The following is a 288,358-nucleotide window of genomic DNA, read 5'->3' as shown; positions in this document are numbered from 1 at the left end:
TGGAGACTGATTAAACGTTTTTTTCCACATGAGCTTTACCATGGCAATTTCAAGTGGATTTCACTGGCTCAGCTGCAGTTTAATGCCGCCTGTAAATCCACAATGGAGCAATATCTCTGGTAAAATATTTGCTACAGAAAAAGTAGTCATGGTTATTTTGTAATAGCAGAAAGCACATCATTGCCTTTTTCAGAGGACTGTGATACTTGATGTGCATTATGTTTCATTATGATCATCACCATTTGTGGAGGACTTATTTAAACATTATCTGAAGCAGTGGGCATGTCTGAATAATAAGTTTCAAGTACTTCCATATAGTTGAGATGTTTAACTTATATTTTCCCATTTTTATGAAGAGTTCTTGGAGTGGTATATTTTTAATTAGAATAGAAAAAATGTAGATCAAAATTGAAAATGTATATATAGGACATTGCCTACCTTTCCATGTACATTCTGCAGTGTTTTTATTTGTTTCTGTTTTTTAAGTAATGCTGATACTACTACTTTTTGAGATAAAGATTCATATTAGGAAAGCAAAAATTTCTACTACTTTTACATTTTAAACTTGAAATTCCTAGAAGTCACCTTTTAAATAAGAATATTTAATTTTAAATATTCATTTACTTAATAGAAAATGTGCTTTATATTTTATAATATAGTTTAATTACTATGCTTTTGTATTCTATTTTCCTTCAACATATTAAATTCATGTGTTTTTATAAATTATTGCACATTGATTAAATTGTACTTTATTTTGTGGTGTATAAGCTTAATAATTGCCACTTTTCAGTGTTTTGTCTTTTTTTTAAAAAAAGAGGAGAATCAACTACTAACCCAAATTTAAAAAGTTGAACACATACAACATTTTTTTAAAAAAGGTTTGATTAAAAGGTAACAATTAAATCTTCAAAATAATGTGGAATTTGAACCTATTCATTAATTCCATTTCTTTTATTCCAAATACATATATTGTTATATATGATAACAAAAAGAAAACATAAGCCTAAAATTTTTATGCATAAAAATACTTCATTTGATTTTAATCTCAAAAAAATTAGTCACATATACAATATAGGGGACTCCCATATATCCAAATCAAACCCTTTTCCCCCTTCCCCAGCAATGACCTTTGACATAATCTAAAACTTTTTTGAAAACTAAAAATTAGAAAGAAAAAAAAAAGAGGATGTAGACACTGAGGAAGAAATGAAAGAAATTGCCTTGCCACTGTACGTACAGGGCAACACCTATTACAGTGACAAAAGGCAAAATGTCAAAAACAAAGTTTTATGACATTTTTCATTTTTTAATACCCAAGTATATTTTTACTTTATTTTAGTTTTTCTAAATTAGTATGTATGCTATTTCTAATCTTTAAACCTATCATTACTATTTCAGTTTCCTATTAATTGAATTTCACAATATAACAGGCTTCATTTTTGAAGAAATTTTGGACCAGAGAGGGGTTCAACTATGTATGGCAGGGGAGGAACCCTGGTGTGGGGTGTTATTGATGGGGGACACATGTTTGATAGGGAGTTCTCCAGGGCATGTATAAAGAATATATAAAAATGTTCAGATATTTGTCGGGTATTTTCATAGTAGTTATAATTACAAACGACAGTTGAGGGAGTGCTGAGTTCCTAGCCATGGGAGCTCTGTCACATTCCCCAGTGGATCAGCAACAATCCCCCAAGTGCAAGGTCAAAGACCAGTGAAGAAGGATGGTCCAATGATGAGCCCTTGATACTGATGACTATGCTTATGAGCTTATGTGCCTAAAAGTTGAACCTAAGCCTAGAGCTGCAGGGTGCCTAAGAGTTACCTCCTGAGAGTCTCCATGTTGCTCAAATGTGACCACTCTTTAAGCAAAACTCAGCATGTAAATCCATTACCTTCCCCCCAGCATGGAACAAGACTCCCAGGGATGAGCCTCTCTGGTGCTGAGGGATTACTACCAGTCACTAACTTGTGATGCAACTAGAAAAAGACCTTGCATAAAAGGGGAAAATGGTAAAGATAAATGAGTTTATATGGCTAAGAGTGTTCAAAAAGAGGTCGGGAGATCATCAGAGGGGTTGTGCTTATGCACACCTCAGCAGGACTCCAGAGACAGCCAAAGTAGATACAACCCCAGGTGCTCCTGAGGGCTATGGGGACCCTCAGGTTCTACAGCCATGGTAGTTGACTCTGGAGTTCAGTGCCTTGTCAGTGGGCCCCTCTTTGGAATTTGTGTTCTTGAGTGTGATGGAGTTGGACTCAGATGTGACCTTTGTATACATGCCTCTTCTGTCACTTTTACTGAGCCTGTAGTTGGCACTAGGGTTGGTGCATACCCAGGAGACTTGAATCTCTGGACTGGCCATGTACCAGCTGGGCCCTGAGCCTCAGCAGAGTTACAACTCCTACTCTCTGGTTTGTTGGACTTACCCAGGTCAGCTAACAGGGAGGTGAAGATGGTCAAACACCACAACAGGGAACCAAGAATGCCTACAACTCCAAGCTGAAGCATTGCATCCATCAACCGTATGGTATCTAAGCCCCCTCTTGGTATAGAGGTGGAATGGACATCACCATCCCAGGGTCCACAGGATAGAGGAATAAAATATGGATTAGAATGGACTTATTGGTATTCTACTATAGAACTATTGTGAACAGTAATGGAAGAAACTGTAGCATTGATGTGGAGAAAGTGACCATGGTAGTGGCTGATGGCAGGGAGAGGAAATAAGAGATGTGATGTGGGGAAAGAAGAGATGTGATTTTCAGAACTTGGAGTTGTCCTAAATGATATTGCAGGGACAGATACTGGACATTATATATCCTGCCATAACCCACTGAATGGACTGGGGGAGAGTGTAAACTACAAAGTGAACTATAATCCATGCAGTACAGCAGTGCTCCAAGATGAATTCACCAAATGCAATGGATGTGCCACAATGATGAAGGAGGTGGTCAATGTGGGAGAAGTGGGGGCGGGGGGGTGGTGGTGTAGGGTATGGGGTAGGTGGAAACCTCTTATATTTTTTAATGGAACATTTTTTGTCATCTATGTATCTTTTAAAAATACAATAAAAAATAAATGCTCATTAAAAAATTAGGTAGCAAAGTAAAAAATTTGCTTTGGTTATAGGGACTTACTTATAGTTTTTAATATTTCTACATAAACGTTCATCTATAATTGTATAGTTTTACGCCCATAGTAATTAAGGCGTGATTGTCTTCATAACTCTCTGTGCTTTACTGGATGCATTTAACAATCTTCTCAATTTTAAAAAATGAACTTTAAAAAAAAACTTTTTACTTTGAAAAAATTTCAAACTTTCAGGAAAGTTAAAAAAGAAATTACAGGGAACTTCAATGTACCCCCATTCAGATACCCAGATTTACCAACTTTTAACATTTTGCCACATGTCACTCTTTCTCTATCTATCTAGCTGGCTAGCTAGCTATCATCTCAGAAGGGTTTTTTAATAGATGCTTTTCCCAGGTATTGAAAAATTTCCTTAGGAAAACATTGTATAGCCTAATTTCTTATATAATCTAAATGAAAAAAGAATAATATATGACTTTTCTTCCATCAACTGAATATTGTGATTGAGTGGAATGATTTAATGAGATTTCTAAAAGTATTTTTAAATTAATAAGGAGTCTTCAGTGAAAATAAAACATAAGTTTACCAAGGGAGAGAAAACTGTAGGATAGGATAAAATGATATACCAGGCAAATACTCGTAGCTATATTAGATAGAAGGTATCTATTTTAATTTTAAACAAAATTAATTTGGAGGCAAAAAAGCATTAGGGGTGAAGAAAATCAATATATAATGGTAAGTGAAAAAGTTCCCTGGGAAGAAATAACAATTCTAAATTGGGAGACATCTAGTCATAAAGCCTCAAAATGAATAATAAAGCAAAGTAAGTGAAAGGATAAGAAACTACCTATAAGTTTGGCAAAAGTTTCATTTTTTAAATCTATATGGAGCACGGCTTAAGGAAGTGTAACTTGCAATCACTTTGGAAAACAATTTGGCATTATTTAGTAGAGCTGATAAAGGGCAAATCCTCACCCCCGTTCCTGCTCCTGGGTCACTGCAGAGACCCTCTCCCTCTGCACAGGGACAAGGACAAGAGTGGCATTGAAACATTGCTTGAAGTGGGGATAAATGGAAACTGCTAAGTATGCCTTGAGGAGAGATGGAAATATGTAATGATTATATGACTGCATAACATACAGCAGCTAAGGTGAATGACCAGCGCTGCATGAACCAAGGTGAAGAGTTTTGGAACTATAATGTTGAGCAGCAACCAAAGGCTAATAGAATGAAGAGTGATACTGACAGTATGAGTCCATTTAAAATAATATGCAAAGAAACACTCTATATCCTCTACACATGTGGTAAAATTATAATATACTTTGTATAGATAGATGCTTAGATGGAAGGATAGACAGATACAGTAAAAGTGTAAGGTATTCCTGGGGACGACAAACCTCACATCTGGGATCGTGTTTGACCTGGGGAGGGGAAGAAAGGGGATGAACTAGTGTAGAGCTACAAAAGGCACTCAACTGGGTTTGTAAGCTTTTGTCCTTTAAAAAAAAGATTTGGGTGAGATCTAGAAGAGTGTTAATATTTAACAAAACCAGGTGTTGAGTGCGCAGGTGCTTGTTAAATTGCCTTCTATTCTTTTCTGTGCCTAAACTAGCTCATCGTGGATTTCTGTAAAAGGGGAGGGGGAAGCACAGGGTTAGTGATCTGAAGTCCTCTCCCCTTTATCCTTGGTGACCCCAGTCCCCTGAGCCTCGGCCTCCTCGTGTGTCAACTGGAACCCCTGCCCCTCAGGGGCAGCTAAGGACATGATGCACGTTATTTGTTGGATCACTGTGATCCCGGGGAAGTGCACCCTGGAAACTGCGGATGAAGTGTGCCCTGCTATCACCTCAGTCCATCTGAGCGGTCAAAGGGCTTCCCTGGCCTCACTGTGACTAGGTCAAGGCCTGAGCATGTGGGGGGCACTCAGTGGACACTGGTCCGTGGGGCCTGGGGAAGGCCACAGCCCCCTCCCCTGAAGCACCTCCTTTGCTTGTAGTTGGCCAGGTGGCACCTGCTTCCCAATGCTTTCCCACAGGGATGCCTGGCTTCCTGGGTGGAGTGACACCGTGCCAGATGTCATCAGCACATCCCTTCGACACAGGATGCTACTGGGCACTGTGTCCCCTCTCCTTGAGGGGGCACTTAAACAAACAGCTTGGAAAATAGTTCTTGTGGAGAAATCCAAAGCAGGCCCATGGAGGAAATCCCCTGAGGAGTTCATACAGGAGCATTTGGAAGGGGTCATTCAACCATCCACTGCTTCTGCCCTCCTACAAGTGTGGAGAGGCCAACAAGGGCAGCTCGGTTGGGTGTCATCAGGTCTGTGAGGCAGTGTACGTGCATCTCACGTCAGGCAAGGTGGGCCAAACTCTGTGGCACATTCTGTATCTTGCAAAGCAGATGAACTCCTTCGTGTCTTTTCTCCCGGGAGATGAGCCTTATTCCAAACAAGGCAGAGCCGGCCATGTGGTGGATGTGTCTCTGGGGTGAGGAGAGAAGAGGGGGTTCTTCCCCAACTCTGAGAATGGGGATGCTCAGCAAAGAATGCAGTAGGTGGGGATTATCAGGGCAGGAGGGAATGGCTTTCCAGGTAAGAACACAACCTAGATGATTGACTTTGTGCGTCTATCTGGGCAATGAGGAGACGGCATGGATCATACTGGGGAAGGCTAGTGGTGTGGGGGCCCCGATATCCCATCGCCTTCCCTTCATCTGTGTCTCGGTTGGTAGAGACATGCCTGGGAGTGTCTTTGTTTCCCTCAGAAAAGGTGGGTAGCAGGGTCTCAACAATTCTCACTGGGGTAGGGGGAATCTGTGGCCCGTTAGCTCTCCCATTGCCAGCCCCTCTTCACGGCCACATCTCTGGGTATCACAGCTATGGAGGTCTTCCGAAACGGTGAAGGAGTTCTGGGGAGGTGGGAGGGTCAGGCAAACAAGTGAAAACGAAGCCCAGGGATCATAAGTTTGTCACCAGCTGCACCCTTGAGGAAGACATTCAAGCTGGGCTTGGTCCAACATGCCCAGAGCCAGCACAAGCTGCAAAAACTCTGCGAGGGAGCCTAGGAGGCACATCGGCTTGGCAAGGGGCACTGGAAGAGCTTCCATACACATTTCAGATGGTAGCATCTCAGAAAAACACAACTGAAGGAAACCCCAGAAGCGGAAGACATCCCGTGCTGTCTCAGAAGTATCCACAATTTCTCTGGACTTGAGGAATTCTTTGGCCCATTGACCCACAGGGTTTGACACAGTCACCACCAGGTCATCCATCACTAAAATCTACTTTGCCTATTACACCATCAGGTCTGGCTGTGTTTAGACTCAGACAAAACTGGCTCTGTCTTTCCACCAAGAAGCTTAGTTGGTTCCCCCACTGTTGATATTTAATTGGGCTTCAGTGAATTGACGGCTTTGACCTGCCAAATTGATAAGACTTTCTGAGAGTGGATGTATAATTTATGGTGGCTTGTCTCTAAATTTTTCAAAGCCAAGGAGCAAGGTCTGATATGACAGCTTGGTCTGAATATTACCCAAAAATAAAGGCACTCAATCCTTTCCTCTTTAAGCTGTGACTCTTGAGCTTGCCACCCACCACTGGCCCCCAGAACTCCTGGTCCAGGATGGTGGCCTCCGGCAGCCGGGAGGAGACAGGTAAGGAGATTGGGGACAGAAGTGGAGAGGCAGGAGGGCATCCCTGGCTAGTCACGCCCTTTGCCCCCCTCCAGCAGCACCGTCGCATTTGTTGGGATAGACTTTGCTTTTCAGAGCAGTTGTAGGTTTACAGAGACAGCACACAGAAAGCACAGAGTTCCCATACTCCACCCCGCTGTACACACACACCGTCTTCCCTATTACTAGCATTTTTACATGAGTATGGTACACTTGCACAATTGAGGAACGAATATTTTTATAATGATATCAACTAAAGTCCGTAGTTTACGTTAGAGTTCATTCTTTGTGTTGTACAGTTCCGTAGGTTTAAATTTTTATTTTTATTTTTTTAATATTTATTTATTATTATTATTTTTTAATTACATTAAAAAAAATATATGAGGTCCCATTCAACCCCACCGCCCCCGCCCCCCACTCCCCCCACAGCAACACTCTCTCCCATCATCGTGATACATCCATTGCACCTGGTAAGTTCATCTCTGAGCATCACTGCACCCCATAGTCAATGGTCCACATCATAGCCCAGACTCTCTCACGTTCCATCCAGTGGGCCCTGGGGGGATCTATAGTGTCCCGTAATTGTCCGTGAAGCACTATCCAGGACAACTCCACGTCCCGAAAATGCCTCCACATCTCATCTCTTCCTCCCGTTCCCCACACCCAGCAGCCCCCATGGCTACCGTTCCCACACCCATTTCACATTTCCTCTGTGGACATTGGATTGGTTGTGTCCATTGCACACCTATGTCAAGTGAGGGCTTAGATTCCACATGGGTACTGGATGCACTCTTCCCGCTTCTAGTTGTAGACACTCTAGGCTCCATGTTGTGGTGGTTGACTTTCTTCAACTCCATGTTAGCTGAGTGGAGTAAGTCCAATAAGTCAAAGTGTAGGAGCTGAAGTCTGTTGAGGCTCTGGGCCTGGGTGTCATATTATCAGTCCAGAGAATCAAATCCCCTACATATATCTTAAACTCAGCACCAACTACAATTCCAATAAAGTAGCATGCAAGTCTTGTGAAAAGAGATCCCCTCTGAGTCCATTTCCATCACGCAGAAACACCAGCTCCAAAGAAGGGCCATCTGTCATGGCAGTGAACCCCTTCTGCCATGACCATAGAACCCGTGGGTCTCTTTATCCCTCAAAAGAACCAATACCTGGGGTTGTATCTACCTTATCTGTCTCTTAGACTCTGTTCAGTTGTACATAGGGGTATTCCTTCTGACAACCTCCGGACTCTTTTTTAGAGACTCACAGCCTTATAATCTCATTTATTGTGGTAATAGATATACAACATAAAACTTCTCATTTTAACCACTGGCATGTATACAATTCAGTAGTGCAACACCACTTTTGAAAGTGAAGCTATTAGGAACTAGATTGCACTGATTGGCCAAAGTCACACAGTAAGTGAATGGAGAAGCAGCTGTCACATCCTTGTCTCTCAGAAAGCAAAGCCCTCTCCATGGCATTGGCCGCACCTGCACCTCATATTAAGTGGATGCCACATAAACTCAGTGACAACTACAAAGGCACACGAGACCCAGTCTATCCTCAAGGGGCTTCTGACACACAGGGAAAGAGAGGAGAGGTAATAGTGATGGCATATTACTGTCCAACTCTAAGTCCCCACATAAGGTAGCATGGAAGAACCAATGAGTGACAGACATGCTATGCCACTTGGACATGTAGGGAGGGGCAGATGGTGTCTGGGAAGGCTGGTGCTACTCTCTCACCTGTCACACCTGGCTGGGTCTCCCTCCAGGATAGGGCCGGGTCTCATGTGTGTCCATACTCCTGGTACCTATCACAGTCCCTGGCTCAGGGCAGGTGCTCAGTGAACATCAAGTGAAACAAAGAACACACAACTATCTTGGGAGAAAGGAAGCTCCCCCATTTGATTCACTTATGCTTAGGTCTTAATGCTGTGATGATACATAATTTCTTTGCAAAGTGGAAATACTACCACATATCACATACAAACAAGGAAAAAGTGCATGGTCACTGCTATGGCTGTCCAAGGGAGAGACTCATTCATCCTGTTGACCTGCTAACTCCAGGTGGTCTTCACCATTAGCCCAGCCCCCACAGAAGACTCTAGTCTTGGCATTGACTCCTACCAGGTGAACAGACTGAGGTGAGTTTTATGTGTTTGCAGACTGTTTTAACATGTACTTTAAGAGATGTGCAGGGTGGAGATCAGTCTTGACCAAAACCATCCCTCTTGAAATGTTTTTAACCTTGTGTTCTCGACTAGACTCCTTTTGGGAAGATGCTGTGTCTTATTCATGGCATCATCTGCCAGGACCAAGCAAGTCCTGCCAGAGTCTTTGGCAATGAATGACATTCACTGACCTTGGCTTGCTAGTTCCACATAGACATGCATGAGTGGAACCCCTCTTCATTTATTTATTCATGAATTCAGCTAATCCACATGGAGAACCTGCTCTGTGCCAAGCACTGAAAACATACAAATGAACAAGATATGACTCAGTCTTCAAGGAGCAGAGTCCAGCAGAGAATGCAGAGAAGTACACAGGCTTCTCTGGCTCCAGGTGGGTGCCTCCGTAGCATGACACCCTATGTGGAAAGACCCAAAGGAGGGCAGCCCAGGAGTGAGGGAGTGGGAAAGCTTGGAAGTGAATGTAACATTCGGGTTGGGTCTTCAATGAAGGGCAAGGCTTGTGGAATTACAGAAATTTGAGAATAGTAGTGAGCATGTGGTTTTGTGTGAACAGACACAAAGAACTGGGTTGGAAGGAGGGGAGCCTGGAAGGGGCGCTGAGGCTGAGCCATTGTGCTGTTGGGTAGGAGCTTGAGTGCACGCAGCCACAAACACCACGCTAAGGAGTTCTGAGTCCACTGCATAGATAATGGGGGAGTGGGGCGGTTTGGAGGAGAGTGACAGGATCCAGTGGAGGTATGGACAGTGGCCAGGGACAGGGAGGGAATCAGGGGACTCTGGCATCAGCCCAGGATGGAGAGGATGGAGTTCTGAACTAAGGAATTGGTTTGAAAAAGGAAAATATGCCCTGTTCGGCAGTGTCCCTCAAGAAGTGATGTGGAAAGTTTACTCTTCAACTCCCTTGGCCTCTTCAACTACAAACTTAGGCTGGGTCAGTTTGACCTCACACTGCATTATCTTCAAAGGCCAAAATTTCGATCATTTACTTAGCGGGGTAAATAGATTTAGAAGCACATAAGCTTCAACTGTGGGTGAATGTGTCGGGTCAGTGCTCCATAACAGGTGATTAATTTAGGAAGTTACTCATCACTGAAGTGTTTGAGCGAGGATGGTGACCTGACCTGCAATTTGAGGAACATGAGAGGTTTGGTGGGTTTTTTTGTTTTTGTTTTCCACTATGTGAGGCTAAGTTGGATGAATTCAAAACCTTCTCTAAAGTCTAATATTTTTTTACTCTAATGTCTAGATAGATGGTCAAAGAAAAACCCTATCCTAATAGGGTTCATATTCAAAAGACGAACTTGTGGAAATGGGGCAGAGTTGAGTGTCTAAGTAAAAATTTATCAGGGTGATATTACTACTTACGAAAAGCTTCCAAGTGGAAACCAGTGCTCCTGGTGACTCATCTTACTGAAGTATCTTTCTGAGCTACAGGAACTCAAGGATAGATAGACAGTTCACTCCCCAAAAGGAGAAAGAAGGCAGTGGGGAGAGTCTGCTGAGGACAGCTTCAGTTCCCTCTGCACCACTTTTGATGTATACTTGCCTTCATTAACACTTTCTATGCATCATCCTTTTCTAAAATGACAGAGGAAGGAAGTCCTGAGTTGGCCCAAGGGGTATGGGACATCACAAGCTCAGTGTCAGGTCAGGGCTCTTCTCCTGGATAACTTAGGTGATGTCTCTACCCATAAGAAAGGGTGTTGGGTCATTTGCATAGAAAACAACTTGGAAGCCAGTATCAAGTTTCCCTACCCGCTCTGGGCAAAGCTGGCTGACTTGATGTGCCATGTTTACTGGCCGCTTCAATGAAACTAAGGATAAGGCAGAACTGTACTGACTTGCGCAGGCAATTCTTAAAAACTCTCTTATTGGGTTTTGGTTCATATCTAGAGGGTTAAGGCAAGGACAACTATCCCCTGGTAGCAAAGAGGGCAGTTTGGCCTCTGTCCCAATCCTCATCTGACATTCACAGACCAGGGGTCCTCATGGAAGATGTGGGGGAGGAGGTGCTCCAGGGCCTGCCTTGCCTTCCTCGCATTTCTCCTTTCAGAGGCAAGCGTTCTCATCATTGAGATGATGCTGTTTCACCCGCACCCTTGGCACTTGCCAGCCTCTGAGACTTGACTCCCTTGGCATGCTGAGTCTCCAAAAGTCCAGTTACTTGAAGCTAATCTCCTTTGCCCTAACACACCTAGCAAACAATCTAATGAAAATGGAAACCCTGTCATTTGTCTGTACTTTGAGAATTTGTCTGAGTATTTGAAAATATAAGTAGCTGATTTTTTTCAGGTCTAACACAGATCTTCACACTTTTGTTGTCCCTTTTGCACTGAACCCTCAGTCTTGCCCCCATTTCATGTTATTGAACTCCTGCCCTTCCTTCAAGGCCCATTTGAAATGTTGCCTCTTCTGGGAAATCTTTTCCTAATCCTCAGCTGACTATGAAACTTCCCTTGCGGATGTTATAGCACACCAGTAATGAGGCAGTGGAACCTCTCTGCCCATAGCATAGTGACTCAGACACCTAGTCTTTCTCTAAGCCACAAGCTCTTGAGCACGGATAGCATCTTACACAAGCTGATCTCTCAAGCCCAAGTGTGATGCCTAGCATTTACACGTTCCCTTAAGGAGTATGGAAATTCTTGAAATGATGCCTAAAATCTACCCCCCACACATAGATCCCTCTGGAGACTGGAACATCCTGTTAAGGACATAAATTACCTGTGGACACATGCCTCCCAAAGCTAGAATGGGTTTAGCAACATGACCATGGGCAGACTGCATTATTTGTATACAGGCATGGACTTAAAAATCCCTTTAAAAATACTACCAAAAACGAGTGTCCTCTTAGGTTATGAAAAATTCATTTTTCTTTCAGCACACTCAAGGGAAATAACTACAGCAGAAAAGTCTCCGTGAGCACATGTGCCCTGGCACTAGCTGCACATCAACCTCTACCCACGTGCTCAGGGCTTTTTGCCTCTAATGACAAAAGCAAGCCGCCTAAGGAAAATGGAAACAGTCTGCCAATTGTCTGCACATGGAGAATTTGCCTAAGTTTCTGAAAATATAATTGGCTAAAATTTTCAGTTCTAACACAAGAGCTACAGCAATATTGGGCACAAATCAAACACAGAACCCTGGGGGAGGCCAAACAGTGCACAAAGCCAGCGTCTTCCCTTGGCTTTAAAAATGGTTAATGATCGAAAACCAGAAAGGAAAAAGAAGCATGTGCCTCCAGTGGGCAAAGAATAGAATCGAGCAGTTTGCTACAGAAAAATGGGATATAAAGAACCTCTGAAATAGCTTCCCTATCAAATTTGCCTACAAATCCTAAATCTTCTCTCCAGGGTTATCTTGCTTCTTTGTCAGACCCTAAGCTAGGGTGCCTCCCCAGTAGGTGTGGAGGTGTGAGGGTGCCTGCATCACAATCCTCCCGGGCTGCTGGCCAGGTGCTCTAGGTGGGTGGGGACTGACCCCTTAATCAGCTCCCCAGGTGTTGCTTGTACTCACTGATGCTTGAGACCCACAGCTCTACTGCTGTCCAAAGAGATCAGGGAGGTGTGTTACTACACTGCTACCAGGCAGGGATGGAGGCCAGGTGTCCTTGCATATGGCACTTTGTCATCATGATGTGAGCCTTCATGGGGCCTTGCAAATCAGTAAAGGCTGAGAGAGTGACATTTGTGCGATCCAAGGCAATTCCTTCTTCATCGCTCCTGACAGACTCCTCCCAGAAGTAAAGACCGAGTCTGCATTCATTTAGAAGAGCCCACACAACCCTCAGGCAATCATGTCCTTGGATTTTTTTTATCCCTAATGAGGGAAATTTCAGCAGCCTTTAGCAGCCAATTTTTCCAAACCTAACTGGGTTTGCCCTGTAGTCCAGCCCATTCACGCCCCCAGGTCGCTGATCACCCACCAGGGCCTGGGCTAAATAGTAGGAGGTTTTTCTCTGGATCTCCCTGATCTCTAGTGTGACCTGAAGTTCTGCCACCCATCAGCCTTAAATGCAGCAGCTGGGTCAGATGCCTTCCAGTGCTGGGAGAAATATAGGCCCATGGTAAGCTCCTTCAGGGGTTATACAAGGGCAAGGACAGTTTAGGTGGCTCCATGTGGCAGTCCAAAGCATTCTGAAGTAAAGGAAGGAATGGTGTCATTGTGACTTGCTGGCGAGGCTTCAGTATAAGACGGACATGAGAGCTAGTGGAGCTCTTGGGATGTGTTTCTGTTTGGCCATGTAATTGGACATGAGAAAATATGGTAGCTCCAAGTCATGGGGTTGGCTGTGATGGAAAGATCCCATGCCTCCTCTCAGATCTTACTGTAAAGTGAGCTATTCTCTGAAAAAAGCAGCAAATAGGGACACAAGCACTCTGCTGGGGGGCCTGTGGGGGTGGGCCAGGGCTGATAGGCCTTTGGGATCAGTCCCTACGGAATCAGTCTCTATGACTCACATAAAATAAACTTGAAACTGCTCAAATGTAGGGACGGATCATACCACTATCTGGAGGCAGCAGGACAAAGAGGCAAAGGCAGGACTTTAGAGTCATTATATTTGACTCGGAATCCCATCCCACCTCTTACCTGTGGTGTGGCCTTGGGCAAAAGGTTTCATCTTTCTGAGCCTTAGTTTCTTCATTGATAAAATGAGATAATAACCATCTGATTATCTTGTAGAGAAGATGAAATGGAAAGGGCAGGAAATCTATGCAGAGCTCAATAAGATCAGTTTCTGCTCTTCCTGAAGAGACTGGGCCCACACTGGGGGCCAGCTCCAGGGTGTTTGGACATGGTATTTTTGCCCAAAGTGCTGGGGTGGAAGATACACGCCAAACCCATACCATCCAGGAGTGGTAATGGCCACTGAGTCGGGAGGGCAGCCCCAGAGGGTCTGATCAGGGTGTTCTCGTTCATCCACTCAACTCTTGTTGAGTGAGCACTTACCAGGTGCCAACTACAATGCTAGCACAGCGAATGCAATGACGAATAAAGCAGATGATGTCCAGCAGCGTTTGAAAAATGAAGCAATACCATCTAAAGGGAAGTGGTGACTTCAATTATTTTTATTAAACTGTTAAATATATTCAAATATAAAACTATGTATCGATTCCTTAATTTGATAAGTACCTTTTCCAAACTATAAAAAACAAACAAATTTACAAATAAAATACAAATAAAACTATAAAACCAGTAACACTCTAATTATCACATTAGTTTGATGTGACAGATAATGCTGTTTTTTTGAAATGAAATGGCCAATTTGGGGTTTAAAAGTAGAAAGATGTTACCTTGGTCTAGTTGTATATTTAATCTAAATTTTTACTTTAAAAATGCATGCAGCCACAGAATGGGAGAAAGATTTGCAAATCATATTTCTGATAAGGGACATGTATCCAGGATTTACAAAGAACTCATACACTTCAAAAATCAAGAGACAAATAATGGGCAAAAAATTTGAATAGAAATTTCTTCAAAGAAGACATACAGATGGCCAACTTAACATTGAAAAGAGACTTAACATTAATCATTAAGGAAATATAAATCAAAATCACAATGACATACCACTACACACCCACTAGTCCGGCCAAAATTTAAAAAGACAGGCAATAATAAATGTTGTTGAGGATATAGAGAAATTGGAATCCTCATATTTTGCTGGTGGGAATTTAAAATGGTGCAGCTGTTTTTGACCATACTTTCATGGTTCCTCAAAATGTTCAGCGTGGAGTTACCATAGACCCAGCAATTCCACTCCACAGTACATACATAAGAGAACTGAAAGCATATATCCACAGAAAACACGCACACAAATGTGCATAGCAGCATTTTTCATAATAGTCAAAAAATGAGAACAATGATGTCCACCAACTAACGAATAGAGAAATAAAATGGGGTTTATCCATATAATGTTTATCATTCAGCCATAAAAAGGAAGAAAGTGTTGATACATGTTATGGAATGAGCTTAAGAACATTATGCTAAGAGAAAGAAGCCAGCCACAAGAGGTCACATTTGTGTGCTTCCATTTATATGCCATGTCCAGAAGAGGCAAATCCATAGCGACAGAAAGGAGACAGTGATCGCCCAGGCTGGGCTGGGGGTGGGGGTGGGGAATTGGGTGGTGGAGAGCAGCTAATTGGTAAAGGGTTTCTTTTTTGAGGGGTGGGGTCACCAAAGGTTTCTAAAATTAGATTGTGGTGACGGTTGCAGAATCCTGAATATACACCAAAAACATTGAATTGTGTGTTTTCAATGGGTGAATTGCATGGAATGATAATTATATCTCAATAAAGCTGTGAAGAAATAAAAACGAAATCCATTCCCAGAACGCCTGAAAAAATAAAGACAGTGCCTCCAATGGTATGAGTTCCACCAAGGCCTTATTTGCCAGTGTTGTATATTCAGATTCCATGTGGGACTGAAACGTCCCGTGAACAATCCTCAAATGCCAATTTGAGATGCGGAAGCCCTATCACTCCAAAAGGCTGCCTTATGGCCTTGGAGAGAGTAAGCATTGGAGAATTATCTAAGTCTTCCTTCAGTGGGTGCTTAATCTAATAAATTGCTGGAAACGTGAATAAACAGGATTTCATGGGGTGCTTGCCATTGTAGTTGCAAGTTCAGTGCATATAAAGATGACTCCACGGAATGCAGTGGCTTCTATGCGAAGAGCTGGGAAAGGCCTGCCTCTTCTCGGGACAGAAGGCCTCCGCCACCAGGCGCCGTTTTCTTTCTGCAAAAGCTCTCTTCAGGGCATAACGACATCCTTTGGCATTCGCTTGGCCCAAATGTTACATTGCTGACATTGAAATGCCAGGGTAGGAATAGGTTATGTGGAGGTCCTCCTTTAAATCGTGTGTATCAGTGTGTCTGTGTGTGTGTGAATGTCATGCACACACAGACACAATCATTATAGAGAACTTTCAGATCTGACAACTGCATCAAGAGATGACAGAGTCAGGTTTTGGAACGGAGGCAATGCACACGAGCTGAGTCTCCCAGGAGAAGAGCACAAGCCCGAGTGGAGCGAACCCTGGACACCGAATCAGCATTTGGACCCTGATGGGCCAGGTGAGGTGCGGCAGCTGGAGGGGGCTAGGCTTTAAAGACCAGAAATAATCGAAGGGGAGCGTTTAAATGCTAAAAATGTCAACCACCCCTTTTACTCCCATTAACTCTCACTTAATAGGCCCAAGAGGCAGATCCTGGGCCTTTTTGCTCTTTTCACACTAGGATATCCAGCCATTTGCAGGTAAAAAGAAGAAAACCACAGCCATAAAGAGCCTTTGGAAGGTGCAGTTGGTGGCCCAGCGCTGAATTACTCTCCAGAGCAGCCAGGCAGGCTGGCCTGCAGCCAAGGCCCTGGCCCTGCTGCTTTCCCCCAGTTTCTTTTGTTCCCGAGGATGGAAGGGAGAGAAACAGACTCAACTAACTGAACAGTAAGCCACTGATTTACATGCTTGAAATAAATAAGGACTGAAAAATCGCTCTCTCCCTAGCCACCTAAGTGATGGAGGGGTGCTGCTGTGCGTTTTCAACTTGGGGTGGCAAAGTCCCAAATCCATCAACTCCCTTCTGTCCCTTGCCTTTCCAGTGAAAATCCCCTCTGCTGACTTGAGCAGGGACCCAGGTGGCCAGTCCCGTTGTCGTTTAGCACTCAGGCTGGGGCTTCCTTTCCAAAAGGCAGGTGCTAACAGCAGGCGCTCAGGAGTGAGGAGTGGTGGGTAAACTGTGGTGCGGGTTTGCTAAATGGGGGGCAGGGGGCAGTGGGGCGAGACAGTCCCGGTGATGGTGTTTTCCGTCACCCCACCCCGGCTCCTGGTGCAGAACCTGGCTCACTGTGGGAGGTAGCAGGGGTGGCTGGAGGGGCGCATGATGATGGGCTGCAGGAGACACGTGAAGCTCTTTTAGAACCCCCACTGTGGAGGCCCTGGGGTGAGGCCGTCCCCCCTCAACCTGCAGCAGGTATCGGGCAGATGTAGAGCGGAGAGGCCCGGCAGGCTGTGTCTGAGCTCACCTTCTGGCCCTTCCAGCCGCGCCATCTCAGGCAAGGTACTGAGCCTGTTTCCATCTGCAGAATGCGGCCTGGGCACACGGCCGTGCTCAGTGCCAGTAAATGGCACGTCCCTCCCCATGCCGTCCTCCTCCCCCCAACACGTCCTCTCTTCAACTCGTTCTTCAGCTCCTGATAAAGTCGTCTCTCTACTTTATGGCAATTTAATAAGATCCCTTATAAGTGCGTTTGCCTCCACATTGCCTCACCGTATCATCCCCAACACTGGGGGCACGTGCTTCGGTATTTCTGTTTAACTGATGAGGAAGGAGAGCTGCAGAAAGGTGACGTAACCTGACACAGGTGGCACAGCTGTGGTCCCAAGTCAGGTGCGCCCTGCCCCTAGCTGCACCATGCATGTCCTTCCCTCAGCCCTCTCCTCAGCGTTGGGGACCCGCCATCCACCTCCCTAATTTCCTTCTCCCCAGCCTCCCGGTTTGAACATTTTTTGCCCAGAGTTGACATCAACGCTCTTGGGAAAGGACACAAGGACACAGTGCTGGACACGGCCACTTGCTCGCCGCCCCCATCCCCCTCCTCTCCCTGCCCAAGGTGACACCTCAGAAGATTTTGGCACATCCTTCCTGTCCTTTTGCTAAGCATCTACTTCCACATCCATATGCATGTATATTTTTAAAATAGAGATGCCTACCAGCATTTACATTCATATTCATATGCATATATATTATTTTAATATAAACGTCTCCAAACGGTATATATATTTTCTGAGATTTAATTCCTTTCACTCAACAATGTCTTGAAGAGTCTTCCATAACTGCTGCCTCATACTTTAAGGCTTTTAGAGTGATCCATTATTAGGATGTTCTGTAAATTACGTTACCACTTCCCGCTGACGGACACAAAGATCGTTTCCATTTTCGCGTGTTTCAAATCATGTCTCAGAGAGCATCCTTCGACATTCATCTTCACGCACACGTGCGCACACGGCGGCAACACCCTCACTTTACGGATGAGGGAATGAGGCAGGAGGTGAGGGGGTTATCTGGGAACAGAACATGGGTGTCCAGCCTCCTGCCTGTCCTCCAGGGGAGGAGGAAGGGAATTCTAGTGTTCCCCCAGAGGGAGCAGCTCCCATCGCCGCCCAGAATCCAAGCACCCGTGCTTCCCCCCTGCCCCCTGCACACCCAGCGGCCCGAGCCCAAGCAGGGGTCCTCCATCCCTGGCACTCAGGCCATGCTTCCCATGGCTCCTGGACACTGCGAGGCCACCCCTGGGCCTGCGCACCTCCCGCACCCCTCACCCCCGTGCCGGGGTCCCTCGCGCTCCTGCCTGCCCCACAAGGCCCGGGGGCCTATGTACCTTTCCTCTGCTGCTCTCACTGGGCCGACTGCAGCTCGGCTCCCGGGTCACCACTGGCCAGGAGCCCCTGCTGGGGCCCCTGGACTGTGAGTCTGCTTCCCGCCTCCCTCACACCCTAGCGTGAGCTCCACCATTGGCTGCATCAGCCTGCTATGCCCTTGGCTGGCATCAGCCTGCTACGTGGTACCATGGGTGGAATGAATGAAAAAGCGCATGCATGCCGGGCAGCAGAGCTGGGGGTACATTCAGCTCCACAAGCCCTGTCCCCAGTGTCCTCGGACAACCACGGAAGCGCACTGGACCCCTTCGGTGGATCTTACTTCTGCTGTGGCTCAGTGAAGCAGGGAGAGAAAGGAAGGGAGCCAAGAAGGGCCACCGATGACGCCATCTCCAGACTTGTCGCCTCAGGGGCTGGGAGTGCCCCGGGCTCCTTGGCAAGCAGGCTGTGCTTGGAAGCATGAAGCACAGGGTTTGGGCAATGGGCCGGTGGGAGCAGGCATCGCCTAGGCGAGAAGGAGCAGCCCCAAGCAGTGGGACACGGTTACAGATGGGCTGAGCTTCTCCTTCAGCCCAGGTACTGAACAGCCCCACCCGGGAGCTCCGGGCTGCCCCGCTCGTCCACCTGAAGTTATAACACGTGGCACCATCACCCCACGTGGAGCCTTGGGGGGCCCTGCCGCCTGTGCGCTAAGGCTCAGCATCCTTGGCATGTGCATTTGCACGTTTTTCCTGCAGTGATGTAGTCCTGAGCTGTAGCTATTATTATCCCCACTGCGTAGAAAGGTGGCTGGCCTGACCCCAAGTCCCCAGGAGCCCTGCCTGGCCCCTCTGGCTCCGGGGCTCAGCCCTCTCCTCCTGGGCACTGCCTCTCAGTTCTTGGAAGTTCATGGAAAATGTGGACAGAGCTACCGCCTAAATTCTCCCTCCTTCTCCTCATGTTTGGCCTTCTCCCTCCACCTCTGCCACCTTCTACGCCAGGCCTCTTCTTCAGAACAAGCCCCGTGGTAATTATTCCTGGGAACACACCATCCCCGGAGAAGGCCCGCCGGCCCTGGTGGAGGAGGCCATGAAGCGAAAGCAGATTGAACGCTTGGGAAGGGATATTTTTGATTCTGAGGCAGGTGGCTGAGGCAGGGTAATCCCTAAAATTAGAGAAATGTGTAAAATATATGCGTTAGATTCTCTCTGGAGGAAGACTTCCTGCCAGAGACGGGTAAACCTCTCGGTCCCTCGGCTTCCAGCCCCAGCTCAGCCTCTCCCCAGGGAATCTTCAGTGAGCATCAGGGACAGCAAATGCTGCGTCCTTTACTGGTGGCTCAAACACAAAGATCCCTCCAAATTCCTGAAGTCCGGACGGCAGCATCCAAACCACCCTGGAAGGAAGCAGAAGTCACTGAGAGAAACTGTCACATCTCAGAGAAGGGAGGCCTCCAATCCCAAGGGTTCTGGACAAAACCAGAGAAAACATGTATAAGATATTTGTCAAGAAAGAATAACCACAATTAAAGGAAATACAAGGGAGGGGGAGTAGGGTAGTGACATGGAAAGGAATCTGCTGGGACATTCAGCTGCGGGCACTGCTCCAGGGAAGCTGGCCTGGTCTCTTCAACGAGCTGGCATCACCTAAGTGGGACTCTGCTGGGTTAAAAGTGTCTTGGGGACATGATGACAATGTGCTCTGAGCCGTCCTGCACTGGGTATTGCTTTGGACAAAACCGGTTCTAGAGGATGCTGTTGGGTCAGTCAGGGAATTTAGAACGTCGTCTGGGTATTAGATGGCTAAAAATGTTCCGAAGCTGAAAGAAAAGTGGAGATTGCTCACTGAAAAAAAATCAGATTACAAGGCATTATGTACAGAATGATCTCATTTGGATTAAATAAAACAGGAAGGATATGTACTGAGGTGTTGACAGTGGAAATTTCTGGGTGGTAGGAATGTGATAATTTTCATTTTTACTTTTACTTGACGGTATTTTCCATTTCCCACGATGTGCATGCAGAGCTTCTGGAACAAAAATTATTTGAAATTTAAAAGCCAAACAATTAGGGCATGATTGGTAACAAACATGGCCAACAAAGGGTTAATGCCCACCTAAAGCATTCCTTTAGACTAATAAGAAAACAGAAAGGCAGGCATTAATAAATGGGCACAGGATGCAAACAGGCAATTCACACAAAAAAGGCACGTAACGTGCCTAGACATTTGAAAATATTCAGTCTCATTAGTAATCAAGGAAATGCAAAGTAGAACAAGCAACCGAATTTCTGCCCTGTGCTGAGGAGTGTGTGAAGAGGTGCCACTGGGCACGCTGTCCGTACCAGTCTTGGGGAAAGCAATTCGGCACTAAGTAGCAAGCTGCTTAGCGATGCCCACATTCAGCAATTCCGCTTCTGGGACTCTATCCCAAAAATTAAATCTGTGATATGAAAAATGTGATGTTCATTGCAACACTTTTTATAATTCTAAAAAACTATCACTCCTCCAATTTTCCAGCATTTGGAGAATGGTCAAGTAGAAAAGGGCAAATCTGCTGGATGCAAAGCTGTTAGAGTGGCATCATAAGAAGTTGAGATGTGTGGGGACTGGTCTTGGTCTGCAACCAACAGTATAACCCCTGCCTAGGAAACCAAACAGGAAAAAGGAACCAATGAAGAAAAGAGGAAGACACAGAGATGTTAAGGTGATTGAGCTGGCTCCGCCTGGCTCCGGCCCCGCATTTCTGTAATTCTAAATGTTGACCAATGGCCATTACTTTCCTAAAGAGGAGCTAGAGAAATAAAATAAAATGCAAAGGCCAATCGTGAAGAGACTTTGGGAAAGCTCTGTTAAGTGCAGGAAACCAACCAAGCCAGGGGCGTGAAGGGCAGTCCCTGATGTTCTGGGCAAGCCTTACTGACGCCTGGGAGTCCAGCAGAAGGCTCCACGTCCAAGGACGGGCTAGTGTGCGACAAACGGAGAGGAGCCAGGCCGAAGGGCAGGCCTGGGAGGCTGCAACAAGGCTTCCCACTGCGGCAGGGAAACGGTCTCGGGAAGGTGCAGGTAGCACCTGACTCCGTCAGCTCCATCCCAGAAGCAAGGCCACCAGAGCAGAGCAGTGCCATGGAGACCAGCGCCTGGTCAGCAGGACGCCTGGACTTCCAGAGCAGCAGCCAGGGGCTACCTGGACCCCAGGACTGGTCCGTGAAGCTGCACTCGCCCCAGCCAGCTCCAGACCTGCTCAAGCATCTGCCTGTGTGTGGCTTGGGCAAGGTGCTTTAACTCTGTAGGATAGGGACAACAGCACCCTTCTTTACCCAGTTGTTTGAACTTTAAACGACTCGTTGTGCACAAAGCACCTGCAACAGTGCCCGGCGTGATAAGCATGAGAGAGTGATTCTTCTTTTTCAGTCTGAAGTTGCCTTCTGGACATTTCTCCGTTCATTAGCAGATGCTCAAAGATGCGGAACACCCAGTCTAGTCACAGATATGCCTCATTTTGCTGCCATTAAATCTTCTCTCAGGGCTGCCACGTTTTCCGTGCCTTTTCGGATTGCTCCTTGAACTCTAACTGCTCCAGTCTCCTCCCAGGAGGATATGGAGGATGCAGATGAGAGTGGGGCAAGGGCAGTGCTGGGCGCCAGGAGGCAGCTTGGTCCTCGGGCCTGCATCTGCCCCCCTCACCTCTGTGGGGCGCTGTGGCACAGCAGGTCAGGCCACACTCCTTGCTTTTTTTTTTTGAAAATTTTTGATGTATATCACTCATACATGAACCTACATAAACAATAAGTGTATAATAATAGTTGTGAACTTACAAAACAAACACACATAACATCATACAGGACTTTTGTACCTCACCCTACCACCAATACCTTGCATTGTTGTGAAACATTTTTAACTAATGATTAAAGAATGTCCTCAAAATATTACTACTAAAGTATTTTCCCCCAAACCACCCTGTTATTATTTTTATATCATTTATACATGAAATGTAAATCAATAATAAGTATATAGTAAAAGTTGTGAACTTGCAAAGCAAAATGCATAACGTCATACAGGGGTCCCATACTTCAATCCTCCACCAACACCTTGCATTGTCATGAGACATTTGTTACAAATTATGAAAGAATGTTGTCAAATCTTACTACTAACTATAGTCCTTATATTACATTTGGTGTATTTACTCCCCAACCCATCCTATTATTATTTTTTAAATATGTTTTTATGACAGATGTTGTAAACTTATAAAACAATCATGCAGAACGTGCAGAATTCCCAAACAACACCCCTCTATCAATACACCACACCATGGTCGAATATTTGTTATAGATTATGTGATAATATCATCAGGTTATTACCATGTCCACAGCGTACATTTGGCACACATTTTCCATACTCTCCCATTATCAACACAGTATATCTTTGACATAGATGCAAGAATATTACATTATTACTGTTAACCACAGTCCATAGTTCACTCCAGTTTCCCCACACTTCTCGACACTCCAATCACCCTGCGATAGTGATGTGCATTTGCTCTAGATCACAAAGGACACTCTTGCATCTGTACCATCAACCATAATTCCCATCCACTTCAGAGTTTACTGTGCTTTTCAGTCCCTAGATTATTCTCTAGCATTCTGTCAATTGGTATTTACAACCCTAGACTACCATTTTCAACCTCATCCCCATTTATAAGCTAGCTGTTACTCACTATAATGTGTTACCATCAACTCTGTACATTTCTGCACTTTTACAGTAAAGCTAATTAAAACCTCTACATATATTAAACATCAGTAGTCCGTCTCAGTCCTCCTTTTATCTACTTTAAGAATCCACCACCTACACCAGGTCTTGAAGGTATTTTCCTACAATTTCTTCCAGAAGTTTTATGGTTCTTACTTTTGTATTTAGGTTTTTTATTCATTTTGAGTTAACTTTTGTGTAAGGTGTGAGATAGGGGTCCTCTTTCCTTTTCTGAGCTATGGATATCCAGTTCTCTCAGCACCATTTGTTGAACAGCTTGTTCTGCCTGAGCTGGGTGACAGGCTCATCAAAAATCACTTGACCAGACATGTGTAGGTCTGTTTCTGAACATCAGTTCGGTTCCATTGGTCTATGTGTCTGTCTTTAAGCCAGTACCATGCTGTTTTTTTACCACCGTAGCTAGGTAATATGATTTAAAGTCTGGAAATAACTATTTCTTCACTTTGACATTCAGAGCACTGGGCAGAACATACCCAGGTCAGCTGACGGAAAGGTGAGAATGGTCAACCACCACACCAGGGAACCCAGAGTGTCAACAACTGCAAGCAGGAGAATTGCATCCATAGCCATGTGGGATCTAAGCCCCCTCTCAATATAGAGGTGGAGTGGACATCACCATCCCAGGGTCCACAAAATGGAGGAATATAATGTAGATTGGAGTGGACTTGCTGGTATTCTACTATAGAACTTTTGTGACTCTAGCAATGGAAGAAGTTGTATCACTGATGTGGAGACAGTGGCCTTGGGAGTGACTGAGGGCAGGGAGGGGGAGGAAGAGGTGTGATATGGGGCATTTTTGGGACTTGGTGTTGTCCTGAATGATATTGCAGGGACAGATGCAGGGCCTTGTTTATCCTGCCATAACCCACTGAATGGACCAGGGGAGAGTGTGAACTACAATGTAGACTATGGTCCATGCGGTGTGGCGATGCTCCAGGGTGTATTCACCAAATGCAATGTAAATATGCCTTACTGATGAAAGGGGATGTTGATGTGGGAGGAGCATGTGGTGGAGTGGGGAGTGGGGTATATGGTAACCTCTTATGTTTTGTTTTTTTTTTTAATGTTTCAGAAGAAACTAATCTCTTTGGGTAATCAACTTGGTGCTTTACAATATCGAATGCATTTACAGTGTCATCCTCAATGTGTTTTTTTTTCTTCTTCTTTATTCTCTTTTAAATGTTACATTAAAAAAATATGAGGTCCCCATATACCCCCCACCCCATCCACGCCACCCCTCCCACATCAACAAACTCTTCCATCATTGTGGCACATCCACTGCACCCGGCGAATACATTCTGGAGAACTGCTGCAGCACATGGACAGTGGTCCACATTGTAGTCCACACTCTCCCCCAGTCCACCCAGTGGGCCACAACAGGACACATGACATCGAGCATCTGTCCCTGCACCACCAGGACAACTCCAAATCCTGAAAATGCCCCCGCACCATATCTCTTCTTCCCTGTCCCGATCATCAGCAGCCACCTTGGCCACCCTCTCCACATCACTACTACAGTTTCTTCCCTTACTAATCACAATAGTTCCCCAGCAGAACACCAGTAAATCCACTCTAATCCATACTCTATTCCTCCATCTTGTGGACCTGGGATGGTTATGTCCAGCCCCCCTCTACATCAAGAGGGGGTTTAGATTTCACATGGATGATGGATGCAATTCTTCTGCTTGCAGATGTAGGCACTCTTGGCTCCCTGGTGTGGTGGTTGACCCCCTTCACCTCCCTGTCAGCTGGCCAGGGTAAGTCCAAGAAACCAAAGGGTAGGAGTCACAAGTCTGCTGAGGCCCAGGGCCTGGCCGTTACATGGACAGTTTGGAAATTCAGGTCTCCTGAGTATACACCAACCCAAATGCCAACCACAGGTCCAGTAAAAGTGACAGAAGAGGCGTGTGTGGAAAGGTTATATCTGAGTCCAACTCCATCACACTCAGGAACACAAACACCAAAGTAGGGCCAACTGACATGGCCCTGAACTCCAGAGCCATCTGCCTTGACCATAGAACCTGTGGGTCACTGCAGCCCTCAGGAGAATCAGCACCTGAGTTTCCATCTACCTTGGCTGTCTCTGGCACCCTGCTGAGGCAGGCATAAGCATCACCCCCTGATGACCTCCCAACTCTTTTTTGGAGACTTTTAGCCACATAAACTCACTTGTCCTTTCCATTTCCCCCTTTTTATCCAAAGTCAAAAAACAGTTTTTAACACCTGATATTACATGTAGGCTGAGATATTCCACTGATCTGAGTTGACCTCTTTGTTCATGGTCTTTTTGTAGCTACGTCATCAGCTGGTGTTTGGTATTAATCCCTCAGTGCCAGGGAGGCTCATCCCCGGGAGTCATGTCCCATGCTGGGGGAAGGCAATGCATCTATATGCTGAGTTTGGCTTAGAAAGTAGCCACATTTGAGCAACAAAGAGGCTCTCAGAAGGTAACTCTTAGGTACCCCACAGCTATAGGCCTAGTTCATATTTCAGGCACACCGTCTCATAATCGGAGCCATCAGTATCGAAGGCTCATTGTTGGACCATCCATCTTTATTGGTCTTTGCTGTTGCACTTGGGGGATTGTTGTTGTTCCATTTAATGTGATAGAGCTCCCCTGGTCAGGAATTCAGCACTCTCTCATCTGTTGTTTCCAACTGAAACCACTATGAAAATATCCAAACCTTCTATGTACCCTGTATACATGCCCTGGAGAACTCCCTCCCAACCATGTGCAGCCCACCAATGACACCCCACACAAGTGCTCCTCCCCTGCCATAGTTGAACCTCTCTGTAGTCCAAAACTTCTTCAAAAAGGAAGCCCAATACATTGCCAGGTTCCCTTCATAGAAAAATGGAATATAGTGATGGGTTTAAAGGTTAGAGATAGAATACACAGAAATCTAGAAAAATTAAATAAAGGAAAAATAAATTGGAGTATCAAAGAAATGAAAAAATGGAAAAGCTTTGTTTTTGACATTTTGCCTTTCATCACTGCTACAAATGTTGCCCTGTAGGTACAGTGGCAAGGCAATTTCTTCGATTTCTTCCTCAGTGTCTACCTCCTTTATTTCTTTTTTTCCCCTGATTATTAAGTTTCTCTTGACATAAGTTTTAGGTTACAGTAATTCACATATACAATATATGGTACTCCCACATATCCAACATCAAACTCTTTGTCCCTTCCCCAACAGTGATTTTTTTACATGTTCATATTATATTTGCTGCAGCTAATGTACAGATATTGAAATGATAGCTTTCAAACATGGTTCCATTTGGGTTTACATTATGGTTTATGTTTTACACTATACAATTTTCTAAATTCTAGTTATCTTATGTTTTACATTATGGTTTACATTTTAGCCTATAGACTTCTATACATTTTTGGTGTAATTTAACATGTCCTATATTCATCATCGCATGATCTTATGGAACACTTCCATTGCCCCCCAGTTACCCTGATTCCATTTATTCAACACCTCTTTCTCCCTCCCCACAGGGCCCACCATGACAATCAATCTTCATTACTTGAGGGACCATATTCAGAGATACTTGCAAAAATGTTGAGGGCTTGACATACTTGATTGCCCTGACCCATTAGGAGCCACCGATTCTCTCAAGAGATACAATTCCCTCTGTTTGAGAACATCAGTCCTCCCCAGGATGTGGGTATACCTTCACTCTCATTGTATGGGTCTCCATCCAGTGATGTAATCCACTGTGACAAAATGAGCACTCACACACTCCCCAGAAGCTTGCCCTGTGTCAGATGACCCCCTCTTAAGCATCCCAAACAGGCAACCTTCCATAATACATTCTCTAAAGAGTTTTCTCTGCACCACAGTTTCAACCACATATCTGACGATCTCCCATGGTCAAATGTTCTCCTCACCCTCTCCCCAATTTCTTGGGCAATCTGACCCATCCTCCCATCCCTAGCGCTCCTAAGGCCCATGCAGCCCCACCCTATGCCCCCATTTTATCCCTTCCCTGTACAAATACTTACCTCCAGCTTATCACAGATTTCACCCAAGTAGCTGTCAGCTCACAACCTTCCTCTACCCTCCAACTACCTTAAAGTTTATCATCCAGTCTCTAGCTCTCTGAGACAGCTTGGTTTACTTATTTCATATCAGAGAGGTCATGTAGTATTTGTCCTTCAATGTCTGGTTTGCATCACTCAACATAAGGTCCTCAAGATTCATCCATGTTATCCCATGTGTTTGTATTGTATTTGTTCTTATAGCTTAGTAGTATTCCATTGTATGTATATACCACATTTTATTTATCCATTCATCTGTTGATGGGCATTTGGGTTGATTCCAACTTTTGGCAATAGTGAATAGTGCTGTTATGAACATTGGTGTGCGTATATCAGTTTGTGTGCTTGTTTTCAGATCTTCTGGGTATATACCCAGCAGTGGAATTGCTGGGTCATATGGCAAATCTATAGCTAGTTTTTTGAGAAACCGCCAAACTGTCCTCCAGAATGGCTGGATCCTTCTGCATTCCCACCAGAAGTGGATGAGTGCTTCCATTCCTCCACATCCTCTCCAACAATTGTAGTCTTCTTATTTTTTGATAGCTGCCAGTCTTATGGGAGTAAGATGGTATTTCATTGTTGTTTTGATTTGCATTTCCCTAATAACTAGGGATTTTTAGCATTTTTTCATGTGTTTTTTAGCCATTTGTATATCATCTTTGGAGAAATGTCTGTTCAAATCTTTTTCCCATTTTTAAAATAGGCTGTTTGTCTTTTCATTTTCAAGATAGAGGAATTCTTTATATATGCAAGATATAAGTCTCCTATCAGATATATCGTTACCAAGTATTTTCTCCCATTGTGTAGGCTCTCTTTTCACTTTCCTGACAAACTTCTTTGAGGTGCAGAAGACTTTAATTTTGAGGAAGTCCCATTTATCTATTTGTTCTTTTGCTGCTCATGCTTTCGGTGTGAAGTTCATGAAGCTGTTTCCTATTACAAGGTCCTGTAGATGCTTCCCTACTTTGCTTTCCAAGGTCTTTATGGTCTTGGGTCTTATATTTAGGTCTTTGATCCATCTTGAGTTGATTTTTGTATAAGGTGTATGTTGGTAATCCTCTTTCATTCTTTTTCATATGGATATCCAGTTCTCCAGGCACCATTTGTTGAAGAGGCCATTCTCTCCCAGTTGAGAGGATTTGGTGGCCTTGTCAAATACCACATGGCTGTATATATGAGGATCTATATCAGAACTCTCAATTCAGTTCCATTGGTCAGTGTGTCTATCCTTGTGGCAATACCATGCTGTTTTCACAACTGTAGCTTTGTAAGTATGTTTTGAAGTCAGGTAGTGTGATTCCTCCAATTTCATTTTTCTTTTTCAATACATCTTTGGCTATTCGAGGCCTCTTTCTTTTCCAAAAAATTTCATAGTTAGTTTCTCTAGTTCATTAAAAGATGATGTGTTGATTTTTATTGGGATTGCATTGAATCTGTAGATCAGTTTTGGTAGGATAGACATCTTAATAATATTTAGTCTTCCTATCCATGAACAGGGAATATTCTTCCATTTATTTAGGTCTTCTTTGATTTCCTTAAACAGTGTTGTGTAGTTTTTTGTGTATAAGTCTTTTATGTCTTTAGTTAAATTTATTCCTACGTATTTGATTTTTTAATTTATTATTGTGAATGGTATTTGATTCCTGATTTCCTCCTCAAATTGCTCATTATTGGTGTACAGAAACACTATTGATTTTTGTGCATTTATTTTGTAACCTGCAACCTTACTGAACTCATTTATAAGTTCTAGAAGCTTTGTTGTAGACTTCTCAGGGTTTTCTATGTATAGGATCATATCATCTGCAAATAGTGAAATTTTTACTTCTTCCTTTCCAGTTTGGATGCCTTTTATGTCTGGTTCTTGCCTCAGTGCTGGAGCAAGTACTTCTAAGAGGGAAAGATTTTAGAATTTCCCCGTTGTAAATGATGTTAGCTGTGGGTTTTTCATATATACTCTTTATCATGTTCAGAAAGTTTCCTTCTATTCTGATCTTTTGCAGTGTTTTTTATCAAGAAAGGGTGCTGTATTTTGTCAAATGCTTTTTCTGCATCTATAGATATGATTGTGTGATTTTTTTCCTTCAATCTGTTTATGTGGTGTATTATATTAATTGATTTTCTTATGTTGAACCATCCTTGCATACCAGGAATGAACCCCACTTGGTCATGGTGTATAATTTGTTTAATGTGTTGTTGAATATGATTAGCAAGTATTTTGTTGAGAATTTTTGAGTCAAGGTTCATTAGAGAGATTGGTCTGTAATTTTCCTTTCTTGTGGTATCTTTGTTTGGCTTTGGTACTAGAGTAATGCTGGCATATAGAGTGAGTTAGGCAATGTTCCTTCTGTTTCAATTTTTTGGAAGAGTTTAAGCAAGAATGATGTTAGTTCTTTCTGGAATGTTTTGTAGAATTCACCTGTGAAGCTGTCTGGCTCAGGGCTCTTTTCAGTTGGGAGGTTTTTAATGACTGATTCTATCTCTTTACTTGTGATTGGTTTGTTGAGATAGTCAACTTCTTCTTTTGTCAGTGTAGGCTGTTTATGTGTTTCTGGAATTTGTCCATTTCCTCTAAATTGTTGTTTTTGTTGGAATATAGTTTTTCAAAGTATCCTCTTATGATAGTCTTTATTTCTGTGGGATCTGTGGTGATATCTCCTTTCTCATTTCTTATTTTATGTAGTTGCATCTTCTCTCTTTTTTTCTTTGTTAATCTAGCTTAGGGTTTGTCAATTTTATTGATTTTCTCAAAGAACCAGCTCTTGGTTTTGTTTATTTTTTCAAGTGCTTTCTTATTTTCTACTTCATTTAGTTCTGCTCTGATCTTTGTTATTTCTTTCTTTCTTCTTCCTTTGGGCTTAGTTTGTTATTTTTTAACTAATTCCTCCAAGTATGCATTTAGTTCTTTAACTTTAGCTCTTTCTTCTTTTTTGATGTATGAATTTATGGCTATAAATTTCCCCCTCATTACTGCTTTTGCTGCATCCCATAAGTTTGGATATGTTGTGTTATCATTTTCATTAGTTTCAAGGTAGTTATTAATTTCTTTTGAGAGTTCCTCCTTGACCCACTGTTTTTCTAAGAATGTGTTATTTAACTTCCAAATCTTGGTGCCAAATCTGGGTCTCTGGCCCTTGCAGATTTCCAGCTTCATTCCACTATGGCCAGAGAAATTATTTTGTATGATTTCTATCTTTCTGAATTCATTGAGATTTTTCCTGTGGCCTAGCATGTGGTCTATCTCGGAGAATGATCCATGTGCACTTGAGAAGAATGTATATCCTGCTGTATTTGGGTGTAATATTCTGTATATGTCTGTTAGATCCAGGTCCTCCAATATATTGTTCAAAGTCTTTGTATCTTTATTGATTCTCTTTTGAGATGTTCTGTCCAAAGTTGATAGTGGTGTATTAAAGTCCCTCACTATAATTGTAGAGGCATCTATTCCTTCACTTAGTTTTTCCAGTGTTTGCCTCACATATTTGGAGGCACCCTTATTAGGAGCATAAATGTTTATGATTGTTCTTTCTTCTTGAAATATTTTCCCTTTCACTAATATGTAGTGTCCGTCTTTGTCTCTCACAATTGTTTTGCATTTAAAGTCTATTTTGTCTGATATTAATATAGCTACTCCTGCCCTTTTTTGGCTATTGTTTGCTTGTAAGATTGTTTTCCAGCCATTCACTTTCAACCTCCTTGAATTCCTGGGTCTAAGATGTGTTACTTGCAGACAGCATATAAATGGGTCATATTTCCTTATCCAACCTTCCAGTCTGAGTCTCTTGACAGGTGAGTTTAATCCATTGACATTCAGTGTTATTACTTTCAAGGAATTACTTACATTAGCCATTTCTTTTTTGGATATGTGTCTGTCATATTCTGTTTTATTTTCTTTTTCTGTTTTTGTCTTTTTAGTTGCTCTTACACTCTCCTCCAACTCTGTCTCTCTTGTTTTTTTCTTTCTTCCTGCAGAACTCCCTTTAGTATTTCTTGAAGGGCAGGGTTCTTGTTGGCATACTCTCTTAGTTTCTGTTTATCTGTGAATATTTTGAACTCTTCATCATTTTTGAGTGCTAACTTTGCTGGATAGAATATTCTTGGTTGGAAATTTTTTTCTTTTAGTACCTTGACTATGTCATATCACTGTCTTCTTGCCTCCATGGTTTCAGATGAGAAATCAGCATTTAATCTTATAGAGCCTCCTTTGCTTGTGATGGTTGTTCTCTTTTCTCTTGCTGCTTTTAGTAATTTCTCTTTGTCTTGAGCACTGGATAACTTGACAAGTATATGTCTTGGGGTAGGCCTGTTGGGATTTATGCTGTTTGGGGTGTGTTGTGCTTCCTGGACATGTACATCCATCTCCCTCAATAGGTTTGGGAAGTTTTCAGCCATTATTTCCTCCAACACCTCTTTTGTCCCCTTTCCCTTCTCTTATCCTTCTGGGATGCCTATAATACGTACGTTTGCATGTTTTGCATTGTCATTCAGGACCCTGAATCCCTGCTGGATTTTTTCTTTTTATTGACCAGTTCTACTATCTGTTTGATTTCAGATGTACTGTCTTCCACATCACTTAATCTCCCCTCTGCCTCTCTGAGTCGGCTGTTATTTGCTGAGGGTGTATTTTTGATTTCTTAAATTGTGCTGTTCATCACCATCATATCCATTATATTTTTGTGTATGATTGCAATTTCTTCTGTATTCTCTCCAATTGTTTTCTTCATATTCTTAATCTCTTCCTTCACCTCATCAAATTGGTCCCTAATATATGTTTTGAGATCCTTAATTACTTGTTCAATGTTCTGCTCCTCTTCCTGGTTTTTAGTTTGTTCATTGGATTGGGGCATGTTTTCCTGATTACTGGTTTGGTTTGTAGTTTTTTGTTGCTGTCTGGTCATCATTTTATCTTGACGGGTTTAGTCAGTTGCTTAGCTTCTTTGTCTAGTTTGGAGTTTAATTAGTTGTTGTTTTTGCATGCGTGTTAAGTCTTCTCTTTGTCACTTTGTTCTTCTTGTTCTATTACCTTGTTGTTGCCTAAGTTCACTTGAAGGAAAATATTAGGGCCAGAGAAAGCAAAAGGAGTAAGAAAAGAAAATGAATAATAGTAGTATTGATAGTAAATATTAACAGAGGAACCATGTGAGATATAGGAGAATGGATAATAGACTCATGTAAGGTATGTAGGTTTATAACAGTAAGAAAAGTAGAGTACATATAAATCTGAATATGGGGAGGAATACAGTGTGAATTAAAAGGCCTGTGTGTTCAGGAGAGAGGGAAAGAGAAAAGAGAGGACAATAATATAAAGAGTGAATATAAGGCAGAAAACAGAACAAGGTATTAGTAATAAAAAGTAAAAAAATAGGAGGGCTAACAAAGAGAGGTGTAATGTAAGAGAAACAGTCAATGATGGAGGATAGAAAGATGTAGAGGAAAAGGAATAGTGTTGCTGGCCAAAATCAACACACACAGAAAAGAGGAAATGGAGGATGAGGAAATACAGCAAATGTGAAGCTCTCCCTACAACACTTAATGTAAGAAGAATAAGAAAGCAGAGAAAGAGAGAAAGAGAAAAAAAAGGGACAAAAGAGAATGGGGAAGTAAGCAGGAAAAAGAAAAAGAGAAAGAAAGAAAAAGAAAGAAAAAAGGGCCTTGGGGGGATAAAGAGGAAGGAAAAACAAGGAAAAACCAACCAAATACTAGGAAAAGTTTCAAGCAAAGAATCCTGTTTGTAGTTAAATAAAATGCTTAGGGATCTGAAGTTCCCCCTTTTCTCCCTTCCTCCTTTCCCTCTCTCTCAGGCAGCAGAAAAGCTGCCTGAGAGGTCCGGTAGGAGATTCAAGTGGGTCCTTGTTGAATCAGCTCCACACAGAAAACAATGACTCTTAATTTCCAGAGAGAGAGCACCCACACCTCACCAGGAACCCCAAGTATGCTATTGGAGGCTTGGAAAGCACTTCCTACAGTCCATCTCCTTTAGGTATGCTATGAGAAGTCTAGTTGATTTTCTGACTCCACCCTCTCCCAGGCTAAGTTTCCTACCCCAGGGTATTTAGGTGAGTTGGGCTTTCTCAGCAGATTCACCACCCCTTTCTTCCCAGACTCTCCCCAAGCCAGACAGTATGCTCCTCCAACCTCAAAAAAAGAAAAAAAGAAAAGAAAAAAAAGGGGGGGGACACACCAGAAAATCGAACCCACACTAGCCAGGCCCCCCTACTGCACCCCCCACCAAATCCCTCCCACCCATAGAGTCAGTCCAAAACCGGAGGCTAAGGCAATCCTGGACCTCCAGGAACACGGGACTTGAGAAAGGGAAGTCCGGGACTCTGCAGACCCAGGGCACATAGGTCCGTGGAACACAGGCTACGGGACCTCAGGGTACACAGACCTGGGGACCACACATATGGGGACCATGGGGACCAGGAATGCCACCGCACAACCGACAGATCTCAGGAAACACTGTGGTCGCCAGCCCCAGGGGGAAGGGTCCCACCAGTCCACAGCTTCCAACCTCTGTACTTGTAAGCCACAATTCTACCTTTAGCAAGCACCACCTCTGCCACTCTCTCTCCAAATCGATGTCCACACACCCTCCGCCCTGCAAGCCCCCGGGACAGCCTGCTCCAGCAAGACTCCAACCCACTTGGCTGCATCTTCACAGGAGAGACTGTAAGGTGTACTCACTCAGATGTCATCTTGCCCTGCCTCTCTCTTATGTTTTTTAATGTAATGTTTTGTGTGATCTATTTATCTATAAAAAGAGACAACAAAAAAATTTAAAAACTGAAGTCTGGAAATGAGAGTCCTCCAAATTCACTTTTCCTTGTTAAGATGTTTCTGGCTATTCAGGACCCCTTACCCTTCCAAATAAGCTTGATGATCATTTTTCCATTTATTTAAAAAATGCTGGTGGAATTTTTTTTTCAGGATTGCATTGAATCTGTATATCAATTTGAGTAGAATTGACATCTTAATAATATTTAGTCTTCCAATACAAGAACATGGAATGTTCTTCCAATTATTTAGGCCTCTTTTGATTTCCTGAAAGAGTGAGTTGTAGTTTTCTGAATACAAGTGCTTTACACATTAGTTAAGCTTATTTCTGAATATTTGAGTTTTATCTGTCATATTTTATTTTCACCATCCTTTTGACACTTTTAGCTACTTTTGTTGATATAATCTTTTCTTTTCAGGCTGTAGCACACCTTTTAGTATTTCCTACAAAGCCAGTCTCTTGGTTGCAAACTATCTCAGTTTCTGTTTATCTTTGAATATTCTAAACTTATCCTCATTTTTGAAAGACAATCCTGCTGGATAAAATATTCTTGGCTGGAAGTTTTTCTCTTGCAGTGTCTTAAATGTATCAGACTACTGAGTTCTTTCCTCCATGGTTTCTGATGAGAAATCAGCACTTAATCTTATTGGGTATCCCTTATATGTTATGCATTGCTTTTCTCTTGCTGCACTCAGAAATCTCAGTCTTTGGCATTTAACATTCTGAATAGTATGTGTCTTGGAGTTGGTCTATTTGGATTTTTTCAGATGGGAGTACATTGTGCTTCTTGGACATGTTCTTCAATAGGGTTGGGAAATTTTCTACCATTATTTCTTCAAATACTCCATCTGCCCCTTTTCCCTTTTCTTCTCCTTCTGGGACACCGAAACCCATATGTTTGTACATCTCTTGCTGTCATTTAGTTCCCTGAGACCTTGTTCAATTTTTCCATTTTTTTCTTCATCTGTTCTTTTGTATGTTCACTTTCAGAGGCCATCTCTTCAAGCTCACCAGTGCTTTCTTCTGCTTTCTCAAATCTGCTATTATATGATTCCAGTATATTTTAAATTTCATTTACTGTGACTTTTATTCCCATAAGACCTGCTATTTTTTCTATGTATGCTTTCAAATTCTTCTTTGTGCTTATCCAATGTCTTCTTAATATCCTTAATCTCTTTAGCCAAATCATTGAATTTATTAAGGAGATTTGTTTGAACATCTATGATCAGTTGTCTCAACTCCTTTATGTCATCTGGAGGCTTATCTTGTTCCTTTAACTGGGCCAAATCTTCTTGTTTCTTGGTGTGGATTGTAATTTTTTATTGGTGTCTTGGCCATCGGGTAAAGTATTGATTCTGGGTGCAGTTTTTCTCTTTAATTAGGGCTTACTGCCCTTTCTCCTTTACTGGTTGTGTAGTAGGAGCAAAGGATGTAGTTGGTGCAGTAAGCTGTGGAGGCTCAAGCTGCCCTCATTGCCCCAGGGACCAAGTAAGCTTCTCCCAACTTTCCCCTTTGCCAGGGGTAGGGACAGAGCCACCGCTGTGTGGAGTAATCCAAATTGTGCAGGTCTAAACTGTAGTTACCCAGAGAGACTGATGAAGCTTCCCACCTCTTTCTTCCCTGCCTGTGGCAGGAATGGAGCTGCAGATCTGGGCAACAATCTATGCAGTGCAGGTGCAAGATGACTGCAGTTGCCACCTTAGACTTCTGATTATTCAGCCTGTGCCAGACAAATGTACCTGCAGTTACCTGGATAGGCAGGTGCAGGGCTCACCAGCTTCCACCCTGCTAGAGGTGGGGCTGAAGCCTAGGCTAGGGTTGCAGTCCCATCCAGCTGAAAGAAACCAGTCTCTACCTTCATTGTGATTTTTGGTCAGCCTGGCTTCCCCTCATGCTGGGGACAGAGTGAAAATGACTCTATAGCCCACAGCATGGACTATAATTTCCTGGAGAGGCTAGCTTCCTCCCTCCAAGAGGTAGGGCTGGGGCTTTTGCTTGAACTGCAATCTGATCTGGATGGAAAGAAGTCAGTCCCTACCAGCACTGTGATTTTCAGTCTACCCCACTTCCCATGTACCAGGCATGGAGTTAAGATGGCAGCTACCAGCCTCTTTCTAACTTGGACAGATTCAAACTTTAGCTGTTCTTAGGATTATACTTTAGGCTGATGAATTTATTCATTAGTAGCTGAAGTTGGTGCCCAACCATCTCTTCCACCCCAGTTTTAGGGAAGTGGAGCTTCCAATTCCAGCCACAGAACAGTGCCTCCAGGGCATGGAGTGCTCTACTTACAAATCTTCTCTGCAGATGGGTAGTCTCCTCCTTCCATTTCTTCAAGGACGTTGCAGGATTCTCTTCTGGTCCCCTGGAGCCCCCAAACAGGTGTTTCAGTTACCTCTGGGTGATTATTAACTGCCCTGTATGTGAGCTGACTCTAGGAGCTCCTTACTCTGCCGCCATCTTGCTGGTTGTCAAACCTTCCTTGCTTTTTAAAATGCTGCTACTTCCTGGCAGGGCTCACTCCTTGCCAGCATGGGCATCTCCAGTCCCTGGGGAGCTCCTGGTCCCCACAAAAAGACAGAGGTCTCCATGTTACAAGTTTGCACAGAGGTAAACTTGACTGTCCTCCTTGCCCCTGTCCCTTCCCTGGGGGCTGAATGGCTATAGGTGGTCTGTTTTTTTAAAAAAATCTGTAACCTAACCAATTTTAACCAAACCTGGGGCAAATATACATTAAACACTGGTATTTCCTTTTGACCTCTTAAGAGTGCTCTCATTTATGATTTGGTTTGCCATGTATGTGTAGATCAGAAAGGAGACAACAAATTGGGACAGCTTTCTGGATTACCATTAATCTTTCTGATATGAAGAGGGGTGCCTGGGCGCCCAAGCTCGGGCTCCTGACTCCAGCTCAGCCAACCAGAGCCCTTTCCTGAGATGTGTTACCATCTAACAGAGGAAGTTTGGGCCCCCTTTGGAGGAAAGTTGATGAGGCATGAGGTTCGCAAGCCCTTGGCTACCACATTGCTTGTCAGACAAGTGAAACAGGAAGAGAATGAAGCTGATACAGGGAGAGGCAGTGGTGAGTAGACGTAAGAGAGCAGGCAATGCTCCAGTTCCTGATTCCAGATATCTGCTGGGCCCAGATGCTCCCTGATTCGAGGTCCTGTGAAACATCCCAGAATCCTTCTGATAAATCCCTGCTTTTGCCTGAGCTAATGCAAACTGGGTTCCTGTTCTTTGCAGACACAAAGAGCCTCACCAGAACAACTGGCTTTATGCTACAGGATTGGGGTAGAGTCCCTATGCACTGTGTGATGGTCTTTCAGGGAAGGGAGAAAACTGAACAGTTACAACTGGGGCCAGAGTTATGGAAAGGAAAGACATACAGGGGCAGTGGGGCCTGGTGGTACCGCCTTGGGCCTCAATGTGACCCCCTGTTCCTATATAAGGGAAAGAGAATGATTAAACACAAAGAGCGTCCTGTCTGCCCCAGTGAGAGATTCAGAAATAGCCGCTCTCCCAAACGAACTATGTACTAAGCCATCCTGAGTTTCGTTTCTCAGGTGCTGGTGGGTGACAGGAGCTCTCTAAATGGGCCTCTCTTGTGAACTCTTCAGGATGTTTCTAAGCATATTTCCCAGGAAGAAGGCCGATGAAGAGTGAAAGCGGGGCCTCCCCCAGGCCGGCGGCAGACAGGGAGAGCTAAGGGTCTGCCTTCTGGCGGAAGGGGGTGCCACGGGCCCTGCCACGGGGCACGCTGCCCACACAGCTGGCCCTCGTCCCAGCGGCTGGTCCCATGCCAGCAGGAGTGGCGCGGGCCTGTCTGCGCCTTTATTTGCGGTCAGCGGCGTCTACACCTTGACAGTGTTTTTCCAAACCTTCGCTCTGACTCTGTCTCTTGTTCACGCTCAAATCTGAGGCAAGCCTAAAGGGGAACAAGTCTGGCTCATCTTCCCTCAAGTACCAGGGGATCCCCAAATGCTGCAGGTGCTTCTCACCCCGGGCGCTGGCCTGGGCCGTCCTGCACACCACGGGACCTGCCCTTCCTCCTCGCTCCTTCTTGAGAGCGGAAGCTCAGGCAGCGCAGGAGCGGGGTCTCACTGAGGAGGGTGAGGCCAGCCTGGCAGGGCCCACCCTGCTGCCGGCAGACCCAGGAGGGCAGGGAGAGCAGGAGGCGGCTGCTGGTGCCAGGCACTGCCCGCTCACTCTCTTCACTCTCTGGCAATCACCGAATGCTAGTCCTCCGCCGGTTCTCAGAGGTGCCCTCCTGGGGGCTTCCTCCTGACAGACAGCCACCTAGATACTCGTTTTGCCAAGTTGCGGCATCACTGAGGACTTCCTGTTCGGGGCAGGAAAGTTTTGTTCTCTCCATGGGAAGGACAGCTCTGAGCCCAGATCTCCCAGGAGGGGGTGGGGGCGGGAGAACTTGACTCACTTTGCTCCCCTGTGGCTTCTTTTATATAAAATGGAAGCGGGGAAAGGCAAAATGCCGGCTGGGGAGCCGGGGGTTCTGGATGCGAGGTCCCCGCATGGCCAGGAACCTGCTGCGTGAGCTTCACCCGCCCTCCCTGTCTCTGGGTCGCCCACTTCCCACCTGTGAAGTGCGGGGGCTGCAATAGATTGGACTCGGGGCCCCACTGGCCTTCAACAGCTGCGACCCTGAGAATGCAGACGTGCTCCTCCAGGGCTCAGCGGTGAAAGATCCGGGATCTGCATCGAGCACATTCCAAAGCCGGAGCCGTGGGCATGGAATTGAGAGAGCACGCTCGAGGAAAAGGCAGCGAGTTGCCAACAATAACCAGAAGGCTCTCGCTACATAAAATCCCAACAAAAGTGTTCTGCTAGACAACAAACAAAGAGAAGGTTCTATTGACAAAATAGAAATCGTCTGTTGGCGCTTTGGGCAGATTTGGAGTGAGTCTCCCCTCCAAACATGGGGGGGCTTGGACAAGAACTGTGCTCTCTTCCGAGGCTGCCTGGCTTCCCCATTCTCCCCCCAGACCGAGGCTGCTTCTCCTTGGGTCGGGGCCTGTTGTTGCTGGCGAGTGAGATCAGACTCTCAGGATGCACGACCCCTGGAGGACAGAGCAGGTCAGGGTTCGAGTCCCCACTCTGCCACCTCTGCCCCTTGCTGTCTGTGCAGCTAAGACTCCCCAGCTCTGTTTAACATCTTAAACATCTCCAGCTCTGGTTTCCTCCTCTGCAAAGTGGGCCTGTCCATACTAAACTGTCTCTGTTTGCTAGGCCATCGGGGTGAAAATAGCACTTCGAATGAGCTTAGTAAATCTTACCGACACTTCATCTTATTAAAGGAGGCAATGACTAGAAGGTGGAGATTTGGAAATCTTCTGAGTCTGGTGCCAGGGTCCCCACGGTCCCTGCCCCCATGTGTGGCCCACTGGCCTCCAGCTGGCTGCCTCAGTGCTGAGCCATCCTCCTGGGGTCCAAGGTATGGCAGCCCGGCGAGGGGGGCCCTCTGCCCCACCCACTGTGGTTGGCCCAAGCGCTTCTCTTTCACTCTTGACTTCATATACCATCCCCTGTACCCCTGCCCTGCAGCTGGCTGGTTCCTGCCCAGTTCCCCCACACTGTGCCTCCAGAAGTATTGACAGATGCTTTCTGGATTTAGCTTTTATCAGGTGTCAAGCGTGGCAGAGCCCTCTGTGTGCTGAGCTACACAGCAATTTCCATCCACACCTTCTATAAAGAACCCAAACTTGCTGCTCCCCTTCCACTCCCTCCACCCAGCCAGGTTGCCTCTCTCTTTTCCCACAGAGCACTGCGTGATGATGATGCAAAACGCCTTAAGACCAAAGTGCCTACTAAAGCACAGCTATCAAGTTCACCAGGATGCATGCAGTCCAGCCCTTGAACTTCACCCTCGCACTGTGCTTTTGCCTGCAGGGTTTGCATCACTCCTCACAGCAATTCTGAGAGACGAGCATTGCCCTCTACCTCTGAGGAGACAGGTTTACTGAGGTGGAATGAAACCTCCTGGCCAGTTTGTGCTGGGTAAGCAAGGGCAGGCTGGGCTTTGGACGTGGGTCCACCCAGTGCGGGGTCCTCTGCACAGAGCCCTCTTCTTGCCCCGATTCTGACTAGCTCATAATCCACCAGGCACATAATGAGCCCCCTGGCGACCTGTGTTCCCAGTCCTCATCCTTAAACAGGAATGGGGGGAGAAGACAGGCCAGGAAGCCGTGGGGGCCAGGGTGACTCTTGGTCCTGCTCCTTCCCCCTGGACCTCGTGTTGTTCAATGGGAGGCGATCACTTGGTATTACTGTTTGACTTGACCTCATGTGGTGCTGATTTGGCCTTCAGTCTGGCTCCCTCTGGCACGATTCCATCATCTATTGAGCATTTCCTTACTCTCTTGTCCATCATGATGCTCCAAGCTCGTCTTGTTCTTCCTCTTTCGCAGCTGTGGAATCTGCCATTTCTCCCTAGAACCGCTTTAACTCTCACTTGGAGAATGGCATTTGGAAATCACGATCTGGGTACTGGATGTACTCATTGTTACCAGGGGGTTGCAGTGACTCCCAGGCCCTTTCAGAGCTTGGAAATATGAGTAATAAATATATATATATAATGTGTATATGAATATGTATATATTAATAGATATATATATGTGCATATAGGAATATGAATAAAAGTTCACAAACACAGAATATATATAAACCCACACCCATACATTTAAATTTATATTTATTTCTCTGTCATCTATATCTATGCACACACATGAATATACATATATACTGTGGTAGTTTGAGGCTTTTGTGGACCCCAGAAAATTATGTCCTTAAATTAATCCATTCCTGTGGGTGTGAACCTGTCACAGGTGGGCCCTTTTGATTAGATTCAGCTGAGGGCCATTTAATTAGATCACTCCAGGATGGTGTAGCCCAGGGGGGTCTTAAAGCTCTTACTGGAGCTCTTTATAAATGAGATGAAACACAGCCAGAGCCACAGAGATAGGAAAAAAACTCCCAGAAGTTGAGCAAGGAAGCCCAGGAAGCCAGAAGCGGAAATCAATGGAACCCAGGAGAGAAAAAAGGCCACAGGAGCTCAGAGAGGAGCCCACAGAAGCGGAGAGAGAAAGCCACAGAAGGAGCAGCCAGAGGCTGAAAGCAACGGAGGCTGGTGGAGAAAACCCTGGCCAGCAGACCCGCCAAGTGCCTGATCACCCACAGCTGAACCTGGCGAGAAAGCATCTCCTGATGATGCCTTGATTTGTACACCTTCCCAGCCCCAGAGCTGTAAGCCTATATGTTAATAAATCTCCCATGTAAAAGCCAACCCATTTCTAGTGTATTTCCTTGGTAGCCTTTAGAAAACCAAAACACGTACACATAGAGATATAACTGAGAGCTCATACGATGCCTCCCGCTCTAATCTGATCAGCCCCATGGCCAACACGTTGACCCCACCGACCTGCCCCTTGCACGCAGACCTGGACCTCTACTCAGACTTCATGATTGAACCCCACCCCTCCAGCTCAGGCCTGCCTCTCCCAAACCACCCACATCATTTGGGATCTGCTGAATGCACTTTTGACAGGAATGAAAATGTGAAAGTCAATAAACATATATTTTTTTTAAAAGGGAAAAAAGGTGTAGCAGATTGAGTTTTGTACCCCAGAAAAAAACATGTTCTTAGTCTTAACCCATTCCTGTGGATGTGATCCCCTTGTAAGTAGGACCATTTGAAGCGTCACTCTTGGTTAAGGTGTAGTCAACTGAGTCAGGATGGGTCTTAATACTGTAACTGGAGGACTTAGAAAAAGTCACAGGAAGAAGCAGCTAGCAGAGGCCATCACCGTGGGACGGGAAAGCCGAGGAACCTAAGGATTGTGGGTCAGCCAGAATGCAACTGCCCCAGGAGGACACAAGCTTTCTAGCCTCTGAGTAAATTCCTGTTGTTAAGTCAATCCATTGTGTGATAGTTATCAGAACAGTGGGAAAGTCCGATGGAAGAGGAAGACGCTTTTGTTGAAATTTGAACTAATGTGGTTTCCCACACGACTGAAATAAAATCTTTGTGAAAGTCATCTGGCAATAATAAATTACTTATGAAATTGTGACAAACATTTTTTGTTGTGTCTTAATGTGCATTGAGATCATCGCAGAGTCATGTGCAGTTATAAGAAATAATACAGAGAATTTCTTGTGCATTTCGCCCAATTTCCCCCAATGGTAACAGCTTACAAACTATATTATAATATTACAACAAGGCTATTGATATTGATACAATCCACCAATCTTCTTCCGATTTCCCCAGTTTCACTAGTACTCACATGCATGTATGTGTAGCTTCAAGTATCCTCCATACAGTCAAGATAGCAGGCCATTCCAATACCGCAAGTCTCCCTTGTGCTGCCCTTTTATAACCACAGCCATCTTTCTCCCACTCTGCCCCCTTCCCTAGCAACCACTAATCTGTTCTTTATTTCTGAAATTTTGTAATATAAAAAGTGTTATATAAATGGAATTACACAATACAAAACCTTTGGGGATTGGCTTTTTTCATCTTCATAACTCACTGAAGATTTATCCAAACTGTTGCATGTATCAATAGTTTATTTCTTTTTACTGTTGAGTAGTAGTCCATGATATGTATGCACCAGGATTTGTTCAACATCCACTGATTCCAATTTTCATCTATTACAAATAAGGCTGCTGTGAACATTCACGTACAGGTTTTTGTGCGCACATAGGTTTTCCTCCCTCTGGGATATCTGCCCAGAATTTCAATTGCTGAATCAAGGACTAATTGCATGTTTAGCTTTATAAGAAAGTACCAAACTAATTTCCAGAATGATGGTACTATTTTACATTCCCTCCAACAATATACCAGGTTCTCTGCATCTTCCCCAGCATTTGGTCTTGCCACTACTTGTTATTTTAGCCATTCTGATGGTGTGCCATGATCTCCTGTTGTGGTTTTAATCTGCATTTCCCTAATGGCTAAAGATGTTGAAGGTCTTTTCATGTGCTTATTTGCCTTCTGTGTATCCTCTTTGGTGAAATGTCAGTTGATTTTTACTAAGGAGCAAAGTCAAGTCAATGAAGAAATAATGGTCTTTTCAACAAATGTGTGCTGGACAATTGGATGTCCTTATACAAAAGAATGAATCTCAACTTATCCTTCACCTTATAAAAAATTCACTCAAAATGGATTATAGTAATATATGTGAACCATAAAACTATAAAACCTTTAGAAGAATACCTAGATGAAAGTCTTTGTGACTTTGGGTTAGGCAAAGACTTCTTAGATATGACAACAAATGCACAATCCATTAAAATTATAAACTGGACTTTACCAAAATTAAAAACATTTGCCCTGTGAAACTCATTTCTAAGAGACAACCCACAGACTGAGAGAAAATATATGTAGATCATATATTTAACACAGGACTGGTACCTGAACTTTATAAAGAAATCTCAAAACTCAAGAATAAGAAAACAAAATCCCAATTTAAAATGAGCAAAATATTTGAATAGACACTTCAACAAGGGAGTAAATATATTTAGCAGGTAAATAATCATGTGAAAAAATGCCCAACATCAGTAGTCATTAGGGAAATGCAAATTATGAGATACCATACATGCTACTAGAAAGTATATTTTTTAAAACTTTGAGAATACCAAATGCTGATGAGGATGCAGAGCAAACTGAAATTTTGTACATTTCTAGTAGCGATGTGAAAATGTCACAGCCCTTTGAATAACAGTATAGCATATTTTTTAAAGGTAAACATACTCTTACAATATGAGTAAGCAAACTCTCAGATATTTCATTCAGTGAAATGAAAACCTCTATTCACACAAAAACCTCAGCACAACTGTTTATAGTAGATTGGTTCATAATCACCCAAACATCTCTCACCTTGGGACTGGATTAACAAGCTGTGATACATCTGTACTGCAGTGTACTACTCAGCAATAGGAAAGAGTGAACCATTAACACACATGATAATATGCATGAATTGGATGAACCTCAAATGCATTATGGTAGGTGAAGGAAGCCAGGCTCAAAAGGCTGTATTGGTAGGATTCCATTTTAAAAGTGGGAGGAGAGTTTGAATACAAAGAGGTAGCATGAAGTCATTTGGGGTGGGGGGGGATACAATCGTTCAGTATGTTGATTATGATAATTTCACAACTCTATGCATTTGTCAAAGCTCATAGAACTGAAGACCAAAAAGTGAATTTTACTGTATGTAAATTTAAAAATAAATGTATAAAGTGTGATCTTAAAATAGTATATGTATTTCTTCTATATTTTGAAAGTTATTAAATTTGATCATTAGTAGTAGCGTTCTTTTGAGTTAATTTTCCTCCCCAACTCCCAGAAACATTTTCTTGTAAAACTCAGACAACATTACTTCACTAGTGAATACCACCAGGTATTTAAGGAGTAAATAATGTCAATATTACACAAACTTGTTCAGAAAATAGAGGAAGGGGAACCTTTCTCAAGTCTTTCCATGAGGACAGCATAATCCTTATCAAAACCGTGCAAAGGAAAGTGGATTTGGCCCAATGGATAGAGCATCCGCCTACCACATGGGAGGTCCAAGGTTCAAACCCAGGGCCTCTGACCTGTGTGGTGAGCTGGCCCACGCGCAAGGAGTGCGCGCAAGGAGTGCTGTGCCATGCAGGGGTGTCCCCCGCGTAGGGGAGCCCCACGCACAAGGAGTGTGCCCCCACAAGGAGAGCTGCCCAACGCGAAAAAAGTGCAGCCTGCCCAGGAATGGCGCCACACACATGGAGAGCTGACACAGCAAGATGACACAACAAAAAATGAGACACAGATTCTGGGTGTCACTGACAAGAATACATGCATATACAGAAGAACACACAGCAAAATGGACACAGAGAGCAGACAACTGAGGGGGGGGGTGGGGAAGAGGAGAGAAATAAATTTTTAAAATCCTTATTAAAAAAACAGACAAACAAACAGGCAAAGCCATTATGGACGAAGAGAATCACAAGCTAATAGTCTTCAAAAACATAGATGCCAAAAACCTTACCAAAATCTTAGGAAAAGGAAGGGTCAAGTGAGATTTAATCCAGGATTGCAAAGGTGGTTTAATGTTAGAAATCTAATTAATACAATTCACTAGATTAATGATATAAAGGAAAAGACGCCAGCGATCATCTTTTTAAGGGCAGGAAAAGCCTTTGGCAAATCTGACATTCACTCATGATAAAAATCAAAGCAAATTAGAAAAAGTTCATTTCCTCAATGTGATAAAGGACATCTGAGAAACAGGTACATCTAACAGCATAATTAATGAAGAAAGGAAAAATGCTTTTCCTCTATAAATAAGAATAAGACAAGGATATTTGCTCTCTCCACCTTCATTTCATATACAATAGGAAGTCATAACCAGTACAAAAAGGCAATAAAAATAAATAAAAACATACAATTTAGAAAGACAGTAATAAAATTATTCTTATTGAAAGACAAGACCTAAAATCCAAGAAATTTCTGAAACTTTCTAAACTGATATGTGAATCAGGATAAAAAGTCAATATACAAAAGCCAACTGTATTACTCTACACTAGCAGTAAGAGAAAAGAAAAATGTACAAATGATCTATATATACAATAGCATCAAAATCATAAAATGTTTAGATACAAGCTGAATATAAGGTATGCAAGACTAAAAATGACAAAATATTGTTGAGAAAAATTAAAGGAGACCTAAATAAATGTAAAGATATATCATGGCTATGGATTAGAAGACTCAACATTGTTAAGATGATGGTTTTTCTCAAACTAACCTATGGATTCAATGCCATTGCAGTCAAAACTCCAGCATGCTTTTTTTAAAAAAAGAACTTGACAAGTAAATTCTAAAATTTATATGAAAAATCATAGGACATAGAATAACCAAAGCTATTTTGTAGAGAATAAAGTTGAAGAACCCATGCAGTCTGACTCTAAAGCAAACACAAAAAAATAAAATAAGTAAAATAAAGCTACAGTAATCAAGACAGTTGACACTGACATCAAGATATACAAAAAGACCAATGGAACACAATAAAGAGTCCAGAAATATACCCACTCTTATACAGTTTGTGATTTTGACAGTTCCCAAGGCGATTTAATATAGAAAGTAAAAAGTGATCAACAAAAGTTGCTGGAACAACTGGCTATCAATATGGGAAAAAATGAACTCTGTCCTACCCTACCCCATACACAAAAATTAACTTAAATGACTCTGGCTTAAACCATAAAGCTAAAGTTATTAAACTTCTAGAAGAAAACATGTCTTTGCCAACTTGAGATAGGAAAATATTTCTTAGCAGGACACAGAAAGTATAAATGATTTTAAAAATGATAAATGAGACTGTTAAAAATTTAAAAAGTTCTTTTATCAAAGACACCATTAAGAAAAGGAATAAACAAGCCACAGATTGGGGGAAAGTATTGACAACATGGATATATAATGGATGTCTTGTATTTGAAATACATCTTTAAACTCCTGCAACTCAATCAGAAAGGCAAAACAGCCTACTTTTTAAAAATGGGCAAAAAATAAATAAAATAACAATAAAAATGGGCAAAGGATTTAAACAGATATTTCAAAAAGAAAGATAAACAATGGCCAATAAGCATTTAGGAAAAAAAAACACCAATGTCATAGTCATCAGGCAAATGATAATTAAAAGCACAATAAGCTATCAGTACACACCTGACACATACTTGAGTGGTTACATTTGAAAAGAGTGATAACTCCAAATATTGGTAAGATATGGAGAACTAGAACTCATATACATTTCTAGTTGCAGTGTAAAATTATACAGACACTTTAGAAAACAATTTGGCTGATTCTTGCAGAGTTTGAATACATACCTACCCTTGACCCAGCAATTCCATTCCTAGGCATTTACAGAAGAGAACCAAAACATCTCCACCAAGAATTGCATAGAAATGTCCATAGCAGCTTTATTCTAAATAATCCTCAAATGGAAATAACTCAGATGTCCAGCAACAGGGGAATGGCTAAACAAACTGTGGTATGTTCATACAATGGAATAGTACACAATAGCAGAAAGGGCAGCAACACAGACAAATCTCAAAAATAGGCTGAATGAAAGAATCTACACACAAAAAAGCACACACTTTATGCTTCCATTCATATAAAGTTCTACAGCATGCAAAATAATCTGCAATGATAGAAAGCAGAACAGTAGTTTTCTGGGGGCATGGATTAACTGGAAAGTGGCAGAGGGAACTTTCTGGGTTGAGCAAAGCATTCTTTATCTTCCTAGATGTGAATGATGCCTTTATCAAAACTCATCAAATAGTGTACTTAGGATTTGTGCTTTTCACTATGTAAATTAAACCTATGTTTTAAAAAAATTCTTACAATAAAAAGGAAGAAAATTGGGTCTGACAGAGAGAGAGAAAATAAAAGCTTCTACTATCAAAGCCAAAAGGCCCACCAAATAGAAAGACTCAGACAACCTGATATTGACACTGACACCCCCTCCCCACCCTCCAGGTGGATAGGCCCAATCCTGGCAGGTGGGAGCAGAGAGCATGGAGAGATGCACAGAAGCCAGTACAACCTCACCTGACTGGGCAATGCTTCTGATGCGGACAGATGGTGTTTGAACAGGTGTGCTCAGGCTTGGGCAGAGAGAAGAACAAGGAGGAGCTTAGCATTCCCCTCCCTGTGACACTGTCTCCCCAACACCACCCTTCCCACTTCCCTACCGTGAACAAATAGTTTGGTTTCCCATGACATGTCTTTCAGTTTTCAAGCATAATAGAGAAATGATTTTTCCTCTTTCTAAATCTTGCTAAATTCCAAGGAGTAAAATTGACTTACATCTGTCTCAGTTTCCCCGTGTTCCCAAACCAATTTCCATATGAAAATTTCACTTGGATTACTTTGGCCAGTTTGACTTGTTCTTTTGCACAGACACTCATGCACACACACACACATACACACTGCCTCTGTCCCCAGCAAACCCTCAGGCAGGTGCTTCCCCTGAATGCATATATAGAGCAGGGCCTTGGGTGAAATAAGGGCTGAAAGCTGAGCCCAGTAATTGTTCCCACCAGTGCACAGTCAGAGAAGAGTGAATCCTCCACCCCCACCTCCACCCACGCAGACCTCCAAAGCGAAAGTGTTGCATGGGCTACAGCTGCCACTGAAGCAATAGGGATTGAATTCCAGCCGATTGGGAAAGGAAGGTCCCAAGATGCCTGTTTCTTCCCCCTTTCTTTCTCCTCCACTTCTCCAAGTCCCTCGTGTGGCATCATCAAGCAGCCTAAATTCACATGTGTCAGTGCTTGTCTCATTCACCCACCTCAATTCACTGGTCTGGAATCGGAATTAGGGGTGGGGATGGATGGGAAGAGAAATTGCTCAGAGGTATATGGCCAATTAGGATGCGTGATGAGACCAGAACACAGAACTCATGGCTATCACCCGAGGTGATGTCTGCTACGTGATGCTGCCAGCAGGAGCAAGGGGAGATGTGGGCTAATTCCTATTGGAAAGTCCTGGAAAGAGGTGCCCAGGCCAGAGGCATCTTCAATGGCCTGTTCAGGACACAACGTACTGCTGCCCCAGGAAAGCCAGTGGAGTCAGATCAAATCAGGTCAAAAGTAGCACAGGTAGCAACCTGGCATGTGCTCACAGTGGTATATGTTATGGCAGCAGGGGAGTGGCAGGGGGATGTGTGCTGGGGGTTGGGAAGAAAGTGGAAGGCAGGGTTTTGAAACATTCCCCCTTTCAAAATGCTGGGGCAGTGTAGTTCAGTGATTGAAAGCATGGGCTTTGGAATCAAACAAACCTGGACGTATGTCTTTGGGTGTCAGCGTCTGTTAAACGAGGGTGGAAATAAGAAGTCCTAAGGAGAAGGTAAGATGAACAGCCCAGTGTCTGCTCAGGAATGGTAGCTGAGGCTGGCTCATTCTAAAGACCCCAGCAGACACGGCCCTCACAGGTCAGCTCTGGTCCAGAGACTCTTCAAAGCTGTCAGGGAGGTTGGGAGGATGCCGGAAGAGAGGAGCTGTCCATTGTCCCAGTGCTGATCTGCCTGGGACTCAAGCCTGGGCAGAGCCCACAGGGGCTGTCAACCATTCAGAGCACCTGATAAACTTCAGAGCAGGGTCTGTGGGTGAGTGGTGAGAGGAGTGGAATGGGGAAGCTAGAAAAGCAGCTTTCCCTGAAGGCTCTAGTCCTGAGGACAAAAGACAAGCTCCACTGCCCTTCTCCAGCTCAGAGGCAGGAAATGAACACACAGGCCAGACATCCTCAGAAGCCTGTCCAAACTCAGAGAAGCCATTGTTTGTGGATCAGCTCAACGCCTCACAGTCTCCCACTCAGGAAGATCAATCACGCTTCTCTCCTCTTGGCATCAGCAAGCTCTGCACACAAAGAAGCTGCTGCCACTACCAGCCAGGTTTAATGGATTTTAAAGGCAAAGCGCTAACCTCACTGCCTGGCCACGTGAGTACAGTGAGTGTGTGGTGGAAAGGCTCCAGATCTGGGCCAGACTGCAACTCTTTTCTGTTTTCTCAGATATAGGTGCAACTCTGTGTAGGAGATGGAGACCTGGGCTGGGGAAGGGGGTCAAGAGATACGCATTCTGACTTCACATGTGCCACGTGCTATCTGTGGCACCTTGGGCAAGCTGCTTAGCTGCTGGCCTCTTTCACCCCACCCATAAGTCGAGTGGTCATCCCTCCCCCTTGGGTCCAGGTCAGAAAGGGGGTGGAGGATGGAAGAATGAGAGTAAATGATGGTGAAGTGGGCATCATCAGGAGAGAATGGGGTGCACCAAATCTGGCCAGAATCACACTGATTACACACGTAGGCACTGAGCCAGACAGGCCTGGGCATGCTGCTTGACCTCTATGACCCTCAGGCTCCTTATCTCAGTATTTCTCAGATAGGGCCAATGTGAGGATTTAGTGGGACAAAGCAGGCAGAGTGTCTGGATCACAGCGCGCTCCCATAAAGGCTGACGAGCATTCTGAGTCCCATCAGATGGTGGTGCCTCAGCTTTCTCACTGCCAGCTGAGATGGCTTCCTCCGCCCTCGGGCCAGGCCTACCTCCTGCCCTGCCTGGCCAGCCCTCAGGCCCGAGACAACCACAGAGACTCAGGAGAGGCAAAGGCCCTGTCCAATGAGCCCCCTCCACTCCTCCCTGCAGTGCACAGGTGAGCTGGAGGCCCGATGGGCCTGTTGGAAGGACTGTCATTCAGTTGGTTCTGTTTGCTCAGCCTGGGGGCTGGGCCAGGGTTGGGGGCACGGTCTGGCGGTGGGCAGCAGCGAGACCCCTGGACAGGGAGTCAGGGTCCTCGGGGCCAGGCCATGGTCTGCCACCCACCAGCCCCATGTTCCTAAGCAAGTAGCCTCACTTCTAGGTCTCAGTCTTCTTCTCTGAACCATGAGAGTGTCTCTGTGTCACCCGAAGCACATCCAGAGTCTATGAGGAGCACATGCAGTAGCAGATGTGGAAATGCTGGGAAAACAGAAAACTGCTGGACAGCCCAGGTAGAGGCAGGCAGGGAGGTTCCCCCAGGATGAGTGGGTGCTCCAGGCCCCGGAAGACATCATCTGACTGTGCAGGACCTTTCTGTTCTTCAGCCTGGCATCAGGCTGGCATCCAGGATTTGCTGTCACCTTTCTCTCCTGCTTTCCTGCTGGCATGTCTTCTTCTCCACGACCACCAATATGCACCAGGCTTGGCCTCTGGGCAGTTCCTTCCTCCTAGAATGACAGCTCCCAGGCCCCCATCCACTTATAGAAATTAGCAATCTTCTGATCCCCCAAAGGTTGTGGTCACTGTCAATGGCACTTCAGCAGGTCTTCTCCTGGGACATCGGTGATATTCTAGTTTCGGTTCATATAACTATTTCATCTCTTTCTAAAGATAGCCACAGAAATGATCACTTCAGTCTCCAAACTCTCACTGGGAGTATGTGTCTTGTGTGTGTGTATCTGAACGCACGTGTGTGATAGGCAGTGGCATAGTGGAAAGAACACGGGTTTTAACGTTCAATAGATGCAGATTCCTATCCTGACTCTGCCATCTTAATTAATTCCTTCCAGTACTATCTGTTGATGTCCTGAGTGACCTTGAACACGGGCTTGGCCTTTCTGGGTCTCGTCTTCTTTGCCTGTTGAGATGGAACCAGGATATCTGTGTTGGAGGATTGCCGCAAGGATGTGTGATGACATGCACATCTACCTGCCTCGGTGTAGAAATGTATTTAAGCATCTGAAGGGCTGAGGCTCAGGCCTGTGTTTGAGGCCTCCCTCGGGGCCCAGTTATGGCACTCAATGACTCATGTCAATGCTGTCACAATCTCCCTGTCACTGCCGTCGTCTCTCCAGCTCAAAGCAGCAGGAGGCACAGATTTGGCCACAGTGTGATGCGTGGTGGGCACCCTCCCGGCCCCCAGGCCTTGTCTCCCCTGATCAGGCAGGTCAATTCTTGAGTCCTTTTGTGGAGAAGTGGGGGGACCCCGGGTCCAGGCCTGGAAGAGACAGGCGTTGCCCCTCCTTGGCTAGTGTGGTCTCACTGCCAGGGCCTGGGAGTGTGTCAGGACCCAGGCTCAGCTACTGGCACTGGGGCCAAGGGGCCTGGGGACCAGGTCACTATGGAGATCAGCTCTCCCACAACCCGTTGGGAGCAGGAAATAGTGCTGGAAAGCAGAATATATGTTTCTTGTCTTTAGGAAATGCTTAAAATATGCTTAGTGGCTTTCTGGCATTTTAACCTTTCAGTGTTGCTTTTAAGAGTTTAAAAGCAGACGATGGGAAGCAGACATGGCTCAACCAGTTGGGAGCCTGCCTATCACACGAGAGGTCCCAGGTTCAGGTCTCAGTGCCTCTTAAAGAAGATGAGTAGGTGCCACACTCACCACAACAAGCTAGACACCTAAAAGAGCAGATGCCACAAGCCAGCGGATGCTGCAGCCCACAGGGAGTGGATATGGCTCCACCTGTCAGGCACTTGCCTCCCATGTGGGAGGTCCTGGATATGGTTCCTGGTGCCTCCTGGAAAAGGTGAACAGACAAGGAGCAGACAGATGAGAGAACCACCGGGGGTGGTGGGGGGGGGGAAGTAAATGATCTTTAAAAGATGTGGTGTGTGTGTTCACTGGTTATTGCTGATGCATGTACCTTCGTGCTCCCCAACATCCTTCTGATGTTGCAAAGTTGAGATGCTTTTAAGTTATAGACTGAGGACTCCTACCTGAGCAGGTGACCTGGACCTCTGGGCTGTGCAGAAAGAGCCAGTCCATTGAGCTGTAGGCACTGGCTTCATCCCTTAGCAATTCTGTCACTTTACCTCTTTGAGCTCAGTTTCTTCATCTACAATGTACAGTGACAAGCTCTTCTTTCTGTCACAAGGATTAAATCAAGCACAATAATGTTTGGAAGTGCTCTATAAATGCCAATGTGCTGTAAGATTATTAGTTAACACTTAAAATTCTATGACACACTCATGATCCTCTGGTGAGTACATCCAGACCAGAACTTCAGGCACATTGGATGATGAGCCTGCATGATGCTTAGCCTCACCATTCTCATAAAGCATGCTCCTCAGAGCACAGACTACCTTCATGAGAATCACCCAGTGAGAACCCTACAAATGCAGATCTCCTGAGTCCCTGACTTGAAAACTCTGAGGGGATGGCCCAGGAATCTGAATCATTGGCCAGCATCCTAGGGTCATCAGGTGATTCTGCTAAAGACCAAAACATGAGACTCTTGGACCCACTGGTGCCCCAGAAAGCATATTGGTTAGTTCATGTATTCCATGGCAGCACCTGCACACCTATCTCATGCCAGGGGTTGACTGTGGGAGGCAGTGTCTTTGGGAACAGGGAGACACACAGGAAATGCTTTACTCTGACATCACAGGTTAAGCATTCATGGAGATAAGTAACCAACCTTGAAATCTGCAAACCACCCAAGGGTAGCCAGGAATGAGAATATTGCTGGTATTCTCTTTCCCTCTGGGAAGTTCTCTGAACACACATTATCTTATTTATTGCTCGTCAGAACTCTGGGGTGTATAAAAGTAAACTGAGGCTCAGGGAGGTTAAGTGAGTCACCCAGAGTCACATGGAGTCAATAGTGTGCTGGTAAGTGTTTAACCACAGGCTTGCTGGAAAGGCCAGGGAATAAGGGAATGCTCTGATTTATAGCATTTGCTGATTTCCATGGTATAAATTCTCCCACCATGGTCGATCGCCAGCCACTAATGTGATGTGGAAGACAGAGTTGGAGAGTGAGGTGCACAATCGGGCCTTGTGAGCTGGAATGAGCTGGCTCTAGCACTCCACTGTATACAGTTGTCAATAAATCAGGTCACTGTTAATGAGCATCATCCATTTTCAGTACTGAGGTTACAGAGGATAGTGCAGCCCTTGTCCTCAAGGAGCCCAGGAGTTCTGCAGGAAATGCACAAATCTACAATAATTTCCATGCACGTTCCATGACATATCCACAAATAATTTCCTAAACAGAGGTTTGTGAAAGGACAGTGGATGCATAGAGGAGGAAGGCATCTTTTTCCTGGCCTCCAGACACCTCATTTCATGAGCATCTATGACAGGCATGGTGCTATGTGAAGGAATAAAAGGGACTATGATATGATCTCTACTGTCAGGGGGTGGAACCAGCAGTTTCCTTGGGGAAATGTTCCTGCTTTGGCTTATATTTTTGTATGGTTTGAGGCTTGCTGGGGTCCAGTCATCACTGGCAGCACCTGGCAGCTCCAGGATGGGGTAGTCTGTGCTCAGCGCAGGGGCCTTAGGTTGGCCGCGTGGCCCAGGTGTTCACGGGCAGGAGGAGGCCTCTGGCCAAGGCAAAGGGGGGGCTGCAGAGGCTCTGAGCACTGAGACCCATCAGTCCACCCATGCACTGAGCAAAGGACAGAAGGACCACAGTGCCTGTGCACTTTCCTGAGGCTAGCCTGTGGCCCTGCCTGCCCAGATGCCAGTGCCTGGGATCAAACCATCACAGTCACCATCCTCCCTGTTTCCTGAGCAGTCCCGGTGCATTGTGTCACTCAGGTCCCTCATGTACTACAACTTGCTGCCTCACCAGATCCAGGACAGATGGGTGTGCAGGCCTCAGGGCAGCCTGCCAACCCTGGAACTTGGGACTGGGAATGCTACGTACGAATCATGCCAGGGCTAATGCTGAGGCTGGCTGAGCACAGCGGGCCTGCTCAGCTGGAAGAGCTCGGGGTCAGCTAAAAGCCTCTTCTGGCCAAGGGAATGCCCAGAGGATGTCACAGGGAGCTTCGGCGTCCTGCTAGCAGACTTGATGCTGCTGAGGCCCCAGCTGAGGGTGATGGGAGGAGTGCACTATGGATGGAGCACACCCCAGGGTCAGGCTGGGGAGGACACAGGAAACACCCGGAGCCCAGCCCTTGCTCATGCAGGATGTGTGGGCTCCTACCTCTCCCAGGAAAAGGAGCCCACCTGACCTCCCCCAGCTCATCCAAGAGAGGGACTGGCATCAGCCCTGGGAAGCTCAGTTGTAGGACCGGGGGTGATGGACCCTCCAGGTCAGGGTCTGGCCAGCCTGGGGCAAGTGGCACGGAGGTGAGAAGGTGTCCAGGCATCCCTCTGCCCTCCCTTTCCTCAGAGAGGCTCCCTTGCCCCAGCCTGTCCTTGCCACACACAGGGGAGGACGAGGTTGGGGAGAAGGCAAGGAGGGAGGAGGGGTAGCCTCGGGGAGCCAATCGCCTTGTACAGGGGTCTTCAGGGCAGGTTTCCTCGGAGTGTGTGCGTGTGCGCGCGTGTGTGTCTGTGCGCGCGCATCAGCGGGGATTTCTATGATAGAAGCAGCCAGATTCCAGAGAGAAAGAGAAGAGGAGGGGGAAGAACAAGAGAGGGGAGGAGAAAATTGGGGGTGGGAGAGACAGACGGAGCGAGCAGCAGTGGGGGAGCGAGAAGAGAAGGGAAGCGCAGCAGAAGAGAGAGAAGTGGAGGGGAGAGCAAGCCAGGAGAGCAGAGAGAGGGAGGAAGAGAGGACGCAAGAGAGCTGGAAGGTGCGGAGCGGAGCGAGGCAGAGCTTAGGGTTGGGGTGAGGGCAGGAGGAAGCAGAGGCAGAGCGGGGGCCGCAGGCGCCTGCAAACCAGAATCCCAGAGCGCGAAAGGCTCGCGGTTCAGCGGCGCGCCCTGGCGCTTGCTCGGGAAGTGGCGCGGAGTTCCGGGGTGGCTGCGCGCCCAGGTGCCTTCCCGGGAGGTGGCGCGGGGGTGCGGGGTGGCTGCGCGCTCAGGTGCCATCCCGGGCGCTGGCGCGAGGATCCAGAGTGGCTGCGCGCCGGGACGCCTGCCCGGGCGGTGGCGCAGGGCTCCGGGGAGGCCGCGCGCCCGCCCTCGGGGAGCCATGGCGGCGGGGCCCGGGGGGCGCGGGGCGGCGGTGCCGCCACGAGGCTGAGCCGGCCGCGGGCTGCGCCATGGCGGCGCGGGGCTGCGGGCCCTGAGCGCCCGCCCGGGGGCGGCGGCGGGCGCGCACCATGAACTCGTGGGACGCGGGCCTGGCGGGGCTGCTGGTGGGCACCATGGGCGTCTCGCTGCTGTCCAACGCGCTGGTGCTGCTCTGCCTCCTGCACAGCGCCGACATCCGCCGCCAGGCGCCGGCGCTCTTCACCCTCAACCTCACGTGCGGCAACCTGCTGAGCACCGTGGTCAACATGCCGCTCACGCTGGCCGGCGTCGTGGCGCAGCGGCAGCCGGCGGGCGACCGCCTGTGCCACCTGGCCGCCTTCCTCGACACCTTCCTGGCCACCAACTCCATGCTCAGCATGGCGGCGCTCAGCATCGACCGCTGGGTGGCCGTGGTCTTTCCGCTGAGCTACCGCGCCAAGATGCGCCTCCGCGACGCCGCGCTCATGGTGGCCTACACGTGGCTGCACGCGCTCGCCTTCCCGGCCGCGGCGCTCGCCCTGTCCTGGCTCGGCTTCCACCAGCTGTACGCGTCGTGCACGCTGTGCAGCCGGCGGCCCGACGAGCGCCTGCGCTTCGCCGTCTTCACCGGCGCCTTCCACGCGCTCAGCTTCCTGCTCTCCTTGGTCGTGCTCTGCTGCACGTACTTCAAGGTGCTCAAGGTGGCCCGCTTCCACTGCAAGCGCATCGACGTGATCACCATGCAGACGCTTGTGCTGCTCGTGGACATCCACCCCAGGTGAGGGGGCGCCGGCGAGGTCTCGGGGAAGGGCTCGTGTGCACCCCGCTCCGCTGCAGCATGCGGCCTGGGGCCACGCTTAACCCCACCAAGCCTCTGATTTCTTCCTGAGAAAGCTGGGGCGGGGAGGGGGTCTGTGCTGCTGGAAGCGAGACGGGGGCTTAGAGCATCTACTAAGGAGTGCGATGGAAACTGCGGCCCAAGCCGTCTGTGCACTGCTCTTGAAAGCATCAGCGTAGAAGTGGCAGTCAAACTTAGCTGCACTTCCTTACTCTCTCTTTATTTGTGTCCTTTGCACTTTAAATGGCTTATAGGAGGGCAGCGATCTTTTTGCAGTGGTTAAAAAATTTAATAGGTTTTAATCAGCTGCTGAGAGGGTCCCTAGCTGCTTAGGAGGCTCCCTGAGAGCTCTTCAAGTGGGAACGGGCTGCCCCTCTGGGTTTGTCTGCGCTCCTGCCTCTGTGGCTGCCTCAATCTTTGGATCTTGTGTGTGTGTGTGTGTGTGTGCTCGCGCGCGCGTGCATGTCCTCGCCAGACGGAATCAGGCTGTGCCTTCCTTTGTGGGCCTTACAGAAATGTCCGGTGACCTCTGTTGTGTGGGGTGGGGGTCTTCATCCCACTTGCAATATGTGCTGTCACTCTTGTGACCCCTGAGACTAAACCTGCTCACCCCTCTGCCACCCTCACCCCGACCACTGTTTCTCAGGAAGGTAGACCAAGGTGAGCTACCCCTGTACAGGTACCTGCTGGGAACGGCTGCCCAAGTCTCTTAGAGAGAAAGAGAGAGGGAGGGAGAGAGGGAGGGAGGGAGGAATAAGGGAACTCAGTGCAGGGCTCCTGAGCTCACCTCGGCATTCCCTGGGGGACAAGGAAGTGGATAGGACCGTGTGGACACTGCTCTTCCTAAGTCCCGGCAGACTAGGGAATGATGGCACCTGTTCTGGTGCCTGTGGCCCTAGGTAGGGGGTGCTGACTTCCGGGTGGCACAGAAGGTAAAGCAGGCACTGAGCACGGTGGAGAGAAAGTGAGCACCCCTCCCATCTGAGCAAAGCCCTGGAAACCCAGGAGAGCCCTGAGGGGCTGGGGGGCTCGGTCTCCAGGGTGCAGGCATCCCCGTCCAGGGAGGAGCTCACGGCGGAGGTGGCAGCTGGAGGTGCCACTCTGGGCAAGGGCTTCAGACAGTTTTCCTGTCCATTAGCAGTAAAAGGAAAGGTCCTTGGGCATCCCTGGGTTTGCAGGTGTGGGAGCTTGCGTGTGTGTGTTCATTGTTCCCTCTCCACATGGCCATTCCTTCGTCCCACACTGGACCGAGGCTTTAGCCGCACCATCTTCCCCAGGGAATCGGCTGCAAGAGGTTATGTGGGCGTGAGCAGTGGCACATAGACACCAGGGCCTGCGAAACTGTGCATAACAACTGTTTGCACTTCCCACACCTGACCCCCTCTGCTCACATATAAACTGAGGGTGACAGACAGGGCACACTCCACATGCAGCCACGCGTGTGCTGTGTGTGCGCTCTGACAGGGACACGGGCTGACTTTCATTGCACCGTTCAGGCATTAAAATAATTCTCTGCAGCCCCGAATGCTACAAGAGCTTTGTCCCCTTCCCGTCCCCTGGCCGGGGTGGGGGTGGGTTGTCTCCCTTTAAAAGGTGCCTCCCTAAGCCTTGGACCTCCACGGGAAGGTACTCGAATGCTTTCTAGGGAGGCCCTCTCCCCAGGGGCTGGCCACGGAGGAGGGGAAAGGATCCTTCCTTATTTTGACCAGTATGAGTGTGCCTCTGCCCCTCCTCCACCTTCTGGGGCAGGGGGAGCAGTGGCTCCTCCAGGCTGGTTCTGGGTGTAGGGTGCACCACTCCTGCAAATCCACTCCCCGTTGCCCTCTCCAGACCAGACACCGCCGAGTTCCTAGGGGGCTCAGAGCAGAGGCAGCTGCTCTGCTAACCCCTCCCCTATCCCCGAGAGACTTTGAGCTCCCCTTAGCTGCCTCCCCTTGGCGGCCAGGAGGAGCGCCTGGGCCCCTCCATGGCCCGGGGGTGGCGTCACTCTGCATCAGAGACAGGCAAGGGCTCTGGGCTGGGGATTGACTTCGTCCACCAGGCAGACCCCACCTGAGTCCCCGAGGGGGGAGTGGACCACACTGGCACTGCCACTGCAGCAGGCGCAAGCACATCTTCCTCTGCGGGGCTGGTCCCCACGGAGTGAGAGAGTGGCTGACGGGCCCCACGGGAGGGGACCAGCTCCCTGACAGCCTGCCCACAGGCTTGTCTCTCGGCGGTTCCAAACCACTTCACACCACAAATGAGACGTTTTCGAGCAGGCTCTGGGGAGCGGCCCGCGGCACCACCTTGGCGGTGGAAGGTCGTCTAAGCCTCTGGGCCCTTTTGGGGCTGGGAGCCGTGGGCTCCGGGCTGCCAGGCCCTGCCGACAGAAGCCAAGTCTCTCCCCCGGATGGACCCAGGGCAGTGGGTGGAGTGTGCGCTCACTGTGGTTGTACCTGACGGCCACTTCATCGATAGCCCCGGGGACGTAATTAAAAGACCCGTTCTGAGTCCTCTGAGGCCCGGGGTGGCGTTTGTCAAGAAGCTCCCTGGCGGTGGCTGTGTCAACCTCCGACTGCTGGCCACATGAGGAGCAGGACTCCCTCATTTCACTCCCTACCAGAAGATCGGGGGCCTCTGCTCCTAATTAAATCGGGGTATGGAGGGAGCAGCAGCTCACCCCGGAAGGCGGCCCCGTCCTGCCTCCCTGGCTTTGGGCGTCACCGCATTTGTGAGGCAGTTTGGAATCCTCGCCTTTATCACCCACCTGCTCCTCCAAGCGCTCACCTTGGCTCGCCCAGCCGGGCCAGCTCTGCAGCCCAAGTGCAGGTCTCCCCTCGGGTGCTGCCTGGGGCTCTGACTCTCCCAACGGGGCAGGGAAAGGTGGGGCGCTGGGCAGTGACGCCAGGACCCTGCGGTTCCCGGTCTAGCTGAGGGTGGCCGTGCTCTGGCACGAGCAGCAGAAGGCGCTGGCGCATCCTCGATGGCGAGCCGGCTGGGTTTTCCTCCGGGGACCTCCGAGTGCCTCCGCAGCCCCCTTGTGGACGAGAGCCGTGGCCAGCTGGCCGAGTGCCAACGCCGAGGACGGCGGGATGCTGGAGCGGTAGACCCGAAGCACACGTACGGATCATCTCTGTGGGCCCTCGACTTTACAGATGGAGAAATTGGGAGACCCAGGGACTGGTCCTCATTTAACAAATCTAGAAAGGGGCTCACCCCAAGAGTCACAGCCAGCCTGCCCTAAAGTTGACAGGGCTGGAGGGGGTGCTCACAAACCACATATGCCCAAATATTTACATGCTCTAAACCACACTTACCAACGGTGCTGATCGCCCAATGTTCTCTCATCCTACCTGCATGAATAGACTTTCAGAACAACCTGCCAGGGCAGGGTCAAACTGAGAACTCTTAGGTTCCCGGAGTTCAGTGTTGGGCCCAGTGGTGTGGGCGAGCAGAGCTGGCCCCCGGCGCACAGCCCACCTGCCTGGCCTTCCCCCCAGGTCTACCCAGCAACTCAAGGGGCCTTATCTGCCCAAGGCAGACGGCACGGGTTGCAGGTCTGTGCTATCTGCACATCAGTTCACCAGCGCCACCCCTCCAGGACTCAAGGTGAGGACACAGGCGGCAGGGTCCCCCTTCAGGGCCAGGGACGATGCTGGCCTGGATTTTGGAAGCAGGCTTGGTCTAGAAAGGAGGGCGTGGGCTCAGGCAGCACAGCCCCTTCCCCTGTGAACTCTTCATTTCCTGGAGGAGGTGACAGCCCCTCCAGCGGGGTCTGAGGGCAGGACCATTCACAGCAGCAACCCGACCCCAGGCTCAAGGCCCGTTTCCACCTTCGGTCAAGGTGGCCCCCTGCCCTTTTCTTCTGTCTCTTAAAACTAGAAAATAAATCTGGCTCACCACGGCTACCCATGGCGGGGCGCCCTGGACAGATGACATGCATTTGGGGATTATTTGGAGCCCAAGGGCTTGGAGGTGTCTGGTGCCAGAGGATTTTCACCATGACCATGTCATTCACAGACTTTTCAGAAATTCTCAGGATTCCCGTCACCCTTTGCCCTCTTGCTGAAGCTTCCTGGGGGCTGGCTCTTGCACTTTAGTTTTTTCCCCCAAAATCTCACAAATGCTGGAGGTCCCATGCCTGCTTTGGTCTCAAAGGAACTCTGTCTTGTCACAGCCCTTGGCAGCCCCTTCAACACCCCTACACAGCTCCCAGGCTGGACGAACTCAGCTGGATGGCCTGCTTGGCAGAGCTTTGGCTCTCCAACCTCGGCCCCATGGATCCAGCCAGAGAGTCAGGGACCCCGGGTGCAGCCACTGGCCCCAGGGATGTTTGGAGAAGGCGTTCGTGTGGCTGGATGCAGTTTGTATTTGCTCAGTGCTTTTAGGGAAGGCAGCTGGATTTGGGAGAAACTACCCCCGGCTTGGAGTCAGGAAAGGTGAGCTGAGTTCCAGGGTCCATTCGGAATTGCCTTTGTGCCTTGGGTGTGTCATAAACCTTTCCAGCACTCAGCAGCCTCATCGGCAAATGAGTGAAATAACAGTTCACGTGGCTGGATACAGTTTCAGGGAGCTCGTTTTTGCAAAGCTACATTGGGAACAGAAATGACAGCAAGTGCAAAGTGATTTTATTATCATGGGATGGATGCTCAGGGGGAGGGGGAACTGCTCTCATATTGTGCTAAAAATAAAAACAATAAGCAAGAGTGCCGGTTGCTTCCCGTGGAGCCGGGGGCTCGGGCCGGGCCTCACTTCCTGCCCCCTCCCTCTTCTTGCCTGAAATCAGGGGAGCCCCAGAGTTCAGGCAAGGAGCGACGGGCTCCCCACTAGCAGCACTAGACGGGGTCTGCACCCTGCACCAGCCATCTCTTCTCTGGGCCTCAGTTTCCCCATGTGCAAGTTGGATGGGAGGGGGAGAGGACCTCTTTACCATTCGTGACTGCTCGGTAGCATAGACAGGTGGCCCAGAGACGTGGCCGGCCAGTCTGGGTGCAGGTCCCAGGCACAGAAGCCCCCCCACAGGCAGCAGCCATTGCGCCCTGGGGGCAGGAAGGCTGGAGCCCAGGCCTCCTGACTGCAATTCACCCTGACGCCCCCTGGGGTGGCTCCTCTCTCTCATAAATGCACAGGGCAGGAGAAAGGACTGAAGCAGTGGGCCGAGGCCCTGGGTCGGGGTTCAAGGCCCTGCTAGAACATGGTGATTGTTTAATAAATGTGCGGCGAATGAATATTAATAATGGGAAGCCTTTATTGAGTGCTCACCCCGATGCAGGCACTTCCCTAAGTGCTTTACACGTGTGTTCATTCATCGAAACGCAACCCAGGGAGGCAGGTACCCTTATCATCCACGTTTTACGGTTGAGAAGCTGATGCACAGGGAGGCTATGCGGCTGGCCTAAGGCCACACAGCAATTCAGTGATGGTGTCTGGATTTGAACCCAGAAGTCTGGCTCTGGTGCCTCATTCTTAACCACTCTGCAATTAAGGAAGAAAGGAGGCCGGGCCCATGGAGGCTTCCCATGACCCACACCATTTAGCGAGCCTAGCTTTGACTGTAGATGCAAGGTTTTGAAGTCTCGCTTTAACGATGTAGTCTAGAACAGGTTTCTAGCTTACCATCATCTCTTTTGAGAGGTCGCTTTAAAAAATTTTTAAGTCCTAATTTTCCCAAGATATTCTCCAAGGGCTGTTCATTCGTTCATACAACTTATGGCTACTGGGCGTTTTCTGGGCTTTGGGCCTTGGGCTTGGAGCTGTGGCTGCCTGAGAAATAATGTATGTGCAGGGCATTTGCTCTCTAAGTTTTCTCCGCTACACAGAGCCTGGTAGGGCCAAATAACATTAATTCCCCATGATTCTTACAATTTCCTAGCCAGTGCAGGGTCCATTTAAATCCTTCAGAGCCACTGAAATGTTTCAGCTTCTGAAGATCTCCAAAGCTTTTACCAACTTCTGATTTTAAAGTACTCCTCAGGGCCTCATGTCTCCAGGGAAGGATTACCTGCAGGGCGAGAGGTGTGCTGCTCCTTGGAGAGAGCTGGGGGCTCACCACCTCAGGAGGAACCCCAGAACCTATTAGGGGGCCCTGAGGTGCCTCTTCACTCCACGAAGGCTTGGTTGCTGGTGAAGCATGTGAAGAGTGATAGCTGTAGTTATAGGCGAATGAGGCAGCAAATTCAGAGAGGCTGAGTTACTTCCCCAAGGTCACACAGTTGTGTGAACGAGAGCTGTTTATACTCGTGAGGGTTATTCCAAAGCACCTGAGAATTAGACAGCTTTGTCAGGGTTACAAATTGGAGGAGGCTCCAGCCCCAGTGCCACCGCCAGTTACTATGGAGTGCCCTTGATGAGTCATTTGTTTGGATTTGGTGCTCATTTATTAGGGGGTGCCCAGCACGCTCTGCTCCTTTCCTGGGTGGCATGCCTGGGGGTGGTCGAAGCCCCGTGTCATCACCTGCTTCCTCCCCCACTCATACTGCACCAATTGCACTAAATGTTTTGGGAAAAAACATCCTTATATTAAAACAAATGGGTGTGCCTGGGAAGGAGGGGCTTCCCAGGATGTGGGACAGTCGGTTTCAAAGCAGGGACAGTCCCAGACAAGCCAGGACGAGCCGGTGACCCCACTGCACCAAGACCCTGCCTTGGGCCGTCTCTGCCTCCTCTCCATTACCACCTGCATCCTGCACCCCTCCAATGAGCCAGAGGACTTTGCCAGAAAAACCCTGGTGCAAATGGGAAGTCAGGAGGTTTACCTGGGATCTGCCCTGCCTTACAGGGTGACCTAGGCAAAGCCACCCTGACTCCCAGCTGTGCGTTCTTCTCACGCATGGATTAGCTGATGCTCTGGCACCTCCCTGGAGCATGGGGGACACAGAGTAGTGGCAGGTGACGCTCAAGGCCCCAGAGTCCAAAGGGCGCCTGCAGATCCTGCCACCACCGAGCGGACCAACTGGACTGGGTTGTCTGGGTCGGAGGGGGTTCCCAGATGTGGATCTTGCTCTTTTAAAATCAGGACAGTCCAGGTGCAAACCAGAAGTGGACTTTCAGTGCTAAAATCCAGGAAAGTCCCGGGTAAATGGGAACAAGTTGATCACCCTTACACTGCCATTCACCTGCTGTGTGATCTGGGGCAAGTTACTTAACTCCACTCTGCCTCAATTTCCCCATCTAAGAAATGGGGAGCATAACGAAGGCAGACCCTAGCTTATAGAGTCATCGTATGAATAAGACTAGAGCGTGTGAATTCTCGGCACAGTATCTAAGATGGCACACGTTAGAGATCTGAAAGAGGTGGGTGGATGTTATGAATATTAGCTATCAGTAATAACTGTTATTAGTAATATCAGTATATACCTAGCCACTTCCCAACTCTTTAAATTCCTGGAAAGGCACAAGGCAAGGCAGGGGAAACTGCAAGAGTGTGAGGGTCCCTCCATCCAAAGTAAAATGGGGCCATCCGTCTGTGATAGGAAATCGGATTAAGAAGGGCTTCGGTTAAGAATGAACAGGATGGTTCTTGTGGGAGGAAGGGGAGGCTGCCCTGACATGACCGCTGCCCATGAATATTCTCTCCACCGCTTGCTTTCCTTGAATAGACCAAACTATTTTTGGAGCCAGGTCTCTGCCATCCAGGCCTGTCTCTGTCAAGTCACCATCACTGCCTGGACAACTCTGTCCACAGTCTGCCTCCTGTTCGTTTTTGGAAATAAATGGATCTTTTTAAAAGTAAACAAGAGAAACATGAGACTGGAGCTCGTGGAACCTCCCGGCGGGGTTTGCCTTTCCCAGCGGCGTGTCCGTGCTCCTTGACCCTGGCAGTGGGCAGTTCCCCATCGCTGCAGGAACTAGGTTGGAAGAGCCGCGGCTCCCAGCTGGCATTGGGGACGTCAGTTCCTGACTCACCCCGAGCAGAGTGGGATCCGGGAACACAGCGTGGCCCGAGGCGTGGGCGTCAAGCCATCCTTGGAGTCGTCTGGGCAACGTCCGGGGACTCTGGCAGTCACTTAGCTTCTCCCAGCTTGGTCCCTGGAGTAATGAAGTGACCCCTCCCTTCACAACCCCGTGAGGCTTTGGATGGAAAAAACAGACCCAAGATGTCAAAGAAAGGAAGCCCCCAAGCTCTGTCCTCACAGTCTGTGGCTGCCCTGATGGAAAGGTTCAGCTTTGAGACACACGGCCCTGGGTTCAAATCCTGGGCCCACTTACCAGCTGGGTGCCCTTGAGCAAATCATTTGGCCTCAGGGTCTTCTTTGTAAAATGGGACAAGTAAAGCCCACCTGGCCCGCCCGTGGTGAAGGTAAGTATTAGCGATAGTATGTAGAGAGCGTGGAACTCTGGGGCTGGTGCAGAGCAGGTAATCAGTAAATGATGCAGGTAAGAGCTAATGCTTATTTGCACTTACTGTGCTAAGTGCTCTTATGCATTGAATCCATTTTATGCACTTATGTGCTTTATGCATTTACTTCTCCAAACAGAGCTTTGTGACATAGGACATATTATTATCCACATTGTGCAGATGATGACACTGAGGCTTAGTGAGGTCAAGTAACTCGCCCAAGGTCACACGGCTGTAGGCCAGACTTGATTCCAGCCAAGTTCCTACACTGGAGGCTACTGCCTGAGCGTAGGGAGGAAGCGCGCTCTGGCCTGGCCCGCTCGCCTGAGTCACCCTCTCCTCTCTCGCGCAGCGTGCGGGAGCGCTGCCTGGAGGAGCAGCGGCGGCGGCGGCAGCGGGCCACCAAGAAGATCAGCACCTTCATAGGGACCTTCCTCGTGTGCTTTGCGCCCTACGTGATCACCAGGTGAGCCCGGCCGGGGGAGCGGGTGCAGGGCGCTGCAGGGGGGAGGGGGACGAAGACGGGGTTGAAGAGCGAAGCAGGGCCCGAATGAGCCTTTGAAGGCACCTGCCTCCCTTGGGCACACATTCTTCCAGAAGGGTTGGGGCAGAGTGGACTGGGCAAGTTTGGTCAGAAGGAGGGCACAGGCTTTCCTCTTTAGCCTTGAAGTCTTTTCGATTAAATTCAGAGCCATCCAACCTCCAAAGCACATCACTCTAACCTCTGTCCCCCACCCTGGCTCCCCAGCAAGTCCCCAGAAGGCCCTAAGGGAAAGGGAAAGGGGAGATATCTGAGGAAAGCACCCGACAGAGGTTGGCTCTGGCTGCACAAACGCAGGCCACCTGCGCGGGGAGCAGCTTACAGGCCCATCTCTCCAGTGTCTCAGAGCATCTGCCACCATCAGCCAGGTGTTGGGAGGCTTGTCACGTGCCCCCCACTTCCCTGCCCTCCCACCCCCCATGCTAGCCTAGATCACAATGTCCTGGCCTCAGGGACAGGAGAGCCAAGAGCCAACCTGTTCCAGCTGTAAAATTCCCCCACAAGTTACAGTTCAAAAGTCAAAGGCAAACAAACTCTCCGCCAGCTCTGTAGACTGAAAGCCTGCAGCTTTGCCTCCAAAAGGTCTTAGCCATTCTGGAAGCTTTCTGCAAACAAGGGGCTTTGGCGCCCTGTTAGGAGGTGGCTGTAGAAGCCTTTTGTTGAGTCTGGGAAGTAGGACCTGTGCAGCGTTTCTTGTTCTGCGTCTGTCTGTCTGTGTGTTTGAGAGATCAAGACAGGCAGAAATAGAGGACGCCCCCACAGAGCCTGTCCTCCCAGCACCCCACAGCATCCTCAGCTGGGAGGGACTGGGAAGGGACCTCCCTACCCAGCTGACACCCTGAGCCTGTTTGCACACCTCTGGGATGAGAAACCCACTGTTCCCCAGAGGAACCCACTGTGCTGAGCTGAGCTGACTCCCTGCAGCTGCACCCACTGCTCCCTGGGGCCAGTGGGTGTCTGTCCTTCCTCCCAGGACCCCCATGGGGAGCAGATGGGGAGCTCCGGGTACCTGCCTCTGTCTTCTCAGGGGCACCCTGCTTCCCCTGGGGTTGAGCTGTGGGCCTGCATCTCCCCTTAAACCCAGGACCTAGAACGGCCTGCGGGTCTCCAGCTGGCTGTGACCAGGGCAGAGCAGAGCCATCAAGTCTTCCTCCTGGAACTAGGTTCCACCCACTGCTGACATTTGGGGGGAGTGGGGAGAGTGGCAATACTAATTCTTGGTCGTGAGGCACTGTCCTGTGCGCTGCAGGACATTTAGCAGCAGCCCTCGTCTCCACCCACTAGATGTCAGCAGTACCACCCCCAGTTGTGACACCCAAAAATATCTCCAGCCCTTGCCAAATATCCCCTGGGGGCACAGGAAGCTGTACCTCAGTGCTTTCCCGGGGACAGAAAGCCCGTGCGTGGTGGCAGAAGATGATGGGTTTCCCTTGTCCTCCCAGGCAGACAGGACAGAGGGACCCGAGGGTGCCGAGTCCCAGTTCAAGCCCCAGCTCCCCCTTCCTGCCCATGGGACCTTGGGCCATGCCATCTCCTCTCTGAGCCTCAAGTCTCCACCTGTAACACAGGAGGGGCTAGAGCGCCTGCTCTCCAGGTGCTTGAGAGGGTGAGAGGACATCACGCATGGGGAGGACATCACGCATGGGGATAAGAGGACATGACGCATGGGGATGAGAGTGGGGGCGGGGGGCAGCCCTGGCCGGCAGGCAGGAAGCACCAGGGAATGATGCCTGGGGGGAGCCCCTTCCTCCCTGTGGAACCCAGGGTCGGCCGGCTCCAGCCAGTGCAGTGAGGGCAGGTGGCACTGGGCAGGGAGGGTGCGCAGGGCAGTTCTCCTCCGAGGTCCCAAGTCGCAGGAGGTTTGGGCTAACGCGGTGGATCTGAACCTCAGAGGAGAATAGGTATTTGGGCTCCAATTTAAAGACTATTGGAGCTTTCTCTGGCTTAATCTCGTTTCCCAACGAAATTTTCTCTTTCTTTTTTTCTGATTACAGCCTGGTGGGTTCGCATAGGTCTCAGGAAATGATGTTTCAGTAAAATTGATGGTAGATTCACAATTCCACATGCTCCCTCCAGATGGATTGGATGCATTTAGAGTTTCTAAAAACACTCAAAAATGGTTCATCTTTCGTGGGGAAGAATGGCAACTTCCTAGGGAGAGAAAGCTATGCCCAGGAAACCTCATAAATACGATTCTGGCAAGGCCACCCACCACCCCCCATTGCCCCAGGCCAACCCCTGCCTGGGCATTCTTCTAGACGGAGAAGCCACCCTAAAGAAACCTTATAAAAGAAACTAAAACTAAAATGATGGGTTCATTTCAGCACACATTTCTTGAGCACTTTCGCTGTGCACAGCTTAGGAGAGACCCTGCGGGGGCGGGGGGGGAGGGTGAGGCCCTGCAGGAGACCCCTCCAATGGGGACACTGGCTCTGTGGAGGCCACCCTCCGACCCGTATCGTCAGGCAGGGACGTGCAGTCCGAGGTCCTGTGGCAGGGTGGGCTGCCTCAGCGAGCTGCCCTGGCAGGGGCTACACGGAGGCTTGGGAACCAGGCCGGGCTCTGCAGGGCGGCACCCTAAGTGCAAGGGGCAGCGTGAGCGAGGGGCTAGAGCCGCCCTGTGCAGCCTGCTGCCCTCAGCCGCAGCTGGCCACGGAGCACTTGAGGGGCGGCCCATCCGGGTTGCGGTGTGCTCACTGCATTTCTGAGACCTGGGTGGACCAAGAAACCATGTGTATATAAGTTTTATATTTGTGTATTATTTACATAGTGAAAAGATATTTTTCATATATTGGGTTAAATAAGATACTATCCAGGTGAATTTCACCTGTTTCTTTCTGCTTTTCAAATGTGGCTCCTAGAAAATTTGGAGCGATGCTCTAGGCCCACGCTCTGTGTCTGTGGACAGCACTGGTCTGGAGTCGGGGAGTCGGGGCTGGGGGTAGGGAGTGCTGCTCCCAGACCCCTTTCCTTGACCTCCAGCCTGCTAGAATCCTCTCTCACTGACCAGGAGGAACCCATTGGGGTCCCCATTCCGACCACTCTGAGGGAGGGCTCAGAACTTTCCACCCGCCTTCCTCCCCTCCAATGGTGGTCCCGTCCAGAGCCGCTTCGGCCCGCGTTTGTCAGGACAGTGTCCTGTGCGGCCACATCCATACCTTCCCCCATGGGTGCACTGAGGCAGGGGCCAGAGGAGGGCCCGAAGGGGGAGCAGCAGGCTCCAGGGCAGCAGAGGGCGAGTTTGTGGCAGAAATCCCCTGAAATCAACCCCGTCTTGGACCCTCCTCCCACTATGCCCCCCCACCCCCCATTCCCTTTCTGGGATTGATTATAGCAAAATGCTTAGTCTACAAAAGCTGAACGCCCCCAGGCACATCTCAGGGAAATGGGTGCACAGGAACTTGCTCATCTCTCGCCAGCCACCAGCGGGCACCCTGGGCTGCAGGTGTGCGCTGGGCACCCGTCAGGTCCACTGCCAGACCATAGCCACTGCCGGAAGTGATGGCTCTCAGAACGTGACTCCTTAAGGAGCAGCCAGGGCGGTGGGTCTGGAGGTGAAAGGGCCCAGGAGACCAGCTGTCCCAGCAGGGCAGTAGGGTGATCCCAGCAGAGCCAGTGGAATCCCTGCTAGTGGCTGGTGGGAGCACTGTGTGGGGAAGGGTTCGGAAGCCAGGCAGGAATTCGTGGGAACGTGTCCTGAGAGACTGGGAAGGCGCTGAGGGGAGGCGAAGAGACTTTGGGCCGGGTGGGTTTGCTCTCCCTAATCTGGTGCAGTGGTTCGTCAACTTGGCTTCACATTAGAATCACCTGGAAAGCTTGAAAACCGAACCCGTTCCTAGACTTCACTTCAGACCAATTAAACTAGAGTCTCTGGGCATGGGGCCTGGGCATCCGTAGGTTCAAAAGCTCACAGTAATTTTTTTATTTTTGGTTCTACAATCTCTTTATTTTTTTTAAATGTTATATTCAAAAAATATAAGAGGTTCCCATATACCCGTGACCCCCCCACCCCACTCCTCCCACATCAACAGCCTCTTTCATCATTGCATTTGGCGAATACATTTTGGAGCACTGCTCCCCCACATGGATAATAGTTTACACTGTAGTTCACACTCTCCCCCAGTGTATTTAGAGGGTTATGGGAAACGGACTTTGGCCCAGTGGTTAGGGCGTCCGTCTACCATATGGGAGGTCCGCGGTTCAAACCCCGGGCCTCCTTGACCCGTGTGGAGCTGGCCATGCGCAGTGCTGATGCGCGCAAGGAGTGCCATGCCACGCAAGGGTGTCCCCCGCGTGGGGGAGCCCCACGCGCAAGGAGTACGCCCGTGAGGAAAGCCGCCCAGCGTGAAAAGAAAGAGCAGCCTGCTGAGGAATAGCGCCGCCCACACTTCCCGTGCCGCTGACGACAACAGAAGCGGACAAAGAAACAAGACGCAGCAAATAGACACCAAGAAGAGACAACCAGGGGAGGGGGGGGGAATTAAATAAATAAATAAATCTTTAAAAAAAAAAAAAAAAAAAAAAAAAAAAAAAAATAGAGGGTTATGGCAGGATATATAATGTCCAGCATCTGTCGCTGCAGTATCATTTAGGACAACTCCAAGTTCTGAAAATGCCCCCACATCACATCTCTTCTTCCCTCTCCCTACCCTCAGCAACTACCATGGCCACTTTCTCCACATCAATGCTACAATTTCTTGCATTACAAGTCACAATACTTCCATAGTAGAATATCTAATCCATATTTTATTCCTCCATCCTGTGGACCTTGGGATGGTGATGTCCACTCCGCCTCTATATCAAGAGGGGGCTTAGATTCCACATGGATGATGGATGCAATTCTCCTGCTTGCAGTTGTAGGCACTCTCAGTTCCCTGTTATAGTGGTTGACCATCTTCACCTCCCTGTTAGCTGACCAGGGTAAGTCCAACAAATCAGAGGGTAGGAGTTTTAACTCTGCTGAGGCTTAGGGCCCAGCTGGCACATGGCCAGCCCAGAGGTTCAAGTCTCCTGAGTATACACCAACCCTACCGCCAACCACAGATTCAGTAAAAGTGACAGAAGAGGCATGTGTAGAAAGGTCACATCTGAGTCCAGTTCCATCACACTCAGGAACACAAACTCCAAAGTAGGGCCAACTGATACAGCATTAAATTCCAAAGCCATCTGCCATAATGATAGAACCTGTGGGTCTCCATAGCCCTCAGGAGAACTAATACCCGGGGTTGTACCCACTTTGGCTATGTCTGGGGTCCTGCTGAGGCATACATAAATGTGACCCCTCTGATGACCTCCCTACTCTTTTTTGAAGACTCTTAGCCATATAAACTCATTTGTCTTTGCCATTTCCCCTTTTTATTCAAGGTCAAAAAGCAGTTTTTAATACATGATTCTACATGTAGGCTGAGATATTCTGCTGGTCTGAGTTGACCCTTTTATTCAAGGTCTTTTTCTAGTTACATCACCAGCGGATGCTTGGTAGTGATCCCTCAGTGCCAGGGAGGCTCATCCCTGCAAGTCATGTCCCACACTGGGGGGAAGGTAATGCATTTACATGCTGAGTTTGGCTTAGAGAATGGCCACATTTGAGCAATATGGTGGTTCCCAGGAGGTAACTCTTAGGCACCCTGCAGCTCTAGGCCTTGTTCATGTTTCAGGCACACAGGCTCATAAGCATAGTCATCAGTATCAAGGGCTCATTGTTGGACCATCCTTCTTTATTGGTCTTTGCCATTGCACCTGGGGGATTGTGGCTGTTCCATTGGGGAATGTGATAGAGCTCCCCTGGCTAGGAACTCAGCACTCCCTTAGTTGTCGTTTGTAACTGTAACTACTATGAAAATACCCAACATATATCCAAACATTTTTATGTACCCTATATACATGCCCTGGAGAACTCCTTCCCAACCATGTGTCCCCCATCAATAACACCCCACACCAGTGTTCCTCCCTGCCATAGTTGAACCTCACTGTGGTCCAAAACATCTTAAAAAATGAAGCCTAATATATTGCCAAATTCAATTAATAGGAAAATAAAATATAGTGATGGGTTTAAAGATTAGAAATGGAATACATACTAATTTAGAAAAACTAAAATAAAAATAAATTGGGGTATTAAAAAAAGAAAAATATTATAAAGCTTTGGTTTTTTAAATTTTTTTATATTTTTTATTTATTTCTCTCCCCTTGCCACCTCCCCCAGTTGTCTGCTCTCTGTGTCCATTCACTGCGTGTTCTTCTGTGACCGCTTCTATCCTTATCAGCAGCACCAGAAATCTGTGTTTCTTTTTGTTGCATCATCTTGTTGTGTCAGTTCTCCGTGTGTGTGGCGCCATTCTTAGGCAGGCTGCATTTTCTTTTGCTCTGGGCAGCTCTCCTTATGGGTTGCACTCCTTGTTGTGGGGCTCCCCTACGTGGGGCGACACCCCTGCATGGCATGGCATTCCTTGTGGGCAGCAGCACTGCGTGTAGGCCAGCTCCACATGGGTCAAGGAGGCCTGGGGTTTGAACCACAGACCTCTCATGTTGTAGGCAGACGCCCTATCCATTGGGCCAAGTCCACTTCCCAAAGCTTTGTTTTTGATGTTTTGCCTTTCATTACTGCAATAGCTGTTGCCCCGTATGTATAGTGGCAAGGCAATTTCTTTCATTTCTTCCTCAGTGTCTATATCCTTTCTTTTTTTTTTTTCTTCTAATTTTTAATTTTGTCTTCACAAAAATTTTAGATCATAGTAATTCACATATACAGTATAGGGGACTCCCATATATCCAACTTCAAACCCTTTCCCCTTTCCCAGCAATGATCTTTTTACATGTTCATGTTATCTTTGCTGCAGCTGATATACAGATATTGAAATGTAGTTTTCAAACATGGTTCCATTTTAGTTTACATTATGGTTTATATTTCAGACTGTACAATTTCCTAAATTTATAGTTACCTTATGTTTTACCTTATGGCTTATATTTTAGCCTATAGACTTTTATACATTTTTGGTGTAATTTAACATGTCCTATGTCCATCATTGCATGATCTTATGGAACACTTTCATTGCTCCCCAGTTACCCTGATTCCATCTATTCTATGCCTCTCTCCCCCTCCCCTCAGGGCCCAAAGTGACAATCAATCTTCATTACTTGAAGGACCAGATTCACAGACACTTGCAACAATGCTGAGGGCTTGATATACTTGACTGCCCTAACCCATTGGGAGCCACCAATTCTCTCAAGAGACACAATTCCCTCTGTTTGAGAACATCAGGCCTCCCCAGGATGTGGGTACACCTTCACACTCATTTGATGGGTCTCCACCCAATGATACAACACACTGTGACAAAATGAGCACTCACACACTCCCTAGGAGCCTGCCCCTGTGCTAGATGCCCCCCTTAAGCACCTTAAACGGGTAATCCTTCCTTATTATATTTTCTAGAGTTTTCTTAACATTATAGTTTCAACCACATATCTGAAAATCTCCCATGTCCAAATGTTCCCCCCAATTCTTTGGGCCATCTGACCCATCCTCCCAACCCTATCCCCCCTCAAGCCCACAAAGCCCTACCCAAAGGTAACCCTATGCCCCCATCTTATCCCTTCCCAGTACAAATACTTACCTCCAGCTTACCATAGATTTCCCCATGTAGGCATCAGCTTGCAACCTTCCTCTCCCCGCCAACTTCCTTTAAGCCTATCATCCAGTCTCTAGCTCTCTGAGACAGCTTGGTTTACTTATTTCATATCAGAAAGGTCATGTAGTATTTGTCCTTCAATGCCTGGCTTGCTTCACTCAACATAAGGTCCTCAAGATTCATCCATGTTATCCCATGCGTTTGTACTGTATTCCTTCTCATAGCTGAGTAGTATTCCATTGTATGTATATACACATTTTATTTATCCATTCATCTGTTGATGGGCATTTGGTTTAATTGCAACTTTTGGCAATAGTGAATAATGCTGCTATGAACATTGGTGTGCATATTTCAGTTTGTGTCCTTGTTTTCAGTTCTTCTGGGTATATACCCAGCAGTGGAATTGCTGGGTCATATGACAAATCTATAGCTAGTTTTTTGAGAAACTACCAAACTGTCCTCCAGAATGGCTGGATCCTTCTGCATTCCCACCAGCAGTGGATGAATGTTCCCATTCCTCCACATCCTCTCCAACCCTTGTAGTCTTCTGTTTTTTTGATAGCTGCCAGTCTCATGGGAGTAAAGTAGTATCTCATTGTAGTTTTAATTTTCATTGCCCTAATAGCTAGAGATTTTGAGCATTTTTTCATGTGCTTTTTAGCCATTTGTATTTCTTCTTTGGAGAAGCATCTGTTCAAATCTTTTGCCCATTTTTAAATGGGTTGTTTGTCTTTTTATTTTCAAGATATAGGAGTTCTTTATATATGTAGGATATTAGTCTCCTATCAGATATATGGTTACCAAATATTTTCTCCCATTGAGTAGCCTGTCTTTTCACTTTCTTGACAAACTCTTTTGAGGTGCAAAAGGCTTTAATTTTGAGGAGGCCCCATTTATCTATTTGTTCTTTTGCTGCATGTGCTTTGGGTGTGAAGTTCATGAAGCCGTTTCCTATTACGAGGTCCTGTAGATACTTCCCTACATTGTTTTCCAAGGCCTTTATGGTCTTGGATCTTATATTTAAGTTTTTGATCCATTTTGAGTTGATTTTTGTATAAGGTGTGAGATGGTAATCCTCTTTCATTCTTTTGCATATGGATAGCCAGTTCTCCAGGCACCAGGTAATTCTAATACATGGTCACATCGTGAGCCATGATGTCAGCACACAAGAACCCCGCCTTTCTTTTTTTTTTTGAGGTACCAGAACCTCATAAGTGAGAAGCCAGTGCTCAACCACAGAGCCACATTGGCTCCCCTGAACTGTTTTTGTTTTTGTTTCTTTCCATTTGTTTTTTTTGTTTTTAGGAGACACCAGGATCCAAACCCAGGGCTTTCTGTGGGAGAAGCAGGTGCTCAACCACTTGAGCCACATCCTTTCCCAACACACCCCTTTTTTATCAATGAAGTAACTGAGAACTGAGGGTGGGGAAGGGGGGTATTAAGTAATTGCCCAGTGTCATGTACCAGTTGGTGGCACAGCTGGACTTCTAACCTCAGTGGGCTCCCCACTGAATCCGCAATCTCTCAGAAAGGTCTGGTAGGTCTGTGCAGAAACCCAGCATGCCACCCGCTTTCTGATTCAGGTCTTTGGCTGTCATGAAAGGACTTGGCACCCAGAGATTGCTCCCTCTGGCCCCCTCACCCAGGACCCTCTGCCCACCAAGGGCAAATCACCCAGGACTTGCCAAATGAGCACACCCTCCTCAAAGGGAACAGAAGCCTGGGAACAGGACAAGGGTGGCCTGGAGAGTTCCAGAGTTCAGGATCAAGCAAGTTCCTTCCTTGGTTGCACAACCCAGGCTCCCAGGAGCAGTAGGCATGGCCTCTGTGTCCCTCCCAGCTGCCAGGTGCTGGATAATGGCGGTGCACGAGAGCTGAGCTCAGCTGGAGAAGGTGAGATGGCATGGGCCCTGCCGTGGGCCAGGACTAGGTGGGGCGTGAGAAGACCACTCCAGTAGCAGGGTCAGGTGGACCCGGCACCAGCTCTGCTTTCTGCAACAGCTGACAGCATCCTTCTGGGCCTTCCAGTGCCCCCAAGAGGTGGGCAGGACAGGCAGCGCGAGCCCCACTGCGGGAGCTGAGGCTCAGAGCAGTAAGCCGCTCCACGAGGCCTCTTAGGCACAGGAACAGGAGTCGGAGCCCAGCCTTGGTCACCGCCTGGGCAGCCCAGGGACTTCTGGTGGCAAGGTTGGCTCTCCTCTGTGCCTCCTCCCTGTCTGTAGGAATTAAGCTCAGGTGCCCACTGAGGCAGCAGTAGGCTAATCCTGTGGGAGTCCTAAAAGACAAGTGAAAACGAGCTTCGTCTCTTTAACTAACTCTTTTCCTTTCCTTTCTTTTCTTTTCCTATCTTTTCTTTTCTTTTTTCTCTTCTCTCTTCTCTCCTCCTCTCTCTCTCCCCTTTCTCTCTCTTTTTTCCTCTAAGCCCCTATTCTGCTACAAACTGTACCACCTGCTGCACCTGCCTCATCTCCCTATTTTACAGCTGAGGAAACTGAGACTCACGTTACAGGCCGCCTGGCTATGATGCTCACTCTAACCCCTCAAAGTGCCCCCTGACCCCTGGCCTCTCATAGCATACCCCCTGTTGTCTGGCTCCAACACCCACCCCGGCCCCTCACCCTGTACCCCTCCGCCGCCCCACCGCATAGACACAGAGGTTTGTGTCTCCCTCACAGGGATGTGCGGAGGCACTTTGTACCACAACCCACTCAGAGGCAGAATTTCCAAGATGATTGAGATCAAGTTGTTCGCACGTCACTTAAACCCTTCATTGAGTTGTCAGTGCAGAAATTAATATTTGCCACAACTCCGCAGCAACTGTGTCTGTACCCAGGCAGCCTGCCGTGCTGCTTCCACCCTCTCACTCCACCAAGACGGAGATGTGTACAAGGGCGGGAGTAAAAATCAGGACGAGTACCAAGGAAGGTGTTGTCTGCCACCCTTGGGTTGGTGAGAAGGTCCAGCTGGCTGGGGGTGTCGCTGCTCCTCGGCCCCACTCTTTCTGCAGCTGCCTGATAACCTTCTCAGAGAGGGGAGCATCGTGCCTGTTCAAGGGTCCAACAGGAAACACTGAAGTCTTCAGATAGGTTCTCAAGCTGCCCTGTTGGAGAACGAGAAGGATTAAAATCACCCCTCTCATTTTTTGACAACCTATTGTGCGCCTCGTACTATCAATCCATACCTTATTGCCTCCAGCACAGCTGTCCTACAGGGTTAGGACAGCTTCCCCATTTCACAGATGAAGAAACTGAGGTTCAGAGAGGTGAAATGAGTTGCCCAAAGACAGACGCATCGTGAGTGGCAGAGCCTAGACTCACAGCTGGGTGGGTCGGTGTCAGGCCCAGCCCCCGGCCATGTTACCTCTCCAAAGACTGGGCATCAGGCCCTGGAAACAGACAGATGCCCCATGCCCAGGGGTTTGAGCCTCCGTGCTGGGCCCAAGTGCCTTGGGAATTCCTGGGAATGAGCCCAGACATAGTGCCTGGCTCCTGTGGGCAAGGCAGGTGGGAGTTGTTTCTCTACAGGAGTGGTGGGTGGGTGTGGATGGCAGCGTGTACAGCTGGAGTGGGGCGAGGGGGTGGTGGGTGCTGCGGGCAGACATGGCTTGGCACAGGGCAGACCACGTGACCGATACCCCTCGGGGAGACAGTCAACCACCCGTACCAATGTGAGGCCACTTGCGTGTCGTGGTCAGCACGCTGTGAGCGGAAAACGTGTCTGGAAACCTTTACCTCCACTGTCGGTAGGAGCCGGGCGCATCACGCCGGCTCGCACACCCGCGGAGCCTGGGTCACGTGGGGCTCGTTCCAGGGTGGATGAGCAGGGTTGGCAGATCTTCAACAGAGTCTCACCCAAAAGCTCTAATTAAATATCCTCTGAATTAAAATTCATTCATCTAGAAAGCATTCATAAGGCTATTATCTCCACGGTGATATGTGCTTACGAAAAATTATGGTTGTCCCAAACCATCCGCGTTGAGCTGGGAGACGTTTGCAGCACTGATGGCACCATGATTGTGGCTTTTCAAAGTCATGAAATGATGTAGATGGGAGAGGGGCTTGAGGTGCAGGTGGCTCCCGAACGTTCAGATGCTATTAATAAGATGCCGTTTCCATTCTAATAACGTCTCATGAAAATGCAAAGCGTCAGCTCACGGGTCTTCCAGTATGCAGAAGCCCTGGGAGGTGGGTCGGCTCCCAGGGAAGGCTCTGCGGCCCCTGCGGCAACGGCTGCTCGGCACGTGGGTGGGAGCGGGGTGGGGTGGACGTGAGAGAAGAGAAGATGTTAAGAAGCACTAACTTACCGCTTTAAATTCGAGAATTAGCTCTGCCCAGCAGCACCCCAGTCAAGGAGGCTGGCAGGGCAGCAGGCATCGTGGTCTCTGGCACCCACAGTCCAGGGCTTAAATGTTGGTTCTGCCTGGGATGGTTGGCCTTGGACTTGCTTCACATGCATCTTCTTACAATAGCGAGAGCAGTAGCGAAGGGCTTGAGATGCTGCCTGTGAAGCAGTTGGCAGGGCGGGGAGCCCTGTGGACCTGCAGGAGGTGCAGGTGGAGGCTGCCCTCAGCCCCAGGGGACCCCATGGAGCTTGGACATCAGTTTCTGCAGGGGCTCAGAGAAAGCCTTGGAGGTCTGACCCATTTGCCCCCTCCTTCTTCCTCCAGGGGCCAGGACTACTGAGGCCGCTGGGTGGGGATGAGGGGTCTCTGCAGGCGCTCACACAGCCCCCCAGCTCTGCCTGCCAGCCAAAGAGACCCAGGTCCCTGGGGCTTCCTGCCAAGGGGGAGGCGTGGCTCCAGGGACAGTGCAGGAAGGGGTGGGCGGCAGGCACGCTGGACGTGGGGGAGTGGGTGACCTGCTGGAATCTGCTCTAGGTCTCCCCCAGAGTCAGGACCATGCACCTCTACGCGCTCTGCTGGGATTTACTAACAGGCTCCGCAAGCCGCTGCGTTGCTCCCCTCCTCCCACCGCGGACTGCCCCGCCCCCGCCTGCTCAGAGCGCGTCTCCCAACTGCAGGGATCAGGCTCCTGGCAGTGCGGTGCCGTGCCATGCTGTGCCATGCCGTGCCATGCAGACCTCAGCCCAAGCTGCTGTCTCGAAGCCGGGGATGGGGCCGGCCGGGTGACCCTGCTGCCAGCAAGTGTGGGGACCCTCCCCCAGGGGCTGCGCTGGACTGTTTCTGGCAGGCACGTGAGCGCTTTGAGCTCAGGCGCGGAAAGGTTTCCCCCAGGAGAGCTCAACGGCAGACAGGTTTTCCCGGTTCTTCCCCCGGGGAGTGTGTGAATGTCACCTTGGTGCTTAATGGGAGGTCCTGGGCTGGGGGTGGCAAAAGCTCCCCTTCCTGCAGGACAGGAGGGAGCAGTGCCCCACTCCTCAGGCTGCTGGTGCTGTCCCAAGCCTCCAGGTCATCCTTGGTCCTTGTGGGGCTCTGGAGGTCGGGGTGGGGTGGGAGAGGGCCTGGTGCCTTAAGGGTGCTCTCATGGCCAAGAAGCAAGAGCACCTGGGTCCTGCCTGACAGCCGCCTGCCACTCCCCGGGGCTCCCGAGGGGCTGTGCAAAGAGGAAACAAAGTCCCACTGTGGAACCCCTAAGGCAGGGCTCCAGGGCCAGCACAGGTTTCTGCTACCGGCTCCAGCTGGGCAGGGCCCCCTCTGACCAGATCTCAAGACCATCCCACTTAGCCATGACTGCTGGGTAGGGGTAAGAGATGAAGCGGAGCAAAAGGGGTGGGGGCAGAGCAGAACAGACGCTCTGCCACTGGGAAATGCGATGAATCCGCTTGCAGTGCCTCTTTCTTGGGGAGGGGGCGGTGTTAGGAAGGAGGTGGGCAGACCTAGACCTGGGCTCAGGGGCTGATCGCTGCCTCCCTGAGGGTCCGCGTGCGCCCAAACGTCCGCCCAGGTCTGGAGTTAGAAAGAAGCGGTGTGTCTGTGTGGAAATCCTTGCCAATTCTCGAGCCCCAAAAAGGAACGGGGACTTGGAAGGGGCAGAGCAAGCCGGGAGCACGACTTCTCAGCAGGCGGAGGGTGCTCCCAGGGCCCTGGGAACACGAGTCTGCCCACCCCAGCTGACACAGAAGCCACACAGAAGTGGCGGCCAAGCCTCTCCTCACCCAAAGCACCGATGGCCAGACGCGGCTGTACAGAGCCCAAGCTGCCTGCCCTGTGCACCGTGGGAGGGGCAAGTGGCCCGAGGCCGGGGCGGCACCTAGCCACCTGTGGGAAAGGGATTGTTGGGGCCAGCAGGGACCCTCAAGCTCCTCTCATAGACTTGCTGTGTGACTTGGGCAGCCCCTTCCCCTCTCTGGGCCTCGGTTTCCTCATTTGACAATGGGTGGGCAAGAGGGTGGTGTATGATCCCTGAACTCTCGCCCAGCTCTGTGAGTCTTTTCTCCAGCCCGGGCTGCTTGGACACACTTGAGAGAGGAGAAAACGGCTTGATTTGAGGGGAGGTGATTGTGCCCTTCAGGGGACCTGCATTTATGAGCAGAAGGCTTTCGCTGAAGTCCCAGCCTGGCAGCACCACTGCCTGCGGCTGTTGGATGGGCCCAAGAGGGCTTTACGGGTGTTCCCGCTGACACATGGGCTGCACCGGCCCTTGCCCCTCTTCCCAGAGAGTGAAGGTCTCTTTAGGGTACCCTTGTTGTCGGGTATTCGCGGTACTGAAGGCCAGGACGTGAGAAGCTGGGAAGGAAGATTTATTAACAGCCAGCTGGGCTAGGTGGACTCCCATCCTAATAAAAAACCAAGCCCCGAATAGGATTTTTGGGTCCCTTTTATACAGAGGATGTAGGAGTGGGGAGTTAAATGGTGCTTATATGCAAAAGGACCTTTTTTGTTAGTTTCTTAGAGTTTCAAGTGTTTTATCTGAGTACCAGATAGGTCTTGCATTAACACATACCCCCACGTTCCAGGTAAGCTTCAATTAACACATATAGTTTGCATCCTCCCTGAATATCCAAAGCCTCTAGAGCGTGTACCTCTCAACTGGCTTTCCGGGAACTAGGCATACTTGGATATAGAGTAAGTTTGAATTTATGCACAGGCCATATTACCCTGACACCACCAGAATCCCAGACGTGAAAAGAGGCCTTCATCTCCAGCAGATTCGTTCTCTGTGCACATTCTTTCTTGCTGCAACACCTACTTGGAGCTTTGCAGAAGTTTTGAAAAATTATTCTCAGCTTTTCCTCCCAGGTGACTTTAGGAAAGCTGAGCCAGGATTTGATGCAAAGCATCAGATCCTCCTAGCCTAAGTGATCATAGAGATGACTTTATTCGACCATGTCACTTTTATTTAAGGACATTCAGGCCCAGGGAAGCAAAAAGGCTTGCCCAGGGTCCCACGGCAGGTCAGCTGCTGAGATGGAACCGACAGCCAGGGTGCTAATAGCGGTCAGCCCACTTCTCAGGTAGGCTTGTGTTCCAGAGCGAGGCAGACTGGTTCCAATGCTGACTTTGTAATTCACTGGCCTGTGGGACCTTGGGCACTTATTAAACCTCCCTGATAGCTGCTTCCTCATCTCTAAAGTGGAGATAACCAACCCTATCTCCCAGGGCTGAAGGAACTCGTGTGTGCCCAGCGTCAAGCATGGTGCCTGGAGGAGAGTAAGCATCCACCACCCTTCCTGTTCTTATTGTCAGTTGTCATCGCTGCCACTGCTGCCCGGGGAGGCAGTCTCAGGAAACCGGGGCTTGGCCGGGAGGCCGTGCCCGGGGCTGCCCCAGACGGCGCCCAGCTGCGTCCCCAGTAACCGCCTTTCCTGTCTCCGCAGGCTGCTGGAGCTGTCCTCCGCGGTGCCCATCGGCTCCCACTGGGGGGTGCTGTCCAAGTGCTTGGCCTATGGCAAGGCCGCCTCCGACCCCTTTGTGTACTCCTTGCTGCGACACCAATACCGCAAGAGCTGCAAGGAGATTCTGAACAGGCTCCTCAACCGGCGCTCCATCCGCTCCTCGGGCCTCACAGGTGACTCCCACTGCCAGAACATTCTGCCCGTCTGTGAGTGAAGGGTGGCGCCCCACCGGGGAGCTTAGAAAGACATGGCTGATGAGAAGAAGGGAGGGAGGGCTTGGTACCCGGACCGGCTGCCACCTACCTGGAGAGCCCAGAGGTCCCCGTTCCCTGGCTTGCAGGAGCCCCGAGGCCCGCTTCCTGCTTCTTCAAGGCAGATGTTGGATGGTCCCAATTTACCACCAAAAGATCACTGTGGGACGAGCTCTGGCCCTTCCATCTCAGGCTGCAGAGTCCATGTGGCAAGTGGAAGCCCATGCTGGAAGGAAGTGCTGGTTTCTCTGGCCTGTTGAAGCTGAGGCTAGCAGTGGCCACTTGGCCTCAGCTGTAACATGACGGCTCATCTCCAGTCCATCCACGTGACAGTGGTAGCCGCTTTCACCCACGTATGCTCAGCTGCTACCGGCTACACAGCACTTGGCTGGGACTCTTGGGCTTTGGGTCCAAGGGAAAAATGTCTCATAACTAGTGGCCACCCAGTGGTTGGTGGCCAATCATTTTAGAAATGGCTAAATTGGATTCAACTTTTGCCCCTGTCCCCCTACCCCCTAAAAAGCTAATGTCTGTGTGTGTAGACAATCTTAGCATGAAAACGGTTTAAATAGGCTGGTAGTACATTTACTAAGTTCTCTGATGTCTGACCCTGACACCTTCATCTTCTGATTTACGTGTCGTAACTGCTGGAGCCAAGCGAAGCCGAGAGAAGGATGGTTGCTCACCCCCTCCCACCCTCCCACTTCGCCAGTTTTTGACCTGGATTCTTCGGAAGCATCTCCCATAGTCCTCCGCATCTCCCCTGGCAAGTTCTGTGAGATAAGACAGGCAGGACCTGACCTTGATTTTAAGGCACTGGATCCCATGATCTTGGTGGCTTAATATCCTAGTTTCTGCAAGTCTGTCAACAGACGGTAGAGGCCTTCCAAGGTTATCAAGAGAGTGCCCTGTGCTAATGATGGGAGAGTGGAAGTTGCATTGAAAACTGTACTGTAACACATGTCCATTAGTAGCCCCACCTTAATTTAATAAACCCCAAGCTAGCAGACTTCTCTTTCTGCCCATCTGTCTCCTTTTACCACTTCAAATGGACATGCTAATGCTCAGAGCAATTATTTCTCAATCCTCTCTTCTAAATGGTAGAAAGAATAGAGAAGGGTTCATTGTCTCCTTCCAGCTCTTCAGATCCTAACTTTGGAGGTGTGGAGAGGAGGAGGCATCAACACAATAGGGGCAACCAGGCAAAGCCTGTTGGTTTTCATTGTTAGGAAGCGCAAGTAATTAAAGGTGGAGACATTGGTGACATGTATTTTTGAAAAGCCGTCTTTTTTTTTTTCTCAGAGGTACCAGGGATTGAACCCAGGACCTCATACATGGGAAGCAGGTGCTCAACCACTGACCTACATCCACTCCCTGAAAAGCTGTTATCTTAACTGAGCTCCAGGGACTGAAATCTGTTGTAGCTCCTCATTTAGGAGACAAATAACTCAGCCTGGCCTTGTCCTGTGTAGTTTCTGGGTTTCCATGGGATTAGGATGGAAAGACATGGCTTCAGAGGCCCTGACCCCTCCCCATTGTGCTCAGAGGTGTGCTTACACCTGCTTGGGAGAGCCAGCGAGGCACATTCCTGCCCAATTCCATGCTCAGTGTTGTCATGTCGGTAGCTTGAAATCAGCCATAGAGGGAGTACTTAATCACAAAAGTCATCAGATGCTACAAATCAGAACCCTCCTCCCCATACCACTCTCAAGAGCTGGTTGTTAAGCCTCTACCAGCACACCACTGCCCAGATGCCACTTTGTATGTGTTCCTCTGGTCCGGAACCCATTTGGCCCTTCAAGTTCTAATCCTAACATAGGCATTCGTTTTGTACAACTTTGCAGTCCACCATCTGTTGTTCCAACACTCAGAGTACCTACCAGTGTGGATGAAAGCAAGCAGGCAGCCAAGAAAATATTCAGGGTCCAATCCCAAAGAGGCATCTCCCATTTGCACAAATAACATGCAAAGGAAGGCAAAAAGTAGAGTAGTATCCCAGTGGTTGGGGTCAGTAGACAGTCAAATGCATATCAATTTGGAGGAACAGCTCTATCAAATCCCCTTTCTGCTTGCCCTACAGAGACAACAGATTATTCTGCTGGGGGCATCTGGATCTCTTTGACCTCTCCTTCAGCTGTCACCCACAGCACCACATGTCTTGAAATGATGTGTTTCATAATTGTCACCACACCTCTGGGACTGCTAAAAAGCCAATTAAAATGTAGTATTGGCTTCATCTAGGCAAAAAAAAAAATCCTAAGAAGTCAGTTGGTTGGGTGTTTTCATTATTATTTAGGCACAGGCATTAAAAACCCAAGGGGAAGTCAGAAGATGACCGCTTAGCAATCAGCATCAACATCAGCAATTGGCATCAACCAAGTCTGCTGTAATTTCACTTAGATAACTAGCTATGTTCATCTATATTCAGTCCATAATATTTTGCTCCCTGGCTTCATTAAACCTAATTGAATTATCTACCTCATTTTGGGTAATTTAATTTATCAAACTTAACATGATTTCCTCAGGTAATAGCAATGTCACGATCAGCATCTATTTCAGAAGGACTTGGTTTACTTGCTTGACTTCAGTCCAGTGTAAGACTCAATATTTCATGCCCAAATTCTGGTGGACAGCTAGATTGTGTGAAAACAGTTTTAAAAGCTTGAGATTAAAACCAGGAAGAAGAGACTATCCAACTCCAAAATCCACATGGAGGACTCAATTCTAGCCCAATGTGATTAGAACTTACGGGTTTAAATCCAGTCCGTGATACCTTTTTATTTTTTTATTTTTATTATTATTATTATTAAATTTTATTTCTCTCCCTTTCCTCCCAACCCCCAGTTGTCTGCTCTCTGTGTCCACTCGCTGTGTGTTCTTCTGAGTTCACTTGCATTACTGTCAGCGGCACCAGGAATCTGTGTCTCTTTCTGTTGCGTCATCTTGCTGCGTCAGTTCTCCGTGTGTACAGCACCACTCCTGGGCAGGCTGCGCTTTTTTCTCATGGAGTGGCTGTCCTTATGGGGCACACTCCTTGTGCCTGGGGTTCACCTATGCAGGGGACACCCCTGCATGGCAGGGCACTCCTTGCGCACATCAGCACTGCGCGTGGGCCAGCTCACCACATGATTCAGGAGGCCCTAGGTTTGAACCCTGGACCTCCATGTGGTAGGTGGATGCTCTCTCCATTGAGCCAAATCTGCTTCTCCATGATGCCTTTTTAAAAATCTCCCTGCAACTACTCTAGCTTTCCTTGAGTCTCTTCTGGGGAAGGGGGATTTCAGAGCCCTGAGACCTGCTAATGGTTCCTTCATTTGGGTGAGTGTCACAGCACTTGAAGTTAGTTTGTCTCAGGGTCAGGGGACTTCCCAAAAATGTGTCACTAAGGGCCTTTCCATTTTTACTAAAAGTCAGGCTGGAGGAGGAGGGGCAGTTGACTCAAGTCCCCTCATACTAACTGAGCATGACTTTTACGAATCATCTCAGTCTTCTGTCACCGTGGGCAATAAACCTCTCCCCTCATGTTTGTGAAATTACTTTTCTTGTTCATGGTGCCTTTCTCTCTAAGAGAAGATGGAAAGAATAGGGCCACGTTCATTGCCTGGTTGTCATCCTTTCATGTTCCTGCTTGCAGGTAGATGATGCTTTCACAGGGCTGGCACATCACTCTTAGAGGGGGTGACTTTAATTTGAGTGCAGGATAAACTCATTGGCCTGTGATGTTGATGGGGATGTTTTATCAGGCGCCAGAAATTCCTTGGGTCAGCTCACAGCCTTTGGCCTGTGAGCACCACGGGGAAGAGAGAGGTCCAGGCTGAATTTGGGGCTCCCACTACCTTTCTGAAAGCCCTCAATGCATCTGGAATGGAATTGGTGGCTCTTAAATTTTGCTATCCACAAGAATCACCAAGAGAGGTTTTTGAAAATGCAGATTCCCATATGCTCTCCTTAAATTTAAACAGGCCTGGGTGGAAGCTGGGATTCTGCATTTGAAAATATCAATTCCCAGGTGACTGATGCTGCAGGATAAACTCTATGGAAATGGGGTATATTTAAATATTTATGTTTCAATTGTCTTGTATCTTTCCCTAATACTCCAAATACTCCAATCTCCAACCTTATTAAGAACTGAGTCTTTTTGTTCTGTTCTCAGAGAGTCAAAACAGATTACTCTGTGAAATTCTAAAAACGTATTTTTGGAAGACTCTGGCTAAGTGGCAGCCCGTCCCCTCCGAAGGCCGTTGCAGAGAAGCCTCATTCCTTTCTGTGGGGCTTCTGTTAATGCTAGGTGTATTGGGGGTGTTGGCAGAGGCCCGGCAGCAATGGGTGACTCGGAGCCAGGATGCCTTGTTAGAGAAAAGAGGGCACGTCACTCAGAGGGTCTCCCCCGGGCACTTGTGTGGGTCTCGAGACTCTGCCCGGGCAGCCTGGGGTGGGAGGTGATGGCAGCTAGCACCTCCGCCACTCACCAGAGCTCCTCCTACTCTCTTCCCACCTGGCCTCAGACACCAGGAGCTGAGTCAGCTGCAAAGGCCAGAGAGAAACAGCGTGGGATGCAAATATTGGGTGTGGGTCCCTTGTTGGTTCCCAGCTGGAGCCAGCCTGGCTGACCCTGCCCTTGTCCCAGGAACAGCTAGTAATGATACCAGCAGCCCCAAGGGCTAGCAAGCATCAGGAGAAGACCGTCAGCCACCATTCTCAGTGCTTTGGAAGAGGGTTCCTGTTAATTTTCATAATAACCCTAAAATATCAGGAGGTACTATTTTTATCTCCATTTTTCAGATTGGGGAGGCAGGTGCTGGAGGAAGAAGACGGGTTTGAGGGGGAATTCAGAAGGGACAGCAGTCTCAAGAAGGGCAGGCTAGGTAACCAGTAGGAAAAGTCCTCGACTTCACCCAACTTTGGGTAGTTCTGGGCTTTTCATCAACAAACAACCCACCAGCTGGGCCTCGGGGCCCCTCCTGTGATGTGATCTCTCCTTCTTCTGGAAGGAACCCTCTGGACTTCTCTTCCATTGTCTATGTTTCTGGAAGTCTGAGGGAAGACGCTTTACGACAGCCTCAGACCCACAATGCATGCTTCTCAAGCCCTTTTCACCTACAGGGAATCCACCAGCTCCATGTTTTAAGTATCTGGGGGCTCATAGTCAACCTGAATTTTCCTGAAACTCTCACCCTGCAGCCTTCACAAGGGTCTATAGGACGCAGCATTCACCAAGCACTGGAGTCCACCTCTTCATGCCATTCAAGCCAGGAGGATTGAGGAGGACCTGGTGTTAGCTGCAGAACCCTGGGCTGAGCCAGAGGGTGGGGAGAGGGTGGATGGAGCTTGGCCTCTGCTCTTTGCTCTTAGGAATTCAGAGGAGAAAGTTGGCTGAGACCAGGGTGGTTGGTAACTCCTCCCATCTTCCCAGCTGGCTCCCAACTTCTCCCAAAACCAAGTGGCCTCTGAGCCCCCAAGGAACTATCAGACCCTAGGCCACTGCTGAAGTCCTGGCCTGGTTCGTGCAGGAGACGGTGGGAGTCCTGAGCTCGCTCCTGGCTCTCCAACTCAGAAGCAGCCATGACGTCAGCGTCCTCTCACAAGGCGCGGTGACCCTGTGTGATCAGTATCTGGCTCATTTCCTGGTGCAGAAAAGTCGCTGCACATGTTTAATAGAGCCCAGATTCCACATTTGGATAGTTCCAAAGAGTCTAGAATCTGTATAGGAGGCAGGAAGCCTGCTTGAATTGCGAGAATCAGTTTATCACCATTGAGGCCCAGCCCTCAGTGATACACAGACTATCCAAAGGCAACGTGTTTGGGGGAGTCTGATGCCTCCACAGTGGTCAGCAATTGATTGGTTGACCTGAGCTGGTCAATTTCCTATAAGCAGATCAGAGTGATTGCTCATGCTTAGCTAAAACAACCAAATAAACACCCAGCTCCCAAAGGCTCAGCCTACCTTCGCCTTGGTTTTCCAATTGTTTGATACCAAATCTTTTCTTCAATTATTAATAGTAATCAAACCCCATGTTCTAAAAACCCTTGAATGCCAAGTTCCCTTGCAAACTGAAATCGATCCAAACCTCAACAATCCTGTTTTACAACAAATGTGTAAATGCAACCCCTTCTAGACCACAGTGGCATGTGTGGAACCTGGTGTCTTGCCAATCCCATCAGGATTTCCTCAGGGAAATCTGACTAGCTCCAGATCACAAACAGCCTTGGAAACCCAGTGGCAAATCAAAAAGATGCCTTGCCGTACCCTCATCACCACATGGAGAATTTTTCTAGACCTTGGGATAGAACAGTCTCTATTTTCTTTGGCTTGTTTGGAAGAAGGAATTCAAATCCTTGCCATCTGGATGTGCATCATTCATATTGGTGAGACAGAAAGCTCTTCCTCTGCCACAGTGTCATGGAGTGGATGCCAAGAGACATGGCCAGCCACCCATCCGTCCTTTCCTAATGGACCATGCCCATTTCCCCACATCGTGGCTTTGCCTGCCTATGTCCAATGAGAAAAGAACCACTTTCCTTAAGTAAGAAGAGAGTTAGTTAAAAGCAAGCTTTGGAATTCCTGAAGACTGCCAAGTATTGAAAAGACTAAGGTCAATTTTTTTGCATTCTTTGAATTTTCATAGATTTCCTTTTTTGGGGTATGTGTAAAGTAGGGTGGGGGAAACTTATCCCATCCTTAGCACAGGGTAGTCAGAGAGCTGGCCCACGGCTGACCAAGGGATCCCACATAAAGGCAACTTAAGGTGTGCACCAGCTACTTTAGCATTCCACATGGCAATGCTCTTTGTATTTGGACACTTCAAGAATAGTTTCGTAAACAGGGATTTAGAAAAAATAAATGATGCTTCCTTCCCAGGGACAAAGTGATCTGCAAAGGATTATCTTCTGCATAATGTTGGAATCCCTTAATGTCAGACCCATAGGAAAATAGGTGGAACACCTATGTATTTCTGTTAGAGCAAATGTGCCCATAAATGTGTGTGCCTGTGATTCTGTGCACCCGTGAGCATACACACATGGGTGAATGTGGACAAACACAATCAACTGCACACTTAGTATAAAGCAAGTGAAGCAAAATTTTAGCATCCTCTAATGTTTGCTAATGTTGTAGCTTTAACTTTATTTTCTCCTAATTTATTAATTAGAAGTATGGCTCCATGTACTGACAACAACAAAATTATCAGAAGCCCTCCTGATCTGGCAATATTACTGAAATATTATTAAATGCAGTATACTTGCTGACAGCTGTTTTCTGTTGAAATGGGACTTGAGATTTTTTAATCTAAGGCCAATGCCACCTGCTCTGTTTACAATAGCTTATGTTTTGTGAATACATATCAAATGTTGTAATATATTTTTATGATAGAATTGATGGTTGATACAGGACAAAAAGTATATATTGTGATTCTGTCCAATAAAGCCTCCTGTTATAAAATCTCTTCCACACTTTGATTGCCTGATGTGAGCACATTTTTATTTTGTACAAGTTAATTGTCATAAAGGCTGGTATCTCACTGAAGAATGAGAGAGCTGGGACTTGCTCATTTAATAGCTGCAGAGACTGAGCTCAGAGAGGTTGTCTTAGTTTGCCAGGGCTGCTGTAACAAATGCCACAGACTGGTTGGCTTAAACAACGAGAACTTACTCTCTCACAGTAGGACCGTGCTTTCTGGTGGTGGCTTGCTGGAAATTCATAACTCAGTCTCTGCCTCCGTCACTTGGCCATCTCTAGCCCCTTCTGTCTCCTACTAACAGTGTCTACATTTCTAGTTGTATTGCATTAAGACCCACCCTGATTCAGTGTGACCTCATCTTAACAGATAACACCTTCAAGGATGCTATTTATGAATGGTTTCACATTCTCCTGACTGGGGAGGCTTGATCATGTCTTTATGGGGACGTGACTTCACCCATAGCAGAGGTGAAGGGATTTGTTGGGTCACCCAGCTAGTTACGGGGCTCAAGATTTGTGCCCATTTGAATGATACTAAATTCTGTCTTCTTTCACTAAAGCTCTAAAGATGCCCCCTAAACTTAGAGGTGATCCAGCACAGGCCCCTCTTTTTGTACTTGGGGAAACAGAGGCATAGAGGAGCAAGTGACTTGCCAATAGAACTCAAGTCTCCTGTGATCTTAGGGAAGTCGCTTCCTTCATTCTTTCAAAAATTGCTACTATTTTCTGGTTCAAACACCAGATTTACCATTTTCTAACTGTATAATGTGAACAGGTAAATTGTTTTGTGGGACCGTCCCCTCCTCTCCAAATGGGCATAAGAATGTTTTATTCCTTGTAGGCCTGTAAGAATTAAATCAGCATCGCACATAAAACACGTAGTACAGTGCACCACATTTTGTGATACCCATCTGATGTATAATTATTGTCGTTATGGGGTCTACTGTGCCTCAGCTGCTCGTTTCTTAGAATATTCTCTCCTGGCCAACCAAAGAACTAACTTATGAAATTAATATTTTAATATGAGCAGTAATTATGAAGGCTCTGTATGATCAAATACCAGTCTTGCCACCTCCTTACTGTGCAACCTACAACAGGTGACTTAACCTTGCTGTTCCTTGGTTTCTTCATACATAAACTGGGGAATATAATAATGCCCTGTTGAATCAACTGTTCTAAGTGTTTTGAATGGCACTTGGCACAGAGCTGACATTCTAAAGTACACTGGAGACTAATGCTATTATCTTCCCAGACAGCACACAGGCAGAGTTTGGGGGAGTCTCGGGCCCTCTTAGAAAGGACTCCTAAGGAAGGCAGGCCTGGGGAAGATATCACAGAGTGAGGGGCTCACCTGGGGCTCCTTTTTCTTGCCCTGCACCCACAGTGCCCACAGCACTGCAGACTGGATCCATTTCTGAACAAATTTGCATGGCGGTCTCAAGCACAACGGGAGCCAAGGATTTTAGCAGGAAGACCCAGGCACGATGTAGTGCCCACGTGGTGTTAGACTCTCCAGTGCCCACTTAGGAGGGCACCGTCAGTCCTGGCCTCGCTGAGCACAAAGCCGCCATGAACGGGCATGTTGCATGAGGCATCCCACCCGGGTGTGCCTGGTGCTCCTGGAGAAATGCGGCCACGGCAGGCTGGGAATGGACCAAGAGACACCCTCTGTGGTGGGTCCTGACCACTCTCCCTTCCTGCCTCTGTGGGGCCGAGCTGAGCACCCCAGCCTCCTCTACGAGTCCAGAGCATCCTCGGGAGGCGCCTTGCGAGCCTCCATTGAGTAACAGCCCAGTGCCCAGGAGAACAAGGAAGCAAGAGGAGGGCTCCACCTAACAGGTGGCCCCAGCAACAGGGGTCACCACGCTGCCAGGGGCATTGCTGGAGTTGGTTCACTCTGGGAGGAAAGACCCTTAAGCTGACTAAGGGGATGGACAGTTACGGGCTCCCGAGCACCTTGTGCGTTCCAGATGCTGTGTTAAGAACTTCAGAGCCTTCTCTCACTCAACCCCCCAATAATCCGATGAGATTGGAATTACTCGTATCTCCAGTTTCACAGGGAGAAACTTGCTGCCTACAGGATGGAGCAGCATGTGCCAAGTCCCCTAGCTGCTTCGGGAAGAGCCGGCTCCATCTCTGATCCTACCGGCCCCGCCCTTCTGCAGAGACGCACAAAGTCAGGCCAGTGGTCTCCCATAAAAGTGTCTCACCCAGCATCAACATCCACGCTATTATTTATTATTTTAATCTTTGCTGACTCTGACAAGGGTTCAAAATGGATATTTACAAGAGACACAGTCCATCCTGGTTTCCAACTGATTTTGTGTGGCCTTGTATAACATCTCTTCAATCTCTTGGCACCAGTTTTATCATCTTTAAAAATAGAGATATAGTGTAAGGTTAGACATAGAAATCAATGGAAGAGAGTCCAGAAATAGGCTCATATATATATAATCAATGGATTCGAACAAAGGTAGTAAAGCCATTCAGTGGGGGAAAGGATAGTCTTTTTCATCAAATGATGCTAGGATAACAAGATATCCATATGCAAAAAAATAAACCTCCGCCCCATACCTCAGTCCTTTCCTCACCACATGCATTAAAATTAACTTGAAATGCACCATACACCTGAATGTTAAGGTTAAAATGACAAAACTTAGAAGAAAATCTTTGCAACTTTGGGTAGACAAAGATGTCTTAAGAATGGAGACAAGCATGACATTAAAAGGAAAAAAAAAGATTAATCAGATGTCATCAAAACTTCTGCTTTTCAAAAGACACTATTAAGAAAATGAATAGGTAATATAAAGGCAACAGACTGTGAATAATATTTTTAATACATGTGTTTTGCCAAAAACATTGTATTCAAAATACATAAGAAGACAACCCAATAAAAAGGCTGTGAGTCTTCTTTTATAAAATAACCAAAAAGCACATGAAAAGATGTTCGACCTCATTATGAATCAGGGAAGTACAAATTAAAACCACACTAGACTCCACTATATACTCAAAGGAATGACTAAAATTCAAGACTGACCCAAGTGTTGAGAGGAATGTGGAGGAACTGGAACTCTCATCCATTGCTGGTGGGTATGTAACTGTTTTGGAAAACAGTTTGGCAGTTTCTTATAAAGGTAAAAACACACTTTCCATATGAGTTAGCAATTCTACTCTTGGGTATATTTCTGGGAGAAATGAAACCATATAGCTACAGAAATGCCTCTGTATGAAGGTTTATAGCAGCTTTTTTGGTAATAGCCAAAAACTGGAGACAACTCAAATGTCCATCAACAGGTAATAAATAAACAATTGTGATATATTTGTACTATGGACTACTTCTCTGCAATAAAATGTCAGAAACTACTCATTAAATAAAAACATGGATTGATCTCAAAAAGCATGCTGAATGAAAAAAGCCAGAGCTAAAAAAAAAGTATATACCGTATGTTTCCATTTTATATAATAGTAAAAAAGAGGGAAAGGAGGGAGGGGGAGGGAGTGAGGGAAAGAGGGAGGGTGGAGGAAGGAAGGGAAGAAAAAAGGCAAAACTAATCTATAGTGATGGAAGTAGATCAGTGGGTACCTGGTTTCAGGGTGGCACAAAGGAATGTTTGCAAAGGGGAACAAAAGAATATTTGGAGTTTATAGAAATATTCTGTACTGGTGTTTACACAAGTGTATATATTGATCAGAATTCATCAAACCTTAAAATGGGTATATTTTATTGTATATAAATTACAGTTGAATAAAGGTGATTTGAAAACACATGAAGCTATGTATCTATAAAATACATCTATGTGTCTCAAATTCAGGCTGACTTTCTCCACACTATCCAAAAGTCCTCACTTTCCACACTGCCCAAAATGCTCAGAATAAGATAAAATTCATCTAAAAAATCAATTCTAGAGCAGGGGGAAAAGTTTTTCTTCTTCCTGTTGTAGCTTTGTGACTCCTATAGACTCCTTTTCAGAATAATGTTTTTATTTTATTTTATTTTATTTATTCATTTTTAAAAAAAATATTACATTAAAAAAATATGAGGTCCCCATTCACCCCCACCGCCCCCACCCCACCACTCCCCCCACAGTAACACTCTCCCCCATCATCATGACACATCCATTGCATCTGGTGAGTACATCTCTGGGCATCGCTGCACCCCATGACCTGTGGTCCACACTATAGCCCACACTCTCCCACGTTCCATCCAGTGAGCCATGGGAGGACATACAATGTCCAGCAATTGTTCCTGCAGCACCACTCAGGACAACTCCAAGACCCGAAAATGCCTCCACATCTCATCTCTTCCTCCCATTCCCCGCACCCAGCAGCCACCATGGCCACTTTTTCCACACCAATGCCGCATTTTCTCGATTATTAACCACAATAGTTCATGAATAGAATGTCATTAAGTCCACTCTAATCCTTACTGTATTCCTCCTTCCTGTGGACCTTGGCTTGGTTGTGTCCATTCCACATCTATGTTAAGAGGGGGCTTAGATTCCACATGGATACTGGATGCAGTCCTCCTGCTTTCAGTTGTAGGCACTCTTGGCTCCATGGTGTGGTGGTTGACATCCTTCAACTCCATGTTAGCTGAGTGGAGTAAGTCCAATAAATCAGAGTGTAGGAGCTGAAGTCTGTTGAGGCTCAGGGCCTGGCTATCATATTGTCAGTCCAGAGATTCAAATCCCCTATATATATCTTAAACCCCAGCACCAACTACAATTCCAATAAAGTAGCATGAAAGGCTTGTGAAAAGAGATCACATCTGAGTCCAGCTCCATCATGCAGAAACACCAGCTCCAAAGAAGGGCCAAGTGACATGGCAGTGAACGCCATCTGCCATGACCACAGAACCTGTGGGTCTCTTTAGCCCTCAAAAGAACCAATACCTGGAGTTGTATCTACTTTTTCAGAATAATGTTTTTATAGGAATTAAGTAAAATATATGGGATTTCAAAGGAAATCAATTATACTGAAATACAATTATTAAAATATTAAATATATATGCAATACAGTAATATGTGTGCTTCATTGTTAATACATTAATTGATGAGATCTAGTGGCAATCTAATAATTAACCATAATTTCAAAAGATAAGCCTAAACAATATTTCAAGATATCTTCAACAATTTAAAGTGATATGAAATACCCGTGGTTTTTATTGGTGACAAATATTTATTGGGGGCAGTTTGGCTAATGCATCTATGGTCTCTTCTTCATATATAATTTAAAGTAATGTTAAATTTTATCTCTAGATTCCAGTTTAAGAATCCCTAGTTTAGAGGAAAATTCTTGTCATTGATACCCTAGGGTGAATTTTTTTTTAAGTTTTATTTCAAAATAATTTCAAATCTTCAAGACAGCTACAAAAATAATACAGATCCCATGCAGAGAACACCAACATACTACCCCCAGATACAAAGATCCACCAATTTTAACATTTTGCTACAATTGTGGTATCATTCAATCATCTACCCATCTATCAATCCGTTATCTATCATTCATCTATCTATCTATCGATCTATCTATCTATCTTCTAAACATTTGAGAGTAGGTTGCATACATCATACTCCTTGAACACATAATATAATACCTCCATGTATACTTCCTAAGAACAAGAATATTCACTTTTGTAACTTCCTCAAGTACAGTAATCAAGTTCAAGAGATTTAACATTGATATAAAATTTTAATCTATATTCCAATTTTTAATATGTCCCACTGATGTACTTTTGAGCCTTTTCTTCTCCATTATTAGAACCAGTCCAGGATCATGTGTTACATTTAATCCTCATTGTCTCTTTAGTTACTCTTTTTCTTTTGAATTGTGGAAATATTTATACAATAGAAACTTTCCCCACCCCAGCCCCTCCCAAACACACCATTCAGTAGGGTTAGTCACATTCACCACCATCCCTTACCAGAATTTTGTCATCACCAAACCAGAAGCCCTCTATCGATTAAGTTTTAACTTTCCATTCCTCCTTCCCCCTCCCCTGGTTACCTCTAATCTACTCATTGTCTCTATGAGTTGCATATTTTAGTTATTCCATATGAGTAGAACCATGTAATATCAGTCTTTTGTGTCTGACTTGTTTTGCTCAATTTGATGTCTTCAACTTGGTGTGGATTCTTAAATTGGATTTCTTTCAGTAACACTGAAGATTCATCCCTCCCCCATGTGGAGGTGAAGGAAGCTGGGAGCAGGGGGTACTGGGGGGCAGGGAGGGTGCTAAGAGCTTGCCATGCTTGGATGCAAAAAGGTTGGGGACAAGGGGGTGGAAAGATACCACTTTGAAATTTCCTGCAAAGTTTGTTCAACTGCTCTTCTCCTCCAGACAACTTTTCAAAATTGGGCCCAAAGAGGGGCATTCCATGGGTTCTTGCAGAATCTGAGCACCCAGTTCCCATGGGGCTTGGTCCAAGCTGGGTGCTCAGTAAATGTTTACTACTGAAGAGGTGGGAAAAGAGTAGATGGGCCAAGCTATGGGTGGCCATGAGCTCATGTCTGGGCTTCAGATTTGATCTCCCATCTGTGACCATCCAGACCTCCTAGAGTCAAGTTGGACTGAGAGCCACACCTCCCCTGGCCCCTCATACAGCTGCAGCACTCCAGACAGGCTTCCTGCTGATGGAGCAGATAAAGCAGATAAAGCAAGGCAGGGCCCATCGCCCAGTGCCCGCACACAGCTGTACCTCGGGTTTCCTGCCATGAAGGTGATTGTCCACTCAGGGTCTTCAGCGGTGCCTTCCTGCCACTTTGCTCTGTACCCCACAAGAACCCCCAAGGAAAGGAAGTACAGAGGGCTGGTCTCCTGCTGAAACCCCTGGCAGATTTACCCTGAACTGAGGGGCCCAGAGAAGGGAAGTGCCCGAGCTAGGATCACCCAGAAAGTCAGTGTGAGGGCTCAGGCCAGAGCCAGTCTGGGCTCGCATGCTCCCTCTTCCCACAGATCTGCTTGCTCAGAGAGTCCCCAGCGGAATATGAAGGAAGGACAGTGTCATCGGCGGGCACCCAGCTAGCCAATCCAGGCTCTTGTGGACACACAGGTGGCTAGAGGTGAGTGGACTGCAGACATCATCAAGCCCAGTTTTATAGATGTCTAGAGAAGGGAAGCAGCTCTGGCCAACAGCACCCCTTGGGGCAGTGGTTCCCATACTTGACCATCCATCAGAATCACTTAGAATGTTCATTTGAATCATGATTCTTAGAGAAGCGGATGTGGCTCAACTGAGAGAGCATCCGCCTACCATATAGGAGGTCCAGGGTGGTGAACTGGCCCACGTGAAGTGCTGCCGCATGCAAGGAGTGCCATGCCATGCAGGGGTACCCCCCGCATAGGGGAGCCCCACATGCTAGGAGTGTGCCCTGGAAGGACAGCTGCCCCATACAAAAAAACTGCAGCCCACCCAGGAGTGGTGCCACACACATGGAGAGCTGAAGTAGCAAGATGACACAACAAAAAGAGACACAGATTCCCAGTGCCACTGAGAATGCAAGCGGACACAGAAGAACACACAGTGAGACACAGAGAGCAAGCAACAGGGGGAAGGGGAGAGAAATAAATAAAATAAATCTTTAAGAAAATAAAAAAAGAAAATAAAAAAAGAAACACAATTCATGGGACCCACCCCAAACCAGCATAACCAGAAGCTCTTGTGGACAGCCCAGGGGCTCCAGTGTGAGGCCTGGTTTGGGCCCCATGGAGCAGCCCATTCCCAAGAGCACCTCAAGGAGAGGTGGGTTCCTGACCTCCAAGCCCAGAGTTCAGAGGTCCAGAGGGAGGGTCAGAGAGTGCTTGCCCCTTGGGGAGGAGAGCAGAACTCAAATAGGCAATGGTGCAAGAAAAAGCTAAGCCCAGCTCCACTCATTTCTTTTGGTTTGCTAAATCTAAAGCAAAGGTGGGTGGGTGGCTATGGCGGAAGACTTCAGTCTCAGTGGAGTAGGAGACCAGGGGCAGGAGGCCCCAGAGAGCAAGGTGAGTGTGGCCTGAGGCCAGAGCAGGGGCACGGGGAGGCGGGTGTGGGGGGGCACTTCTCTGACACTCAGAGCTCTTTGCTCAAGTGTGTGGGTTGTTTGTGAGGGTCAAATGGGAGACCAGATGTAGAAGCTCCTTAAATTCTTCTTTCTTAAATCCTGTTCAAAGACCCCTGCATTCACTTAAATAAGTATTCTGTCTGTCCCCACTTGCCATCCTCCTCCCTACCTGTTCCCACCTTCTTGATTTTGCCTTCCCAGAAATACGGATGCACAGGTGGGTTAGAAAGTCGACAGCTATGGGGGTTTGCTTCCACCTGAGAAATAGTAAGCCCTCCCTGGAGATCCATAATTAATGGAGTCAGACTGATAAGAAACCCAGCACTGCATCAAGCACAAAGCTGCCAGACACGGGACACCCGGTGACATCACCAGCCTGTCACCGATTATTCCTTTACGCACCATTTACCCAATCATGAAACGTCCCCTGGGGACTTACCCTTCATCACCACTCACCTTGTATGATTTTGAACTTTCTCCGGGGGCTGGACACTACACTCCAGATTCTCATGCTGGTCTTGGTAAACCGTTTCACTCTAGATTGGTTCGTTTTCAAATCACAGATTCTGCCCCAGTCACTGCTCTGGTCCACTGGGAACCAGCATTTTAGCAGGCTGAACGTAAAGTGATGCTGCCCCTCCCACTAAAGGAGGGGAGCCTTCACCTAACTGATGACCGCCCTTTGGGAAGCAGTCAGCACCCCAGAGTGGGATTCGTGGAATCTGGGACTTACTCTTTGGTTGTGCCTCCAAGATGGCTCTGGATTACTTTTGTCTTGGGGTGCTTGAAAGGCTGAGTCATTATTCAGGACAGTTAAGCCAATCACCCGAGTAGTTTTGCATATGCCAGGCACTTGGCATATTCTCTCTCTCTCCTTATTGCCCTTCCGGGTAGAGGTGATGCTAGCCGGGTGATCGTAGACCCTGATTTGTGCTTCCCCAGCATGACTGCTAACAATTTCCCCTTTAACTCACAAAAGTGTCCCGGTTTGGATGGTAAGTTACCATTTAAAGAAGTGAGAGCTGAAACTCAGGGAGGTGAAGCTACTTGCAGATGCTCATCCAGCCTAAATGTGGAGGAGCTTCTGCAACATGGGATATAAATGCAGGTCTGACGTTGACCGTGACTGCCTTCCTTCTGGGATAGCTCACCATGGCTCCTCTCATGGCCGACTGCATCCTTCATCATCGTCTCTCCTGTTTCCACTGACCCTGGACAAGGAGACACAGCCCAGCCCAGCCATGGAACCCCCTTGCCATGTTCAACTTCTGCCCTCAACCTTAGCCTCTTGAGCCATTTGATCTCTCCTCTCTGGTCCAGCCCAGGGATCAGTCCATGGACTCCACTGACCTCACCTCTCTTCTCCCTATACTCTGCTTGCTGCCCTGATGCTGCCGGGCTGTGGACCTGTCCACACCCAAGAGGCTTTCAACTCACTACTTTAAACCCAGGAGGGACACCGCTGTCTTAAAGTTTTCCGACCTTAGTCCCATTTCCTGCCAAAGTTGGTAGCTCCTCTAAAGGGCAGGCACCCACAGTGTCCTTCATCTGTTGGGATTCACTTTTTTTTTTACACTTTTCAAATTAAAGTTAATAGATCACCAAAAAAGTTACATTAAAAAACATTTAAAAAAACATAAAAAAACATAGGAGGTTCTCATATACCCCACTCCCCACCCCCCACCCCATCATTTTTGTAAATTGTATTTTTTTTGAAGATATATACATCACAAAAAAATAAAAAATATAAGAGGTTCCCATATGTCCCCCACCCCCCCACCCCACTTCTCCCACACCAACAACCTCCTCCATCATTGTGGCACCTTTTTGGGACTTGGAGTTGTCCTAAATGATATTGCAGGGTCATTTGCTGGACTTTATATATCCTGCCATAACCCACTGAATGCACTGGGGGAGAGTGTGAACTACAGGGTAAACTATTATCCATGTGGTGCAGCAGTGCCCCAAAATGTGTTCACCAAGTACGATGAACGTGCCACAATGATGGAATCTGCTTTTAATCCCACCACAGAGACTGACTGGAGGGGACCCTGGGTGGAAGTAGACTCCCTAGGTTGGAGCCTTACCTTAGAAATTAAGCCCTTCAACCAGTCAAGCTCATGCTGGGCCTGAGACCTTTGGAACATTTGCTGATCCATCTCAGAAACACTGGGTCTAGGTCCAAGTCCATTGCTAATACAGACATCATTATATTAGTTCTCCAATTCTCTCCATTAGATCCAGAGGAGGACAGGAGCTGCATCTTACACATTTCTGCATCCTAAGTATTGAACAGAGGGTCAGGTATACAGCAGGCACTAAATCAATGTTTCTTTACTTGAATTCCCATTAATTGCTACATTGTACCAATGGCACTTTCATGATAGCTTTTTTCTGTTCACTTTTGAGTTTCTGCAGGCGTTAGGAGTTGCTGAGAATGCTGTATTCCAAGTGAAATATTCATTATGACCCATGCTGCTTACAATTTCTACAATCCTAGTGATTACCCCATAAAGTGATTGGGAAGGAAAACAAACCTCTGTTGGAAAGAGAGCTGTGCAGTAGCTGAGGTCAGAGCTCTGCCTCCATGTGCATTGCCCTTTGCAGGAGGTACTTCTCTGCTGACTGTTACCAGGAAGGCATCCAGGCCCAGAAGCAATGGCCAGTGACTCTCTAGCCAGACAAGATCCACTCTCACATCTCAGACAGTCAGGAGCCCATGAACCCCAGGAATGAGAATCCCCTAGACAAGTGCTAATTGCAGCATGTTTATTTGCAATGCTTGGTGCCTTTCAGCCACAGGAGCAACAAGGAGATGGTTCTATTTGGCATTTTCCCGTTTATCCCATTAAAAGAAATAGCTGCACAGCACAGAAGTTTGCTCCTGGTCTCATTAGGTGCCTCCTCTTAATTGCAGGTTTTAAAGCAAGCTCAAGGCAGAGCCTCTCATGGAAATTAATCCCAAAGAGAAAGAGAACAGAAAAATGCGTAGGAGTTGGATAATTGCATGCCCGTGTCTCTGGCGGTGGGCTCAGGCAAATAGAGCAGCAGATGGGGTCTAAATGGAAGGAAAAATGGAAACAAAGCTCCACTCAGACAAATGGTAATCAAAGCAAGCCAGGAGAACATTTCTGGACAAGCTGCTAGCTGGTTATTCATTAGGGGACTTTACCTGGTAATTGGCTCTGTTGTTTCTCCTCCGTTCCTGAGGACACTCTCCTGTACCCCCTGTCTCTTCTCCTGGTGGGGGAGGCAGCTGCTCCCTGGGACACCAGCCCAGGGCATTCTCTCCATAGTTCCCTCCCCTGCCTCTCCCACCAGCCTTGCTCAATATATTACAGCCAGCGCCTAACTTGCCAGGGCCTTTGGGGGTTCTTAACCCCATAACTATCACATAGCAGGTGTCAATTTTATTTTAACCCTGAATCATGCTTAGCACCTCCTCTAGCATAGGAGTATGGAATCAGAATGCCCTAAGTGGAATCCATCACTGGCCATGTTGTGACGATAACCTCTCAGTGCCGCCATCAGTAGGATGGGGGCAATGGTCCTGGATGGTTAGAAGGATTAAATGAGATGATGCTGGCAGGTACTGGCCCACAGAAGTTTCTCTGTTCATGTTAGGTCCCTACTTAGCCGCCTCTTTCTGAGAAAGCCATAACCTCCTCTGGAGATAATAGCAGACTCTGTGGGTTTTGAGGAATTTCTAGGTTTTTAGGACAGCATCCCTGGAGGAGACAGGATGGCTCAGTGAAAGGAGCCCTGTGAGTTTGAGTTCTCATTCTCTGGCTCACACACTCTGTGACCCTGACATTGACCCCAACCTCACTGGGCCTAAGTCTCCTTGACGTCAACAAGTATATGGAAACACCATCTCGGGTCTGTGCAGCTCAGCTGATAGAGCTGCCATGACTTCTGCGTGGTTATGGCATGAGAAGAAGCTCTACAGATTGTTAAAGGGGAGCCCTTACTCCAACTCAAATTAGTAGCTAATGAGGGGACAGCAGCTCCAGAAACCCAAAGAGGAGAACAGTTCTCAGAGACTTTGATCAGGGGCTCCCTTGGACTTGTAGAATGTCTCATGATATTGGTGTCATGTAAAGAGCAAAAGCTTTGGAGCGGGCACAACTGTGTTGGCACTTTCCTCTGTGTGAGCTCAGGCATTGCCCCAAACCCTCCTACACTCAGTTTTCTCACCTAATACCTTGAAAAAGGTAAAGCACTGTCCACAACTAACAACTATTAGTTGTTCTTACAATTCTTGACTCTAGCCCCAAGCCTGCCCAGCTCAACATTATGTACTTGAGGATACCTAGCATAAAAGAGAAGGAAAGATGCCCAGATTTTGCTGAAAGCCCATGCTCAAGCAGCATTTGAAACAATTAGCCCTAGTAAGATGATATTTCATGCAGACTGTGAAAGACTGGATAAGGCTTCCTAAAAATGTCCATATCCTAATCCTCAGAACCTGTGAATATGTCATCTTACATGGCAGTAGGGATGTTGCAGATGACATCAAGTTAAGGATTTTATGATAAGGATCCTGGATCATCTGGTAATCACAAGCATCCTTAAAAGATGGGAGAGGGAGGATGAAGGAGTTACAATGATGGACGCAAGGGTCAAAGTCAGAAATCTGAAGACATTACTAACTTTGGAGATGGAGGAAGGGGGCCACAAGCCAAGGAATGCAGAAGGAACATGGCCCTGTTAATACCTTGATTTTAGCCCAGTGAGATCCGTTTCTCACTTCTGAAAAACAGAACTGTAAGATAATAAATTTGTGTTACGTTGATAGTAATTTGTTACAGCAGCAAAAGGAAACCGATACACAGATGAGTATAAATTTTTAAAACTGGTGTTAAAAAGTCCAAAAGCCCAGGTACAAAATGGAAGAATCCTGGCTTAGCAGAAGCATTTCCAAACAGAGCTGAAAGGACTTTACATCTAGCATGTGGCTCTGGTCAAATGGTGGAATCATTCTGGAGTTTCTTTAATGAGGGGCAAAAGGACTGGAATAAGAGAGGGATGGCCTACCCCCAGTTTGTTCGATTCTGGCAAAACAATGTCAAGAGGCCACTACAAACTGGCACCTCACCTAAGAGGGATGAGGAAACAGTAACTCTCAGATCTTGTAGGCAGGGGAGCAGATTGGTACTCCCTCATTGGAAGGCAATGCGGCAAGACAATGGCTGCAAAACATTGAGAATGTAATTAAAACCACTGAAATATATATCTGAATGTAGTTGAAGGGGAAATTTTTAGGTTGCATATATGTTACTCAAATAAAACTTAAAAAATTGAATGGATATACATTCAATTGCATTGCATTGCTTTGAATTTATCACGCAGATAACTTTTACAAAGAGAAACATACCAAAACAAAGGATATTGATGACCATTTTTGTCATAGCAAAAGATTGGCAACTACCTTTCTAAAAGGTGGAAATGTCCACCAAGAAGGAATTGGTTTAATAAATGGTGCTACAATTCCTTATGTACACTGAAAATTTACACAGCTTTTTAAAAAATGAAATGGAGCTTTATATATTTGATGTGGAATAATTTCCAAAATTTATTATTACGTTTAAAAAAGCAAGGTGCAAAAAGGTAGTATTTTTGTCTTAAAAATGCACAGACTTTGTAAATTCACAAAATTCTTCTGAAAGGATGCACAGAAGGTGGGAAGATGGTTGACTCTGGTAGGAGGGTTGGGAGTCCAGGGGTTTGGTATATGAGGTTTGATTTGCCTTTCACATCACAACCTTTTGTGATTTCTCCTACTACATGCCTGCACTATATACTAAAGAAAAGAAAGATAGAAAGGAAACAGAAGGCTCTAAGAAACAGCTCTTGGGTGGGACTGTTGAAAGAACTGGGGATGTTAATTCTGTGCAGAGAACAGAGCTGGACCTGATGGAGAAGATCTGGACTTGAAATAAGGGAGTCTTTTCTAACCATCAGAGCTACCTAAAGAAGAACCAGCTGCCCAGTGAGAAGCAAGCTCTTGGTGCCGCTTTGGCTGTTGAAGCAGAGGCTGGACCACCTTTACCTGGGCGGCCACAGTGGGGTTCCAAGCTTCAGAAGGCTTAGTATAGCATGGAAAGTCTCACCCCGACTATATATTAGAATCACCCAGGGGACTTTTAAAACATACTGAAGGCCCCACTCCAGGCCAATGGGATGAGAATCTGGACTCTGCTTCCATTCTGGCCCTGCCTAACCCTGCCCTTACACAGAAGGCACGCTGCTCTTCCTAAAACATGAATCTGATAATCTCATGACCTGTCTAGGACCTTCCAAAGGTTTCCCATTGCAGCCAGGACAAAGATTAAATCCTCATCAAGGCCTTGATGTCCCTGTGGGGTCCATTCTCTCTCAGCCTCCCCAACCTCATCTTTCCCTCTCATTCACTTACAAGGATGGATTCCAGTGCCTCAGTGTCATGGACTTTATCAGAAGCACCTGTGACACACTCACTGTGCCTCTGACTTTCCCTGGTTATTATGTTTTACTTTGATTAAAAACACAGGTGCACATATTACTTATTCAGGTGTTATCTAGGGCCAGAGGCAGCCAATTACCCCATTAGAGTAATCATGTTCCTGGAATAATGATTATACTTCAGAGTAATCCTATTTCATTCACCTGAGTAAAGTAAAAGCCCTTTATTTTGCTCTTATGGAGAAGAGGCATGAAAAAAATGACTAACTTGTTATCAGGGGAGATTGTAGCTTGGGAAGCTAGTGGACAGAAATTCTACCTTCCAACTGAGATAGACAACATGGGGGAATGATGGGTTCACTTGGAAATATGTTGAGTCTGAAGTGTCATGGTGTCTTCCATTGGGGAAGACCATTGGTCAGTTGGTTATATGATTTTTTAAGAAGGGAGACTTCTAGGATGGAGAAAGGACATGGGAATCATTAATTTAGGACATAGTTGAAATCATATGAGTGAGAGATCACTCAGAGGCTGTGTGTTTGGTGGAAGAGACTCAGGGAACCCCAATGTTTATGGGCAGGTGGAGGGAGAGAGGGATGGAGACAGAGAGAAAATGCCAAGGGAGGTACAATGAGAACTAGGAAGGGCAGTGCTATATAAACCAAGGGGTCAAATATTTCAAGAGAGGGTGAAAAAGTAGAAAGATATACCAATAAGATAAGGTCACTTGTATAACCCTTGGATGGATGAATGAGAAAGCCTGTGTTGAATGTATCAGGTGGTTTGGGTAGCATGATGGAGATAGAAAATGCAAGGCACAAAAGATGGAGATGAAAATGGGAGAAGAGGAAGGGAGAAATGACTGCTCCCCTTTGCACAGTAAATGCAGTTTAAAAAATTGTAAAAAGTCCCAATGTTTCCCACCCCCTTACTGTCCCAGAGGCCTCTTCTTCCAACATCATAAATTATAGGATGTGGTATATGTGTGTGTGTATTTTATGTGTGCAGTATTTACATCACTTTGTCTTCAAATTCTTGCCTTAAAACTGTTTAAAAAAAATAATAAAAAATGCATACTACATAATGGATACTGCTAGCCTCCAGCCCAATCTGATCCCTGGGATAGTGCTCTGTCCCTTTAATAAAATATTGGTAAACATAAGAAGAATGGCTGGAGGGTCCTCCTACGACCCACTCAGTAAGTCATGAAAAATAAGAAACAGCAACAACTCCACTTTCTCAGACGGGACTTCAGCTCCTTCAGAGATCTTCCCGCATGCCCTGTAAGAGGCAAGGAAATAACTTATTTAAGCAACATTTGTAAACTCAAAGTGACTTTCTGTACAATGTGTTAGCAACCAGGCAACTTTTCAATGACAGTTGGGAGCTGATGAAATGCTCCCTCCCACACTCTGCTCTTATGGTATATTTAACAAGGCTAAATTGGTCCAGTGTGCTTGGAGGGATTTTTTCACCCTCTTTTAATGTCATACTATTAGCAATCTGGATGGATTTTGCTTGAGGACCACACATCTATCATCACATCTGTCCATTGCGAGAATGCAAATGAGATGTTCTTGAGATGTCTACGTGGCCACTTCTGAATGACGCTTTTCTGTCCCAACTGAATGTGGCCAACCGGAAATGAATCAGACTGCAGGACTGGCTGCATGTTGCGACGTCACTCTCTTTAGTCTAGGTGGAGGTAGCGACTTGGGGTGCCTGCCTGCCCCACCTCTTGCCAGGGGCTTACTGCACTTAGTTCTCTGAAGCTGTTATTCCTCTCCCAACTTTTGGAATCAGCAGATCCACATTCAGGATTACAGGTCTACCTGTGATGTGGACCAACATTTCTCAATCTGACAAGTAAGACTAAGTAGATTGTAGAGGAAATGATCAGGGTCCCTCTGGCTGGTTCTGACAGTTGTCAGGCAAGCATAGCTTACCTACTTCTTACTTTTTGGGACTCTCATCTCAATGTTAGGATACAAGTTTAGTGTCTTTTTATCTCACACCATATACAAAATTAACTTAAAATGGATCAAGGACCTAAAAATAAGAGCTAAAACTATAAAACTCTTGTAAGGAAGCATAGGGGAAAACCGTCACAAGCTTAGATTTGGCAATGATTTCTTAGATATAACACCAAAAGCATGAGTTACAGAAGAAAAAAATAGATACAATGGACTTTGTGCACCAAAGGACATATCAAGAAAGTGAAAAGACAGCCTACAGAATGGAAGAAAACAGTTGCAAATCGTATGTCTGACAAGGGCTTAATATTTAGAATACATAAAGATCTGCTACAACACAACAATAAAAAGACAAACCATTTTTTTAAAATGGGCAAAGGACTTAAATAGTTCTTTCTTCAAAGAAGAAATGCAAATGGTCAATAAACACATAACATCACTAGCCATTAGTGAAATGCAAATCAAAAGCACAATGAGATACCACTTCATACCCAGTGGAATGGCTATTATTTTTAAAACAGAGAATAGCAAGTATTGGTGAGGATGTGGACCAATTGGAACCCTTATACCATTGGTGGGATTGTAAAATGGTGCAGCTACTGTACAAACAGTTTGGTAATTCCTCAGAAAGATAAACCTAGAATTATCATATGACCAAGCAATTTTACTTCTAAGTATATATCCGAAAGAATTGAAAACAAGGACTTGAACAGACATTTGTATACCAATATTTATAGCAGTATTATTCACAGAAACCAAAAGGTGGAAGCAACTCAAGTGTCCATCACAGATGAACAGATAAACAAAATATGGTAAATGCATATTGTGGAATATTTTTCAGCCATGAAAGGGAATGAAGTTCTGATACATGCAACAATGTGGATGAACCTTGAAAACATTATACTAAGTGAAAAAAAAAGTCAAAGGGACAAATATTATATGATTCCACTTATATCAAATATCTAGAATAAGCAAATTCATAGAAAGTAGAGTACAAGTTACCAGGGGCTGGGAGGAGGGGAATACATAGTTATTACTTATTGGGTGCAGAATTTCTGTTTTGAGATATAGAAATGTCTCAGTAATGGATGGTGGTGATAGTAGTACAATATCATGAATGTAATTAATACCATTTAAAATTGGTTAAAATGGGAAATTTTGCATTATATATATGTTACCATAATTTTTAAAAAAAGGTTAGTGCCTTTGATTCCAGCTGCAATAAAAAATTTGAGATTATTTAGATAAGGTATAGATCCCCTAGACCTATGATTCCCATCTGAGATTCCCGGATCTCTTGGGTTTCATGAACTTGGATGGGGGAAAATGTTTCTTTGTCCTTACTAACCTTTGAAATTTAGCCTTTCCTTCAGTCATGAGTGTAGGTGGCAAGCCACAGTAGCATCAGAGATGGAGGAATACAGTATGGATTAGAGTGGATTTACTGATATTCTACTATAGAACTATTGTGATTAGTAATGGGAGAAACTGTAGCATTGATGTGGAGAAAATGGCCACAGTAGCTGCTGAGGGTAGGGAGAGGGAAGAAGAAATGTGATGTGGGGGCATTTTCAGGACTTGGAGTTGTCCTGGGTGATGCTGCAGGGACAGATGCTGGACATTGCATGTCCTGCCATGGCCCACTGGGTGGACTGGGGGAGAGTGTAAACTACAATGTAAGCCACTATCCATGTGGTGCAGCAGTGCTCCAAAATGTATTCACCAAATGCAATGAATGTGCCACAATGATGAAAGAGGTTGTTGATGTGGGAGGAGTGGGGTGAGGGGGGTGGGGGGAATATGGGGACCTCACATTTTTTTAATGTAACATTTAAAAAAAAATAGAGAGAAAAAAAAGTAAAAGAAAAAATACCTGTGACTTTGTTAGCAATAATAATCACAGATATTTTCATATCACATCACAGTTATTAAAGAACTGTCTAAACAGCATTTCTGCTGCTCACTACTTCAAAACTAGAGCCCTTACTTATCAGCTGCTAGATATTCTAGTTAATGTGTTAACAATTAAGTACACATATTACTCTATCTCATTTCTCAAATGATTTTATAATTGCATTTCAATATAACTGGTTTCCTTTGTAATCCTATGAACTTTGTTACATTTCAAAACCAAAAGGTGGAAATATTAAATACAAATGAGTTTGTTTGTTCTTGAGGTACCAGGGCTGGGGATTGAACCCAGGACCTTGTATATGAGAAGCTGGTGCTCAACCACTGAGCCACATCAGCTCCCCTGAGTTTTTTTGTTTGTTTGTTTGCTTGTTGTTTGTTTTTTGTGTGTGTGTTTAGGAGGCACCAGGAACCAGATCAGCAACCTCCCATGTGGGAAGCACGTGCTCAATCACTTCAGCCACATCAGCTCCTCCAAATGAGCTTTTATGGCTAAGAGATTTCGAAGTGAGTCAGGAGGTCATCTCAGAGGTTACGCTTATACATGTCTCAGCAGGATCTCATCGACAGCCACAGTAAACAGTGCCTCAAACAGCAGGGCTCCTGAGGGCTCTAGAGACATCTAGACACTATAGGCAGGGCAGACAATCTCAGGACTTCAGCACCCTGTCAGTGGGCCTTACTTTGGAATATATGTTCCCCAACGTAACAGAGTTAAACTCATTTATAATTTCTCTACACATGATTCTTCTACCCCTTTTATTTGAGCCTATGATTAGCACTGTACCTGTTAAATATATGCCCCAGAGACTTATATCTTCAATCTGTTCATATATCAGTTGAGCCCTAAATCTCAGCAGAGTTGCCACACCTACTCTCCAGTTTGCTGGACTCACCCAGGACAACTGACAAAAGGATGATGATGGACAATGTCCATCCCAAAAACCAGAGTATCTACAACTGCAAGCAAGACAGTTCCATCCATCTGCCCCATGGGATCTAAGTCCCCTCTCAATCAGAAGCAGAGTGCACATCACCATCCAAAATCCTCAAGATTGAGGAATGAACAAACATAAGGAGGGGATGCAACTATGAACTTAAGTAGACGTATTATTATTATAACAATGGAGAACTTGTGTCATTCATAAAAAGGCAATTGCCACCAGAGGTTCTGGGGGGAGGGAGAGGAGAAATCGATTTAACATGGGGCATTTGAATTTTCCTGCATGACATTGCAATGATGGGTACAGGCCACTATACATTTTGTCAAAACCTATAAAATTGTGCGATGCAGAGTGTAAACTATAACGTAAACCATATGCTTCAATACGTGTTCACCAATTGTAACAAATGTTCCACACTAATGAAAGATGTTATTAATGTGGGAAAGTGTGGGAGGGGGAGGGGATGGAGTATATATGAATCCCCTATATATATTTTTTAATATATCTTTAATTTATTTTTAAAAGATACATAGATCACACAAAATGTTACATTAAAAAATATAGGAGGTTCCCATATGCCCTTTCCCCATACCCTCCACTTTTCCCACATCAACAGCTTCTTTCCTAAGTGTGGCACATTCATTGCGTTTGATGAATACATTTTGGAGCGCTGCGGCACCACATGGATTATAGTCTACATTGTAGTTTGCACTCTCCCGCAGTCCATTCAGTGGGTTATGGCAGGATGTATAATGTCCTGCATCTGTCTCTGCAATATCATTCAGGACAACTCCAAGTCCCAAAAATGCCCCCATATCATTCCTCCTTTTCCCTCTCCTGCCTTCAGCAACTCCCATGGCCACTGTCTCCACATCAATGATATAATTTCTTCCATTGCTACAGTCACAATAATTCTATAGTAGAACACCAGTAAGTCCACTCTAATCCATATTTTATTCCTTCATCCTGAGGACCCTGGGGTGGCGATGCTTACTCCACCTCTCAAATGAAACGGGGCTTCAATCCCACATGGTTGGTGGATGGGACTCGTGAATCACCTATATTTTTGATGCAACATTTATGTACTCTAAAGCTTCTTCAAAAATAAATAAAATCTGATTTTGAGGTGTCCACAGCAGAGAATAAGTTCAGAAACTATGCTATCCATCAACGTTTTTCCAACTGCAGGTTGTGAACAAAGCATTCATAGGCCATAAAATCAATTTAGTGGGTTGCAATTACCATTTTAAGAAAAATGAATAGAATATGAAATATGAGCACATCACATGCACTAAAGTTAAAATCAGCTTGTATTATTGTATAGCATGTGTTCTGGCTCACAAAATAAAATGCATTTCTTATTGTGCTTGTGGTCAAAATGCCCTAGAGAACAAGACTTACAGGGAGCATGTCTACTTTTTGCTTACCACTGCTTATCTGCAGCACCTTGCACTTAATGCTTAGAGTTCATAGGTGCTCAGCAAATATTGCAGAATACAGATATGAAAAATTCAGAGGCTAAGAACCATACATTTTTCCAACAAAAATGGTTAAATAGCAATTCAAGAAATATTTATTGAGTATTTACGACGTGCTAGAGGAGGTGCTAGGCACTTTCAGTAATGGACAGTCATAGTCTATCCCCCAAGAAGTTTTTAGGCTAGCAAATGAGCAGCTTTAAGATTTTTGGGGAAAAAGTGAGTCTCAGAACTTTAATATGATTTTTGTTGTTGTTGTTGTTATCTACTGTTTTCAAAGACCGTTTCGAGGGCTTCAAGATAAAGTGCACGTGGCCTCTGCTGTGGAGAACCCACTGGACTCTGGTGGAAGAAAAAACAATCTCCCACAAGGCTTGAATGCAAAAAAAGAGTGACAAGAGCCCTATGAGAAATCCAAAAAGAGAGGAGTGTTCAGTGGTTACCAAGAGATTTCAACATGCATAGTTGACAGTCTGAATTTAATCATGTCCTTCTGGAACAATACAAGGAACTTGCATGGTTTCAACATTAATCATTTCCCTCTTACATGCCATTGTTTTTTGTCCTTCTAACTCCTTCTTTTCCTTTTCAGCCTACATATTAAACATTTATTAACTTTTTATACATTCAATAATTGTTGGAATTTTATCTCGATATTTTCTATTTCATTAGCTCATCATTTCTTCTTGTGCCTCGTATATCCCTTCAGGGATTATTTTCCTTCTTCTTGAAATATTTTTGCTAGAAGTTCCCCCAGTAAGGACCATTTGGTGGTAATAGGGCCAGGACTAAAGAGAGGTAAGTGAGGCATCTAGGGTGCAAAATTTAAGGGGTGTTCACTCTCAGGTGCAAACCCTACCCTTGCATGACCCTGAGAGTGACTGCCTTCTTAAATTTCACGCCCCAGGCACCTCACTTCCCTTACGCTAGACCTAGCCCTGGGTAGTAAACTTTGTTTTTGTTTATTTTTAAATGTGTGCATTTCACTTTTATTCTTGAAATATAGTTTCACTGACCACATAGGTTAACAATGATTTTCTTTTTATTATATGAAGACATTATTCCATTATCTTTTGGTTTCCATTATTGCATTGGGAAATCTGCTCTTTTGCAAGTAATTTGTTTTTTCTCCCTGACTTCCTTTAAGATTGTCTTAGTCTTTGGTGTTCTATCTTGTGCCTAGAGGTGGATTATTTTTAATTAGACAGCTTAGTCTTATAGGCTTTACAGAGTCTAAAGATTTTCTCCCCCATAAATTATGAGAAATTCTCAGCATTGTATCACTGAATATTGCCTTCACCCCAATAGCTCTATTATCTCTTTCTGGAACTTTAAAAACTATATGTGTTAATCTATCTTACTGTACCATCCATACCTCTTAATCTTACTTTTATATTTTTCATATGTTTTTTTCTCTGTGTGACTTTTTCTAGGTAAGACCTTTAGATTTGTCTTCCAGTTCACAATTCTCTCTTCTGTTATGTCAGTCCTGATCTTAAATCTCTGCATTGTGGTTTTAACACCTATTACTGTAGTTTTAATTTCCATAAGTTATACTTGCTCCCTGTACAAATCTTCCTGGTAATTTCTGTTTGTCTCTCATACCTTATTCATGTTTACATATCCTTTTTTTTTTTTACTTTTTTTTCTCATTTTTATTTTATTTTTTTGCATTTTTAAATTTTTTTTTTTAATGTTACATTAAAAAAATATGAGGTCCCCATATACTCCCCACCCCCCTCTCCCCACTCCTCCCTCCATAACAACCACCTCCTCCATCATCATGAGACATTCATTGCATTTGGTGAATACTTCTCTGAGCACCGCTGCACCTCATGGTCAATAGTCCACACCATAGCCCACATTCTTTAAAGATGTTAAACTACTCACTGTATATTCTGGAATTGATCATTATTCAGATTCATTGTAGGTCAGTTCTATTTATTTGTTGTTTGGTCTGACTCTTGTTCAGAGAATTTGTAACCTTGCATATATTATAATTTTCATAATTGTGGGCTCATACTTACTGGAATTCTTTCTGTGAGAGTTTTGTGGAGTTATATTGAGGGTGTTTACCTCCTGGAAGATTTGCATTTGCTTCTGCCAGGCTCCTAAGGGCATCATAAATCTGGGTCTGCTCCAAATGAAATATTCTCCCTGAGTCTTTTGGGTTACAAACTGATGTGATTTCTAGTTCTAACCAGCTTATGATAACAATATTCTATGAGAGACTTAAAAAAAACCTCCCCCAGTTAGAGCTAAATATGATGTAGAGAGTTTTCCATGGTGTGTGACACTGTAGGGCAGGTTTTCTTTCAGTTCACGCTTTATCTCAGGGTGGCCTCCCTGAGTCCAGGCTGGATGTGGTGGTGTCTCAGTCTGACTCTCCAGCTTGCATGCGACAGGGGAGCTTTGCAGCAAGAGCAGTGGGATAGACCTGGGACATGGCAGCAGTGACATTGTGTTCTATCTGCCTGGTCTCCAGCTTCCACCTAATCCCTGACCTAAAAGAGCTCTCTTTATTTTCTTGGGGCCTCTCTATCCATTTAAAAAGGGTTTTATGTTTGTAGAATACTTAACTGTGTTGTAGCTGGAGAATTTCAGGATCTCTAGCCTACCACATTGCCAGAAACTGAAGTCCAGATGTGTATTTGACAGTGATGAGAGCCCATCCAGATACATGCAGATCCATCCTTCACCAGCACCTCTTTATTCTACTGTCTGCTATGACAAAGTGTTTAAGAGCTTGAAATTGAGTTGGGAACATAAATAAGAACAAACACAACCATGCCTGCATCTATGGGCACAATTCATTTAGTCAACAAAGATCAAATACAATCACTATATAAACCCATGTTCTAAAATACTAATGAATATATCAGTGAACAAACTTGAAAGAAATTCTGTTCTTATAGAGCTTACTTTCTCGCAGGAGGAAGGCAAAACAAAGAAATTATATAGTAGGTTTCAAGATGAGAAATGCTTACAAAAAATAAAACAGAACAGGGATTTGTGATTGCTCAGGGAATGGTACACATTTCAATAGGTGTAATGAAAAGATGTAATTTAAAAGTCTTGAAGAAAGCAATGGGTCATGCTGCTAACTGGGCAAGTGCAAAGGCCCTGGGTGGGACTATGCCTGGCATCTTTGAGGCTGGAGCACAGAAGGGAGAGGAGAGTGATATGAGGGCAGGCAGTAGCAGAGGTAAGAGGAGGCCAGACCATGGAGGCCCTTGTGGACCATGATAAGGACTTGGGCTTTTATTCTACATGAGATGAGAGCCACTGCACAGTTTGGGGCAGACAAGTGGTACAGTATGACTTAAGTTTTAGCAGAATCCCTCCTGCTGCTGGGTTGGGAAATAGACTGAAGAGGGGCAGAAGCAGGGTGAGCAGTCAGGTGCTTACAAAAATCCCATCTATAGATGATGTAGGCTTGAATCAAGGTGATATTTATCAACCAGATTCTGGATATATTTTGAAGGTAGAAATGATAACATGGGCTGAGAAATGGAATGGGGGTGTGAAAGGAAGAGTGGGGTCAAATAGAATGATTCTCATGTTTTAGGCAGAACAACTGAAGGAATGGAATTTCCATCAGTGTAATGTGGGGAAAACTGTAGGATGAACAGTTGGGCAAGGAAAGATCAGGAGCTCAGCTTGCTGAGTTTGAGATACCCAAGAGACATCTAAGTGGGGGTATCCAGCAGGCAGATGGTTGGACAAGACTGAGTTCAGGGAGCTGGAGATAGATATTGTGGAGTCATTGATACAGAGAGAATGGCTATAGTAAAAGAGAAAAGGTCTACAATCTGAGCCCTGCCCTCCCCATCAACCCAATGATAAAATGTGGCATTCCAGATGCAACAATGATAGCCAAACATTGGTGTATTCTTTAAAAATATTTCAAAGATCTTTCACACCTACTATCTTGGGATGAATGCTATTTTCGAAGCCGATTAAAAGGAGTCCCATACTCTAATTCTCACTCAACTCTTGCCATATCTCATGCAGACCCATGACATACTTCAGTCAAGCTACATTCCCTGCTAATGCTGATCATGCTGTATCCATTACACTCCTCTCTCTCTTTGCACATTTTCTTTCCACTCTTTGAATAGCTTATCCCCATTCCACCAATTGACAAAGTGTCAATTTGTTTAGGAACCAGTTCACAAGGCACCTCCAGGACTAGTTGAATTGTGGGGCAGGGGTTGGGAAATGGCTATGAGTATCAGAAAACAAACTCAATCTAGGTTAGGAAAAAGAAGGATAGGATATTGGCTCAAGTAACCAAACCATTGGTGGGAAAGAGAGGCAATGGCCTCACATTAGAATCAACTCTGTCTAGGGGTGGGATCCAGGGGCAGATGGATGCCACATTTCCCAAGTGCTTAGAGGGAACAGCCTGAGCAGAAAAGGAGATAAGCTGGTTTTGCCAAAGAGTACAGACTTTCCTTGGATGCCTCAGGCAGGGTGGTCTCTCTGTTCTCTGAGCTCTAAAGCACTTTGTGGCTCCAAGCATCAGGTGCTCTAATTCCTGGTTTATCCATACATGCCACCCACCATGTTGCCTGTGTACTCCTTTAGAGAAAGAGCAGCATGTTATCCAGCAGTATCTCGAGCAGTGCTTAACATGAAACAGGGGAAACGGATGTGGCTCAACCAATTGGGCTTCTGTCTACTATATGGGAAGTCCAGGGTTCGATGCCCAGGGCCTCCTGGTGAGGGCAAGCTGACCCACATGGTGAGCTGGCCCATGTGGAGTGCAGGCCCACGCGGGAATGCTGCCCCATGCAGGAGTGTCACCCTGCGTGAGAATGCCGCCCCATGCAGGAGTGCCTGCCAATGTGGAGAGCTGGCACAGCAAGATGATGCAACAGGAGACACAGAGGAGAGAAAATAAGAAGACATAGCAGAACTGGGAGCTGAGGTGACACGAGAGAGTGATCGCCTCTCTCCCACTCCGGAAGGTCTCAGGATCAGTTCCTGGAGCCACCTAAGGAGAATACAAGCAGACACAGAAGAACACACAGCAAATGGACACTGAGAGCAGACAATGGGGGAGATAAATAAATAAACATGGAATAGATGCTCAGTAAAGAGTTTGCATGGAATAATATAAATGCCTTCAGAGATAGACACACACTGGAGCATGCATGGAGACACACAGATGTCCCTCATTTTCACCTCATCTCCCAAACTGCATAGAGAGGAATTCTGACATCAAGACAAACGCCTCTTAATTTGTGACAGCGGTAAATCCAGGCTCCAAGAGACCGAGTCACGGCTCCTAACTTTGCCTCTGCAGTAGGCTGAGCACTTGCACCCAAGCCTTCTAAGTTCAAATGACTGAAATTGTGATGCAGTCTAGGCCCTGAGCTAAAGGTTATTCAAATACCAGCCATCAAGTAGCCCCAGCAGCGAGACTCTGTTTCTAGGAGAATCGTCAGCAGTGAGACTCTGTTACTAGGAGGATTTGTGATCAGCCAGCCTGGTGGAGCACAGGCCATCCTGGAGATTCCTCTATGCCATCCTGGGAAGATATGGTGGTCAGATTCTCTGATCTCACAGAAGAGTCCCCAGGACTACTTGCCCGTTGGCTACAATGGGAGGAAATGGAAAAGTCTCAAGGCTTTGGAAGTTATGTCTGTCTTCGCCCTAATCTCCATGGAAACCTTCAAACTAGACAGGACTAGGCCAGGCTGAGCTACTTGTCTCCTAAATGAGGAGCTACAACAGAGTCCACTCCCTGGGGCTAAGAGTTAATAAGGCAACTTTTCAGATAGACATGTACACCACTTCTCTACCTTTAAATATCAGAGTCAAGTAGGCTGGGAAGAGTGCCCACGAATGGAGCCCAATATACTTGTATGCAAATATAACCAGTGCTGGGACCAGGGACCGGCTACTGTCTGCAGAGATAGGAATAGCTATTAATATTATATAACAACTATTTATGACTAATAATAGAATAACACTAGCCACCAATAACTGATAACTGATAGATATCAATGACTTCTCTCCTGTTACCTAAAGTCTTCCTATGTTTCATAAACACTCTCAGATTCCCACCTTCACTCATCTTCTCCCTCTGCTGAGTCCCTGTGGTGCAATGCAGTGGGGCTGTTGCTTTGGTCTGCTGGGACCATCGCCCTTTTTCTGGTAACTGCACTTTGATTTTCCTTTGGGAAAAACTCTTCCCTCTCTCTTCCCCATCCCATCCCCAGGACTGACATGTGCCCCAGGTCTGGCTGACCACTTTCCTGGGTTTTGATCATAAGTTTGTCAATGAAAAACTGGCCTGCGTCAATCCTGGGAGGGGCAACCCTAGGATACTGGCAGGAACTATTTATAAACAGGCCCTATTTTAACACTTGAGTCACTAATCTAGTAGGACCAAGTCTTGGAACTGCTAGAAACCTATCTGGGTTATCTATTGCTCTACAATAAACCACCCTAACACTCAGGGGCTTAAAGCAATGACCGTATCGTTGCGTCTCATGATTGTGTGGCTTATTTGGGATCAGCAGGGAGGTTCTTCTGCCCCACATAATGAAGGTTTGAGATTGGCTTTATTTTTGCCTCACATAAAGACCTTGAGGCCCATCCAGGTTATTGTGTTATCAATAGTTGGTTCTTTTTTATTACAGAGAAGTATTCCATGGCATGAATGTACCACAGTTATTTTCTTTTTCAATCCATTCGCCAATGGACATTTGAGTTGTTTCTAGTTTTTGGCTATTGCAGACAACTTTTTGCAAAATTTTAAAAAACTACCAAATTGTTTTTAAAAAGCTTAAAAAAAATTTTTTTTTTAATCTACGAAACTGTTTTCCCTAGTGGTTGTACCATTTTACATTCCTACCAGCAGTGTATAAGAATTCCAGTTCCTCCACATCTTCACCCACACTTGGTATGGGTAGTCTTTAATTTTAGTCAATCTAGTAGGTATGTGGTAGTATCTCATTATAGCTCTAATTTGTATTTCTCTAATGACTTATGATGTTGATTCTATTGTCAGTGCTTCTTTATGCTCTATATAACTTCTGTGGTAAAGATTGTTTAAAATTTTTGCTCACTTCTTTAATTGGGTTGTCTGCTTTCTTATTAGAGTTTTTAAAGTTCTTTATATATTCAAAATACAAGTTCTTTATCAGATATATCCTTATATCCTTTGCAAATATTTTATGCCAGGAACAGATCATGGACCTAAAACCCTAAGACTTCTAGAAGACATAGAAGAAAATATTTGTGACCTTGGATTAGGCAAAGATTTCTTGGGTACAACACCAAAAACATGATCCATAGAATGGCATAAAATTGGACTTCAGCAAAATTAAAAACTAAAAGCTGTTCTTCAAAGACAGTTTTAAGAGAATGAAAAGGTCAGAGTTACATTTATTTCCATTTTATAGGTAAGTACATTGAGTCCCATTAAGATGAAGTGATTTGCGTAAGGTAACTTAGGTGGGAAGTGATGGATCCGGGCCTTGTGCTGGAGTCTGAGTGATAACAAATGGTGTGTGTTCCCTTAGAACATGCTATGTCTTAATTTCATCAGCAGAAAATAAGAGAACTTTATATACCGCCAGTAACTCAGAGAGAGTGAAACACCCTGAAAAACACTTAAAAAAAGAAAAAAAAAAAAAGGAGACATAGTTTGGGGAAGAAGGATCTTAAATTCTCAGGAAAAAATCCCATCATGATACTCAAAATGCTATCATTGAAAGACCAAAATGAGAAACTCTCAGCCTCTGAGGGGGAAATGGTGATGTCTACTTCAGAAAAATGATTTCCGGCCAAGCATTCACTTCCGAGAAGCTCCGTCTTCCCAATTGCTCAGGACCCCACAGAGCTGGCTGGCAGAGAGGACCACATCTCCAAGCCTGGGCCGTAAGGAACTGTCAGATAAATCTTGGTCTGATAACCTTTGCCAACTATCTGACAGTTCCAGGGAAGGCCTCCTCCCCTGCTCCAATGGGGATCTAATCCTCCCAAAAAAGCTTGGCTTTCTTTGTCAGGTGAGGTCCACTTGGCATAGCAAAGGGGACTTCTCTTGGGTCAACATCTAAGTCTGCCAGGGTCAGGCCCCCAGGGGCTGACTAAATTTCGGGTGACTAAATTTTGGCACATTCCTCAGTGCACTACCCTCCACACAGCTCCTGCACAGAAGAAACCAGGTTTAAACCAGCATCTGAGGCACAGAAGACACAAATGGGGAGTTCCAGGATGGAACTGGTAGAAGGAAGGGGGAAGGTTAGCAGTGGTCTCAGGCAGGAGAACTTGGGGGAGGTCAGGGGATGGACACAAATGCAACAAGGAGTGGCAGAACCAGTATTTATAAGCACCACTACCATTATGGACTCAAGCATTTTAACCAGTATCGATATATTTTCTGGTCATAACATTCACTAGTTATCAAGTATTTAGTAAGTGCCAACAGTTTATAAATATTTTTACATTTACTCTTTTAACAGCCCTGGAATGTAGGGATCATCATCCCCACAAAATATTTTAGGCTCACAAAGATTAAGGTTGCGGACTTACTAAGTGGTAGGTTCAGGATTCAAGCTTTTAATCATTCTACTGTCCCTTGTTTTGTGACATCAAATGGATAAAAGTTACTGGTATAAACGAAATGCTCTCAGGGGTCAAGCAGACAGAGCCTCAATGAATGCCAAGAAAGGGAGTGGCTGTATGAGAGGAGCCCGTGGTAGGAAGGCAGGAGTGGAGGATGCAAGGGAAGGGTGGCTGAGAGTTGGTGGAGGGGCTTCTGGGGGCAAAGGGAAGAAAGAACTTGGTGGCACACCGAAGGGTGCCCAGGCTCATGCTGCTAGTACCAGGCCTGCTAGGGTGTGGAGGGCTGGTGATATGCAGCTTTAGATCTGAGATGTCTCTCTCCCAGAAGATCTTTCAAGCCAGTCTAGGGTAAGCAAGAGCAGGCTCAGGAAGGTGTCCCTGGGTGCTCAGCAAGCTTCAGACTCTTCTGCTTGGGGACCCCGAGTTAGGCACCATTTCCTCTTGGAAAGTCTGACCCAGTTGCTGACACCTTGGGTATCCACACCCCAGCCATCCTGGACCTTGGCTCTTCATTGAGAATAAACATGGTGCCCAAACTGTATTCCCATCACCATAACTACCCGAGCACCAGCCTCGCCCTGGGATCAGCTGGCTCCAAAGTAGAAGTAATACCATGTCTCCCTGCCTTGGAATATCTACCTCCAGGCATTTCTTACCACAGCCAAGGCATTTCCATGGGGATTATGTGCCCACTAGTTCCTAAGCCTGGGCTTTTATCCCTCACTAGAGCCTCAAATAAAATCCTCATCCAGGTCCTCTTGCACCCCAACCGAGTTAGAGTCACCTTGACACTCCAAAGTACAGTTTCAGACAAAACTGCTTAACTAGAAAAGAAAAGCCACAGTCTGCATTTCGATGGCATAAATGCATTATTACATGTTCAAGAGTTTCTTCTCTTTCTCACCTTTTTTTCAGACACAGACTCAGGAAGGACACTTAACCAGTAATGCAAAGGCTCAGGAAGAGATTGATGGGACTTAGAAAGGACAAGCAATCTGGTACATCTGTGAACTGAAGTCACAGTCATGGCTAAAACCAAGAGAATGATTCTGAGCTTGTTTCCCTGGCACCTAGACATCCTCAAGTGCCTGCTGTCCTCTCCTCCCCAAACAGCATTTCCTTCAGGACCGTTTTAATGACAAAGAAGAAAGAGCTTTCCCGAGATCACAAGAGATGTAGGAGAGGTCCTATCTGTTCACAGTGCCTTACTGTAACAAGTCCAATGTGGGGGCTATTTTATTTTAGAGACAACAGTTATTTGGGGGGCTTAGTACAGATGCACACACAGGGTCCAGGCATAGGGCACAGAGGGCACACGATCAGGGAAGGAGACAAATTTCCCAGTGGGGAGTGTAAGATGAGAAAGTACCTCTTATGGTAACCTGAGTTGGACTCCTTAGGCCCTTATGACTATAAGCTGCCACCCCAAATAAATACCCTTTATAAAAGCCAACAAAGTTCTGGTAGTTTGCATCGGCACCCGTGTGGCTGACCAATACAGGGGCATACCCATGTCTGACCCAATCATTTCTTTGGCACTGGGGTTGGAGTGCTCCAACTGGCAGACCTGGGGCACATGCCCACTTCTAGGTCTGGGGGAAGGGACCATGCCCATCCTAAGAACACGGTTGGAGAAGGGGGAAACATTGGTTCTACAAGGGAAAACCAGAGTGCTGGTACCAGAAAAAGAGAGGATCACTGGGCTTAGAATCATATGAGGGACTCTTGCTACATTACTGGCCACGGCATCACTGGTGCTAAGATGCTTTGAAGATTGTCTGCTTCATGGGTCTACGTAGTCCACTTTGCTGACGATACACTTGACTGGGTCCCAGAACACTGTCATTGCTGTGTGAGCTCTTGTGAGTGATCTTGATAAAACCGTCCTCCATAACTGGGCCACTAAGATGGTCTTACACTCCCGACGGCATCGTCTAAGCACCAGATCCAGCCATGCCTGATGTCCACCTCCACCTTGAAGAGCCCTCCAGTCAATTACTGAAGACCTTCCCTTTCATCTTAAGCCAGTTACAGCTGCTCTTCTATCACTCACAACTGAAAGAGCCCTCATGTCTATTATGTGGGCAACCCTTATGTCCCCCCCTTCAAGTGGAGCAACCCTTGACAAAGTCAAGGAACATGTCAGACCCAGTGCCCCCACTGCTCTCTGTTTTCCACTGACACTCACAAGTGTCCCCACCTCTAACCTCCATAACCCACATAAACCACACCTCAACTCCTAGACTCTTTTTCCTTTTTTCTTATCAAGGAAAAATATGACCGCCATTTGGGATGCATTATCACATTAAATTGTGTTATGTAACTTAAAAATAAATGATCTACCCAGATCCTTCTGCTTGCCCACCCGTTTTGAGTAGCCTTCCCCTCCCCTGTTCCTTTCCCTCAGAATCATTTTGGTGCCTGAAACCACAAGTCTGTCAAAGACCTTTCTCCTACATCCTTCCCTGGTCCCCGAGGACCCACTTTCCACTTGGCCTCCCTTGCCAGGAGAGAAGAATCAGACAGAAGCAACATGGGCCTCTCTAGGATAGAAAAAGCAACAGATCCCAACAAACGCACCGCTTTCTCGACTGAGGGCTGGTGGGTAGTGGGGGTTGCAGCCAAGTTGGAGCACAAAAGAGCTTTTATTTGGGTTGCTTTGAGACAAATGTGACTTGTTCTTTCACAGGTTAATAAAAATCTCTAAAAGTGATCTTGGTAACCTAACCTCCTCTTAAAGCTAATGTTTCCCAGAGACTATGTTTTAGGGACTGGCTTCAGCTGTAATTGAGTTATAAAAGCTTGGAAAAGATTGAATCAGATTCTAAAAGCTCAAGTAAGGATGCCCCTTGCTTTCCAGAGTTATTGACATGATTCCAGAGGCTTGGGTTATACGTGTTAGTTCTTCTGGGAGTGGGGGTGGGGAGGAGAAAAGAAAAGAAATGAAAAGAGAAAAAAGGAAAGGTAAAATTAACAGTTGTTTCTAACTTGTGCCCACACACCGAATCTGGCCCCAGGTACTATTATTATTTGAATTAGTGGTCAGCATAAAAATCACATAAGCATTCTGATTTCCAGCTTTCTTGAGAAGTCAGAAAACCCAGCAAGCCTGGGCAGCCCTTCCAGGTGGTGCGAGCACACTCTCTCCAGGCACACCCTTTCTCTGGCCCTGTTCTCCAGCCTCAGGCCAAAGGCAGGCAGGACGCTGCCTCTTCTCAGAGACCCAGCTGGCCCGGAAACCAGCCAGTTGGGCAGGCGGCTCTCTGCCTTTCGGGGGTGCACAGGGATTGGCACCGAGAGGAACGGCTCTCTGACTTGGCCTCCCTCTCATGTCTAGTCCTCTGGGAGCTTTGGGCAACTCGTCATGGTGAGGTGATGAGGAATTAGCAAATGAAACCAACCAAAGGACGCCAATAGAAAGAACCTCACGGTTCTCTAGTCTACAATTAATTTTCTATCGCCTGATCAATGTTAAATACAGAATTCATGTCAGGAACAAGAATATAAATCAGCCTCTGGCATTTACCCCGAGTGGGATGATTGATAGTATCTTAAATGTGCAAGCTGATACTGTTAATTTTTCGCTGGATTGACACATCCGCAGAACATATTTTTTTTGCAGGACATAACTACTGCCAACAGTGTTTTCCTTTCCCACAGAAAGTCCTTTTCGTTTTCAGAAGGACGTTAATTCCTTTGTGTAGGAAACATGACACACAGGATGTAAATGCACTTGAACAGGCAAAGACTATCAGACGTAAGTAATTATATTCTCTGGTTGGTTATACCACACGGGACAAACCCCCTGTACTTCTGTGCCTGGCATGCCTTTGAATTCATTTCTAACGTATAGGAAAAGACAATGCTTACCTCCAAAAAGCGAAACCAATTAAGAAAATGGTAGCATATGTTCCACTTCTGAACAAATGATGACTTATTCTTTCCTTAGTGCAAAGAGGAAGTAGTGTTTCTCTTTTGCTAAAAACTTTTCAGAGTGGAAGAGAATCTTGCCTAGAGAGAGCCTTCAGAATGTGTAACAACAAACTGGAATTATTGGTTGATGCCAATGGATTTCTTCTGATTGTTTTTTGAGCATTTATTTTATTTTATTTTTTGAAGATATATAGATCACAAAAATGTTACATTAAAAAATATAAAAGGTTCTCACATACCCCACACTCCACCCCACCCCTACTCCTCCCACATCAACAACCTCTTTCATCATTGTGGCACTTTCAGTGCAATTGGTGAATATATTTTGGAGCATTGCTGCGCCGCCTGGATTATAGTTTACACTGTAGTTTACACTCTCTGCCAGTCCATTCAGTGTGTTATGGCAGGATATATAATGTCCAGCATCTGTCCCTGCAATATCATTTAGGACAACTCCAAGTCCCGAAAATGCCCCCACATCACACCTCTTCTTCCCTCTCCCTGCCCTCAGCAAATATCGTGGCCACTTTCTCCATGTCAATGCTATAGTTTCTTCCATTACTGGTCACAATAGTTCTATAGTAGAATACCAGTAAGTATTCTAATCCATATTTTATTCCTCCATCCTGTGGACCCTGGGATGGTGATGACCACTCCACCTCTAGATCAAGAGGGGGCTTAGATCCCACATGGCTGATGGGTGCGATTCTCCTGCTTGGAGTTGTAGATGTCAATGGATTACATCAGCTCATCTCAAAGAAATATGGCCCCCAGTATGGATGGACTGAGTGGGAAAGATGTTCAGCGGCCCGGCTGGCCCCAAGGCCCTGGAAAGTCACTGCCTCAGCTTCAGCCCAGCTTGACATAGTGAAGGCTGCATCTAGTTGTAACATTTTCTATGTAGTAACTGGGGGAGTCAGAAGTGATGAACTTGAGACCTGACATCCCCACTGGCACCTGAGACAGAAGATCATTCTGAGCAAGGCCTAGAATATCTGACTTGCTGCCGCTAGCCCCCACGGCCACAGCCCTTTTCTGGTTCTTCATTTTCTCTCCCCTGAACAGGTGTAGCTTTCACTTGTCTCCTTCGTTCTTCATTCTTGCCCCCTGCCAACTCTTTCTTGTTGGTTTCAAAGCTTTCTTCCTAAAATGCAGATCAAATGGATGGACAAAAACAACCCATCCCTGGCTCTACAGGTTTCTTCAGTGTTGCTCAACTCTGTGTGGGTGTGTGCAGAAGTGACTGTAAGTATTACGTGCAAAGACAGGAAGAACTGATCCCACCAACTCAAGAGGACCACGTGGAGGGGTGGGCTGTATTTTTTTTCCTAAGACATCTCATGCTCCTACAGTTAGAGGATCCCCAGCTGCTAATCTCCCAAAACCCAAAAGACTTGAGGATTACCCCAGCCTCAAACCTCCCTCCAGAAATCCACTCCCTCGGGTAGATGTTCATATCCTGCTGACCTTTCTCTGTCTCCTGCCTGGACAATTTGTACCTGCAAAGTAGCTGAGTGCATCCTAACACCTGGACAGAGAACTGCCTCACCTGACTCTCTCCTCTTGTGATCCTGTGATCTGTCCTGAAAGACCCCACTGGTGCTGAAACATCAAAAGAAACACCTAAGAATTTCTCTAAATGGCATTTCCAAAAGGACAGAGATATTTCTTGTTTCCTTCCCTGTTTCCCATGCCCAAGGCCTGGCAAACAGGTGGCCAGCAAATACTTGTTGAATGAACAAGTGGATGAATAGATAAAAGTGTTTGGCCCAACATCCAGTTCCTTCCTTCCCTCCAGTTACCAGCTGCAGAGGATTCCTTGTACCCAACAGCAGATGAGGGAGACCAGGGGAGAAGGAATCCCGGATCTTCTGCAGCCCAGGGGATTGCAGCAGTGGATTCAGAATCCCAAGTGCCCAGCTCGTTTTCCCTGACCGGTCTCCCGGGGTTGGTGACTGGCACCAGGGCCCTGGGTCTGCCCCCGCCTGTAGCTGCATTCTCATTTCCTGGCCAGCTTCATATACTCTGCTTTTCTGCTTGCAGGCCCAGGCTCTTCTCTGCACTCAGGAGTCCACTGCACCCTCACACAGGTGCACCCTGAAAGCGCAGGGCAGTTAACACCTCGGGGACACCCCTTAACTGCAGAACAAAGGAGCAGAGGTCGAGCTCCGGGCTCCATCCTGCATGTGGGCAGGAGGGGATGGCATTCCGCATTCTGCTCAAAGATCCAGTGCGTGGAGCCCCAGGGCCCACTGCAGCCACCTGACCTCAGCTTGTGCTCCTTCCCCACGGGCCTGCTCCTGCTTCCTGTGCTCACACCCCCTGCACCCAGTAAATTCCCTGCACCCAAGTTGCTGTCTTAGACTTTCAGGGAACCCAAACCGAGGCTCATGGTTAGCCACTTTCCAGGGCAGACGTTCAGCTGCTGCCAGGTCTCATCCTGCAAAGCTTTTAATTACCTCTCCTTTTACTACTCGCTCAAAATCTCTGCTTCTTGATAAACTGAAAAGAGCTCAGGCAAGTGCTGACCCTTGGCAGGCCTCGTTTCCGCATCAGTAAAGTGGAAATAATTAAACCTGCCCTCGCCTGTCTCCCTGCTGTCGGAGACAGGACCGGGGCTGCTAAGGCCTGTGGAACGCTTACAAAAGGACCGGATTTGCCAAATTTAGGTTCGCAATTAAATCCTGAGGCCCGTCCTGCAGTTTCTTGATCTTTTTAAAGCCTATTTTTCTTCCTTTCTCAAGAACTAAACAATTTTCCACTCCGTTTATTAAATGAGAGCTTTTTAGCGTGCGTATTTTTAGACTCAAGTAACCCCTCACCAAAATAGCCCTGTTTCTTCTCAACAAGAAGCCATGCTCCCAACTCTCTCTGAATTTCTGGAACTTGGGGGTGTTACCTTTGCGGAGCTCTCCCCAGGCCGTAGCACAAGCAGGTGAAGCTCAAACACCTAAGCCAGCACCCAAGGCCCTGCACGAACCAGCCTGTTTTCCTCTCTGGCAGCATCCCCAGCCTTTCCCCGTCATAGTTCTTCCCTCTCAGATATGAAGTCCTGGTGTATTTCCTCAAATACAACATAACTCATGTCCCCTCGTGGTCTGCTGCGTGCCCTCTGAGTCACCTTCTAAATCCAGCTGAAGGGTCACCTTTCCTGTCCAACCCCATACCCCAAAACATCCCAGAGTCTTGGCCAGTCTCTAAAGTATGAGTCAAAATACAGGTGCAAGGCAGGATTTGGAGCCCCAGTGCCTATCAGAGCGGAGATGGCACCCAGCGCAGGATTTGGGGCATCAAAGTCGCTCTTACGACAAACCTGCCTTTAAGGGAACGCACGGCTATTGCTTACATATTGCTTGGGGCAGGACACAAGAATTCTTCCAGGGAGGAGCATAAGGTAATCCCGCATGCCCCGTGGAAGGGCTGGGTCCCATCTGAGTGGGATGCCTTCACCTCTCAGCGAGCAAGGAGCCCAGGGAGTGAGCAGAGACTTGGGGGGCCTCCCCTCTAGGCCCGCCCCCACCCCCCTTTCCTAGCTCCTCCTCTCCCTCCCAAGGGCTCAGGTGGTACCTGGGTGATCAGCACCCAAGATAACCATTGCTCTTTCCGACCATGTGGAGTTACTGTACCCCAAAGGTGGGAGCCCCTGTGCTCTCTCCCTAGGGAGCCCCTGGCTCAAGCCTCAGCAGGGGCCAGCCTCTTGGGGCAGGTGCCCAGGGCAGTGAGCCTTCCTGAAATCACTGGACAGAGACCCCCACTGGGAGGGGAGGGGGCGAGGCTCTGAGCGCAGAGCCTGCCTACTTAGCTCCTGTACGTGGCCAGGGACCCTTCCACTCTCAGCCTTCCTGGCAGGGCTCCTCTGAGCTCTGGGTGGGGCAGAGGTGGCTGGAGGGAAGGACGTGAATGTTTCCCCATCTCTGGCCTTACTACCATCCAAAGCACCAAGCCCCCACCTTGATTTTGAATCATCCCTCCTGCATTGGGTGTCAGCGCAGCTAATCCACTGTGAATAGAAAATGGCTCCAAAAACCAAACTGAGGGCTGAATGTGGAGGGAGCTCCGTGGCTGGAGATCATGCTCGGAAATCAAAGAATCCACAGTCTGTTATCTGGGGACTGTACATCTGAAACAAATACTCCTGTGAGCTAAGCCACAGTGTTTGGAGCAAGGGGTCAGGTGGGTGAGAGTTTCGCACAGCTCCTTCCATGCAGCCCCTTTCTGGTGGTGCAGCCAGAGAGCCAAGAGCTTTGCCAACCTTACTTCCTCAATTGTATAATGGAGTCGATAAGAACACCCTTGCTCCAACATGCAGAAACACAAACTCCAAAGTTGGGCCAACTGACATGGCACTGAACTCCATCTGCCATAATGATAGAACCTGTGGGTCTCTGTAGCCCTCAGAAGAACCAATACCTGGGGTTGTATCTACTTTATCTGTCTCTGGGACTCTGCATAAGGTGCATAAGGGCAACCCCTCTGATAACCTCCCGGCTCTTTTTGGAGACTCATAGCCATATAAACTCATTTGTCCTTTCCATTTCCCCTTTTATTCAAGTCGAAAAGCATTTTTAACTCCTGGTATTATATGTAGATTGAGATATTCGTCTTGTCTGAGTTGACCCTTTTATTCAAGGTCATTTCCTAGTTACATCAGCTGGTACTTGGTAGGAATCCCTCGGTGCTGGGGAGGCTCATCCCTGGGAGTCATGTCCCATGCTGGCAGGGAAGGGAACACATTTAAGATATGATCTTTGTCCACAAGCCTCTCCTGTTACTTTTACTGGATCTGTAGTTGGTGCTGGGGTTTAGTGTATACCCAGGGGACCTGAATCTCTGGACTGACCATGTGGTAGCCAGGCCCTGAGCCTCAACAGACTTGCAATTCCTACACTCTGCTTTATTGGACTTACCCGCTCAGCTAACACGGAGGTGAAGAAGGTCAACCATCACACCAGAGAGCCAAGAGTGCCTACAACTGAAAGCAGGAGAATTGCATCCAGCATCCACATGGAATCTAAGCCCCCTCTTGATATAGAAGTGGAGTGGACATAACCATTCTAAGGTCCACAGGATGGAGGAATAGAGTATGGATTAGAGTGGACTTACTGATATTCTATTCATGAACTATTGTGATTAGTAATCGAAGAAAATGTGGCATTGGTGTGGAGAAAGTGGCCATGGTGGCTGCTGAGGGTAGGGAGTGGGAGGAAGAGATGTGATGTGGGAGCATTTTTGGGAGTTGGAGTTGTCCTGGGTGGTGCTGCAGGGACAGTTACTGGACATTGTATGTCCTCCCATGGCCCACTGGGTGGACTGTGGGAGAGTGTGGGCTATGGTGTGGACCATTGACCATGAGGTGCAGTGGTGCTCAGAGATGTATTCACCAAGTGCAATGAAAGTCTCATGATGATGGAGGAGGTTGTTATGGGGGGAGGAGTGGGCTGAGAGGGTGGGGGGTATATGGGGACCTCATCTTTTTTGAATGTAATGTTAAAAAAATAAATAAAGACAAAAAATGTCAAAAAAAAAAAAAAAAAAAGAACACCCTTGCCCATCCTAGGGGGTTACTGTGAGGAACAAATAAAATGTGGATGTTCAAATCCTCTGCAAGCTGCAAAGTGCCATACAAGTGAAAAAAAAAAAAAAAGATTTAACCAGTATTTTTTTAAAAATGAAAGGAAAAAAACCTGAAAGTGATAGAATTGCTTTAATAAAGCAGAAGGGCCCCCCATTTCCTGGGTGCCTGTTTTGTGTCAGCACCACACAGGACAAGCTATTTTACCAGCTCTTCAGGATCACTTAAGAGACCCTGTGTGGTCATCCATTGCTGTCCTGGTCTGATGACCTTGGGTCTGAGCAAGGTCAAGTGACTTGCTTGGAGTAACACATGACACTTGGTAGCAAGTGGGAGCATCTGAATTCAAGTCCATTTCTCTCTCCTTCCAGTGCCTGTGCGATTTCCTCTCTACCACCTACTCCATTCACTAACAGGCTGCATATTTAATTAGGGTTTTAGAAGAAACACAGGCAATTTAATCCCTAATGAAGTAACTAAGCAAGGAAGCAAGCACTTCTGAAAGCTCATTACCTTTTCTTTTATCCAAGAGCAATAGCTTCAGATGTTCCTTATTTATTGATCAGCTAGAAGGTGTTAAGCAATGTTTTGAAATACATTGCTGATATTCTCCATAAATACAGAAATTTTCAGGGTCACTGATAGGGATTTACCAGACTGAAAGTTTCTTCTCAAATGCATGAATGCAGCAACATGTGCCAATCCAACCAGGCCAGCATCCTGGAGCATTTTCTTTCTCACTTTACAATAATTAATGGCCACTGAGTTATAAGAGGATATGCAGGGACAGTGAGGGAGATTAGAAATAGGAGGCAATTTGGTGAGAACTTTCATAAAGGGCCTCAGTGCTTAATTGAACATCTGAAAACTGGAGCTAAAAATACCTTCCTAACAAAGTCATCCTTTTTGGTCACAGTTTAGCATTTTGGCTTCTGATTTCTAAAGTTCTGAAGCAGATTAGATTAGATAAAGACATGCAAAAATGTTCCTAAGTTAATGGGTTAGAGATGCTGACTTTAGTCTCAGAGACACCTGAATTTGAGCCTCATGCCAGTTAGCATGAAGTTCTGCTGCATACAACAAAAAAAAAACCAATAATGGGGCTGAAATGAGCAAGGTTGGAAATGTTCAGAGGAACACAACCTGGGACTGATGTGGTGTGCCTTTGATGGCTTCGTTAATGCTTGGTTTCTGTCTTGAAGGTTAGCATTCTGATGGCTGCTGGAGCTCTAGTCTCTGTAGCTCTCTTCCAGGTTAACAGAAAAATGAAGAGAAAAAATGAAAAGGCAATCCTTCCCTTTATAGCAGGGATTCTTAAACTTTTTTGTTCCAGGGGTCCCTCTGCCCGTCAGGTAAAAACCACAGACCCCTCACTAAGTCCACACTATACTGTGTATTATTTAATAAATATATCACACATGCACTAACATGTCCCTATAAGAATAACTTTTTTTTTGAATTTTCAATTCAAGCTCATGGACCCACTGAAATGTTTCCACAGACTCCCAAGGGGACCCCTGGTTAAGAACTCCTGCTTTACAGGGACCTTCCTGGAATTCTCACTTACATCTTATTGTCCAGAACTTATTAACATGGTGCTCCTCCAAGCCACAAGAATGGTTTGGAAATGTAGGTTTTTCCTAGACCATATTGTTTCCCTGAATACACCCAGGGTTCTGTATTAAAGATGAAGGGGATAAATAGCTAGGATCTGAGAGTGGGTTCCTCAGAAGCCACATCTGGGATGAGGATTTCTGTGAAAGGTATTTACTGGGAAGCCTTGCAGGAAAATCTGGAAGGGGAGTAGAGATCTTGGGCCAGCAGGGGAGAGTGGACCAGAAAGGATGTGATGTCAAGCAAAGTCTCACCAAGGGTGACCTTGGGTCAGTCCCGCAGGGGAGGTCTGGGCGCAGTCTAGGTCACAACTCAGAAATGTTCTGATCAGGAAGTAAGGGAGCTGGAGTATTTGCATGCCCACACCCACCACTCATTGGTGAGGGGATGCTCCAGGGAAACACACATTCCTAGACACTCTGGTCTCCAAGAACAGGCAAGTGTGCCTGGCAGCTGAGGGCAGCCCTATATGTAAAGAGGCCACTGTCAACGAACATGCTGCAAACAGTCTTCTGTTTGTTTGTCCATTTCTCTATTTTGAACTCCAATCAAGTTAAGAATCTTGTGCCTACTGGGAACGAGAACAACTCTTTGATTATTTGGACCTGTGAGTTCTGGTGCACCATGGCTGAAATGTGTGTCTGTAATTCAGAAAGGCCTTTACCTTTCTTTGCATATGTAATGTTTTGCCTATATCCAGAGGATATTAATAAATTAAATTACCAAGTCTCTTAAAGAGATATGTTCTGATTGGCTTTAGAGATAAATAAATATTTATAGAAATTAAACGTTCTAAAAATTCTCAGAAAATTGAACTTCTAATATTTTAAATATGCTAGAATTTACATAGATACACATACATATATACACATAAACATGCATAATATACACAAATGCATATATATTTGTTTATGGAAATTAACTTAGAAATATTTTAAGAATCTATAAATTAAATTAAATCTTTGGCAAATGAGGCTAGTGTAATAATTTTGATTGAATGAAAACAGCTATGTATAATACAAACTACATTTTATTTTACTAGGTATGTTTTTCGTAAACTTATGTAGGTTTACTGATTAAGTAAGCTAACATTATTCCTACTTAATGTTCAAGGCTATGAAAAATGTAAATTGAGTTCAACTAAATTGAATCATTATTTTGACAAACTCTATATTTCAACAGTAATTATGTTTTGTAGTGCGTCAGCTTGAAGATAACTTCCAAGATCTTTAGGTTACTTAAAACCTTTGATCGATAATAAATTGTGATAATTAATGGACAATTATTGGATCCTCAAATCAATTCTAAGTAAGATTAATACTAAAACAGTGATTACTAAGCATTATGTTTAGTTTATATGCTTTTACTTCTTAGTTTCATATGCTATGAAAGCATAAGATAAGAAAGACTATATCTTTGGGTCATGTCAATAAACGGTCATTTACGCTACTCTGAGAATTTATATAAGGGATGCAAATGGCTGTAGAAAGTTGTTAAGTGAATTCGTGAGCTCTACTAGTTTGCTAAAATGCTGGTAGGTGATAGCAGTGCTCAATAATCCATGCTCCAGTTTGCTCTATGAAATTGAAATTTACTTTTGTTAAAAAAATCATAATATAAACAAGTGAGACTGTACTAGAAGCAATAGTGATAGAGAAATGCAATTATGTATATGCTTCTGTTTTTCAAGGGAAAGAGTAGTTTTGCCCTAAAGTGGCATTTCTCAGATTGCTTTCCATTTCCAGACACCTACACTCCTAAAACATAAGGAATACCCCAAAGATTTTTTGTTTGTGTCGGTGATAACTATTGATGCTTACTGTACTGGAAATTAAAACTGAGAATTTTGTTGATGATAGCAACAGTGAATGTTAATAACATCTTAGTATTATTACTAAATTAGTTTGCAGCTTGTAGCACCCCTGATATCTGTCTTCAAGTAAAGTGTCAATTTGCTACAGAATATGAAGGAGCTAACAAAAGACAAACTTGAAAAGTAAAGTTTATTTGCCTTGGTTTATAGCACCTGAATTCAGAAACTCTTGCTGAGTCTCCTTACTTTGCACAATAATAGAGATACATGCATAGGTTCATCAGGAATCTGTCCTCCATTTTACCAGGATATATTTAAAAATTGGAAAAATTGGTTACACAATGAGTGTCTTGCCTGGCCTGTCATATTTGGAAATGAAGCTCATTTGATTTTTGATAAGCTACTTTGTTGTTGTTGTTGTATTTTTTACAGCTTAATTGAAATATAAATAACATACCATATAATCCACTCACTTAAAGAGTACAATGCAATGGTTTTTACTATGTTCAGGGCTGTGGAACAACCACCACTGTCAATCATAGAATATTTTCATTACCCCAGAAAGGAACCCTGCACCGCTTAGCTATCACCCCTTAACTCCCCATCCTTAGGGGACTACTAACCTGCTTTCTGTCTCTATAGATTGGCCTATTCCAGACTGTTCATGTAGATGAAATCCTACAGGACGTCGTCCTTTGTGGTGGCTTCTTTCACTTCAAATAATGGTTTCAAGGTTCATCCATGTTGTAGTCTGTACCATACTTCATTTCTTTCTAGTTCTTTTTATTACCACATTTATTTATCCATCAGCAATATATGGACATTGGGTTGTGTCCACTTTCTGGCTATTATGAATAATGCTTCAATGAACATTCGTTACAAGTTTTTGTGTGGATGTATGTTTTCACTTCTCTTGGGTATATCGCTAGGAGTGGAATGGCTGAGTCATATGGTAACTCTGTAACTTAACATTTTGTGGAAGAGCCAAACTTTTCTAAAGTGGGTGTATTTTTCTCTAACGATAACTCGCTTTTGTTTCTAGATTAGTTGGATCCTGAAGACTCCTAGCATTTTAAATACATTAACATTGAACTGAACCCTCACAACACCCGTAGAAAGAAGGTATTGCTACCCCCGATACTAGAGATGGGGAAACTAATAGAGAAATGAGGCGACTTGCTCAAAGCCGCTCAGATGATGAGGTGGCATTGGCATCAACCTTAAACCTGCCCTCAAAGGCTCATCTCTTTCCCCTTGAACCAGCCCCCCAGGACCTGCAGTGGCCAGGGGACCCTTCCCTCCTCTGCAGGCCTGGAGGGTGCCACGGGTAATTTTTCAAACTCTGTGCAAACCATGTGTTTATATGAACCGGCAGAGGGTCCAGAACCAGATCCTGATGTTGTAGAATCTATGTGCTTCCCAGAGCTGAGGAGGGACAGTGACATCCTAAGGACACTGGCCTTTGCTGTCTCCCCCAACCCCTCAGGAGCATGTGCTCCTGACTGGGGAGAAGGAGGAGCAAGTCAGAGTGAGACAGGAAGCCGCTTAGGAGACCAGGGGTGCCAATGAAAATTCACTAAACGTTGCAAGCTGACACTGCAGGAAGACTTCTACAGGGCGAGGAAATACGCTTCTGAAGTCGCAGGTCTCTTCCGCTCAGCTCTTTCTCCCCTCCTTGCTCAGGTAACGCAGGCTTCAGAAGCAAATCAAGGGATGGGTCAAGGCAACAGCTTCCATCATAGTGCTTACCTTTAAAAACTGAAAGTAGTGATCTGGCTACACATAGGGCTATAGATGCCCTAAGCCTCAGTTTCCTCTTCTGGAAAATGGGAAGACTCATCATATGTACCTCAAAGTGCAGTTGTGAGAATTAAGAGAGATGTTACCCAGTGCCGGATACGTAGGACCTGAAGAAAAACTTAATTAGCAGCTGCTCTGCTCCTTAGTGTTTGCAATATGCCAGGTGACAGGTGCCGGGCACGGACAGTACATAATTTACCCAAGGTTGCACAGAGAGTAACTGGCAGGGCCAAAACTCGGACCCAGAACTCCTGGCTCCAAGGATGAGGGTATTAAACACTTTGTTCGACTGAATGTTTTTCTGCACGTCTCATAATGCTGAGTCCAGATCATAAAGCTGAGGTGGGTGAGGTCAGACGGCTGATTCACAACAACACTTCAGCTGATCTTCATTGCCCAGCCTTGTTCCAAAGAGCGGATTGGAGAGGCTCTGGGAAGTGGTCTTCTTTGCAGATAGTGACAAATGGATGAGGCAGGGACAGAGCTCATTACTGAGCAACTAATGGGCACTGAGCAGAGTCATTATCCTCTTCATCTGTCAGGTCCGCTCTTGTGATAAATTAGGTAATGCAAATGCCCATGCGCTGCTGGCTCCGACATGGGAAATGCTGCTGCACTGCAGAGGATGTGGAAGCTACACCTCCCTGAGTTTTCCCGAAAGAAAATTAAAATGAAGTTGGTCAGGACGCCACCCTGCTATTGGGCCATTTCAAGCTAACAGGGATCTAAGATGGCAAGAAAGTATCTGGAATCAGGCCAAGGAGCTTCTTTGGGGCTTTATCACACACTTAACCAGCTCTTGCTAATAGTTTCAGGCTTTGCAGGTGAGGGGGAGAGAGGCTAGAGAGGCTGGCTGGCCCAACACCACATACCAAAGGGCAGTGCTAAGTCTCAAACTCAGAGCTCCTGCTTCAATCCAAGCCACCTGTTAATGGGCTGATGATTAGCCTTGCAAAGAGGGCTGAGAATTCTGCACCAAAGACTGTGAATTACAGAGCTAGACATGGGCGTTAGGCTATGTCATCTTGCCACCAAGATGCTGGGTCTGGAATGGCAGGGACCTGACAAATCTACTATCTGCAGAGAGCACTTGGCATGGCTAACCCTTGTGAACTGCAGAGGCAGTTTATGATTTCTATATGCTTCATAGTATCACCTACCATATCTAATGTTGTGAGGGTAGGGTTTTCCTATGGTAGCTTTGATTGAGAGCTGCGTGGCTGCTGAAACAAATTTAAATGAACTAAAGTTTAAGAAATATAAGAAAGTCTGTTCCTAAATTGTACTAGCCACATTTCCAGAGTGCAGTAGCCACATGGGGCTACTGTATTGGGCAGCACAGAGTAGAACATTTGCACTAATATAGAAAGTTCTATTGCAGAGCACTGCATTAGAACAGGTCTCAGAAAACTCTGTCCCAATTTACAAGCCAAATCCAGTCACCTTCTGTTTTTGTAAATCAAGTTTTATTGGATCATGGCCACAATTCATCTGCTTTGGGGTTACTGTGGCAGAGCAGAGTAGCTGCTCCAGCCCTGGGCCTGCAAAGCCGAAAATGTTTATTTTCTGACTCTTTATAGGAAATGTTTGCCACCTCTGATTTAACCTGTAGAAATTTGCCTGAGGCTCTTTCCTCTAAAGATGCTCATTAGCAGCTTCAGGAGCAACTAGTGGATCCCTTAGCCTCAGAAAGATCCTTCCCAAGTCCAGGTGTCTCCTGAGAAGAAGCAGGAAACAGAAAGGCTGTCAGCCTCAGGGCTGAGCTTTGTGGGGTGCAGGAGACTCATCCTCCCCTAAGCCTAAGGTGGCTGGCTCAGAGAGGTGGGTGTGGCCTAAGGTGGCTGGGCTCAGAGGGGAGGTGGGCGTGGCCTAAGGTGGCTGGCTCAGGGAGGTGGGTGTGGCCTAAGGTGGCTGGGCTCAGAGAGGACATGGGCATGGCCTAAGGTGGCTGGGCTCAGAGAGGAGGTGGGCGTGGCCTAAAGTGGCTGGGCTCAGAGAGGAGGTGGGCGTGGCCTAAGGTGGCTGGGCTCAGAGGGGAGGTAGGCGTGGCCTAAGGTGGCTGGGCTGATAGGTGGGCGTGGCCTAAGGTGGCTGGGCTGAGAGGTGGGCGTGGCCTAAGGTGACAGGGCTCAGAGAGGAGGTGGGCATGGCCTAAGGTGACAGGGCTCAGGAAGTGGGCATGGCTTTTGCTGTGTTTTTTTTTGTCTTTCTTCCAAGGTCAATGAAGCAGCAACATCAATAAAAAGTGAGACATAACTGTTTCCTTGCACAGTAATTTAATAACCCCTCCAAAGCCAATGCTCCACAGATTATCCTAAGAGTTTTTCATCACATTTAGCCTAATTGCATTCCACACATCAAAAATAACTCCCACATTGATGCTAGGCCAGCTTATGGAGGCCCATTTCCATGAAAGGAGTAATACCATGAATGAAGGGAGGTTTCCAGTCAGCCACCTCTGGCTCTTTTTCAATCCACTGGACCAAAGAGGGAATGAGGTTAAATGACCTGATTCCTTAGGAAGGTTGGCACCCCTGACTCTCTCCCTTGGGGTGGGGGTCCCAGGGTCACCAGACCGGCAGGGAATTGGGGGAGGTCTCTGTGGACTGAGCCTGCCTGTAATGCATGCCAGCTGCCCAGCAATCACTCTTGAATTATTTCAGCTTCTCTCTCCTTTTATGAACAGGAGCCTTTGTTGCAAAGCAAAATAAACTGATTCAAAAGGTTTCCTGATGCTCACTTGTAATGTGCCTATTGTCAAAAGGGTGCGGAATTTATTTGCCATGGCTTGGCATGTCCTGGGGCCAGAAAGAGTCGATTGTCCTTAAAGCCTGTGAGCATCTCGAATGGTTACTTTGGGGTTAGCAGGGCCCCAAGAGCACTACGGTTTTATCTGAGCAGGTTTCAAGTGCACGTGGAGCTCTTGCAGTCACGCGATTTCCCCTTCTGTGCAGCCAGGAGGCTGTGAGCGAACAAGCCCCTCCTCTTCCCATTCCCATGCCGAGTGCTCTGACTCCTACCAGCCTTTCTCTGCTGCTCTGTCCAAGTTATTTGGGTAAATGGGAATAAAAGAAAGAAAATATCCTAAGCCTTCAGCCCGACCCTTCAAGACCAGCCTGGCAAGGCATGTATTCTCCAAGAGCTTCTTGAATTACAGAGAAAACAACAGCGAGCAAATCAGCTATGGGGCTACTACGGGGGTTGGTTTGATTTGCAGGTCCAGGTGAGTCTCAAGTGGCGGGAGGCTCACCCGCGCCGGCGCCGTCTCCTGCGCCCCCGCAGCTGCAGCCGCCTGGCTGGCAAGCTAAGGGGCTGCTTCCCAAACCTCTCCATGATCTCTCTGATCCTGGCCAGGTTGGTTTTGCCAAGCGTGAAGTCACACCGAGTGGCTCCCATGTCGTAGCCAACCATACAGTTCTTGGTGGATGCAGTGAAGCCTTCTGCCTTTGCCGTGACCGCATATTCCCCGGGGTTCAGGAGGCGCCAGTAATCCCCATCGCTGGCTGTTAAAAGAAAGCAAGGGGGACTCAGAACATGTCCTTTCTAACATGGATCCCAATTTCCCCCAGCTGGGGCCCCGGGAAGGCAGCGTGGAGTCTGAGCTTCTGCTGATGGAAATTCTCCAAACACTTTGGGAGTCAAGATGTTGCCCTCTTTGGAAGCTGCCTAATGGTTCAATGGAAGGGACCTTGGGGTGGAGGCTCCCAGCATTGTTCTCACACAGGGCAGACATGGAGAAATGCCATGATGCTCCTTCTGTGACCATGTGCCCTTCCTTAGGAAGTGAGAACTCCTAAGCCTCACGCCCTGACCACAAAATGCCCTCTCAAACAGTCATCGTTGCACGGCTTTCTGCATTCCTTTAGTACGGCTATAAATACAGAATAATGATATTTTTGCAGGGCAAGGAAGAGACTGGATGAGGCCTGAGCCACTGTGGAGGAGGCCCTGGGACTTGCTCCCCTCATTTGGGGGCCCAAGGGAGACTTGGTACCTGCCAGAGGCTTCACAGGTAGATTCTGCCAAAGGCAGAGGGGGCCTCGAGAACTCAAATGACAAATACCTGAACCCCCCTCACCCCACACTTTTACCACTGGTCAATTACCAAATGAGCACCTAATGCATCTCTTGTCCATCTTTTGTTCTAAGCTAGATCTGCATTGAATAGAGAGGGTGGTAGGCGGCAGTCAGGCTTTGCAAGGAGCTTTCAACCTGGTCCTAAATAACCCTTGTGCACATGGACACAGAGAGGCTGTGAGAGAAAGGAAATCACAGTGACTTTCATTGAAGATGAAGCACGTGGCAAGCTCCTGAGTCACTGAAGCCTCCAGACACCCCCAGGTTATAGGATTCGTCTCTTTTTCTGAGCAACTTGAGGCCCAGAGAGGTTAAGCGTCCTGCACAAGGACACACAGTGAGCACTTAGCAAGTCTTCTAGTGTCATGTACTTTGAAGAGTGATTTTTAAATTCACATCGCAATCTTTACTCATCTGAGACACTCCATCCAATGCAGTGAGCTCAGGAGGACACCAGAGGTTATGAAAAAGGAAAGAGGCAGGAAGCTGTTTGCTACACTTCCAGACAGCCTGCTACAAGGTAAATGTGACTTGATATGAGAAGCCCATGAAAGTAGGTGGCTCCACCTGTGCACCTGAAATAAGAACAAGGCCTGAGAAGCTGTGTGCCTAAGAGTTATCACCTGAGAGCTTCCGTGTTGCTCAAATGTGTCCAGTCTCGAAGCCAAACTCAGCATGTAAATTCATTGCCTTCCCCCCAGCATTGGACATGACTCCCGGGGATGAGCCTCCCTGGTGCCGAGGGATCACTACCGAGTACCAGCTGATGATGTAACTAGAAAATGACCTTGAATAAAAGGTTCAACTCGGACCAGCAGAATATCTCTGTCTACATATAATAACAGCAGTTAAAAATGCTTTTTGACCTAAATCAAGGGGGAAATGGAAAGAACAAATGAGTTTATATGGCTATGAGTCTCTGAAAAAGAGCTGGGAGGTTATCAGAGGGGTTGCCCTTATGCATACCTCAGCAGCGTCCCAGAGACAGACAAAGTAGATACAACCCAAGTATTGGTTCTTCTGAGGGCTACAGAGACCCACAGGTTTTATGGTCATGGCAGATGGAGTTCAGTGCCATGTCAGTTGGACCTTCTTTGGAGTTTGTGTTTCTGTGTGATGGAGCTGGACTCAGATGTGATCTCTTTTCACAAGCCTTTCCTGTTACTTTACCAGAATTGTAGTTGGTGCTGGGGTTTAAGATATACCCAGGGGATCTGAATCTCTGGACTGACCATATGATAGCCAGGCCCTAAGCCTCAACAGACTTCAGCTCCTACACTCTGAGTTATTGGACTTCCCTACTCAGCTAACATGGAGTTGAAGAAGGTCAACCACCACACCATGGAGCCTAGAGTGCCTACAACTGAAAGTAGGAGGATTGCATCCAGCATCCATGTGGAATCTAAGCCCCCTCTTGACATAGATGTTGAATGGATACAACCAATCCAAGGTCCACAGGATGGAGGAATAGAATATGGATTAGAGTGGACTTCCTGATATTCTATTCATGAACTATTGTGATTAGTAATTGAAGAAAATGTGGCATTGGTGTGGAGAAAGTGGCCATGGTGGCTGCTGGGTGTGAGGAATGGGAGGAAGAGATGAGATGTGGAGGCGTTTTTGGGACTCGGAGTTGTCCTGGGTGGTGCTGCAGGGACAGTTACTGGACATTGTATGTCCTCCCATGGCCTACTGTGTGGACTGTGGGAGAGTGTGGGCTATGATGTGAACCATTGACCATGAGGTGCAGTGATGCTCAGAGATGTATTCACCAAATGCAATGAGTGTGTCATGATGATGGAGGAAAATGTTGCCATGGGGGGAGTACTGGTGTGAGGGGGGTGGGAAGTATATGGACCTCATATTTTTTTAATGTAATATTAAAAAAAAATTAAAAAAAAAAGAAAGTAGGCGGCTCCTGGTGTTTTTCAATGCTGAGCTGCATGCCTTCTTTTTGTGGAAATGCAAGGGTTTCCATGAAATAAAATGCCCATTTCATGGCATCTCATAAGGCCACAGCCATATCAAGTGGCCTTTATCTTGGAATCAGATGGTTCGAGCGTCATGACACAGCTCATCGAGACATCCGTCTGGGCTCCCCAAATCCTGGGCAAACTGGGATTGAGCCCCGTCCCTGAGGCAAGCTAAATGTCCTCTTGCTTGCCTGTCCTTTCAACTGAGTCTTCTGACCTGGAGAGCACGAGCTGCCCCTTGTTCCTGCCCTAGCCCCAGAGCTAAGCTGTAGGCCGAGTCTGCTTCTCACTCTTCACCACTTAACCGTGCATCTCCCAAAACCTCGGTTAGTATTAGTCAAATCGAATGGGAGGAAGGGAAATGAGTCAACAGGAAACCAACCGTCTTACCAGCATGAGAAGATGCCCGAGCTGAGTCTCAACTACAAACATCTACGAGAAGCAAGTTAAGGCAAAGACCCCCCACCACCACCACCACCTGGCTCTCTCCTGGAGGGGAGACCTCGCAGTGGGAGTGTGACCCCGAGGGCACTTTAAACCCCAGGGAAGGGACACCAGGTTCTCACCAAGGGAGCGAGAAGGTGTGAAACAAATCCATAGTTATGGAAGGTTTCTTCAATGGTTCAAGTGTTTACCTGAAGAGCCTCTTGTGACTCCTCTGTTTCCCCCAAACCCAGAAGGGCCCCCGTCCTGCACCCCACCCCAATCTGCCTGTCCTCTGAGGCCAGCACCCTTCTGGCCCATATGGCGCCCCCACCTGAACTGCCCTAGGGGCGCAGCCACATGGGCCAGGAGAAATCCAAACCCTGCGGCCCGGTCCCTGCCCACCAGCCTCCCCAGGCCCCGGCGCTCAGCCATGGGGCAGGCCCCCAACCAGCCCACACCCCCTCCCAGCGCTGGGCCCTGCAGCACCTGAGCTGGGCCAGCTCCCTTTCAGCCTCTGAAAACTCAGTGTAAAGGCTAGGCTTTGGTTTAGTTTCCATCACGAAACCCGCTTTTTGTCATTTAAAAGCAGGGAAAGTGGATTTGGCTCAACTGATAGAGCGTCCACCTACCATTTGGGAGGTCCAGGGTTCAAAACCAGGGCCTCCTGACCCGTGTGGTGAGCTGGCCCATGCGCAGTGCTGATGCGTGCAAGGAGTGCCGTGCCACGCAGGGGTGTCCCCCGTATAGGGGTGTCCCATGTGCAAGGAGTGTGCTCTGCAAGGAGAGCTGCCCCAAGTGAAAAAAGCACAGCCCACCCAGGAGAGGTGCCACACACACGGAGAGCTGATGCAACAGATAATGCAACAAAAAGAGACACAGATTCCTGGCGCAGCTGACAAGAATACAAGCGGACACAGAAGAACACGCAGTAAATGGACACAGAGAGCAGACAACTGGGGGGGGGAGGGGAATGGAGAGAAATTAAAAAAAAAAAAAAAAAGCAGTCTGTGCTGTCCTATGCCTCTGGGTAAGCCTTTGAAGAAAATCCCGCTACGATCACCTTGTTCTTGAGAAGAAACAGATAAGCAGGTGGGGATGGTGTCCTTTGGGTCTGAGGCCTCGACCCCCCTCCCCACAGGGGCTAAAAGCCCAGAACAAACCCTGCCTCCAGGTGACAGCGCACGAGCTCCTGAGTGGGGGTCCCTGCTGGCCCCTCCCCGGCATTGCACTCGTCCCTTGCCCACCGCAGTCCAGCCACACGGCATTTACTTTTGTTCCTTGACTTCGTCCTTTGCAGCCACCAGGCTGTCGCACTGCAGAGCTGCTCCCTGCTCGCCTCAGGCTGGGAGAGGGGCGCGGCCTTGACCGCCCGGCATGAAACACTCCCTTCTCTGCTTCTAGTTCATCGCCCTGTTGATTTCTTTCTTGGCACGATCACAATCTGCAATGACGTTTCAAATTTTCCTTCACTAGGGAGCACTGAGATTGGGCGCCACACCCTGTCGTGTTCCCCGCAGGACCCCTGGCCTGCGCAGAGCAGGTGCTCAACGGGCGGCATTAACAGAGTGAGTGAAATGACCAGGGATTTGCTTAGCGTCACAGCACCAGAACCAGGGGCGCTGGCCCTGGAATCTGGGACTTTCCTTCCCTGTAACGTGGCCTTGCTGATTCTCATCCCCGCCTGGCAGGGCACCCTCTCCCCTGGACTCTCCCAGATGGGCATTCCCCGCGTGTATCCTTGAGGGTCTTCTCACCTCTGCGTCCACCCTGACCACCAGGGAAAGCCTAAACCCACCCACCCGCACTATGGAATTCAGGGCTGAGGCGCTGGGTTGCTGTCCTCTAGGCCACCAGGTCTGCATCCACAGGGGCTGTGTTCCGGAGCCCGCGGCGGGAGGCCAGTGCACTGAGGCCATCGCCGGGCAATTGGAGGGAAGGGGCGGCCCAGCCCCGGGAGCCGGCATGCTGGTTGGAATGCTGCACACCCAGACCCTCAGAACGCCAGCGGCTGGGGAAGCAAGGTCTTCCCAGATGTAAACATCAGCAAGATGAGTCACACTGGATGGGGGTGGTCGTCATCCGATGCCCAGTGTTCTTTTAAGAAGAGAAAACAGAGACGCAGATGGACACACAGGGAAATGCTGGGCGACAACACAGGGGAGCTTGGGGGGACGCTTCTACAAGCCCAGGAACGCCCCAAGTGCACCGGCAGCTGGGGGAGGCCATGGAGGAGCCTCCCCTGGGGCACTCCTGCGGCCCTGCAGGTGCCTTGATTCCGTACTTCTGGGCTCCAGAACCATTGCAGAATAGATTGCTTTAAGCCACCCGGTTTGTGGCACTTTGCTATGTGACAGCCCGAGGAAACTAACGAGCAGGTCAGATCAGTAGCCACTGAGCAAAGAACAATCACGGGGCCACGGTTTCTGCGTCCAGTATTAGCTGATGTAGTCACGGATATTTAAAAAACATTCTTACTAGCTTCCCTCCGGGTGGATTTCCATTTACGATTTCTGTTTATTTTATGCCAAATACCTCCTGAAATAAAGCTTGTCAGATCATATAAGCCTCAGACAGAAATCAAGACAAACCCAGAGCTTACGTCAAGCGCTGAAAGATGCTGAAACACATAAAGAACCTCGCCAAGAGCTGAGTATGGAACTCATCTGTCGTGAGAATACACTGGGCAATTATTTATAGGGGGAGAAAACAAAGGGAGAGAGAAGTGCATTTCCCCATCAAAACTGTCTCCTTGATTACAGGGGCTTGAAATTCAGAGCCCATTAGGCAAAGTATTCTCATCTTGGTTTATGGGGCCCCAGGGCCTTTTTATCTCCCACTCAGTTTAAAAACCCCATGTTTTCTTACATTGCATACAAGGCACTAAATAGTCCAAGGAATGTTCCAGGCTATTTTATGAGTCACTTTATTATAAAGCAGTTCATGAGCAGCGTTTAAAATACCAGTCCTATAAAGAACCAGATCAAACAGGCTGTCTTTCTTTCTTTTTCTTTTTTAGGATCTTCCAACTTTTTTTGTGAAATTGTTTCAAACCTACAGGACAGTTGCAAAACTGATACAGAACTCTGCCATATCGCCGACCCCCTCCCCAACTCAAATACCCAGATCCACCAATTTTAACATTTTGCGACACTGACCATATCATTTCATCCATTCATCCATCCATCCATCTATTTTCTGAACACTTGAGAGTAAGTTGTATACATCATGCTCCTTGAATACTTAATACTGACCTTTTCATTTCCTATGAACAAGGATATTCATTTATGGAACCACCTTAAGTGCTGTTAATCAAGTTCAAGAAATTCTGTCTTCCTTTCTTAATGATCACCAGCACTCTGCACGGTCTCTGCCCATCATAGGGGTGCAATCTGCATTTGTTGAATTAATGAATGAGTACGAGAATAAGTGAATGAATGAGTGGATGCCCCCAAAGGGCTACTGTGTTCCAAATGCCATGATACACAGCATGAAACCTTGTAGACATGACTACAAAAGCCTCATAGACAAGAGACAGGAATGTTCAAAAAATAGAGTTGTGTGACGAAACAAGTAACTAAATGGTAAGAATGCAATTCACAGTATTCCATGGCTGATTGCTACTTTGCAGCATTTCAGATTCATGCCAGCCATTTAAACTGTAATTGGCCTGCTATACCAGGAACACCCATAGGCAGCCTGGCACTGGAGAGCACACAGGCAGGGCTGATCCCAGCCTCACCCCATCTGAATGTTCTAGAGTCTCTGTGTCCTTGCAGGTCAAATGGGATAATCACTGCTGCCATAGCTCCTTGTCAGTCTTTTTGGGAGGACTGGAACTGTTAACACCTGTGAACAGTTTGCATAAAAAAAGTCCCCTTCTCCTCCTCAATGATGGTGTGAGTTGCATGGGGCATCAGAGGCCTTGGCTTAAACCAAGCTCAGCCACTCACTGTGTCATCTTGGAAGTATCAAGTAATGTCCATTTTTTCATTCGTTCATTCAAATTCATCCATTCGTTCAACAAATAATTACTGAGCACCTCTTAAATGCCAAGCAGTGTGCTTGTAATACAGTGTCCTGATTTTGTTGACCCATAAAATTGTGTGAAGCTAATCCATTCCTGTGCATGTAAACCTATTTTATGTGGGACCTTTTGATTAGATTGCTTTTGATTAGACTGCTTCAGCTAAGGACTTTTTGATTGATTGTGGGACCCAGGGTGGGTCCTAATCCTTTTACTGGAGTCTTACATAAACTGAGGACTGAAAGCAGAGACACACAGAGAAAGAGCACTGTAAGGTTCTACTCTGCCGTGTGAGATAGGACCCAGGATCGCCTACAGCCGCGAAAGACAGAAAAATCCCAAGAGGCTCAGAGAGGCTGGAGGCTGGACTCAGCAGAGCAGCCTGAGGCTGAAGAGAGAGGCCCAGGGAGAGACGAGCCCTATGCCTGATCGCTCACAGCTGAGCATGAGGAGGAAGTGAGCCTGAGGAGAAGGCAGAGACAGGTGCCATTTTGCCTTGCCACGGGGCAGGAGTCCAGGATCGCCAGTAGCCAACCTTTAGAGAGACAGCCTCTCTGATGATACCTTGATTTAGGCATTTCCACAGCCTCAGAACTCTTAAGATTTCACCCTAATAAATTTCCATTATAGGGAAGCAAATGTGGCTCAAGTGATAGAGCATCTGCCTACTATATGGGAAGACCTGAGCTTGATCTCTGGGACCTCCTGGTGAAAAAGAAGAAGAGAAAGCGTGCCCACATGGCAAGCCAGTGCCCGTGCAAGTGCCCACAGGGTGAGTCAGTGGCGAGCCAGTGCCTGCGTGGCGAGCCAGTGCCCACGCAAGTGAGTCACACGCAAGAAGATGATGTATCAAAAGAGACACAAAGGGAAGAGTCAAGGTGAAGCACAGGAGAAACCAGGAACTGAGGTGGTGCAATTGACAGGGAGCCTTTCTCCACATCAGGGATCTCCAGGATCAAATCCTGGTGAATCCTAGAGGAGAGGAAATGAGAAGAGAGGACAACACAGACACCAAAAACAGCAGGGCAGGAGGAGGGGAAGCGGGAAAATAAATAAATAAATCGTAAAAGAAAAATTCCCATTATAAAAACCAGCTCATTTCTGGTATTTTTGCAATGGCAGTCTGTGGCAAACCAAAACATACTGCAATGAAAAGATCCCTGCCCTCGCAGCAAGGGGGGCGGCGGGCAGAAACAAACAAGCAGCACAGTAAATGTCAATGTGTCAGTGTGTGTTAGAAGTGAGAGGGGCCTTTGGGAGCCACGACTGCTGCCCTGCAGCACACCCCTGCCTTGCCACCCCTTTGCCTCTTCTGGGCAAAGGCCTTCCTTCCACCCTCTGTGACCCCCAGAACATTCCTGGCACAGCCACCTTCTGCCTGGTCTGGGAGCTGAGACGCCTGCACAGATAACACCGTAGAAAGAGCGGCCCCTCCTCGCCTCCTCAGCCTCTGGAAACCACCCGTGCACTCAGAAGTTGATCAACTATCCCATGCCCGTCCCAGGGAGGGGACGGAGAGAAGCCAGAAAGCGCAGGTTGAAAACTTTGCTTTCAAGGACCTCTGTGGAAAATCAGAGGAAAGAGGCCAATTTGATTCTGCTGAAGTTGCTGGCATCAATTCCCAGTTTTAACCCAAGTCAAACATTTCAAGAAAGTGGATATTTCTTGTTGAGAAAACATTTGTATTCATTCACAATTACCTGTTCGGATGTCATGGTTAATGCCTTCTATGGAGATAATGGCGTTGGGAATTCCTTTCCCGAGTGAATCCCTCACGAGGCCTTTGATGCCACGATGAACCTGCTCGGCAAACACGGGGAGAAACTAGTTTAAACGGTTCCAGGTAGGTCACCCTCACCCTCTGCAGCTGCGACTCTGAGAGCCCAGCTGGGGCCTGGGGGTCGGCTCTATTTCCAACAAGGACCCCAGGTTCACTAGCTATCACCCCCAGCCACAGAGCAGCCACTGAGAACCCCGGGACTAGCTTCACCTGCATAAGCCGGCGGGCACCGTCAACATTTATCGTGCCCACCTCCTTGGTATAATCAAACAACTGTCTCTTTCAACACTCGTGCGGTTGGCCCAGGAGGATGGCCGAGGTCCGAGGTGCCTCTTGGACGGCCACAGGCTTCCAGCCACCAAATGGCATCGTTCCTGGGCTCACCCCCGTCCCAGCCTTCTGCCCACCCCTACCTGTTCCATGAACACGATGAGGGATTCCCGATTATTCTCCCATTCCTCGGGCAGCTCGCTCTCGTGCGGGTATTTGTCACAGCCCACGTAGATGGACAGTTCAAAGCAGTTTGTGTGAAGGTAGCTGAAATCGTTCAGACCTGCCAAGCAACGGGACGGCGCTTTACCTAAACCACGCTCAAGGTGGCGCCGCGGAGGGAGCAGAGCTCCCGGACACTATTCAGAAGACTTTATTTCAACAAAGCACTCTCCAGAATTGACTGCAGACAAAGTTGACAGTAGAGCAAAGGTGGGTATGCTGGGGGAGGGAGTGAAGGAGAGAGGATCCAGCCTAGAAGGTTCCTGAAGACAGTCACATACAAGGACATTGGTGGAAAAAGGAGGAGAGAAGTACGTGCCTTTTAGATAAAGTAGTTTTTATTTCATTAAGCTCAGTTTAACACACTACTTTTAGACTGAAAGGATAGATTCACACTATGAATTTCAAGTATTTAATTCAATTTTTCTATGTAGTTATGATGAGCTCAACTATAGCTGTTTAATTATAATTCATAAAAACACCTCTGCATACCATCCTTTAGTGAGGGCTTGACATAAGCCAGGATGTGTCCAAAGCACTTGGCATCCAGGCTTCACCACAAACCCAGCAGAGTTACAACACAATTGTACAAATAAGAAAATTCGAGGTCGAGAACAGTAAGAAACGCATCTAGGATCACGAATCAGGACTGGGCCGGAATCCGGATTTGAGTCCAGGTCTGGGTGAGGTCATGTCTCCTCTTTTATCTACAGCCAGAACGAATCTGCTTTAGACTGCGTGGCAAACGTATGCACCCATACAGCCAGGGAGCAGGGAAACCTTCCGCTTCCTAGCTCGACCACAGCGGGGGGAAGCACCGGCTGCACACGTGCTGGTACCCCACACTTGTTAACGGGACGTAACGTGCCCATGGCTTTGTTCCCAACGTTTACTTTTTACATTTTGGAGAGGAGGAGGAGGAGCAAGGACCGGCTGTGGGCGTGTTTGCAGGATTGCCAGAGAGCAGTCACCCGGGTGCCCCACCAAGCCCTCTGTGGACTCGAGGCTCAGCGCTGCAGGAAGCAGAGGCCGGGGAGGCCGGGACCGAGGTGCCCGAGGAGAAGCGCACGCCCGCCTAAGCGTCAACACGCATTTTTGGTTCTTCTGATTTCCAGCCAACCTGGTCCTTACTGGGACACAGGCCTCACCGGGGCCTCAGAAGGCCGCCCACTTGCGAGGAGCTCACCACCACACCCCAGCATCAATGTCTGCTCCTCAACTGGGGCTTTGGGGTGAAAAGAGCAACTCTGTTAAGAACCTGCTGCCTGACGGCTGCGGCCAGAGGCCCAGTGGTGTACAGTATGTGGCCACCCCCTCCGCCCGGCTCTCAATTAGGCCATCCACATGTGGCTGGAGACAGGCCTTTAATCACGTTCCACACACCAAGGAGCGGTCAGAGCAGTGGACGAGAGGCTGGGACAGAAGCCTACGCAGGGGCCCCGGGCTGGTGGAGGAGGGTCACAATGAAGGGTGCTGGGCAAAAGGCCGCATCAGTTCATCCAGTCAAGCCCAGAGTACAGACGCTTAGAAGACAAAGGAGGCCAGGGGACAACGGCGTCCATGAGTTTACCCAGACCTGGGCATCCTGGAACAGGCTCGACTCCTCTTTGCACATAAAATTACCATCCTTGCCAGCTTCTCAGGCCTTGGGAGTACTGAGCTAAATGTGCTCGCCACAAACTCAGAAGTGGGCCTGCGGTTGCCGTGTGTGTCCTTAAAGCACTACGGGCGCTGGTGGGGCAGTAAGATGGTTTGGCGAAGTGATGAGGAACCAGAAGAATGGTGGGAAAGCACAGGCTGTATCATCTTCAACACGGATTTCCAGCTCTTTGGAGTTTGTCACGTTGCCAAGAGTAGTTTGCCAGGGAAAGGCTTTGGGCGCGAAACATTGACAAGGAGCTGCGACGTGTTCCAGATAATTCTTTACAAGCCCTCGGGCTGGCTGGGATGGTGAGGGATTCTTTGGGTCCTCTCTTTGCATGGAGCCCTTCTCATGTCATGCACTGCAACCTCAAACACTGACACATGCATTTCTTTTTTTTTAGGAGGTACTGGGGTTGAACCCAGGACCTCATGCATGGGAAGCAGGTGCTCAACCACTGAGCTGCATCCACTCCCTGACATGCATTTCTTCAAGGCCCGTGTGCCCGATGCTATCACAACGCCTGTCTCGACGGTGGCAGGGAGGACACGGGCTTGCAGCCAAAGAGCAAAGAGGGGGCAACGTCACATTGGACTACACACACTCCAAATGACGAAAAATTTCTAATGTATTGGGCCTTGCTCTAAAGTGCACCACTCTCCGTTAACTAACGCCTGCCGGTGCACTGCGCCTGAGCGAGGAATTAACTGAACAAGTGGGAAGGCTGTGGAGGGGGAGGGGAGGAAACTAGACCACATTTCATTAATAGACAGAGAAATGAGTCTGCAGGCTTCATTACACCACCAGGGAGGAGAATGATTAAAAAGACTCGAGCCACCACATATGGCTCTGCACAAAGTCCCTGAAATAATGGAAAATATAATTGATAGAAAAGAATCAAATGCTGCCCATGCCATCAAGTGGCAGCGACTTGCAAAGATGTTTCTATTGGCCTGACATTGATGGCTCCAGCTGTGTGTGTCCAATTGAGTCCCGGCAGTCTTAGAAAATAAACTGAGATATTTCACTTCAAGATTTTTTTAGGTATCATGGCTAAAATTTTTTTTTAAATTTCTCTCCCCTTCCTCCCCCATCCCCCAGTTGTCTGCTCTCTGTGTCCATTCGTTGTGTGTTCTTCTGTGTCTGCTTGTATTCTTGTCAGCAGCACCGGGAACCTGTGTCTTTTTTGGTTGCGTCATCTTGCTGTGTCAGCTCTCTGTGTGTGTGGCGCCTCTCCTGGGCAGGCTGCACTTTCTTTCGCGCTGGGCGGCTCTCCTTGCAGGGTGCACTCCTTGCACGTGGGGCTCCCCTACGAGGGGAACATCCCTGTGTGACAGGGCACTCCTTGCGTGCATCAACACTGCATGTGGGCCAGCTCACTACACGGGTCAGGAGGCCCTGGGTTTGAACCCTGGACCTCCCATGTGGTAGGCGGATGCTCTATCCAATGAGCCAAATCTGCATCCCCATTGCTAAAATTTAAAGGTAAGAATGCTTTTTGTCATTAGGATATTTTTTTGAGAGGCAGGGATTTGCATTTTTAAAAGTCTCTTAAAGAGCAAACTCATGATAGAGATAAATAAAATGCCTCTTTTTGATATGCACTGGTAAAGAAGCCACAAAGAAATGGTATGCTTTCTGTACATGTTTTGAAATGACCATGGAAGCAAATCTTTTTACTACTTTTCTTCTTTTCTCAAGAGTGGAAATGTACTTGAAAAATATGTGAAGGCTGACGCTCTAGCAAAGTAAAAGAACATTGAAGCTGGTTAGTGAAACAGAGTAAGAGAAGCTCATAAAAGAGGTTGGCGGGTCAGCAGCCACTGAAAGAGGGGAGAAGGCCAGAGATGGGAACTAATCCAACTGTTTCTGATAAGCCAGACATTGAACACACCCATCCCTCACTCATGTGATCCCCACAACAATCCTCGAGAGAGAATTCATCATCGTCATCATCATCAACAGCAGGTCCACTTTACAAATAGGAAAAAATGGAGCTTCAGAGAGGTAAAGTAAATTGTCCAGGGTCACATAGCAGCTAAATGACAGGTGGGACTTGATGGGGAATATTCCCCTATCTGATGGGGAATATTTTTCAAATTCATCATCAGTTCGACCGACACTCACAAAGTCAAGAAAATAAGCACTTGAGCTTGTCCCTGGGGTCTTGGGATCCCAGTGCAGAGAAGGAGCCCTCAGCTGGGGACAGCCCTGAGACAGGAAGCCAAGCGCTTCTCCTCTACTTGGGACCTTGGGGTCTTCTCTGCCTGCTGAGAAGGAATTCCTCAAGTCTGCAATGGATGCTCACTGTGCCACATGCATGCAAGGACCAACAGGGCTCTGACCAGATGCTGCAGGTACCAACCAGAGGCCCACCTGCTGGGCAGGGCTACCTGTGAAATGGTCTCCCTGGCAGGACACACCTGCAGTTCTGAGTCACCTCACAGCTGGGTTCAGGGGCCATGGGCTTAGTGCACACATCCCCCCAAATCTGACACCTCCGTGGGCTTAGTGTACGGCAGATCCCCCCAAATCTTACGCCTCCAGGTGAAGAGTCTGGCATCAGCAGCAGCTCCAATGCTCTGCTCTCTGCTGGGTTTGCTTTGGGGCCCAATTGTTTCCAGAGTCCAATTTAACCCTCTCTGATCCTAAAAGAGCTCAGTGGCCAAGAGCAGCCTGCTGAGTCAAACAGAGCCCAGCTCTGCCCCTTTCTTACTTAGGAGAGCCCTTCTGGGCTCTAAACCTCAGATACTGCCTTTCTAAAGTCATACCCACCCCTAAGTCTGCTGTAAGGAGGAAAGAGCACTTTAGCATGTTGTAAACACTCAACTCCAGTAGTCTTAGCAATAATAAACTTACAACGCTCACAGGGGTGGAGGCTCCTCCCTGCCCAGCCACCCTTGCCATGTGGCCCCCGGGCGCGAGCGGGACCAATGGAGACTTACTTCCCGCCACAGTGTGCCAAGAAGCCCCGTTGACGGTGCCGTCTTCTTTCTGAAAGTCTTCCGTGTGGCACACCCTCCTGCGGGCGTCCGTCATGAGGCGGTGCGTGGAGGCGTAGGAGTAGGCCAGCCAGCGGAACACGTGGTCGTCGGGCGTCGGGGTGGGCTCCTGCGTCTTCCACGGCGACCGCACCATGTCGTAGGGGTACGCCACCACCAGCTCGCCGCCCTGCAGGTTCCCGCCCAGCACGAAGGGGATCTTCTCCATCCAGGCGATGACCGCTCGGGTCTCTACAGCCACCTGTCAACATTTCACATCGGAAATGCACTTTGACAAATAAGGAGCAAGTGCCCCTGTCTCCCCAGCTTTCAAAACAGGGAATATTTGGAAAAGCAACTCCTTTACAGAACTACCTTAAAAGACGGAGGATGCAAAAATCTATCCTGGAAAAATGGGACTTTGTGGAAATAATGGATTACAAGAGGGAAATCCTTCTGTTTATAGGAACAGTCCAGCTAATAAACAGAGGAAATGATGGAATTAGAATGTCACCATTTTGAAATGCCAGTGAATTAATAGTTTAAACATGTCCATCAATAGCTGCAAATGGCACCAGAAAAGAAAGAACCAGACGTAAAGCACTTACCGCTGCAAGATCCCACACCTCAAAAATTGTCTACCCTGAACTTGAACACTAGCGCAGGGGTCAGCAAATATTTTTCTGTAAAGGACCATGCAGTAAATGTTTTAAGTTTTGCAGGTCATAAGGTATTTGTTGTAACCATTCAACACTGCCATTGTGGCAGAGAAGCACCCTCGACATTATGCAAATGAATGTGTGGCTGAGTGCTAATAAAGCACTTACAGGAACAAGTCTTGGCCTATTGGTCTATTCGCTGACCTGTGATCTATCTAGTTAATTCTAGTCTAAATCTAACTGACAATTTAGAGGAAATATGGAGGAATATGTGACATGTCATCACAAGGATGCAATCAACAGCATCCAGACAGTGGAAAATGCTACGAGACAAGCAACTTAGCTTTTGCTTTCCTTAAACAAAAACAAACAGCAAGGAAAAAAGAGGAAGTAATAGAGGGGGGACCTATAGTATATAAGAAACTTTAAAAACTTATAAATCAGTCAAAAGGAATGTGTTTGAATTCTGATTAAGCACAATGTAAACAAAAAAACAATGATAATAGGGGAAAAGTGAACACTGACTCGATATTTTATAATATTAATATTAAGAAATACTTTACTTTGATATGAAAATGATACTAGATTATAGTTTTAATAAGGAGTCCTATAATTTAGAATTACCTACTAAAATATTCAGAGATGAAATGTGATGCCTGACATTTGCTTCAGATAATCTGGGGGAGGAGGGAAACCAGGTGAAGGCATAAATGAACTATTAATTGATGAGCAGTGAAGCAGAGGCAGGACCTTGATCACTTTCTAATTTTGTATATGTCTTCCGTTTAGTAACATAAAAGTTTGTTTTTTAAAGAGAAATAAAGCCTACAATTTTGAAGCGAAAATTGGAAAAGTGTGATATGATTAAATAATTCTCAATGAATCAAATATTTATCATAAATTACTGATCCCTATGAAGATCATTTCAGAATAATAAAATGGATAATGGAAAAGAAATGAACATTGGAAATGGTTTAACTGTGCTGTACAGAAAATTAAGGAATGAAATTGATTTGCTAGGATTCATTAAGTGTTTTATTTTGTCTTTTAAATACTCAGAGACCCTGGACTGGACTGATCATAGTCCTTAGTTCATGCCACGCATCATTCCTGAGCCATGCTTGGCCCCCATCAGTTATACACTTAAATACAATAAACAGCTGTGGATCGGCCATCTAATAGTGTCTGTCGAAAAACACATCATTTACTTTTACTTGCTTTTGATCTAAGAAAAGAATGGGGGAATCATACCAACTGTTCCCTTCTGCATTTTTTCCCTATTCAATTTTGTTCCTAAAATTGGTCTGCACTGACACATCGGAATAGTTCAGTCTTTTTCATTGCAATATGAATATCTCATCATTTATTTTATCTGCTCTCATGATGATGGGTAAATAGGGTATTTGCAATTTTTTGTTATAATAAACAGTGTTGCTTTGAACTTTGTGTTTTCTCTGAAACTCAAGTACTGAAATTTATCTTGCACAGATAACCAGGAGTGGAAGTGCAGAGTCATAAAATAGATAAATATTTCACTTTACAAGGTAACTGAACTATTTTCCAAAGCCCTTGAGCTAATTTCCATGCCCACCTACAAAGTCTAAGAGGTCCCTGACCCATATCCTCACCAACACTTGGGTATTTTCAGGCTTCTTAATTTTGCCAGTCAAATGGGTTTTCTCATGTACACATATCTCCTTAATACTGGTGAGGTTGAACATCTTACAATGTTTATTAACTATGTTTCATCTTCCATGAATTGCCTTGTCATATCTTTCACCCATTATTATACTGAGTTGTTCATATTTTCTTGTTTATTGGTCTCTATTTTCAACTTTATTTCTCAGTTATATAATTTGCAAATAACTTTCCCCAGATTGTAGCCACTGAAGTTTTTTAAATCTTTTGATGACCAGGCTTTCTTATTTTGATATTGTTGAATTTACTAGTCTTACATTTTATGATGAATGCTGTTTACATTTTGTTTAAAATAGCTTTCCTTATCTTAAAAGCTAATCCTTTACATCCTTATGTTCTGAAGTTCTTCTTTTTATATTTAACTTCTTAATCTATTGTGCATATGTGTGGTATAAAGGCAGGGGCCCATCTTCAGTTTATTCATCGTTTCTAGTTTAGGCAGTTCATTCTTTCCCCAGTACTTGGAAGATATCAAAATCCTATCATGGACTGAGATTTCAAAATGAGTCAGGAGGTCATCAGAGGGGTCGCGCTTATGCACGTCTCAGCAGGATCCCAGAGACAGCCAAAGTAGATACAATCCCAGGTACTGGTGCTCCTGAGGGCTATGGAGACACACAGGTTCTATGGTCATGACAGATGGCTCTGGAGTTCACTGCCTTGCCAGGGGCCCTACTTTGGAATTTGTGCTGGAGTTGGACTCAGATATGACCTCTCTACACATGCCTCTTCTATCACTTTTACTGAACCTGTGATTGGAGCTGTGTTTGTGTATGCTCAGGAGACTTGAATCTCTGGACTGTCCATGTGCCAGCCAAGCCCTGAGCCTCAGCAGAGTTGCAACACCTACTCTCCGGTTTGTTGGACTTACCCAGGTCACCTGACAGGGAGGTAAGAATGGTCAACTACCACACCAGGGAATCCGAGAGTGTCTACACTGCAAGCAGGAGAATCACATCCATCAGCCACGTGGGATCTAAGTCCCCTCTCGATTTAGAGGTGGAGTGGAATAACCATCCCAGGTCCACAAGATGGAGGAATATAATATGGATTGGAGTGGACTTGCTGGTGTTCTACTATAGAACTGTTGTGACTCTAGTAATGGAAGAAATTGTATCATTGATCTGGAGACAGTGGCCACAGGGGTTGCTGAGGGTAGGGAGAGGGAGGAAGAGATGTGATATGGGGCATTTTCAGGACTTGGAGTTGTCCTAAGTGATACTGCAGGGACAGATGCAGAACATTGTTTATCCTTCCATAACCCACTGGATGGACTGGGGGAGAGTGTGAACTACAATGTAAACTATGGTCCATGTGGTGTGGCAGTGCTCCAGGTGTATTCACCAAATGCAGTGAATGTGCCGTACTGATGAAAGGAGATGTTGATGTGGGAGGAGTGGGGGGTGGGGTGGGGAGTTGGGTATAAGGGAATCTCTTATGTTTTTTAATGTAACATTTTATGTGATCTATTTATCTATTTTTAAAAAGACAATAAAAATATATGATTAATAATAAAAAAAGTCTCCACCAATACTGCATTTATAGGCACAAGAATGGGTTAAAGAACATAACATTCTGGGGTCCACAAATGACAAACCAAGACACAAAGCTATTCCTTAAAAATATTTAATTATAGTATTGTTTTCCCATATCTCATTTTAATTCTCTTAATTTTGCTTTATATATTGTGATTTTATTATTATGCCCATAAAATTGCTCTAGAATTCATTTGAATGAACATTTCAAAATGAACTTTATAAAGTGTCACAGTAAAGATGACTATTTCTATTAGGGAACAGGTTTCCAAATTGTTTCATACACAATTGAGTTTAGATTGATGTATGAAGAATAAAACTTAAGAAACTCTGTTTTTAAAAAAAAATCCTATCGTGTGAATCTGCTCTGGACTCTGTTCTGTTCCACAAATCCATTTGTCCATTTCTGTGCCAACCCACACCATCATCATTGCTATAACATTAGTATGTCTCTGTGTTTGAAGAGACAAGTCCCCCTCTTTATTCCTTAAAAATGTCCTCATCATTCTTGACCAAGGAATAAATTTAATAAAAAAATGTGCAAGACCTGTACACAAAAGCAATTATATTATACAAAGAACAATGAAGAAATTCTTAAAAAATGGAGACCTATCCCATGTTCATGGAAAGGAATACATAACATCATAAAGTTGTGATCTAAGTTTTAGTACAATCGTTGTAATATGGATCACCCAAAGTGGATTAATAAAATTCCAATCAAAATTGCAACAGGATTTTGTTTTTGTTTTTTGGTTATTATTTTTTATTTTTTTTGGAAACTAATAAGTTGACTCTAAATTTTACATGGAAGAACACTAGTATATTCTAGTTTACTAAGTGATTTCATTGTGAATGGTTGTTAAATTTTATCAAATGCTTATTTCTGCAAATTACTTCATATTGTGTCTTTTCTATTGACTTCTGTTCTTATTTTATTTTTTTTAGAATCCCAGCCTTTCTTTTACTATCATTTTTTTACTATTTTTTAGCCTTTTTATTATCTTTTACTACCATTTTTATTCTTTTACTATCATTTTTAGCCTTTTATATTTAGCAACATAATTCATAAAAATTATACATTTCTGTAAGGCATTATTATTGCCATATGTCACACATTTTGACATGTAATTTGTTTGTTATCTTTCAGATCTAATAATTTTTTTAGTTGCTGGTATCATCTTTTTTGACTTGTCATACAAAGTGTTTAAAAAGTTTCTAAACACATGGTGATGTTTCAATTTTATCTTCTTAGCACTGCCTTCCAGTTTAATTTTATGGTGGTGAGAGGCCATGGTCTATATGACTCCCATTCTCTGAAATTTGTTGAGAATTCTTTTTCAGTCCAGTGCATGATATATTAATAAAATATTCCAAGCGTTCTTGAGAAGAATATATATTCTCTAATTATTGGATGTAGAATTGTCATAAATCCCTTGTGTCAAGCCTGTTAGTTTTGTTATTCAAATCTTCTTTCTCTTTGCTGATTTTTCATCTAACCTCTCCATAATTGAAAGGTGTTTGGCACCTCCCACTGTGATGATATATTTGTGTAAATCTCCCTATATTTCTAGATAACAACAAGCTCAAAATTCTAAATTCTAGCCTCAAAGCAAAGGCTAATATAAACTCTAAGAACTTTACATGACTGTACTAAAATAACTACTAATCTCTTATAGCTGCAGGGCTAACAAAACTGACATCCAAATTCAGATTTTGAGCCAAGGATTGCCAAGTTATGACATCACTTGGATTCCCAGCTTGGCCAGGAGTCATTAGGACAAACTCGAGAGAGAGGGATTCTGTATACTGGAATTAGGAAACATGAGAAAGGATTCAGAAGACTCAAGAGCTCCCCAAATTCCTCATCCCCACTAAGATGACCTTGGGCATCCTAACTAACCCAACGGGATATTGCCATTGCCTATGCTGACTATTTACATCCCTTAACTGGGAGCTTCTGGAAGGCGGGATTATACCCAGTGTGATTTCACTCAACAAAGTGACTACAGCTGGTCCTTGTCCAATGAGTGGAGACAACCCTTGCTGTAGGCTGAAGCTCTAAGGTAGAGCAGGAGAGCTGCCACTCTCTATCTGTCCTCCCTTGAATCCTCAAAATGCAATTCTTTTTGAGGTTGAAATGTACTTGCCTAAAACACAGCAAACCCCAGCCTGTGCTGCAGTGGATTGATACCGTGTGAGTAAATTCTGTCCATGAGATTTAAGCAGAAGTGCTGTACAGACATTCGAGGAAGGCCTGTTATCTGAGAGGAGGACGTGTTCTTGCCCTTTATCTCCTCTTCCTTCACAGGCATGACAGCTGGAGCACCGACTGCATCTTAGATGCTGTCCTTGAGGAGGGAAGTTACATGTTAACATGGCAGAGGCAGAAAGAGGGATGAATCGTGACTTCCTGGTGATCACGGGGCTTGTACATGGCTGACCCAGTGTCATCTGCTCCCAGGATTCATACATGTGAAAGAAGAAGTAAACATCCACTTGGCTAAGCCACTGTGATTACAGTTTTTGGTTACGTGCAGCTGAACCTGATGATGACTTGCATAGCAATCAAGGCAGACCTCTGGAAAGACACATGATTAAAGAATAGGGATAACAGGGCTGAGGAGGAATAAAAGGCATGGCGAATTTCGTGAGGACTATTTATTTCTTCTACAACACATTGTATGAAATAAGACCTAAGACATTTGGGGAAAACATTTTTCATCCACTTTATTTTTGTTTCTGGAGACGGACTACATGGAATAAATCTATGGGGACTTATTAAAATAAGATATCTCAAGCAATCAGTGAGAGCTAAAGATGATTTCATAGCAGTATAACTAAGAATACTGAGGATGATAACGGTAATAACAACAAACACGCACGATTCTAGGATTCCATGGAGGGTTTTGTTTTTGAAGCATTATGTGATTAGAAAGAAATACAATTAAATGATTTCTCTTCTATGAAGAATCTCCCCAGATATGAATTTAAAAGGTGCTTGTTATCCAGCACATTCCCTACTTTTGACGGAAACATGAAAGGGAAAAATGACTTGGTCTTGTTCTGAAATGTTGTAGCCCCGCAAATACCAGCGAGTTTTACCTTCGGCCTTCCACGGCCCTACGGCACACAGGGCGTTTCTACTCACCGTGGCGTTTTCAGACTGAAACCACTCAGGAATCGCAATATAGTGATTGGGAACTTTCCTCGGGCTGCCCGGTCGGTCCTCTGCTTCCCAGAGGGGCGTGTTTAAGTCGGGAAAGTTGTTGTTGATGTCAATCCCGTCGTGCGTCCAGCGCCCCAGGGACCAGCCTCCCAGCTCTGAGCCCTGAGAGACAATTCAGAAGGTGAAGAACCCACCGCCTGCAGGACTACCCCTTCTCTCTAAACACGAGACACCTCCATCTCCATGTCCAGTTTGGGCTGGGTCTCTAAGCCTCTGGATGCCCCTTGGCCTGGAGATGGCTTCCAAAGGAAACCATCAAAAGCTGTATTTGTTGGGTGATGGCTAATACAGCCAAATCACCCCACAGGGGGAGGCAGAGAATCACTCCTGCAGTGCTCAGAAAATATTCTGTCCTTGCTCCACTCCTCCCTCCTCCCCTGCACCTCCTCGCAGTAATGCACCTAACGCCCCGTCATTGCAAAGCCCACAGCCCTCCAGCAGCCCTGCCCAAACCCGGGCCTCACTCTTTAGCATCACAAATCCCTAACCAGCTGCAGTTGATCTTCATCATCCACAGATCCCATTATTTGCAAATTCGACTACTCAACAAACATATATTTGTAATCCCCAAATCAATATTTGTGGTAGTTTGGCAGCGGTTCAGGGACCTACATAAGTTGTGAAAAATTTGAGTTGCCTCAAGCGCATATTCCGTGCTGAGGTCAAAAAGATGACACCCTGCCTGCTTGCTTCAGCTCGTACACGGTAAACACACATCCTCTTTGTGGTGTATTTAGTGCCACGTTTTTTGCATTTTTTTCACTCTGTGTATGTGGTTTTGCTGTTTAACATGACCTTGCCCAAGCAGAGTGCTCACGTGCTGTCTAACGCTTCTCAGCACAGGTAGGCTGTGACGTGCTGTACGGAGAAAACCCGTTAGAAAAGCTCCACTCGGGCACAAGTTGCAGTGCTGCTGACCATGAGCTCGTTAACGCATCAACAGCACATATTAAATAAGGCTAAACAGAAACACCATAAGAGAAGATGACACAATGTGAGTTGGTGAAATTATCGTGACCAGAGGCTGGCAGGAACGGAAGCCTGCATTTCCCAAGGAAGCAGTGCTTCGGTATCTGCTCAGTCAGTGTTGTTTGCGGTGACTTTTAGAACACAACTGCCTTGAATAATGAGAAGTCACTGTACTGACACCAATAAAAAGCCAAGCACGACTCTGTATTGTACAGCTTACACTTGACAGGTACCTTTGTTTTCAATATTTTCCATTTAATTCCCACACATTGCAATACATTATTATTAAAATACAACATAATCCTACCCACATATTTTACATAGTGGAGACAGATGGGAACATGGGCTATAAATATCAAAATAATAAAAACTGCCCTCATGAGAGAGTTGAGAGGTGGAAATCAAGGTTAGCCCAGGCCTGTCCCATAGTACGTACTCAGTAAATGCTGGTGTTATGTTATTATACTCTACAGATATATTGACCTGTTCCTGTTGGTCACCATAACTCTCAGCTTCTCCTTGTACCCCAGGAGACCCCTAACAAGAAGGCACTTGACTATGCACTCCCTAGCTGGGGCTTAGCTGCAGGTGGCCTGAAGACTGTTACCCCTTGGAAGGCGGTCTCGTAGCCGTCGGGGTTGAGGGAGGGGAGGATGTGGATACGCGTCTCCTCCACCAGGCGGACGATGCGGGCGCTGCCCGCCAGGTACTCCTGGCACAGGAACTGCATCAGCAGAAGCATCAGCTCTCGGCCCAGCACCTCGTTGCCGTGCGCGCCTGCGATGTAGTGGAACTCAGGCTCACCTTCGGTCAGAGGGGGAAAAACGCAGGTTCACACGGGAGGCTCACAGCAAAACAGCGTCCATCGCATCGTGTTGGGGAGAAAAATATCGGAATGAAAGACTTACAGCTCGAGCCCTGTTTGTTCCTTCAAACAAACCTCCAAAATTATATCAGTGCCATTTTTAAAATTCCCAAATAGGTAGGTACAAAAATGTGTAGAAAAATGTTAGATGACATCAGTCACAGGATCATAAAGTTTATTCATATTTAGCAAAAATAAATAAAATAACAGTGCTTACATTTTAAAATTTGCAAGTTAAACCACAAACAATTATTTTTCTTTTTTGGGGAGGTGGATTATTTCTCTTAAAAGTATTTCCTATTAAAATTTCAAGAGCATAAAGATGAATAAATATAAACAGAAAATAGTCCATTAGGGCAAGTCACCAATGACATAATTTTAGGAAAGGGACTGTTTGAATATTTTCTCTTTCAAAGCTCAGCTTCTTAAACGTTCAGTTTATCAGTGCTGGGTGTAAGCTAATACAGCTTCTTCTTTGCTCACTGATAAAGTTGCTGCTTTTAAAGAAATGTGATTTTACCAACAGATAAAGCCCTTACCCTTTAAAAGGGTAACTCCCAGGAGGAACTCCCAAGCTATCGATGAATGTTAAAGTTGATTCACACCAATCTTTGCACTCCAATCAGTGGATTTCAAAAGGACTGACCCAAAAGAAGATTCAAGAAGTCCGCCTGGCCTGCAGGAACACAGCTTTGGGAGTGATGGAATGGGAAATGGCTGAAAACAGGAAATGCTTGAAAATAAAATTGAGAGGAAAAGGATTTTGAGAGGACCCCATTTATATCGAGCTAGTAAATGACCAGGGAGTCCAGAATTTTCTGGTGGAAGGGGTCACTGTCCCAACAGTCCCTGGCCACCTTCTTTTTTTGTGCAATTATGACTGGTCTCAGAGATGGAGGACATGGAATTAAATAAGGGTCATTTGGAGGAAAGGAAGGTATTTCTAAGATTAAATAATTCTACAGCCCATACCACAAGATGAGAGCTACCCAAAACCAAAGTCCGCTCGGACAGCTCCTGTCCTATTCCATGACTCTTCTCATAGGGTGGACCATCCCCTGGCCCTTTAAGAAGGCCCCATATAGAGGGAGGGGCCGCTGCATCCCAGGGGCACCCCTTACCGACTTCGTGCTCCCCGGGGTTGTCGGAGATCTCCACTGCGTACAGCTTCAGGCCCTGGTGGCTTTTGCCAATGTTGTAAATCCTGGTGATGTTGGGGCACATTTCATTCACGGCCTTCATCAACTGGAAACAAAATGCATTAAGGGCCCTAAGCAAGGATGGCTCTGGGGAAGACGACCCCCTCCTGCTCCCCTCCCATGCCCCCCGTGCACCCCCTCCTCCCCACACAGCAGCCCCTGCTGCCTCTGCCTGGAAGCTCTCCTTGCTCCCTTTCTCCTGGATATTGTCAGCCCCTCTGAGAAGAAACCCCTGACCACCGTCACCCCCCAGCCCCAGCTGGCACTGGACTCCCACACCCCCGGGCTGTGACTATTGCCTTTGAGCTGTCGTGGTCTGTTTCCTTATTGTCCCCTCACTAGCCTTTATCGTCATATCCCTGCCTAAGTCAATATTGATCACTGAACATTAATTTTTTTAATGCTTTAATGAGCATCTACTATGTCAGGCTGAAAAAGCAGACCGTCCCTGCCCTTCTGGAGTGCCATCACACAGAGGTATGAGTCATTTGACAGGACTACGGAGGGAAGGCGGAGGTTGACCTCAACAGCGGGAGTAATGGGCTGGAGGAAGTGCAGGCTTCGAGAAGGAGGTGGCATCAAGGGGATTCAGGGAGAAATACGTGCTGTTCTCTGCGGTGCACTCTCAAACTAGTCTGGCGGCTTCAGCCTCTGAGAACGCGAGGGGCTGCTCGAGGGCACGTGTGCTCCGCCCTGGCTCGCAGGGCGCGGGCAGCAGACCCAGCCTCTCCCGGAGCTCGCGGGCCTCATCACCCCTGGACGCGCGTGCGGCTGCGAGGAAGCTGCCGAGCAGCCTTGCTGGCTGGGTTCAATTTGTTTAACCCTCCCCAGGCGAAACAAGATCCGATTCCAGGGGCAGCTGCTGGTTCAGCGGGTACAGAAGCCCGCTCCTCTCCAGCCACCCCCCGGGCACGGGGAGGACAGAGGCGTCCCCTGGCTCGTGGTGGTGGAAGGCGCAGCCCCATGGGTCGAGCTCCGAGTGTGCGCAGAGGGCGGCTCAGGCGCGGAGCAGCCCCTGAAGGCATCCCAACCGGGGCACCGGGCGCCGGGGGCCCCTAGGAAGGGCCTCAGCCTCCCAAAAGATGAGCCGGGCGGGCCCGTGGAGGAGAGAGGCAGGGCCAGGTGCACGAGGGGCAGCGCTCCTGCGCAGCCTGGGACCGCTTCTCAGGAGGTGCTGACCAACCCGAACATGCACAAAATGTCCTTGGCACTTGTAGATACGCGACGCTCTTGCACATTTTACTGTGGGTTAAAATCCATTACAACTGGAAGACAGGTGGCGGGGAGAAGGAGGGGTTCAGGGGAGCTCCGCTTCCGTGCGCCTCCCTCGCCTCTCCTAACGTTAACCGGCGCGTCGCCTGGGGAGGGGCCTGAGGCGCACAAAGGGGCGTCTCTAAAGCGCTGGGGAGATTTCCTGTTGCCAGGGCTTTGCCCTGAGGACACACCTGGGAAGTGTTCCAGCTGTGGCCACCGGCCAGAGCTCAGGTCCCCCTGTCCCACTGCCCTGGGGCGGGGCGTGCCTCCCTTGACGGGCCTCACTTTGAGCTACAGTATTTAGGGGAGGAAGTCTGACTCTAAAGATGCCTGTCCCCAAGAGGGCAACACCAGAAACGCCCCATCAGTGGAGGAACCACACGGGTGAGACACGGCGCTTCTGCACCAGGAGGGAAACCTATCGCGGGCAGAAGAGGAGTCACAGGTAAGCAGCGCCATGTGGTGAGAAGGGCCCCGCGGGTGTGAGTGCCCGCATTCTACAGATGCCGAGGGACACCGAATGAACAGAGCTGGGTCGCCAGCGGAGCCAAGTGGGGCCAGGACTTTGGACTCTCAGAACTCTTCCTCCACTTACACCCTTGAGGAAGGTGCAATTACGAGTTCAGAAGCAGTACATCTCGGCGGCCGGGCTCGGGCTGCTGCACACGGGCACCCTCCTGAGAGACGGTTCCAGCATGCTATGCCCTTCCGGCCTCGAGCACTGCGTCCTGCCGCCCGCACAGTCCTCCTCAAGCTCTGAGCACATCCTGAGCAGAGGGGCTTCTCTTCTCTTGCTTCCAGGGCAAGTGAAAGTTCGAGAGGCAAGCGAGCAATGGAAAGCATTCCGCATGCCCCGCTGTGGTCTAGTGAATCTCTCTCCCTCCCCCCTTTTCAATTAGCTGCAGAAGAAGCTGTCACCTGGGCTACAGATCATGATCCTTGACACTGGAAGAAGACATATCATTTTGTGCTGGGATGCACGACTCAGCCATGCATACAGCCTCTAGGTGTGGGATGACTCTCAGGCCATGAGTCATCAGAATCAACTCTTTATGCCTTAGTACAAAGTATCTTCAGTATCTGCTAGTATCTCCTATCAGCCACACATTCCCTCCAATGGTGCAGTGCTGGGTAAAGGAGCCACGTGCCACTATATCACGGCACTGCACATAAGAATAACACCAAGGGCATTTGAAGACTCTTCTACTTTATGAGGTTCTTCACAGCTCTCTCTGCACAGCAGGTCCCCTGAAAGGCCAGACAGCATCTCTTCACTGGCCACCAGTACCTCCAAAGCCTGGGGGAGGATGTGGCGGGGGGGGACAGTCCTGCTCTTCCCAGCGAGGCAACCATGAATGTCACCAGGAACGAGGTTCTCCATTTAAACACAGCTCTTTCTTGTAAGAGAATACAATTACTGATTCCTGGAAAGAGTCAAAGATTTTTTATTTTTTGAGTTTGGGCCTTTATGGTAAATATTTGAGTCTTGATGGTTAAAGAGGGAGTAAGGCATAGAATTTTTGTAATGGCCTTAGATAAGCACACATTCTACTTAGGGATAATATCACCCCCAAGAGAGGGGGACTGATTCTTTGGAGGCTAAAAATCTTAGATATTACAATGCTTTGTGTCCTCCAAAGCTCAATCCTACCCGATAAAATGTTATTCTTTAGCATTCAATATAATGGAGGGGGAAATTAAGAAAAAAAAAGTCTTAAAATTTCCTTAGGGTAGCCATAATAAGAAACACATTGAGAAATATTTCCTTGGAGAGGGTCTAGGCTTGCAAGATGCTTAACCTCTTCAAGATTGTTTCCTTGTCTCTGCAATGGGAATGACTGCCAAGTGGATATCTACTGTGTCCACCCTCCTTGACTGAAGGGGATAGAATAAAAAAGCCTCCTTTTCTAGGAACTCAATTTCTAGCAGTATATCAGAAGAAAATTATTCCTATAGAATGATACAGTTATCTGCATGATGACACTTGTTGTGGGTGTTTTCTACTTTCTCAGGATTAAATAAAAGTTGGGAAATGTCTAAATACTCCTGAGCAGGAAAACGGCTGAGAAAACAATGATGCATCCACTCACCAGAACACTCTGTGACATTATAATTACAATTATGAAGACAGCATGGGAAATGGCTAATGGTTGAATAATAATGGAGAGAAGTAGGGCGATGTTGCAATTAAGCAACGATCAACACCGTGTGAGTCCTGTGACCTGGACAGGAAGGGGGAAATGAAAACCATCCCTTAGGGTTGTGGGCTTGTGAGTACTGTGCCTTCAGAATTTTGGTTTTTATTAGAATATTGTTTGTCCAATGAATTAAAATGTTACAGAAAGAAAGAAGAAAACGTTCTCTTCCATCACCTCCCCTCAAGTTGCCTGAGAAGCAGACACTGCAGCTGGTCGAATGGGACAGGAATTCCAGTGGGGTGGGGGGGATCAGAGGGAGAGGAATCCTGTGGGTGAGGAGGTGGGCTGGCCGGGACCTGCCGGCCAGCTCTCCAGCTCTGGCTTCCTGCCCCTTGAACTCCCCAAGACCAGGCTAAGCAGGGAGCAGGTGGGTAGGCTCTGGCCATCCCTGGCTGTCCTGGAAATCAATACCATCAGCTGGCTGCCTTCCAAGCCAGGTTTCACTACTCACCTTCTCTCTACCTGTTCCACCCTACTTACCAGCCAACCTGCCGGTATTGACTGAGCAGTTCCACCTGACAACACCATGTTGCAAACAAATCACTCATCTCTTCCTCAAACCCTCTTCTTGCCTGAGCCCTGTGGGTGGCCGCCGGCCCCCTCTGCAACACACCACGTCCTTCTTCCCCTCAACTCATCCAACAGGTGACCGAGCGTTAAGCAGTGCCTCTTCCCTCACCCTCCTTCTGGTCCTGCTGTCCTCTCACAGGACGTGGGCAAGGCAACTCCAGACGGAATCCCCCGAAGCACAGCTCTGCTCACACAGACCCCCGCCGACCCCCGGACTCAGAGCGAGAGCCTTTCCCCAGCGTCTAGGGGCTCTCCCAGCAGATGGCTGGCTGTTCTAGAAACCCACCTGCACACTTCTTCTTCCACACCTTTGCTCTGCTGTTCTCTGCTTGGGGCACCTTTGCTTCCATCTCTGCCTGCCAAAGCCTGTCACATGCCCAGGCCAGAGCTGACCCTGTCTGCAACCAAAGCCCTTCCCAGCCACGGCCAACCAGACTAGCCACTTCTCCCTCCAATCCCTCCGGTGATACTAACCTCAAATATGTATTTTAATCAAGTGCCCTTTATGGGTTTCTGCCCTCATTGTACCAGACACGGGAGACAGACAACGGACGTGTAAGCAAATGCCGAAGCAGTTACGGTGACAAATGTTATGAAGGCCTCCGCAGTTCTCACAACACAGCTATTCGCCTCTGTCTTATTATTCAGGTGTTTCTTGCCTTTCTTTCTGCCCCCATCATCCTGGACTTAGAATGGTGCCCTATCAGTCAGTGCCCTAAAAACATGTGCTGCACAGAAGAGCCACACGTGTTCCCATCGTTTCCATCATGCAGTGCAATAAGATTTTCTACTTTCTCTTCTCACTTACTGCACCTACTGCAGTTTCTCATATTTTATATGTTGCAAATGTCTCTTTCAACAGTACAATAAACTGACGACTTTTCCTTGTGGTAGAAAGATCCCTATGCAGTCTAGACTCCATTCAGGGAAACGACTAAAAATGCTGCCTTCATTCCCACTTCCAAGGGCCAAATGGCAAATCACATCCATTTTTAATACTCTGCAAAGTTGACAGAAGCTTCATTGGAGTACTGCTGGGTGGAGCTGCCTCCAAGGAGTCACCCAACGTCACCCAAGTGTGCTACACAGATGGTCCCTAGTGGTCACACCCACCAGGTCTTGGCAAAGCACACTCCACCTGCTTTCCTTGAGTCTGAAGAACCCCGTGCTCTATGCGGGCCGACCACCTATGGGTACCTGCCACCTGGACTCTGCAGTTAGCTCATTTTAAATACTTTTAGATTTACTACTTTTGATGGTAGTTGCCCCAACCAAGTTAACACTTGTCTACTTCCTGGGGCCAAAAAAATGTCCTGAGCTCTCCAATGAGCAAATTTAAATTAATACCAAACTCCTCCCTAAAACCTAGTGGCGAGCAGAGTTATATAAATAGCCCCAAGAAACTACATCAGCAGGACTAATTGTAGACCTCACGTCTGTGCATGGTATTGTGTTTTCAGAAGAGCCAGACAGCAAGACAATTTCTTTAGCACATCCCACCTCTAAGTCTGCACGGACAGGTGTCTAGAATCTGTGCAAGTAGAGCGAGTTAAATTACAAGTTAAAAAGCGGGTTTCTTCCTTCCCCGGGTCAGGGGCAGCGTGAGCCTCTCGGCTCAGCCTAACTCTCCGACCTCTGGAATATCACCCACATTTGCACTGGGCTGCTGGTTCCTCCACTGGGCACCAGTGAGCTCCACCTTTGAACCATATTAAGGCGCCCTTGGTAAATTTTGCCGTATGAGTGATGCCTATTCCCTGGCTGTTTGTTCGCTCTTCAAACAGATTCCTTTATGTCTAGGGGTTTCTCTTTTGCCAGCACCTCCAAATGCTTTCCAGCACCATCATGGGAGCAGATACTGAACAGCCCTCCATAGCCAACCACTCACCAGCCCTTGTAGCTGTGCTAAAAAATGTTTGGTCCCCTCCCCATTCTGCACCCAGTAAGCAAATGTTGTCAACAACACATTACTTGGTCTCTAAAATTACATTTGGGGAAAAAATCTCATTTGGGATCGTTATTTCCTTCTACCAATGCTAAGTCCCATAAAGGTATTAACCAGTAGTTCTCAAGCCTGGCTGTCAATTAGAATCACATGGAAAGCTTTCAAAAAGTTGGCTCCCCAGCCTGACTCCTAGAAATTCTGCTTTAATTGGCCTCAAGTAGGGTCCAAGTATAGCTATTTGTACAAATTTTCTCAGGCAATTTTAATATTCAACCAGGATTGAGAATCCTGAAAAATAAGGTCTGAAAAATAAGGGTGGTGTTACCTGCTCTCTTTGTAACTCAGTTTCCCCCACCCATACAACAAGGATAACAGTCCCCATCCTCCTGGGGTTGTTAGAAGGCAGGAACATGTTAATGTATGTAAATTGCTCAGAACAGCACCTGCCTGGTAGAGAACCCATGAGAATGTTGCTGGCTATTACAGTGAGTGTCAATCCAGGCATGAGCAACAAGCTTAAATCAATAAAAACACTCAATCATACAGTAATTCTTAAATCAGAGAAGCCTCGGTTCAAACTCTTTTTCAACCATTTGCTAGCAAGGAAGCCTTCCCTGAGTCACCCAAATCTCAAGCAGGCCTTTGTCCTTGCAACTACACCATGAGGGTCTTGAGCAAACCAAAATGATCATTCCCATCCTTATCCCTAGCACATCATTCTAATTGCTGACAACAAAAGTCCGGTGCTTCTGTGCACATGACACGCTGCTCCTCTACGAAGCTCCTGGAAGGAGCCCTGACAGTCTGGGTCTTACCTGTCGCATCTCCTTGTAGTTGTGATGCTTAAAATCCAGGTCATCGGTGGTGGTCATTTCATTCCGTCTGTGATAATAGTTATTAGGATCTAGGGACAGAAATGTAACTTTGAGTGCATCCACACCATTCTATTACTTGCGTTGCCTCTGTTATGCGCCTGATTCAGGCTAAGCACTGTGGGGACAGCAAAGTATTGCCAAAACAGCAGTCTCCAGTGAATAATGTTCACACAGAGGTGAGAGTGCCAACCTACAGGAAGCACCTGAAAATGAGAATGGCCTAGTGGTTGAAAGCACAGGCCCTGGAGCCAGACTGCCTGGGTTCAAATCCCCAGTCTTCTGCCCATGTGCTGTGCAGCCTGGGGTAAGCCACTTGAGAAGTCTTGGCCTTAGTTTTCTCACCCATCAATTGGGATAATAATGATCCCTCCCTCCTTAGTCTATTGCTATTATTCAGGGAGATAATCTATGTCCCTGGCAAACTGTCAGCACGAAAAGAACGAACGAATGAATGAATGGACTGTCACAACTATGTGCATGTGCATGGAACTTTTGGAAGTGTGGAGACTCCGATTCATTTCTTCCTGGCATTCATGCTCCTTCTAGCTTTCCTAGCAGAAGCCCTATACAGTTTGCAAACCGCAGCCCCCTACTTCTGGAGGCAGAGCTCATGTCCCCAACTCCAAAGGTGTGACTCGACGGGTCTAAGGCCATGAGAGCACAGACCTCCTGGCCCCTCTTACTGATCCAGATTGAAGGGGTAGACTTTGCCGGCACAGAGGAGGTATGTGTGAGAGTCTCTCCACCAGGCATGGAAATATAAGCGCACGCTGCCTGGCTACTGCTGCCGCCGTGTTCCAACCACAGGAGGAAGCAGCCTCCAGATGACTTCAATGTCGTGGGAGACCAGGGGAGAGAAGAGAAAGAACCCCCGGAGCATCACGACCTACTGGATCAGCAACTCTGGAGCCCACCCCTCCTGGAGACTTCCATGCACGCGAGGTACAGGCAATCCAGTGGGAGCTGGTTCTCCATTCTTTGAAGCTGAAGTCCCTAACTGGAATAATCAGAATGTTTTCACAGCCCCTCTGAGGACTGGGAACTGGGGGTGGGGGGAAGGAGATGGATGCTCTTCACTTGATTCCTATCTGTAAAGGTCACCTTCTTTGATTCCTGTAAGCATGTATTGCTTATACAATTACAAAAACCACCCATATGTCTTAGTGTCCCATCTGCTAAGACAAATATCATATAATGGATTGGCAGAACCAGAACGACAGTAATTATTGGCTCATGGCTTCAGAGGGTAGAGGGCTTGCTTCCTCCAGGGTCAGGGGCATTCTTTGGGGTTCTGCTGATTTACAGCTTCTACTCCTCTTCTCTTCTTAAAGACTTTCTCTTTTTTTTAATTCTTTTTTTTTTGTCTTTATTTTTTTTAATGTTACATTAAAAAAATATGAGGTCCCCATATACCCCCCACCCCCCTCACCTCACTCCTCCCCCCATAACCACAACCTCCTCAGTCATCATGAGACACTCATTGCATTTGGTGAGTACATCTCTGAGCACCGCTGCACCTCGGCTTTCTCTTCTTAACACCTCCAGTAATAGGGTTAAGGCCAACCTCATTCATTAGGCCACATCCTGCTAAAAACACCGCCTTCGAAAGGTCCCATTCACAACGGGTTCATTCCTACAGGAAAGGATTAAGATTATCTCTTTTTTCCCCCAGGGGAACATAATTCTACCTATCCCATCACAGAAGAAAAGGAGAGGACAGGGAAGAGGAAGAGCAAAAAGAGGCTGAAAGGGCGAAGGGGACATTTGCAAAAAGGGGTAAGACAGAGACCCACAGCCATCCCTGCGAACACCTGCGCCTGGAGGATGCAGCCAGCACTCCTGGCCATCTCCGGTGTTCCTCTAACACAGGGAGAAGCTAGTGCTTCACCCGGGTGAACCTACTAACCGGGCCATGTCAGCAATGCTGGAATCACACCAACCAGCCATTTGGTCCAAGTGGCTCGAAGAACAGCTGCAGAGACAGTGGCAGTGGTGGACAACGGAAGGATGGGCTCTTGCTCCCAGTAGTTTCAGAATCATCAGGCTCAATTCAGGCCACGCCCCCGCAGCTGCCTCATTCCCCAAGGCCCACTGCCTGTGCTTCGTGGGGAGCCTTCCTGCCTCTCCAGCAGGGTCCCCTGCCAGGCTTTTCATGTACATGACCCTCGTCTGTGGTAAAGACCCATGTGTCCATGGGCCAGATTGCTGGCTGCCTCCTGAACCAGGACCCATGTTTAACAGAAGCCCAGCCACGGCCAGGCCCGGGAGGAGAAGCCCTGCGCAAGGCACTCAGCACGTGTGGGTGCCATTGGCTGAGCCGGCTGTGTCTGGGCCCCCACAACCACAGGTCATGGTTGCCACAACTGAACTTCCCAGGGCTGCCCGGCTTCAGCCTGGAGAACTGAGGCCAAGTGCAACAAGCTGACAATCAAGTACAGAAGACCCAAACACAGAAAACACAGGGTTTACTATTCACAAATGCTTGGCCAATATTCACAAAGCTTGGCCAATAATACCATGAGAAACAAATGACCACCACGGAAAGGGGGAGGCGGGCAGAATGGCACTTTTTCTAAGACAGAAAGCAAAAGCAATTCAGGTTTAGCCAAAAGCCCCCACTTATTTTTCCAGCACTTTCCTTCTGGGAGTGCAGGTAGAACACGCCCTCAGGCAGGCTGCCTTCCCTTTTCTGAACCTCTGTGTTTCAAAGCAAAGGTAATGCATATTTTTCACATTCATTTGCACTTAACTTACCCACATGCTGTTTTCTAAGAGCTATTCAATACCCTCAAAACCCCAGGAGCCTCTTTCCAAAGGACTTCAAAGCCCCCTTCGTTTTTGAACACAAGTTATGCCTTCAAGATTCTTAGAAAGGTTTGAAGAAAAACTTAGAACCTTAAGTCCAAAGCTGCTCTACGTTTGGCAACATCCTTCTTTTCCGAAGACAATATGCTAAGGATACTGCCCAGAAGTCTCAAAAGTGCAGGGGCGTATATTTCACAACCTTCAGTCTCTCGCATTTTGAACAGCTACTTCTCCACCTGCTCATTTATTCTGATTGGACAAAGTTCTATTGAGAACCTACTAGGAGCCCTGCCCTGCTGGACCCTGCCTCGACCTAGTCAATTATTCAGCCAAGGCCAGGCGGCCAAGCAGACCTGCACAGCTCCGGGAACCTAGCCGCGCAGCTGCCCTTCCTCCTTCTGTGGACAAAAGAACCCCATTCTGTCATGGGAAATCTGTTCCGGGTGGTGTGGGTGGAACTGCTGCCCCCATGCGTGTGAGCACATGTCCCAGGTCCAGCCAATTACGATGCACTGCCTCTGGCCACAGTCCCTGGTCCAGAGATGACCAGTGATCCAAGCTGGCCTAGTCAGACTTTTCTTCCAGCTGTAGGCAGAGTCCTTGCCTGCTGAAGGGCTCCCCTGGAAGGAGGAGGGGTTGGGGTGCTCTGGGGCAACCTCCCTGGCTATAGGACAGTGGGGGCGGGGCCGGACCACCTCAAGAAGGCCCAGAGATACTAGCCCTATTTTTCCCTGAAGCCAGAGTCACATCTACCCCTGGAATGAAGTTTCATTTATGTGAGCCCAAAATTTCCATTTTTAAAGAAGCTTCTTTGAGCAGGGCCCCTGACATTTGAAAGAAGAAAAGTCCCCACCGATTCCGTCTGCGAGACCTTTATCCTCGCAGATGGAGTGCTGGGTGATCAGTCTCCTGCTTCCTTCCCACCGCCGTGTTACACATCACCGAAGCCGAGAACCAGCTGGTTCCTTCTGGAACACCTCATTAAGGGGTGTGTGGGGCCGAAAGCATCTTTCCAACCTTACTGCTCCGCTTAAATACTCAGGCATGCTGCTCTGCCCATACTGGCACGTCCACACCCGAGCACGCCCGCCTCCTCGCCCCGGTGCCCGCTCTTCCCACTCAGCCTGCCCACCCCCGTGGTCAGCACAGGTCCTGGCCACTCTCAGGAGCCTTCCCGGTCACCCTCATTTCAGTCATTTCTTACTCCTCAGGCATGGGCAGATTTTTTAAAAAATCCTTAAATCACCTGGACCACCCTTCCTCTCCTTTCCAGAATCCTTCCCATGTCCCTGGTGCAGATTTCTTGGTGCCCTTGAGCTCCCCCTTCACCAGGCACCTAGGCCACACTGCTGGGAAGTTCTCCCTTCATCGAGGTGATGTCTACCCGCCCACTCTCACTTAACCCTCCTGTGATGACGTCCTCTCCCTTGGATGTACGAGTTGCTGACAAATTTTGAAGGTCGCTGTCTCTGTCCCTGCCTAAGCATCCTTCAGTCGACCCCAGGATGGTTTCCGCCACTCTCACCATGTCAGTTTTCTTTGCACATGATCTATGTCAATGGCTCCCCCAACCCATGGCTTTTAGGACCAAGTACTTCACCTCTGAAGTGGTTTAACCACAGGGTGACCAACTTGTCCTGGTTTGCGGGAAACTGTTCTGGTTTAAAGTGGAAAGTCCCATGTCCTGGGAACCTGTTCGGCCCAGGTGAATCAGGATGGTTGCTCATCCTACTTAACCTGTCCAAATAACTCTCGGAACCATCTCTTTTATTATAGGACAACTTAATCAGGCAGATAAAGATCACTTTGGCTTGTTACGCATCATACCAGATGCATACAAATGCTTTCTGGTTGAAAAATGAATCACTAACTGGCCAACCCCATGCTTTGCTATCTCAGTGACCACAGTGATTGAGAGGACAACCCATGCTTTCATCTTTGGCTAGATCCAAGCTGCGTTTGACCAATGCCTAGTGATTTAGGAAAACGGCGCCTTATTGACCTTGAAGCTAAGGACGTCGCTCACTGAGCATGTGCTATATGCCAGACCTGCACCAGATGGGGGGCCTAAGGGCAAAAGTTGCCAGGACCCCACCAACAAGGGACTCAGGCAAGGCTCAGGGAAGGAGGATTTGTGTCAACAGACACTTACACGACCGTGTTGTAAAGACTGTTATTCTGTCTTCTGTTTCAGGAACGACAGGTGAGAAAGAAAGAGACAAGAGGCATATCGAACTCTAGGGCCTTCTCTCCGGCGTCAGGCAGGGCCAGCAGGAATGGGCCCCATATTTGACAGCTTTTCTGAACACTCTGACATTCTCAGGTCCCTTGGTGCACATCAGCAATGTGCTTAGGAAGATGGAGGACCTAGGCTGAGGGGACAGTGGAGGCGGTGGAAAGCCACAGCGCCCCCAAGTGGGCAGGCGTGCTCCGCCTGGAGTATTCAGAAGAATCAGAAAACCACTCTCACCCCTACCCAGGCCCCATGGCGGTGCCCACCAAACACAGCTTAGAGTTTCTTGGTCCCCAAACAAGCACCTGTTCACTACCCAGAACCTATATTTAGTGTTCTAGTTTGCTAAGCTGCTGAAGGCAACATACCATGAAATGGGCTGGCTTTTCACAATGGGAATTTATTAGCTTACAAGCTTATAGCTTCGAGGCCATGAAAATGCCCAAATGAAGGCATCATCAAGGCAATGCTTTCTTCCTGCAGACCAGCTGCCGGCGATGCTGTACGCTCCGTCGCATGCCAAAGCATGTGGCGGCATCTGCTGGCCTCTCCCTTCTCTGCTGGGCTCCTTTCCTTTCAGCTTCTTGCTTCTGTGGCTTTCTCTCTCTTGTCTGATTTTCCTTCTCTTATAAAGGACTCCAGTAAGAGGATTAAGACCCATCCCAAATGAGGCGGGTCACACCTTACCTGAAGCAGCCTCATCACAAGATCCTACGTATGAGGGGTTGAAACCCACAGGAATGGATCTTTAAGAACATGACTTTCTGGGGTACATACACACACAGTTTCACACCACATTTAGGAATAGGAATAATTCCAGATTATTACTGGATTCCAATTACTAGAATTCCAAAGGGAACCTTAGGATTCTTGGACTGTTTTGCTTAGCTGTTTGTTGCTTCTGAGTTTGGGATCTAGCTTGAAATGAGGAGGCTCTCACTGAGGAGGAAAGGGTTTTCTTTGTTGGAAAGGGGGCTCACCTGCAATCAAGAACTGCTGGCCTCTGATGTTTAAAGTATGCAGAATTTTCAGTTAGCTTGAAAAATATGGAAATGGATAGAGCTGATAGTAACACATAGTGAGTATAACTAACACATAGTGAGTATAACTAAATGGGATTGTGACTGAAAGGGGCAGTCTAGGGATGTAAAGTCAACTGAAAGAAAGCTAGAGAATATTCTAGGGACTGAATAAATGGTGAACTCAGAGGTGGATGAGGGTTGTGGTTAATAATACAAGAGTGTTCAGGGAACGGACTTTGGCCCAGTGGTTAGGGCGTCCGTCTACCACATGGGAGGTCCGCGGTTCAAGCCCCGGGCCTCCTTGACCCGTGTGGAGCTGGCCCATGTGCAGTGCTGATGCGCGCAAGGAGTGCTGTGCCACACAGGGGTGTCCCCCGCGTAGGGGAGCCCCACGCGCAAGGAGTGCGCCCCGTAAGGAGAGCCGCCCAGCGCGCAGGAGGGAGCAGCCTGCCGAGGAATGGCGCCGCCCACACTTCCCGTGCCGCTGATGACAACAGAAGCGGACAAAGAAACAAGAAACAAGACGCAGCAAAAAGACACAGAAAACGACAACCGGGGGAGGGGAGGGGAATTAAATAAATAAAAATAAATCTTTAAAAAAAAAATTATAATACAAGAGTGTTCTATGAATTACAAAAAATGTACATCACTAATACAAGGTGATGAGAATATAGTGATACATGGTAAAAATACAAATAATGTAATTTATGGACTATAGATATGGCAATATTGTAATATTCCTGCATCAATTCAAAGAAGGTACAATATCAGCACTAAGGGTTGATGATGGGGGGTATGGGATATTTTACTTTTGAACTAAGGAAAATGTTCAAAGTTTACTGGGGTGATAACTGCACAACTCTGTGATGTAAGTGAGAGCCACTGAGTGTGCACCTTGGAGAGAATGTACAAGACACGGGACTGGATAACACATGAACCATGTGGTGGAAGATGGACTGTGGCTAACAGTACAAATAGTGTTCCCTCATGAACTACAACAAATGGTCAATGCTCATGCCTAGTGTTAACAGTGAGGGTGTATGGACAAAACGTACTAAGTGTACACGGGACCACAGCCAGTGGTAAGAGAACCATCACGTTCCTTCCTAATCTATAACAAATGTTCCACAACAGCATAAGGTGTTGGTGGAGGGGTGAGGTGCAGGAATTCTGCACATTATACTCGATGGTTTTGTAAGTTCACAACTTCTCTAATAAAAAAAAAATTAAGCAGATAAAAAGAAAAGGAAAAAAAAATAATTTCTGGCCTCATGATTCCTTTTATGTGATATATCTGGAATAGACAACTCCACAGGGACAGAAAGCTTTAGACTGGTGGTTACCAGGGCACAGGGGGCACGGGGTGGGCGAGAGGCAGTGATTACTTAATGGCTATGGGGGGTTTTTAGAGGGTAATTTTTAAAAGTCCAGAAACTAGACAGAGGTGGCAGATGCCCAACGTGGTGAACTCACTAATGACCGCTGTAGCGTACACTTTACAGGGTGACTTACAGGCTATGTGAATCTCACTTCAGTTAAAAATGAGAAAAGAATACTGGCTTCCAAGTGCTCCCTGAGGCCTGAGGAGGAGGCAGATCTTTCCTACTCACCGAGAGGCCAGCTTCTATCCGAGGCAAGGGCCCCCCTAAGCCCCGACACCTCGGAGCACAGACCCCTGAGCACGATGACTCCAGCACCACGGGGAGCTGAGCACCCAAGCCCTCTGCGAAGAGCCGGCTCCCCGACCAGAGCAGGTCTCACTGCTCCAGGCCTTCACCTGGTCCTTCTCGCGGCAAGGTGGCTCCTAGAGAGCAAGGCCAAGAGACCCCGGCAGAAACAGGGGGGCTGCAGGCCGCCAGGCGGAGCCTGCCTCAATCCTGGGCAGTTACTATCAGTGCCAACAGCAGACACAGCCAGTCACCCTCCAGCCTTCCGCGGAACCCCACAGAGCTGCGCGCTGCTCGCCGAGGTCTAGGAAGGCCCTCTGATTTCGGAGCTGGCACTGCTTCCCTCAAGGGCCACAGGGCCGACCTGCCCTCTGACCGACAGGAGGGACGTTTTCGGGGGTCCTGCTCTCTGTACAGCTGGCCAAGGTAATCACCGGGGGGCACGTAGACCAAGAGGAGAAATCACCAGTTTCTTTAAGCTCAATAAGGTCGAGCTACCCTCAGGTGCAGGGAGAGCAGGCTGCAGCCAGCAGGTCTGGTTGCCTCCCGAACTGAGAGGGAGACCACTGGGGCAGGCGGAGGTGCCCACGGGGGCGGGAGTGTTCCCTCATTGGACTCTCAGAGCATGGGAGCAGCAACTGTCCAATGTCACCGAATGCCTGGACTGTGCCTCACAAGAGCTTCCAAAAGTGTTGGACATATGAATGCATGAAGGAGTAAATGAATGAATGGGAATTAAAATCAAGCCATATAGGAAAGTCTAGTTATAAAACTATATACTCTCTAGGGTCCAGGAGACCTCCGAGAAGGGACCCATGGGATGTCGTTACCCCATTACTGTGGCAGAATGAGAACGAAGGGCAGGGTGGAGGGCCGCTAAATTAAAGCCGCATCCTCAGGCTTGAGGAAATCACGATGCTGAGCCTGGAGGCCATGACGTGCCCCATACAAGGCCTGCTGGGAGAGAACCACACAGCTTCCTCGCCAGGGAGCTGAACCCACGCCTGGCCTTTGAGATGAGGCAGGAGGGAAATCCATGCTTGCCCAGGGGGTCTGCTCACCCAACCTCAACCCCAGAGACCTCTGCTCAGGAGACCTGCGCGGCAGGCTGTGGCGTCCCTACTCCTGGACAAGCAGAGAGCCCTGTCAGAAGGTCACACGAGTCTGCACACCACCCAGCAAAGACAGAAAACAAAGCCAGGAGGAATCGCGGGCGTGAAAGGAACCTGCCTGCATTAGGAGAAAGGAGGCACAACGTGTTGCCTGGTCAGGGCAGAGCTGGCACCGCCCTTCAGCTGCCCCTCCTGCTGGATGGAGAACAAGCTCCTTCCCACAGAGCTCTAGATACTCTGGTCGACCTCTACGACGCCCGGGACATCTCGGTGCATGCATGGGGACAACTGTCACGCAGACCCGGCAGCCAGGAGCACGGGGTGGGAGCAGTTCCTATTCCCCCAAAGAAGTCAGAGCCATACTCCTAACGCGAAGCCCTGGGTGGCACCAGGGACTCAGCATTGCCTCCGTCCCTGCCCCCATGTCCCCGGGCTCCAGCCCCTTGCCTTGGGGGGCACCTGTGTGTGCCCTGTAAGGTGGCTTGTGTCATCATTTTGTCTGCAACAGCAAAACACCTGAAAGCCCCCCAACGCGGTCTTGAGTCAGCCGGCCTGTGGCTGAACGCAATTCTTCTTCATTAAAAATGTAGCTTCAGAAGCGTTCCCTGGCATCCCATAAGTGTAGCTCTGTAGTCCAGATGGACACAGTTCAGATAAGGGGGAAATCCTGTGAAGAGACCGTGGTATGTGGTCATTCATTTGCCAGTTCAAATATTTCTGGAAACATTATTTATGAAGTCTTAAAAAGCACGACCAGCCACCTCGGCCGCCACAGGAGAGCTCACAGGAAGACGGCGAGGAGCGAAAAGGACAGAGCGCAGAGGAGCAGAAAGAGAGGTAAATGAATTTTTTATAAACCAAAGTTTCAGGAAAAACAGTCTGCAGGCGGAGGTGCTGAGGCCGAGTGGCCGGGCCGTCTCTGGCATTTGGCCTCATGAGCTGTCACCAAGGAGCCACGCAGGCCTCAGGGCAGCAGGCAAGGCCCACTGGTGTCTGCAGGAGCGGGAGGCCCCCGTGCTGCCGCTGGGCCCCCAGAGGTGGCCGCCAGCTCCCCTCCGCGCCGACTGGCTAAATAAGCTTGGGAAGGAAAATGGCCTTATTTCGGGGTGGAAAACAGAACGATTCTGAGTCCATACTTGAAACCCATCCAGATTTCACAAAGCAGCTCTGCCTTTGTGTTGGAATGCCCTCCCAGGACTTATCTTCAAACACACGCACACAAAGAATAACTTCACAGGGAAATATTTATTTCATGAGACTCTCACAGGCTGCCCTTTGCCCTTTACCAACAACAGACGAATTCCTGCTGCAGAGAGAAATCCTGACCTGCCCTTTAAAGCGAGCAGCCTGCGCACTGCGAGCGGCTCGGGAGAGCCGGGCTCCCTGCCTGGCACGAAGGGGCCCAGAGCCCACGAATCACCCTCCTGAAGGCGCCCGCCGAGCCTCCGTGCCTACGCATGCCCTGAGCTTGGGAGAGGCCCAGCTGGCCCTGCGTGGCGGGCAGGCTGGACCTGTGATGGCAATTCCAGGTCTAACAAAAGGGGAACTCTGTTAGTCAGCCAAAGGGATGCCGACGTGAAGTACCAGAAATCTGTTGGCCTTCATAAAGGGCATTTATTTGGGGTAAAAGCTCACAGTCCCAAGGCCGTAAATACTCTGACCCAAGGCAGCCTGAGAGGGGCTTTCTCATCACAGTCAGCTGCCACGAGTTGAAGCAGGAGGTGGGGCATCGCTGCCTGACCTCGCTTCCCCCCACACAGGCCTCCTCCCACTCCTGAGCTCTGTGGGCCCAGCCTCCTGAGGCTTCCTGCTCAAGTGGTCATGCTTAGGTGATCCTCCGGGCAGAGGGCTCGTTGCTTTCCAGGCCTTCTGTATCGGTCCCAGTGTTGTGTTCTTTTCTCAAGGTCAGGGGCAAACTCTCAGGGGAATGGCTCATCTCTCCCCGGTGTCCGTGTGAACATCCGTTTATATCAGACCCAGCAAGGGGACGGGGACTCAGCCTAAGTCTTGCCCACTGATGTACGGGAATCAAAACCCCTGCTCTTACCCGATAATCTAACCAAAGACATCTCAGATGAATAGGATGCAGTCAAAGGGCATCACATCCAGAGGAATAGATCACTTACAAACATAAACTTTCTCTTTTGGGGATTTATAAAATAATCTCAAATTGCCACAGGGACCAAGTCCTAAAGCGAGAAGTACTTCAACCTTCTCTCTGTATCAACTCCAAAAATGAGCACACCTTTTGCATCAGCAATTCCCCTGATCAGAATCTAACTTAAGGAAATAATCATGGATGCACTCAATGATCTAGAAAAGAGGATATTCTCTGTGGGATTGTTTAGAGAATCAAAATATTGGGACAACTGAACTGTCAACTCTATGGAGCAGATTAAAAACATGGGGCTATGTCATTAACCAGAATAGAAGGCATCCATAAAATAGTTTTAATGATGTGAAAAAAGGTTTGTAGTCTAGTGCCTACAAATAAATGTATCATTTGTCTGGTGTGAGTTCATCTAATAAATGTGAGGCCAAGAAGGTAAGTAGATCCAGCCATCTTTCTCACCAAGACAGGGTGTGTGTTCTGAAAACCCAGACTGGCAAAGCCAGATCATGGAGACTGTGGGACTAAGCAATGTTAAATATGCTTTGAAAATGAGAACGCAGTCAATGTCAGTTCACAGTGAGAATTGAAACAGAATGATCTAAATACCCACACGTGAGGGCATCAGAGCTGGCAGCACACTTCCCCCAAGCAGCAGTTATAGAGACCATGATTTGGTCGGGACGAAAGCCACCAACCAAAGGTGCCAGAGGTAAGCAAAGCACATCACCTCTGAAAGGCCACACTCTTCCGCCTCCCCAGAGTTCACGTGTTCCTTCCTGCAGCTTTCCCCCCACTTCCATGGATAGTCCAGCCCACCTGCCACACTGCTCACCCAACACTCCAGCACCGCTGACCCCACTCACATCCCTGCACCACCGTCATACCCAGGCCCTGCCAAACCACCTTATCATAGGTTCTGTCCAGACTGAGCAAAAATGATGTGTGTTTTAGGTTGAAAACTCACCCTCGTTAGGAACCGTTGCCTTATACTATCTATATAGCTTTTCTGTAATCTTTCTGTAATCTAAAATCTCTTTCAAAAGAAAGTTTATTATATATTTTTTAAAGTTTAAGGGGATACTCCAATATTGATTCATTGTGCGATAAATTCTCAACTCTGTGATTATATCAAATACCATTAATTGTACACTTTGGATGGATTGTATACTTTATGAACACGTATTAGTAAAATTGATTAGAAAACAAAAAATCATGCATTTCAAAATCACAGTAGGGAAAACCAGAGTGCTTCTATTCATAGTGCTTCTGAGTGGGACTATGGGGGATTTTTATTTATTTTCATTATTGCTTGCCTATGCTTTCTAAATATTCTATACTAGATGCATGTATTTCTATTGCTTGGTTTATGGTATCTGCCTTGGCCAGGTACCTGTTCTCCATCAGCTGCCCTACCCAAACACAAGTAAGGAGGGGGTCTCACCTGGTAATGGGCAGCCGAGGATTTCCATTCTCAGGCAGATGCTCCCATTGTCAAACCAGGACTGTGGGTTTATGCGGATGTAGCGGGCCACCGTGGGGGCGGGCAGCTCATTGAGAACAGGGATCTCTTTTTCACTATTTCCTTCAAATATCTACTTATGCACAAGGGGGAAAAGGAGCATCTTTTAGAGCTGTTAAGAGTCAGCCACCCTCTCACTCAACAAGACCTTACTGAGGGGATGTGGTGTGTGCGGGCATGGAGGGGGAAATCACAGTGAGGCAGGCCTGCACCCTGCCCTGTTTGTGCAGGGGAGGTACTAACATGCTGTAGGAGCTACAAGAGACAACCACAGAGCTACGGGATTCCAGGGGAAGGAGGAGATTGGCAAAGCTTCTGGGAGGAGGTGCCATTTGAATTGGCCTTGGAGGAAAACTAGTTGGACCAGCAGGGATGGGTGGGACTTCAGAGGAGGGACAGCAGTAGTTAAAGAAGCCCAAAGATGGAGACGAGCAACTGGCCCATTCTTCCTGGACCACAGAAGTGTATGCAGGTGGGGTGAGAATGAGGAGAAAATTTGAGAGAGGAGGCTGCGGTCAGATTGTGCAAGACATCTGAGACCACGTTAGCAAAGTGCACTGGGGACACTGAGTAAGAGAGAGACACGACCAGAACTGCACTGGGGACACTGAGTAAGAGAGAGACACGACCAGAACTGGCAACCTGCAGCTAATCTTGGAGCTGAAGGAGACTATTACAGCTGAAGAGCTGTGAGGGGTCCCCCCACCCTTGTGCCAAATGTCTTAGAGGGCCAAGTGGTGGACTGTGGGAGAGGCTGCGTGCCAGTGCTCTCTGATTGGAACAAAGGGTGGATGTTACATTGGCCCTAAATGTAGGTGCTGCTTGGTGCTGAACTTCAGGGCATGGAAGGAGAAATGATGGACCATCAGATTCCCATGGTTGGAGTTGCCACAGAATTAGCAAACATCGGCTGGATATACTTTCATTCCTTCCCATTCAGAGCCTCCCTCAGCCAGGCGCAGGGGCATGGTTAGGTGAAAGGAGAGACTCACCATGTCCCCAGATCCATTCTTAATGGTGACCCATGTATGGCTGTCGTTGCTCACCATAACCTTATAGGATGTCACCCAGTCGCTCCTAAGAGGAAAGGAAACGTCATTGTGCCACACGCTTTAAAAACACTCGCCTGTTCCATGCACAGGTGTCAAGGTAAGGAGCGTGGGTGCCAAAGGCAGACAGCGCCGGTCAAACCTGGCCCCGCCAGCTGTGTGAGCTCGGCCAGGTCATTAACCCATCTGTGCCACTATTTACCTTCTGAAAAATGGGAATAATACGAGTGCCAACCTGAAGGAGCTGGTGTGTGGAGAAAAGGTTTAATACACATCATGCCCTTAAGACAATTCCTGACAATAAGCACAAAGTGTTGATCAGACCCACAAAAAAATACGAACACAGTCGATTCTTGTTATTCGTGGTACAATAGCTATATTCTATAAAGTTGCCACAAACATTGAAATAGAAAATACTGAAACACTGCTTTTAGGGGAAATACCCGGTGAAGTTCCTGAGAGCCTCTGGCCACTTCATTTTTGTTAACCGACCAATATGTAATACTGTGCATGTCTCTGTTTAAAGACACTTTATTTAATATATATTGTTGATTCATTAACATTGAACTCATGGCCAACAGCCCTATAACTCATCCTTTTTTTTTCTCTATTTTTTTTTAAATGTTACATTTAAAAATATGAGGTCCCCATATATCCCCTACCCCCCTCACCCCATCCTCCCACATCAAAACCTCTTTCATTATCGTGGCACATTCATTGCATTTGGTGAATACATTTTGGAGCAATGCTACACCACATGGATAATGGTTTACATTGTAGTTTACACTCTCCCCCAGTCCACCCAGTGGGCCATGGCAGGACATACAATGTCCAGCATCTGTCCCTGTAGTACCACCCAGGACAACTCCAAGTCCTGAAAATGCCCCCACATATATCTCTTCTTCCCTCTCCATACCCTCAGCAGCTACCATGGCCACTTTCTCCACATCAATGCTACAATTTCTTCCATTACTAATCACAATAGTTCCATAGTAGAATATCAGTAAGTCCACTCTAATCCATACTCTATTCCTCCATCCTGTGGAATGGTTATGTCCACTCTACCTCTTTATTGAGAGGGGTCTTAGATTCCACATGGATGATGGATGCAATTCTCCTGCTTGCAGCCTATAACTCATCCTTGAATGAAGCTCATCTAACGCAAGTATTTTCTCCATAAGGCACATCACCATCTACTTGTACTTAGCAACACTAGACAGCAGTTCAGCACTATGCTTGGAGCAACTTTAGTCAGCAAAATCACCAACAAAAGGGAACAAAGAGGCAGAAAGTGTGACATTAAATATACTGCAAAAAGGTGCTCATTTAAAGTATGAAGCAAGAAGGCATGTCACCTGGTTGGACCTCAGCTGGGAACACGCACATTGGGTGAATGCAATTTTTCACTGCTCTGTGCATGTCTAAGAATGACTGCAAAACTACTGCAAGTATTAAGGGATTACAGACAAATTTTAGCAAGTGGGCATATTCAGAAATAAGGAATCCACAAATAATGAGGATTGACTGTACTTAATTAACGTTCATATTGAACATTGACATCACACTCACTGAATACAAATAACATAGTAGCAGCTGAACGGAGTTCCTCATGGCAAGGCAATCCTGGTAAAGGTAACAAATTGGTAGAAATTTCATTTTGAAAACGTATTCAGAAATGTCATTAACTAGAGCCAACCAAACCACAAAAGAAACAGCTGAGTCTCTAAGAGAGCACTCTACTTCTTTTGGTCTGTCCCAGCGCTCTAGTCCATCCCTGCCCAGTAAGAGTCCAGTGACGGGTGGGTCTACAGCCAGACCCCGCCCTCACATCCTGCTGCACGGGAATTGCTGGGGTAAAACGGCCGTACTTTGAATTTCCAGCAGTGGAGGTCAACAGGATAGGCTTGGGGGACCAAAAAAACCTTCACATGGAAACCTTTTTTTCTCTCTGCCTCATTTTTTGTATTACTCATTTCTAAGCAATGTAGACGTATCCCCACTTTTTAACTTTAAAATATTGGAACTAAGCACCAGGTTTTTAGCCTTTTAGAAAATTCTGCTTGTGGAAGCCTTTGGAATCCTTTTCCTACTATGATATCTCCTTGCACCCAAGATTCAGATATATCCCAATAAGGTTTTGAGTTTCCGGTTTGAATCGATACTGTCTGGCAAAGTTTACTTTGAAAGGTCAGCTGGTGCTATTAATTCTGGTCCATCTGACTGACCCATCATGAAAATTATCCTTAGATGCCTTTATACATGCTTGGAAATAAACACTTATTTCGCACCTTCTCACTCCTCCTCTCTTCCCCTCCAGCTTTGTCTGAATTCCTGCTAGAAGCATCCATCAAACAACACATTCCTCCCCTGAGGATTACCGGCTTAGGCCCACGACAGCAGATTCAGATGCATTAAGCATGCCCATGCCCTTTGCGCTGGAAAATTATCCTCACCCAAAATAGCAACCTGTTTCCCAGATTCAAATAATTTCCAAATGACTTGTGACATGGCTCGTCTTGCTGCCTGCTTCTCTGCTGATAACTCCCAACGATGATCTAGCAGGAAACGCGGGATCAGGAAACCTCGCAGCCAAAAAAGACACGACACCAAGAGAGGTGAAAAGGAAAATTCAAATAATTCTCCAAAGAGCAGGAGGAAAAAAAATCAAGGAAATGCGACCCAAGTTACAATTTCTCAAACTTTAAAAGTAAATGAATATGGAAAAATCCCCTACTTATATTTCGATAGGAATGAAACGGCTGCGTGGCTCAGACCTTTCTTCTGAACTGCAGGCTTACATCCAATCCTTTGGCCCGCTGGCCCCCATCAGTTACGTTTCAGAGACTTCTCAAATATAACCCACCCTGATCCACCTGATTTCTCTCTCCCCCTGCACCCCAAAATTGTGCTCCTCCAGCATCCCTGCCACAGGAGAGGCACTGCATCCACTCCGGGAGACCCAACCCCAGACTCACAGAAAACAACACCGCACCCCTCTTTTCCTCCCCCTCCCCGTATTGATTCCATCCCCAAGTTCTGCCTATTTTGCCTCCCACATCTTTCTGGAATCTTCCTGGCTCTCTACAGCTCCCACTGCCACAACCACAGCTCATTCTCTCAGGCCAGGTCTCTCACGGTCACCTCTAATTGGTGCCCGGGTATTTAAACTGCCTGCCCCCATCTGTCCTGCAGTCAGAGGTTTACATTTTTAATGGAACATTATCTTGCCATTCCCCGCCTAAAATATCACTCCTATTTTAGTACTAAGACCATGATCTACAAGAGCCTTGCTTATCTCTTATTTTCTCTGCACCTTTCAACCCGTCTACTGATGATACTCTTATGCCTCAGGGCCTTTGTATACACCATTCCACCCTGTCCCCTGTCTGCCTCTAAATTATTCACACCTCATATCACTTATAAGAAAAGCCTGTTGTAAACCTCCAGTCCAGCCAAGTTCTCTTATTATATGTGTTTTTCTGTCATAGTTTAATTCTGCTTGTGATTTTCTACTCTTTTCTGGAATTATCTGCTAGAGTCTTTACCCCCATTGGTGAAGAAGCATCTGGCTCATAGATGGAGGAAGGTGAGATGGTGGCCCTTTGAAGGTCGTGATAGGAGGTCAAGCTCCTGGAGGGCAAAGTATGAGGGGCGGGGCGCAGGGCCAGGTGCTCTTGGACAGATGGAGCAGAGCAGAGCCAAAGCTTGGTGGGACCTCCTCTGCCAGGCAGTAGGTAGCCACTGAGGCATTTTCAGCCCAGGATTGATACGATCAGATCTCTACTGTAGAAAGATCCCTGGCTGGATGCATCTATGATTTGCACACTGAGAAGTGTTTTAAATAACCTAGTCAGAAGGACAAATACACCCCCACCCCCTGGAACTTCAAGCACTGCAGTTTAAACTCCTTCCTAGCCTTTCTCCAGAGAAGACAGAGGCTAGACTAGGGGGAAATGGACACAGGCTGTCCTGCTGGAAGGCTGCTGCCAACCCAGGCAGGACAGCAGATACGTGGGCAGATGGATTTTCAGAGGTATCGAGGAGGCACAGTAGATGGGTTTCGGTTGGATGTAGGGGCAAAGGGGATATTGGAGTCAAAGACACCCCCCAGGCTTCTGGCTTGTGCAAGACTGGGGATGGTAGCACCAGTGTAACAGCTGCTGCTTGGGGGAAAGGTCATGCATTCAGTTTTCATCCAGCTGAGTTTCAGGGGCCAGTGGGTCACCAGTATCTGTGGGCATAGGTGTCTAAAGGCAGTGAGAGAAATGGATCTTAAGCTCCAATAAGATGTCAAGGTTGATAGAAATTTAAATAGCCTTAGCAGAAGATTCCATGGACTGTACCCCTGACAAGGTTATCTGGAATGCAAATCTAAATTTAAAAAAAACAATGCCCAGTATGGTATTTTATTGAAGAACAAAAATGATATGCATGCTGAAATGACACCGGTGATAGTCATTCAGCTCAATGAATTTCCATAGCCTGGGCAACAGGGAGCCACGGGTGCATTTTCAAGCACCCCAAATCAAGAAATAGACACTGGCAGACTTCCTCGTTTCTCTTCCAGTCTCACCCCTCTGACAAGGAGAACCACTGCCTTGGCTTTTATATCTATTTTGAGAGGTACCAGGGATTGAACCCAGGACCTGTACATGGGAAGCAGGCACACAACCACTGAGCTGCATCCACTCCCCAATGAGAGCTGGTTTTTTTGTTTGTTTGCTTGTTTTCAGGCAGTACCATAGATTAAACCGGGGACCTCGTACATGGGAAGCAGGCACTCAGCCATTTGAGCTGCCTTGACTGCCCTTGACTTCCAATGCCGTCAATTACTTCAATCTGTTTTTAACTTTTATATAAATGGAATCTTGTAGTGCACACTCTCTTGTATATGACTTCTTGCACTCAGCAATATTTGTCAGATGCGGCCTCTCCCACCCCAGGAAGGATTACCAAAAAAAAACACCCCATCAACTCCCACTTGTTCCAGGAAATGGCTGGTAACAGAAAACCCTCTGCCTCTAACATTAAACAAATCTTCCTCTTTTGAAATGTCTCCAGAGTGCTCACTTGCCCCCTTGCAGCCAACCAAGCACTGCCCAAAGAACCTAAAGACCAACTAGAAAGTCTCCTCCACTTCCCAAAAAAGTCCCACCTGAACAGAACACTTGCAAGTCAGAGGCTGTCCCAGTATGTCCTTATTCACTCAGTAAAATGGAATCTTCTTTCTAACACCTCTGAACCCCTGCTGAGATGAAAGTGAAAGCAGATAAGGACCTTTGCCACAAATTGATGAATAAATAGCCTTTGTTCATTTTGTCTAAGAAAGTTTTGTCTTTGACAATTCATATTATTGCCTGTAATTACCATTTGTTCATTCTCACTTCTTCCTACTATTCTATTGTGAGCATATACCACAATTTATTTATCCATTTTATTGCTAATGAACGTGTAGGTAATTTCCATCTTTTGATATATAATTAGGAGAGAAATCCCTGGGCTATACGTTTAGCTGTAGTTTTTCCAAATACATTGTACCTTTTTACATTCATACGCACAGTAGATGAGTGTTCCAGTTGCTCCATATTCTTGCCAACATTTTGTATCATCTTTCTTTTTCATGTTAGATATATTGATGAATGGGTCCTACTCTCTCATTGTAGTTTCTATTTGCGTTTTCTTGATTAATGAAGGTCAGCATCTATATTATTATTGACCATCTGAAGATCATCTTTTGGGAAGTGATTATTTGTGTTTTCCTCATTTTTCAATTAAGTTGTCTGTCTTTCTGGTATCAATTTGTACAAGTTCTAAAAACATTTCATATATGAGTTTTTTGTTGAATATGTGGGTTGCAAATGTTTTTTCCAATCTGTGGCTTCCTTTTCATTCTCTTTGTGGTATACTTTGATAATATATCTATTACCAACTTCACTGACTATTTTTCTCTTTATGGTTTTCTTTACTTGTTTCCTTTTCAAAACTTTTTGCCTATTCCAAAATCATGAAGATGTTCTCCTATGTTTTCTTCTAAGAGCATTTTTCAGTGGTTTTTGGCTCAAGTCTTAAATCTTTTGCCCCCTGCAAATCCAGAATTTAATGAATGACTTGAGAGGAACACAGCTGTGTATCTGAGGTGGTTGTTTTATTTAAACACATGCACATGCACACACACACATATTTTGAAATTACTGTTGCAACACGTAGAAAATGTGCACAGAAAATATGAGCAGGGAAACAGACACTAACCATTTTAACGTGAACTCAGCTTTGCTGTTTACTAGGTATGTGAACTTGACAAACTGACAACTTACAGTCTTCAACTATAAAGATACCCATGGGAGGTGAGGACCTCATTTTTGAATTGGTAGGTGTTGGAGTACACCAGTTAAGGCCTCAGGCTTTGGGGCCAAGCAGGTGGAAGTGAAATCCTTGTTCTTCCAGTTCCTAGCTATGTGACTGCTGTGAGAGTCGCGTGACTCTGAGTGCCATCTGTAATCTAAGGGGTGCACCTGCTTGTGTCATAAATGAGGACTGAGTGAAGTAATGCATGCAGAACACCGAGCTCCGTGCCCATCACACAGGAACTGCTCCATACATAGGAGCTTAGCACTGCCAGGCGATTACCCTGCACCTGCTATGTTACAGATAGCCTGCTGCCTCCGGAGTACGTTACACATGATTCCTTTATTCAAGGTTTTTACAAGTTAATGCGGGAAGACAGGGAAATATTCCAGAAATTTCAAGAGTGTGTGGTCAAGTGCTGTGCTGAAGCAACAGCAGGCATTGTGGGAAAACAGAGGGTGTCTGGCTTAGCAGAATGAGGGAGGCAAGGAGAAGACTAGTGAGTGTAACCTACACCTTGCCTAATGCAAAAACTGTATATTGTATTCTTTTGTGACAGGCACATAAATTGCCATTTGCAATTACAGAGCCAGCCCCAAAAGCCTGGAACTATAATGAGAATGTTTCCTGGCCTCCTGACCCTCAGAGAAGGTTTGAAATTCACAGCCCTTTCCCTCAAAGGGATCATTCCACATCACAAAACCACCTGGACAGTTAACTCTCTGTGCCTGGCAGTTTCGACTGGCAGCAACGCAGTCCAAGCAGAGGACGGTGATGTCTAAGTCTTGGTGACAGCTGAAAGAGAGCGAGAGTCTAGGCGAGTGTTCTCCAGCCAGCTCCTTCAATTAAAAAAAAAAAACTGCAGGATATTGCCACTCTTTATTCCAATCCAGCCTTCTTCCTTCAGATCAGGAAAACAGAGGGCAGAGGCCACCAAGAAAACAGTTAGAACAAATTCAGACATTTTACTATACGATGTTCATTTGATTTAAAGAAAAACCAACAATGTCCTCTAACAACAAAATGGCAAACATACTTCGAGAGGAAAGAAAATGATTCCAGATGAAAGTCTGAACTGCAAGAAGGAATGGTGAGTAAAGAAACTGAGTAACATTCACGTAAACCTGAACAACCACTCTCTCTACTTAGTGTCTATATGTACAATTTATAAAGGTCTAATTTGAGAGTTAAAAGAAAAAATCTAAAGAATTGGAGAATAACAGCATACAGGTTGGGAGGAATCATAGTTATATGAATAGTAGTTAATATTAATACTTAAAGTGTTTATTATTGCTAGGCACTATCGTAAGATATAAAGAGAGACAGATATGATGTAGATATAAATATGGATCTATATAGATATATGAATTGATTTAATTATTACCATGATGCGGTGCGGTAGGTATTATATCCATTTTATAAATGGAAAAATTGAGACACAAAACAATTCTGTTATTGTTCATGAAATGTGGTTAACTTTCAATTTTGTTAAGCATACTAGGTAAAATTTCAAGAGTGAAAACTAAGAGTAGAGTGTATAATTTAAAACCAGTAGAATGGAAACACTGAAGGAGGAGGGCTCAATATACTAAAGGCAAGAAAGAAGAAAAGAAGAGCAGAGATCAAGCAGAAAATCTATCACAATAGATAAAGATATGTCAGTTAAATGACTGAGATTGTCAGATTGGATTAAAAATTCCAAATATGGTGTTTAGAAGAGATATACCAAAAACATAATAATAAGAAATGTTGACAGTAAAGGAGGAAAACACCTATATAAGGCAAATTCTAAAAGAAAACTGAAGTAGCTTTATTAAAGATAAAATGAATTTAAAGATTAAAAGCATTACTAAGGATAAAGCAAGTTATTATCTTATTATAAAAGATACAATTCACCAGGATGAAATAACAATTTAAATTGTATGCACCAACTATAAGAATCTCAAAAAATATATAAGCAAAAAAAAATAAAATAAAATAACTGCAAGTAGAAATTGATGAAACCATCAACATAGGGGAGCGTTAACACATATCCCTCTCAACTATTGAAAAATCAAGACAAATAAAACAAAAAATATATAGAGGATTTTAACAACAAGCTTAATGTAATAAACACACAGAGAACTGAGATACAAAAATTGGAGAATATTCATTCTTCTCAAGTGTACATGTTACGTTTGTAAAACTGACCTTGTAACTACCCATAAATCTATTAATAAAACACTTCAAACAATCAGATATCATACAGGTCACATTCTCTGAAAATAGCAAAATTAAGTTAGAAATCAGTATGACAAAAAGATAGATTTAAAAACTATGCTTGGGAACTAAAAATGAAGTGCTTCTAAATAACTCTTGAGTGAGTGAGAGAAAAAGCATGGTGAAATATTAAAATATTTAAACCTGAATGACAATGAAAATGCTTACATCCAAACATGTGGGATATAGTGAAAGCAAGAAAATGTATAGCCTTTTATGTTTGCATAATTTTAAAAATTAAGAAATGAACACAAAAATGATCAATAAACTGGAAGAAAAGCAATGCTAATAATAAAGACAAGACTTAATGAAATAGAAAACACAGTACAGAGAAGATCAAAAAATCTGAAGTTGGTTTTATAGAAAGACTAATAAAACAGAAAAACATTTTTGATGTAAGAATTGGAAAACATTACTTAATATCCTGAGTTAAAATAATAGTGAACATCATGAAAAATTTCATAAAACTTTATAAATTTAAAATCCTATGGAAAAAAACTTGTCAAAACCAACTCAAGAAGAAATAGAATGAGTAGTCCTATAACCATTTAAAAATAGAATTAGTGATTTAAAACCATCCCATCAATTAAACCTCAGGTCCAGGTGTTTTTACCAGTTTGTTAAACCAAACTTTCATGGATTGGATTATGCCCAATATTTACAAACTCTTCAAGAAGTAGAAATAGAGGGAATTACCTTAAACTCATTCCATAGAGTTAGTGTAACCTTTTAACAACAGAACCAGGTAAGGACTAAACAATGAAGTACAATTTAAGAACAAATATCACTCATAATCACAGATACCAAGTTCTCAACAAAATATTTACAAATCAAATCCAGCAACATATAAATGGTGAAACATTTTAACCAAATTGTTTTTCATAGGAATGCCAAGGCTTTTTAAACATAAGAAAATCTGTAAATGTAATTCATAATATTAACGCGTTAAAGATGAAAAATCCTATGATCATCCCAATAGATTTAAAAAGGTACTTGAAAAAATTCAACAACCACATATAATAAAAAAAAAGAAAAGTCAGCAAAGCAAATAGGAATAGAAAGAACTTACTAAACCTAATAAAGGGTATCTATCCAAACCCCACAACAGTCCATTTTAATAGTGATAAATTAGAAACATTCTCTTTAAAAATTACTTTCTCATTTTCTCATTGATCTCTTCTCATTCTATACTACTCAAAATTCATGCACAAAATTACACACGTTCAGCTCCCCATCCTCCTTCCCTCTTTATTTTCCTTCATAGTAAATTTCACCTTCTAACATTCTATCTCATTTATTTTATTGGGTGTTCTCTCCACTTTAAATAAATATAAGTTCCACCAGGAAAGGAATTAATTTTTGTATGTTCTATTCACTGGAGTATAACCAGCATATAACACAGTGCCTAACACATAGAAAGTGCTTAATTAAGTTTTGTGGAATAGATTAATAAATTAGGAATGAAACAAGGAATCTCACTGTTAATGCTTCTATTTAACACTCTACTATTGATCAACACAACAAATAAAGAAAAAGAAATAGGAAGTTTAAGTATTGAAAAGGAATCCTGTTATTACTTTCAGAAAGTTTCATTGTCCATAAAGAAGCCTAGAAAAATTACTAGAATAAGAGAGTTCAACAAGCTGACTTGATGTATGATTAATACACAAAAATTAATTACAGTTGTATACACGAGCAGAGAAAAATAAAGTACCTCAAAATAAAAAGAACAAATTATGTACAAGATGTTTATGGAGGAAACCTTAAAACTCTATTGAAAAAAAAAAACATTTAGAAAGACATAAATAAATGGAGATATATACCATGTTCATGGATAAGAAAATATTTTAAACATGTCAATTCTCACATATTTGGTGTAAAGATTCGATACAATTCCAATCAAAATCCCTATATCATTCTGAAGAAACCTGACAAAATGATTCTAAATTTTAAAAGGAAAAATAAAGCTCAAAATAACCAAAACACTTTATTAGAAGAAACAGAGGGGGAATTGCCTTATCAAGATCTTAGGATTTATTACAAGGCTTCAGTAATCAAGACACTGTTACTTGACAAATTTGCAAATGTAAAAGAATGGAGAACCCAGAAAGAGACCCATGCATACATAGAAACTTGATATGAAAGAGACGTCTTGCTTATCAATGGGAAATAAACTATTAAATAGATGGTGTCAAGACAACTGGATATTGACATAGGAAAAAAACTGAAAGTGAACCCCATAACTCATCTTTCAATAAAATAATTTCTGAATGGATTCATGACTTAAATGTAAGAACTAAAACTTAAAGTTTAGAAAACTTAGGAAAAAATAAAAGAACATATAGGAAAATAATTTAATAACCATAGGATAGGGAAGCATTTTGTATATAAGATCCAACGAGTCTAATCATAAAAGACCAAAGTGAACTATGTTAAAATCAATGCTTTGCTTTTAAAAGATGTCATAAGGACAGCAGTAAGAGAAACCCTAAACTGGGATAAGGTATTTTGAGTCCATATAGCTAACAATAGATTACCATTTAAAAACATATAAAGAAATTCTATAAAATGAGAAAAAACTGACACAATATAAAAATGGGAAACATACATTGAGTATTTCAAAGCAAAGGTGACATGAGTGGCAAGTATATGGGAAAAGTTCAACCTTATGAGTGATTAAGAAATGCAAGTCAGGACTACAGTGGAAGATTCCATCTTACATTCTTTACCTTGAAAATTAAGATAAATGTCCGTGCCAACTGTTGGGGAAGACATGGAGCAACAATCACTCCACAACACTACTGGGGGAGAGCCTACTGGGAAATGACTCTAGAAAACAGTTTGACATTATACTCGAAATGTATAACACCTTCCAATTCAGCCATTCAATTCCCATCTATATAGCTTTTACCTGTGCTACAAGAGATATGTACAAGAATGCTAATAGCAGTATTATACTATAGAGCAAAAATTAAATTAAATTAAACTAAATAATTTTTTTTTAATTTAAAGGAACCAACCCAATCTTCATCAAGGAAGAGTGAACTGAAAAATTATGGCATGTTCACAAAGTTAAATAGTTGTAAAAATGAATGAACTACACCTACAGGCAAAAAGACAAATGAACATTTGAAGCATAACGTGTCTTACGTGTTAAGACAGTATTTACAAAATGAGTAACAATCTCCCATTAGGGAGAATGGCTGCACTTCTTGGAGAAAGCAGGAGGCAGGGATCAGGAAAGAGTGCACAGGCTGTTTCAAGGTTTTGGGGTGTTCTAGCTCTTCAGTGGATAGTGGATTTAGGAATGCTGGTTTTATTGTAAGGTCAAGTACCTTACAATTGTAATACACCTATCAAATACTGCATAATGAGAAAGATAAATGTTATTTGAATGTGTACGAGATGCTTACACACGGGAAAATGCACAATCATCCCTTGTGAAAGGGATATGTGTAAAATGCCATGTTCATCTCTTAAATCTTGTTTTAATTTTTGCCCTTGTAATTTCTTACAAATCCATAAATTTTCCCTTCTTCGAAAGAGTGACTATGACAACATTTTCTATTAGTAAGTCATATGTCCCTTTAGTTTTCCATATACATGGAGTTACTTTAAGAAGAACAAGCCGAGTTTATCCTTAAGAATATGGTTGCCAACAGGGTGGTGGGAGGAGAGTGTCAGCACACTGTGATTCCTACAGCTCTGTATCTAGATGCTCCAGGTGCCCATGCTCTGGTATTCTCCCTGGACCAATCTCCAACCTTTTAGTATATTTAAGCAAATCAACTAGAGTTTTGCATGATGTGTAGTAGTTGTTCTCAGTCGAAAATGCTGCAATCTTAATCTATAATTGGTACTTCTTAACCACTTGCACGTAATCTCCCTTTCTACAAATAAAATTGGGGTCCGATTTATGGTCAGCAAAACAATTTTCAGACCTTAAAAAATGGGACATTAAAGGATAAACTTAATATGAAATCTAGATTTTAATGAACTTGACTAATGACTGTTAATTATGTAATAGTGGTTGACTTCAATAAATAAAAATGAGAATCTCAAATGTTTGAAGATCTGCCAAAATGGCAGTGCTCCAGCAGGTACAATATTCCCCTATTATATCTGTGTGGACAGTCTATTTTGTGTGTTCACCCTTTTATTTTCCAGAAGTTACCTTTCCACATGGACACTCCCACATGATTACCCATGGAGCAGATGTTCTCTGTAGCCTGACCCTGCACAGCTGATTGGCCTATTGGTCATCACCTGACAGAACATAGGCCAATCACAGAACCTCAGTCCTGCAGCCCCAGCTGATTGGCCTACGCTAGACACCTGACCCAGCTAGGACAAAACACTGTTCCCTGGGATTCTGAATTTGAGATCAGGTGGTAACCTTGGGTGCCGATGGCAGTCCGCCTTCCCATCACATGGCTGGAGAAGCAGAGGCCAGTCTGCGGAGAGAGAGGAGGAGAACACCAGAGAAGCCCAGAGAAGAGACCTTCAGAAACGGTCCCAGCTGTGCTCAGATCCCAGGTTCCAGAAGAGGTGCTTGAGCCCCACCTCTGTTCCTGTCCTGTGGTTCCTGGTCATACTCAGTGTCCCACAAGGTGGGCTTTTGTAATTTTCAGTCAAAAAGTCCTATCCAAAAACTGTAGCAAAGAGTTCAGAGACCCTCAGCAGTGGACCCTGCTAAGTCCAAGTGAGGCAGAGAGCATGAGCCCAGGCTGGGAAGCTGGTGATCCTGCATAGCGTTCAAAGCTGAGTTCTAGGAATAGGTGCATTTTGCTTCTCACCCATTGCAAACCCAATATTTCCTCTCAGAGCATTGACAGGTCATGGTATTGGCCACCAGTAACTTCTGAAAGCTCTCTTCCCATTCCAGCTCAAGGCTTGATATGCTCTTCCAAGGTCTCCACCAACCATCTATGTGTATTCCCATTGCACTATGGAATGTCAATGTCCCTCACACGCCAACAAGGCCTCGCGCAGTGTATTGCACTGCCAAAGGGGTGTTGATGCAAAGTACCAGAAATCTGTTGACTTTTATAAAGGATATTTATTTGGGGTAAAAGCTTACAGTCTCAAGGCCATGGAAAGTCCAAAACAAGGCACCATAAGAGGTGCTTTCTCACTAAAGTCAGCTGCTATGTGTTGAAGCAAGATGGTGGGCGATCTCTGCCTGCTCTCCCCTTCCCATCAGGGCTTCCTCTTCCTCTTGAGCTCCGTGGTCCAGCCTCTTGAGGCTCCATGCTCAAGTGATCCTGTTGTCCTCTCTCTCCTGGCATAGGCTTGTTGTTTCTTTCTGGGCCTTGCATATCAGTCTCAGCTGTTCTGCTCTCTTCCCAATTTCAGCTGAAAGCTATCAAGCAAAAATGGCTCATGTCTCCCCAGAGCCTCAGCTTTTTGAGTCTTCTTCTTTCTGTCACATGGAAGGATCAACAATGACAGAGCTCTCAAAAGGGTGTTTTTGCACCCCAGAGGACATTGGGTAATGTCTGGAAATACTTTTGATAGTTATTACAGGGGAGTGAGGTGCCCAAGTGGTGGGGGTGGGGTGCATCTAGTGGGTAGAGGCCAGGAATGGTGAAAAACATCCTAAAATGCACAGGACGGGCTCCCACAGCAAGACATTTTCTAGCCCAAAATGTCAAGAGTGCTGAGGTTGAGAAATCTCGATCTAACCAAGTCAAAGAACAAGAGGGCAATTCTCCATTTGATTTGCGCAAAACGATTTTGAGGAAGGTTAAATGTCATTGGCAATGAAGCCACCACACCAAGTTTTCAGGAGCTTCTGACATTTCAAACACCAGATGGGTATTAGATAATACAAGCTTCTTCAACATCCTCCCATTTATTTGCCTAAGCTTAAAGAACAATAAATAGAACAAAGTTCAGAAACAGATGCCTGACCCATAAAAAAAGGTGGTGGCTAAAGAGCTTTATGTGCACAGAATGTAGCCCAGTGTCTGACACATGCAGCAAATAACTGTTCAATTAATACAGTTGCTTTTTGCCAAAATATCTGAAGACAATTTGTTCTGAAATGTTGTAGACAGCTCCCACACAAGGTCAACACGGTCTTCTGCCTACCACGATTTTTCTTATAGCCAAGTCAGAGCTCAGCTCAAACCTTGTTCTCAGAGCAAAGCCGCATTTGTTCACTCACTCACCAAATCCCTGTCAATACCAGGTAAGATGGAGTGTGCCAGGCCCTGGGGACACAGCGAATTGCAAAGCAAACCTGGTGCCTGACCTCAGAGAAGTCGGAATGTCATAATTAATGATACGATCAGTTTTAAGTCACAATTGCCATGAGTGTTCAAAGGAGAAGGCAGCATGCTTGTGCAGGGGGCCTCCAGAGCTGCTTGGGAGGTTCTGGGAGAGGTGGAGTTTGAGCTCTAGGGTGGGGATTAGGTGGGGACTGGGTGAGCATTTCACCTGAAGCTTGAAAGAAAACATCAAAACAAGAGAGTCAGTATGCAAATAGTGAGAATTCAAAAAAGGAGGCAGGAGGAAATGGAGGTAGATTGATGATGGTAGAATAGTAATAATAATAGTAATAAGAATAATGGCAGAATTTCCCAGAACTGAGAAATAGGTGTCTTCACATCCCAAGGTCCCAAGTGCCAGGTATGACAAGGCAGTGTTGTGCAATTTTTAGCACAAGAGTCATAATATATAAATAATCCTAAAAACTGTTGAGGAAAAGTTTTTCAAAAGTTTGGAAGTATGAATATCCTCAAACCTCTAGAGCAGGGTTCTTAACAAGGGGTCTGTGAACCTGAATTGAAATGAAAAAAAAACCACATTATTCTTGTGGGGACATGTTGGTGCAAGTGTGATATATTTATTAAACAATCCACAGTGTAGTGTGGACTGAGTAAGGGGTCCATGGTTTTCACCTGATTGGCAAAGGGATCCGTGGAACAGAAAAGCTTAAGAAGTCCTGCTCTACAGCGTAACACTAAGGTAAAGCAGCAACGGAAAAAGTCTTCAAATTGCTTAGAGAATGGATACAGAGTTGCCTTTTAGGGTGATGAAAATGTCCTAAAATTATGCTGAGTATCTCACAACTTTGTGAATAAACTAATAACCATCCAATCATAAACTTTAAATGGGTGAGGGTAGGGTATATGAATTAAATCTTGATAAAGCTATTAAAACTTTTTGAAAGTTGTTATCAAACTACCAATCAAAGGTGAGGGAAAAAAAATGCATTTTAATATAGTAAAGGAATCAAAATGTTATCTCCCAAATCCATTTTCTAGAAGATAAGCACCACCAAACTAAATTAAAAAACAAACATACAAAAAAATGGAAAGATGTGGGATCTAAGAAACAGAATATAACTCAGGAAAGAGGAAAAGAGAATTCAAGGGTAGTGGTGAAGGGACAAGAGTTGTGCTGCAGACCTACAGAACAACAAAAAATCAGATTACTGCAAAAGCAGGATGGCTCCAGGAGGGCTATGTCTCCAGGAAGAAAATGAAATAGATAATTTCTGACATATCTGGATATACTCAGAGGGGAGCTTTCAGATCTATCAAAAGCCTTTGGGGGAGCAGGTGTGGCTCAGTGGTTGAGTGCCTGCTTCCCATGTATAAGGTTCCAGATTCAATCCCCAGATCATCCTAAAAAAAAAAAAATAAGTCTTTGGAATGAATTGAGTTACCTAAAAAAACAAGCAGCCCATAAAAAAGAAGTAGTGACTATTACCTCAAAAAAAAAAAAAAAAAAAAGGTAAAGGTTGCACAGAAAAGGAAATAAAATTGTAGTGCACCATGTGATCCTGCTCTAGATAATTGCTAAACCAAGCAAACATGTCAGAAACAAAAACCAAAAAAACAACAATTATTAACTCTGGGGAAAGCAAATATTTTACATTAATGAGAATGTAATTATAGTACATTACGTGTGTCAGGTACACATAATAGTTAACAATGACTATGATGCAAAAAGTAAATACAGATTTAATCAAAAATGGTAACATAAATCCTTTGGGAGGATGGGAGGAAAGAGAGGAGAGAGACCAACAGAGAACAGGAGAGTGAGAACATGAATTGTATGTATGCATACTAGAAACAGGTTAGTAAGAGACTTCAATTCTCACTTTACACAGTAGAACATCAACAGATAATAACTCATTTATAAGAATCAAGAAAGAGAACCAAAAACACGTTGTTCAGAAATATTAAGAAAAATAAAACAGAAGAAACCACTACAAGAGTTTGCAAGTGGCTGCCTTGAGAGATCAGGAATTAGCACTGGAGGGTAGAGGGCAGGGGCTACTATTTTTAATTATAAGCTTTTTAGTTACAAGCTCATTTGACTTTTAAAACTACATATGCAATTGTTAATTTAAAAATATATTTACCTTCCTATCTATCTATCTATCTATCTATCTATCTATCTATCTATCTATCTATCTGTCTGTCTATCTATCATCAGTCTGTCATCTATTTTCTGAACATTTAAGAGCAGGTTGCACACATGATACTCCTTAAACACTAATACCTCCATGTACATTTCCTAGGAACAAGGATATTTACTTACGTAATCACCTTAAGTGTGGTTATTAATGTCAAGAAATTTAATATGGATATAAAACTTACCTCCCTTCCTTTCTTGCTTTGCTCCTCTGACCTTCCATTTTCCACCCATTCCAGTCATTTTCTTCCAATGTACACAAAAATTGAGGCCAATTTATATCTTAGTTATCAACTTAAAGTAGGACTAAGAAGAAGAATTTCTTTTTGCTTTTTCTTTTAAGAGTTCACATTTTACTATGTTACTCTAGAGAGAACGTTAGTGGAATTTAATGAGAATTGGAAAGCGTTTTTGCTTTTAACTCCCCATCGCTGGCCTTGTGCTCTGAATGTACTGCCAGCTGACTACTCTGTTGGCCAAGCTAATGTTATTTTTCAGATGGACTTTAAACAAAAACTGGGGTTCTGAAGGCTACTTTAAAGGAGAAAAAGAATGAATTCTATGAAACTATGTGCTATGAAACAAAGCACATTTTGATTAAAGTGCTTAGAAGTGCTTGGGTTCAACTTCTCCCTCCATCTGGATTGAAGTAGCACAGTAAGAAAAGCCTCCTCCAAAGAGAGAGGCCTTGACAGAAAACAGCACATTTCCGACCAGGCATGAGGGATGCCACCGTTGAGCAAGAGGCACATGGCGACAGCTGCACGTTGCCCAGCTCTGCCGTAGGCAATTCGTGATGCCCGGTGGATCCTGCAAACAGCAGGGACTTCAGGGTCGCCAAACTGGGCCCCAAACCCACTCTGCCACGCACAAACCGCATCACTTCTGGCAGCTTACTTAGCTCGAGCTGCAGTTTTCTCGTGTGTAACAAGCAGCCAACTCCCACGGGTGTAGGAGCCAGTTACCACTTACAAAGCGCTTGCTCTTCGAGTAGCTCACCGTGTGGTCGTTGTTTCCATCACGACTGTTCTCATGGTGAAACGTGGCATCTATGGCCCTGAACAACCCTGGGCAGGGGCTCAGGCCCTCCACTGACTGCCATTACCTGTGGGGGGCCAGGCCAGTCCCCCAAGAGCATGCACCTGGAGGAATCGTTTCTTTCCCTTTTTCAAGTCTCTTTTTCTCTCAAAACAAAATTATTGGTCATGGTAGCTTTTGGAAAGTTGTACTGAAATGGCTGGACACTTACTAGAAATTCCAAAAGAACAAAAGCTTCTGGCAGAGGGTGATGAAGGGACACTTTTCATCTTACAGAACTAAACTGCCCCCTTGACCAGAGCCCAGAAGGGACTTCACAATCTGGAGAATGCACTGGCTAGACTTCACGTACGCCTCTCACACCATGTGCCAGGGTGTGCGGACTCCACATCTATTTGCCCATTAAAGAAAGGGAGGGCAAATAATGCCAGTAGAAGCCAAAGTCACGTTGGCTCATACACGACGGATTCTCAGCATGTTAATGCCAACTGCAGCCCAGTGGAAGACACACAAACTCAGGTGAATGCAGCAAGCCCCGGAGGAAGATGGCACAGACACAGCCTCATTCTCCCCCACTTTCTTCATCTAGGCTCAGTTGGGCTGCGGGATGTGCCTTGGAAGTGTTTGTGGCATGGTTATTTACATCTTTGTGCAAGAGAAACAAACACATGCAAAGAGGCAAGCCTTCATCTCCCCATCACAACACTCTGTTCAAAGTCTCCTTCTACGAACTTGCCCCCTGGCCCTCTGATGAGGATGTCGCTCTGTCCTTGAGGCCATCAACATAAGGCAGCAGCCTCAACACTTCCAAGATACTTCACCTTTTTATTAAAAGGAAAGAACTGTATGTGCTTGAATGTTTTATATTTATTAGCATTCAACATCCTAATCTTTTATTGTATGTAATGAATTGAATTGTGTCCCCCAAAAAAGATACGTTGAAGTCCCAATCCCGGTAGCTGATTTTTGACCTTATTTGGAAGTAAGGTTGCTGCAGATGGCATTGGTAAAGTTAAAGTGAAGTCATGCAGAGTAGGGTGGGCCCTTAATACAATATGACTGTTGTCCTTATGAGGCAGGGGGAAGACACACAGGGGAGAAGGCCATGTGACAGTGGAGAGAGAGATTGATAAGCAGCTATCAGTGAAGGAATGCCCACGACTGCTGGTAAACTGCCAGAAACTAGGAAGAAGCAAGGAAGGAGTCTCCCCTAGAAATGCAGAGGGAGCACAGCCCTGAGACCTGGCTTTCAGATTTCCAGCCTGCAGAACGGTGAGACGATCCATTTCTGCAGTTTTAAGTCACCCAGGTTGGGGCACTTGGTCCTTGCAGCCCTAGGAAACTAAGATACTGTGCTAGTGTTTTTCTTAGAATTGTTTTCATGTTTTATCATGTTCTAGCTCCAAAGTTGTGTGGGTTTTGTGAGGTGTGCACAAATAAGCTCTAGTGTTAGTGTACAGTTTTGCAGAATGTGAGGTTTTAAAGACAGGTGTGTTACTGCAGAAATGGCTCTACTGGGTGAGATGGGCGCCGTGGTTTTCCCTCGGCTACCATCAGGAGGCGCTCTTGTGTCCAACGACACCTCCAGTGGGCATCTTCTCTGCTGACACTTCCCACCACCTGGTGTCGTCCCAGTGCTTGCAACCAGGACCATCCAAATGTATCGCAAACACCCCCAGGGTGCCTATAACGAGCCAGACCCAGTTCTAACCACCCTCCTTATTTATTTCATTGCTCTAAGTACTACTATTGCTCCCATTTTACAGCTAAGGAAACTGAAACAGTCACATACTTCACTTCCTAAGTGGCAATGTTCGTGACTGCTGTCCTCTCTTGCCTCCCCAGGGCACAGAATCTAATGCCTGGCACGACCGCCCACCTCTCCGCAGGAGGATTCTACTAAGCATGGGAAGTTTAAGAGACTTGCCCAGATTCACTCAGGAGTGGGATGGGGCCCCAAACCCAAGTATCCTGATTTTACAAGTATGCTCTTAATAGCCAAGGAAGGAGAAGGGTGATTAAAAGATATTAAAACTAATAAATGAAGTAGTGAAGGTATTAATATACATCAAGTTCTGTACTCTGAAAACAAAAGTATCTTTCCTTTCAAGCACTTAAGTAGCATTCACTATTTTAGGCCTCAAAGGAAACTTCCTAAACATCAAGAAATTAGAAACTAAACAAAACATTCTTGGATACACTGAGAAATACATAAAATTAAAAATACAGAAATTCCCTGCCTTAGGAAATTTAAATCAGTCTCTCAAACAATCTTTAATCGAAAAGGAAATCAAAATAAAATTACAAAAGGTCAAGAAACAGATGATCATTAAACTGTTAAATATCAGAACTGATGGGATACAGCCAAAGTAGTATTCAAAGGTAAGATCATAACCCTACATATTTATATTATTAAAACAAGAGAAAGAAAAAGAAATTAATGTGGCACTCAAATCAAGAAGTTAATAGAACCAAATAAACATAAAGAAAGCAAAATAATTGATTTAAAATATAAATTAATTCAAAAGCAAAAAAGCAGTACAACTAACAAATAATTTCAAGGGTTGCTTGCTCCTAAAAGAGAAAAATAGGCAAACCATTAGGTAACCTAATGAAGTAAAAGGGGGAAGAGCCCAAATACATAAAACAAAACCAGTAAGGAGGTAATAATCACTGATCAGAGAAATTAAAGACCATTTTGCTGTATCTAATACAAATTATTTGAAAATGCAAATTTTCTATGGTAATAGAATTTATCAAAACTAACTCCAGAAGGAACAGAAAATCTGAGCAGATTTGATTACCCAAACTGAAAGAGAGGGAGCTATCAGAGTGCACTTCACTTGCTACCCTGAAATTTCATGTGTGGGTGTTTCAGAGCACAGACAATGAAAAAAAACCTCCCTCATTTGGAAGATCCTATACCAAAAACCAACCAATACCATTTACAATTGCTAAAAAAGAATCCTCAGGTGTAAATTTCAGAAAATATGTACAGGATTTGTATTCTACAAACTACAAAACAAAGATAAAAGAAATTTTTAAAAGATCTAAATAAGTATTCGTGGATTGAAAGGCTCAACATCTGAATCACAGATTTAAATGTAAAATGTAAACCTATAAAACTTTTAGAAGATAAGACTGGAGAAAATCTTCAGAATCTAGGGCTTGGTCAAGAGTTCTTAGGCATGACCTTAATCCATAAAAAGTCAATCAAGTAGACTTCATCAAGATTTAAAACTTCTGCTCTGTGACTCCAAAGTGAAATCCATATGAAGAGGATGAAAAGACAAGCTGTGGATTGGGAGAAAGTCTTTGCAAATCACATACCTGAAAAAAGATAACTAGTATATAAAGAACTCTCAAAACTCAACAGTAAGAAAGCAAACATTCCAATTTGAACACTAACAAAAGACATGAGATATTTCACCAAAGAGGATATACACATGACAAGCACATGAAAAGATGTTCATCATCACTTGCCACGAGAGAAATCATGACCACCATGAGATAACACTATACAGTTTTCAGAACAGCTAAAATGAAGAATAATGACAAGATCAAATGCTGCCAAGGATGCAGAGAAACTGGATCACTCGTATAATGCTAGTGGGAATGCAAAATGGTACAGCCACTCTGGAAAAATAGTTTGGAGTTTCCTATAATCTAAACACAAAATGACCCAGCAGTTACACACTTTGGCATTTAAACCAGAGAAATGAAATCTTAAGTACATGACTGCAGATAGCAGCTTTATTTGTAATAGCCCAAAACTGGAAACAACTAAATGCTTTCTCAATAGGTGAGTGGTTAAAAAAACTGAGACGTATACTATGGAATACTGCTCAGCGATAAAAAAGGAAGGAAATACTGCTAGACTCAACAATTTGGATGGATTCTAATGGCAAGGGCATGATGTTGAGTAGAAAAAAGCCAATTCAAAAGGCCATGTATTAGATGATTCCATTTATGTAATATTCTCAAAATGACAAAATTATATAGATGGAAATCAGGTGAGGGTCTTTGTGGTGACGACACAGTTCTGTATCTTGATTGCAGCAGTGGTGACGCAAATCAACACATGACTAAATGACAGATTTATACGTATAATTTCTATCTCTGTCAAACCCTGGTATTGATATTGTACTATAATTATATAAAGTGTAATCATTGGGGAAAACCAGATGAAGGGTACACGGATGTCTCTAAATTATCTTTGCAACTTCCTGTGAATCTATAATTATTTCGAGATAAACAGTTGGGAAATACTAGCAAACAGAATCCAGAAGCAAATTAAAAGGACAATATACCCACCAAATAAAGGTTATGCAAGGATGGCTTACTAAAAAGAAATCAATAGAATTAACAGCTCTCAGAAGAAAAATTCCAGACGTATCAAATTCCAAGATATTTGATAAACATCAATGCTCATTCTCAATTAAAAATTAATAACATCAGAATTGATGAATACTTCTTTAGCATAATAAAATATATCGTTCAACCTCAGGTCAGCATCATTTAAAGGGAAAACAGAATTATTTCTTTTATAATCAGTAACAAGACACAATGCTCAGTATCACTACCTTCATTTCACTTTGTTTGGGTGGTAATAGCATAATTACATAGCAGAAAAAAAATAGAAAAAAACTACAGAGAAGGAGGTAAAATTATCATTATTTATAGATTAAGTTTTCATATTTAAAAGATTAAGAGAATCTACTGAAAACTATTATAAACAAAAAAGTCATGTAATTTGGCTGAGTACAAAATTCATATGCATAATGGATGCCATATGTAAAAAAAAATGGAACAAAAAATATTAAAATAGATTAAAATCTATTTCAGGAGATTTAGGAAATATATAAGATCTATCTGGAGAAAAACCGCTTTTAAAAATGATAAAACAATATCAAGTGTTATAACAGAATATCTGAACAAATGGAAAAGAAAGCTCCAAGTGTCTGTATAGGAAAATTCTCCACCACAACCTCCCTAACTTAATCGATCAAGTTAAGGCACCCCCTCCCTCCCTGCCCACTTACCATATCAACAGAAATTCTTTTTTAGGAGAAAATTAGCACCTGATTGAAAAGTTCTTATGAGAAAAAGTTCCCTACCACATTTAAACACAGTACGTGCTACAAGAACTAGCAGTGTAATGCTGACACATAAAGACAGGTCAGTGAGGCAGAATACAAGACGCAGAAATAAACCCAACGTACACAGGAATCGGGAATTTGATGTGGTGGCACATCAACTGGAGCAAATATGGGCCATATAATAATGTTGGATCATCCTAGTGGCCAGTGACGGGGAAACAGAGTTTTATCCATTGCATACACCTTATACCAGTATAAATTCTAGATGGTTCAAAGATTTGGTAAAATAAAATCATAAAAATAGTGGAAGAAAAATGGGGGAGACCAACCTACATCTTTAGAAGAGGCAAGGCCTTTCTAAGGATGACATGAAGATCAAAAGTGTTATGCTCCAAAACAAGTGACAAGAAAGAGATTACAAAGGGGAAAATGTGCATAACTTAAATCACAGTCTAAGTAATCTGGGGCAACATAGGGTGAGAGTGGAGGCTCCCGTTGGAGTTTCAAATCAGGGGGTCTCCCTCCTTAGGCCCTTCTCCCCGCACCCCATGAGCGAAGCTCCCCCAAGTCTCACAAGCAGCCAGCATCGGCCTCAGCAACTATCAGTAGGTACAGCAGGTGGGCAGCTCAGAGGAGAGCCAGCGCCCACAGCCTCGCTGTGGACAGCCCGAGGTGCTGCCCATCTTCCCACACCCAAAAAGGTGTCCTGGCTTTTAGGTCCACTCTGTTGGGACAGGAAGAAAGCTGGCAGCTTCCCTCCCTGTCCCTCACCTCGACAGTGCAGCATTCCAGCAGCTTAGCAGGCTCAAATTCTGGCTGTGGCCGAGGTACAACCCTGGGCAGCTATTCCCAAGGGGTCTAAATTTGCCCTCAGCACCTTTTGGAAATAATAGGAAAAAACTAAAGTGTTCTCTTTTGTCCATAATAAGCGTGGGCGCTCTCTTTCCTGGAACTATAATCACAGAGTTGAATGGTCCTGACACTTTCTTGTTACAGCCAAAGGTCAGATACTGTGAAAAACCAACCCCCTGATTTATGGGGTTTTCCCTTTGGACTGGTTACCATGGCTTTTAGAGAAAGCAGACCCGAGGAGGGTAAGTTATAAACTTAGAAATAGTATCTATTTTCCATTACCTGCCCTAAAAACAAAACAAAACAAAAATCCTCCCAGGGAAAGAAGAAAAAAATGCCACATTTGGAGCCAAGTCGCAATCAATCTGAGTAAAGGATGAGGCAGCTCCTAGTTCACAAGCCCCACTGCAGAGAACGTTAAGTAAAACAGAAGTATTGAAAGTCCCCCAAATGTGAGATTGTTGCTGGAAAGACCGGAAAAGAGCAACCAAAGAAATGACCCACATGAATTCTAAAGAAGAGCGGGAGAGGGCTGGCCAGCTTGCATTCAGCTGTAACACTGATGGAGCTGCAGCAGCCGGCAGCCTGTGCCCACCCCAGGCGGCTCTGGCCGAGGGCAGAGGGGCCCAGGGAGGCCCACCAGGGGGCTCTGGCAGGTCCTGCTCTAGTGTCCCATTTCTGCGGTTAGATTCCTGCCAACGTAGTGGTCGAGGTAATACCAGTGTCTCGCCTTACAGATCTGAGGGTCAGAAGGCAGCCCAGGGGTTCCAGGGCTAACACCCAGGCTCAGCAGGGCCCCCGGAAGCTGCAAGGGCGAGTCCGCCTCCCTGCTTGGCCCGGCCTCCAGAGGCCGCCCACCTCCCTTGCTCATGGCCCCTTCCTCACCTCCAAAGCCAGCCACAGTGTGGCGAGCCCCCTCCCATTGCCAGCGCCCCCTCCCCCCCCCCCCCGTTCCCTCGCCTGCCCCCTGTCCCCTGGATTAGGATCCTTGTGACTGATGGGCCACAGGCCAGCCCAGCCCGGCTCCCCATCTCCAGGTCGGCCGATTCACAGCCTCCGTTCCCTCTCTGCTCCCACTCCCCTCTGCCAGGTGCCCTACAGAGCTGCAGGTTCTGGGGAGCAGAATGTGGGCATCTTTGGGGGGAGGTGGGGGGGTTATTCTCCCTAGAACAGGCCCCTTCCTCTATAAACTTAATAGTAAAAAGGTCTATTTTATGGCTATATTGATATAAAGACAAATACATTATGGATCTTCAATCTAAAAGTTCTTTTTTTCTTCGATTTAAAAGTTCTTCAATCTAAGAGGTTTTTTTTTCTTCTTCTAATTTTAAAATAAATTAAACCCCTTTGCGGCCCCTAAATGTCTCAAGGGCCCAGGCACAGGGAGCCCGGGCCACACCCACCTGGACCCCAGCCTCAGCTCCTGAAGACGCAGGAGGAAACCTCAAGCCTTGTGGGAGGGCCGGGTCAGGGGAGAGAAGGTGGGACAAGAATTTTCACTCTGAAGCAAAGAGCTGCTGAGTCGCTCTCAGCCTCAGCTGCCTCATCTGCACAATGGGCACAAGAAAGGTGACCCCCGGGGCAGGGTCCTGGCAAGGCCCATACCAGGTCATGGAGACCCAGGGCTGGGCGGGCCTGCGGCATGCACCCGGGAGGTTTGTACTTAAAGAGACCCCCTGCTAGCCAGGTTTAAGCGGGCGAGACACAGCTGTGCCACAGGAGGGTCTGCGCAAAAGGTCAGACTGTGCTGCTGGAGGCTGCAGGCTTCACCCGAAGACTTCCCGGGCACCTCCTGGAAGAGCTGCAGGTAGGGCCAGGGCTTGGCTTTGCTGCGAGGGGCTGGGGAGCTGCGGGGGCAAAGCGGGGGCGATGAGGCCGCTTGGAAAGAGCGCGGCTGAGGGCGCAGCGCCTGGAGCACACTCGGCGCTTGCCATCGGAACCCGACTGGATGCGCACAAGCCGGCACCAGCGCGTCACCTCCTCTCCCCACAGACCAGGGAGGACGGGGGTTGCCCCGTGCACCCCCTGCTCTGTGCTGGTGGTGGCTGCCCCCCCCCCCGCCTGCCCCCACAGGTGCCAAGCATTTCATTCCACCAGTAAGTGAGGCGCCTGACATACTCCGCAAGCACGTCCCAAGGCGACGGGGGATGACTTAGGAAGCGTGGGCCTGCCTGCCTTTGGTATCCGCCTGCAGGGGCGGGGAGGGCCCCTTCCCTGCTGCTGCCTTTCAGTGCAGACCCGCCTGGGAGGAAGGAGAGAACTGTAGTGGCCACGACCAGTCCTGAGAGGAGCAGACGCCAAGGTCAAATACAAAAGGAGGCACCTGGGAAGTCCAAGGTCCAGGGGCTCCACGGACCCTGTGCCCAGGAAGGGGCAGGTGAACGGGTCTCGCCTCTTTTTTTGCCCCATCTTCTCGTCCAGACCTGCTGCCTCTTCCGCCGCCCCCTCCTCGCCTCCCCGCCCTGGGTCCCGCTTGCCTGGGAGACTCTCCCGGGAAGACAGTGCTGAGCAGCCCACCCCGCAGCCTGCCAAACCCCGGCCTCCGCCCTCTCTGACCTTCAGCTCACTCCACTTCAGCCACTTGGCCCTGAGCCCAGTCGTCACCTCCACGGCTCCACGGAACCCCGAATGGCTCAGGTCCTCCCTGCCAAGCCCCATCTCCCTGGCGGGGTCCTGGAACCTGCCCTGTGTTTTCAGGGGGCCAGCCCTCTGGCTTGCACACCTTCCCTGCCATCCTGGGCCTCAGCCGCACACGGGCACCCCTAGGGCCCTTGCCCCTCACCCCCTCCTGCTGCAGCTACCTTCCCATCGCCCACTTCCGGTCAACTCTACCGCCTCCTGGTGGAAAAAGCCACACAGGGCGCCCCCAGGATTCTTCCAGGAGCTCTGGACCCCCACTGAGAGGGACCTGCCTCTGGACCTGTGCCTCAGGGCAGCTTCTGCCGACCCCACAAGGCTCCAGCCCCCAAGCTCCACTTTTGCTCTCTGCCCAAGACCCCCTCTCCCACTTCCTTACAAATAGAAGACCCTCTGGTGTGAAGGCTCTGACTCCACCTCTGTGCCACTCCCCCTGCCTATGACCTAGGAACCAGGAGACTCTTCAAGGGGAGCCCCTCTGCTGAGCCCCCGACAACAGCGCTCCTCGCAGACCTGCCCATCTTCATCTTGTCCATTCTCCTCTCGCCTGGATCCCCGCCCTTCCCCAGGCTATGACCTGCCTGTCTTCTCAGGTTAGAAGGGGAGGAAGGAAGTACACCTTTCCCTGGCCTTGTCTTCCACATCAACCCCCACCTTCACCATCAGAATCGTCAAAGAGAAACCCACACGCGGAACACGGTGGAGACTTTCCACTGCCAAATCAAGCGCGACCTTCTTGGGCTGGAGCCTCTTCAGCTTGGGCTCCTCGGGCCCAAAGCCCGCCTCACACCCGGCTCCATCCCTCTTCCGCTAAGGAGCCCAACTGCTCTCCAAAACTCAGCGAGGAGACCAGGCTCCTCAGCCTCCCCTTACAACCCGCCAGCCAAACAGCTGCCTTATGGGAAAGAGAGAGGTGCAGACCCTCGAGAGACGGAGGGAATCGTGCTGTTTACTAAAGAGTTAAAATCTAAAAATTTGATTAAATTGCTGTACTCCTTTCAAGTCTTTAGAAGCATCTCTTCACCTCGAGTGGAATAATTAATGTTTCAATCCATCATCACATTGGTGATCATTTTAACACTCATATATCTAATATACTTTCTGACACTTAGGAAGTAAAAGGTTGGCTTCCATTAGCATACCGACATTTAACCAAATTGCAATGTAGACAGGAAGGATAATTTATATTAGTGGAAAGATAAACTATGCAAGATCATTAAAAACAATGAAGTTTTACTACTTTCAAATAGCATGAATTACGTGAAAAATTAAGATCAGAATCTTGGATTTTATCTTTAACTTCATACAAACGAGTCGCGGGACCCTGGCTAAGCCTCGTGACCTCTCCGCACCATCATTGCCATTTGCATCACAGGTCTGACATCTGCTCCTCTGTTCCCATATCCTAGGTCAGCACGTATCTTGTGGAATTCTAACGGACCTGTGAACATACTGGATTCTTCCACTGACTGAGAGTTCCCTGAAGGCAGGGCCACCTCTTGCTTTCCTTTGCATCCCTAGTGCTCAGTCTAGAGTACTCAGTAAATGTGGAGATGAATGAATTGATACACATGTAAAGAGTATGGCAGGAACAAATAAGATTAAGGATGTTCACTTTAAACTACCAACAATAAAAGTCATAAAAATGAATGTGCTTATAGTGTCCTTAAACATATATTGTAACCCCAATTACTAGTGAAGTGCTTCTATAGTCCAACAGTCTATAAACAGCAAATCCATTTGGCAAACCCCAGGGGGCCTTTGGGTGTGGGGTCAACCAGGTGGAGGGGCTACCTGGGAAAGGAGGGGAGTCTCCTGGTCCCTGCAGATAACAGGAAGGGGCACAGTCAGTGCTGAGGTGTTTTTAAAAACATTTTTCTTACCAACCAAAATGCAGCAGTTTTTGCAGGTGAAGTATGTTCTGTGCACTTCCCTAGAAAAACCACGAACCTGGAATCAAGAAAGACAAATCTCTAATTCCAACTCGGCCATCCTGAGCCTCGGTTTGCGCTGCACTATGACCCCGTGGGCCTGGGCAAGTGCTCCGTCAGCAAGCGGAGGGGCTGAAGGCCGGTGACCTGCAGTGGGACCCTCCAGCTGCTTCCCACGCCTTTTGCGAGGATCCCGTCCCTTAGCGTCAGTCTTGGGAGGGAGCAGGAGCAGTGGGGGGAGGGAAGGAGAAGGCAGATTCACAAAGACCAGCTCCACCTTTCCCAAGAGAGATTCCACTGGAAGGATCTGTGGCTAAAATAAAGCTTGAAACCCACTGTTCCAGATAAATGCAGAGAGGTGCTGGGGGAAGGAAACACCATTTGCTCAAAACCCTTATTATGTGCTGGGCAGTTTTTAAATCTTATTTCACTTCTCTCTCATCACATCGTTGTGAGACAGAGTTGTTATCCCCACTTTAGAGAGAAGAGAAAACAGGTTCCAAGAAGGGGGATCTCATACCCAGACAAGAGCCGAGAGCCAAGATGTGACTCCTAAGCCGTAGCTGTTCTCTGTGCCCCCAGCTCTGGAGCCCAGGGGCACTTCTCAACGTCCTCCTTCGAGTCTCCTCCCCTCTCAACTAACTTCCCCCCCCTTACATTTTCAACCTGATCTCAGTCATTTGCACCCACAGATTAACTGACTCATTACCATTTGCTGTGAGTGAACCTTTGTCCATCTGTTACTTCATAACGATATTCCTTCCTTAAAGAATTATTGTGGCGCATCTAATTGCCTCGTACTGGGCAATGTCCCAGGGATACAGAATAATGAGGCATTGTCCTTAGCACCAAGAGGCTCACGGACTAGTGGACAGAAATACACAGAAAATGGAGATACTAAAAATGCAATACAGGTGTCTGTACTGGGAACGGCATGGGGACAGAGGTCAAGGAGAAAAGGTGAGGGATCAATTTTTTTCATTACTATTAGTAGTAAATGATATAAGTCCATTGCTGACATGTTTCCTAGTCATCCTAGAATAAATTGCAATGCCTCCCAGGGCATTTGCCCAGGGAAAAAGAGCCCAGATGCCAACATGTATCCTTGTCCTTCTCAGGCCGAGTGGAATCAGTATTCCTTCACTAGGTAAGACAAACCATCACTCATCAGATTTCTTTTCATTGTCCCTGAAGAACATTTTGACTTGAGATACATTTAGACCTTAAAAAAGAAACGGGCTCTTGAAAGTAATTCTATCCTTTGCCTTGGTATCCTAGGCTAAGCCAAGGAAAGATCCCATTCCACTGCAATTTCTTGCTCACCCCTAACCCTCTTATGTTTCTAGATGGAATGAAATAGCCACTCTTTTCTTGCTAGTCCAACAATAACCACTGATTCCTGCTCTCCAATGACAGTGACCAGGCAACAGGTTAATATCCAAGCACTAAGATAAAAATCTCTGTGCTTATCCTTACAGATCATCTCAAACCAGTCTTCCTTTCCATTTTCCTTGTGCAATCCAACTTTTCCCCCCAAAATTCTTGCTTTTCAGAATCTCAACAAAAAGTGAAAATAATCACCATGGTAATAAGCTTCTGATTAGAGCAAAATGCACATTGCAGTGAAACTCAGCATATATGAACACATATATAAATGCTACTGAAAAGCAAAGGGAGAAAATAAGATATACAAAGTAGCACAAATATAAAACAATACGTTGTCAAGATGCATGAATTATCCCAGCTCTGGAAACTTATTTGAAGGAAATAATGCAAATGAAGAAAACGTATAAAAATGCTTTTTGGTAATATATGTGATAGCACGAAATTGGGTTGGTGACAGAGGCACGGCTGAACATATATAGTCCCATGAAAAATGATCCTTATAAAGTCTGTGTAACAGCATGAAAAATGTTCGATATATTTTAAGTTAAAAACAACACAACTGCAGATGTGATATGATCACAATCTGTAAAAAAAAAAATCTCTTTGCATAAGGACAGTGGAATTATGGGTGATATTTTCAAATGTTGTTAGATGTTATAATAATGTCTTTACAATAAATGAAATTCCAAGGAAAACAGATGAGTCATTACCAGCAATTGTCACCATGTAAGAAAGTCCCCTTCACAGTGACCATGACAGGAAGTTAAATGCCAGGTTCAATTCTCTTATTCCAGGTTATTTATTAATGTTGACCTTTCCAGAAATTAAAATTATTCTAATCAGCAAATTATAGTCAGATTTTTATATGACTGTCAATAGGCAATTAGTAACTATTGAAAGATACCAAGCAATGGGATTTAAATGTGCAGTATAGATGTGGGGGGTGGGCTGCAGGGGTCTCAGGAGAGGAGGGGTCTTTGCTGATGAGGCATCTGTATTCTTGGCTTCTCAGTGAAAACAGATGTTAGGGGAATTTGCCAATTTCTAGTTTATATTTGGAAAGCACCCAAGGGCCTGCTGACCCTCCCGAGGCCCTGCCTAGCCCCGATCTCTGCATACCTGCTGTCCTCCCACCCCCCAATAGATGTAGCCCAGCTCCATCTCCAAACCACTCTGGGCTGGATGGAGAGTTTTAAGTGCTGTAGCCCACCTCCCTTGGGATTGCCATCAGGTCACAATTGCTGCTTACCCAGGCTGGACCCCAATTCAATTCTGAGAAATGGGTTTCTATAGACTTCTGGGTGTCTGGGTCTGGATCATTCTTCTTGTTGGCTCCCATTCTCTAGTAGTCCTTTATTTGAAAACCTGCCAAGAAGCCCAGTCCTTCTTCCCAGAGCCTGGTAGATTCATACACAATACCCTAAGACTGTGGTTGGGACCGTTACTTGCCAAAATCCTCACCTGTGTCCCACCACGTGTTCAGAGTTCATCCCCTCAGGTGCGTTCAGCCCACCAGTCGGGACACCAACTATCTCACCTTGGATCCAAGATGGTAGGCACCGACCTACAGTGCATTATCTTCACTTAACCTGCCAAGTGGCTCCTTCTGTCTGGTCCTATAGAGGGGGAGGGTGTCGTTCCAGAATGTGCACCTTGTGCCCACATTCCAGCACCGCCCATTGCCTATTACCAGACGCCTCTCTGCAACGTTCCTGTTTCTGTCCAAATCCTCTGAACTCTTGACCCAAGACAAGGTCTCAAAAAGCTCAGCTCCAAGCACACTTACAACCAGAGTGAGCTGCGTCCTTGGGTGATGACACCAGTGAATCTGGTCAGCCGCTTGGCATCCACTTCTATCCACTGGTGGAGGTCGTTCCTTCCCGCACACCAGGCCCCATCATAGAAATCATTTTCATTAATACCTGCCTGGAAAGAAGAGAAGGGTGTTCTTCAGAAAGACTTTGCAGTGAAAAAAATTACGAAAAATCTTTTCATGACAAAGAGGAAGGGAGAGGGATCCGTGAAGAGAACGAGGGAGCTGGTAAAGAAGAACTCTGACCTCCTTATTCTAAATCATAAAAGGGAGCTGCTTAGGATTAATTTGGAAATATTTCAATATGATTTGTCCTCTTTCTTTCCCAGTGTGAAAGATGAAATTTAATGAGCTCTCCTATTACTCATTCATCCAACAGACACATATTAAGCATCTCCTACGTACCAGCCCACACATGCCAGGTGCTGGGGATGTGAAGGTGAATTGTTTTCCCAGACCCTTACCATCCAGGCAAGAAGATAGACATGAAAACAAGTGAATTAGAACACAAAGGAGCAGGAGCTATTTTAGGGAAATGAGCAAGTGCAACGGGGGCGTTTAAGGATAGCACAGTGAACTTGGTCTAGGGAAGACCACGAGCAGAAAGCCCCGAGGCAGAGGTGATATTAGGGCTGGGGCTTGAAGGGTAAGTGTGTCTAGTGGCTACTTATAGAATAGCTTTGAAGTCATTCGATGTGTAAAGGATCAGCTACAATTACTACCTAAAGGTCCTTTTGATCTTAATTTTTAAATCTGAACTTACATGAAGTTTTTTCTCTGGAATTTTCTCTATATTATCACCATTTGAAGAGAGAATTGCCTGATCTCAGAAAAAAATGTGAGGGCATTTGAACTAGGCAAAGATTCCTGGTTCACTGAGATCCTTTCTGCATTAATCATATTTTTCCATGCCTATTTCACAAGGCCAAAATCAGATAAGAAAAAAAGGTGAATATGCTAAAGAGAAAAATGATAGGACAGTCTAACTTCCCTACCTATGAGTACTTTTTAGCTCAAATTCTGGTGGTAGCCTTCCTTTTAATGGTAGAGGTGATGTGAAATTCAGAGTCCAGCTCTAGTAGATGGACAACTTGGCCAAGAGTTCCGTTAGTGGAATGCTATCCATCACTACACCAGCTAACACAGGCTTTGTATCCTCACCAAACCGCAGTGCACTCCCAATCCACCACTGACACAAACTTGAAGGAACTTTTAGGGTGAATGTCAGAATAGTTATATACAATGGTCTTCTAAAAACACTACCCCTCAGACAAAGGCACGTAATAAAGCTTCTAATCAAGACTCTCCAGGAACCCGAGTTCTTGATAAACCAGCACTGCAGTGACCCAGTGAAAAGAAAATAAGGACCTGGAAATGCTGCGAGGTTCTGCCTTCTAGAATCATAAAAGAAAGATAAAATTTTGTGAGTAAATTTTACCAGTCATTAACTGTTCTTCAATGTGTTCTGTTATAGTCTAATTCTTAAAAAGTGATGGTAAATCTCTATGAAGCATAACATCTCATTTTCCTACTCTGTCAGACAATAGGGAAATGCTTGTAACAGTTTGAAGGCTATAATTACACAATCACTCCCTTTCTTGATTTGAAGACAGTTATCCTCCTAATGACAGAGAACGGCACCACACTGAAGACCTGCATTATCATGCTTTGCCTTTGAAGAAGCCGCAAGACACATAAGACATCTCTATTTTGATGCAGTCCTTCTTCTCCATGAGGCTCTGGTGTTTAGAAGAGTTGCATTTATTTAGTAAAATGAATGTTCTACAACATGTCAACTACCAAGCTAGGCCACAGGAAAGTAAAGGTGGGAAACATGTACAGCTCTGCCCTCTTGGGCCTCAGAATCAGTGATGAGCTGAGATCTACCCATAGTTCTGTGTCTTGGCTTGTGGACACATACACAAAAGATTTATAAATCAATAAAAGAGGTGATACAATTCGCCTATTTAAAGTGTACAATTCAATAATTTTTAGCACATTCACAGATACGTGCAACCATCACCATAGTCAATTATGGAACATTTCCATCATCTCTAAAAGAGACTCTTTAGATATCACTCTCCATTCCCCACCCACCCTCCTTCAGCCCCAGGCAACCATGAATCTACTTTCTGTCTCTATAGATTTGCCTATTCTGGACATTTAGTAAGAAATTTCCATTCCATAAATGGAATCATAAAATATGCAGTCTTTTGTGACTTTTGAAACTGCTTAATGGGTAAAGGCTTTACTTTGGAGTGATGGAAAGGTTTAGGGAATACACAGCAGGGGTGATTGCACAACACTGGGAATGCATGGAAGGTAAAAGGGTGGGAAAAGATACGTAATGCAAAAAGCAGCTTCAGGAAGGTGGAATGTCTATACTAATCTCAGACAAAATAGACTTTAAGACCAAAAAGGGTAGTAGAGAAAAAGGGATATTTTACGATGATAAAAGAGTCAATCCATCAGGAAGATGACAATGATAAACATAATGCACCTAATAACAGAGTACCAAAATACATGAAGCAAAAACCAACAGAAATGAAAGGAAAAGTAGACAAGTCAACATAATAATTGGAGACTGCAATATCTCACTTTCAATAATGGATGGAAAAACTAGGCAGAAGATCAACAAGAAAACAAGATTTGAACAATATTATAAATCAGCTAGATCTAACAGGTATCCCAGCATCAACAGCAGAATATGTACTTTTCTCAAGTGCACATGGAACATTCTCCAAGAGAGACCATATGCTAGCCATAAAATAAACCTCAATACATTTAAAAGGAATGAAATAATACAAAGCATGTTCTCCAACCACAATGGAATAAAATTAGAAGCCAACAACAGGAAAAAATTTGGTAAGCTCACAAATACGTGAAAATTAAATAATACACTCCTAAATAAAAAATGGGTCAAAGGAGAAATCAAAAGGAAATTAGAAAATATGGTGAGATCAGTGAAAATGAATGCACAACATACAAAATGGGATGCAGTTAAAGAAGTGTTGAATTCTCCAGCAATATCTGAAACTAGAAGGCAATGGACAGATAATGCTTTCAAAATTCTGAAGGAGAAGATTTTTATTATAGATTTCACAGCCAGCCAAACTATCAATCAAGAGTGATGGTAAAATAAAATCATTTTCAGATTTTCAAAAAATGTACTTCTCATGCACCATTTCCATGAAGCTACTTGAGGGCGTGCACCACAAAAATAAGACAGAACACCAATAAAGAGGAAGATGCAGTTTCCAGAAATCAACAGTTCCAACATAGAGAAATGATGAACATTCTCAGAATTATGGTATAGGAAGTCCTAGCAAAGTAGTTATGTAGAAGCCCCAGAGAGCTCCCCATTCAGAATGCAGAAGCTCAAAGGACTCTTGAAGGAACATCTAGAGAAAATCCAAAAGAGGCACTAAAAATCACTGACTTTGCAGAAAATCATATTGAAGAGTATTTTATACATCCAGATCTGTACAAGGGTTCTTAACCTTTTTTATTCCACAGACCCCTTTGCCAGTCAGATGAAAACCACAGACCTCTTACGAAGTCCATACTATACTGTGTATTATTTAATAAATATATCACACCTGCACCAACATGTCTCCACAAGAATTTTTTTTGAATTTTAGTTCAAGCTCACTGACCCCTTGTTAAGAATCCTGTGTCATAGGGTATGGGAAGTAGATGTCCAGAAAAAAATGCAAGCAGTTATGGGAAAACAAAAAAGTTGTCCAAGAAAGGAAATAAAATAATATTTCTTGGCTCAGTAATAAGAAATATTTAGATGATCATAATTACAAAAGCCTTGAATAAAGATTTAACCAAAAATTTAGATAATATTTTATTGGAAGGATTAAAGAGAAGGAGAAGGGGATAAAAATGAAATGCTCATGTTCTGTAAGACTCTAAAAGAAAAATGCTCTCAATATATGCATATTATTTAGAAATACAGATTTAAATTTTTAAGGAGATAAAAGTAGTCATCCCATCCACAGAGCTTGATGGTATTGGGGTGGAATTGGAATGCATCAGCTAGGACCACTGTCTTCTGTTACACATACTTTGTTCTTTAACTTCTTACTTATAAAACTTTTATTTAAAAAAAAATTTAATTCTAAAAAGCAAAGGGAATGGGGATGCATGGGTATAAAGAGTGAATGATGAACTTTATTTCCTATTTTCCAGACCTCTATAGAAAATCTACAGTGGGCCAGGCATTATGCAAAGTGCTTTTCTTTACGATAAATAGTTATTCTTTCCACTTCAGAACTTTCCCCACTGTGGCTTCAATATGTCTCAAGTCTGCATAATAAATTTAATGGTAATTTTTGTGGAGTTTTGCAGAAGCCGCAGACAACATGCAAAGGCCAGCAGATGACACCAAAAAAAGTTTAGAAACTCAGAAATGCATAAAATATACAATAATGTCATTGAGAGAGATACAAATCCTAAAAAGAAAAAGAGAAAATTCAGACTTCTCTAGTAGGAAGTGAGGGCCAAAAAATTTTACACGGATTTTCCAGAGCACGGGGCACTACACCCCAACCTCGCGAAGTGGAAGGGATAACTGTACATAGAAAACCACGAATCTCAAAATCGTTCTGCTGCAGTGCAGTCCCTGATCTGCGTGGTACATATTTCACGATCATGGGCTGCCTATCCCAGAAACATCTGGAAGCAAATTAACAGTTACATCCAAGTGGAGATAACTGTTTATTGCTTCCTGGATAAATGACTTACAGCTGCCTCTCTGAAGACCTGGGTTATTCTGATAGAAACAGAATTAAGTGATTGTGACTCACACCTGTCAAGACTTCCCTAGGCCTTGCCAGGATGTGAGTCCAGAAAGTTCTAGGGACAGCTCAAGCCAGAGATCAGGAAGATGAGTCTTGAGATGGGATGCGGGCAGAGGCCACCAGCCTGTGAACAAGAGGGCCCATCCCAGAGTGGAGGAGATGCCAGGGGAGGCAGTGGGGCTTGCCGGCGGCCAGAAGAGCTGCCTTTCCATCTCAGCTCTGCACTGACGAACTGTGGGTTAGGGCAGGTCACTTTGCCAGTCTCCTTAGGTCTAAAACAGAGATATTTCTCCAAATACATTAAATGAAATATTAGAGGAAAATGCACGTAGCAGCCACTGGCAAGGAGCAAGTGGAAGAGAATCTACATCTGAACCGAATCATCCTGTGGTTCCTTAAAAACCTGTTATTCACAGAGCAGGGAGTCTCTTGTTACTAGAGGCTTCTCTTTGACTCTTGATGCATTTTCCTCTACTCTCAACTCTTCTGATTTCCCATGGATTTATGACATGAGCTTCTTGAGAACAAGAACAGTGCATTATAATCATGATGGTAAATATTCATTTTGAACTTTCCAAGAGCCATAATTTAAAATAGTCGATTCTGCTATTCCCATAAAAATCTAAATAGTCCAAATTCCAGCATTTTGGCATCTGAACACTCTCCCCAAACTTTCTTGAGGCCAGATGTAGAACAAAATTCCTTTATCAGAATGAGCACAGCATTCTCCGGTTTGGAGCCCACACTCACTGCGATGACTTTTGCTTCTGCAGCACCTAGCACACATGGAGCACCCAATTAGGGCTTGCTGAGTTGCAGCAAGGTTTTGTACAGTAGAAAAAGCGGGAAGCAGAGCACCGAGAGAATCAGGGAAAATCTAAAGGAGCCGACAGGCATTAGGGTCGTGGGGTCCAGAAAAAGGCAGGGGTGGGCACACATGGGGCCTCGCCCACATCCTTCCCGCCAGGGTCAAGGTCCCCACATTTGGGCCAGCTGGGCAGCAGGTACTTGGGTGGAAAAGGCTACAGGCAGGTGGGTGGTGGGAGGTTCCCACACATGCGAACTTTGACACGCATCTTGAGGAGGTGCCCTGGCCACCAGATAGAATCTGTAGCCAAATTTGTGTCCTCCACCAAGATATGTATCAAGCCACGGGCAGGGGTCAACTTCAAAGCCCACACCTCATTTTTTAGAAATGATTGGCACTTTGGAACCAGATCCTTTAATCAGCATCCAGGTGCTCTGCAGAAGTCTTTTCACAGCCTGGCTAAAGAGAGGAGTCTTGGTTCATTCCAGTACTGTGGGAGACAATCTGACAGCTGCTGTTATTCTAAGCAGCCATTTACTCGGAGCAAGAAATGAACGTCTCTAAGAGGCCAAGCTTTGAGTCCTTTCTAACACACATGAGACAAAACGTAGGTCACAAGAGTGTCAAACATTGTGACCAGGTCATCACAAAGGCACCTGGAGGTTTTAATGCAGTGTCCACATTTTTTTCCTCTGACCTCAAAATGTCAACTCTTTCCCAAACTCTGATCTGAGCATCAACTTTATTACCTTCTCTCGAACAGGCAGGAATTGTGGTGATGGCCCGAGTTCCAGGCACACTCCCTCAATAGTTCATTTCTCCTGATCACACGACAGGGACATACTTACCATCACTTTAAAGCCACAAGATGAGATTGAACCTCAGCCATTTGAGCTGGTCAGTGCTGCTACAATTTGATCAAGTCTCAACACGCTAAAGAAGCAGCCAACATAATAATGACGGTGGGTTAAATCACTTTGGCAGTGCTTCTGTTTATGAGCCACGTAAAACTCCCTCGGGGTCCTCAGAGGTCCAGGCACAGACAGGACAGAAGATGAGGTGGCCTCAGGTGACCCACCTGAACACAGGTTTACCTGCTAAGACCAGGTACAGGCAAATGATCCAAGTATGATTGCCAAAATGTGCTCTTAAGACCCAGGATGTTAATTTCCAATCTGTCTATTGCTACCCCTATTAATGAAGAAACCAATTGGTGTCCCTCGGTGAGATCACAGCTTTGTAGGTGAGTTAGGGTAAAAGGATCCTGGGCACACTGGAGGAATAACCACAGATGAGAAGCGAAACGTTTGCTCTTCTGTTGAACTTGATCTCTTCTTTTAATCCTTGGAAAATCTAGCTGGTCCTGATGTACTTAGGAAACATAAACTTTTGTTTCTTCTCAGAGCTAATGGTATTAAATTTTCATAAGCAAAATGCAACTTGCAAAAATAGTTATAAGTTGAGCTATAAGGTGCTTCTAGTCTTGCAAAGTCCTCTGCTTAACGTGAGTTAAAAAGAGAAAGGAGATTCTGCTATAATATGACAAATGCGGTCCTGAAAAGGTTTATAGTTTGCAAAATCGTTAACTACAAAAACCAAATTCATGGGAAAAACAGGGTTCCAGGCAGACTGTTCAAAATGTATATAGGTTTGTAATAAGAAATTTATAAACAAATCAGCGCTAAAAAATGCTAGCAGAGTTTAAAATACATAAATTGCTTATGTGCACACACACACACTCAGCTGCAATTGTAGGATTTGATCTTTAAGAACAGTGGAGGTATGTTGAGGGTAAGGGGTGTGAGGGGGAGAGGAAGCTGCTGCTGACTCTTCTAAACAGAGCACATGGCCATGGCGAGCCTCGAAGAGCATGGTGCAACCAGCATTGCATACTGGCCCGTGTCAGTGTGCTGTGTTCAGGGCTGGTACTTGGTCCCCCAGAAGTCTAGCATCCAGGGAAAAATCATACATGGACCAAGGCTACTTTTGTGTCTGAATGGCCTCATTCCCCATTTACCAATCACACGAGCAAACCTGCAATACCAAAACACGTGTGATAGTACACCAGCCTGTCCTGCCTCCTTCAGGAAGCCTTCCTGGACTTCTTCACAGGTGGATTGCAGCAACTACCCATTCACATCTATTAAGCATAGCAGGGCTGGGTGCTGTGCTCAAACAGTGTGGAGAAGACACCGAAGAGCAAGGATCCACCATCTGCGAGCTCATCATTTGGCGAGGATGACAGAGAGAGGTGCATGATTGAACGAAAATTTCAGATGCTGCATCAATCTTTGGCTTGGGAGGCAGGTTTATGGGGGCATTAGGAGCAGCCAGGTGAGGCTGAAAGCTGCTTGGATTCATAACCTGACGTCCTGGGAACTCGAGCACGTCTCTACGTGGCTGCTTTCTATTAGAGCAGAATAATAACAGCACTTGTCTTGTGTAGAGGTATTGTGGGAAACTGGCTTACCTGTTCCTTATTGTAAATGTTACACCTGTTCTATTGTAGATGTTGCAGTTGTTCCCTATTATTGTAGATGATGTTGCAGTTCTAATAGCAAACAGCTGTTTGGTAGTTTCTAATAAATAAGAGGTGGAAACTAGGGTCGAGGCTCTCAGTTCTTGGTCCCATCTTTATCTCCTTTCTTGTGTGTCTCTCTCTATCCTTTCATTTCTTTAAGTTCTGTGTTGCCTTCCCTTTGAGCCAACCTATCACTGAGCTGATCGCAGCGACTGGCACCCAATGTGGGGCCCAAAATGAAGCTCAGCAACAAGGAATAAATGAAATAATGCACGCAAAATGCTTGGCACAGCACATGTCACAACCACGGGAGCCGATTCCTGCTCTCCGTTCTGTAGAGACAGGAAGCATCTTGAGGGCAGGGAATAAGCCAGGAGCTTTTCCTCTCTGCTTTCTCAGGACCTGGCGCACCACAAGCCCATCACACAGTCTGCGTATGAAGGAATTCTAACAGGCCTGAACAGGCATTTGAGAATTTCCCAGGATAATTCACTTTCCTCTTTCTTCTAGTCCTCACAAAACCTTGGTAGCAGTAAACCCTGATCCTTGATGGATCTCCTTCCACTTGACGATGGTGATTCCAAGCCTTAGAGAAGGCAGGGGTCTTGGCGGAAGGCCCAAAAGTCATCCAGCTGGTTAGACCCGAGACGAACGTCCCAGCCTGCAGACCCACGTCACCCAGGCTGGCCCTCCGCTGGGCACATGCCCGCAGGAGAGGGATGGGCCAAACTGCTTGCCACCTGCATGCTTGTATTCAAATTCTAATTCTCCTCATTCTGATACCTCCATGTTTCTCTCACATATAATCCCATTAGCTTGACACGCCTACAAAATATTCTTCTGTGAGACAAGCTGTGGTTATTTTTAAATGGCATTTCAGACCGCTTTGTGTGGGGAGGTGTATTTTTGGAGAGCTGACTTGAATTGTGCACCTGTGGTGCTGCCATCAGGCTTTGTGGGGCGCTGACTCAGGAAGGTGCCCTAAAAGGGGGCCTGACTTAGCGGCTCCTTCCCTGTGGAGGTCATGGGCCAGAGCCCACTCATGCCAGGTACAGCATATGCTGCCCCCTCGGGGGCTCACGCCAGGTACCCGGGGGGAGTTGGCAGGGCACAGCAGAGGCTGGAGGACTTCCCGGGATAAGAACAGGTCTGGAGATGTGCTGGTCAGAGGGCACGGGGTGAGTAACACACCATGGAAGATAACACACCCATCGCGTCAAACGGCACCGATGCCATCTTCAACCACCCTCTTACGTTCGTCCTGACTGAAGTCAGGAGAGGGTGTTATGCCGGTGCTTTGGTGAGCTTGGGTTCCACCCATGGAGCCCCTCTCCCAGGGGCGAGGGCCTGGAGGCTGGAGAGAGGACCAGGATGCAAGCAGACGCTGGCTGCACCTGCTGGAAGAGCTGTCCAGCTCAGGGTCCCCTGTGGTGCAGCGAAGGCGGGTCAGTGAGCGAGTGACACTTGCTCTTCAGCCAGGTCTTCACCCGACATCCTTCGCACAGCTCCTGTGCACTGGTGCCATTCTGGGGCCCAGGAGAGGGGAAAGCAGCAAAGAGTACTAAGGGGGCTCACTTCCAAGGAGGGGGCAGGTGATACACCACCAAGGGACACGTGCATGAGCTTTCGAGAGAGACCAGCATCCTGCCAGGACGAAGAGAGTCTGGTCACACTGAGTTGAGTGGGGAATTGGTTCAAAGAGCAACTGGAAGCTGCTGGATGTTTTATAAGCAGAGAAGTAAGATGATTTTCAGTTGAGGTGAATTCACATAAAATAAAATTAACCGTGTTAAAGTGAACAGCTCAATGGTAATTAGTGTGTTCACTCTGTTGTGTCACCAGCACCTCTATCTAGTTCTAAAACCTTTACATTATCCCCAAAGAAAAGTCATCCTCATTCAGCAGTTGCTCCCCATTCCCCTCTCTCCCAGCCCTGGCAATCACCAATCTAATTTCTGTCTCTATGCATTTAGCTATTCTGGCTCTTTCACCTAAGCAAAATTATATAGCATTTGTCCTTTTGTGTCCGGTTTATTTCACTCAACGTGAGGTCTTCAAGGTTCATCCATGCTGTAGCGTGCATCAGAATGACATTCCTGTTAGGGCTGAACGATGGTCCATTATATGGACATACCATGTTTTGTTTATGTAGCCATTGGTCGAGGGACACTTGGTTTGTTTCACCTTCTAGCCATTGTGAATAACGCTGTAGTGAACATGCAGGTGTGTGCATTTGAGTCCCTGTTATCAATTCTTTGGGGTATATACCTAAGGTGGAATTGTTGGGTCATACAGTAACTTATGTTTAACTTTCTCAGGACTAAATGTTTTAAAAATAGAAGTTACAACAATAAAAAAGACAAATAACCCAATTTAAAAATGAGCAAAAGACCTGAATGGACATTTCTCCAAACAAGATATACAAATAGCTAAAAAGCATATGAAAGGTGTTTGACATCACTGGTCATTATAGAAAATACAAACCAGAACCATAATGACATACAATTTCATACCACTAGAATGGCTACTATTTAGGGGGGGAAAAAACAGAAAATAACAAGTGTGGAAAGGATATAGAGAAATAGGAACACTCGTTCATTGTCGGTGGGAAGGTAAAATGATACAGTTGTTGGAAACAGTTGGGTGGTTTCTTGGAAACTTTAAGTATAGAATTACCATATGGCCTGGCCATTCCACTATATACCCCAAAGAGCTCAAAGCAAAGACTCGAACAGATATTTGCACACTGAAGTTTATAGCAGCACTACCCACAATTGCCAAGAGGTGGAAGCAGCCCAAATGTTGATCGACAGACGAAAGGACAACAAAATGTGGTATATACATGCAGAGGAACATCATTCTGCTACAAAGAGGAATGAAGTTCTGATACATGCAACAACATGGATGAACCTTGAAGACATAACGTTGAGTGAAATAAGCCAGACACAAAAGGACAAATATTGTACAATCTCACTGATATGAAATAATTAGAAAAGGGTAATTCATAGAGTCAGAAGGTAGAATACAGGTTACCAGGAACCAGGGTAGGTGAGGGAATGGGGAGTTACTGCTGAACTGGTATGGGGTTTCTGTTAGGGGTGATGGGTGGTGGAGATGGTAGCACAACATAATGAGTGTAATTAACACCAATGAGTTACATATTTGAACGTTATTTTATGTATGTTACCAGAACATATTTTTTTAAAAAGCCATAGAACTGTACAGCACAGCAAACTCTAATGTAAATTATGGACTAGGTAACAGTATAATTATAGTGATATTGTTTTATCAATTATAACAAAGGTACCCACTAATGCAATGTGTTAATAAATGGGAAAACTGTTGAGGAAAGGGTGTGTGGGAACTCTATATTTTCTGCATGATTTTTCTATAAACTTACAACTTCACTAATTAAAAAAACACAACTATCAAAAAAGAAAAAAAATTACATCACCTAATTCCATGCCCCGGACTACCCTGAGAGGTGTCCACAGGACTCCCATCTTCTGAGGAGGCAATCAAGGCTAAGAGACATGCAATGATTATTCTAACGGGCACAAAATTCAGAAATGTCAGGGGCAAAATTTGAACTCAGCACATGTGACTGAAGCCTTTGACACCCTCACTCCTCGCTCTGCCTGCTCCTTTGCCAGCTGATTCCAAACTGGAGGGAACAGCGAGCATCCCCACAAATTTAGGACTGGTAGAGCCTTTCAACTTTGGACTGAAAACCTGGAAAAACGTGAACACTTCCTCTTTTTTAAGGAATAGCATCATTTCCAGGGAAATCACTAAAGGCATCAGATGACAGCCCCGTAAAGGATGCACGAAACAGTCTTGACACACCATCTGGACCCGCACCTTGCAGTGGCCTGACTTTGTTCTTTCCTGGGAGGACAGGACCATGCGGTGCTAGCGGCACTCTGGGATTACCAATAGCTACTCCTGTTCAGAATTGGAGAGCACACGTGTTTACTGTCTCATAAAACAGTTTCCAATGTTACACTTCCAAATGTTTCTTATCCACTCTGATTAAGTGAAAAAAGGAAAGACTATGCAAAACTCAACCTTTGGCTCTCATCAAAGTTGGCTTTGGAAATGTTCCACCCGAACTAAAGAGTGGTAAAGGTTGAGTGGTGGAGGGTGCTGACAACAGCAGAGCTGGGAGTCAGCACAGCGCGTCGGCCCTCGTCCAGCTCCAGGCATGGTGCTGGCCGGTGGCATGTGGATGCCACTGGGTGAGTGAAGGGCCCCCCGCCACTCAGAAGACAGGCCCCCCGAGTGAAGGCTGGGGGAGTCCTCAGCACATCGCACGGTGCATGCAGGCAAAGGGTTTGGAAACCACACAAGAGAACAGAGCACTAGAAAAAGAAAACTAAACTATGGCAATACAGGAGACACGTATGGGACAGTACGTGAGCGCACACTAAAATGAGAAGGGGTGGATCAGCAGGAGCAGGTGGGGAAGGGCTTCATGGATATGGAAGGCAGGATAACGGCCCCCAGAGATGTCCACATGCCAGTCCCCAGAACCTGTGAACATGCTAAGTTACCTGGCAAAGGGCAACAGAGGTTGCATATGGAATTAGTGTTGCTAATAAACTGGCCTTAAAAGAGGGAAATTAGTCTGGATTATCCAGGAGGGCCCAATATAATCACAGTGGTCTTTAAAAGTGGGAGACAGGTTCAAAAGAGAGAACTAGAAGATGGCAGCCTGAGAAGGACTCAACCTGCTATTGCTAGCTTTAAAGGTTTAGGAAGAGGCCACAAGCCAAGGAATGTGGGAGGCCTTGAGAGGCTGGAAAAGACAAGGATATGCATTCTCCACTAGAGCCCCATGAAGGAACTCAGTCCTGCCAAATCTTTGATTTTAAGCCAGTGAAACTTCTGTCCTGCAGAACTGCGAGATGACAAATGTGCTGTTTAAGTGGCTAAGTCTGTGGTGATTCGTTACAGCAGCAATAGGAAACTAGCACAATGGGTAAGACAGGATTTATATTGCTTGGTGTGGTACAGGAAAAGGATGTTTCACAGGAGGACCTGCCTGGGAAAAGGCCTAGAGTCAAGAATCTGCTTGGCATGTAGGGTGTGCCTTGAGGTCCTTCCTGGAGCAAAACCTTGGGTTTGGGACTGGTGGAAAGGGAGACCTGCCGATAGCAAGGGCTCCTCTTAGCTGAGAATCAGACATGATGTATCATGCCCAGGGGAGCCACTGTGGGTTTGACTTGAAGGAACATGACAGATGGAGCCACAGAACAGACCAGAAGGAGTGTATGTGACAGAGATGAGAAGGACCGGCAGGGAAGGCAAATACCACTGCCTCCACATACCACGTTGCTGACATCCCTGTGCTCACAGATGTTCAGAGTTCTCCTTCTTCCCTCTCCAGACAGAGAGAATGCGAGAAAAAGAGATCAAGAGGTGAGGCAGACACACCTGGGTCCAGGTACTGGCGTCACCACTTATTAACTAGTCTTTGGACAAGACAAGCCCTGGAGTCTCAGGGCTCTCTCTGTAAAATGAGGATTATGGAACAATGTTCTTCCTTCTTTCGAGATCTATGGCTAATGCTTTTTAAATGCCGTGCATGGTGCCTAACCATAACCATCTCTATTACCATAACAACTCACAGTGCCATCAAACCCTTCAAAGGGGGCTGCTACCTGGATGTTGAGTCTCCCTCGATGAGCTCCCAGGCCGTAGCGCTTCGTTGTCGATGCATGGAGCTGGAAGTCTGTGATTTTTAAGGTTTCCAGACCAAGAGGAGGGCAACCTGGAAAGTACAAAACTTGTTAGAAACAAGGGCAGATGTTGAAAGAAATGTGCTTCTGATATTCTAAACCTGCCACATGAGCGCTCCTTTTTCTCCTGAACTCCCACTCACCAGAGCAGCCCCCGCCTGCTGGTATGCCTAATATTTCTGTAGAAACATTGCAGATTCAATTGTCAACATTATGTCAATTCTCTCTTTTTCTCTCTTTAAATTAGAGAAATTGTGCACTTCAGAAAAGTCATGCATAAAATACAGGATTCCCATAGGTCCCATAGACCACCCTATTATTAACACCTTGCAATGGTGCAGTACATTTGATATAAATGATGAAAGTCAATTTTTATAATTGTACTATCAACTATAGTCTATGTTTTAACTTTGGGTTCACTGTGTTGTACAGTTCTGTGGACTTTTAAAAAAATTATTCTAGTATCACATATATAATCTTTTAGCCACATTCAAGTATACAGTTCAGTGCTGTTGTGTTCACAATGCTGTGCCACCATCCATTATCAAAACTTTTCCATAGTTTCAAATACAAACTGTACATCTTCTTTCTTGACGACCTTTGCTTTCTGAGTGCTTTTTTCCCTTTCTCATATTCCTTGCTGTCCATGCTACTGTCTGAGTCTGTTTCCAATTAAGGATCCTTCTAGAACATGACTGAGTCAGGGAGCATTCTTAGTTAGAAATTTCAGGATAAACTCAAGGCTGAACTTTGCAAATGGATCAGAACATGCTGATTTTGCTTCAGCAACTCTAACCTTTGTATTGTGCATCCTAACGAGCAGAACAACATAAATAGAAAAAAATCTGTTGTCTTCTATTCTTGGCAAAACTAGTAACTTTGAGAACAGCTACTGAACACAGTTTGCTCCAAGTTGCCCTTGGAATAAAAGGCTGGAGCTTGGGCAGGCCCTTGGAAACCATCCCCGCCTGCGGGTGTCTGTTAAAGGCAATCCCCCAGGTGAGAAGCCAGGCCTCCAGTCTCCTGGTCTGCTGTTCCCACCCCGACCCTGCCACTGGCCTGCAAAGGCTCAAAGGGACTATCTTAGTCTGGGCTCTCCAGAGGAAGAGAACCAACAAGAGACATATTTATGTAAAAATTATTATGGTCATATTATCATACAAGCATGGGGATTGGCAAGTCTGAATTCCACAGGGCAGGTGTCAAGTTGGGAATTTCATTGACAGTTTCAGTGAATTCCCCAGAAGATGACTAGCTGAAGTAAAGACATATGTTTTTCTTTCTGACTGCGGAAATCCAGTTCCTTTAAGGACTCCAACTGATTGGATGAGATGCCTCTCATGGCTGTGGGAAATCTCCTTTGTTGACTGTAGATGTAATCAGCCATAGAGGCAATCAACTGACTAATGATTTAAACCCAGGAAATGCCCTCACAGTAACAATCAGATCAGTGCTTCCTAGACCAAACAATTGGGCACCATAACTTAGCCAAGTTGACACATGAAACTAACCATTACAGTCCTCCCCTTGTCACCTGGGACCTATATGCATCTGCTAAAACCATACTTAATCTCTGAATAAAACATGAGAAGAGTCATACCTATACAATTCAACATAGCCTAATGCAATTCAACTGTTCTACATACAACCAAAATGCACTAACTCTTTCCCCAGAAGAGGATGCAAGTCCTTGGGTAATAGTCACCCTTAAACTTGATATCCTGCAACTTAATACTATGACATAAAGTTAAAAAGACAACATATGTTATATGATAAGGGGTAAGATAGGAATGAAAACAAAAATATTTGTTTTAAGCGAAACATCTGGGGGAAGGAGGGAGGATAAATAAATAAAAATAAAGTAAATAAATCTTTTAAAAAAAGCAAATATCAAAATAAACTGAAACTTGAGCCACTATATTTTTAAAATGTTGAGTTTTTTAAAATAATGAACTATATTTAATCATGCTACAAAAATAGCTTACCTATTCTGATTTATACCATAAATAAATGATATTTGTAATTTTAAAAATATTTGTTTTATGTATATATACAAATATATTTACAACAAAGCAAGGAAGAAATACTCATAACTATTTCAGTCCTTGTTTCTGCAAATGGTCACATGGATGTAGCTGGTATTTATAAGACTTCTTTCCACTATCCATTCCATATTCCCTTGACCCTCAGCAAGCACCTCAGTTGGTCTTGGTTCTTTGCTGGGGTGGGGGGGGTGACCCAGACCTTCATTCCTGAAGGGTCTGGACCATTAGCAGTTCTGCCTGGATTGGGTTGTTGCAGTTTTCCATTGACGTTAACCACAGGGCACAGTAGTGCTAAGAGATGCCCTGGGGGATCTCCTGTATCCCAGGCGAACTCTTTTTCACCTCCATTATATAGTTGCAGTCCTCTGTCCCCTTGGTAATCAGGATCCATCACCCCAGCCAGTACAGTAATTCCCTTCCTTGCTTGTTGATTCAGAGGCATGAGGAGCTGAAAGTGGCCAGGTGACTGTCTTAACCTCCAGTTCAATGGAATCATTATTCTGCCTCCTGGTGGAAGCATTCTTCCTTTTGAACCTAGGACCTGTGTATCAGCAGAGCTTAAGGCTGCATATACAGGAAGCAGAAAATTTTCTACTGGATCACTAAAAGTAATAGTGAGTGGTGCCACTCCCATTCCTACCCTTTGATTCTTGGACCTGTGAATCCTGGTTATGGGAGAAACAACAATATAGAGTGGACACTGATTTAGAGCATACGCACCCTTCATGGAGAACATTGCTCCAGCCCTGCAAGATATGCTACCCACTTGGTGACATGATTGATGCCATTCCACTTGTTTTATTAATCCAGCTGCTTTAGGATGATGGGGAACATGTAAGACCAGTGAATTCCAAGAGTAAATGTCAATTCCTGAGCTTCATTTGCTGTGCAGTGGGTTCCTTGATCAGAAGCAACACTGTGTAAAATACCAAGATGGTAGATAAAGTATTCTTTAAAGTCCACTGTTAGTAGTTTTGGCAGAAGCATTACATGTAGGGAAGGCAAATCCATATATAAACTATATATCTATTCCATTAAGAACAAAATACTGCCCCTTCCATTAGGTCAGTTGTCCAATGTAGTCTACGTGCCCCCAGGTAGCAGGCTGATCATCTCAGGGAATGGTGCCATATTGGGGACTGAGTGTCGGTATCTGCTGGTGGCAGGAGCCAGGATGGCCTTGTGATTGTAAGTCCATGTTGCTGAGCCATACACCACCTCCATCTCTACTACCATGGCCAATTCGTTCATAAGCCCATTTGGCAATGACAAGAGTAATTAGGGAAAGAGGCCAACTGATATCCCCAAAATGGGTCACCCTATCCACTTGATTATTAAAATTCTCCTCTGTTGTAGTCACCCTCTGGTGAGCATTCACATGGGACACAAATATCTTCATAATTTTTGCCCATTCTGAAAGGTCTATCCACATAACTCTCCTCCAGATCTCTTTGTCTCCAATTTTCCAATCATGTTCCTTCCAAGTCCCTGATCATAGAGCCAAACAAGTGGCCACAGCCCATGCATCAGTATAGAAACATACCTCAGGCCATCTCTCCTTCCAAACAAAATGAAAAACCACGTGCATTGCTCAAAGTTCTGCCCACTGGGAGGATTTCCCTTCTCCACTGTTCTTAAGAGATGTCACAGAAAAGGCCTATAGTGCTACAGCTGTCCACCTTCAGGTGATACCTGTATATTGTGCAGAACCATCTGTATTCCAGGCCTAAGTTTTCTTCAGTCAATTCATGTAGGGAACTCCCCAAGAGGCCACAGCTGTGGGCTGGGAAAGAGAAGGTGATATAGCAGGAGTGTGGGCCATGGGCATCGAAACCACTTCCTTGTGTAACTTACCTGTGTCTTTAGGGCTTGCTCAAGGTTTATCTTATATCTATCACAGACATTTGATGATAGAGTGATGATGTGCATGCCCAACGTTATGGCTTAGTGGGCCAGACAACAAACAATTCATGAAGGACAATGGGTCTCATGGTAACGGAGGCCCATAGTTCAGCATTTGGTCTCCACCAAATGCCTGCCCAGTAGCAAGCCAAAAGCTGTTTTCCAAAAGAAGAGTGGTTATCTGAGAATGGTAGGGCTTTGCTCCAAAATTCTAAGGGTCTGCGTTGCGATTTTCCTACAGGGGTCTGCTAAAGACTCCAAATAGTGCCTCTATTTGACACTGAAACTTCCAGATCCCCAGATCTTCTGGATCCTATGGCCAAGTGGCAGAGCAGCTTGCACAGCAGCCTGGACCTGTCACAGAGCCTCCTCTTGTTTCAGTTCCCACTTAAACCTTACAGCTTTTCAGATCACTTGGTAAATGGGCTGACATAGCAAACCAAATGAAGAATATGCTGCCACTAAAATCCAAAGAGGCCAACGAGGCATTGTACCTCTTTTTTGGTTGTAGGAGGGGTCAGATGCAACAGCTTATCCTTGACCTTAGAAGGGATATCTCAACATGCCCCACACCACTGGATGCCTAGAAATTTCACTAAGGTGGAAGGCCCTGAATTTTTTGGACTTCTCTCCCACCCTCTGACACACAAATGCCTTACCAATAAGTCTAGAGTGGTTGTTACTTCTTGCTCACTAAGTTCAGTCAGCAAAAGGTCATCAGTTTAACAGGTCAGTGTGATATCTTGTGGGAGGGAAAGGTGATCAAGTTCCCTGTAAGACATAAGGCTGTCCTGCGGTAGGACATTAAAGGTATAATACTGTCCTTACTGACTGAAAAAAAACTGTTCCTGGTTGTCTTTATTAACAGGTATTGAGAAAAATATTATTTCACCAGATCAATAGCTGCATACCAGGTACCAGGGAGTGTATTGATTTGCTCAAGCAGTAATAGCACACCTGGAATAGCAGCTGCAATTAGAGTCATCACGTGGTTAGTTTATGACAATCCATTGTCATCCTCCAAGATCCATCTGTTTTCTGCATAGGCCAACTAGGAGAGTTGGATGGGGATGTGGTGGGAATCACCACTCCTGAATCCTTCAAGTCCTTGATGGTAGCACTGATCTCTGCAGTCCCTCTAGAAACAGAGTATTGCCTTTGATTTACTGTTTTGATAGGCAGAAGCAGCTCTAGTGGTTTCCACTTGGCCTTTCCCACCATAATAGTCCACACTCTACAAGTCAGAGAACCAGTGGGGGGATTCAGACAGTTGCTGAGTATGTCTATTCCAATTATGCCTTTGGAACTGGGGGAATAAACACAGAATGGGTTCAGGCACACTGGATCCAGCATGAGACACACCTGAGCTAAAACTCCATCAGTCACCTAACCTCCATAAGCCTCTACTCTAGCTGGTAGACCACAGTGATGTTTTGAGTCTCCTAAAATTAATGTCAGTTCAGAACCAGTGTCTAATAATGCCTGAAATTTCTAGTCATTGCCTTTTCTCAAATGCACAGTCACCCTGGTAAAAGGCCATAGGACCCTTTGGTGAAGGGTGGGAGAAAGATGAACAGTATAAGTTCTTGGCAGTGTAGCAGGGTCCTTCCCCAAGGGTCCTGGCCTTCCCTTCATTTAAAAGGGCTCTGGGTCTGTAAACTATCTCAAGTCTGAGAATTAACTGAGAGGCTGTGACTCTCTGCTTTTGTGATTCAAGTTAGACTTTTATTCACTTGACCCAGAACTCTTCTGTTTATACAAATCAAGTAAGAATTTGGTAGACTGCCCATCAATTTCATTTCTATTTACCCTGTGATCAACTAGCTGGCACATGGAATGCTATGATTACTGCTTTGACTCTGCTATCCATTAGGGTAGCCACACCCAACTTGTCTTTGGCAATTAAGGCTCCAGCTAATCAAGGATCCAATATCTCCATGGTGTTTAAAGACCTAAGTTCAAGGACAGCAGTTCCCACAGTAATATCTGACCTACAGAAAAGAGTTACCCAAAATTCTTCAGGGATGATGGATCTGCTCTCATGAATTCATTCCTCAGAGTCCCGGTGAAAGGTGTGTCCTTTGGACACATTCCAATCTCCCTAAGCCTTTGGATCCCCTTATGGATATTATTCCACACCGTTCTGGCATTTCAGCTTCAGGTTTATGTAAGTCACCTTCTTGTCCATGCTTTAGCCAACATCATTACACTTTAACTCCACAAAACTCTAAGAAGGTTTCAAGTATAGTATACTATCACCCAGACTCTTGCTTCTTATAAGCATTTGAGAAGCAGTATCCAATAGCATTATTTTATTCATCTGTATTACTGCTTCATGCCCTAGACTATCAGTGGATATAGCCATTAGTGGCTTTTAATCTAATCAGAATAGAGAACCAACTCCTCAAACTCCGGAACCAACTCAGAAATCTCATCCTTAAGATTCTGTTTCTCAAGACCCCACTCTCGGGACCAAAATCTGTATGAGTCAGTGTTTGCCATAGAAACAGAACCAACGGGAGATCTAGATATGTAAATATTATGAGACTTATTCTAGGAATTGGCTCACAAGACTTGGGGGTTGGCAAATTCAAATTCCATAGAGGAGGCCATACACTGAAAACTAAAATGAAGGTGTCAATGTATTCCCCAGGAGAAGCTGGCTGGCTGAAGTAGTGGCAGAAGTTTTTCTTTCTGACTGCTGAAATCATCAGTTCTTCCTTTAAGGCCTTCAGTTGATTAGATGAGTCTTCTCTCATTGCTGAAGGCACTCTCCTTTAGATTGTAGATGTCATCAGCCATAGATGCAGTGAACTAAGTGATTATTTAAATCCATGAAACACTTTCACAGTAATAATCAGGCCAGAGCTTGTCTGACCAAATAACTAGATGCTGTAACCTAGCCAAGGTGACACATGATATTAACCATCACAGTGATGCTACCTCCTGAACATCTGACTTTGAAAAAAGAAAACAAAAATTGCCGTGAATGAAATCTATTTCTACTGGCACATGGGATAAGTGGCATGTGAGATGGATGGGTGGGATAGAAAGAGGATGGGTAGACCAAAGAGAGGAAGGAAGGATGGGAGGAAGGCAAGGCAGGGAGGCTAGATAGACACCTGACATATAAACAAAATAAAGCAGCAATAACTGCTATCCAAAGCAATTCTTCCAGAAAAAAAAATAAATCAGGACATATATATATGAATATTTTAAATTAAAAAGAAACTACCTGAATAAAAATTGTACATATTTGACAAAAATTGCTCTTGTTGATAAATGGAACTCCATCACATCCTTTAGCCAAGATAGACAAGGGGCAAACAGAAAGTACCCATAGGTGGGCAATTTCTTGGGCACACATCTCTCAAGAGGCTGGACCGTCACATACATGTGGAAAATTGGAGTTTTAAGTGACTGGTGGCACTGTCTGCTGCTACGTGAGACAAAAATCTACTCTTACGACTGCAATGGTGTCACAGCATAAGCTATAAAAGCCATTTTCCCCATCCAAAGAAGAACCTATGATGCTTTTGGTGGGGAGCCCAGATAAGCACATGATTCACTCAGCCTCCTTCCAATCCAACACCCTGACACCCTGGGGATTTTTTTCTCATTAGAAGACGCTATCTTTAAAGAATTTAGTTTCCTTTGGAAGCCTTCTGCAACCATGCCATCAATAAAGCAGCAAGAGATGGGTCCATGCTGAGAAAATGCAACGTCCTTGAAAGGCAGAGGCAAAGGAACTGACTCATGAGGGTTAGTGAGGGTTCTTTGGTAGTAAGAAACCAACAAGAATTAATTTAAGCAAGAAGAGGGGGCTACCGAAGGAAGAGCAGGATGCTCACAGAAAGAACAAAAGGCTGGGAAGGAGGACAGGTACCAGACTGGAATTATGGCAGTGCTTGCCACCCAAGTAGCCGGAACCACCAAATTGTGCACCCAAGGATGGACTGATGTCAACAGCACCTACAGCCTGGCTTCACACCACTGAGATGCTCCACTCACCTCATACTGCTCTGCCCGGTGAAAGCCCAACCCGCCTTGCTAAGTAATGTATCTGTCCCATTGGCTGCACAGAGTAGGAGACAGACAACTCCCCAAAAGGGAACTGGGGTGCACTTAACATGGGGTGTGGATGCTGGACACCAAACAAGAAATCAACATGGCGCCTGGGACTGCGGCTGGAGGTGCTGTCCAGTGCTGAAGATAAATTCCCACTGAGTCTACTTAGTTCTTCCAGTTACTTTCACTGCCCAACCCCAGGCAGGGTCTTTGGCTTGATCTCCATGTCCTCACCATGACCTTGCATTCTCCACTGTGTCTTCTGTCTCCGTAACAGTGGCCTTCCTCCCTCGGTGGACCTTTTTGATGCCATCATCTCTTCTTGGACTCTTCCATGAGTTTTCTCCCTCATGGTTACTCTTGTCTATCATTTTCATAACACTACGTTTTCCTGTTTCTCCCCCTCCTTCCCAGACCAGTGCTGTCCTCTCCTTGTCTACACTTTTCTCTCTGCCACCCCTACCTGGGGTGCCTTTCCCTGGGCAGCAGAAGCTGGTTTGTATCAGCTACAGACATGAACACTGCAGCTGAAGGAATCATCCCCAGCCATCTTCTTCCATAGTCTGCTGCTGAAGAAGTGCTTCAAAGCTGCAACTACTTCCTCACCTGCTAGAGCAGTACAAAGAAAAGGAGCAGCAGGAAAGGGCAGCTGAGCCATATTTGGCCATGGCTCCTTCAAGTGGGGACTCTCAAGTTTGCCTCCTGGTTCTTGACGTGACATCTTCAGAGTTCCACTCACTCAACTGGACTGGGGATGGTAAACTCATGCCAGAAGCAGAAACTGGTGCTAACATTAGAACCCAAAGGCAGTTTCTCTCCTAGTTGCAATAAGCAACCTAAACAAAAGCAGCAGAACAAAATCACAGTATTCAAAGAAACCTCCACATCTCAAAAACAGAAATCTAGAATGGCAGAGAGGAAAGGAGACACGGGACACTACCCCAGGCCCTGCCTCGTCTATGACTTCCAGGAGCACAGAATAGGGGAGAATCAGATCAACCCGAGACTTGTCATCAGGAAGATGTGCATCCAAAGGCCTGAGGGAAACCAAAGTAGAATCTGGAATCCACCATTGGCTGAACTACTGGTCAACAGTCAAGGCAAAATAAAGGTCATGCAAAGTTAAAACAAGAAGTTAATATTCCTTTTGTTTGAAATTCCCAAAGAAACACTCAGTCCCTGCCCAAGGTGCTGTCAATCATGGAAACACCTCTTACAATGATGACTTTTCACCATCCTGCAGAAAACATTGCTGAGGAAGACAGGAGGGCTTCATTGATGATAAAGTAAAATAGAGGAGAAAAAGTGTTGCAAGGTTTAATTTAAATATCTGTAGTGGGAAAGGAAAAAAAAGGCCAGAATCCCAAAGTGATGGCCTCTTTGCTGGAACTGCAATATATCTGTATTACAATCAAGATTATCATGTCAATTGATGAGATAATTAGAGGTTTAATGAATACTTGAAATAAGTAGGAAATGCATTCACAAGTCTTTATCTCTAGTTTCTTTTCTGCTAAGCCCCTGGCAAGGCAAGTTCTGCAATAGCTCTGGAAGGGCTTGGCTCTTGAGCCACAGCTCTCTCCTCAAGACAGAGCTTCCTGCTCTCACCATTTAAAAAAAAATCTTCTTTCATCAAGTCAGGTTTTTGTTGCTTTGAAGAAAGAAAACACTCTAATCCTGAGAAGCATGTGGCTGAGGAGAACAGGGGGAAAAGTGTGAAAAGAACACTTCAAGAAAATATTAATTAGAGATTTACAACGTGTCATAACCTGGAAGAACGAGTGTGCCTGTCAGCTGCCCACGATGACACTCCGCTTTTCTCTTAAAGACAGTGTGGCTCTCTAATTACGCCCCAGCAGCGCCCCAGGCAGACCAGGGCTCCATTTCCCAGACCTGCGCTCTATCCTAAGGGGGGGGGGGGGCGATGGGACCCCCTGCTTAGCCCCACCTAATTAAATCAGGCCGTTGCTAAAATTCTCTGCATTGCCGCCACTTTACAGAGCACATGTGAGCTCTGTGGCATTTCTTTATTTGTCTCCATCATTACCATAAATGCCCCATATGCACATCAGCCCTTTAATAAATCAAAGTGTCTATTAGATTTAATATCAAGGCAGTCTCTGTGACCCACAGTCAGGATACAGCAATGAGTTAGACTTCTGAATCTGAGGCATTAACCCCAACAGCTCCCCTCCCCCAATATCCCAGATCAGCAGGGGGTCGGGGCTGTTAAGAGAGTTAAGTCCTGAAAATTATTGTTAAAGGGTAGTGATGGGGGGAATGATGAGGTTAATGCCTCAGCAAGTGTCACGAGCCAGATCCTCTGAAGACATCTTGTCCCTTGATCTTCATAATGGTCCTGAGAGACGCATCATCACCCCATTTTACACCCAAACACACTGAGATTCACGGACACTAGCAGTTAAATAGCTTCTAAGTGTCCACATTGGATTTGAAAAGCAGGTGTGTCCTAAAATCCCAGACATGACTTGAAAACTCGAGCATGCCAACTAAACTTCAGCTGCCAACTGTGCATCCTGGGAAGGCCAGTGGGTTTCGTCTTAGGCCTGGTGGTCTTTGTGTAGACACCAGAAGGGGGAGTAGGAGTCAGGACAGGGAGCGGCCCTGAGCAGCTTGGAGTCTGCAGCCCTCTGGCCTGCTGTGAATGTCTGCTGGGAAATGAGCAAAGAGTTCCTCAAGACATCAAGTGCACTGCCAAGGACGAGTTCCCAGCCTTCCTGGATTTTTGCTTTCCTTGGCGCTGTAACTTGAGGAGCTCTGACGTAGGGAATTCTTCCCTTTGCCCTCCTGAGCACGACGCTCCCTTGGTCAAGGGGAAGGTGGCGGCAGCGTCTGGTGCACTGGAGATGGTGTTTGCGTGGCTCTTTGCCTGTCTCTGGCATCGCTGGCCTCTCTCAGAATCTGCCGGGGATCAGGAGCTAAGCTCAGGCTCACCTAATCGCTCTCAGGAAGCTCTTCAACACCCCAGCATCGGAGAAGACACTTCCAGGACCCCCAGCCTTTAGAGGAAACACTGAACTTATCACCTCAGCTGTTCTTACCCTAAATGAGCCTCAGAACCTCAGGGCAGTCAAACAACAGCAACATAAAAAGCCCAGGCTCCTCCCCAGAGACTCCAACTCAATCGGATGGCCGCAGAGCCAGGCACTGTTGTGTTTTTTTTCTTTAAAGATTTATTTATTTTTTTCCCCATCCCCACCCTACTGCTTTTCTTTTGCCGTCTGTGTCCATTCGCTGTGTGATCTTCTGTGTCTATTTCTCTTTCTGTCTTCTCTTCTCATCTTTCTCCTCTAGGATTCACCAGGATTTGATCTCTGATGTGGAGAGAGGTTCCCTGTCAGCTGCGCCACCTCAGTTCCTGGTTTCTGCCGTGCTTCACCTCGACTCTCCCCTTCGTCTCTCTTTGGTTGCTTCATCATCTTGCTGCATGACTCACTTGCGTGGGCACTGGCTCACCATGCGGGCACTCGTGGGCACTTGGCTTACCACACGGGCACTCGGCTCATTGCGTGGGTACTGGCTCACCACGCAGGTACATTTTCTCTTCTTCATTTTCACCAGGAGGCCCCAGGGATCCCAGGTGAGTCCTCTGAGCTGCTCAGGTTGACATCCACTGCCTCGGGGGGTCCCTCAGAACCTGGCTGGTGACTCTTGCTTGTACGTCTACACAAGCTTAGAGATGTTCAATCCCAAGACCCAGCAGATCAGACAGAGGGATACTTCCACTGCTTACGTCCTTCCTGAATGCTCGACTCAGCCTCATCTGGGAAGACGTAGAAGACTTCCTGTACCCCCACTCCTCTAGCACACACCCCCATCTGTCGCAACCCATCCTGCCTTGAGTCGCTCCTCCTTAGAAAGTACAAACCACTGCTCAAGTTCACAGCTTCTGCATCTATTTGCCTGCTGAGGCTGTGAACGTCTCAAAGCCAGCTACTGTGAGTGTACATCATCAAACTCCCAATGACCAATGGCTGTTTCCTGAACACACAAATTAAATTGTATTATGACCCAACGTAACTGATAATTGCAATATCTACATCAACGTGGAAAATTAATATTTTGTTCTTTGTGCATTGCCTTATAAAGCCGAGAGAGGAAGTGTCGGTTCAAAATAGCATTTCTCCAACCTTAATCATTTGCTTAGCACCTTCATCCACATCCGTGTACCACCCCCACTATTATTCACTTCATATTTTTATTTAACTCATGATTCTAATAGAAATACATTAATTTTAAAGGGAAATGTATCACTTACCATAAGTTGAAACTATAAAAATAAACACGACCAAACAAGGTAATATCCATAAATAATAAAATGATTAGCACATAATAGAGAGGTGTCAAAGAGCTATGTGGCAGATATATTCAGCATTCACCAAATACCCATGTGGTCACCCACACTCCAGCCTCCTGCAGTTGGGGACCACATGCCTGGCTCTAAACAAACAGCTATGGACAAAAGTGACATATGTCACTTCCAGACTGAGATAATGAAAATCTTTATTGTGGTCAAGAACGCACAACTCTGTGATTACACGAAAACCCACTGAAGGTACACTTTGGATAGATTGTATGGTATATGAACATATCTCAGTAAAATTGCTCAAAAGAGAGAGAGAGATGTTATAGAGCAAAGCCCCTTGGCTGAGCTGCAATGGACAGATGGTGTGAGTGAGAAATACAGTTCATTGTATTAAAGTGCTGAAATTTCAGGATTAAATTGTGTGAAAGAACCATCTAGCCTGGGCCAATTGATTATCCATAAGGGGAGACCTTGACCTTTACCTCATGCCATACAGGAAAATCAAATTCAGGTGGATTGTAAATCTAAACATAAACAATAAAACAAACTATAATACCACAGAGAAAAATATCTTCATCACCTTGGGGTAGGCAAAAAAAATTAAACATGAAGTAAAAAACTCTAGCCCTAATCATAAATAACCATGAGTAAGGTTTTACATCTGGCTAATATTAAAATTAAGAACATCTATTATATATTAATAGAGTGAAAAGTTAAGCCAAGGCATGGGGGAAGACATTTGCTATGCATATATATCTAACAATGGATTCATATCTATAATACTAAAACAAACAAATAACAACACAAAAAAACCCTTACAAATCAGTAAGAGAAACTATACCGGCATTCACAAAAGAAGATATCCAAATGGCTTATATACATATCACGGAAAAGCAAGTTAAGACCTCAGTGAAATTACCACTACATATACAATATATGAGTAAAATTTAAAAGACTGATGATGTCAAATCTGGTGAGGAAGTAAAGCAACTAGAGCTCTCATACACTGCTAGTAGAAGTGTAAATTGATACAGTTTGGAAAACTCTTTAGCAGTATTTACTAAAGTTAATGAATGCATACCCAATGATCCAGCAGTTTGACTTCTAGACATATGCTCAACAGAAATGCACTTGTACATTCTTCAAAAGACTTGTACAAGAATGTTCCTAGCAGCAATGTTTGCAATATCAAAAAATGGGAAATAATCCAAATGCCCTTCAATATTAGAATGATGAAATCAACTATAGCATAGTCATATCTGGTGCACTATATACCAATGTAAATAAATGAACCATAGCTACACACAATATGAATGTGATAAACATATTAAGTGAAAGAAGTCAGACACAAGTGTTTTCACTTTGTGACAATCCAATGAGTTATACCTTCATAATTTCTGCACTTTCCTGAACACGTTAGACTTCAGTAATATTTTAAAGTGGCTTACCTTTTCCTAACTACTACATCATACAAATACCAAACTAAGCTTTTTCATTCATCTGATTCAGAAAAAGTAAAAGGGAATTATGCTGAGTGAAAAAAGCCAATCTTAAAGGATATATATTTTATGATTCATTTATATAACATTCCTGAAGTAACAAAGTGGTAGAGATGGGAACAGATTAGTGATTTCCAGGAATTAGGGGCCAGGCCGAGGTGGCTCTAAAGGCGCAGCACAAGGGAGCTTTGTGGTGATGGACAGCAGTTCTGTAGCTTGACTGTGGCGGTCATTACACGAAGCTACACGTGATGAAGTCATGTATAGGACCACTATACACGTGTGCAAGTATAACTGGTAAAATCTGAATAAGCTCTGTGGACGGTACCGATGTCACTTTCCTGGTTTTGTTTCTGCATGATAGTTATGCAAAATGTCAGCACTGGAGGGAGGGGGGCAAAGAGTGCACAGGGCCCCCTGGTCTATAATCATTTTAAAATTAAAAGGTTTCCTTAAAAGAGGGAATTTAAAAGGAAATAACTTCCTCACAGTGTGTCCAGGGTTATTTAATATATCTCCTAAAACAACCAGTTGTATAGGTCACAGACTTAGGGGGATTCCAGTTTAAAAAATTTCAGCCTCTCGCAAACTCACCCTAAAAATCTATGAAGATGTTAAAAAGGAGAGACTCTTGATAATTCTTCAACCTAATGTCAATGTGGAAGAACAGTCACTGTGTGTGAACCAGATGGAGAACGTGAGAAATAAACTAATTAAATGGAGATCGCCAGAGAAGGGATAGGAAAAGCAGCCATATGAGAGGCTCAGAGAAATAATGTACCTTTGAAGGTAATTTTATGTAATAGCCAGGAAAATAATTCTCCAGAAATTATTTATTCTAAATATAGTGCACAAAATGTGGCCTCTACTTATCATTAAATGGCTATGCTGAGGTAAAGAGAAAGCAAATAAGAGAGATGGAAAAACATTTAAAATAAGACCAAATATCAAAAAAACTAGAAATGCAAAGGCAGAATTAAAACCCACAAGGTAATGTCTATTAATTTCAAGTAGAAGGTCTTTGCCAATACAGCAAATGAATTAGTTAATTGCATAAGAAAAGGAAAGAGAAAAACAAAATTGTAATTTTTTCATATGATAATGAATAGATAATATATATAATTATAATTACGTATGATTATGTATATAAAGTTTAGCAAAGTTGCTGGATACAAAATCAACATACAAAAATCAACTGTATTCCTGTATACCAGCAATGAAGAGTTAGAAATTGAAATTAAAAGCATCATAGACTATGAATAAATCCATTAACAGTTGTGCAAGACCTCTACAAAGAAAAATTTAATGGACGATATTAGAGAAGACCTAATAAATAGAGTGCTGTACAATGTGCATGGATTAGAACACTCAATGTTGTAAAAATCTCAACTGTCCCCAAACTGATTTCTAGAATCAGTGCAACTATGAAAAAAATTCCAAGAGAGTTTTTGGAGACTTGATAAGATGGTATAATATAGTCGTTGTATGAATATGCAATGAGTCAAGTATAGCCAAAAACTTTTGAAAAACAAGGTCTTGCTCTAGCAGATAATAAGATTTGTTCTGAAGCTATATTAATATAGAGTAAGATATTTAGTGTGTGGGTAGAAAAATGAATTAATGACACAGAACAGCAAATCTGGAAACAAAGCCATGCATATATAGATACTTGATATCCAACAGAGAAGTAGAGCTTCGGATTACAAGGGAAACAATCATCTTTCCCATTGGGTACCTATAAGAAAAAAATTAAGTAGATCCTCAATCTCACATCATAAGTAAACAAAATCCATTTGAGGTATTTAAAGGTTTAAATGTGAAAAAGAAAAAAGAAAGCTTTAGAATACAATATTAGATAATATCTTTATGACTTTGGGATAGAAAGGGGTTTCTTAAGCCACAAATAGCAACAACCATAAGAAAATGATTGACATTTTTACATTATAAAGAGGAATTTCCGTTTATTAGAAGTTGCAAAAGAATGAAAAGATAACCCACAGAAGCAGAGAAGATATTTGCTGCAAAAACTATAAAGTCAAAACTCATACCCAGAATAAATACATCTATGGAAGGGGTAGAAATTGAAGAGGAATTCCACCATAAACATAAGATAATCAAATGACAAATATATGAAAAGGTGCTCAACTCATTAATAATTAGTAAATGCAAATTAAACCACACTGAGTTACCATTATACACCCACCAAATTGACAAAATAGTGAAGTCTGACCATGTAAGAGTTGTGCAGCCATGGGAAATGGGAAAGGAGAATGGCACAGCCATTTGAGGAAACAACTGAGCACATGTTCAACAGTAAAGTTGAGCCCAGCCATTCTATGCCTAAACTTATACCGGGAGAGACTCACACCAGGATGTATACACAAGAATTTTTTTAGCAGCAAGTATCAGTTGGAGTTATCAAGAGAGATAGAACCAAGCAACTATAGATGTGAGTATATGTGCACATAACTGTGTGTACATGCATTCACACACAGACACATGCAGAGATTTATTTAAGGAATTGGCTCACAAGATTGGGGGGGCTGGCAAGTTCGAAATCCATAGGGCAGACCAACAGGGTGGAAACTCAAGCAAGAATTTTATACTGTAGTTTTTAAGCAGAATTTCTTCTTCTCCAGAAAATCTCAATTTTTACTCTTAAGGCCTTCACTGATGGTTGAGGCCTGCCCCCATTTTCAAGGGAAATCTCCTTTACCAAAAGTCTACTGATTATAGATGTTAGTAACATCTACAAAACACATTTAGAGCAACATCCAGGCCTGTGTTTGATTAAATAACTGGCCAAGATGCCACATAAGACTAACCATACATACCACTTTTCACAAAAGACAGAAACTGGAAAAAGCTCAAAGGTACTCAACAGTAAAATGGATAAAGAAATTGTATATTGCAATGATGGAATACCATACAGTAATAAATATGCATGAACTAAAGAAGTCCAATATTGACAGCAAGACACAAACGAATACACGCAATATAATTCCACCCACATAAATTTCAAAAACAGGCAAAACTAGCTACTAATGACGGCTATAACTTAGCTAATAAAGCTTTAAAGAAAAGTAAGGAAATGTTAAAGTTGGGTAGAGGTGACCTGTAGAGGTGAAGGGATGAAGATGTGACGGGAGAACATGTAGAAGGATTGATAATGTTCTACTTCTTGCTGTAGGTGGTGCTTACCTAAGGGCTGGCTTTATAAATATTTCTTAGCTGAAATTATATGCTTAATTTTTCTATGGGTATGTTTCATTTTACAATAAAAGAAGGAAATATACAATGGGACACAATATGGGCAGAAACATTATTGCGAAAGATCAAATCAGTGATGTTTTGGCAAATTGGAAATGCTCTCAGAATGCATATCAAAAGGACAAGGAGGAGGCAGATGAGGCTCTGGTGATTGAACTCCTGCCTACCACATAGGAGATCCATGGTTTGGTTCCCAATACCTCCCAAAGAAGACAGTGAGCTGGCAAGACAGACAGGCACAGCAGGCTAATACAACAAAAGACACAAGAAGGAAAAACATAATGAGAGGCACCACAAAGCAAGGAAGAGGTGGCTTAAATGATTAGGTGCCTCCCTCCCATGTTGGAGGTCCTGGATTCAGTCCCCAGTGCCTCCTAAAGAAACAAAGGAAGATGAATAGACACAGTGAGTGTAAACAATGAGGGGGTAGAGAGAAATAAATAAAATAAATCTTAAAAAAAAAAAGGACGAAGAACTGAATGAGTAAAAACAGAGAGGAGAGAGAGAAGACACAGAGTTCAAGGATCCAACCTACCAATCATTGTATACATGAAGAATAGCCCAGCCTAAATGAAAATAAAAGTAAACATTAAAGATAGAAGTAGAGACGTTATCTGAACTGAAGATAAACCTATGTTTGCAAATAAAGGGCTCATTATGCCAGGCAAAAATCATTGCAGAGAGGCCCTCATCGAGCATATTCCGGCAATTTTTAATGTTTTTTTCAAAAACAGGAAATACATATACATGGTAAAACACAGAGAGAGAGATTTAATTTAAACAAACATGTTCTGAACACACTTTTTTTTCACTTAGGAAATATAAAGTTCAGTCTTTATCAACCCATATAGAGGTATCTTATCCTTTGTAATGGCTGCATAGTCCTCCATTGTACAGATATTAATGTATTTGATCAATAACCTATTATTAATGGACATTCAGGATAATCCTTTGCTATTACTATCTATCCTGAAATCAGAGTCCTCAGATATGAGTATCATCAGGGATTCATTCCTAGATATGGAATTGCTGGACCAAAGAGAAATGTACATTTTACATTTGCTATAAATTTCCCACCTGCCTTCAAAGGAATATCTGCTTACCTACATCTTTACCAACAGTGTATCAAAGTTATGATCCTCACCAATCTGGTAAAAAAACATAGTTTTCATTTCACTGTTTTTATTATTTTAAGTGAATTTGAAGATCATTTCCTATCTTCAAAACTGACAATTTTGTTAATTATAAGAAAAAATCTGCTAGGATCTAAGAAGGGGAAAAAAATTGGTTGCCATCCCATCCCACCCCACTCCCAAAAATAAAAGAGAGAAAGTAAGTTTGAGCAAAAGCTTTATCAAAAAAAAAGAGCCTAAACTCCAATCCAAAGACAGTAGTGCCACATCTCTGGATGTAATAGTGCCACATCGCAGCTTGAAAGCAAGCTGTGATCAAGAAATTCATACCTAAACAAGCAGTTACTATTTTCAGAACTGAATTGAAAGGGTCCGATCTTTCTTATTTACCTCCAACAATGGGGACAGAAATGGTATATAAGACCTCTAGACCAGGGGTTCTTAACCTTTTTTTTGTTTCGTGGACCCCTCTGCCAGTTAGATGAAAATCACGGACTCCTTCTCAAATGTAGCAGGAGGTAGTTTTATGACACTCAAATAACATTGGGTCTAACAATTACCGTAATTTCAAAGTATGGATGAGTGTAAGCAATTTTTCAAGCTCTTCATAACTGTAATGTGATATGAAATAAATACTACTGTAATTTATCGCATACACTCATAAGTGATGGAAATGTTAGATTTCAGTTAGAGGTCAGAGAAAATAAATATAAGTTGAATTTTTCAATTCAAGCTCACAGACCCACTGAAATCTTAACCCTGGGTTAGGAACCCCTGCTCTAGACACGAGTCTGCACAAGAATGAGCATGAAACAGCATGACTGGTATGTAGCCGAAGCTGCATCAGAGGCAAAATCAATCAAGTACATCTCTCTGACCCACCACAATTAAGGCAGTGACACAATCAAAGCAAAACAACTATACATATATGTCTTAATGTGTTATTTTAGCTTAAAACACATCAGTACACATGCACTCATCAATATTTTGATATAAGACCAAGATGGCAGCAGGGGCAGTGAGGTTTGACTCTGGGTCTTCTGATTGGAATTCTTCGTTATCTTCCTTGCATAACAACACCCAGAATGCATCAGTCTATGATGCTTAGTTATGGCTTCTTTAAAGTGAAGGGAGAAATTCAATTTATTCAAAGATTCAAATGTTGAATACTTTTAGGTTTGTTTGTAGGTTTTTATAATTGTATTGCTCATACTTCAATAAAAAACTTTTAAGGAAAAGAAAAAGAAGAAAAAAGAATTGCAGTTTTCCAAATTATTCTATTTCATTATTAGAGGCTTGCAATAATTAACAAGCTGTAGCTCAGTTTCCCAATACACACTGGGGAGAGGCTAACTCCATCCCCCATAAGCCTACTTGTCTAAGGGCACAGCCCTTCCACAGGTTAAACAAAGACACCACGTAGACACGGGAGCAAAGGGAAATGGAGACCTTCCCTACCTGCATATCAGAGGGAGATAAAGAAGCCCTTTAATCCCTACAGATCAAAGAAACCTCTGCTCCTACAGCATGCCAAGGAACCAGAACTCCCTAGCCCACTATCTTCTAGGCACTATCAGGGAAAATTTTCACCTCTAGGGCTTCCTATTGGTCCCTGTATCTCACTCAGACCCTCAAACCCCTCCCACCAACTATCATTTCCCCGCCTCAGAATGTCCTGTATAAATACAAATTCCCCCCTTCCAGGAGTGGGCTGAAGTCTCTCTTCAGACCCCTACCATGCTGGTGCAGGGGCTGAAGTCTGTTCTTCAGACCCCCTCCATTTGGAGAGCTTCTCAATAAATTCTTCCTCTGCCTGTGGTCATACCAGTCTCTGTGTCCCAGTGAGCGCTGTTTTTCCCCAACATTCATTTTCATAGAAACCATTAATTTTATTCTCATTTTTATTGCTTTATGTTACATTAATATATGTAATTAAAATGACAAGCTCAGCTGGAAACAAAGTCCAGTTGAAAACAAACACTTGTGATTTTTCATAAGCATAAAATGCAATTCACAAGATTAAAAAAAAAAGGGCAATCCAGAAAGTACCATATGACCCAAGCTCAATCAGCCTATGCTCATTGTGGATCACTACATTTTACAGAGGAAATGGAGAACAGTGGTGTTTTAGTTTGTGAAAGGGGTACCAATGCAAAGTACCAGAAATCTGTTGGCTTTTATAAAGGGTATTTATTTAGGGTAAAAGCTTAGTCCTAAGGCCATGGAAAGTCCAACTCAAGGCACCATAAGAGGTCCTTTCTCACCAAACTCAACTGCCACGTGTTGAAGCAAGATGGCAAGTGATCTCTGCCAGGTTTCAGGTTCTGGTCTTCCTCTCTCAGGCTCGGCTGCTCTGCTTCGTCCTGATTTCACTGCAGGCTGGCATTGGGCTTGTCTTTTTGCACTTCCTATATCAGTCTTGGCTGCTCAGCTCTCTTCACAAGGTCAGCTATAAGGAATCAGGCAAAACGGCTCATCCCAGGACCTCAGCTGCTCCAGGCTTCTTTTTGTCATATAGCTGGATCAAAAATGACAGTGCTCTCTCTTCCTGTGCATCTGAGTGAGCATCCATTTATATCAGACACATCAAGGTGGGGGGACTCGATCTGAGTCACACCCACTGATAAAGTCAAATCAAAAGTCCTCATCTTAACAGGTAATCCAATCAAAGACATCCTAGCTGAATTTAATGCAATCAAAGGCTATCACACCCAGAGGAACAGAGGAGTTTACAAGTATAAACTTTCCTTTTGGTGACACACAAAATAATATCAAATTGCCACCAATGGTCAATTCAGCAAACAGATTAAAAGTTCAGCTAAGAGACTTTATAAATAATGCTGCCTTAAATATGAAACAAGAAAGACTGAAAATGAATAAAATAACATTCCAGTCAAGATGTCTGAAATAGTACTACAAAGTTAAATTAAGGAAGAATAAAGAAAAGAATAAAGAGCCAAAGTATAAAGTAATGAATAAAGAAAAATAAATTGTGAAATTTATAAATAAATTAAAAAACCCATTTATGGAGAGGAGGGAGGGATGGTACTATAAAAGAGACAAAATTCCTGAAAGTCCAATCTGGGAAAATGTGGGAAAACCAAAATACAACAGGAGGACAAAAAGAGGCACCACACAGTTAAATTAAGTACTTAAACACTTGAATGAATATATGGAGGTCACTGTAAATGATAAGAAAGTAGTCTAAAATTATGCTTACTCATGTGTTAAAAAAACATTATAATGTTTTAATGCTTACATCTCTACCTTTTTCCAGAACTTAAAAATAGATGGAGGGAAGCAGATTTGGCTCAACTGATAGAGCATCTGCCTACCACATGGGAGGTCCAGGGTTCAAACCCAGGGCCTCCTGACCCATGTGCTGAGCTGGCTCACACGCAGTGCTGATGCGCGCGAGGAGTTCCGTGCCACACAGGGGTATCCCCTGTGTAGGGGAGCCCCACGCACAAGGAGTACACCCCATAAGGAGAGCCTCTCTGTGCAAAAAAAGCTCAGCCTACCCAGGAGTGGCACCGCACACACAGAGAGCTGCTGCAGCAAGATGACACAACAAAAAGACGCAGATTCCCGGTGCCGCTGACAAGAATGCAAGTGGACACAGAAGAACACACAGCGAATGAGCACAGAAAGCAGACAATGGGGGTGGGGGTGGGGGAAGGGGAGAGAAATAAATAAATAATAAATAAATAAATCTTAAAAAAAAATAGATGGAGGGAGTGGATGTGGCTCAAGTGATTAAGCACCTCTCCGACAAGGTATGGTCTGGGTTTGGTTCCCAATACCTCCTAAAAAGAAGATGAGCAGACAAAGAGAGCACACAATGAATAGACATAGAGAGCAGATAGTTAGCACAAACAATGAGGGGTGAAGGAAAAATAAATAAAATAAATCTTTAAAAAAAACAGATGGAGGGAGTGAATGTAGCTCAGTGGTTGAGCTCCTCCTTCCCATGTACAAGGTCCTAGATTCAATCCCCTAAAAACAAACAAGGAAACAAACAAAAAACAACTCTCATTGGGGAGTGGATGTAGTTCAGTGGTTGAGTGCCTGCTTCCCATGTATGAGGTCCTGGGTTCAATCCTCAGTACCTCCAAAAAAAAATAGATGGAAAACACCCTGCTATGAAGCTCAATAAGTATGACCTAGTGTGATAATAGCCAATTCTTCTTGAACACTTACCCTGTGCCAGCCACTGTTCTAAGTGCTTTATTATCTTATTAGATACTCATCCCAATCCTGAGATATGTACAATCAGTCATTCCTGTTTTATATTTGAGGCACATAGACCTTAAGTAACACACCCAAGCTTGCATTCCTAGTAAGCGGCAGAACTGGACTTTGAACTCCACTCAGTTTGGCTCCAGAGTTCTTAACTACGCTATGCCACAATGCATAAACCAGAGGGTCCCTGTCCTTCATATATAAAGAGCTTGAATAAATCAACACACAAAAACATTCTAATAGGAAAGCGGCAAACAACCATCAAAGCTGGCGAAGGTGCCCGTTGTTATAAACCTTTCCAGAGGGCAGTGATCATCCTTTGACTGCCAACTCCTCCTCTAGGAAACATGAGCTCAGGGAGTAGGTGAGCAAAGATAGATAAGAGTTTGCAGTGCAGAGCTGCTTACAAGGGAAGGACTGGGAAAACCTGAAAATTAACAAATGCAGTGTTTATTGCAACTCCATCATAAAATTTAAAAAAAAACAATTTCAAATAATGTGATAAAAAATGATGACATGAGAAAATAGCAGTAGCACATTAAGTGAGAATAAAAGGTTATGAAACAAGACTGGTTCAATTTTGAAAAGGCATACACATAATCTATACACACACCTGTAACCTTGTTCTGTTGAACACATGCACACATGTAAGTGCACACACACACACACACACAGATGGAGAGAAGAGACTGGAGGGATAGATTCTAGCCGCTGGCTGTGGTTATCTCTGGAAGACAAGATGGTAAATTACCTTTACTTTTTTCTTTGTGCTTTTTAACATCTTCCAACTTCCCTATGATGTGCATATACTATTTTCATGGCCCATATGTTTAACAAACCAGGAAAGAAATATCCTTTAGAACTACCTCTACACCACATAGTTTGAACTTTTTTGATTTAGGGTATGACATGGCAAATTCAGATTTTATTTTTTATTTCTTTTACTATTTTATTATAATGTCTTCAAATTCAGTTTTCTACCAAATCTATTCCAGGGCCAGCAACGTATAGTAATGACAGTGTCAACACAGACACTTTGAAAAGATGGAAACACTGGTCAGTGTCACAAGAACAAGCAAGGCGAAGCACATGTGCTGGCCTCTGTCGCCCGGGTCAAAGGAGCTAGAGCACTGGAATAAAATAAATCCCCCCAAAATTGTCAAGGGATATTAAAAAAGGCTTTTCAAGGCACATATTTTGTTTAGAGACTAAAGAACCACTTTTTTTAAAAAAAGTTTTTTTTTATTTGTCTTTTTTAAAAAAGATATATAGATCACAAAAATATGTTACATTAAAAAATATAAGAGGCTCCCTGATACCCCACACCCCAACCCACCCCACTCCTCCCACATCAACAGCCTCTTTCATCACTGTGGCACATTCATTGCATTTAGTGAATACATTTTGGAGCACTGCTGCACCACATGGATTATACTTCATAGTGGGCCCTACTTTGGAGTTTGTGTTCCTGAGTGTGATGGAGCTGGACCTGACTTTTCTACACATGCTTCTTCTGTCACTTTTACTGAACCTGTGGTTGGCACTGGGGTTGGTGTATGCTCAGGAGACTTTGTTTTGTTTTGTTTATTAATGTTACATTCAAAAAATATGAGGTCCCATATACTCCCCACCCCCCTCACCCCACTCCTCCCCCCATAACAACAACCTCCTCCATCATCATGAGACATTCACTGCACTTGGTGAACACATCTCTGAGCACTGCTGCACCTCATGGTCAGTGGTCCACATCATAGCCCACACTCTCCCACAGTCCACCCAGTGGGCCACGGGAGGACGTACAATATCCAGTAACTGTCCCCACAGCACCACCCAGGACAACTCCAAGTCCCGAAAATGCCCCCACATCACATCTCTTCCTCCCTCTCCCTACCCCCAGCAGCCACCATGGCCACTTTCTCCACACCAATGCCAAATTTTCTTCAATTACTAATCAATTACTAATCAGAATAGAATATCAGTAAGTCCACTCTAATCCATACTCTGTTCCTCCATCCTGTGGACTCTAGACTGGCCGTGCCCACTCCACATCTATATCAAGAGGGGGCTTAGATTCCACATGGATGCTGGATGCAATTCTCCTGCTTGCAGTTGTAGGCACTCTTGGCTCCCTGGTGTGGTGGTTGACCTTCTTCACCTTGCTCAGGAGACTTGAACCTCTGGTCTGTCCATGTGCCCCTGGGCCCTGAACCTCAGCAGAGTCACAACTCCTATTCTCTGGTTCGTTGGACTTACCCAAGGCAGTTAAGAGCCACTTTTTAGGCACTTTTGAGATGGAATTGAAAGGTATAGAAAATATCAAAGAAAGGAGGTACCCCTCAGGCTTCCTAGAAAAGGACTGTCAAAACGGGGTGGCGCTCCATCCCACTGCTGCCCTCCCCCTCATCCCACAGGAGTGAGAAATACAGATGGGTCCTTCTATGAACTTTTGCCTTTTATGCAGGGCACTAAAAAGTAACACAGTAGAGGGTGCGCACATAGGGAGGGGTGAAGCATTAGACCAATAATTCAATCAACCACATACACTATTATCGAGTGATTCCAAAATGTACCTTGGGTACTTGCCAGAGCCAGCAGCCCCCCTCGTCAGAGTCAGCCATGCACACATTCTCTCCCTCGTGAAAGGTCCCTAAGGGTGAAGTCCACACCTGGGACGAGCCCTGTACTGCCATGCACTCACGCAGCTTTGCCTGTGACGCCCACCACCTGGAACACAAGGTGCTGCCATCTGCACCGGCCATCACCTTGAACATATGTTCTTAACATCGGGACCACCCACCATCCCAGCCCCCTCATTCTGCACCTCTCTGGCAAGGCTCCGTAGGGCAATCCAAGTTGATGCTGAGAGAAGGATGGACTCGGGCTGGGGCAGAGGGTCCTGAGACCCCCGGCTGTACAGCTGAGGCCCTAACCTGCCAGCTGCACCCCAAGGTGCCCCCACCTGATCCCAGACAGCCTGGCACCCACCACTAGCCCGCCCTGCCTCTAGGCAACCATCACCCCGCTCCTGCTCATGTTTGCCTATCAGGGGCCTCCACAACTTCTTTGCCCCACCCAGGTAGTCCTCGATTCCTCTCTCTCTCCCTCTCTCTCTCTCTTTTTATTTTGTATAGAAGAGCAATGCACAGACATTCCACAAGCCGAAATCATTTCTAAGACATCTGATAAGTCAGTACCACCCTGGCTGCCCTTGAGACCAGCAATCCCAACCTGTGTAGGCAAAGCTACGAGACAAAGTCAGGGAACAATCCTGCAAGGGCTAGGGCTGGGGAGGGACCCGTGGCAGAGAAGGAGCAGGTTCAGGCTTCAGCAAATGTGTGGAGAGAAATGGCCTTCAACATCTTTCTGGAAATGCCTCCTGAAATTTTAAGAACTTCCAATTCTGGTAACAAAGCGCTAAGGTAATTGAGACCAACCCTTCTGCTGGAGCTCCTGAAACAATCTGGACAAAGCATTTATTTAATACCTGCAAAAGCACTGAGGAGTTAACAAGATAGTGAGGAACGACCAGGTCCAGTCCTGGAAGGAAGCCAGAACCCAGAGAGGGGAGGCCAGTACCCAGCGCCACTTTAGCTCTGCGGCATTCGAGTTTGCAGAAACAGCTGGGGTTTTATCCACTTCCTGGGAAAGGGGATAAAAAGTCAATGCCCAAGGCCCACCCCATTTGGCTAGACCAAAGGACCCCACCCTGAGGCAAGTGCACGGCACTGAGCGCCCAGCACACCCTCCTAAGGGGCTAAAAACCATCCTGCCCCTGTGAGTGCAAATCTGTGAAATGCTCTGTTTATTTTAAGCCACTGTATCTCTGAGCAGAATGGTCTGGAATCAGAAAATCTCACGTTCAGCTCCTATTTTATCACATATAAGCTGTGCAACCCTCAACGAATTACTCGTATTACTGTGTCTCATTTTCCTCCTCTGTAAAATAAGGATGACAATAATAATAACTTATAATAATAACACCCACAAAACTCAGGGGGCACCAGGAGATGTCAGGTATCGGGCCCAGTGCCTGGCAACTACTGAGTGCTTGAGTGTTTGATAGACAATTGCTAATCCTGCGACTAGCAGAAGCGTGGTCCTGCACACCACAGTACTGGAAGCAGCCTAAGAGGACTGGGACTAGTTAAGATCAGCCACGGTGATAGCTAGGGAACCAGAGTTGCCCAGGAGCCTAGAGCTCGCTCTTTCTAGCATCCCATGATAGCTAAGTAACAGGCCAATGTTTATTGCAATGGGAAGATGCCAGGCCTGGTGTTATGCATCTCACGAGTCCAAAGTAGAAAACCCGACCCTGGGGCCCGGAGGCCCCCAGTCTGGCTGGGAGATAAGAACTGCACCCGCAGGGCTGTGGGCAGCTAAGGGGCCCCTGAGAACGGAGGCGACGCCGTCTCTGGGAGGGGATGGGAGAGGGCGGGGAAGGCAACGCAGGGCTCCCAACCTTCAGAAAGGACCACAGTCATGTCAGAGAAGACCTGGCCTCAGCCTGAGCGAGCGTGACCACGCAATGGGGAGGCCAGAGCCGCTTTCACCCCGTGCGGGGGCTTAGAACCGCCGGGCAGGCCCCAGGCAGCCCTGCGCTGGGGGGTCCAGCAGGCTGCCGCGCCAGGGGCCTGCACCACCCCCCGTTCCCTGGACCGAGGCCCCTGGGACAGCCCCACTTACGCTCTCGGACCCCTGCGGGGGCCGCCCGGGTACTGTGACCGCCGGCGGCGGCTTTCTCGGAGCTCTTGGTCCTCAGGCCTTTTCTGCTGGTTTTACCTACAAGAGAGAAATGTCTTTACTGGGGTGCAGGCCAAGTGCACTGGGGCTGAGGCCAACCCCTCCTCGCTGCAGGGGGGCTGCTCCGCCTCCTTCCTCGCCGCCCCGAGGACGGCGGACCTCGGGCTCTAGGCTGCGGAGGCCAGAGGAGAAGAAGCCCGATTCGGAGACCCCAGGACAATCTACGTGCACGATACCAAGGGTGTGCGCGGGCAGGCGAACTGCTGAGCTCGAGGCACCGCAAAACTCGGCTCTCCCTGAGGCCGCGGGGCAGCCCTGGGTTGAAGTGGTGACACCGAGACAACCCGAGCCTCGCCCCGCTGCAGCCACCAGGCCGCGGGCTGCGGGAGGGCAGGTCTGCGCCGGGGGCTCCTTGCGGCTCTGTCTCCAGAGTCTGGGACCTCCTGGGCTGTGATGAATGGATGAATGACAAAGGAGTCAACGAATGACAAAACAGACAAAAAAACCCGAGGAGGATCTGGACGGGTGGAGGAAGAGACATGGTACCAACTTTGAAAATCAAGTTAAAACACCAAAATATCTAATGACGGTGCCAATTAATGAAAGTCTTTCGGATAGTTCTACAGTCACGAAAAATAGAGAGGCTTATCAAGAAAACCCTAAACCTTCAAAATATTCAGGGGGCACTAATGGCCCAGCCAAGGGGAACCCTTCCCAGTCACGCTCGGGCGATGCCTGTTCGGAGTGTCTAATTTGTCATATCAATGGAAAAACACAAAAGTCAGTGTCCCCAACAGGGGCTGGGAAGCGGAATGTCCTCCAGGCTGGAGGAAGGCTGAGGAGGTCGTGGACACACGGGCCGCGGGGCTGCTGGACGTCGGCCCCTTCCTGTGGGCACGGTCGGGGCAGGCAAGCGGCAGGATGCCCCTTCCACCAGCACCTCGCCCACGGCCTGGAAGCACCCGGCCTCACTAGGGCCAGGAGCACCCCTGGACGACGCGGAGTCCGATGTGGCAGGCAGGATGTTAAAAGAGAGAAAAAATGTAAAAATTACGTGTGGAAAAAGCCAAAGTTCTGGGAAAGAATGTTCCACCCCACCCTCCTTAGAAGCTGGCTGTTGGTTAAAAGTCTCTTTTCCGCCAGGGTAACCCTTTTGCAGCATCTGTGGCACAAATGTGGAGATGGCACAGCCCAGGTGGGGCGCCGCCACCTGGACACCTGGGTGCCACTTCCGGGCTGGCGGGAAAGCCGGCCCAGCTCCGCGACTCCAGGGACCCAGACGGCAGCATATTTCCTACCAGCCCTGAGAGTCGGATTCCCCAGGGGTCAACGTGCAGGGACAGAAGTCCTGAGAGGGGTGGCAGAAGGACAAGAGACGACAGGAAGGGGATCCGGCCACCTTCTCAGCGAGGAGGCAGGCAGGGTGCGGAGCCCCCGTGGGCCCTGCCTGACTTCCGGCAGGTTCTGCCACTGCCCTGACCGACCGTTCATGCTTAGCCAACTACTTCACCTCCACGCCTCCACTCCCTCGTCGGAAGAGCAAGGAGACGGCAGCCCCAGCCTCAACGGTTATTGTGAGTAGGAAGCTAGAGGATTGCTGTAAAATCTAGGACGAGGCCTGGCCTGCAGTAATCACCGAATAATTTCATCGTTAGCATCATTATTAAGCCCACACACATCACAAAACACTGTTGCAGTTGCTGGAAAGATAAGCTGTCGCATGATTCGCAATTTGCAAGGCATTTCACACTGATTATAACATGAGGTCCTGGCAATCAGCCTTCAAGAGTTGGAAGTTTATTAAAAACATCACTTTACAGATGGGGAAACTGAGGTTCAGAGGGGAGAAGAAACCTGGCCAAGGTCACAAACGGAGCTAGGAGGCAGCAGAGCTGGAAGCTGACTCCAAACCTGGGACGCTCCAGCCAGCACACACACCTCCCCTCGTCGCCCCTTCCTCTCTTATAAAAAGAAAGGCAACATATGGTCTGTACAGATGAAAGGAGAAAATAAAGTGGAAATAGTGTACCAAGCAATAAAAAGAGGAGCCTCAGAATCAAATCAACATCGCCATCTGGGCTGCATGACAAAACTGAATTCCTTAAAAGTAGCAAAACTCAATTGTCAATGCACGCCATGTGTTCTTTTCTGGTCTATGGTGAAAAATATAATTCTTAGTTAATAGAAAACTATTTTTCCATCTTTATACAAAGAGCTTACAGTAGCAATACCCAGAAGCCCGAAAAAAAATGCTTTAACGCATATTTGCATTTTTCCCAGGAAATTCCAGCCCTGTAGGACGGCACTCCGTCTGGTGAAACAGCCCCAACCCTGGCCTCCAAGCTCCCCGCCTGCCTCTTGTTAAGCAGCCCAAATCAGGAGGAAAGCCACACCTAAAAATACAAGAGGGTTCTCAAAATGCAGTCTCAAGGCACCAGGCCAGACAAGAACTGCTACGGCACGCCCATCCGCCAGGAGGACCCGGTGGGCAAATGCAGAAAGCCTAGGACAGAGCCACTGGGAGCACGTACTGCCGAGAGGAGGTTGGCAGGAAAGAGATGGGGGCGTAAGCAGAGAATAAATAGCTCAGGTGGTTGGAGAGGAAGGTTCTCAGAGGCTTAGCACAGGTGTCGCTTGGGCAGCCCCTGTCCTCTGGGCCAGCCATTCATGCACAGGGCTTGGTCTCCATCAGATGTCCCCCAGGGCATGAGGGTCAGTGGAGTCACCTGAGGCCCCGAGCTTTTGTGGCAGCCCCCACTCGCCACTGTGTAGCCAGCAGCTGGCCTTCCTGACTTACAACCAAAGTAACAGCCTTGACCTTTAAAGAGATGCAGGCAATGGTGGCAGGTAGGGTTATGCTGGGCATACGCAGGGTGATACCTGCGTGTCTTAGTTTGGGCTCCACCTGCAACGAGAGGTTATGGGTGCAGTGTCTTACCTGAGAACCACTCATGAATAAGCCAAGGCAGGGACTGGGGAGAAGGGAAGGCCACAGCCCAGCTGCCTTGTCGAGCAGACCAGGAAGGACCACGGGGACACTACCTCGTCAGGGGGAGGTGCCTCTGGACCTTCCCTGGAAAGGCTGGGAGGCTGGGTGTGGGTCTCATCTGGCCTCATGCCACCCCAGGAAGCACGTTTGATCATCAGCCCCATCACAGTAAGAATCCAAGCTTGGAGAAGTCACACATGCCCATGAGTGGCCAAACCAGGTCTTGAACACAGCTCCCTCTAAGTCCTAAACAAATTTAACACCAAACACAAGCCTTGCAGGAAGACAGGGTCCAATGTAGCTCTGTGGCATGACCCAAAAGGACACTATTGGGACAAATGAAAATATTGGAATATGGATTGCATGCTTTATACCAATGCTAAATTACGTGAACTTGATAGCTATACTTAAAGTGGTCATTGAAGCAAATATTCTTGTTCTTAGAAAATTTACATGGAAGTATTATGTGTTCAAGGAGCATTATGTATACAACTTACTCTCAAATGTTTAAGAAATAGATTGATAGATCAATCTAGCAAGAAATATCAGTACAACAAATATGGCAAAATGCTAGAAGTTGGTAAATCTGGGTGGAAGGGTATATTGAAGTTCTTTGGTTTTTTTTTTTTATATTACTTTTGCAACTTCCTGTAAGGCTGAAATTGTTTTAAAATAAAAATTAAAAAATACCTGTGGCATTAGAATCTGAAATGAATCTTTGAGGGTGGTTGGTGTTATGCCAACGATCCTATGACGCACAGATGGGCGGTAACTGCCCGTAGCCAGATATGGAAACCATCCTGGCCATCCAAAGACATCCTACTTACCTGGACTTTGTTCCCCAAGAGGCAGCTGTGGTGGCAGCGACCTGAGAGAGCGACAGAGGGCAGAGCCAGTACTGGAATTGCCATGCCTGAGTGTCAGGCTCCCGGGCATTCAGGGTGCCCACCGCAGGCCCCACCCTCAAGCCCCAGACTGCAGGGAGCCAGGCTGCCACTGGCTCCCACACGGGAGGCATTTCCCATCGGCCCCTGGGTTCCAAGGAGATCTGACAGCCATGGACTGGGGACCCACCAAAGCACACGGCTAGTTTTATCAGCCACAGCACCCCAACCCACCTTCCCCTTCACGGCAGTGCTCCCCACTCCCTTTTATCACCCTTGCCTGAGCTCTGGTTTGTGGAACCTTCGGTACAAGTCGGCTGGGATTTGCCAGCGTGAAGAGTTAGCTCTGGAAAGCATTTTGGAAAGAGGTGTGGTGGCTTAGAAAGCCCTTTGCTGATGTACACAGAATGACCTTTTTTTATATATATATAAAACGTCCATTCCCTCAGAATTTCACAGGGAGTTTACTTGGACCAAACACTTGGGAATTAACTGTTAAAGTGAGCATATAACAGGAGGACACAAGGGTTTCTGGTTCGTTTCTTAGGTGTGTTAATGGTATTGTGATTGACTTTTTAAGACTTTTTAAAACATGTATTGAACTATTTACAAACACACTCTGCCGCAGGCGAGGCTGCCGCAGTGCGTGCCGTGCCCACAGCAGAACAGAAAGGGCTCTGTTTCCAATCAAACGTGCTCAGATAACAACGCTCTGGTTATTTCCCCCCGTGGCCGGGGCACAACACAGTAGAAAATGTGAAGTAGCTGTACAATTCTGGGCACAGACACACAACAAGTGTGGCTCGCTGCCCATTCTGAAAATTCCCGGGGCTCCGGGCAAGGCTGGGCGCGATGCATCACGCGCTTAGTCAGACGGGCACATTCACGCCGGTCTCGAAGAAAAGAGCAAACAACCAAACAAGCAGACACCCACATTTAAAGACTCCATGTTCACCCTACTTCCAACCCAGGTCGTAGAGGAGGAGGAAGGAAAAAGTCCTTCCAATGGCCTAGTAGGGGTCTTGTTTATTAGTTTGTTTCTTACTGCCAAGGGGAAGGGAAAGGCAGGTGAGTTATATAACTACAGTGTTTTTCACTGTTCTGTTTTATTCCCTGTGAAGAGTGATGGCCGCAAGCCAAGGTCATCAGTTTGGAAAGGACATGCAAAGTCAGCATACCCCAAATCCACTCACCTGCCCAAAATGCAGTCCCTTATATTTTTTTCACCCAGGGATAATGAAAACTGGGGACCAGAGGCTCACTCCCTGGCCCCCAAAAGCATGCCAGCTGCAGGGGTCTAGAGACTATTGAGTTGAATAGCAACAGCTGAATCCATGGCAGCCCTTTTACCTGAGATGAACAGGTTCACGGAAGACAGGAGATCTGTCTGCCAATATCTGAAGCTGATGTACCTGTGTGGCTCCTGAGGGCAGGGCTACCACTTGGAATTACAGCTCGTCAGGACCATATGAGGAAGAAAATTCTAGCAATTGGTACTTTCCATCCCATGAATGGGCAACCTAAGGAGGTGTGGAGCAGAGGATGGAGCCCACTTGTGGGAATCTCACCGTGAACAAGAACTTGTAATCAATGACCACTTAGGTTTCTTAAATTTCTCATATTCTAGGATTCATAATCAACATTCATAATGAGGACCTTAAATATTATAGGATTCCAAGCTCCCACCGCCACCTCAAAAAAAGGATCCAACAGTTCTTTACCTTGGGGGGAGGGTGGTTGCACGAACCTCTACGGGTGATAAAATTGCATCAACCTAACACACACACCCTCACAAACACACGTGCATGGAAAAACTAGTGAGATCTGAGCAAGATATGGAACCTAGTTAAGAGCACTGTACCAGCGTCTGTTTTCTATTTTGATACTGCATAGAGCAGTAGTTGTCAGTGCCCTAAAACTACCTGGCAATGTCTGGAGGCATGTTTAGTTCTCACAATTGGAGGGGGTTACTGGCATCCAGTGGGTGGAGGCAAGGGATGCTGCTAAACATTCTACAATGTGCACAACAGCCCCTACAAGTGGCCCCAAGTTTCAATTCCGCCAAGATGGAGGAACAGTGTACTATGGTTACATAAGATGGCATCACTGGGGGAGGTTGGGGGAAAGCTATCTTTGCAGTCCCTGTGAGTCTATAATTATTTCAAAGTTATTAGTTTTAAAAAAGTAAGGATCTACTCTGTTCAGTGTATCAGAATCCCCCTTCTCTGGAAATTCATCAGGCACTTCTGGAAACATGCAGTGTTCCCAATCAACCAAAGCATACAGTTCTCCAATCCAGTCCGCTCCCCATTGCTCCGTGGGAAAGTCAGCACGTGCCACCCACTGGGCATTTCTGTGGCCACACAGATGAACAACCAGGGGTCAAGGCCTTCTTCACTGTGGACAAGCTGAACCTCAAAGCACCACTGAAAGAATGAACCCTACAGACCCCACCCCAAGGTCAAGCCCAAGGGCCCCTGGCTCCCTGTGTAACCCCTCCTGCAGGGTGAGTACAAGCCTCCCTCCTGGAGCCTGCCATGCAGAACATCTGCCTTCCCTCTTCCAGACTTTATGCAAGACAAGGGCTATTTGGTCATCTGCAAAGATAAAGCATCCTCACTCATCTCTAAATCCAACCCTACTCTCACCTTGGGAACTAGAATGGTGTCTGGTACACACATGCCCCATGCACCAGTGAAGCAAAGTCCAGAAGTTTGCATGCCATGCACCAGGCTGAGTGTGGCTCGATGTTCCTTCCTATGCTATGTCCATGACCTGCTCATGAAACATTCCCGTGCAGAGATGAAGGCTTCTATGCAACATGAACCAAGCGGGCATCAAGCTCTCTCTTAAATTGGGAAAAGCCATTTTCTCTTGGTGCAGCTGAGCTGCAAGAGACCATCACTAACCCCCCAATCAAGGTCACTCTTAAACCAGTCTCTCCTTCTTGGGGTCCAAAGCCCAAAAAATAAACAGACAGGAGTTGAGAGGATGAGACATTCTGCCTGTTGTCATCGGGCTGCTCTAGAAAAACCAACCCAGTTCCCTAGAAACACACTGAAGTGGCCACAGGCCTCGCTCCCCTGAGAGGCCTCCAAGCTGAGTCTCAGAGCTGGGTGTCTGGAATTTCCAAGGACCTGTTTTGATTCGGGAACCAGGAACAGGTGCATGGAGAGGCTTCGGGGGAGCCAGGTGATTTCCTACAGTAGCAGAGGCTAGTTCAGGGGAAGGAACCCATTCCCAGCTACAAGAAGGCCCCCCAAAAGCAGATCCCTTTTTTCTGCTTCACTCCAGCCAGGTTTCACCCCAGTTTCTTCTCCTTCAGAGACCCCCAGCCAAGGCTGGCAAGTGCTGATGTTCCAGTGACCAAGGACAGTCACCTCCCAAGTGACAGCTGTGAATCTGCAGACTCATGAGGCCGTGGACACTAGAGAGGCCAGGCTGTGACTTTCTGAGCTTTTCCAGTAGGAAAAAAGAAAGCTATCCTGGGAATGATCTGTGACAAGAGCATGGCAGGTCCCTAGTGAGAATCCCCAGGACAATACAGCCAACTCCCTTATCAGGTCTTAGTTAGCACTTCCTCTGGGAAGAACTTCCCATACCCCCAAATTAAGGCAGTCCCCATTATTCACTCCCTTAGCACCCCACATTTCTGCACACAGTCCCCGACTTCTGAGCCGGGGTGGGGCCAGGGTTGTCCCCCGAACCTCACCCAGTGCCAGGTACCTCGCAGGTGCTCAGGAACGACCTGCAGTATGAATGAGCAGTTCACAGGAGGCCCAGCACAGCTAGATGTAAGTCAACACAATGGCAGCATTGTCTGAAAGCTTTCATAGCAACGGACAAAGGAAAAGGGGCAGCAGGTGCTGTCTTCCTACCTGCAGACAAGGACACGGAGGCCTCGGAAGCCGAATGACATGACGAGCCCAGATCCAAGGGTCAGCAAGCACTGGACCCGGGTGTTAACGTCTACTGACTCCCAGTCTGGGGCTTCTTCCCCTCCCTCCTGCCATCAACCCCTGGGAATGCCACACCTCATCTAGGTGTCTCCACCCTGCCCCACAGTGCCAGAGTTGTGCCAAACACAGAGCAGAAACAAAAACAAAACACACATGGATTCGAATCCAACTAGCGACACAAAAAGGGTCTTGAGTTAAAAAACACAAGAGAAGGGTTTTCAAATCTCCCAAGCCAGCGTGTGGCACTGAGAAAGCTACTTAAACTCTCTAAGCCTCAGTTTCCTCATCTGTAAAATAATGAGAACACCTTCCTTTCACGGCCAAGGGTAAGAAGTCGTGGAGATTGGTATCTCCTAACAGAGTCACAGTGGACATTCTACAGCGTGGGTGCCTCTTCCACTCCTATGCTGCTACGAAATCAGTGAGGCTTCTGTGAATCTTAATTCCCATACTCACTCCTCCCAAAACACTGCATTAGGAGAATCTGGATGGTGCTGCCCTGGGTTTCACCACTCACAGAAGTGCCTATCGATTCCAAGAGTTGCCCACAGGACCCCCAGGCATGTGCTAAGGGGGCTGCCGGGATGAGTCACACTGGGGGGGAGTTGTGCACTTGCTGGGGGCTTTCAAGAACAGTTTAACCAAACAAAGGCGACTCCTTCCCTGCCAGGCGCCCCGTGGGGGTGCCGTGGGCACTGATCTCCTTTCACGAAGCCCATTATGAGGTCGGGTACTTGGGCCACCGTCCTGCCAGCTCCCCCATCCTAAAATGCTGGGATCGAAGCCCCCTGCAACTTGAGACGGACTTCGGAGCAATTGAGAGAAGAATCGGAGTCCCACGACGTGTGTTATCAACGGGATGGAAGTCATTTCCACAAGACCCAGGATTGGCAGAAACCGGCGACGGGTTTGAGAAGTGTAGGGACAGATGGTTGGAAGGCAGGGCCCCCGGCTGGGCTGCCAGGAGCCCTGGGCTTTCGAGGCTTTCTGCAGCTCCCCCTCTCCACCCGCACCCGAGTCCCAGCCAGGGCGCAGAGCTCCCCAGCCAAGGCTGTGCCGTCGGCCCCAAGCAGGCAGAGGGTGCCGTGGACCCCCAGACGACACAAGGGTGGGAGCTGAGAGGGGCTTTCCCCAGAAAGGCCATTCACGTGCCCAATGGGAAAACTGACTCTCAAGAAAAGGAAACGCCCCCTGTGAAGCCTGAAGACCAGGCAGAGAAGAAGGAACAGCCAGCAGGAGGATCCCGGGGCCGGGGATTTCGAAACTTGGGCCCCGGAGTGCCCCCATCTCCAGGCAGCTTCCCAACTCCGCAGCTCCGGCTCTTTCTGAGCAGGAGCAAGGAGCGAGAAATGGAAGAAGGGTGAAGTTCAAGTCTCGGGGAGCTGAGAGGGGTGGGGGGGCGCGCGCACAGGCAGGCTCTGGGGACGGCGTGGGGAGCGGGTGCAGCGGAGGAGACTGGCGGTTCCCTCACTCCCCGCCAGCCCCAGACACAGGGACGGGGAAACCAGCTGTTCCCGGGAGCGCCGCACGCAGCGGCGCAGAAAGTTACTTACCTGCGGGCGGCGCCTCCGGAGCCAGCTTCTCCTTTTTGGGAGCCTTCTTGGGCTTGGTGGCCTTCTTGGGCGGCCTGGGCCCCGGCGGGCGCGGCTCCCGCTCCTCCTCTCCGACGCCCGCGGGCAGCGGCGGCGAGAAGGGCTGGGGCTCGGGGCTCTCGGCGTACGGCTCGCGGCTCCAGGTCTCCTGCACGTAATAGTCGGGGTCCCCGAGGGCTGCGCCCTGGGCCCCGGCCTGAGCCAAGGCCAGCGCCAGGAGCGCGAAGGCCAGCCCCAGCCCGGCGGCGCCGCCGCGGGCCATGACCTCTGCGCACCGCACCCCGGGCAGGGTCACGGTCACCGGCGGCGGCGGCGGGCTCGGAGGAGGGCGCAGGGCAGGGGCGCGGCGCACCACTGGGCGCGGGAGGCCGGCGGCGCGTGTGACCGGCCCGCGGGGCTGGGCCGGGCTGGGCAGGGCAGGGGCGGGCCGAGGCGCTGGGCGGGCACGGGGAGGGCCGCCCCGCCCTGCCTTCTCCCTCCCTTTCCCCTCGCAGACCCCGCCGGGGCCGGCCCTTGCAGGCAGGGGGTCCCAGGCCCCTGAGCCCCATCAACTGTGTCCCCCCTTTTCTGTCGCCGGTCAATGCGCTGCCCTGCGGCACTCTGCTGCTTGCCCAGAAACGTCCAGGCTGTTGGTCCCATCCCTTGGTTTTACTGACAGAGGGATGGGAACCGAGATGGGAAGATGTTTGGCCAAGGTCCTAAGGCAAATTTGAGGCGGAGGCCTGGGCTTCAGCGCCCCTGGCCCCTGCCCTGCGCCCTGGCCGCACACCAGCTGTGCTTTCACCCAGCTTCACCACAATCCCGTGAGGGAGGCACTCCTGAGCCCCCAGTTCCCCAGGGTTGAGGGGGCAGGTCCTGGTGACCTTGGAGGAGCCCTGCTCCCACCTGAAATGCGATCCTGGCTTTTGGACAGTAGAGGAGAAAGTGTTGTCATCCTAGGGCTGTCGTCCAGGAGGTCAGGGACCACTCACCCAGGGGCCGGCTACCTTCCATCCTTGACCAGCCCAAGCCCTTACCCCGGTGGCTTCTGCTCTCCAGAGAGGAGAACCAGGACTGGGACTGTTGTGGGTTTCCGTTGCTGCTGTAACAAAGCACCACAAACTCAGCAGTGTAAAGCAGCACCCGCTTAGCTGGGCAGTGACAAGTGTGACGAGGTAAGGAGCGTTCCTTGCCAGAGGCCGGGTCAGGGTCCACTTCCAAGCTTGTTCAGGTTGTTGGCTGAATTCATTCCTTGTGGCTGTAGGACTGAGGTCCCACTTCTTTCCTGGAGGCTGCCTCATTCTCTTGCTTTCCGTGAGCTCCTAGAAGCCTCTTTCTAGGCCCTGCATGTGGGCTCTCCATTTCAGAGCAGCAGGCACGCTGACTCCCTCTCACCATCTCTCTGACTTCTCCTTCTACCCAATCTCCCCTCTTTCCAGCCCAGAAAGTCCTCTGCTTTGAAGACTTCATGTGGTTAGGTTAGGCCCCCTGGAAATCCAGGCTAATCGCCCTCCTGGGTCCCTGTGACCAAACTTCTGCTCAGGTCCCTGCGATTTGGGCATGGACACCCCTGGGAACCTTTCTGCCTACCACGGGGACAGACTTGCCCTCCAACCCAGGCAGGTACCACCCTCCCAGTCAGCCCCTGTGGGCCTGGGATCCCAGGATGCCCCTGAGCTGAATCTGGGCACCGAGGCAAAGCCTCCTCACTGGACCCCCTCATTTCCCCAGGATCGCAGGACTCACACTTCTGAGCTCACGTGGTGCCAGAGCTCAGGCCAGGGAAGCTGCGATTCCCCGTGCCCAGCCTCCCCCACTTGCCGCCCCATTTTCTCTCACTGTCCCCACACGAGCCACCTAGCCAGGCCATCCTTTAGGGCAGAATGGCAAGGGCGGGGCAAATCTGCAAGGTTAAGGCTGGACCCCGTCCCTCGGGAGCAAGAGGTGCTGGCCTTGCCTGGCCAGCCCCAACTGTCCTGAAGCCAGGGCCAGCAGAGGTCTCCAGAGGGAGAGGCGAGGAGAGCCACCACAGTCCCAGCCCTCTCCACGGTGCACAGCCCTGCCTCTGGGTGCTGTCCACCCTCCTCCTCCAGAATCCCCAGAGCTCTCTTACTTGGCGCTGCCTTTTCTGAACTAGCTGTCCAGGCAATAAACCATGTCAAGGCAGAGCCCCAGGGAAAGCAGAGAGGGCTCAGGCGGCAAACAGCCTCCTCCGGGGTTCCAGCAAAGCTGTTCAAAGCACAACCAAGCACCCTCCTAGAATCCCCCGGCATTGTGGACAGTATTTTCCGCAGTGACTGTCCAGGCCAGGGAGGTGCCCTGCACTGCGTCCATCAGAGGCTCCCGGGCTGCAAATGCCCAGGTCCCTACCTAAGGGCTGGGAGCAAGCACCTGCCTTAGAAGCTCCTCAATTAATTCTGATGCAGTTAAAGTCTGAGACTCCCACATGACCAAGGAAGCGACTAAGCCACAGGCTCATCCAAGGACACACAGAAAACTAGTGACAATTAGGACCAAACCATTGTGTCTTTACCCAGCAGTGAAAGCCAACAGCTTGAGTCCCCAGGCCATGCACCCACAACTTCTTTACCGGCACCTCTCCGCAGTGTTTGGTAAGTACTAGGAGGTTGTCCCGGCCTCAAGTGCTTCTCAGCTTACCCCTGGAATCGGGAAGTGAGGCTCACTGAGCACCGTTCTCCCTATTCCTGCTTGCTCGTTTGTTTTCCCTGGAGAGAAACATAAGTCAAGCAAGCAGAACAAATAGAACAAGGATTGACTGCACCGGTGCCAACGCTCCCGACAAGCAGCAGCCCCTCCGACAATTCCTGGCGCTCCCTCTGTCTGGGTCTGACTCCCACGCTCCAGGGCTGCATGCCTGGAAATCCGTGGGGTGCAGGCAGAGTGAATGAAGTTAGGAAGATGGGGTGGCAGAGCTGACCTGGCTCTCCATGACTCATCCCAGCTCCTGACCATCTGCCAGGCATGGTCCCCTCATTCTTCAGTTTGCTGGGAAAGAATTCCCAAGTCCCCTTTGCCCACTTCCCCTTTACCTTCTATGATATCTGCTGTAACAGCGAGGCCTCCTGCATCTTCGGTCATACTTCCTCTTCCCCTGTTCCCACTGCCAGTCCACTCGTCTGTCCTTTGTCACCCCAAGCCAGATTAGCGCACTCAGCGGGTCTCCCTACTTCAGCCACTCTGACTCCCAGTGCCCCCTGTACCAGCTGTCCTCCCTGAGACCCCGATTACAGTGTGGCTTCCTCCTGAAGAATCCAAAGTGCTTGCCCCAAGTCCAGGCCCTGTGCATGGAAGTGAAGGCTCACCTCGTCATCAGGGGGGAGGGACAGCTCGGCGCGCTCTTCCCTGCCTCATGCACAGCCTTTACAACTCTTCATGCACCAGTCATTCTTGTAATCTACTGATTGTACAATCCTCCAAGGAAACCAGCAGAGTACAAGAAAGTCAGAAAACTCTCAATAAGTCCTGGTTGGGTGACTCATCTTGGATAAGGATCTTTCACAAGTCAGTCAGAGCACTTCTTTCTGAGATCTGTTCTCAACGTAATACATCGTTTAACTTTAGCTGGGGAGCCTAAAGAAGGGCTGTTAGCACCTCCCAACAGTGTAAGTGGAGTTAGTAAAGTGTCTGTAGAGACAAGTCTTCTGGGACATGAGCCATGCTGTGAAAGCAGACCCTCCAACAGGGGCAGGGGCAGAGGGGAGCAGCTGGGGCAAATTGGGAGACCAAAATGGCAGCTCAGAACCCCTCCTGCTTAATGAATTCTTCAAATGGTGTTCTTTCAAGTCAACCTATTGCTTGCTGCAGTTGAGAATCTGTTAACTATATTTCTGTTAAGTGAGGTAAACCACTCCTTAAACCATTCCTTAGACCCAGGATTCTGTTAAAGCCAATTTCTTTTATACAACATAAATCTGTACTTGTCAAATAATCCTCAAATGCCTTACGCCACTAATAATTTTTAAAATATTTATGAGCCTCACCAAGGAGTTTTATGTTAAGCCGCTTGGCAAGGAACAATAGCATATATATGTCCAGAAAACATTCTGTTGGAACAAATGTTGTCAAGACATCAATACTTTTGTAGCATTTTTCATAGCGGACTTTCACACCTGCTCATTTCCCTTATTATCTATTACACTTTCTGAGAACACTAAAATTGAATTTTTTGGAAGATCAGTAATTTGAAAAATTAGCTTCTATATATAAAGAAAACACATGCTCAGGCACAGCCTTTGCTAAAAATACAGTCTCGAGATGGATGCTCAGGGAGAGAGATACTAAGTTGTTATGGCAACTGTGATTATAATTATGAAGCTAGAGGATTTTCCCCCGTTCATTACTATGTTGAGATGCGGTGGTTTAAATGGCAATGTCCTTTGTAATGTCCTCAGTCTCATTACTACATAATTACCCATTTCATATTTAATTTTCAACATGTTTGTTCTTACTTGTGTACTCTGTAGATTTGATGTCTTTTGACACGCCTTATTCTTAGCTTTTGGGTCCAGCTTGCAACTCAGTTCCTCTCCTCACTACTGCCTTGACTCTGTGATTTCATTTTCAATTTGACCTTTGGGGAAACTTGCTTTAGCTTGAGATATTCCATTTGTAGATAGTAAGATGTTGTTGTGGAAACTGTTAAGAAACCAAATCAACAAAGACTTGGGGAGGCTTGGGGGAAAACTCAGAAGGGCCACAGCCTGCTGAGATTCCTTGGAGAGCCAGCATTGCTTGGTCACCTTCTTTGCACAGGACAATGTACAGATATCGCATTTAATCTCTGCGATGCTTTGTCTGTTTGCATGCCCTCTGGTATCTGCCTCCCCCTGCCCTGCTCTGTATCCTGGATGCTGATCTCTGCAGATGGAGCACCCTGTGGTAATGACTTCCTGCCTGAGCCTTGGCATCTCCTGTGAGTACCCTTCACCCTGCCCACACTTCCACCCTTCATTAAATCCTCTTCAGCTCATCTGTGTGTGCCTTCAGTTTCCTGCTGGATCTGACTGATAGAACCCTCATATCACCTTGTGAGACAACTGCATGTTGGTAAGCCACTTGCTGATGGTCATCCAATACCAAGTGATTGACTCAGGAGTTGAAGCTCCAACTCTTTGACTCCAAAACTTCTGCCTCCATCCAGCATGTTACAACTCTGGCCAGAGGGAGTTGTGACCCATCACACTAGCCCACTACTGGGCTTGGGCAGAAGGTCAGAGCAAGGGTGTAACTTGGGTACCTGGTGACTGCCACTAGGGGTGGTGGGGGTGGACTTAGCAAATCTCCAGCCCCTCCTTCCATCAAGATTGCTATCCCTAAGGCCCTCAAATAAAGACATACTGGAGCTGCTCCTGTGGTTACCTAATGAGTGAAGCCGAAGGAGAAAAAGTGATAATCTTCAAGGAGTCTACTGTTTGCATGAAGAATAACAAAGAATGTGAGGAACAAAGAAGCAGATCCCAGGAAGATGCTGCACCAGGCACCTAGCCTGCCATTGCCACCCCATGCATCCCGTTGCCGTGCTTGGGTCGAGAATCATGAGGAAAGGTTTGGAGGACCTGGGCCTGGAGCCCAGGTGCATCCCTTTCTCTGCCCTCTGCCAGAGCACAGGGCTCGCACAATGTCAGATGCCCTTGGCTCACACACTTGGTGAGGTGCCAGGGCTAGAAAGGCCCATCCATTACCTACAGTCAATTCTCAGGCAACTTGACCAAAATCAGGGGTCCCACTGTAGTTTCTGTAGTATAACTACCCTGCCTTCTCCCCATATCATGAAAGACAATGAACTTGATGGGATACTATAGCATGGAAGCATTAAAAATCAAACAAATTTGAAAATCTAATAAATTCCTATAAAAATATAAAATGCCAAATTCAGCACCAGAATAAATAATATTAAAGAAATTAAAATGGGAATCAACCATTCTTAAACATACACACACATACACAAAGAACGTCTGGATGGTTTAGTGGGTGAATTTACCAATTAAAAAAAAAAACTATAATTCCCATCTTCTACATTTTTTTCTAGGAAATAGAAAAATAATGAAACTGTTTAGATCATTTTATGAAACTAATGTAATCTTGATTCTAAAACCAGGTAATGGCAATATTTTAAAAAGCATATTATAGACTCAATCCATTATGAACATAGATGCAAAAAAAATCCTAAGTCAAATATTAGCTAACTGAATCCAACTCCTTAGTTTTTAGAATTCAGCATAATCAAGTCAGCCTTATTCTAGGAATATAACAACAGAAAATCTATGTATCCCATCAGTAGATCAAAAGACAAATTGTATGATTATCTGAATCAATACATAAAAGCATTTCAAAAACTTTAACACCTCTTTGAGAAACTCTTAGCGAACTAGAAATAAAAGGGAACTTTTTTAACTTGGTAAAAGTTATGCACCCAAAATCTATAGCAAACAGTATAATTAACAGAGTAAATTTAGATACCTTCCCGTCAATATTGGATTTACGGTCAGGATTTCCATCATCACTGTAAGTCTTTAACATGGTCCTAGAAGTTGTAGCAATGCTGTAGGAAAATAAATAGCAGAAGAGGTATAAATTTATTATTACAGATGATAAGATCATTCATCAAGAAAAGACCAACAAAAATCATTAGATAAAACAATTTGGCAAGATTGCTTGATGAAAGTTTAAAAATTCAGTAACATTCCTCTATACCAATAACAATAAGCAAGAAAATATAATAAAGTATAAGATACATTTTATAATAACAGCTAAACTATTAATTATTTTAGAATAAATCTCACCAAGAATACAGAAGACCTTTAGGAAGTCCATTTTAAAACTTTAACAGACGACACAGAAGATATCCTGAACAAATGGCAAGATATCCCACAACTTGGATGGGACAACTTAGTATCATGGGATGTCAATTCTTCCTCCACAATTTAACCTATAAATCCAAAACTAAAATTTCCAGTTGGATTTTTTGAGGAATTCAAGAATCTAGATCTAAAATATATGGCGGGAAAATTCCTCACATCGCAAAATAGCCTTAATTTACCTAACAAGGTGCTAAGACATTACAAAGCCATAGTTTTTAAAAAGATCTTAGCATTAACACAAAAATAGTCATTCTACATACCAATGTAACAAAAGCAAGAGCTTAGGAATGGACTTATGTGTAGCTTATTGGGAACAATACACAATACAAGAACAGCTCAAATCAAGGTAGAGTCTTTACTAAAGCACCTGGGGAAAATGAAGGAAAGTCAGTCTGGATTCCTATCTAACCCCACACAAAAGATAGACCCCAAATGGATTAAAGGACTAAACTGAAGTAAAACAATAAAGCAATAGAATAAAATATACCACTGTGACCCAGAGATGGAGAAAAACTTCTTAAGCAAAATTTCAAAATCACAAACTATAAGGCAAAAGCAATAATAATAATTATCATTATTGATAAATCTGTTTACATTGAAATAAAGGACTTAGGTCCCACAAAGGCTACCATAGAATACACATAAAATAGTGGGAAATGACATCTGCAAAGTCTAAACTGAAAAAGAAATTGTCTATAATGTATGAGGAAGAAAATGAGATACCCCCATAGAAAAATGAGCAAATAGAAAACATGAAAGACTCAAAAGCATTCATTAAGGTATTTAAATGTGTTCAAATATTCATGCAGTATTGTCACAGTGGGTGGAGATTCACACAATAACCAAAAGAATATTGAATTCCCATCCTGGGGAGCTCTGCTGTTCTGACTGAATAGCAACAATCCCCAAAGTGCAAGGCAGTGACTAGTGAAGAAGGATGGTCCATTGACAGGCCCTTGATATCGATGATTATGCTTATCAGCCTTTGATCTTGAAATTGCAACTTAGCTTAGCGCTTAGTTCTTATTGCTCAAATGTGGCCTCTCTCTAAGCCAAACTCAGCATATAAATGCATTATCTTCCCCCCAGCATGGGACATGACTCCAGGGATGAGCCTCCCTGACACCAAGGGATTACTATCAAGCACCAACTAGCACTGCAACTGGAAAAATACCTTGAATTAAAGGGGGGAAAGGTAAAGAAAATGACTTTATATGGCTAAGAGACTTCAAAGCAAGTTGGGAGGTCATCCCAGAGATAACGTTTATGCACATCTCAGCAGGATCTCAAAGACTTCCAAAGTAGATACTACCCCAAATAGTGGGGCTCCTGAGGACTCTGGAAACACCCAGGTCCTATGGTCATGGCAGATAGTTCTGGAGTCCGATGTCTTACCTTGGAGTTTGTGCTCCTCAGTGTGAGAGTTAGACTCAGTTGTGACTTCTCTACACATGCCTCTTCTGTCCCTTCTATTTGAACCTATGGTTGGTGCTGGAGTTGGTAGGTGCATGTCTAAGAGACTTGAATCTTTGGGCTGTCCATATGCCACCTGGGCCCTGAGCTTAAGCTGAGTTGTAACACCTACTCTCCAGTTCATTGGATTCACCCAGGACAATTAGCAAGGAGGTGAAGATGGACAACCACCATACCAAGGAATCAAGAGAGTCAACAACTGCAAGCCAGAGAGTCCCATCCATCAGCCATATGGGATCAAGGGCCCCTCTCAATTAGAGGTGGAGTGGGCATCACCATCCCAGAATCCTCAGGATTGGGGAATAAAATATGGACTAGAATAGACTTACTGGTATTCTACTATAGACTTATTGTGATTCTAGCAATGGAAGAAATTATATCATTGATGTGGGAACAGTGGCTACTAGAGATGCTGAAGGCAGGGAAAGGGGAAAAGAGATGTAACATGGGGGCATTTTGGGGACTTGAAATTGTCCTGAATGTCATTGTAACGACATATACAGGTCATTATATATCCTGCCATAACCTAGAGAATTGAGTGGGAGAGAGTGTAAACTACAATGTAAGCTATAATCCTTGCTTGGTGGCAATGCTCCAAATGTGTTCATCAACTGCAATGAATAAACCATGCTAATGAATGAGGTCATTAATGTGGGGAAGGGTGGGAGATGTGGGGAGTGGGGCATGTGGGCATCCCTTATATTTTTGTGTGTAACATTTTATGTAACCTAAGTATCTTTTTTTAAAAAAATAAAAAAATATATTAAAAAAAAGAAAAAAGCATTCATAGTCAGGGAAATGCACATTTAAATGAGGTATCATCTGACAACGGCTTGCCTGGCCTAAGTTAGAGTGCTGGGTAGTGTGAATGACAACGTGGGGTTAAGGGGCACACAAGGCCTGCCGGGGGTGGAGTGCATTTGGGTGCCATCAGCCTGGAGAGTCGACTCCTGCACCCTGACGAATTCCAAACAAGCACCTGCCTGTGATCCCTGAATGCCAATTATGTGTATATGAGAAAACATTATGAAACCAACGAAAGAGAAAAATTTAGCTGAGACTTTTTTCTATTAACCTACTTATACCAATAGAGAATATTACATCAACTTCTTTTTCCCCCAGGATGAAAGCCACTAAAGCCATCTCTATAATGTTGCCAAAAACCGAAGACTTTGGTCAATCAACTTAACTGATTTTTAGCTTTTCCCCTGAACTGAATTAACTAGTCAGTTTTTATGGCACTAATTTCTAGACTCAGCCCAAACTAATCATTTGGTAGAGCAGATTAACCTTTTATTCTTCCAAAGCTTTATGACTGTTTTTAGGGAGTGACAGACATAAAAAGAAAGCAGAAGCAGTATATTAAAATCATATATAATATGTCCTTTTGCCATCCAGGGACTACAATGTATGAATACCTCTAGTAAGAAAAATAGCTCTCCAGTTCACAAGCTATGATTACCTGATTAAAGTCATTATACTGAGCATTTATCACAAGTGGACACACAGAAGTTTATTAAATCCAATCTAATCACACCTATCCTGCCAGGCACAGTCAGGAAACACACGCCTGGGCATTATCCAAGACCCCCGAGTGTCAGGAAGACTACCTGCAAGTTGTAAACTTCAGCTGCCAGGGACACGCCTCAGAGAGGGACATGGGTCGAATGACGGGCCCAGCGCTGAATATGGTCTTTGCCTTGGTCTGCTTTCTGGTGGGTATGGGCCCATCATAAATAAGATCTCTTCAAGATGGTGCTTCAGCTAAGGCACAACCCGGCTGATGAGGCTGGACTTTTATTGGATCGTTGGAGTCCTTCAGAAGCTGGACAGAGGAGAACCCGCGGGAGCAGCCAGAAGGCAACGGAACCCACAGGAGAAAGGAGAAGGCATTGCAGCGTGCATTGCCATGTGAGGGAAAAGTCAAGGAACCCCAAAGATTGCTGGCCAGCCAACAGATTTTGACCTGGGGGGAAGCAAGCCTGCTGGCTTCTGAAATCATGAGCTGATAAATTCCTGTTTTTAAGCCAACCCGTTGTACTGGATTTGTTTTAGCAGCTGGGAAACCAAAGCAGAGGGGCTAAGCATAAAAGACCAGGCACTTGCAGGAGCAGCAAACATTTGATTTCCCTTCCAACCAAGCACATTTCCCCCTCTGTGTCATACCCTGGTGTGAGTTGTCATACCAAGGTATAAAGTCTGTAGCTAAAAATCCATTTGATTTCTAAGGTTCACTTTCAAGGTTGAAAATCTGATGCTTTGGATATCAAACCAAAAACTGACCACCACTGTAACAACCTGGATAAAATTCCTGGACTTGAGGCCCTTCCTGGCCGACTCCTATTCGCAGCAGGCAGATGTCCTCCGTCCCTCTCACCGTGGGCTTCCTCGGCTGCCTGTGCAGGGCTCACTGGGCACACAGATGTCATGGGAAGTCCCCGGAGTGATGCCCCACTTCCCACTGAGCTTCTCCTGAGGAGGGAATGTGGGAAAGCAACTGCATGCAGAACGTGGGCTGGATGGAAAGAGCTTGTGTTCGAAAACTGCACCTGTAAGAGAACAAAAGCACATCCCCTCAGGGCTGCCCCGGTGCCTGGCACACAGTGGTTGCTCCGTAAAGAGCAATCTACCTCCAAGGACTACATTTCCCCCCAAATGCGGCCTGAGATCTCAGGGTGAGGTTGGAGCACCCACCTGTCCAGCTCCTGGTCCCCAGGCCTCTCCCTGGCATTGCACGAAGCCCTTTCAGGGATGGGTCCGCTTTGATGGAGGAGGAGGTCCCCATGATTTCCAGGGCACCAGCCTGTGGGTCTCCCCATCTCCCAGGTACGAACCCCAAGGCAGGACAGCTTTACCACGAGCTGAGCAATTGCCGGTTGGCGTGGTCGCGTTACATTTTACAATAGGTCTCAGGAGGAAAAGCTGGAGCTGAACCAATTAATTTTTTAAACACTCAAGAGATCCAAATTAAGCAAAGATTGCCAGGCATAACTAGAACCTGACAAAAATAGGAGATTCACTGGGGGAAGCTCTCCGTCTTTGGCGCGCTCAGCAGGTCCAGCCCTGCGCCTCTCCCGTCGGTCCTGCATGTTGCAAGCTGCGAGAATTTACCACCTCAGCGAATACAGCTCTGAGCTATCTTTAGGAAAAGAAAAATGAGGCTCAGGAAGTGAAGTAAAAATCACCATATGACAATTATAAAATCAATACGCAATATTTTCTTTTTCGAATGAAACCTTCCTGCTATTAGTGACATAAATAAAAATTCCTCTCATCCTTCATTTCTCAGCTTAAATGTCACCTCCTCAGAAAGCCCTTTCCAGAAAATTCTGTCTCAGGTAGGATTTACTCTTCGGCTCTCATTTCCTGGCTTTGCTTCCTGGTTTCCCCCCTCACAGCACCTACCACTTGGTAAATCTCCATTCGTTCTGATGCTTGAGTACAAGACAGGCTAGAATAGCAGCTAAGGTCCAGGCTGGGAGTAGGTCAGCCTGGATTCGGATTCTGGCAGATTCAGATTCTGGCGGATTCGGATTCTGGCTCCAGCACTTGCTAACTGTGTCCTCGGGCAGGCAGCCTCACCCCTCTGAGCCTCTGATTCCTCGTCTGGAAACCAGGATGAGAATGGTCCCCACCCCGCAGATTTGTTATGGGGAGGAAATGAGTTCGCGCCCTAGCCATGCTTCAGCCGGCCTTGGAAGGGCCCCGTCCTCGCGAGGACCACCCCCTGAAGCGCCACGCCCGTTTTACCCGCTGATGGATGACTGCCAATGCCTGGCCCAGACCCAGGGCTCGTTCAAGGCTGGCATCGGGCTCGCCCACGTTCTGGCTTTAGCCTGGGTTTCCAAACTCACCCCCACTTCTTGCATTCAAGCACCCCCTCTCCGGCACACTGAGCACCTTCCTCTGCATTCTCTCATCCAGCTCCCTCACCTTCCCAGCAGGGCCGTCCCCTCTGCTGCCACCCACCCACCCCTCCTTCCAGCTGTCCTCGCCTTTTCCATGCCCTCTGTTGCTAAAGTTGTTGGCTTCCTCTGGCCTTCTCCCAGCTCCTGTGGCTGACTCTGTGCAACTGTGCCGTTTATAAAGGACTCTACTAAGAGGATTAAGACCCATGCTGGGCCATGCCCCACTGAAGTAACCTCCTCAAATGGACCCAGCTACATTAGATTCCCACCCACAGGAATGGACTAGCTCTAAAGACGAGATGCTCTGGAGTCCATAAAAGCCTCAACCCCCACGCCCATGTTCCTGACTCCCCCTTCTCCCCACCCAACCACACCCCCTCAAGAGCTCTGTCTCTCTGGACCCCAGAGCAGGATCACCCAACAAGTACACCACAACCCTCGCCCTCTGTGATTTCTCCCACTTCGCCTGCCCCCATGCCAGCCTCACCCAGTCCACCCTCCACTGTGCTTCCAGTCGACTTCTCTATCCCTCCTCAGTGAACAGGCTCAAAGGCTGTCTGGAGGATGCCGTCCACACCCAAGGCCAGCCTCTCCGGCCCAGCCAAGCCTCCCCTCCAGGCTCTCTCTCCTACTCCTCCTTCCAACAGGGGCATCCAGACATGAAAACGAGGCCACACCACCCCACAGCTCCCTCTACACCTTCACTCCCCTGCTGCCAGGAACGACCTCGTCCTGTGCTCAGCCTCCCTGACCCCCCAACTCAGGGAGGTCCTCCCCTCTCCTCACTTGCCTTCTACCTCCGATTCCCAAGTCCCTGCTCTGCCATCCAGGAGTCTTCCTTAGAAACAGGAAAGAGGGGGCCTGTGCCAATACCAGTTAGCCTTACCAAGCCCCAGTTTCCTCAATTCTAAAATGGGACGTGTTGTGGGTTAAATTTTGCTCCCCCCGAAATACGTGGACATCCTGCTCCCCAGGATCTCGGCGTGGGGTTTATTTGGAAATAGGCCATTAGGCAAGTTAAAATAAGGTCGTGCTGGAGAAGCATGGACCTCTAAGCCAAGGTGGCTGGTGTCCTCCTAGGAAAGAGGGAGGGACACAGAGGAGAGAAACGGGGAGAAGGTAAGGTGAAGGCGGAGGTAGAGAAGGAATGATGCCACAAGCAAGGAAAGCCAAGGGTTGCCAGCAAACTCCAGAAGCTAGAAGGTAGGGAAGGATTTTCCCCTGGGTTCCAGGGGAGCATGAGCTTGCCAACACCTTCCTTGTGGACCTCTAGCCTCCAGAACTGTGAGACAATGAATTTTGTTTAAACCACCAGTTTGTACAGTGGCCCTAGCGACTCAGAGGAGACTCATGCCCACCTGGCTTAGAGGAGAGGTGGAATAAAGAGGCTCTGCCAAGGAAGTGGACTTTGGCCCAGTGGTTAGGGCGTCCGTCTACCACATGGGAGGTCCGCGGTTCAAACCCCGGGCCTCCTTGACCCGTGTGGAGTTGGCTCACACGCAGTGCTGATGCCATGGAGTGCCTCTGCCACGCAGAGGTGTCCCCCGCGTAGGGGAGCCCCACGCACAAGGAGTGCACCCCGTAAGGAGAGCCGCCCAGCGTGAAAGAAAGTGCAGCCTGCCCAGGAATGGCGCCGCCCACACGGAGAGCTGACACTAGATGACACAACAAAAAGAAACACAGATTCCCGTGCCGCTGACAACAACAGAAGTGGACAAAGAAGAACACACAGCAAATAGACACAGAGAACAGACAACCGGGGTCAGGGGAAGGGGAAAGAAGTAAATAAATCTTGAAGGAAAAAAAAAGATGCCCCGCCCACTGCAGATGCGGCTCGAAGGCCAGGTGGAGGCTGAGCGAGAGGAGCAGCCCGCAGCAGCCTCCCGCCCTGACTGAGGAACGGCCTTTTTCCTTCCCACAGCGGCAGGACCTCTCTAGGTCTGCCAGATTGCCACTCCCCAAACATCCCCTCTATAAATCACGCTGGCCTCCCTCAGCTGCCCGGAGCCGCTGGGTACATGGGAACGATGTCAAATTTAAATTAAATCCAGAAGCTACAGCGCTTCATAAAAATCAAACTGCAAATTCCCCGCAGTGGAAGGCCAAACCAAACTAGCTACACGAATAAATGCTACACTTTCCCTCTTGTGCCCCAAACTCTCTCAAACCCAGACCCCCAGGACCTGGAGACCTTCCAGAGATAAGAAATCTACTTGGGAAACCTTTGGTTTCCATTTCCTCTGAATCTAAGCCTTTCCCGAGCATTTTCTAAGAGAGAGGAGGGTCCTAAACCACCAGGCACCCAAATGATGCCGGGGAGGGGGGTGCCTAGGGAGGGTGGACCTGCTGCTCTCCAGATGGCTGCCTCCTCGCAAGCGCCAGCCCCTTGTGGCCTTCTCCCAGCAAAATTTCCAACTGCCTGACGGGTGCCTGCTCCCCATCTGGTGTTCACCTACAGGAATTGAGGCGTTTCTGCCCCTGCAAGTTTGGGGCAATGAACTTCACGCTGAGAATCGCCTGTGAGAAGCCCTTGGCCAGGGGGGCGGTACGTCCTAAATCGCCTAAATCCAGGTGGGCTCCCGCGCAAACGTGGAGTGCTCACAAGAGGCAGCGGTGGCGGTACGTCCGACTACCTGTTCCTGCCGCCGGGGTGATTTGCTGTGTAATTAACATTCAGGCCGAAAGCGGAGAAGGAGGTTCAAGTCACAAGGACTATTTTTAGAGCCCTCCTAATGGAAAACTCTCCCTTTCATACTGCAGAGCTTTCTGTGCTTAGAAGAGAGACTATTATTCAAGTCAGATTTTACTTTTTCTCAAATTTCTGTGCCGAACACGATGTTATCGTGAAAATGCATTTATTTGTGGTGGGCAATGGCCCAGCCCGAGCAAGCAGTGTTGTGGGGGCGGCTGGGGTGGGAGTGAGCGGGGCGCTCTCCGGGTCCTCACCCACCTTGCAGAGCAGAGGGCGAGCACATCAACCGCGAACCCTCCTCCGACAGCCCCCTGACCCAGCCGGGCATGGCCCGGGAAAGACGGGGAGCTGAACCTGAGCGTTACTCTCTTAGCAACTGGCTCCGGGGCCTCTGCAGGGTGACTTGACTTTTTTGAATGTATCTTTCACTGTTCATGCCGCTGAGCCATAGGAAGCTTCCCCTAGGTTTGTCCGTGCACTGTTTGAAGAGTCAGCGGGCATCTCCTGTGCCAATCAAGGGGCCAGGGTACATGGGGCGCATCATCCCTGCCCTCGTGGAGCTTAACAAGGAGGGAGAGGGCGTGAGGGGGAGGAGGGCTGTGCTGTGACGAGAGAGGGAAGGGCCCCATTGGGACGATACTGGCGAGGGACGCCCTCTCTGAGGAAGTCACAAGTGGGGCCCCCAGGGTGGGAAGGAGCCAGCCAAGTGCCCGGTTGAGGGGAGACCATTCCAGATAGAATGCAAAGGCCAGCAAGGGGCAAAGCCTGACACGGGAAACAGCTGGACCCGTTCAAGGGACAGAGAGGCAAGTGCTGCCAGAACTGAGCCCCCGGGCCATCAGACAGTAATGACATTGGGGTGGCAGGTGGGGGGTGCAGAAAAAGTGGTCCAGAATTTATGCCAAGTTCAGTGGGAATTTACAGAAGAGTTTAAAGGAAAATGGGGTAATGTAGTAAAGACATATGTGGACAGAAGGGTTTCGAGGGAAGGCAAGGATGGAAGGCGAGGGGTCTGGAGGTGGCAGGGTGGCGGTTAGGGCTGTGGGGAAGGAAAGAGGGCGGACGCAAGCCGTTGGGGGTAGAATCAATAGGATTTGCTGGAGTGGCCGGAGCTGGGGAACGACAGAGGATAAGGGTCGCTCCTAGGTAGGGGGCTTGAGCGATGGGACTTCTGATGGAGAAGGACCAGGACGTGAGAGGCTCCAGGTCCAAACTTTGCAGCTTGAGCAGCAGGTGCTACACGAGGGCAGCAACCACGTGGTGTGTGGATGAGCCCGGTCACCTGCTGATTTCCTCACTCAGTCGCTCGCGCCATCTGTGAGCCAAACACCTACCACGACCGGTCCCCGGCAGGCCTTGGGCAAGCCTTGGGCCCAGTGGGGAGACAGATACCCAAAGGAGGGGTCATGGCTGGGCTGGAGTGGCAGGCAGGGGTGGGGACACGGGCCACCTGGGCCACCTGCCTGGGGTGCCAGGGACAGCTGCACAGGGACCACCAGTGAACACAAACATCCACAAAGGTCACATTCAGCTTCTGCTCAGGTGAAATGAGTGTAATTAACCTAGCACGACTTTCCCTTGTGAGAGGCAATTCTGATATTCAGCTTAGTGCCAAGCTCCCTACTCAGGGTACTCTCTGCCTGCTACCCAGGCTGGGGGTTCCTGCATGTGGCAGCACCCAGAGCCCTCTCCAGGGAGCAGGATCTGGCACTGCACATGATTCCGGGACACTGGCTCTCCCTGCACCCTGAGGCTTCTGCAGAGCATCCTGGTGGCCCACGTCCCACCTAACCACAGAGGTTTCTGGGCCTGGAGTGTGACTTGCCCTTGGAAAGGTCCTTCCACCTCCCAGATTTCATGTTTCTGTAAATTCAGAGGGCAGTCCTCCCTAGTCCTATGTTTATTTTTAAGAGTATCCTTTGCCAAAGCACCAAATCTGTGTTAAACAGAGTAATTAACTGGTGCTATGCCCAGAAAAGGAAAGCAGCTCTATAATTTGCGTTTTGCATGGTTCTGCGTGACAAATTGAAGCTTGCATACCTGCCATCGCTTGGCACCAAACGCCTGGGTCCAGGCTGCTCCGTATCCGACAGTGTTTAATTGCCGGGCTATTCGAAGCCTCCAGAATATTCCTCTTTCCACTGAACAGTTTTAAATCTTTGTTGACATATCCCCAAATACAGAGGTTGACAGTCGGCCTTCCATGTCTAAAGTATGACTCAAATGGAAAGCTAGTAAAAGCTCCCTGAGGAACATCTTTCAACAAGTCATTCCGACTCCATTTAAAATACGCCAAGGAAGGCGAAGCATGGCTGGGTCACTAACCACGGTCCTCGCTCCCAGCTTGTTCTTTGAAAGCAGAGACAATGGGGGGCGATTTGGGGCTCCCCGTATTGTCCGGGGATGGTCCTGGGCACGTGGTCATCCACGGGGCCGTCCGTGGGGGCCGTGGGGAGGGACCCTGGCCGCAGTCCCGCCCCCTTGGAGGAGCCCGGCCCTCCTGCTGGCGGCAACACTGCATGGTGGATGTAATTAACGCCCCTGAATGGCATGCTTGAAAGTGGTTGAAACGGGAGATGTCATACTGACTACGTCACCACAATAAAAATTTCAAAAAAGGAATGAAGGTGAAATAAAGACATTTTCAGGGAAAAGAGAAAAGAAAAGCTTCCCAGGGAAGCAGACTTGGCCCAGTGTTAGGGCATCCGTCTACCACACCCCGGGCCTCCTTGACCCATGTGGAGCTGGCCATGCGCAGTGCTGATGTGTGCAAGGAGTGCTGTGCCACGCAGGGGTGTCCCCACGCAGGGAGCCCCATGCACAAGGAGTGTGCCCCATAAGGAGAGCCGCCCAGCGCAAAAGTGCAGCCTGCCCAGGAATGGCGCCGCCCACACAGAGAGCTGACACAGCAAGATGACGCAACAAAAAGACACCGATTCCCGTGCCACTGACAACAACAGAAGCGGACAAAGAAGAACACGCAGCAAATAGACACAGAGAACAGACAACTGGGGTGGGGCAGGGGGAAGGTGAGAGAAATACAAAAAAAAAAAAATTATTAAAAAAAAAAGAAAAAAGCTTCCAAGCCCTCTGTGCTGAGGGCCTTGAGCTCTTCATGTGGAATGAAGATGCCACCAATAGAGGTGGCCACCCCCTCGCAGGCCTGCCGGCGTCACCAGGCCCAGCAGCGTGCAGAGCTGGGCTGGCACGAGGGGGCTGCTGCAGGCAGAAGCCCGGAACGCCCAGGGGAGCCCCCGCCGGCCACGGACGCACAGAGTGTCACCCCGCGCCCGTGGCCCCATCTGAACCCCTGGACTCGGCCCTCTGGTCCCCCCTCCTTGCAGTGGCCCCCACAGCCCAGGGCCGGGCTCTTACTCCTCCTTGCCCTGGAGCCTGGGAATCCCTGCCTCGCCTCCAGGGCCTCATGGGGGATTCTTCTTCAAACGATTGGCCAAGACCACGGCCTCTGCTCCCTGGAACCCTCTGCGTCCCAGCGTTCCTCACGCCTGGTGTCACTCCTCTATGCCACGGGTTCTGGGCACTGGACCACTGGCCCCTGCCTCAGGGCCAGGCCTGCGGATGGTGGCGTCATCTCAGCCCGTCCCCTGGCCCCTGTTCTTCACCTCTGCAGCCAGCCCCAGGAGGCTCAGCAGGCTGCCCAGCCATGCCCGCCCAGAGGGGCTCAGAGCAGTCGATGGCTAAGCGCTGTGGGAGTGAGCTAGACTGCAACAGATGAGAAGCAGGCGTGGCACGGCCACATCTAGCCGCACCGTGGGCCCCACTCCCCGCTGGCCATGGCTTCCACGGGTTCTATCCAGCTTGGTCACTCCAGCACCCACTAATTTACCCTTTGAGCATTGGTGAGAACCTGCTGTGATCCGGGCATGGGCTGTGTGCCGGGGACTCCTGGTCTCCGGGAGCTCACAGCCTAGAGAACAACAGGCAATTGACACAAGGTATGCTGCAAGGATGCTCAGGGCACAGCTGCACCCAATGGGGGCGTCACAGAAGCTCCTGAGAAGAAATGACAAAGATGAGAACTGAGGGATGGCCGTTACTTACCCAGGCAAGGAGGCGAAGGGCAGAGAGCACCAAGGAGCAGGGAAGAGGCAGGCTTGGAGCCTTTAGGCACCTCGGGTGATTCAGCAAGCCTGAGATCATACGGTGGCAAGAGAAGAGGCTAGAGAGACAGCCGGGAGCAAGTCGTGGAAGGCGCAGAGACCCTCGCCAGGCTCTGGGACAGCAAAGGCACCTCCAGAGCCTGTGACAGCGGCCGTCGCTTATTGGACACCCAGTGGCGAGCAGGACGCTCTGGCAGCGCCGACTCCTGACGCCCTCAGCAACCCGCAGGGGAGGAGGGCTCAGGCGCATGGCCCAGGAGAGGACACCGTGGTGCCCGTGCATTGGTGCCACCATGCCCAGGCCACGTGGGGAGCAGAGGCTGGACTCTGGGCTCTGCTCCAAAGTCCCAAGCCACAGATCCGCCTCTGCAGGCTGGCCCGGGAAGACTTTCCCCACGGGGAAAGGTGGGAACAGCTGGCTGCCACGGCATGTCATTTTCATCTCTGACTCTCTCTGAGGTGTGCCCCCTGGGGATTTAGGGAACACCACGGGAGCTTGGAGTAAGAACACAAACACATACCCCCAAGCCCGCAAATGCCCGTGTTTGGCGCTTTTGAGAGGCAGTTAGTTAATTTCCTGCCAGGCCCTGAAAACAATTCACCTGTGCCATTTTGATTCCCCAAACCTAGCGATTAATTAAAAAAACAAAACAACACAGTCGACCTTCTAGTTATTTTTGTCTCTCTGAAGCTAAACAACTGACAACTAGTTCTCCTGTTTTGATGATGTTTTCACTTGCCAATGAGCTATATAGGCCGTGGGTCATGACAAAACTTCCAGAGTTTGCCATGTGTACCTGTAGCCATACCCAAAGCTCTCTGTCAAACAAGCCCACACTAAATTCTTTGGCTGGTCCAGAAATGCCCATTCTTCTGGAAGAGTACATAAATGTTAGAGTAATGCAGGCTCTAAGCTACTCAGCCTTAGAGCTCTAAATCTGCATTTTGGCGTTTGGGCTCTGTGCCTTGAGTTGATTAATGAGTACGGAGTTTGGCAGCAGCATTTTTGGAAGATTCTGGATTGGTTGTATGAATATATAAAATAAAGGGCGCACTGAGCCTTTTTTTATTTTATTTTATTAACTGAGCATGACTGATAGATGCATTTATTAAGATAGGAGCAATCAAACCCTGGTTGTTTTAAATTATACACAGTTATGCCAAAGAAGTGTTGCTTTATCTAAACATGGAGTCTCAGAATAAACCAGAAATAAACAATCTTTGCATTCCAAGTAGCGTTTGATGAATGACAAGGTTGGAAAACACTTTTCCCCAGTCCTCATTCTTTTTCTAACAATTGTTTAGGTAGCGCTTTGGTAAAAGAACCCTGGGATTTTGCTTTATGGATGTGTTTATGTGCGTAGGTGGGTATGTATGTATGCATAAATGGATATATGTATGCACTCACCAACTTGTTGCCACAAAGGGAAGTAAAGGTGCCTAGCCAAGCTGTACATAATAGAATAAAAATTTTAAAACAGAAGAGGAAATCAGAGCAAGCGAGATAGAAAAGGAGGGGTGAAAATCGAGGGGAAAAGGTAAAAGAGAATAGAGACTGGGTATGAGGACAGAAAAGAAGGGAAAAGGGGGAAGAAAGGGGAGGAGTGAGAAAAAAGGAGGAAGTGGTGAACAAAAGCTTCTGTTTCCTTGATGACCAGCAGCACCAGGTCCACAGAGATAAAGCTCCAGAAAAATGCCTTGGACCGACTGTGTAACCAGGCACAAGGGGCACCCTTGAAATGTGTCTGTCCAGCTCAGCAGGTGACACCCTCCCATTCCCTGGGGGCTCAAGCTACCCTCAGCCCATGCTCCACCAACTTCCCGGCCCTGAGCCACGCCTGCTGGACCCCAGGTGAGCAGCGGATGGTGCCTTCCCTCCCGGGAACACAGAGTCCAACCCGAAGGGCAGCCATCTGTGTCTGTTGGCAGTTTTGACCTGTAACATGGCCCAGTGGAAGCTGGGAAGGGGCTCTACTGAAAAGCAGGGAAAGTGAGGATGGTCAAATGAAGGTCAAAACACTCTTGCCAAGACCGTCAGTGAGCTCCATGCAGCTAATGGGACTCTGCCCTCTTTCCTCCTCCACCTCCCAGCAGCCTTGGGCGGTGTTGACCGTGGCCCTGTTCCCACCCTGGATTCTGGAATGCCGCTCCTCCTTGGTTTCCTCCCGTTCACTGACCAGCCCCTCTCTGCCTCCTTCCACTTTCCCAGGACTACACCTTCATATTCTTTACTGGGTCTTCTCTCTCTCCCCCTTTCCTCTCTAGGACATCCCTTCCTTTCCCATGGCTTTAAGTACCAGACCTGCTGGTGCATCCCAGGTAGACCTCAACCCTGACGACTCCCGAGTCCAGGTCTGTGTGTCCAACAGCCTCCTTGATTTCTCCACGCAGATGCTTCATCAACCTCCCAAACAAGCTCGAAAGTGAGTTCTTAGATTTCTCCCCCAAACCCATTGTGGCAGTTTGATATTGTGTATAAATTCCAAAACTAGCTATTGGATTGTGTTTGTAAACTGGTCTGTTCCTCTGGGCGTATCAGATTGTATTAGACTCAGAGGTTTCACTTTTGCTTTATTAAATCAAGATTAGGGCTTTTATTGGGCCACGTCCTGAGGTGACTCGGTTTGAGACTCCCCCGCCCTTGTGGGCTGTATAAACAGAGGCTCAGTCAAAGACAGGGAAGTAAATACGTGGAGAAGGAGAACACAGAGAGTTTAGTTTTGGACACTGGAGCCCCAGGGAGAGAGCCAAGCCACTTGCGTGAGTTTGCAGCTGAAGAGACCAGAGCTCTGAACAGCTGAGAAAGCCCAGAAAGAAATGAGTGCCAGAGAGAGAGATGAGCCTTATGCCAGCCTACAGCTGAGATCAGAAGCTGGGACCACGGAGCCTTAGGAGGACGAGGAAGACTGAGCCCTCAGCAGCCATATTGCTCCAACATGTGGCAACAGACTTTGGTGAGGGAAGTATAATAACTTACTCTCTATGTGTCTACCCCAAATAAATACCCTTTATAAAAGCCAACAGATTTCTGGTATTTTGCATCAGCACCCCTCTGGCTAATATACTCATCTTCCTCCTCTCAGTAAATGGCCCCATCCCGTATCAGGTTTCTTGAGCCAGAAACTTGGCACGGAGCCTTATTTCCATCCCTTTACGACACGCCCAGCATGACCTCCATTAGCAAGTCAAAACTATTCCATGAATCTGCTTTCTCCTCTTACACTGAAAATCGTTATCCCCACCCAAGCTACCCTGTGAGCCCAACCTGACTTGCTCAAGAGCCTCCTAATCTGCCCCATTTTCACTCTGCTCCCCTACAGCTCATTCTCTTCACAGTAGGGCTCCAGTTTATACAAGAATTGGTTCATGTCACATCCCTACTTTGAACCCTTTCAATTACTTCCATTACACTGAGAATAAAATGCAGGCTCCTTCCCCCAGGTGCTTGAGATTGGGCTTGCTCTTGACCTGCTCCACTTCCAACAGCTCTTCTGCCTACCCCACCCCCTAGCTTCTTTCATTTTCTCAAATAGGCCCAGCTTTTCCTGCCTCAGGACCTTTGCTCATACGGCTCTTGCCTGAATGTGCTTTGCCCCGTTCTTCAGACACCGGGTCCTTCCACATCCATCTCGCTGTGCACACCCTGTCCTCAAGGAGACCTCTTCCCACCTCCTGAAGCAAAACCAGCCCTATCGCTGCTATCTGCTAATTTTCTTCCAGAAGGTAACACAGCCGGTAATTGTTGTTTGTTGCCTGCTTTCTTGTGGACTTCCCTCAGTGGTCTTGGCTCCCCGAGGACAGGACCCATGCTGAGTTTACCCACACCACATCTGCAGAGTCCAGCCAAGAGCAGGTGCTCAATACACATTATTTTAGAAGTAGCAATGGGAAGCTGAGAAGTATCCCAAACCTTTCCACTCCTGGTTCTGCTCACTTGGGAAGCCTGCGTGCGCTCCAGGCCCTGGAGTTCCATTGCACTCTCGTGGAATTTTCCAGGAGTGCTCCCCCTGGGACTTGCGAATTCTGCTCCTGAAACCAAGGGCCTCTCTAACCCCTGGCCCCGGGGCCTCTCCATCCTCTCCAGCCACGACTCTGGAAAGCGGCCTCAGCAGGTGGACTCCAGGGCACTTGCACCAGGCTTGCTCACTCTTAGCCTTGGAGTGTGATGCAGCACCTGACGCTCCTGGTGGGAGAAAGATCCACGCAAACACGCACAACCAGGGGCAGAGAGACCGCCTTGGCCACCGGTCAGTGCCAGCCCCGAGAGCACCAGGCTGGCCGCTGTCCTGCTGGCCGTGTGTCCCAGGGCGTTAGGGGCACGATTCCACTGTTGGTGCGAGCAGCGTGGGCAGGGTGAGGGAAGGGGGGGAGGGGGCCACGGGTGGGGGCCCGGGGCCTGGGCTGCAGACCACCCTGCTGAGACCAGCTGCACAGTCGAGAAGTTCTGGTTGCTCCAGGCTTCTGTTCCAGATGTGCGGTGCCCCCACGCTGCAGTTAGGAAGGATGGGGGCGGCGCCTTCCGCGGAGCCAGGGGAGCTGCCTGCACCTGCAGAGGACCACTTTCCTCGGGCTGCCTGCAGCGCGCTCGGCGTCGCCGTCTCCCTCTGTCTCTCTGTCTCTGTCTCTCTGACTCTGTCTCTCTCTGTGTCTCTCTGTCTCTGCCTCTCTCTGTCTCTCTTCCTCTCTGTCTCTGTCTTCCTCTATATCTCTGTCCCTCTCTCTGTCTCCCTCTGTCTCCCTCTGTCTCCCTCTGTCTCTGTCTCTCCCTCTGTCTCTCTCTATCTCTCTCTCGTTACTGAAATCTCTGATTTAAACTCAGTTGGGTGCCTGATCTCACCAATTCAGAGGCTCCTCACAGTGGGTGCTGCTTCCCTCCTCAGCTCAGGGCAGGGCATTCAGCAGGCATAGACTTAATGTTTGTTGGTTGGCAAAATGATCTCAAACATTTCCAGCTCTGGCCCAAGCTGCCTTCTGCCCTTCCCTTCTCATCTTGATTCCTTCTACCCGCGGGTGGGGTGGGCAGGGTGGGAGGCAAGGAGAGGGGAGGGAGGGCGAGCCGTTTCCTTGGAACTGGATGAGGTTGGGTGGAGGGACAGACATTCAGACAAAACTCTAGGCAGAGAGGGAGAGAGTAAGAGAGGAAAACAGACCTCTACAATCACCAGATGCCAAAACATTCAGAGTGTTTGTGAGCCTCCCCGCAACATCTCTCGAGCGGAGGCCGCAGGGAAGATCCTTTATTCCACTTCTAATTAAGGATTCGCTCTGATGTGTGCAAGCCCAGGAAGGACACTTATGATGACTAACGTTTTTAATGTCATTAAAAATAATTAAATTACACAATCATTGCTTACACCCAGCCTGGACTTTATTCAACCCTTCCCTTCAAAATGAAATATTGAAAAGCCATCAGGGAGTTGGAGCGAGAGAGAGCACCCGGCCGACAGAGCCTTCATCTTAAATGCCACTCTTGGCAAAGAGATGGTAATGGGCTTCAGAATCCATCAGAAATTCTCTTGCAATTTTGTATGCATAATAACAGGCATCCTGCCTTGGATTTTAATGGCACCTTCCTACCTCACAGCCAACTGTGCTTTCACAAACATTTTCTCTGTACATGAAGAGGGGGAAGCATTACTGGCCCCATTTTCCAGAAGTAGCAGTTTGATGGGGATGCAGTCAGCACGGTTCCCTGAATGCTCAGCGGACTCTAGGCTCCGGCTTTTTGTACACTACCTTTTACACCTGCAACAGCCTTTTGAACTCTCAGTCAGGACTCAGACCCATCTGATGATGAAAACACACACTCAACCACTGTGCTGTATCATTTGTTCACCAAATATTTATTGGTCACCTCCTGTGGACCAGGTGTTATCCTAGATGGTGAGGATGCAGTGGTGAGAGCCACGCCCCTGTGCTAGAGGGGAGGGCATTGCCGTAGAAACACCTAATGAGCAAATGATGCACACGGCGACCGCACATGGCAAGAAGAGCCATGAAGACATTAAAACTGGTGATCAAGCATACATGGCATATGAAGGGAGGTGACGTTTAAGCTGGGAGTTGGATGACAAGACGGGCCCATTCATGAGAAGATGTGAGACAGATCATTCCAGACAGTGGGAAGCACAAGGGTCTAAAAATGTTTATATTATTTGGCTCATAATGCCATTCCTGATTATCTGTTGCGAGACAATAATTCTTAAAATAGAGAAAATATTCAGAAGAAGGAAAAAAACAGAACTGACTTAAAGTTCAAAAGAAGAAAAGTTCAAGGACTCATGACACGTGTTTGATAAATATTATGCAGTCATGAAAAATTATTTCATCGGCTTTGATTCTTGCTGGGACGCAGTGAGCACGCCCATCTCTCTCATTGATTACAGCTAAAAACCCAGTGTAGAAAATATAAAATAATATCAGAGGGCTCTGAAAAATAAATAACAGGCAGATTGGGAAAGAAACAAGAACTTTAAAAAATGCAGGTACGGTGGTCAGTGTCCTGGGGTCCTCATCCCTAAATTTCCCAAATCCTGGAACTGTGCAGCAGACGCAGAAAGATTAAGCTCCAAGAAAACGCCTCTCTTTCTGAGAGGACCAGAAAGGAAGCCTTGCCAGACAGTGTGGAGGAAATACTCATTTTTATTTTTTATTTTTTATTTTCCCCCATTTACTCTCCCAGCTGGCCCAGAGGCAAACCCCAGCCATGAAGCTGTTCTCTGTAAAAACAGTGTCAAAGGCAGCCATTCTCAAGTGAATTCTGAGAAAATCATTTCTTTCGATTACAGGAACTTGGGAAAGGACTTTCCATGGTTCAAAGGGTAAGGTACAGAAGATGCCTATTTT

At 46.2% G+C, this 288,358-nt stretch overlaps 2 protein-coding genes across 3 annotated transcripts; one reads left to right on the top strand and one right to left on the bottom strand.

Annotated features, from left to right (window-relative positions):
- The first annotated feature begins 54,994 nt into the window (after window positions 1-54,994).
- On the top strand, window positions 54,995-88,109 carry GPR26 (G protein-coupled receptor 26). Its single transcript, XM_004446676.3, has 3 exons — window positions 54,995-56,080; window positions 64,813-64,926; window positions 80,403-88,109. The coding sequence occupies exons 1-3, from the start codon at window positions 55,413-55,415 to the stop codon at window positions 80,632-80,634; spliced, it is 1,014 nt and encodes a 337-aa protein (XP_004446733.1). The 5' UTR covers window positions 54,995-55,412; the 3' UTR covers window positions 80,635-88,109.
- Window positions 88,110-134,489: 46,380 nt separating this feature from the next.
- On the bottom strand, window positions 134,490-262,861 carry CPXM2 (carboxypeptidase X, M14 family member 2). Of its 2 annotated transcripts, XM_004446677.4 has the most exons (14): window positions 262,420-262,861; window positions 252,978-253,073; window positions 225,731-225,840; window positions 211,904-212,043; window positions 180,084-180,168; window positions 179,014-179,164; window positions 166,561-166,649; window positions 159,701-159,824; window positions 158,322-158,518; window positions 156,668-156,847; window positions 149,592-149,889; window positions 144,926-145,065; window positions 144,433-144,532; window positions 134,490-135,735 (listed from the first exon to the last, which is right to left on the bottom strand). In XM_004446677.4, exons 1-14 carry the CDS (start codon window positions 262,718-262,720, stop codon window positions 135,479-135,481), a joined length of 2,268 nt encoding a protein of 755 aa, XP_004446734.2. In that variant the 5' UTR covers window positions 262,721-262,861; the 3' UTR covers window positions 134,490-135,478. The 2 variants fall into 2 exon arrangements, with proteins under 2 accessions (XP_004446734.2, XP_058154157.1); XM_058298174.2 differs by lacking the exon at window positions 252,978-253,073 and having other exon boundaries at window positions 262,420-262,835.
- Between the last annotated feature and the right edge of the window lie 25,497 nt (window positions 262,862-288,358).

The sequence above is a fragment of the Dasypus novemcinctus genome, chromosome 6 (genome assembly GCF_030445035.2).
Source record: "Dasypus novemcinctus isolate mDasNov1 chromosome 6, mDasNov1.1.hap2, whole genome shotgun sequence".
NCBI lineage: Eukaryota > Metazoa > Chordata > Mammalia > Cingulata > Dasypodidae > Dasypus > Dasypus novemcinctus.
This window is presented reverse-complemented; position numbering and strand designations above follow the sequence as displayed.

Bases quoted from the DNA above. Each gene is read 5' to 3' on its own strand.
- GPR26 (XM_004446676.3), top strand. From the start codon at position 55,413: ATGAACTCGTGGGACGCGGGCCTGGCGGGGCTGCTGGTGGGCACCATG. The intron at 56,081-64,812 runs GTGAGGGGGCGC...TCTCTCGCGCAG, and splicing joins CTCGTGGACATCCACCCCAG to CGTGCGGGAGCGCTGCCTGG. The intron at 64,927-80,402 runs GTGAGCCCGGCC...CTGTCTCCGCAG, and splicing joins GCGCCCTACGTGATCACCAG to GCTGCTGGAGCTGTCCTCCG.
- CPXM2 (XM_004446677.4), bottom strand. From the start codon at position 262,720: ATGGCCCGCGGCGGCGCCGCCGGGCTGGGGCTGGCCTTCGCGCTCCTG. The intron at 166,650-179,013 runs GTGAGACCCCCT...TTCTGTCCCTAG, and splicing joins CCTCGGCTGCCCATTACCAG to ATCCTAATAACTATTATCAC. The intron at 158,519-159,700 runs GTAAGGGGTGCC...CTCTGACCGAAG, and splicing joins CCCCGGGGAGCACGAAGTCG to GTGAGCCTGAGTTCCACTAC.